General features: G+C 39.1%; 18 protein-coding genes, 1 long non-coding RNA gene and 6 other non-coding genes across 32 annotated transcripts; 12 read left to right on the forward strand and 13 right to left on the reverse strand.

Moving 5' to 3' along the window:
* Positions 1-209: 209 nt before the first annotated feature.
* Positions 210-4,907, reverse strand: LOC115771488 (endothelial zinc finger protein induced by tumor necrosis factor alpha). Its single transcript, XM_030717213.1, has 6 exons — positions 4,190-4,907; positions 2,842-3,682; positions 1,648-1,845; positions 1,298-1,587; positions 977-1,081; positions 210-882 (listed from the first exon to the last, which is right to left on the reverse strand). The coding sequence occupies exons 1-6, from the start codon at positions 4,670-4,672 to the stop codon at positions 280-282; spliced, it is 2,520 nt and encodes an 839-aa protein (XP_030573073.1). The 5' UTR covers positions 4,673-4,907; the 3' UTR covers positions 210-279.
* A 4-nt stretch (positions 4,908-4,911) lies between these two features.
* LOC115771490 lies at positions 4,912-25,693 on the reverse strand. The gene is made up of 3 exons (XR_004018952.1): positions 25,502-25,693; positions 11,590-11,685; positions 4,912-5,205 (listed from the first exon to the last, which is right to left on the reverse strand). It is a non-coding gene; the product is annotated as an uncharacterized LOC115771490 (long non-coding RNA).
* Positions 25,694-43,841: 18,148 nt separating this feature from the next.
* On the forward strand, positions 43,842-43,924 carry Trnal-cag. Its single transcript has one exon. It is a non-coding gene; the product is annotated as a tRNA-Leu (tRNA).
* A 1,435-nt stretch (positions 43,925-45,359) lies between these two features.
* On the reverse strand, positions 45,360-45,431 carry Trnae-cuc. Its single transcript has one exon. It is a non-coding gene; the product is annotated as a tRNA-Glu (tRNA).
* Positions 45,432-45,566: 135 nt separating this feature from the next.
* Trnae-cuc lies at positions 45,567-45,638 on the reverse strand. Its single transcript has one exon. It is a non-coding gene; the product is annotated as a tRNA-Glu (tRNA).
* Positions 45,639-46,354: 716 nt separating this feature from the next.
* Positions 46,355-46,426, reverse strand: Trnae-cuc. Its single transcript has one exon. It is a non-coding gene; the product is annotated as a tRNA-Glu (tRNA).
* A 2,123-nt stretch (positions 46,427-48,549) lies between these two features.
* On the reverse strand, positions 48,550-48,621 carry Trnae-cuc. The gene has a single exon. It is a non-coding gene; the product is annotated as a tRNA-Glu (tRNA).
* Positions 48,622-51,952: 3,331 nt separating this feature from the next.
* On the forward strand, positions 51,953-52,745 carry LOC115771415. Its single transcript, XM_030717115.1, has 2 exons — positions 51,953-52,313; positions 52,395-52,745. Exons 1-2 carry the CDS (start codon positions 52,084-52,086, stop codon positions 52,498-52,500), a joined length of 336 nt encoding a protein of 111 aa, XP_030572975.1. The 5' UTR covers positions 51,953-52,083; the 3' UTR covers positions 52,501-52,745.
* Positions 52,746-58,999: 6,254 nt separating this feature from the next.
* LOC115771414 lies at positions 59,000-60,203 on the reverse strand. The gene has a single exon (XM_030717114.1). It carries the CDS (start codon positions 59,931-59,933, stop codon positions 59,058-59,060), a length of 876 nt encoding a protein of 291 aa, XP_030572974.1. The 5' UTR covers positions 59,934-60,203; the 3' UTR covers positions 59,000-59,057.
* An 862-nt stretch (positions 60,204-61,065) lies between these two features.
* On the reverse strand, positions 61,066-62,647 carry LOC115771413. 2 transcript variants are annotated; one of them, XM_030717112.1, is made up of 3 exons: positions 62,338-62,646; positions 62,128-62,280; positions 61,067-62,071 (listed from the first exon to the last, which is right to left on the reverse strand). In XM_030717112.1, the coding sequence occupies exons 1-3, from the start codon at positions 62,581-62,583 to the stop codon at positions 61,328-61,330; spliced, it is 1,143 nt and encodes a 380-aa protein (XP_030572972.1). In that variant the 5' UTR covers positions 62,584-62,646; the 3' UTR covers positions 61,067-61,327. The 2 variants fall into 2 exon arrangements, with proteins under 2 accessions (XP_030572973.1, XP_030572972.1); XM_030717113.1 differs by lacking the exon at positions 62,128-62,280 and having other exon boundaries at positions 61,066-62,071; positions 62,338-62,647.
* Positions 62,648-65,095: 2,448 nt separating this feature from the next.
* On the reverse strand, positions 65,096-65,177 carry Trnas-aga. Its single transcript has one exon. It is a non-coding gene; the product is annotated as a tRNA-Ser (tRNA).
* An 11,777-nt stretch (positions 65,178-76,954) lies between these two features.
* LOC115771544 (skin secretory protein xP2) lies at positions 76,955-77,718 on the forward strand. Its single transcript, XM_030717283.1, has one exon. The coding sequence runs from the start codon at positions 76,955-76,957 to the stop codon at positions 77,582-77,584; it is 630 nt and encodes a 209-aa protein (XP_030573143.1). The 3' UTR covers positions 77,585-77,718.
* A 2,848-nt stretch (positions 77,719-80,566) lies between these two features.
* Positions 80,567-81,324, forward strand: LOC115771462 (single-pass membrane and coiled-coil domain-containing protein 4 homolog). Its single transcript, XM_030717180.1, has 3 exons — positions 80,567-80,821; positions 80,890-81,021; positions 81,084-81,324. The coding sequence occupies exons 2-3, from the start codon at positions 80,893-80,895 to the stop codon at positions 81,129-81,131; spliced, it is 177 nt and encodes a 58-aa protein (XP_030573040.1). The 5' UTR covers positions 80,567-80,821; positions 80,890-80,892; the 3' UTR covers positions 81,132-81,324.
* Positions 81,325-81,542: 218 nt separating this feature from the next.
* LOC115771461 lies at positions 81,543-83,580 on the forward strand. 2 transcript variants are annotated; one of them, XM_030717179.1, is made up of 4 exons: positions 81,543-81,963; positions 82,752-82,805; positions 82,864-82,940; positions 83,409-83,580. In XM_030717179.1, exons 1-4 carry the CDS (start codon positions 81,949-81,951, stop codon positions 83,470-83,472), a joined length of 210 nt encoding a protein of 69 aa, XP_030573039.1. In that variant the 5' UTR covers positions 81,543-81,948; the 3' UTR covers positions 83,473-83,580. The 2 variants fall into 2 exon arrangements, with proteins under 2 accessions (XP_030573039.1, XP_030573038.1); XM_030717178.1 differs by lacking the exon at positions 81,543-81,963 and adding an exon at positions 82,462-82,687.
* On the reverse strand, positions 83,558-84,297 carry LOC115771460 (ER membrane protein complex subunit 4). The gene is made up of 3 exons (XM_030717176.1): positions 84,138-84,297; positions 83,948-84,077; positions 83,558-83,892 (listed from the first exon to the last, which is right to left on the reverse strand). Exons 1-3 carry the CDS (start codon positions 84,191-84,193, stop codon positions 83,578-83,580), a joined length of 501 nt encoding a protein of 166 aa, XP_030573036.1. The 5' UTR covers positions 84,194-84,297; the 3' UTR covers positions 83,558-83,577.
* Positions 84,298-85,073: 776 nt separating this feature from the next.
* On the reverse strand, positions 85,074-88,638 carry LOC115771459 (ADP-ribosylation factor 1). Of its 2 annotated transcripts, none has more exons than XM_030717174.1 (5): positions 88,542-88,638; positions 86,163-86,478; positions 85,971-86,080; positions 85,636-85,761; positions 85,074-85,314 (listed from the first exon to the last, which is right to left on the reverse strand). In XM_030717174.1, the coding sequence occupies exons 2-5, from the start codon at positions 86,308-86,310 to the stop codon at positions 85,150-85,152; spliced, it is 549 nt and encodes a 182-aa protein (XP_030573034.1). In that variant the 5' UTR covers positions 86,311-86,478; positions 88,542-88,638; the 3' UTR covers positions 85,074-85,149. The 2 variants fall into 2 exon arrangements, with proteins under 2 accessions (XP_030573034.1, XP_030573035.1); XM_030717175.1 differs by lacking the exon at positions 88,542-88,638 and adding an exon at positions 88,043-88,121.
* Positions 88,639-88,652: 14 nt separating this feature from the next.
* On the forward strand, positions 88,653-90,495 carry LOC115771457 (putative methyltransferase NSUN6). The gene is made up of 2 exons (XM_030717173.1): positions 88,653-88,932; positions 89,165-90,495. The coding sequence occupies exons 1-2, from the start codon at positions 88,867-88,869 to the stop codon at positions 90,416-90,418; spliced, it is 1,320 nt and encodes a 439-aa protein (XP_030573033.1). The 5' UTR covers positions 88,653-88,866; the 3' UTR covers positions 90,419-90,495.
* A 325-nt stretch (positions 90,496-90,820) lies between these two features.
* LOC115771455 (polyglutamine-repeat protein pqn-41) lies at positions 90,821-96,126 on the reverse strand. Its single transcript, XM_030717170.1, has 6 exons — positions 96,007-96,126; positions 95,246-95,326; positions 94,721-95,164; positions 93,639-94,639; positions 91,931-93,200; positions 90,821-91,843 (listed from the first exon to the last, which is right to left on the reverse strand). Exons 2-6 carry the CDS (start codon positions 95,301-95,303, stop codon positions 91,746-91,748), a joined length of 2,871 nt encoding a protein of 956 aa, XP_030573030.1. The 5' UTR covers positions 95,304-95,326; positions 96,007-96,126; the 3' UTR covers positions 90,821-91,745.
* Positions 95,508-98,425, forward strand: LOC115771456 (general transcription factor IIH subunit 2). Of its 2 annotated transcripts, XM_030717172.1 has the most exons (4): positions 95,508-95,603; positions 96,756-96,843; positions 96,910-97,251; positions 97,322-98,425. In XM_030717172.1, the coding sequence occupies exons 2-4, from the start codon at positions 96,779-96,781 to the stop codon at positions 98,235-98,237; spliced, it is 1,323 nt and encodes a 440-aa protein (XP_030573032.1). In that variant the 5' UTR covers positions 95,508-95,603; positions 96,756-96,778; the 3' UTR covers positions 98,238-98,425. The 2 variants fall into 2 exon arrangements, with proteins under 2 accessions (XP_030573032.1, XP_030573031.1); XM_030717171.1 differs by lacking the exon at positions 95,508-95,603 and having other exon boundaries at positions 96,618-96,843.
* A 15,328-nt stretch (positions 98,426-113,753) lies between these two features.
* LOC115771513 (cationic amino acid transporter 3) lies at positions 113,754-120,113 on the forward strand. The gene is made up of 3 exons (XM_030717248.1): positions 113,754-113,900; positions 117,178-117,795; positions 117,896-120,113. Exons 2-3 carry the CDS (start codon positions 117,180-117,182, stop codon positions 119,113-119,115), a joined length of 1,836 nt encoding a protein of 611 aa, XP_030573108.1. The 5' UTR covers positions 113,754-113,900; positions 117,178-117,179; the 3' UTR covers positions 119,116-120,113.
* Positions 120,114-120,718: 605 nt separating this feature from the next.
* LOC115771555 (cationic amino acid transporter 3-like) lies at positions 120,719-123,184 on the forward strand. Its single transcript, XM_030717301.1, has 3 exons — positions 120,719-121,421; positions 121,482-121,994; positions 122,433-123,184. Exons 1-3 carry the CDS (start codon positions 120,809-120,811, stop codon positions 123,044-123,046), a joined length of 1,740 nt encoding a protein of 579 aa, XP_030573161.1. The 5' UTR covers positions 120,719-120,808; the 3' UTR covers positions 123,047-123,184.
* Positions 123,185-124,993: 1,809 nt separating this feature from the next.
* On the forward strand, positions 124,994-133,138 carry LOC115771378. Its single transcript, XM_030717063.1, has 2 exons — positions 124,994-125,059; positions 132,467-133,138. Exons 1-2 carry the CDS (start codon positions 124,994-124,996, stop codon positions 133,136-133,138), a joined length of 738 nt encoding a protein of 245 aa, XP_030572923.1.
* A 9,561-nt stretch (positions 133,139-142,699) lies between these two features.
* Positions 142,700-157,000, forward strand: LOC115771507 (probable WRKY transcription factor protein 1). The gene is made up of 4 exons (XM_030717236.1): positions 142,700-143,087; positions 143,489-143,521; positions 143,594-144,561; positions 156,904-157,000. The coding sequence occupies exons 1-3, from the start codon at positions 142,780-142,782 to the stop codon at positions 144,492-144,494; spliced, it is 1,242 nt and encodes a 413-aa protein (XP_030573096.1). The 5' UTR covers positions 142,700-142,779; the 3' UTR covers positions 144,495-144,561; positions 156,904-157,000.
* Positions 157,001-190,278: 33,278 nt separating this feature from the next.
* On the forward strand, positions 190,279-198,416 carry LOC115771562 (E3 ubiquitin-protein ligase RING1). Of its 2 annotated transcripts, XM_030717312.1 has the most exons (3): positions 190,279-190,598; positions 190,699-190,999; positions 196,480-198,416. In XM_030717312.1, the coding sequence occupies exons 1-3, from the start codon at positions 190,448-190,450 to the stop codon at positions 197,438-197,440; spliced, it is 1,413 nt and encodes a 470-aa protein (XP_030573172.1). In that variant the 5' UTR covers positions 190,279-190,447; the 3' UTR covers positions 197,441-198,416. The 2 variants fall into 2 exon arrangements, with proteins under 2 accessions (XP_030573172.1, XP_030573173.1); XM_030717313.1 differs by lacking the exons at positions 190,279-190,598; positions 190,699-190,999 and adding an exon at positions 195,145-195,275.
* A 1,228-nt stretch (positions 198,417-199,644) lies between these two features.
* LOC115771548 lies at positions 199,645-203,390 on the reverse strand. Of its 3 annotated transcripts, XM_030717291.1 has the most exons (4): positions 202,167-203,390; positions 200,159-202,061; positions 199,835-200,103; positions 199,645-199,777 (listed from the first exon to the last, which is right to left on the reverse strand). In XM_030717291.1, the coding sequence occupies exons 1-3, from the start codon at positions 202,957-202,959 to the stop codon at positions 200,040-200,042; spliced, it is 2,760 nt and encodes a 919-aa protein (XP_030573151.1). In that variant the 5' UTR covers positions 202,960-203,390; the 3' UTR covers positions 199,645-199,777; positions 199,835-200,039. The 3 variants fall into 3 exon arrangements, with proteins under 3 accessions (XP_030573151.1, XP_030573150.1, XP_030573149.1); XM_030717290.1 differs by having other exon boundaries at positions 199,645-199,756; positions 200,159-203,390; XM_030717289.1 differs by having other exon boundaries at positions 200,159-203,390.
* Between the last annotated feature and the right edge of the window lie 84,968 nt (positions 203,391-288,358).

The raw sequence follows: 288,358 nt of genomic DNA on the forward strand, positions 1-288,358 counted from the left end.
CGGCGGATGCGCCGATGGCGGCGGCGGCGGCGGCAGCGTTATGGACAATGTCACCGTCTGCGGCGCTGCCACCGTCGAGGCGTGTGTGGATGTGGGCGGGGCTGTTGCGGCACCCGTTGCCGTGATATGATGCGCACTTGTCGGCGGCGCCGGCGGCGGGGGAAGATGCGTTGTTGTTGTTGCCGCCACCGATTGCTGTTGCTGCTGTTGCTGTTGTTGCTGCTGCTGCTGTTGCTGCTGCTGTTGTTGTTGCGCTCCAGCTGCTCCAGTGGTGGGATGTCACTGGGCCACCACGGAGGTGGCCGCATTCTGTTGCACCACAACGCCCGGCGCCACCGCATTCGCCACGGTGACGGTCACAGGCGGCGTGGGGCCATTTGCATGGGCTGCGCTCGGCTGCTGCTGCTGCTGCTGGGCATGGAAGGGATGCTGGAAGGGCGGGCCGTAGCACTGCGGAAAGTATAGCTCATTCTTGACCACCGATTGCTGAGCAACCGCTGCAGCGGCCGCCGCATTGGCCGCCATGCTGCGCACGGGCAATATGTTGGCCTTGTTGTCCACCGTGGCGGGATTGTTGTTGTTGAGGAACTGCTGCGCCACCAGGCTCTTGGCATCGTTCATCAGGTGATTGGCGACCACAGCGACCGAGGCGGCCGCATTGTTCTGCTGCTGCTGTTGTTGCTGCTGTTGCTGCTGCACCTGTTGCTGCTGCTGCTGTTGCTGTTGTTGCTGCTGCACCTGTTGCTGCTGCTGCTGTTGCTGCTGGCGCCGCACCTTGGTGCTGTTGGGATTCATGTGGTTGTCAATGTGCTTTGTCACCTCGTTCTCGGTGGCGAAGCGTCGCCGGCAGTTGGGCATCGGGCAGCAGAACGGACGATCTCCCTGAGAAGTCAAAGAAATTAAATTGGATTAAGACCTGTTTTCCATTTGCCGCTGGCGGGCGCCTCATGTGTGTGAGCTTCGGCTAGGCTACAACTACCTGGTGGGTGCGCGTATGCTGGTCCAGAATCGCCTTCTGTCTAAAGTCCTTGCCACACTGCGCGCACTTGTACGGCTTCTCCCCGGTGTGAATGCGCAAGTGCTGTGGGAGAATAACAATCAGAACAGTTCCACATGACATACATCGAGAGGAGTTTCAAGTAGGCATCGATTCCAATTTGCATGCTAAATATATATTTATATCCAAAGGTCTATCGCGATTCGATTTAATTTTGATTTTCTGCCAATTGAAACCTCCTGATTCCTACTGAGGGAGCCTGGATCCCTGAAGTGGAATGGCCCTTGGAACCGAACCCACCTGATTCAGAATGGTTCGCTGGCGGAAGAAGCGCGGACAGTACATGCAGCCGAAGGGCTTCTCGTTCGTGTGGATCCTCAGATGCTGGGTGAGATGCGATTGCTGACGGAAGCGCTTGCCGCACTCCGGACAGGGATACGGCCTGGATTCGATGTGTATGCAGCCGTGCTGGAGCAGCGTCGTCTTCTGCTTGAACTCCTTGTCGCAGATGGGACACCGCACGTAGAGCGGCATATTCGCCGGCCGTACGCCAATATGTTGCAGCACCTCGGGCAGTATCTTTTGACCTGCTAGAAGCTCCAATTAAAATTCTGCACACGGGGGCAGGAGTGGCCAGCTCGTCTACTCACCCTTGCCATCCTTAAAGTACGAGGGATAGTGCATGCCTCCGCTGCCATCAGGTGTACCCTGGGAGTCATCGTCATGGTAGCCACCGCCGGCGACGGCAATGTCGCCCTTCGTGTCCGCCTCCTCGCCCGGAAAGGGCACGTCCGATGGCCAGAGCGTCGGATGCGGTCCGTTCTTGAAAATGAGATGAGGCGAGACATCTGCAGGAGGGACGTGTTGTTCCGCAGCCGGGTGAATATGAAAGTAATCAAGCCAGAGAGTGCCACTGTTAGCAGCGCTTAAATTTGGCTCGTAGCCACTTTCGAGCTTATCACATAAGTCGCCTAGCATCTTGTACTAAACTAGAGATGTACTAGCTTTTAATATTTGCTTTTTTTTCTTTTTTTTTTTTTAATAATTTTGTTTTTGTTCTGTTCACTTTTGTAAAGTTGTTGACTGTTTGAGACCCCCAAATGGAATGCTCTTTTTTTGTAACTATTTTTTTTTTTATTAATTTTCCAGACATCTGCACGATTTGGTAATTTTCTGATCGATATGTCAGAGATTGCTTGGGTTTTATATATTTTTTAGTTTGTGTGGAGTGTTGGGAGTTGTTAAACTCCAGAAGTCTGAAGATGCTGTAAGGTATATTATATTCGAATTCTTTAAATACATATCCTAACTCAAGTTCCAGATATCCGTTAAGCATCTTGATTATCCGTTTGGAAATTCAATTTGTATTTAGTTACTTTGGAAATAGTTTCTGACAAAGTTTCTTTCCCATTTTTATAACTACTTATTTCAATTGAGGGTATTCCGCTTGGCCATCCGCATTCCTTTCCCCCTCATCTATCGGACTAGGAGTTACATTCCACTTCCATTTTTCCACTTCTCCTCTCGTCATTCCATTTTTAGGGACCCTCAAGAAGCCAACAACTTGAATTTGGAATAATTTAAAATAAATTAAACAAAAAAAAAAAAAGTTCGAATTTCGGCCAAAAGATCGCTCAATTTGTTTTCGTGTTTTAGAATTTTGCAAGGGATTTGCATTGCTGCAAACGCTGTTAGCCAAACGTTTGCGAATCTGACGATCCGCGCTAGCACTACGAGAGCCGGAGCTAGCAAATGGGTCGGGTAGCTGGTTTGCCTTGCGGCCCTAACTATCGGGCGGATGTCGCCCATCGTTATCGGTAATGGATGTGTTAACTGTCGCTCGCCTTGGTGGGTGCGCACATGCTGATTGAGGATGGCCTTCTGGCGAAAGTGCTTGCCGCACTCGGGGCAGGCGAAGGGCTTCTCACCCGAATGGATGCGTATGTGCTGGTTGAGTATTGCGCGCTGCCGGAAGCTGCGCGAGCAGTACGGGCAGGTGAATGGCTTTTCGTTCGCGTGGATGCGCAGGTGTTGCGTCAGATGGGATTGCTGGCGGAACCGCTTGCCGCACTCGGAGCACGGAAATGGACGGGCGTCCGTGTGTATCCGATCGTGCTGCAGCAGTGTGCTCTTCTGCTTGAAGTCCTTGCCGCAGGTCAGGCACTTGAACAGCCGCAGATCGCTGTGCGGCTTGTTCTTGTGCGGGCGTCCCGGTCCCGTGCGTCCGCCCGGCGTCCCCGTGGCGCCCGCAGCGCCGGCTGCCACGCCATTGGCCGCCGCAGCGCCCTCATTGGCATTGCCATTCGCCGGGCCACCGTTCTGGTTGCCGCCGTTCGGTGGTGCCCCATTCTGCTGCTGTTGTTGCTGCTGCTGCTGCTGTTGCTGCTGTCCCGGCAGCAGCTCGGGCAGCGCGTACGCCTCGCCCCCGTTCTGCTCCAGCTTGTTGAGATAGTGCAGCGGCGGAAAACCAGGTGGCGCCAGCATGCCGCCCTGCGGCGCTCCATGGCGCGGCGCATAGTAGTCGGGTGTCTGGAAGCCATTGCTGGGATCACCTTGCGGCTGTCCACCGCCATTCTGCTGCACGTGCGGATTCCCCTGCCCAGCCTCGCCGGCGTTCGCCGGTGCGTGCTGCGGCTCGTTGCTGCTTTGGTTTGGATTTGGCGCGGAGTTCTGTTGGTTGGCAAGCTGCAAGTGAAGAGCCGGCCAAATTGCGATAGATTAGTTCAATATTCCGGAATATAATTGAGTTATGAGAGTTTGGGTTACATGAAACATGACTATAATCAGGGCTGCAAATCGGGTTCGAACCAAAAACTCGGTTCAAAATTAACAATTCCAAATTAATTTTATCACATCCTGGCTGTAGAGAGTTGGTTCGAATCCTAGGCTGAAGCAGCGACAATTTTGTTTTGTTTTTTTTTGTTTTTAGTTTTTAGTCCTGATTATAGTAATAAATATTTGTATTTCAATTTGATCGTGTCTTTGTGATGTGTGTGTCTTTGTGGATATGAGTGTGTGCTCCTTATGCAAATAAAGACATGAATATTGATGTAGGACGATGAATGAATGAAATGAACTTCAGCCTGAACTGTACGTGAGGAGTAAATGAACGGGAATAACGATAATCAAGCTGCTTATCCTCAGCCCGACTCCCATACGACATCCAGATAGGCTCCACTGGGAGCTGCTCACCTGATTCATGGCATCATCCTCGGCGTTGCCATTCGCTCGCTGCTGCTGCTGCACCGACGGATACGGACTGGAGGATGGCGACACCTGCTGCTGGCGTCCGTCGCCGCTGCCATTGTCCCGCGGCTCCTGGCCGCCCGGCGGACTCTGCGGCTGGCCCGCCGCCGCCGCAGCTGCTGCTGCCTGCGCAGCGGCTGTTGCGTTCTGCTGCTGCTGCTGCTGTTGCTGCTGCTGTTGTTGTTGCTGCTGCTGCTGCTGGGCGCTGAGATGTTGCTGGGCCTGTTGCTGGATGTTTGGGTACATTTCGCTGCCCCATTGGGCTGCACTGGCGCCAATGGCGCCGGCATTGCGTTCCGCGTCCTGCGAGTCCTTGTAGAGAACGTACGGCTGGCCCGTGTCCTGCGTGATGCAGTACATTATCTGGCGGGGAACCTTCAGGCCTGCCGCTATGCAGGCCGCAAAGGAGGCCGAGAAATTTATGGCCATTTTGTGGTAGTTCTTGTTCTTGTTCTGCTTCTTCTTCTTTTTCTTCTTCTTCTTACTGTTTGGGTATTTTTGTTGCTGTTGTTGTAGATAGTTCTACGCAGCGTCCTTTTTGGCTGCACAGCGATTATCCTGTGCTGCTCTTGCACTTGATTTTAGCTCTTCGCTTCTTTGTCGTTGGCTTTTGTTTTTATTGACTCGTGTTGCACATTTTTGCAGTGTTTTTTGTTTGGTTTTGAGTTTTATGTTTTTGTTTATTTTACTGCTTCATTTGTTTCTTTTGAAAGCTCGCATTTTATTATCATTTGAAGTTCCTTTCTTCTTATTTAGTTTTGTCTTATTTAGTTTTGTTCTTCTTGTTTTGATTCAAATTATATTAAAACTTTGCTCTTTAGCCTTTGCTTCTTTCTTATTGACTTCAATGAGTACCCAAAAAACATGTCATTTTCACATGATTATTCGAAATAACTGACTGAAATGTAATTTCTTGCGCATGGGCTTTCAACAACTAACAGTTTTTACTCTTTCTGGTACAGCTGCAAGAAAGTCAAAATCACCTATTTAAGACTTGTTAAGATATTGAATTTACTTTAAAGTTGTCATTCGATTATTTATTTTTATATATTATTGAACAAAACACGACGAAATTAGGAATTAGTTTAGGCCCCTTTCTGCTTTTTCATTGCCTGACTTGCTTGTAATTCTCAACTAGTTAAAGCACACTAGTAAAACACACAGTAAAAGTTGTTGACAAAACCAAAACCTGTTCATTTGTGGGTCTTTAATATATTAATGATTAAATTTAGTCAAAACTTATGTTTCCATTAAGGCCTTATCAAAATAAACACAATTCACTAACAGCCAATAAATGTCTAATTTTTAACTTCAAACAAACTTTTGACAAATAAATAAAAAAAACTATTGAAAAGCAACAAAAATGCGACGCAAATTAAAAACAATGAAGATCATCAGCGGCTGATTGAGAGGAGTGCCGCAAAAATGGATACCGCATGCCAAGCAGGCTGGCACAACTCCTCCCCCTCCCCACCTTCCTTTATATCTATCCCCCAGAGCCCCTTCTAACCCACCCGCAGCCCGCCATTCCCATTAACGCTAGCCTGTCGCTGCTCCCACACCCCCAATCGCAGGCGACTCGCCGCTGGCTGGCCACATGTTGTGCCTCCTTTTGTTGTCATGGGCTGCCTTTTGCTGGCCCTGGCTCTGGCTCGGGCTCTGGCTCTGGCTGTGAGTCTGCTTCCAACTCTGACTCTTGTGTCTTTTATCTTTTTGCAATGTTCTTTTTACTCTGTTTTTTTTTACCATATTTTTCTCATTTTTTTTGCTGCCTCACGACGACGTGCCAACTTTTTAATGCGGGATCAAGGTCTCGGCAGATATACAGATACACACACACACACACACACGACGAGCGGGACGCCGCCCAGTTCGTGGCCTGTTGTCCTAAGCGAACAGATCCATTAACAATATACAAGTAAAGTGGCATAGAAACATGTGGCCATAGTTAAACATAGACATGAGCTGCCCAGTTATTGGCTCTCATCATTTGCAAATCTTTAGACAAGCAATAGACGAAACTTCGGCAAAGCTGAGTAATTTGGCTTGACGGAGCTTCAAAGAATCTGATTGACTTGTTGAATCCATTTGACACTGGGTTAAAGTAGCAAGCAATTAGGCAGTGGATAGTTAGCTATTTCAAGAACCTGCCTGCCGTCTATAGAGCTGATAATATATTTATATATGATATATAAGCTGAGTTTGAGTAATCTTTTTTGTATCGATCCTAGAGCTATAAGAAAGCCACAATACATCTATTTGTTATAAATTAAACAGATAGTTATTATAAATAACAACTAGTTAGTATTACTAACAAGTGATCAAAGCCAGCAAGAACAACAAAAAGGTATTAAAATCAAGAATAAATAATGAGTCCTATCTCTAACTAATTCAAGAACCTCCCTGTTTTATGTTCAGCAAACTTTCTGTAGACTCTAGATGTGCAAGGTCGTATCCTCAGTCCCAAGCTATAACTACTTGAGAATTATAAGCACCGAAAAAGTGATAAACCTAGCGAAAGCAAAGCCACAACGAAAGAGCATCGCTTCTTATCAACAGAAGAGTGGGCAATAGTTTTTTGTGTAGATTATCTAGGAATATGAAATTGTTTACGAAGATAGTAATATTTATCTTGATTATGTATATATTGATGCATAAATATTTTGTTTTTCATCTGAGTATCTGCACAATTGTTGTTTATTGAACAATTTTAAGAATCATTCAAGCTAAGTAAAGTCAAAAGGTAAAGTTCGCCTGTTTCGTGTTAACTAAATTGGTTAAACAAACTGTGAAAAGTAATCGATATCGTTGCCAAATGACGAAATGAATTGGAAAAATTAAATTGAAAACGCATTGCGTGCCCGCAGCAACAATAAACTAAAGCAAAGGCAGCAGCAACAACAATTACAAGAGCAACAACAATTACAAGAAGCTGGCGCTACCGCATCGAATCGCAACGCAACGCAACGCATCGCATCGAGTTAAGATTCGAGCATGAGTATGTATGAGTGTGAGTGTGTGAGTGTAAGTGTGAGTGCCAGTTCGATTCGTTTGAGGCGAGAGAACTAAACTACCTTGAACCCGTAAATGAACGCGTCGCGCTAGCCAACCGACTGCCAGATACGATACCTCAACAGAGAACAGTCTGGCATGGAACGGGGCCCGAGCAGGGACCGACACTCTGACTGCCGGGGCGGGCGGCCAGTGGGGTAGCTGCGGGGTGCGAGGTGCGGGGTGTGCTGCTGCAGTCAGTCAGTCAGTCGCTGGCAATGCAGTTGCACTTCGTGCCGTCCCAGTCCCAGTCGCTGTTGCTATTTGTGAATTATTGCGCTCCATTGGCAGCGCGACAGCGTTTGCAATTTATGCGTTCGTTGCCGCTGCAATTGCCCCGCCTGCCCGCGCCAGCCCTCCGTCACAGTCCCCGTCCCAGTCGCAGTTGCAGTTGCAGTTGCAGTTCCAGTCACACTATCTATCTACAAGCACGGCATGTTTGTTTTATTTTCTGCCTCGCCCCACACACTCTGGCCGCCTTTCTTCTTGCGCTCCCCTTACAAATGTAATGAGCAGTTTATTTTTAAATGCGTGCGGCCATTTAAATGAGTGTTAGCAGATCCGTTGGGAAGACGATCGTAAATGCTGAGCAGATGATCTCTAACGATAGGCAGCTAGAATTAATCACATTAACAGTTATGGCTGGTTAAAGAGGTGCATTAGTTAAAAGACGTTTAAAATATTTGGGATTAACTTACGAGTGCACTCCCTTCAATTTACAATTCCTCTTTGTGCGGGCATCCTTAAAGGTTTATCTGGCAGCACATATTTGCTGCAAGCCTCACCTAGTTACAGTTGCTTAACATAACAGAACATAACATAAAGCAATTATGTTAAAAAAATAACATTTAAAAAATGCACATATTTAACAGATTTCTTGTTGAAAGCATTTTCAAACGAAATCAAATTTAATATCCCATGGCAATGGGAACAAGAGCCCACACACTGAACATTAAAGTGCATTCAGGATTGTTTCTCTACAAATTTGAAAGGTTCAGCCAAGCAAATCGAAACGCACGCTTTGTAGCAGCAGACAAACTCCACCTACTTTACACCTGACGGGCGAGGCACAATGGACACGCAGTGTGGTGGCAGCAAAAGATACTAGTTAAAGATACAAGATACAAGCTAAAGATACAAGATACTCATATAAATGCACATGAAGCAGATACAATGAGGCGAGAGATGGATGCCAGATATTAATGGCCATAAACGCCGCCTGTCATTGGCTGAAACATTGCTGGCCCACACGCCATTGAAATTGAAATAGAAATAGAAAAAGAGGCAAGGAAACTAGAGTAGAAATCGTGGGGGGCGTCAACGTGGACGTTGACAACTTTCACTGCCGGCGAAGCGTGCACAGAAATTGGCAAGAAATTCGCCAAGCAATAAGAAATCAAAAAGTGGAGCATACGAAAAATAGGATATATATTTATCTAATAATTTTACAATTCAAATGCGGCGTATTATAAATGCAGCAAAAGGTAGATACGCGTTATCACAAGAAATTAAATAGTTTAAAGCTTTCCCTGGAAATTTTTGTTAGCATTAAACTTTTAAAATAGAAAACTCCGCCTTTTCATTAAGCAAGGAAATCTACAGAGTTTTAAAATAAGAGTTTTGTAGAAAGCGCGCCATTTACTTGCAGTTCTTAATAACATATATGTTATAAAGAGCACTGTTAATTAACATATGTTTATCGACTGACTCTGATAAGCAGTTCTTAATAACATATATGTTATAAAGAGCACTGTTAATTAACATATGATTATCTGCTGACTCTGTTACGCAGTTCGAAGCCAGTTAAAATGGTTTTCATATCATAAAACACTTGGCGAACACACACAATCCACTCCATTTGCAAATATTTAAACGAGCTCCACAGTGATTCAGCACTTCCTTCAATTACCCGCTCCACTCCTAACAGATCGCCAACAAATTTAACTTTCAAATTGATTTACAACTTCAATTTATATGTAGTCAATTTTTAGAACTAAAAGCCAACGCACACACACAAGTGCTCACGGGCCTATCTCTATATTCTATTTATCTGGCAACGTAGAAGAAGCAGAAAACACGACACAACAAAAATTTGGTTTCAAGGTTAGGGTATACAAAATAACAAAAACAACAAAAAAAAAAAAAAAAAAAATGGCAAACTTTTTGCGCCAACAACAAAAACGAGCGCCAAAAATTTAACGTAATTTGTGCAGTCGTCTAATTCAATACATAAAAGCTTCCCCCAGCCAGAGAGCGGGAGCTAAAGGAAGAGCAAGGGAGAGGTGCACAGAGGGGGTAGAGAGATTCAGAGAGAGAGAGAGAGAGAGAGAGAGAGAGCGCGCGCTCACATAAACTACAGGTAAAGCACAATTGTTAGATACGCCGCACGACCAGCAAAAAAGAGTAGAAAAAAATGTGAGTCATGGAAAGGCGTCCAATTTTTATTGTTTCTTCTTTTTAACCATTTTTTTTTTTTTTTTTTTTGAGTTGCAAACTCTTTGCCAAAAGCAAAAGGTTTTTGGTAGAAGTACTCCGCAAATACACCTAGGCAATGGGTTTTATGGGATTATCAGAAATTTGTGTTTGGCATGTTGCAGATACAACAGCTTTGGGCCTGGACTAGCTGTGCATGTTTGTGCATGGCTTGTTTTAGGCAATTTTTTGTCTGTTGGTAATCAATACACTTTGGCAATATTTAACAGTTAAGATCTTTTATGAAAAATGTTGGCAATTTATTTGAAACAAAACTAAGTCTATATAACATACCAATCAAATATATTAAGATTCTAATTCCATCAAAAATGGGCAAATAACAAATAAACATGTAAGAGGTTCTAGTCGGGAGCTCCCGACTAGGGGATACCCTGAACCCTCTTCTTACAACAACAAATGAATATATATATTCTATTTTAGAAGCTATATGTCAAGTTTGGTGACTCTAGCTCTTATTATAATGATGTAGGAGAAATAGCTTTAGTTATTCTCTCTATTTAGCTATGTGAATAGATACGTTATAAATGTAAATTAATAAAAATATATATACAAATATGATATATAACAAATATATATTTAATAAATATTAAGTTTTGGCAAACAAATATAATTTCCACTTTGCGAATTATAAAGAATTATAAGCCATGACAGTTTGAATAGATTTTCTACGCATGTTTTTTCTTTAATATTTCTCGCTAGTCGTCTTTTCTTTAATGAATCTCAACTCGATTGCTTATCGAAATATAATTTTGACTTTCCGAAAGCATGAATAGATTTCCCATGCGTCGTCTTTTCTTTAGTGAATCGCAAATAGTTCCAAGTGTTAGCTAAAGTTCGTATTGCCCAGCTGGGTTAGGGCATTTGGTGCTCGTTATGTTTCGCGCTACCTTTTCCGAGCTCGCATTCTATGTAAATATCTATACATTTAATTAACGCGTCGAATTTTCGAACTCGACGTTCGGCGACAAACAAAAAACGACAAATAAAAGGAAACAAAATACTGCTGTGCCCGGCTACAATTCGAACTGAGATCTCGTGTGATGATAGATGGGGTCTCGATTGGATGGCAGTTCCACACGCCACACATGCATTAGACTATTGCAGATGTATCTGTTAGATACACAACACACACACGTACACGCACACACACACACACACACACACACACACAGTGTAACACTTGGGGCTCACAATTAAGTGATTTTGCTTGTTTTGTTGTTGTTGAACATTTTGTGGATTTTAGTTTTTTGTGCGAAAAATTTGTTGGTTTTTTTTTTTTTGGTTTGCGTATAATTCATCATATTCCTTTATGGCCTGACATTCGCATACAGCATTTGTAGATACGCACCAGCACAGATTATACGCCCGCCCACCCCCCCCCCCCCCCCTCACACACACACACACCCAAAATAAACGAATTTAGCCCCAGGGGGAATTTCGCAAAAAAAAAGAAGTGGAAAAAAATCGCAAATGATTTGTGGCAAATTTTTTGTTTCTTTATTTGCTTTTAGTTTTTGCGTATTTCGCTTTGCTCTTGCTGCTTGTTGTTGCTGCTCATTAGTGCCGTTTTCTATGTGTGTGTGTGTGTGTGTGTGTGACTTCTCTTTGCATCCCCTCTGCTGCCCCCGCGTCTACACCTACTCCTGACTCTTTGCATTTTGTCAACTTGATTTACGCGCAAAACATTTTCGGCTGCGCGAATTTTTTTTGTTCATTTTTTTATTAATACTTGATTTCCTTTTAATTTTCGTTACGGTCCAGCAAGTTTTTGTTATATTAATTTTAATTCGCTTTTCACTCACCTGTTTTCCACAATTGTTGTGTTCTTAAGTTTTCCCAAAAAAAATATCCCAAATGTTTTTCAAATTTTCTTTTTGGTTTTTAGTTGATTTTTAATGCTAAAAAGAAAACAGAAATATATTTGAAAGTTAATAAATATATTAGGAACATTTGATAACGATTAAGTAAAATTAATTGAAGCAATTATTTTTGGATAAAATTTAAGCCTGACTTTGAGTAAGTACATGAGAAACTCAACTTGAATAAAAGTTTTCTATAGTTAGACAAATAACTGTGGCTTTAAAACTAAGAAGTACCTGACTCTTCCAACTATGTTATCTCCTATCATTCGTACAATTCTAGACTAAAGACTTTTTACGACTGTTTAAATAAATGAAAAATGTAAATGCAAGCAACAGAAGACGATCGGATCTGCTTGAACTTTTGAGCGCATTTTAAAAATATCGAATGCATTTGCAGTAGAAATACTTGGGAGCCTTAAGTTTTAAATGCCGTTTGAGGTAGTTATTTGCCCACAAGTGGAGCTGGTGAAAGGAGCAACGCCCCAATAAAGCTAGAGTTAACAGAGTGCATTAAAATCCACTTTAAGCTCAAATTAACTAATTGACAGGCCATAAAAGCAACTTGGTCGACATTTAACCGCCACGAAACACCCAACCCAAAAAACTATAAAACCAAACAAATAACTATTTTCGAGTTTCAGCCGGCAACAACAACAACAACAACAGCAACAACAACAACATCGACTACAAGAACGATAACAACGATAACTTTGTGTGTCGCATAAACAAAAATACAAACAAAATTCGGACGCAGGCAAATGCATATTTAGGATAACAAGAGCATGGACGGGGGCAGGGGGTGGAGTTTTGGGGCGGACTGTATAACAGCTATATTAGCGCGAGTATACATAAAAATACATGCATATGTATGCGAGTGTGTGTGTGTGTGTGTGGCTAACACTAACCTCAAAAAGTTTATTGCGCGCAGTTGCAGCGGCGTGTAGACAAAAAATTGCAAATTGCAGCGGCGTTTGCCTCACACAGACACACACTCACACAGACACACACACACACAATCAAGCGAAGTCACACAGAGAGCAGCGAGAGACACTAATACACTTGGACAATTGCACGTGCTCACAGTGGCTCACACACACACACAAACACAAACACACACACGGAAAGTTACAGATGCAGACACCCCCGCGTACCGTTGTTGCCGCAGCTACATCAAATTTTTATGCACTCACACACACGCACGCACACTTGCACACGCTTTTTAGCTGCAGTTGCAGTTGCAGTTGCAAAATGCTGCAAACGTTGACAAAATTTGTAGATTATGTGCGCGAAATAGTTTTAAATCGAAATGTTTTTTTTGTTGTTGTTATAGCTCTTGGCGGTTTATCGACAGCTGCAGCTGCTGCTCCGTTAGCCTGGCTTCCTGGCGTTGCGTATACGCCGCGTGTCTCGCACACAGATGCACAATTCGTTTGTTTATTCGAAATTCTGTTTGTTGTTTCGTTATTATTTTGTTTTTTGTTTGCGTGTTTATATTTTCTTCCTTTTTTTTTATATTCTTTCCTCAGCTTGCGACTACATTTTGTTTTTAGTTATTTTATTGCTGGCTATTTCCACGCAGTCGACGCTCTATAATACAAGTACTCGGGTACTCTCTATATATAAACCGTGTGCAGCTTTTTATTAGATGTCGACGTCGTCGTCGTTGGCGGTCGACGACTGCAAGCGGCAGCGGCAGCGGCACAAAAATCGAACAAAATGCCCAAAAAAAATCGTAAGTACAACAAACCGAATCTGAATCCGAAACCAAAGCGAGGCGAAACGAAACGAAAAGAAACTCAGCGCAAGGCGCAGCGGGGCGAAGTCGTCGTTTCTTTTTTTTATTTTTGGTTTTTTTTTTTTTGTCTGTTTTTGTGGGAGCGGAGCGCGCGCCAACTTTTAGCTATGGCTATGGCCACGGGTCTGGGGGTCTCTGGTCTCGCCGCCAACTACAAATATAATGTCTACACACAAAAAAAGCAAAACCAGCGAGCAGCGAGTAACGAGCGACTCTCTCACACTCTCTCTCTCTCTCTGTCTCTCTTAACGCACACAGTCGCTCACTCACACTCGCACACACAGAGGCGCTCTCTAAGCTTTTTTAGTCAAAACAATTGCAAAATTTTTTAACTTTTTGCCGGCGGGTCGAACCCCGGCCTCCAGCTGTGCTTAAGTGTGTAAGTGTGTGCGAGGCACAAGCTTGTTAGTGTTAGTGCAGTCGCTGCCAAAGCTCTCTCAGCTCACGCTCTCGCCGCGTAACATCAGCATTATGCTCTCCTCTCAGCTTGTGGCGCTCTGTTGTCGATTTTCTAATGTTGCGGCCCCATGCCGCTGTTACGGCGACGCCAATGCTAACGCTGACTGCGCTGCCAGCGCAGCTGTTTTTAGCGCGTGCTGCTGCTGCTGCCGCTGCCGCTGCCGTTTGATTGTGTGTGTGTGTATAAAGTTTTTTTTAATTCTTTTCTCTCTTAGTTGCTTAATACGTCTGCTACTATTTGGGTTCTACGATTAATGCGCAGTTAAGACCGAAAAAGCGTACTGAAAATGACAGCTGCTGTTATTTCGGGAAAGGGCAGCTGATGGGATTAAAGCAGCTACAATAAAACATATGGCAGCTTTTAGCTAAGATGACGCTAAATTATTTTTCAGATTGATCAGGAATCTTTTTATCTAAACCTAAGATTGGATCCCTTCTATTCCAGACAAATGCTGGACTTTTATAGTACTAGGATATAATTGTTTAGCTAGGCTCCACTTTTGCTGATCGACCTACATATATCTTTGTTATCTTTAAACTCAAAAAGTTAAACTCTCTGTTCTCTGATCTACTGGCTATCTCCCTCCCACTCCACTGACTGATATCTTAGCTGCAATTCGACCTCAAGACCCGCTGACCAATCTCTCAATCGGCCCACACACTCAACCGTTTGGGCAATCAGTTAAGAACGACACCCACAATGGCCAATACTCAGTTAAAAAACGGCTTAAAGCGCAAACCTCTATCTTTATACTTCCCCCACCCACTAGCCCGGCCACGCCCACCGCGGCGGAATTGTGGCAACGCCCACTCAGTCAGTCACTTATCGTGACCAAAGAACAGAAATTTGCAATTGTTCATTTGATTTCGTTGTTTTCCGGGTTGACGAAAACGAGCCGAAAATGAGCCGCAGGGGGGGAAGCGCGGCTATTCAATTCAGAGGGGTGCGGGCTAGATTGACAGGTGCCGTGGTGGGCGGGGCGGCCCAGGGCGGGGCCGGGGCAGCGTGTGCGGGAAAGACACATGTACAATATAAAGTAAATTATTGTATGATGTGTATGCAATATTTTATAAATAAACAACCAATTTTTTTGTATAAACAATCAAAAAACAACAAAAGAGGCACCCGAAAACAACAACAACAACAACAACAACAATGCCAAATAAGTACAAAACATGTTGAGCATGCACGAAGGGATGGGAAGGCGGGAGGGAGGGGGAAGCTACATGTAGATATGTGTTTATACAGATATACATAGGTCACAATTTGCTGCCAGCCAGATATGTAAAATATTAAAAAATAATATAAAAAGCAAAAAAAAAAATTAAATTATCTACAACAACTGCTGACAACGTCTCGTCGTGTCTTTTCTGTCGTTTTTGCATGTTGCTTACTTTCGTTTCGTTTCGTTTTTTATTTTATTTTATTTTTATTTCAATTTTTGGCAACGTTGCAAAAACAACAACAACAAAAACACGCAGAACGACAAGTTTAAATGTAATTTCAAGCCATAGGCAAAAAATTAAATAAATTTAAGAAAGAACTGACTTCCGTATACCCGACTGTTAAATGCTCTAGCATGCATATATAACAACTGTTAGTCAGACTGATGCACTGACGTACTGACTGACTGACAAACTAACTGACTGATTGACAGACTGACCTATTGCCTGATTGACTGGCTGACCGATGACTGATTGACTGACTAACTGAATGACAGACTGACTGACAGACTGTCTAACTGACTGACTGGCTGACTGATGTCTGACTGATTGACTGGCTGACTGATGTCTGACTGATTGACTAATTGACTGCTTGACTGATTGACTGACTGATAGGCCGAGTTAGTGGCATACGGACTGACTGACAGACTGTCTAACTGACTGACTGATGTCTGACTGATTGACTGACTGATAGGCCGAGTTAGTGGCATACGGACTGACTGACAGACTGTCTAACTGACTGACTGATTGACTGATGTCTGACTGACTGATGTCTGACTGATTGAATAATTGACTGCTTGACTGATTGGCTGACTGATTGACTGACTGATAGGCCGACTTAGTGGCATACGGACTGATTGACAGACTGTCTAACTGACTCATTGACAGATTGATTGATTGATTGACTGACTGATTGACTGACTGACTGAACAGACGGACTGTGTGACAGACTGATTGGATGATCAACGCATATCCAAAGCTGTAAAAGCTAGGAAATTGTACTATAGAAGGGCAATCTTCCACGCGCAATTGTGGAAAATGCGTGAAAAACAATTGTACCACTTTTTGCTTAAAGTTCGCATTTGCGAAATTTTGCATTTCAGCGTAAAGTTCATTTTTAAAGCTCTACTTTATTCAAGCACAAATTAAGTGTATCAACGAACCGAAACCGAATTGCGCGGAAAACTTTGATTGCAATCAACTGCAAACCCATTTGGAAATATCTATGCAATATATAATTTGAGACGCGGAGCTTAAGGTAGTATGATTAGAATTGGGTGGCGGAAATAATATCCAATATTTTGATTAAAATATGTGCCTGTGCAAAGCCGGGCTATATCCGTTAGTACTAAACAATATTTGGTTAACAATCAATAAATTTCATGTTATTGAAACTAGATGGAGATTGAGTACGGGAGTGCGCGACTAGGGAATACCCTGGTTTACTCTTACTTAATGCCGCAAATATCGTGTTGCATATTTGATAGTTGATACTGCGCCCTGCAAGGGTTTATAAACTTACTCAAAGAAAAAGAAAAAACATTTTCATTTCATTTTCATTTTCTTTAAGATACACGACAAGCAAGTTTCTATTGTGTTCGGCATTATAAGATGCAAACTATGCTTAATTTTAGAATTTGTTGGCAACACTTCTAGTTATGTCTGCTAAATGTATATATCTATATATATATATATATATATCTGTAGCTGTATCTGCTATGAATATATCTGTATCCATGCTTTGCACTTATTATTGCATTTGCAATATTTGTATGTATTCTTTATTTTATTTTGTGTGTGTGTGTGTTTTTTTTGCTTTTTGGTGTTTTCCTGTTTCAGTTGCTGTTGGCTTTGCTTTTTGGTTCAGTAACCTATCGATTTGATTTTGTTTACCTTTCAGACATGGCAAAAATATAACAAAAAAAAAAAAGTAAAGAAAATGCACAATTTTGAATGAATATTATGACATTTCCGCCAGCCGCGAGCTGTGCGGCGCAGGGGCTGCGGGTGGACGATAATAATATTGCGGGGGTATCTATGCAGTCACAATATTCATTCACAGTATCTGGATTTCTAGATTTCTGATTTGATATTTGATTACACTAGAGTATTATTTTGTTTGCTTGTCTGCTTTTTTTTGATATTGTTTACTCTTCACGCTTATCTCAAATGTTTGAAGAATACGTTTTTTTCCTTTACTTTTTTTATTTTGTTGATAACAAGCCTAAATATACCCTATTGATAATTTTGTTTTTACTTTAAACACTTAAAGGAATGCAAAACAAATAGTCCGCACAAATATTTAAATGAAAATAAACATTCTATAATTAATATAGATATAATTTTATATAATTAAGTAGATATTTTTCTGCTGGTATTTCCCTTTAAAAATTCTACTAGAGAAAACTCAGTTTGTAAATCCTTCTTTTTATTATTTTATTTCCCGGTATTATGGACTGCCTTTTGTCTCGTGGCTGTCTGCACGAAATGAAAACTTTTGCCTTGTATTAAAAACTTGTTTTTCCATTTTGCCATTAGTGGCAAGGCGCGGAAGGGCACGCCAATCGGGGGAACTAAGGATGTGGGCTGTTCAGAGGCAACTGTTCAGAGTTTGCCCCAATCAAATTGCCCGTTTTCACTTTCAGGCGAAATCGCAGCGCCAAGACAGAAGGCGGCGTTAAACCTTATTATGAAAGACACACACAAAGGGAAATGGTGCGAAAAATCCAAAAATAAAGTGCCATAGATTAAATATGTACCCGTCGATGCAATATATTGTGAACTAATCCTAACCAAAATCTAGCTCGCAGCGCCGGGTCTTATCAGCACAGCTTTCTAAGTGATGGACAGGTAGCTAAGAGGGCAGCTCAGGAATATACATATAAACTATCAATTCCTATCAAAATTTATGCACAACACTTTCACCCGCAATTCCACTAAACGGAGTGGATCTTTCACAATCGCTGAATTACGCTTGAGAACGTTTGAAATTATAATGGGATTCATTTTTTATGGGATTGACATTTTAACACCCGTCAATTAATTTGAAATTTTAACTTTGAACAGATTAAAAGTGATCGGATTCACATTTTGTTCTTCAATCCCGATAAGCGGATTTGCGGAAAGCGTGAAACGCCTCTCAAACGAATTTTCCCAAAGATCTGCGAAAGCAATATTAAAACTGATCGGATTGTGAACAAAAATGTTTCATATAAGAGTTTTCCGCTCATTTTCCACGATCACCAATCAGTCAGCTGGTCAAATAAATCTAATTTCGAGGCAACATTTAAATGGGGCATAAATAAATTAGCAACATGCTGGCGCACGATAATTCTGACGCGCACGTAATGGGCAGTAGATTTCGCTTTCTGTAAGCTCAAATATATAAAATTGGATAAATTTATTTATTTTTCTTCAATTTGCAATAGGACACACTCTCCGCGAGGGGCGCTCGACAAGTTGGGCTGTGCGCTTCTGACAGCTACTTAGGGGTCGTGACACCCTGAACGACCCCTGGCCCGTTATGTCAGCCCTTAAATAATCCTATTATTTACATGAATGCCGTTAGACTAATCCCAGACGTAGTGTGCGTGGGCAGCGGCGCCCTTTGTTCGGCTTTGCGTCCCGACTTTCCGCCAGGTGCGTGCGGATTTTCACACTTTACGCATGAGAGCGCAGAAAGTGATAGCTAGAGCGAGCGAGAGTGAGAGAGAGAGAGATAGCGGGAGGTTGACTTACGCACGGTTGCATTTTGTCACCTGTCAAATGGCAAACTGTACCCGCTTAGTTATTGTATTTTATTTTTTTACTATCTTCCCCTTTTGCGACTGTCTTTGTTGATATTTTCTGGTATTTAAGTTGCTCGCTGTCGCCTTTTGTCATGTAGTTGAATATATACTTCGCTAAATTGCATTTTCCTGCAGTCATTTAAGTTAATTGCATTAGACTCGTTTGACACGTTGCTTTATGTATCGATAATAGGTCGCAAATTGGCTAAAAACTAAGCACCTTCAATACAAGATCATGCAAAATATAAGAAGATTTGCAAAAGAGTCGCCAAAGCGAAAGAATGTAATTATAGACATTCGTTAACAGTTCGGTTGAGCTAGTGGAATTATAGAGCTTTAAGGAAAGCTTTAAGTGATATAAGCTGCCTGCGACGAGCTTTAAGCTTTTCTTGAAAGTAAAAAAGCTGGCGCTGAGCAAATCTTAGTTAGTGTAAAAGTTCCAATATATTCATTTAAATAAAATAAGAAAATGTCAATAAATATACTCAAAATAAAAAAAAATACGATTAAAGTTCAAAGCTCTGTTAAACATAAGGCTCATATAAACTTTAAGGAAGCTTTAAGCTATTCATAAAAGATTTAAAGCTTTCGCTGTGAAAAACAGTGTTAGTTAAATGCAACTAAATAATATACAAAAGACTCATTTGAACTTTAAGTTAGTATTTAATGTATATATTCAATATAAATTTAAATAAAATAAATCACGCTTAATTTTTAAAGCTTTGTTTAACAACAGAGTCAAGTAAACTTTAAGTATGATTAAATATATATACGTAAATAAAACAATTTACGCTTAATGTTAAACGCTTTGTAAAGAAAAAAAACTCATGTAAACTTTAAGTTGATGTAAATATTTATATTTAAATAAAATAAATCAAGCTTTTGGGGCTACTTAAATTGTATTTGAAGTAATATTTGAAGGTAATTGGACAGCTTTAGCTACTGTGCAATCTGTGGATCGTTGAAACGTCAATTTGGACTTTGTTTGGGCCTTTTCCACTGACAGCTTTCAATATAAATCAAGTGCAATACAACAACAACGAAGAAAAGCGTGAAACTAAGTAAAGGAAAATGCGCACATGGAACCAGGCGCCTACAAAGTCGCATTTGCAGTCGCGGGCTTAAATTTTTTATTGCCATGTTGGCAACGCCCACATTTTAGTGTGCTGCCCAAGGTGGGGAGCGGCAGTAGCTACTGTGTTCTTGTGCCTGCTCCATTGTGGAGCCGCAGGCACTACAAAATTGTTCTTGGGTGTGCAAAAAGTGCACTTGTGAGGGGCCATCATTGTAGTTGCTGTTGCTGCTGGAAATGCAGTCGACATCAGAGAAAGAACAAATACCATACAAAGAAGCGGGCGTGGGTAAAAGTCCTCATCATAGTTTGATATCCATTTTATTTTAAAAGCTTTTGTTGACTGTGTTTACTTTTGAAATATCTTGTGTTTCATACGTTTTAACAGTTCGGAGTTTAGAATTGTGCTACAAACTTAATGGAATGGCATCAAACTAAAAATGAAACTCTTTTTTATATGTATGCTACCTTCGACTGAGTTCCTTTTGCTTATAGCATAGCTCTTTATACGACATACTTTTATTATTATCTATTTTATAAATTTATACTAACATTTTGGACTTTTATACCTAACACAGCCTCACACCTTTGTCAGAGATTTACACTCAACTCACACTGTATTAAATTAATAATTCTACATATATTTATCTCAGCTTTTGCTAATTGAGTTAAATATTTGCTTAGCCTGAGGGTCGGGCCTTTTAATTGGGTTAATTCTCTCATGCACAGCATATTTATCAGCAACATTAGCCGCAACATTCTGGTTTGGCATAGCCAAAATGTACACAGAGTGAAATATATTTGAATGTGCTCATTTGTTTTGGTTTTTTCCTCTGATTGAGGCAAAAAGCATTTGTTGTTGCATGCGACGACGAGTGAAAACAGAACAATCCTTGACGCAACAAAAGAAACGATTTGAGGTGGACGCAAAGTGCAGCAGCCCACGAGGCGTATGGAAATATTACGCATACGCCAGCGTTGCCAGGCAGAATCTTGATAGGCGGCTGACATGCAATAGCCAGCCCTTATATCGAAAGACTTGCGGATAAATAGAATGTGAACTGCGTGAACTGGTTTAAAACTAACTCAATTGTGATTAGCGAAATATCTTAAAAGCTGTTTATAAACTTTCTTTTAGCTTTTGAAATTTATAATTAGAGACTAGAATGTATTTATGGTATATTAATAAGCGCTCTCATAAATAATATAAGATCTATCAGCAGTCTTATTAAAGACATGTTGAAGAAAACAAATCCTTTGCCTTACATAACCCCAACATATTCATTAAGCTTAACAGTCCGAAATTTATGGGATCTATTCAAGTAAGTTCAGCAATTAAAATAATTTATAACATGCACGCTTCTCATATTTAGGAGAGCTCTAATTAAGCACTTCTCATATGCAAATGTATCTGTATCGCATAGACGTATACATGCATGCATCTAGATACAAAAACAAATCTGTGACACAATGCGTCGTGTTGCAAGTGAAAGTCATGAAAGCAAATAACAGCAACAACAACAACATCTGAGCCTTGTGCTCGCCGTTGTCGTGAGTACGTGTAGAATGTCAAAACACAAAAGCGAAAATGTGCGCGATGTGCAGGCAACAGGATGCGAGGCAGACATGGCGAAACCCCACACCAACCCCTGCCCCCTGCCCCCTGCCCCCCGCCCCTTAACTGGCCAGCTCCACCCCAAGGCGCGCCCAGCCGCCCAACTAAACCTCAGTTGGGATGAGGGTTGGCCAGCATTTAGAGCCAGCCGCATGTCGTAGCTGCAAGGCCAACAAGCTGCTGCCCCATCGGCACAGTGGGGCAGCAGGCAGCAGGCAGCGGGCAGCGGGCAGCGGGTAGCGGGGCATTTTGCATGCCTGGCACCGCATCCTATTGCCTATTGCCAGAGGATAGCTGTGTGCCAGCTATGTTCGTTTGGGTCGGGGGCATTCAACTTGCAGCGCAAAAAGTAGAAAAACCGTAAATAAATGTGCCCAAAATGCTTTTGAAGTTGTCAAAAGCCTGCGTTATGCGAGTTGACATACGTGCTTCCGGGCCGAGGCGGAGGGTGGTGGGGGGGCAGAACCATTCTAAAACAAACCCAAGCTACTTTTGTCTATGATCTGTAATTAAACGAGCTAGACTTTAATGTTGAAATTGTATGAACCACTTAGGTAAGAGGCAGAACGAAGCAGAAGAAAGATTAAACCCAAATGAAACCCAAGTTAAGAATTAAAATTGATTTAGATTATTTTGTGAAAGGGCAAAAGATATATCTATTAAAGGGATTTTCGTATAAGACTAATTATTTCCAGAAGAAAGTTTTATATTCTGACTAAGAATCAAGATTGACTTCGAATTTTTGTGGAAATGCACCTAATTTTCTAATAATTAATGCATATTATTTATTATTTTTATTAATATTTGATAACATTCTTTTTAGATGTTTATTAAAAATTTTAGATTTTGCGCTTATTAGAATTCTCTAAAACTCAATTCCGTGCAAAACTTTAAATAAAATAAATATTTTTACATAAAACGTTCGACAACTTGTCCCACCCCCGCCCATTGCCCCCCCTCCCCCTCCCGCCACGCAGCAGTACCCTAATTTTCCTAGCGGCGAAACAAAAGAGAAAACCTTCGTTGCAAAAAATAAACAATGTTACAATGTTTTCTGATGTTTTAGCCCAAAAAACTGGCGGTTTCCCCCCTTGGCTCTTGGCTGTGGGTAATGATATGTCACGTTTGCTCTAGACTTTGTTTTATATGTAGTTGCACTCAATGACACTGCAACAAAAAATGTTGCAAAAATGAAAATAAAATGAAAATTGCGCAGCAGCTGCAATAAAATTAACGCAATGGCATGGAAAAGAATGCAGCCCAAAAAAACAAAAAAAAAAAAAACGAAATACAAAAAAAGGAAAAGCACAAAATGTGCAATTTCTGAGTGGTTTTTTGGATGCGTCGCTTTGGGTGGGTGTTGGCGGCGGTTAACTTTTTTATGCAGTGCTGTAGCTGCTGTTGCCAACTGCACACGCAGCGGAAATAAAAGGAAAAGCGCAAAGAAAATAAAAACTAAAAAATGGCCTGCAAAAGGCAAACAAGAAAAACGATGTGAATTCAAGCTGTCGTTAATGGCAGGGCTCACGCGTAGACCCACAGAAAGCCGCTAGAATTTGTCGTCATGTGGAAAATACCTGGAAAATAATTAGATATATGCTAAAGCTGGCCAACGTAATGCTCGAGAGGCGAGCCCAGACACGTAACTTGGCTAGAAATACAAGGCCCAGCCATTAGGCAGTTACTTTTTCAGTGATTCGTCAGGGTGTAATTTAAGTTTAGTTACAGCTTTTACTTAGGCGCTCGTTTTGTCAAATATTAAAAAAATAATAATAATAGTAAAGGAAAAGTATTATAGAGTTTACTCATAGTATAAATGTCCTCTAGTTAGAGCAAAACAAAATTTGATAAACGAAAATTGTCTTTATAATAATAAATTTACGCTCTAATACTTTTTCATTTTTATTAGAAATTTGATTAAAATTATAACCATATAAGACTTAATATGATGATAAATTCTTCAGATATCAGTAATATTTCCATGCAATGTAATTCAAAGACTTCAGAAACAAAGAAACATCAGGCACTGCCTATTTTATGGTGACTCTTCGCATGTTCTTCAGGTACAAGTAAGTGCTGCTGGGTCCACACACACACACACACACATGCACACACATGCACACACACGCACGCACTTATAGAGCAATATAATTGCGCTCGTTTGGAGAGCAGGCGGACTTCCAACCATTTAAAATTGCAGCTACTTGCAGTGCGTGGGCGCCGGGCGTGGAAAAGAGCTATAATACCGACTGCAGACAGTCTCAGTCTCTTTCACACTTACGCACACACGCTCGCACACACACACACACACAGTTGGATGTGTGCAGACCACATTCGACGCTCTGTCATGTCAAAAGGATGCTGACTGACCAACCCCTTCCAAGCGTACGCGTCAACCCCTACCCCTACCCCTGCCCCTACCCCAACCCCTACGCCTCTGCCTGCTGCTGCCATTTGCTGTTAAAATTGTATGGCGTCAACTGTACTTTTATGCACACACACAAATACACACTCACACGTACACGCACACACTCGAACAGCCACATACGTAATTCATTTCATTCTCTCGCACATTTTTATGTACGAAATTTTATTTCAATTCATTTAAAAATATGTGTAATGCTTCCTTTTTTCCTCTTCGTTTTTTTGCTGTTCGCCATCCTTTCGACTTTTGTGCTTCGATTTTCAATTGCCAGGCGCAGCAGTAGCCTATCCAGCCCCAGCCCCAGCCCGCGCAGCCCCGCACACCCGCACACGCCCCTTGACCGCTGCCCACTGGCATTTTCGTGTGCTCTGCCCCCCCCCCCCCCCCCCCCCCCCCCCATCCGCTCAAAGGGGGGTTTGGGGCTTTTTGGGTGGCTTGTTTCACCCTTTTGCGCTCGCATGCTTCAGCCTGTCCGCGCAATTTTTTCAATAATTAATTTTTTGCGCGTAAATGCAATTTGCATGTAGATGAGCGCTCACACATACACACACACACACTTGGCCACATGCATATAGTGGACATATATGTGCTGATGTGTACATAAGTCCGTTATATAATAGGGGGCTATTTATTGGATGGCCGCAGCGTTAAGCACCGTTTTTATTGCCTGCTTTTTGGCGCGCATTGGCGCCATCTCTTTCGCACAATGCGCCGACCACAGCTCCGTCTCACTCGCACACTTTATGCGTATGCTCTGCTTTGCGCCAGTCTGTACTTTTTTCATAATTACTTTTTAAGAGGCATTACTCGAGCATTATATAGAGTGTACTTTAACTTGTCCCTTGGCATTATAAATTGATAAGAAATTCAATAACTTTCTATAAGAGATGAGCACGCACTAAGAATTCTTATCAAAAACGAGAATATTATACTCCAATAATTAAAAGTCAATATGTACAGCTCAATAATACTCCAAAGTATATATCTTAAATAAGTTTTGGAATTAAAATTCTGCTCTTGTTATTTAGCTAGATAGTTATACTAAGATAAAACCTGATCTAAGTTAAAAAGCTCTAACTATTAGGTTTACATGAATCTTATAATCCATATAAACAGGTTTACAGTTTTAATCAGTATTTAACTTTGATGATAAGGATATGCTCGAATATATGTATTAAGACTGGTAAACTGATGTTACCCGGCATTGCTCAGTCCAATTTGATTACTTCCGTAATACTATTATAAGGTCCTTTCAGATAATATGGATATTGTCAAAAAGAACTTTACTGCATGTTTCATAAATTTTATCGAAATTTCCCTAGACACTCCTCAAATCTCCTAAGAGTAACATAGATACTTAAGAAAACCTAAGTAAGTTCTCAAACATAACAAAATGTGATGTCCCTAGTCAAATTGTATAAATATGAGAATTAAGGGTTCCTCGTCTTTAATCTTAACTTTGACAAACACTTACCAAAATTCGTTATCCCAAACTGAGTTTTTAGCTGTTTTCTGTGATTCCTGATCCAAGCGGGTTTTCAAGTGACTCAAAACTGTGTCCGTGGGGAATGTTGTTAATTTTAGTTTGGCCCAAAAACTGTTTCCTTTTAAATTCTCAAATATGCTTTTGTGTGTGTGTGTGTGTGTGTGTGTGTTGGATTTCAATTGAATTCCTTTTGTGGTTGTGTTTTATTTTTATCATAAATGTAATATAATTTAATGTATAGCTTAAAACGTTTTCTTTTTGTTTATAAGTTTTGTTATCTGAATGTGTTTTTTTTTTTGTTTTTGTTTTATTTGCTTTCTGCACTACGAATAATTAATTAGTTTGATTTTTGGAAAATTGTCTTTACATGTTAATTTTTGTTTTTGTTTTTGTGGTTTTTTTCTGGGTTTTCTTAGGTTTCGCCTGCTTTTTGCCACGATATGAATATTTGCCTTTAGTTTAGATTGTTTTCAATACACTCGAGAGATATATTGCGATATATGCATACACATTTATACATATATATATGTGTGTATTTGTATGTGTATATTACCTCAAACTGTCTCGTGCTTTGCTTAGCCAAAAAACACACACATTAAATGGGTTTTGCGCAACATTGGCACACAATAAATTTGATTTGTTTGTTTTTTTTTTTAACTTTTTTCTGCACACACGAAATGTTTGATCGCTTTTCGTTTGATCGCTTCAAATTGTTCACCTTTTTGTTTTCATCAAAGTTTTTAAAATTGTTTTTCTGCTGCTTTTTCGCTTTGCTCCCAGACTTTTTCAGAACATTTTTGTTGTTTTACGAACGTAAATTTAAAGACGAAATGACGAAAATTGAAACCGTAACAAAAAAGTTTTCTTTTGTTTTTGTTTTTTTTTTTTTTTTTAACGACAAAAATTGTGTTTTTTTTTTATTCTTTTGTAACTCTTTAATTTCTGTTTTTTTTTGTTTTTTTTTTAGTAATTTGTTTGAATGAGACACAAAAAATTTAACAAATTTTGGCTATTTCTTTTTTGTTTTACTTTGTTATTGGTTTTGCTTTTGGCTTTGGAATTTGACTTTTGATTTTTCACTTCTTTTTCGGTTTTCTGTTTTCGGTTTACTGTATTCTGTTTTCGTTGCTATTTTCTATTTTTGTTTATCTGTTCCTGTTGCTGTTTTGTTTTTTTTTGTTTGTTCGCTTTCGGTTGCTGCTTTGTTATCGGTTTATCGGTTAATCGGGCTATCGGTTTATCGGTTTATTGGCTTTTTTTGTGGTTTTTGGTGTTTTTAAGGCTATTTCGGTTTCGTTTCGATTTGTTGCTATTTCTGTTGCTTTGTTATATTATTATTTGTTGTTGTTGTTGTTGTTTTTGTTGTTGGATTGGTTTATTGGCTGTGTTTGTGTTTGGTTTTATTTCTGTTTTGTTGCGCTTTGATTTTTGTTCTTGATTTTTAGTTTTATATTATTTCGTTTACAGTTACGTTTAGTTTGTTTTCTTTTTTGCTTTTATGGTTACAATTCGCTTGCTATTATTGTGTTCTCTTTTCTTTTATTACTATTATATTTATGCTTTTATTTTGTTTAATTATTATTTGTAATTGTTGTTGCTTTTATTGTTGCTGTTGTTTGTTGTCGGTTGGTTGTTTGTTGTTGCAGTGGTTGTAGTTGTTGTTGTTGTGTAGTTGTTGTTGTTGTTGTTGTAGTATTCCAAATTTTGTTGTGAATTTTGTTTGTTAAATTTTGAGAAACTAACTGAAAATCACTTTTTATTTTCGCTTAAAACTGAAAGTTAACTTTAATTTTCTGCTATTTTTTTTTTCTCTTCTATTTCCCGTTTTATGATGTTTTGTTGTTGTAGAATTTTTGTTTTTTCGTTTGTTTTTGTTTTTTTTTTTAAATTATATACAAATTAATTGATAGAATGATTGAAACAAATTAAAAGTTATTAACTGATTGCACATGAGTTGTTTAATTATATTGTTATTATTACATTTGCAATTGTTATTATGATGACTTGTCGTAGTATTATATAATTATTTATTATTATTATTATTATTATTGTTATTATTATTTTAATTAACAAAACAATATTTTAATAAGTATCAACAACGTTTTAACGTAATCTTTAAAAATGTTCCAAACAGTCAAAAAGCACCTGTGATAAAAAGTTGAAGAAAACATAAAACGATTAGCGAAAATTACAAATGAATCAAGTGTTATTTAGACAAAAATGCAGCTCGAATAAAAATCTTTTACTTTCTCATATTAATTCTGTGCAATTTTATCAGATATAACACGGTAAAAGCCGTCGGCAGGTGGAAAAAAAAACCACAGCAGGCCGACGGCACTTGGGCAAAGTATTTTAATGATAACGTATTCAATTATTATTTGATAATAATTATTGAATTAGCCAAAGAGCGACAATTGTCGTGTCTTATCGTAATCGATATCATTCGGTTCATCAACATGCTTTGCCGCACTTCCTGTTAGACACGCACAACTACAAACGCAGACAGCCGCCCGCCCCGCCCATAACATAGAAACAACTCCAGCAGTAAGCACAATAGACGAACCTAACCCCAGACACACGCATTGTCTAAGCTCGGCGCGCGAGCGACAGCACGCGAATGTCGAGGTGGAAGAGAGTGGAAGAGAGCGCAAAAGCGCCAACGGCAGGACTGCGGCATGGACAACAACAAGCCATCGAGTAGGGAAATACAAAACTAAAGCGAACAAACAACAATTTCAAGTTCAAAACGCCGCTGTTTGCCACGGCGAGGGGGTGCGCCCGGAGTGCGGAGGGTGGAGTGTGGGCGGCGGTGGCTTGAGTGGCCAAATAACAAATAGCCAACAAATAAAGCGTACAAGGCATTCCATTACGGTAAAAGTGGCAGCAGAAGTCGCCAAAAATAGTGCTACAATCTAATGTTGCAAAACGAAGAGCAACGTCGACGCGCGACGTCAACGCGCTGCCGCCGGCGACTGCAGCGGCATCGGCAAATGTAGAGTATACTTAGAGCCACCCACACATACAAGGAAAGGCACACGACGAATCTGTCAGCTACAGAGCGCATTTACATTTGGGCACAAAATGAATCAAGCGATTAGATGACGTACAATGGAAGAAGTAAAATCAGCAATAAAAATACATGCACACGCATACACGCATACATACATACATATTGGAAAAGTTCATATATATGGGCAAAAATTGCCGAACCGCGACGATAGTCAATACTCTCCATGAATAGGTACTCAATCAATCCGTAAAAATACATGCATGCATACATACATACATGTGTATGTATGTACATGTGCATACATATGTGTTTTGTCATTAATTGAAACTGTTTTCTGTACTTATTTTTAGAACTCTCTCTCTCTCACTCTCTCCCTCTCTCTCTTGTTTCAACTTGTGTAGCACATTTGCCAAACAACAAATACTTATTTTTGGTACTTTTGTATGCTGAATTGCATTCACAGATATGTATGTATGTATGTAATTGTTTTAATCACTTTCTATGCTCTGACACGTTTGCGTATAGTTTTAAAAATTGTATAGTTAATTAACGAAAACATTTATACAATTATATGATTAAACTCTATGCACATTTATGCATAAATTATTTGTATTGTTACAAGTGTTATTTTAAAGAAAAAACTGTATTCCTTAAAATTAACTAGTTTTTTGCTCCTGCATTTTACACATGCATATGAATGCATATACATATACGCATGTATGCTTGTATGTATGTATGTATATAGAGCTGTAGATCACTTCAGCTATTTATTTTACACTCATGAAATGTGCTCACTCAAATCTTTGGGCTCAATGGAATATTGATACTGTTATATTTTACAGATGCACACAAACATATTAACAGTTTCTACACATATGTATGTATGTACATATGTATATTTGGGTCTGAGTACTTTTTCTCTTTTACTGTAAATTCCAAAACGTTTTTATCTTTTAAGTTTTATGTGTACATATATCATATATCGTGTTGAATTCACCGTTCGAATTATCACAACTAACACACTTCGCTGTTTAATAAATGTATTGCCATTTCGTCTATTCCACTATTCGTTTGCTTTATTAAGTATCCTGTGCACCCACATTCACAAGGCCGCAATGCACAGAAGCGTCTCCGGGTCATGAAATTCGCAATAAAACATCCTTAGAGATTCATTTTTTGCCACTTCTGTTATTTTTTTAGACGCCCCACACGCACACGCACACACACACACATACACTCCAATATATTTATATAGATATATCTACACACAAGTGTAAGGCGAACGAAACAAAACACACAGTAAATAAAATAATGGAAACAACACGACGAGACAAGCGCGAAAGGTAGGAAGTCTTCTACGTATGTATTTATGTATGTGAGTATCCCAACTGAAGCTGATGTATCGGCATCTCGGCAGACGCACAGAAGGCGCAAAAGACGAGAAATTGGACGGCATGAAGCGGAATCAGAAGAAGATGCAGACAGCAGACACAGAGAATCAGAACACAGAACAAAGCGAAGACGAATTTAGCGCGAAAAATTGAAGCTGAAAAGTTTGCGCGACGCGCGCTCCACGAAACGCACCGAAAACGGCCAAAAAGATGAATATGTGCAAAAATCTTTTGCATACGCTCAAGAACCCCATGAAAACGAACTGCCAAGCCAAGCAGAGACGCTGACGTTGACGCTGGCAGCGACCGCGACGCCAACAACGACCGCAACTGGGAGAGCAAAAGAAATGGAAAAATACGAAATAACAAAAATTAAATGCTGGCGGGGGTGTGTTGGGGGCGGCAACAACAGCAGCGACAGAGACTTTGCAAGAGCTTTTTACAGACGCGCGCGCTCAGGCCACAAAAACGAAACGAAATGAAACGACGCGAACGCAAAAAGACGATGATGACGACAACCACGACAGCGGCGACGACGCTGCTACGGCCCCCCCACTAGACACACCGATACACACAATCAGAGCGGCGAGAGCGCCAAGACTTGACACTGTATGTGTGCATGTGAGAGAGCACAGACAAAGGCAAGCAAAGCGAATAAAAAGCATCGACGAAAAAAGTTTGCAAAAAGCAACTTGGAGGTGTGTGCATGCGTATGTATATATCAGTGTCTGTGTGTGTGTGTGTGTGTGTGTGTGTGTACATACAGATGGGTCTGTATTGGTATCTCTCTGTGCGTGCTTGTCGCGCGACTGCTTCTGCTGACGCGCGCGTCGCTGCTGACGTCGCGTGTCTTTGCTGGCCGTTGGAGCCAAAGTTGTTGGTAGTTTGGGAGCAGAGAAGGGTTCACGTTAACAGCGCCACTAAACCGCTCTCAGCGCACGTCCCAATGCATGAGTGTGTGTGCGTGTGCGTGTGTGTGTGCAGTTGCGACAGGTCTGACGTCTGAGCAGCGTCATAGCCATGGTTGTCTCCTCGCGCTGTTCCTTTTGGCGCGCAGCGCGTGAAAGTGTTACGATTTGAAAATTGCCAAGCTTAGAACTGGGTAAATCAAGTGCAGGGGGGTGGTTGGGCGCGCCTTTTAAATTTTTGACATGCCACGTGCTGCATGTTGAAGCTGAAGTTAGGCATAGATAGGCAGAATAGAGGTGATAGAATGCCAGATATATCATGATATCTTGGAGAAGTCGAAAGCCTGCGAGGAGCAAATACCCTTTATCAAAGCACGATATATGTATATCTGATATACATAGATTGATATAGACTGATTCTAAAATCAAAGGAATATTTGCTGCGAACCTCAAATAAACTTCGAGTGTAAGTAGTTTTTGCTTTCTGGATCAAGACTTATACAATAAATGTAGCTGGTTGTACATATTCGTAAAAATTGAAGAAAGTGAATTAAACGCAAATCTAGACAAATTCGATGGAGCACAACGTGAAGAGTTATCCAACAACAGATGTCATCAAACGGGCTGTCGAGCAATGCAACAGGATCGAGAGCTCTCTGGAGGGCTGTCTGCAAGTCCTGCAGCAGAGCCGCGTGTCCAGTTGGCCCGACTTCTCAGATGTGTCCAGCAAAACGACTCCACAGAGACTCAACAGAAAGCTGAGCTACACAGTATGCGACGGCAAAAAGTCGCCCGACCTCATAGAAGTCGACGAGTCCAGCGATCTGAGGGACAACTCCAACATACACTATATGCTGAAATGTGCCGATGTCAAGCTGCAGCACGTTCTCGCATCCCAGCAGCGCATCATGCAGCGCATGGGCGATGTACACGACAGCCTCGTGCAGAAGCACGAGCAGCACCAGGCGGCATACGAGCGGATCAAGCAGCAATGGGATAAATTGAAATAGTAAAACTCTGGATATCACATAAATGATTCGAAATAAAGCCAAGAGGGGTAACCACAAGAAGGGGCTTTTCAGTCTGTGTCAGCGATCAGCGACATGGTATACCCTGTAAGAGTATGGTTGAAACGGGTATACTAGCTCTGTGAAGCTGTATGTGACATGCTGAGAACAAAGCATTGTCCGACCCCATGCCATATAGATTCTGGGTCGGGAAGCCCATTACTTTGAGAACCTTTAAGCGCAACAAGGTTTAGGTATAGCTTGGTTTGCGATTAGAAGAAAGTTATTTTGGTTTAAGGACAGCTCCCTTTGTGCTTAGCAGCCTCTGTACAGGGTATCTTCTAGCCAGACACTTGTCTTGATTTGTTGTATTATTCTACTTAAAAGTAAACACGTTCGTGCTCAATTTTCCTGCTGATTATCGATACCACACATGTGATGCCTGTTGTGCACAATCAACAAGGGGCACAAAAAGTGCCCCATGAGTCATGATAAAGTAGATAGCCAAGCTACTTATAGGATACTACTTAGGTGACCAGATCTAAGCGCATTCGCATTTGCGAGCGTTGTGCTTGAATTCATGAGAATCGCATAGAAAGGCAATGCTTAAAGTAGGCAACTGTGTGACGCAGAAGCGATTGAGAATAAGAGAGGATATGGAAAATGAAACACCTATAGCTTAGCCTTGTTCAGAATATGCACAGATATGAATGTTTGTTTTAGCATTATAGGGTGTTGGAAAGTTTGAGCACGCCTATCTTAGAAGCTAGTGCCAAAAAGTGACAGTTGCCAGTTATTTATACTTAACTCAAAGCGAAATTTCGTTCTTAAAACCCTTAGTTTTACTCACTATTCCTTGAAAAGCACGAGCGGCCAGGAATGAGGAATCTACAGCATTTGAAGAAGAAAAGGACACGGAAACCGAAAGGAATACAGTACAAATGCACACCGAAGTTCGCGCCGCGCAAGGTGGAGACCATGCAATGCGACAATGGACACACTCTGTGGGACTTCAAGTGCACACGCCTGAAGCTGCTGAGGATCCTGCGGCGCCACGAGAAGATTGCGTCCATCCTGAAGGATGTCAAGCACCGAATTGAGCCCATACAATTCATGCTGACCACGGCCGAAGAGAAGAGCTTGCTCGGCTCTGCGGCGGCGAAAAACGTGAAGTTTCTGATATTTGAGGACCACACGGATGGCGAACTCATCCGATGGGACAGCAATTTGGATCTGTGCAATTTAACATTCCACAACTCGGAGCTGGAGACGCCGTTCAGCCAAATGCTGCAGCAGAATATAGACGAGCTCAAGAAGTTGGATCTGTTGGGCGAGGAGAGCTTTGCAAAGGAATTGAAGCAGAAGACAATTGGGGTTCAGGTTGATGAGGACAACATAGCTTGGAAGACATTTCTGAATGACTGGAACAATATGGACGAGATCAAGCAAATGGATCTATTTGCCATAGAGCTAAAGCAGAACGAAACTGGAGAGCAATCCAATCCACAGTTGGAAATTCAATTTGAAGAGGACGCTCTCGATAAGATCTTGAGGGGCTTGAGCAACAAGGATGGCAGAAAGAAGAGCTTTGCGGCAGACCTGATGGCGACTAGGGACAATATGGGGCAGCTGTTGGACATTGAAGTCCAAGACGACTCTCAGGAGAATGTGAATAATGGCGATTGGAAGAAGATTCTGAATGAGCTGAACGATTGGTGTGACCAAATGGACAACACACAGACGACAGAGACGACAGAGACGACAGAGGAGACAAGTCTTCTTGGTGATGTTGGCGAGGCTTCATTATTCAATAAGAGTAGCTCGAATAAATAATAAATACTTACATACATATGTACATATGTACGTCATATGCCCCATAACAAGTTAACATTCTAAACTATGAAGTTTGGCAACAGCGCCAAATATTTGGCGCCAATGTTAAAGCACAACAAATACAGTAACATGTTCACAAGGAGAGCGGCGTTTGTGTGTATGCCTGTGTGTGTGTGTGTGTGCAGAGTGCACACAAAAACATTTGCCGGCTGTTTAGTTTTTGTGTGCCGGCACAAAAAAAGGCCAACGAAAACTGGCAACAAAGCACACAACACCAAAGCTCCCACTCTCGCTCTCCGGCTCTCCCACTTTTTTCGTGTCTGTCAATCTCTCGCTCTCTCTCTCTCTCTGCTGTTGCTCTCACTCGCCATTTAGAGAAATTTTGCGCAAATAGACAACACCAGAAATAGAAGCAGGCAAAAACACTTCACCCACACACACACACAGACACACACAGACACACACACACACACAGCCAGCGCGCAGTAAAGAGTAGTGCAAATAAAAAGACTACTTCAAATAGTTGACTACACACAGCATACATACATACATACATACATATGTATGTTGGTGTGTACATATGTATGTACACATAGAGAAACTTTTGTTGTTGTTAGCTTTTTGCGTGCATTGGCATTTGTGTCTGGCATATTTGTTTTTGTTATTGTGCTTTGTGCTCTTCTCGAGCGATTACCTCTTGGCCTCGGCATTCAAAAAAAGCGTCTCGCAGAGAGCGCCTTTTAATTGTGTTTTTGTTATCGCAATTGCTTTGCGTGGTATAGGTTAAGAACAAGCTTTTAATGCATTTACTATATGCACACACATATACATATGCACATGCATATATGCACACATATGCATGTTGAATTGTTTATAGCGTGCATATTCTACATATATATGTATGTATTTATAAACAGCTGTGATAAGGCGCCCTTTGTCTTATCTTATCGCTGCCATTCACTGCTCAGAAATGTATTCCTTTTTAGCGCCACTTTTTTTTCGCTTCACTTTTTGCAAAATTAGTAAAAACAAAAAGAAATATTAGGTCGCTTTGAGCACACTCAGAAATTACAAAAAGCCGGTTTTGTTTTGTTATCTTTGCAAATGAGCGTGTATATGTGGGTGAGCTTTATCCATGTGTGCGTGTGCGTGTGTGTGTGTGTGTAAGTGCCGGTTAGGGAGCTTTATGCTTTGTTTTGTGTTGTGTGTAGCTTCGATCCGGTTTTGTTTTTTGCGCTTCTGACTTTGGCTATGTATGTAAATTTGTGAGCCCAGACAACAACAACAACAACAACAACAACAACAACAACAACAACAAAGCAGCAACAACAGCAACAAGCCTAAAACCCCGTTGTGTCGCTCGAGCGGGGGCGGGCTGCTGGTCACAGCATATGCTCTCAATGCGGAGGAGAGGCAGCTTCATAAACTGGGCGCGCAGACAGACAAAGCCGAGAGAACAACAAGAAAGAAATGGAACGGCAATAAATATGAATTAGCCAAAATGTTTTTATGCAGCTAGACATGGGAATTCCCTAATGGTTTTCTATATGCGCAGATCTAGGAACTACTTATAAATAAATACATTTGAATAACATAAATTGATTGGATGGCGGGGCAAAGTGGAAAGTCCAGATATTAGACAAATTTTAAAGGTATATTCACATAAGCCCAAATCATTCTGAAGCCAACAAATCTAGATATCAATTTTTTGGGGTTTCACCATTGACGCAAGAGTTGACAAAAGGGAATTATAGTTGTAAAATTTCCAAAATAGATTAGTTAGCTAAGGTACCCAACCACAGCTGAAGTTCCTTATCGAATCACATCCCAATGTATGGAAGCCCAAGCATTGTATCTAAAACTATTTGGGGAAAAGCTAATATTATTTAAACTACTAAAATACTAAATACTTAATATAAATATAAATAAGAAAATTATAATTTTATCAATTCCAATCTAATAAATAAATAAATATTACTTAGAACAAATATTTTTTTCCCCCGCTTGGATATCATTCAAACGATTTTTGCATTTCCTGCGGCTAAATTTAGTCACACAGAGAACCATTTAAAAAGTACCTAGTTGGAATATATATGAGAGTATGTATTTAATAGACACACACACACACACACCCACACACATAGAGCATTGCATGTGTGTGTGTGTTTACCATAATTGTAATTTAGCATGAAAGGGCTTTTCACACACGTGCAATTGCATAAAGTTGAGGTTTGGGGCTGGAAGTTTTTGGTCATCTAGCATTGACCACACGGCCGCCCTCCCCGTGCCGCCCACCCGGCCAGGGGGTTGGGGGGTGGCAGACACCGGCAGGCTATGCCCTGCTGTTTACCCCTCGCATCCCGTGCAGTATATGCAGATAACGGTAAATGGCTCTATGTGCCAGTATATGTACTGCGTACATACATACATATGTATGTATGTGAATGTAAAATATATGTAAAGGGCGACAGTTTACAGTTTTTGCTGTTGTTGCTTAATTTACAGCCTTATGTCACTTTGGTGCATTATACTTTTCATTATCGCGCAGCAGCACCTAAAAGTGTGTGAGGGAGCGAGAGGGGGAGAGAGCGAGGGAAAGAGAGCACGCGCGTATGAGAGAGCGCCCGCACGCTCTCTGTCTGGCTAACGGTATACACATGTGTCTGTCTCCCTTTCGTTGTTAATGTCGGCTATATCGGAACAAAAAAGAATAGCAACAACAACAAGAACGAAAAACATCAAAAGGAAATGAGTTTTCATTTAGCGCACACAAAAGCGGAAATGAATCGAAATAAATAAATAAATGCACCTGCAGCGCCTCCCAAGCCTCTCGCCCAACACTCAGCCCAGCCGCCAGTCTCTCTCTCTCTCTCTCTCTCTGCCTCCCTCGCTAGCCCTCTCTGTCTATCCCAGCATCCGTGCGTGCATACCAGAGAGTGCATCAAAGCACATGCGCCCTGCCTTCCAGAGAGAGAGAGAGAGAAAAATTGGGCAAGAGGCAGGCAGCCAACCTGCTTGCTAGCTCGCTCGCACCTAGCTGCTGCCTTCTCTATTGCACGCGGCGTGCATTCAACCCGGCAGAACAGTAGCAGCAGCAGCAGCAGCAGCAGCGCCAGCAGCAAAGGCGGCAGCAGCAGCAGCAGCAGCGGCGGCGGCGACAGCATCAGCACCTGACTCACGCCCACATTCGCAACCCCTACCCCAACCCTTCACACACATGACGCCCTTTTCATCGTCTCGCGGCGTTTTCATTTTCGCGCTGCATTTCGTCGTCTTCTTTTCTTTGCTCGTTTTCTACCGGCGGGCACAGCTCTCATATTGTTTTTGTTTTTGTTTCTTGTTTACCGTACTTGTTTTGTGCTTTTGCCCTGTGACGCGTTCCTCGGCGGGTACCTCACGCCCCCCTTCTCGCCTTGGCCCACTCTATGCCCTCCTGTATACCCTTTTCTGTCTCTCGGTTGTGTTTTGCTTTGGCCTTATCAAAACTTTTTGGCGCTCTCTGTTTTCTAGTTGCCTCCCCTCCCCGCACCGCACCGCCCCACCCCGCCCGTGACGGCGCCACGTTTCGTGGTAGCGTTTTATGTTTTGTTTAGGTTTTTTGTTGCCGCTTTTACTTTGACTTTCATTCAAGACGAGTCTTTTCGTCGGGGCCCTCGTCGCCCGTCGCGCGACCCACAAATGCCAGAAACGAGCGCCAAAAACTCTCGTTGCGAGCAAAATAGATCACAAAATGGTTAACAAAACCACATCCTGCCCTCCGTTGCAAAGGCTTAGAATACAAACAAACCTAATCACACACACACACACACATACAACAGTTAAGCATGGTAACAATTTTCTAAATAAAATTAAAGTGCGAACATTTGCATTCAAGACCTAATTACAAATTTAAATAATAACGATTATGAAATTATGTATATATTTAAAAAAAAAAAGGTATGAATAATTCACATAAGCCATAAGTTTCCCACTATCAAATTTTTAAAATATTTTATAATTATTAAATAAATAAATACATTTTTAAATAAAACTAGTTTTCCAGAAATATGTGGGGTTTTTTTTACCACTTGAAATCAAACTTGATTCCGTTTTAAGGAAATGTCAATAAAATATAAGACCTAGATTTACACAGTAATACATACAAAGTTAATTCCTAAATATAACAAGAATCTAATGTATGTGCTGTATTGTGTATTAAGGAGTATATGAAGTATGTTATGTCCAAACATAGGGAGACATCTCTGATCCCATAGAGTGTATATATTCTTGATCAGCCCCAACAGTCTGTATACACGAGTCGCCTGTCTGTCTGCCTGTCGTCCGTCTGTCTGTCAGCTATTCTCTTGAAATTGTTTATAGGGTCGTTCCTTCTTACTTTCTTTCTATTCCTTCCTTTCCTTCTGTGGCAGCAGGCAGTACATATGTCGTATACGGCCGAATCGGACCGCTATATCTTATAGCTACCCTCGAATGAAGAATTTTTTTCTGTCTCAAGTTATGTTTACAAAACTCTGCATTTGGTAGTTTAATTTAGTTATAATAAACTATTATTTAACTTTCGGCGGCAGGCAAAGAAATTACCAGAGATCTGAATTCTCAGGAAGAGTCTATTGAACACTTTCTCCATCTGCCTTATATACTTTTAACTTTTAGTACGCATAATACTAGTTACTTTTTTACCATCATTAAATATATTATATTAACAACTTTTCTATATATTTTGTGGCTAAAGCTGAAGCTGGATTTAATTTGGAATTTTTTTCTATCTAAGATGTATCTAATTTTTAAAGAATTAATTGTAAGCTCTCTATGCTTTAAATAAAAAACTTTTGATTTAAAGAAACAGTAGAATTTCTAGTATTTAGAGAATTGTGCCTCTTAATTTATCAAAAAGAATTGAGACCCAAAAATGATCATCAACATCATTGATATGATGTACTTTAGACATATATTTTTTATTCAACTTCACTTAACTTGATTAATTACTTGAAAAACCAAACAGAAGTTTTTCTTAGATTCTAAAATGTTGCGTACCATATTCAAATCATTCTAATCATCGAATTGTTATTATTAAATCGGAATGCTAAGAAAATAAATATTGTGAAACGCTTTTGCACAACTCGAAATACATTTTCGCTTTTGATTTACTTTGGATTTTTGCTTCGCCTTTAGTTTTATTTGATTTTTTTTAGATTTCATATGCGAAAAGAACCGAACAAATTTTTTGGTTTGTTTCGAACGCGTGTGCAGAGTTTTCTAAACTAATTTTGTTAATCAGTTGGCGCGTTGAGCGCAGCTAAGGCCAAAAAAAAAAAAATATATTGAGTAAAAATGGGGGCCAAAAGCAAAAAACCACAAAATAGCGACGACGACGACGACGACGTCGACGTCAGCGTAATAGAGAAATAGAGTGGGAATTCAATAGGGCAGCGGGTGAAGGGGTTGGAAGGGGTGGGGGCTGGGAGCTTAGGTTCAGTAATTAGGGGTGGCATTTGCACCACACACACACACACACACACACCCACACACACATACACACTCGACTAAGCCAAGCGTTTTAGATAAAAAGCCATGCACCACATGGCGTATGCGCAATTGTTGATATTACGCCCTTTCACTCACTTTTCACGTTGGTTGGCGGAAATTGATTTAGATTTACATATTTATTTGTTGTTTGTTTTCGAATTTCTTTTGCTGGATTGCGGGTTGCGTTGCCAAGTGCCGTGTGCCGTGTTGCCAAAGTTGCAATGCTTTACAAAATTAGGCGGAAAAATAAAACTTATGCGACTAAACCGAAAATTTTGAATGTGTGTTGCTGTTGACAAAGCATTTTCGAAACTGATTTTTTGCGTGACGCAACGCTGCAACAAATGCGGCGCGGCAACAAGCAGCGGCAACAACAACAGTTGTGCGTGTTTATGTCCGAGAAGCAGCAAAAAAAAAAATAAAAACCTCATTATGAGTTGCATGGACTGTTGCAACAAACCGCAAGAGTGGGTGGTGGGCGGTGGGTGGTGTGTGGTTGGGTGCGGCCAGTGGGCGGGCGCAGGCTGTCAATAATTAGCAGCCCTATAATTGCAGCGCCCACCCCCCCCTGCGCAACCCCCACCCTCCACCCTCTGCCCTAGCGCCTGCCAAAACTGTGCACACACTGCAATTTTCACGCACACGCAATTGAAATTTGTTGTTTTTTGCCTCACTTTTTGCTGCATGTTAATTTATACGATTATTTTGTTGTTGCTGCAACATCAACATAATCAGCAGACGCAGCAGCAGCAGCAGCTGCAGCAGCGGCGGCTGCAACGCATTTAATGCATCTCTCATTCCAGCTCCTGCTGCGCGCATGCCTCTCATTCGTTGCAACAACAAAATGTTTTTTAAATTCTTTTTTAGATGCGTTTGTGTAGCATTTTTTACGCGCATCTCATTCACAGCTCAGCCCGGCATATTGCTGACATATTAAGGTCAGACGAAGTGTGAACATTTGGTTAAAGACATTTTAAGTTCAAGAATGCACTTGTTATGTTCTTTAATTTAGTTGGGCTATAATTCTTAAAGAAGTCCTAAATATATATTGCCTAGGAATATATTTGTAAAGGAAATATTAGGCTAAAGCATATGCTTGGTATATAATTGTAATCAATTTAAAAGATTACTTTTAAAATCAAATATTTATATTAATTAGATAATATATAAGGCTAAACATCTGTAAATTCAATTTGACAGTATTTTGGAAGATATATACGAATCTGCTTATCAAGGCTGAGCCGAACTGATTCAAACCTGGAATTTCAATTGATTTTTACAGCCTTCTTTCTTCTTTCAATCAACGATTCATTGCGATATCGATAAATTATGTTGATGCACATTTACTAAATTATTTCTAAGTATTCCTTCATACTAGCACCGATATGAATGTAGTTTGGCAATGGCGATGTTTTCCATTTTCCACATTAAATAGTCGAATAAGGTTCTTTTCATCGGGTTTTCACAATCTTCTTTCTTCTTTCAATCAACGATTCATTGCGATATCGATAACTTGTCACAGTGCTGATCGATAAAACACAATATCAGGGTTGCATGAACTTACAATCTGACTAACAATCTGACCCACATGAAATCCCTTTAGGGCTGCCCAACTTTGGGTAAATGATATTCAGTTGCATCTCGCCAGATTTATACGGGTTTATTTTTGTTTTTGCGCGTGCTGCAGCCAGCGTTTTTCCATATAAAAAAGAAATTATAATACAATTTATTATTATATTTTTTTGCGCTGTTGTTGCATTCCCAAAAGCCGACCAACCAAAATCCACCCAGCCCCCGCCCGCCCCCCGGCCTGTGGGCGGGCCAACCGCACGCACGCACCGTCAGCAGCAGAATTGTTGCTGTTGCTGCTGCTGTTGTTGGCTTTTTTGTTGTTCTTCTTCTTGTTGTAATTTATTTATTTTTTATGTCTTTTTTGTTGCGGCGCTTTTCATTTGATTTTATTGTCATTTTGCGTACGCCATTCCAGAAAATTTCCCCGTACATAGAGCTCGCTCGTATATATAATTGAAAATATTTTGGGCGGCAGTTTTCCGTGCGTGTGTGTGTGTGCGTGCGTGTGTGTGTGTGTTATACAAAATTCATTTTCCCAGCTCAATTCGGTATATATAATATATGTTTTTAGTGTGTAATTTTTATAATTTCAACTGAAACTGGCCAGTGAAACATATCTTCAACTCAAGTAACCCGACTAGTAATATTTTATTAAAACTGAACGGACTTTTTTGGGCAAAAGTCCTTGACTTTGAACTATGTGATCCTCAGCTTAAACTTTTATCTTAAGAACTTAAGTAATAAATCGCCTTTTAAACCTTTTTTAAAATCGTAATAAATGTTTTTTTTTATACCTTCAATTCATCTTACGATGGGTAAAACTGGTATAACAGGCAGAAGGAAACATCGCCGACCCCATAAATTATATATATTCCTGTTCAGCATCAAAAGTCGAGCCGATTTAGCCATCTCTGTCTGTCTGTCTGTCTATATGTCTATAAGAGCTAGAGACTTAAGCATAGATCCTCCTGGTGTTCGCGCAGTAAGACTTTGTTTACGATAATCGATAGCTTGCGGCATTTCCCAGCAATCGATTAAAATCGATATTGAAATTCTATTGTTTGAGCAAATCTCTTAGGTTTTAAGATCAAGAGTCACCAAATTTGACATGTAGCTGGAAAAGTATATACAGATCAAGTATACTTTATTTTATAGAAATCTTGATATGGCTTTGAGTATATTTGACTGATACAACTTTTAAAATCTGTATAAATATTTTTCTTAAAGGATTTTCAGATTCTTAGAAGTGCTTTTAGCTTTTTGATATCCCTTTGTAACTTAAGAAATATGCGCCTTTTTAAATAATTTTTAAACTTGACTTTTACCTTCAACTGATTCTTATCTTTATCTTTTTTCTAAAGATACTTATTTGACTGCCAAACCATTTAATTTTAAACAAGCTCTTACCCGTTCGTGGTCCTGACGCACATCTATAGAAACTGAACTCTATTTAATATGCAATACCACTCGAAACTATATAAATTATAACATGCGTTGCCACAAAGTGTGCGTAAGCCCCTTGAAATACATAATTGGTTTAAAATGTCATAACAAATAATGCACAGCAAGGCATGCACCAGCATAAGTATATAATTCGTGTTGGCATCCAATCATTATGCACATTGTAATTATAATTAATTAGTGGGCCGCGGGGCTTAAAGCTGGTAAGTACAAAGAAGAAGAACAGTTGTCTATAATAGAACAGATTATGAAATGACAAAAATAACGTTCATTGGCTAATTGCAAATTGGGAAATGGCAAATGATTGGCTCCGTATCATTTGACTTTTAAATTCCAAACGCATTATATATACAGCATATATATTTCATATATATATATTTATGTACAACAAAAATATGCGCATATTTAGTTGGGTATTTGAATAATTCTGTTTTTGTTGAATATATTCAATTAAAATTCTACAGCTCTTAGCACTCTTTATTTTTACAGTACAGTTTTTTCGACTAGGCCGCTGTTCACTTTGGGTGTCCCCTTGGTTTGGGCTACGCACAGTTCAAAGTTTCCCCAAAACTCTACTCCCCCCCCCCCCCCCTCCCCGACGTTCCCGCCCTCCACTAAAAACAGGACATGCTACATACATAGCATCAGTTGCATGCTGTGTACAACATGTGGCATATACGCGCCTGTGTACATATGTTATGGGGCATTGTACATGGTATATGGGTTGACATTAAAATGAATTCTTTTTTCTTCGCTCATTTTTGTTTAATTTTTTAGCTTGTGTACCGAAAACGTTAATGCGCTACATGTTGCGGGAGTTTCAGCTATCGGAATCATTATGTGAAATTGTGAAATGAAATGCTAAATAATTAAAGAATGCCAAATTGTTTTAGACAAATTGATCGTTCAGTCTCTTATTTACAAGCCACATCAATTTATTTTGTTGATAGCTAAGCTTACAGGATTTGGAAGCTCGAACTTCCCTAGAGAAAGTTGGTTTCTCTCTCAGTCGCTAGGGCCTTTAGCAGTCGTGAGTTGCGAAACGTGGGCACATTTTATGGTTTTTGCCTTCCTGTTTTTCCACGTCAAGTGATTAACCATGCCTCCGCATGCAGCCACCTCCGTTGCAACTGCTGCAATGCAGCCCACCAAAAAAAAAAAGTTGGCGCATGTGAAACATTCTTTTTTGTCATATTTGTTTGCTATTATATATGTATGCATGCGTATATATATATACATATGTGCATGTAGTTATTGCATGCAACTGTAAATATTGTAGACAAGGGTGTAGTAAAATTGCATAACAGTGGGATACTTTTAATGATATAGAGATATTTCCTATTACACCTTTATTGGTAATTAACAAGAAATTTAAAGTGGAAGAAATCGGCAAAACAGAAAAATCGTGTAGCCCAATGCAATATTATATTCATAAAATTGTTTAAGTTGATGGATAATGTTACTAAAACTTATTCAAAGATTATTTCCAATAAAATATTATTTATTTCTTTTATTCTAAATCAGTTTTTCATTTTCTATAAAAAGAGATTTGTTTCGCTGAGAATTCATTTAAATATGGTCAGTCAGCTTATGTTGCGGTCAGCTGGCGCTCTCAAGCATGTCAGGATGGCCGAGTGGTCTAAGGCGCTGCGTTCAGGTCGCAGTCTACTCTGTAGGCGTGGGTTCGAATCCCACTTCTGACAAAGATTTTTTGAACGATTCAATAATGAAAAAATTTTTGCTAATATTTAAAACATGTCAACAAAATAAATTTATAATAATACAGAAACTAGCTAAGTATTATATTTATTTTATAAAAATATATTTTATTATTTTATATAATCAAATGCTTTAAGCATTGGAAAACCCCCATTAACGACTATAATTTTCGTCTGCGCTCAGTTTAAAAATGCAACAAGATTTTTTGTTGTGCTGGCACCCAACATACAACACACACACGCACTTATACACACACGTTATGTACCCGCATATGTATTGGCATTGTTGCCATTTACAGAACGAAAAAAAAAAAGAAATTGATTTTCATACAACATTTTCGAATGTTTGTTTTTATTTGGCGGCAAAAATTGCAACCCTTAAAAATGGTTCGCCTTTTACACATATGCGAATTTTTGGGGTTTTACATTTTTATTTTGCGGGGTTTATTTTTAATGATGCGAATTCGATGTACGAAATTTTTCATTAATACAAGCCTATGTTTATTTTTTGCATTGTGGTGTGAGACAGAGACAGAGACAGAGACAGAGACAGCGCTGCGTCCAGTGCAATAAAACGCATCAAAGGGTTGGAGCGGGGGCGACCAGACGTTGGTGGGCTGAGTACGGAGCTTGGGGATTGTATTTGTGTAATGGACATGGGCTTTAAGTGCGTTATATACAGAGCGAGTAAATGAATGAACGAGAATCGCCTGGTCAGACGGAATGCTATATACCATATAAGCAGGATTTTATGTGGCATCTCTTTTGGGGCTGCATATGCGGTTTATTTGCAGCTGGTAGAACAAAATTGTTGCGTTGCTTTCATTTAATGTGCCCATCACTGGACATATTTCTTGCACTCCTTTCTGCGATAATTTAATATTATATTCAATTAAATGTTCGTCAGACTCAGGTGCCTACCTAGACATAAGCCCCGTGCCCTTACCTAAACCCATAGCTCACCCACAGCCCTTTCGGACTGAGCAAAAACTGTTGCCAATCAAATGTGCCTCATCGGGTTTTTAAAATTCACATTCCCTCCCATTCGCGTTTGCCGGGAATCTGGACACGGCAATAGCTTATGGGTAATATGGACCCGTAATTGGATTATTGGCAACTGAATAACTCACAGGTGTTTGTTGGAACTCACATCGACAGCACCTTTGTGAGTTGTCAATGAAGATGAATTACAGTTAAATCAATTATGTCAATTCATTTAACTGTAATGTCAGCCTATAAAATCTGACTGATTTAAGACATATGCGAGAGCCTATTTATTTTGAGGAATACATTTACATGAAACAAGACAAAGAGTAAATAAATATCGTCAGTATTACTGAGTACATTTTTAAGAACAGAAATAAGAAGTGAAAGATATTTGAAATTCAAATAAAATAATGTTAAAATAATATATTCGATATTCCCATACCGGGAATTGAACCCGGGCCTCCCGGGTGAGAGCCGGGTATCCTAACCACTAGACAATATGGGAGGGATGATCTAAATCAACTTGAAGCCATTTTCTGTGAAATTGTTTGTACATATCCTTTAAATAATCATTTTTATACATTCCGATTTTTACATAAAATTTTCAAAATAAATTAAAAAAAAATCGATCAATATTTATTTCCCATACCGGGAATTGAACCCGGGCCTCCCGGGTGAGAGCCGGGTATCCTAACCACTAGACAATATGGGAGTACAGATCTGTAGCATCCTAGAACCTTATTTATTACGAATTTCTATATTTTCAGCCAATTTGTAAGAATCGCGATCAACATTTCTTTGAATACATTGTTTTACATAAAAAACCTTGAAAGTCAATAAATATTTTCATAAGTAATTTAGTAAATCATATTTGCAAATCAAATATAACATAACTAAAATAAATAGCATACCCCAGTAGGCCTAGGCCTGCAATAACAATAAGGAAACGATATCATAAAAATGTTCAAAAAGACACAAAAATTTGTGTAGGTAAAACCTTTGGCAAAACTAAAAAAAAAAAAAAAAAAAAAAAATTATGAAGATATCTTGGATTATTCCTACCCCATCGCAAATGATTCTTATTGACGCACTCGAAAACATTAACTCAGCCGGTAAGCGGTTTGAAGATATCGAGATGCGTACGCAAAATATAATGGGACAGTATACTGACCTAACTCGGGAATGGATGAAATACATAATCTACAAAACAATAATCGACATGTTCGACAAAGCAAAAAGGGGAACGTTGCTGACGACAAGAGCCAAGAATGTGAATCCATAACTGAGAAAGGCACGTCATTGTATAAAAAGACTGCAAAGGATCAGGATCATATCAGGAAAAGTTAATTTTTACAAGAACTACTTTTAAACCTTTGCACAACACTTAATAAAAATTCATTTAAATCAAAAAAGCACGATTTCGAGTACTTCCCATACCGGGAATTGAACCCGGGCCTCCCGGGTGAGAGCCGGGTATCCTAACCACTAGACAATATGGGATGGTTATTGCCATTTTCGCAAATATACTTCTTATAAAACATGAGTACATACATATAAGCACCCCAGTCACATATCTGCGCCCTTGTCTATCAGACGAAATATTGCCAAACAACCGAACAAGGTCTGATTGAATTAAATTACCTTAAAATGTAAAGTTCAGTCTCTTTCAATATTGAGTGCAAGCCTACAGATGGTTTGGGTACTCCTCGGCTGCTGATGCAGCATACTGCACGGTATGCGATAAGGTCTGATCCTTATATACACATATGCAAACATGATTTATATACTTTATAGTATTACATACACGCACATATAGTATATGAGCTGGTAAAAACGGATATCCAACAATGGCAACATGAAGTGCATTTTTCGCAAATTTTTGTGTTTATCGATTTTTGTGGATGCACCAACGTGCGAGAGAGACAGAAACAGCAAGCACAATAGCTGCACAAGCTGCAGCAGGGAAAAAGAGCGACAGAGAGAGAGAGAGAGAGCTGGTGCACATACAAGCTGTGGATATAAAAAATGCAAATGCGCCCGAGCAGTCACAGGGGGACAATCAAGAGGCAGCGAGTAAGCAGCGAGAGCCGTCAGCAGAGCTGAATGCAAGGATGCAGCGCCTCCCACTAAAGCCACCCACACACAAACGCACACACACGCTGCCCCACCCTCAGCTCACATTGCCAAAAAATGCAACAGACTTAAAGCGCAGCCAAAAACCCGAGTGCAACCCACAATAGGGGGTTGTCACACGGCAATACACTCGGAAAAATTTGGCTAGACTAAATACTAAAATACGCATTATATTCTCACAGTTTAATAATTTACTTCTGCTAGCAAAGTTTAGCTGGTGTAATTGACAATTGGACACACTATCTGAATACATGAATTACGGGCAAGTGTAGTTCCTTTTATGCATGCATGTGCAGCAGCTTGTATGCATGTACATATGTACATATGTGCCTGCTGCTTACGATAGCATCCTGTATCCCTGTATCCCCGTAAAAGCAGGCAGCTGCCTTTTGATATACCTTTTCATGTCCTCCAACGACAGGCTACACCTAATGAAGTTGAGAGCAGGCTGCTGGTCAGCAGCAGGTGATGCAGTTGGTGTGGGTGATGCGGGTGGTGTGGGTGGTGTGGGTGGTGCGGGTGGTGCGTCAGGTGTGGCACTGGCCATGCAGCATGTTGTCAGCAATTCAACCGCACAGAGGCGATTGCCAATTTTAATGCATGTTGTAGTCAGGAGTCAATTGCAACAACAAAAACAACGCGTGCACAAAGGCTTTTGCATTTTTAAATAAAATTGCCTGATAAAGCTATACATATATATGTGTATATATATACCATTCTCAAATGAATGGCCATTTTGTAAATGAAGTTTGCGGTTTGTTTCGCACAAATCCAACGCAGGGTTGAGCTCAACAAAATAAAACTCCGGAAATGAGAGATTGCAGTGTGCATATGTTCGGCATAACAAGGGTGCTGCGGTCAATGAATAGAAACTCGAAAAGCATTTGAAAACGCAAAGTAACTTCAGATTGTCTAAATCACAAATGCCGCAAGCATATTAATATTGATATATGATTGCAATTTGCAACGATAAAATTGCCAAACTCCCCCCAGACCAGACTCCTCCAAGCCTTCGAAATGAAGTGGACAAGCCCATCGACAGACCGTCTCGTCGTAGCTGTTGCTCAGTCTGTGGAACAGGGTAAGCCATTCATCAGCTAGCTTAAAACTTGGCTGGACTTCTCTACATATAAACATACGTATTTGCTTATATTAAAGCAAATTAGCATTGGTGCAGTCATGAGGCATTGCTTTATGTTGGATTTTGTTTTAAGCTGCTTTTCAATTTAAGCTTTAGACAAGTTAGCCTTTACAAAAAACAATTATACTCAAATTATTTTAAATCCCATATAACCTATTCTTTAAGTCAATGCATATCCGTTAATAAGTAGTTATTAAGTTCTCTTAATTAGTTTTTAGCAGATCTTAAATCATTAAATTGGAGGAAAATATATGAAAATTTATTTAATTACCTAAACACAGAAATCTGGAACGTATTTGATAAAAAAAAAAATAATAATAAAATTGAAAAAAAAAATGAAGATCACTACTTCCCATACCGGGAATTGAACCCGGGCCTCCCGGGTGAGAGCCGGGTATCCTAACCACTAGACAATATGGGATGGTTGAATTAGCCGGCCAAAAAGCTCAACAAAAATCAAGCCAATAAAAAAAGACAATTCTGTATCTTACAATCTACACACCAAATAAACGAACCTCACACAAGGCAAAGCAAATCAAATGCACTGCAATGTCTATAAATAGACACCACATACAATTACGCTGCTTCGCTTTTAGCTCGCAGTCTACGCATTGAATAATTGAAAATAAAAACAAAAGCAACAAAACGTTGCCGCTGGCCACTGAGCGACATCAACAAAAGCTACAAAATAACTGCGGGCTGCAAAAGCTTAACAAAGAGCGTGAGCTGCAGCGAGTGGAAGGGGGGCGAGTCGGATATTTATTTTGTTGCATGCTTGAGCGAAGGATTCTTACTGTACATTGGTATTAACACACATGTGTGTTTGTGTGTAAGAGGATGTATGTTTGCATGTAAATAATATATTGAAATTTAGCCTACGGGCTTGTACGAATAAATATCAAACAATAAAAACGAAGGCGCCCCTCACACAAGCGCTTGCTCTGAATAATAAAGCGAAATGTGCTGGGCAAAGGGGGGTGTGCAGAGCCAAGGGAAGGGATCTGTGTGGTGGTAGGCTTGACTGTGCTGCATAAAGTAAAGTGCCGCACTCGACATATTGAAGCATATTAATTAAAAACATTTTCATTTATTAAAAGAGCAAGAGCCAGGATCCGAGCCAGCGACAGCAGGGATGATGAGGACAGCAAAAAAGATGGCAACAGGCGGACACAAAGTGCCCATGCAACTTGCAACTTGCAACAGGCTTGCATTAAGAAGAGAGAAACCTTTAATTCAGATAAGCCTTACAGAGCTGAAAACTTAAAAATTCTCGCTAGGTATCCAAAGCTTAATGTATTTGACAAGTGAGTAACAAAACTAGAAGGTTAATAACTCGAGAGAAAGGAAGCTTTCTTATATGCCCAACATACATTGAGCAGACAAATTAGTTAAGTATTTTCAGAAAGAGTTTTTGAGCAATTCGTCGGCTCTTAATTTATAACTAAAAACTCAATTACTCTCACGAGAGAGTAAATGCGATAGGGAAAAGTTCTCTTATAAGTCCCAACATCTTTCGAGTAGTTGAGCAAATCTTTGGCTCTTATTCATAACTAGAAACAGAATTACTCTCACGAGAGATTAAATGCGGTAGGGAGTAGGATCTTGAATATGGCGAACACATATTAAGTATTTAAATTAGACAAGTATTCCGAGAAAGAAAGAGCTTTGAAGAGAATCTTCGGCTATGTATTCTTATTACTCAATGCCAAAAGCATATGAATACGAGATACTTCTGCCCGAATACTGTGATTAGAAGCGTTTCCTATAAACATATGCGCAAGAATGATAATACTTGTGCCTCTAAAGCCCAACTATTGCCCATAGCCGTATTAAATATGCCCGGTGTAGAGCTATAATTTGGCCAACAAACAAGACCCAATGATAACTACAAGGCTCAGCTGGCAGACTGTCCGGGCCAGCAGCAGCCGTTAAGCGTCCAATGGCATCGAACCAATGGCTACCGATCTTGTGGTCCGAACCCACGAGCAGGCTCAAACAATTTGTCCCTAGTTAATTTTCATTGAATGCTCGCCGTGCCGCAGCCAGCCGCAGACCAGGTTGCATTTTATCTGGCTGACTGCATCGGCCGGCTCCTAACAAATTACCCAACGCTGGCCATAATCGTAAGGTATGCCAGCGGCTCTGCACTCTGGGGAGCGGGCAGCGGGAAGCGGGGAGCTGGAGTGAGAGAGTGGGCCGTAACAAATATATGTAGTACCATAACATAAATTTAAATGATAATAGCGAAAACATACATTGCCAGATACTTTGTTGCTAATTGCAGTTGAGGACGACTTTTGCTCTAATTGAAATACAACACATACTCAAACCAGGTAGCCAGCTTAACCAATTAATGTTGATCAGCTAGCAGATACCCTGTACTCCATATGAAGCGAACTTGAATAACTGTTGATTGTATTGTGATTTTCAAAATATGCTGATGTTATGCCAAGGTGTTTGTATCTCAAAACCCAGATTTGTAATTCAGATTTGAGATCTTCAAGTTCTCTCTCAAATCGCCAGGCATTCATGCGGATAGGCTATGCAACCCTATGCGCTATATGCAGGGCATAAAACAGATCGGCAGAGAGTTGAATAGTAGGGGGGTCGGGGGTATATAAAGCAGCAGCCAGTGAACTTGTTTCTCTTTTGGCGCTACGCTAACTAGACGCCATTTATCATTCCGAACTGGGAAAACTAGATTTCACGGCTTGCCGGCCTGACCGACTTGAATGCAGTCGGATCGCTCGGATAGTACACTGGGGCCTCACTTAGGTTTTTTTTTTTTGCGAAAATTAATTTTAATTACCAAATGTCGATGTCACCAAAAGCTGAAAGCTTGTCCTGTCATTTCTCAACATAATCAATAACATCTTTGTGGCATTTCCGTTTCTTAATTAGTTGAGAGCTGATTATGGGTCAAATGGGGATAGAATAGATCAAGATTGATTGTCCAAATTCTTCAGAGTGGACATTTAAGCATTCAAGCAGACATTTCGAATAGGAGCAAATTATTTCTTAGCTATGACTTGTGGTTCTTCGGACCCCTTGAGCCTCCTTTGCAGTAGCTTTTGCATAAAATATATGTAAAATAAAAAGGCACTTACCCCTGAACTCGGATCCCCACGGACAATTAGTTTATTGACATCTTTCAGTAATTTTATATAAACACATCACTGAAAAACATATAAAATAGAAAGCGCATTAAAATAGGAGCTGGCAAAAGATAGAGCAATAAAACAATAAAGTGCGAGAAAGAGAGATAAAGAGAGTGAAAGATAGAGAGAGAGAGAGAGAGAGAGAGAGAGAGAGAGAGAGAGAGAGAGAGAGAGAGAGAGAGAGAGAGAGAGCGGAAGAAAGAAAGTGCATAGGGGCAAAGGCCGTAGAGAGAGAGCGAGAAAAAGAAATAGTGCATAAAGAGAAAAGAGAGAGAAACAGAGAGAGAGAGAGATTTTTTTGATTATCAATACAGCTTGTTAATAAAATACTTATAATTCAAGCGTGAATGCCTTTAAACTTTACTTGAATTCATGAGAATCGCAAAGAAGGGTGAGATTTAAAACATGTAAAACATATTGCACACATACATGTATACAAACAAAACATACATGTATACATGTATACGTGCTTCAAAATACGTGCATCATTTAAATATTTGTATAAGTCTCTATCGCTCTCAGAGCATAGTAAACCCACACATTTTAGTCAACCACAAAGCGACTTAGAGCTACGTGTCATCACATAATTCATTTCACAAGCACAAGTCAATGTAACGTTAGTTAACAGAAAGAAAAAAACAATAACGTTAGCACAAATTTTGGCAAACATCCGTAAAATTTAACAATTTTCTAATTTCTAATCGCTGGAATTTCGAGTCCCAAGCATGATTTATATTGACGTATCTGAAAACATGAATCAAACCCTTCAGCGTGTTATCGAGATCGAGATGCGTATGCAACGGATCGTGGAACATTTCCAGAACCTGAATCAGGCAGTGACTGAGCCATTTTTAAATTGTAAGACGAATCGGGATGTTTACAGCAAAGAAGGAATAGAACGCGTGGCACAGCGGTTGCCGTTCCGCAAGGAGAAGGCACGGCTATGGCGAAAGAGGTTGGCCCTGCTTCTTGAGGACGACCAAAACTGGCGTACTAAGTCAGAGCAGACATTGTATCACGATATCCCTACTTCCAGCTGCAATTCGGAGCTCTTTAAAGACAGCTTGATCCTCCCAGCTGGAAGGGAGGTAGTTCAGACCTCCCAGGGAGAATCAAGAGGGAAAAAGAATCATCATATCTGACTACTTTAGATTTGGACCCAATTTTAACGAGAGTGGACAGAGAGTGCTCTTCACATATACTTTTTCTTTAAGATTGGACCCAATTCTGGAGAGCTTAAACTATTCCATATCAAAAACTCGGCGCATATTTGAGTTCCCAAGCTGGCCTTTATGGTAACTGGCGAATGTACTTTCAGGGATAGAATAAGTTTTGAATCATAATAAAATTTGCTGAATACTTGGATGAATTCCAAAGATGAAATGTACCAAATATCTAGACGTTATTTAAAAAAGCTCAGATTAAATATTGAGAGTTCCATGCATCTAGAAGTAGGAATATGTTCGGTACGTTGGGTTTATGGGTAACATGCAGTTGCATATGCGGTCTTTCCACTCGACAACTCATGAACTCCCGACTTCTCGCTGTTCTCAACTGAGCTACTGGCACGCCCCTCTCTAAGCGACGCCACTTGCCCTTGACCGTGGCGCAAAGATGCGACTGCTGCGTTTTGACATTGGGGCAGGGCAGGGTAGGAACGGGCAGGATATGGTTGAAAATACCAAACAGAAATGTGCGCAACAAAACAGAAATGCGAAGAAATAAGAAAAGTACACACAACACACACACACACACACACATACGAAACGAGATGCAAATGACGATGACGACGCCAACTCGTTGACTTTGTCGACGATGACGACCCATATCCACATATTAGAGACCTTGTCGGTTATGCCGGGCTCCCTGCCAAGCAATAAAACGACGTCTCTGTCTGAGCAACGTACGTATGTATGTGTGTGTGTGTGTGTGTGTGTGTGTGTGTGTGTGTGTGTGGGGTGTACTTTTGAGTGTGTATGTGTGTGGGTTGTGCGCGGCTCTCGAAGCTACTTAGCATGCAACAATGTGAACGACTTGCGGCTCACAATTATGAAGCAGTAGTTGCCCATAGACGCACACCGCCGCCGTGTACCCTTTCCCTTGCAGCTCGCCTTGAGAATCACTTGCGCTTTTTTTATGCCAACTCGAAGCGTCGCATTCATCAAAATGAAAACAATACGAACGCAAACTCATACAAAAAAGAATTTCACACACAAAGCGAGTCAGTTGTCCAGAGTACACGACGGTGTAAATACCCTGCAATCAGTAAAGCGCACTTTAAGCTCTTGTGTTTAAAGACCCTTGAATTATTGTTAAACCTTTTCGCTTACTAACAGCACTTTTTCAATTTTTCAACCGATTAAAAAGATACGTGAAAAAATCTAATGAACTACTCTATTTATTCAGAGATAGCTTTTAAATTTGAAAAATAGTTAGCTGATTCCAAACATTTTACACTTATCTCTTAAAGTTCTGTTTAAGCTTGGCTTAATCAACATGAGATATCCAACATTTTTAAAACAAAACAAGAGGTTCTAGTCGGGAGCTCCCGACTAGGGGATACCCTGAACCCTCTTCTTCCAACATCAAATGCATATATATATTCTATTTTAGAAGCTATATGTCAATTTTGGTGACTCTAGCTCTTATTATTTACCAAAATTGCCCAAAAAAGAGGATATCGATATCGATTTTTATCGATTGCTTGGAAACGGAGTAAGTTATCGATTATCGGATATACCCATTTTTAATGGGTTCAGGGTATAAAAACGCAAATCTATTGATGGCTTCTCTAGCCTGTTACATGCAGTTGCATATTTTAATGCTACCTGCTAGCCCTTCCGATTAATGGGTATAAGAAGTCAGTTCGGGTTTTGGCTCTGCTTTTGTGCTGCAGCCAGCTCTTTGTGTGGAGTTGAAAAAACAGTCAGGGAAAAAGGCAAAAGGCAAAACCACAAAGCTAAACACGAACTGAATGCAAAATTCGCAAGCATGCGTCATTAAGCCGCTTGGCGGGGGAGTGGTGGGGCTGGGGTGGGGTGATTGGGAGGGTAGAGGTGGAGCTAAGGCAATACCAGGAGTAACTGCTGCCGTTTCGGGGCACGCTTCGCCGCTCAGTCATTAAGTGAGTCAGTCAGTTGGCAGTTGGTTTCCAGTTGGAGCTTCGAAGTGCTGACTGACCAGTTACCGAGTCGGCGGGCAGGGGTGGAGCAGACGCGGGGAGCAGGGTGTGGGGCTAGTCGGTGGAAGCGTTTACGCCTACGCAGACAACATTTTGAGCATTTTTCCTGTGGAACCTCTGGGCGACTTAGGGGGCGTGAGGGGGAGCTGGTAGGCCTAACGTCTGGGCTCGTTAAAAACAATTCGTAGGTGTCTGATAAGGGGGGGGGGGGGGGGGGGGGGGGCTGCGGAGGCAACAGACTGCCTCTGGTCGTTAAGCAGTAGCTGTAAAGGCGACGCTTAGTCATTAAAATCTAGGTGTGAGTGTGTGTATGTGCGTATGTGTGTGTGTGGTGTGGTGTGGGGGCAGTGCTCTAGCCGAGACTAGGCGGGGCAATAGCAGATAGTAGATGCATGCAATAATGATAGTAGGGAGTTGTTACAGCTTTAATTTAAGTTGTTCCACATTCCAATTTCGGGGCTAGCTTTGGCTCAATTTAGAGGGGAGAAAAGTAGGTGGAAAACTCAAGCAAAACTTTTTATACACAACATAAAGCGATCTGTTTTGGTATTTTCTTTTTTTAGCGATTTAATGAAACTTCCAGACTGATATCATATCAAATATCATGATATGAATACCTAGTTTTGTTCAAATTTTATATAGATTTTTTTATTTTAGTTAAAAATTTTTAGGATGCTTGTCAAATGTATTTAATATTTAATCTTTAAGACAATTTTTTGATTATATAAATTGAGGTCGAACTAAAATTCAAGGTTGTTTTAAAGGATTTATCAATATAAAGAAAAGCTTCTTAATCGGCCTATGAATTGTTTTTATCTTTTGTTCGCTATTTGAATTATTTAAAATTACCATTTTTTTAGCCGCCCTTAATTTAATAGGAATTCCTTTCCCTCAGTTTATTAGGTTTTCCTTGCCCCTCAATTCACGAATACTTAATGAAAGCATTTTTTTTGTTGCTGCTCGTTTGCTGGCAATGCAAAGCACAAGCATAGAGCGAAGTATCCTTGAACGGTATCATTAGTCTTCTTGCTTTGCTGTTTTTGCTGCTGTGCCTTTGTATACCCTGTAACTAGCTAGATGTGTACACAGGTCATGACATATTGAATTGAAATGCTTTCACAAATGTTCTTAAATTAAATCAAAATATACTTGTATGTACATAATTATTAGGCCGCGCTTAACTCTTAATCGACCCTAATTCAAAATAAAGTTTCTTTTGCTACAGGGTAGATCCTCTTCGAGCACTGCTCCCTTAAGCTTCTTACTTGTTTTGTGTGTCATTCGCCGAATACATAGTTTTTTTTGTGCACGATTTTTTCTCTCTTTTGTGCCAAATGGCAGCCGTTGCGCCGCTTACTCCCCCACGGGCAGCGGCAATAGCAGCAGCAGTGAGCACTGCATCAGCAACAACAATAAAAGCTCCACAAACTGCAGTTGGCCGTTGTTACTGTTTTTGTTACTGTTGTTGTTGCTGTTGCTGTTGCTGTTGTTGCTGTCGTGGTCGTTTTTTGTGGATTTCACTTTTTTAGTCATCTCCATTTACTTTATTTGCAATTTTGACTTGAACTTTTTCAGCTCCCACTTTTCGCAGATATGAGGCACGAGAGTGTTGCGAGGGGCTCAATTCATTTGTTGTTTTATTTATTTGTAGTTGTGTGTGTAAGTTTGAGTTTGTGTCTGTCTGTCTGTGTGTGTTTGTGTGCGTGTGTGTGTGTGTGTAATGCAATGACCTCGAACTTCGTTTGCTGTGCATCTTTGAGTTTTTTGCATTCCATTTTTGCATTTGCCCGCTGGGCTATTCATTGGCTTTTGGCTGCGGGTCGCTCGCTGTTTCGCCAAGTTTAGTTGGTCAGTTAAGTGCCGGCGAGTGGAACGTGGTGGGATTTGTGGGCCAAAAGGTTGCGATAAGTTTGCTAAGTAAATCTTTTTTAACTTCGCGCATTGGAAAGCCCAATTGACATGGCTTAAGGTGCGAATTGATGGCGTTTACATACTTAAGTTTTTCTCAAAGCTTTTTGCAAACTTTGCACAAAAGTTTATCTAGACTTGATTGCAAGTGTTGGGAATATGCGTTTACTTTGTGCGTGTGTGCGAAGGAGAGTGCGAGAGAGCACGCACTAAAGTTATCTGCAGAGCAGCTTCTGTATGTGCGCTATAAGAATATTTCGGCTGCACTTTTGGCAGCTGTCCGCAGTATATGAGAGAGTGGGTAAGTGGAAAAGAGAGAGAATTAAATGCGGGCGTTGAAAATATGCAGGCAAATGTTGTTTATGGCAACCTTTGTGCTATGCAAATTTGTAAATAAACTTCTAGCTTATAACTTTAATTAACAGTAGTTGGTTTTGGTACTGACTGTTTCGCAGCACTTCCACTTCGGTCTACCCCACTTTTTATCATTGCCAAAAACTTAATCGCATGCGATACTTTTTAGTCTTCACAAAAATCAATAAAATGCTCCTGCTCACAACTCACACGAAAACACACAGACACAAGCATGGCGCTGCAACTACTACCAATGCAACAAAACACAGACACAGCATAGACACTCAACCCTTTGCACACACACACGCACAAACGCACACAACCATTTACAATGCCAATAAAAACTGCAATACTATTTGGCAGTGTGCGTGTGTCTGTGTTTTTGTATGCATAAAAGAAACTCCATGGACGCAGCAGCCACTGCTCCAACGAGTTGGCGCTCTCTCTCTCTTTCTCTCTCCCTGTCCGTGTCGCTTATTCTCTCTTACGCTGATGCTCACCAATACACGCTTAAACGCCCCCAAGCTGCAGTTATATTTACCATCAATATATGCTCTCAACTCGTTCGCTCGCGTGCAGTCGCTGCGCTCTGCAACTGCGGCGTCGACGCTGCGCCAGTGCCGCTGCCGCTGTTGACGTTCTGGCAACATTTTGCGGTTGCTCTCGAAATCTAAATTTCAAGTTCGTCTCCTGCAATTTATCAGAGAGTTGGCTGCCTTTTGCACTTTTTGGCCAACTTCGTTCGGTTAGCCCTCTTCATAACAGCACTTCAAAACAACCCCGCCCCGCACCGCACACCGCACGCCCTCCCCGACCCGACCCATCCACACAACCCGCTCAACAGTCGGTGAATTTCTGCATCCATCCTGTGGCCCGTTTTATGGGCAAGCGCAGAATTACGAGCAAAACGAGCAGCGCGTCGCAACCTTCCAAACTCACAACTCTCGTTCTGGTTGAAAACGAAACCGGATTTCTTATTGGTTTTTTCTCTCGGTTTTTTTTTTTTTAGAACTTTTGTCTTGTTCATTTTTGTTCTTTTTTTACATTTGACTGAGTTTTTGGAATGCAGTTTTATTGTATTTCACCTTATTTTGGTGTATTTTGTTCTTGCTGCAATTTGGTTTTAATTTTTATTTTTATTTATTTTGTTACCTGATTCACCGTTTCCGTGTAGTATTTTGCATACTTGCGTAGTAGACGAGTTTTTTATTTTGCCTTTTACTGGAAGCTGGCCAAAAAAAAAATAAACGAAAATCAAAATAACTTTGTTTTGGTTTTGAAATGAAACTGGTTTTCCTGGCCATCGAGCCAGGAATTTCTTGAATGACTTGGGAGCTGAATGCGAGCTATTTTGATTATCTAATGGTTACATTTTAGGAACACAGCCTTTCTGGACACTTGGCGTACTTGCCTCAAGAAATGATATGAATGAAAGCGTAAGATAAACATGAATGGAACCCGCCCTCTGCTAAACTCTTTGAACCTTAGTAGAAGCCCCGCAGGAGCTTACCTTGCGTGTGTCCATTGGTCCTTTATAATAGTTAAACTCCTTTGGCAGTCATTAAAAGTGTTTGCTTTGAGGGGAACGTCTCTCTCAAGGATTTGCACATTTGAGTATGTTCCGGAAAAGAATAAAACAATTGGAGCAGCCAGGCAGTTGGATACTAGGAACAAGGAGTTGTCGGGGAATTAATTAAAAGTTAGGTCCATAAGGGATTTTCAAAAACTTAATCAGGTTCACATCTAAGAACCTTTTACTTTTTCCGCTCCATGAAGAACATCTGAGAAGGAATTAAATCCTTCCATATATTAGAAAGTATCAAACATGAGACAAGGAGAACTAGCTATCCGTATATTCAATCTAAAAGCATCGAATAAGGTCACATCTGCTCTTTTCCGGAAAAGGTTACCAATTGGAAGAACTAGGCAACAGAGCTATTCGTATATTCCTTAATTACAAAACGGACAACTGAATCAAGTTCTTCCATCTAGAAGAAAGTATCGATGAGATAATAAAATAGGCTCAAAAGCAGAATACTTCATTAGGTGCACATCCAAGAACCTCTTACTATATTCTGTAGTTCCTTCATGGAGCTTTGTAAAGTGGTTAACTGAAATTGAAGAAGCTGTAAGTTGGGTACTTTGAGAATTTTGTCCATCTTTTTACTCTTTCTGGAGCTCAACCCAAGCAAAACGTATTTGTCTTATTTTTTTTATTTGCCCACCACGAAAATGCTTTTAAACATTGTGACAATACTACTGCCTCGGTTCTTCGTCTGAGCGGATCTCCATTATGCGATTCGCTTCCACGCTGTAAAGTTGAAATTCGACGTAAGGTTTCCGTACATTGAGGGTCACCACAATGCAGTAGAGAAGCATCAGCAGCTGCTTGGCACGCAGGACATAGGAGGCGCCCATGTTGTCGGGAAAAAGTGGACGATCCCACTCGGTGCAGTCGTAGAGAAAATAGCCACCGTCCCGGCTTGAGGAATACCCGAATGCTATATATCGATGCTGGCATACAAGTATGCCCCATTGGGAGCGGGTGAAGAAGTAATTGAGCGCCTCGTAGAGACCCATAATATTGCTGGCGGGGGAACTGTAGAGCTGGCCAAAGGCCACCAACTGCAGCTGGACCATGAAGCCTATGTCCTGGAAGTCGCACTCCAGTGCCAAATCGTTCAAGCCGATCGACTTTTTGTTGCTGCGGCTATTGAGGAGGCTCTTGCGATAGTATTTGTCCCCGTTGATGACAATGGCGTCCAGAAACTTGGACGTCCACTCGCCCAGGCTGCGGAACACGCTGGCCGCACAGCAGGCAACCACACAGCAGGCCAGCGTCTGGTGGCCTCTCGTCTGGCCGTCAAACCAGGTGGAGCGCGGATGCAGTCCACCCCAGAGCGACCAGAGGCGCTCATTGACCTCGACGTCGAACTGGAACCACTTGCTGTTACTCTGGAGCCGTCCCGCACCCTCCAGCTTGCGAGAAAGTCGCCTGCTCCAGATCGGCAGACTCTGCTGTGCCATCAGCCACGTCATGGACTCACAACGACCCGTCGAGGCTTTTCCGAACTCCAACTCCCTTATGATAGCGGCGATACTCATGTGTGCCCAGCCTTTGTGGGGCAGCATGTTTTGGCAGATGGGCGCGCAGTGGCTTGAACTTGGGGCGATCTGCTCCACACCAGCGCGTGGAATTCGTGTTTGAATACAAATCGCCAGTCAGGATTTCACGTACAAAATTTTTGCTGCAAGGCAACATATCGAAGCAACTGCTTGTTGCAAGTATCTGCTACGGTTAGCACGAGCCGATACTGGCTCCAGGACAAGAACAAAAAAACACGAAAGAAAAAACAGTAGACAAACAAATTTGGAGGTATTCTACGACGGGCAAACAAAAATCGACTAACAAATCAGGCATATAACGTATCGTAGTTTGGTTACGCAGCCAACTTTGTTCAAAACGAACTATTTTAATTTCAACTTTTTGTATAACGTGTGTATATTCAGAACTACTCTAGTTTAACTTCAATTGCGCTCAAAATGAATATTGATTAACAATATCGATTAACAATTTCGATACATACATGTATCGGAATATTCGATATCGATACACGGATTTTTCTTATAAATATGCTAATTAAAATGTCGATAGTTATATATCGATAATAATGGTTTCTGGAGAACATCGATAAGCTGATGTATCGATGCTTTCTTAACTATCAGAAATAACTTTGGTATTAATAGGCCGATCTTTACGAAATTTTCAAGAATTATAGATCGCATGCCAAAGTGTGTGTATACCAAGGGCCAAGAAAATTCATTGAAAAGTAAATTATCAAGTTTTAGGCGGAGGGGTGAGGTATTCGGTGTTACTATACGAGAAACCTTGCACTAAAATTTGTGTTTCCTTCTACTACAAGTTCCGAGATATGCCGACATGTGAAAATAAATAATAAAAATATATATAATATATAAAAGCAACGATCTACGGCTCCATAGCTCTTAAAGAGACGAACATACAAACGAACATAACATCGTCGATTGAGTATATATACCTTAGATGTGCACTTTTACGCAGTTCTAATTAGTACTCCGGATATAGGAAGTATAGCATCACATGGAAGATCAATGTGCCAGTTTCTTTAAACCCATTAACCTGGCTTCTCTAACTGGACAGCATTGACATAAGACAGACAATACCTATTTAGGAGAGGATTCCCAGGCCAGTCCCAAAACAAGAGAAGAATTGCCGCTTAATATTGTACATTTGGATATTTATTTCTTGACGTTTGCCGGGTAATAGTTGAAGACATACACAGAATTTGAGTTGCCCACAGCTTATGACTTTACCACTGAACATAATTACGTATGCAAAGTGCCATAACAAGGTCCATAATCAGGGTAATTGCATTCGGAATGGCGCTCATAAGTGTAATTGGTAAGTTGAGAAAGCAGAAAAAAAAATAAGCTACCCAGAGTACGTTCCGATGCTTGAAGGGAACCCATCATTTTACAAACAAGCCCTATTTATTTTCCGTGTGACCCTGAAGTAGTCGAGTTTTGGATGTGTGAATTTCCGTTTCGATCCGCGTGAGTCTCTGTCCGATCCTTTCGCGCATTGACTGCAGCGCCATCATATCCTCATAGGACTTCTCCCTATTGGCGAGCGTATCATTATACTTTATATTGAAGCTGTCCACTTTTGTATCCAACTTGGTGATTTTCTTTTCGATGCCCTCAATACTATGGGTAAGTTTTTCGGATCGCAGGATGAGCTCATTTAATGGCTCCATCATTTTCTCGATGTCGGCCTCGACTTGCGTAAGACCCTGACAGACATCCACGTTCTTGTGTTCCGTCTGGTTATCCAGATTACCCTGTACACCGTTATCGTCTTTGGTGAACATTGGGTAGTCGAGGCTCATGTAGTATTGATGGACCTTTTCGATACAAGAGTTGAACTTCTCCCATTCCTTCATGCCGGGATGGCTGTCGATGCGCAGAGTGAACTCTTTTATGAACTTGTTCATGGCAGCTATTTCATCGGGGATCTCTTTTTGGGGCTTCAGTTTTTTGAGAATGTACTCCTCCAATTCATTTTCCATATACATTTCCTCTGCAAGGGATGTCTTGATATCGCTGCTCAACAACCTTATGAATTCCTCATCTGTACTTATTTCTATGGTCTTCACCTCCTTTGCTTCTTCTTCGGTAAAATAATCGACTTGCCGCTCGGCATCAGAACTAGACTCTTGCATTATGCCCTTCTGCAAATATTCTATTATTTTCAGCGTTAACTAGACCTACTGAAACCCGCACAGACCTCTATTAGTATACCCTTCACATGGGCATAGCTGGAATCCAAGCTCAGTATATCAACCAATTCGTCACGCGCCTGTTCAACCGTTTCCTTCCCGCAGTCACCAATTAGCTCCGCACTACGATCTTCCGAATGGGAATATTCTGCGATTCCTTGCTGCAAGTTACGTTCGGAACAGCTTAAATATGCATATTCGAAGTTACGTGCTTATACCTCTATTAGTATGCCCCTATGTTGCACTCCCGTGGCCCCGGAGCTCTGCTCAATACACAGCTCGTCTCTGCTCTGTCTGACGAATTCTTCGCCCTTGCCCAAAGGCAGCTGCGTAGGTGGGTTCAAATTGTTGGTGGTGCTCCTTAAACGGCCAAGATCGCTGTTCTTGCTCGCAATTGCATTGTCCGGGCTTTCGGATTGTTGTTCAATGCTGTTATTTATAAAGGTGGGCATTTCTTTTTCCATGATATCAAAATTTGGAGAATTAATTTTAAGGTTTGTTTTTTCAGAGAATCCAATTCAAACTGCGCCTGCTGCACGAGTTTAAATGAATAGCACAAACTTTGATTGACGTAAAACGCGGAGAATTCTGTTAGCAATGTCAGAGCAATTGTGATGGAGAGTTTTGTATCCAAATATATCGAAATATCGATCTTCGCTCTTTGTCAATGCTATTTTAAACGATTTTAAGTAGATACCCAACAACTGTAGATACCCATGGAACTCCCAAACCATATCAAGGAGAGCCTGTTAGCTGTTCAAATCGGCAAACAGAAGCTTTAAAAAATCGAACCTATGCATACGGTACAAACGACTAGTTCCCATTTATACCCATTATCTGCAAAAACTCTAGACTTAAATTCACATCAAGGATCGGGGATCAGGTAGTAAAAAAAAGGATTTCGAAATTAATATTCCTAAGCAAACTCAATTTATACATAGCAACCATTCCCATATATATCGAAGCATCGATTTTTGCTTGGCAATTTGTTTATCGATAAAACAAATCGATGTTCATCTCGGACTGACATCACTAACGTAATAGCAGCAGTGTTGCAAAAGAGAGGAAGTACTCAGTACGAAATAAATTTGTATACATCTGGTATTAGTAACAAATCAAAGAGATTCCCAATAGCCATGTGCTACTGGGACTTGAGATGCCGTAGCCAATAGAGAGAGGCTCCGAAGAATATCTTTGATAGAGAGCGAAGAATGTCAGCGTTTATTGTTGGTTTTTCTGCAGCATGATTTCTAATTTGAGGGTATATCCACATTGTCAGCTGTGCGTAAAGAAGTCTACAAGAGAACGAGTGCGAGTAAATGAAGTTCGCGTTGCTGCCACGCATTAGAGTAACCAATAATTTAAGACATCGTAAACACATCGTAAATTTTGCACAAGCAAATTTAGGCTTTAATTTTCTATAAAAGACAACGGACATGGAACTCGAGACTGAAGACGTTGTCGTTGTCGTCTCGGTTGGGGCATTCCTTTGCCAGTTGCTGGCTTCGCCGTGCAACTGCAGCACGTAATTACAGCCCATTAATTTTTGTGTGCTTCTCGCTGCTTGCCGCTTCTTTCGCTTGGCGCATGCATGATAAGTGCCACTTGCCCAGCCCACAGACTCCAGTAACTCCGTACCACCGTGCCACAGTGCCACCGTACCCACTTGAGAGACTGAGCCTTCCCCCTTTTTCGCCTCCCTGTGCCCCGTTGCGTATTTGCTTTGATGAAAATGTTTCCCATTACTTGGCTTCTTGGTTGGGCATTGCCTGCCCCTCATGCGCCTGCCCGCCTCCTCCTGCTGCTCCTTCGTGAGTGCTCACCATGCAACGGTCTTTGTCGAGGTGTAACCTATATTTTTCTGTTATTTTTAATTAGAGGCTTCTCTGTGTGTCTGCTGCCTACCATCGTTGATTATTGTGCAGCATGTGGCAGCATGCCTGCGCCTCGGACAGTTGCCACTTGTGCAACGCGTGAAGCCAATTTGAGCAGCATTGGGATTCCAGCTTTGTAATTACATAACTCGCAGCTGGAACTGTGACTGAAGTTAGACTTGGACTTGGACTTGGACTTGGACTTCGCCTCTCCGACCCCGCCTTTCCGCCAAGAGTGACTGCATCCGCCAAGGCCTTCGGATGGGTTAATCAATTTATTTAAATGCTAATGAGCCTAATTATAGATTGCCCACAGATTGTTATCCTAAAACTGATGGCAGCGTAAATAGCCTCAAATGGCGTGTGGTACGTGCTAAGTCTGGTATTTCAAGAATGAAGAGATTGGAATGCTCCATAGGAATCAAACAAATAGACCCATCAAATTGTCGAGCGCATTGAGAAAGTCATTTCAAGTTAAATTATGTAGAAATATACATTTTTAGTAATAGGATAATAAAGTAGATAATAAAGTAAAAAATAATAAAAGGATAATCCGCGCATAGGTTTTAATTGCCGTAATATATATTCTTATTTATATTTAAATAAATGTGCACTTACCTTACAAATTCACACAAAATCGCCCGGTGTCTTCTATCAGAAGAAAAGAAACAGCCTATTTTTCACACACTGTAAAAAATGGAATAAAAAAGTCGATAAGAATGAGTAAAAGACAAGAAAAAGAAATCATATACGACAGAGAGAGAGAGAGAGAGAGAGAGAGAGAGAGAAAGAGAGAGAGAGAGAAAGAAAGAGATTCATAATCAATGTCAAACGCATTAATTATTTAATAGGTTTAAAGTAAATCTGACGGATATATACATATACTTATGTACATAAATCTACATAATTATTTCTTTATAATTTTGTAAGCAATCAATTGTAATTTTTAAAAACGGAATAAAGCGAATGATAATCGGATGTTTTATATCATACAATTATTGTTTCTTTTAAGAAATTATCCAAACATATTCCAAAATCAAAATTTGCGTTTTAAAAATATTTAAAGTAAATGCACAAATAAAAAAAATAGTGCTTTGCCATTCGCAGTCGGTAGGATTCGAACCTACGCTCCCAGAGGGAATCTGATTTCTAGTCAGACGCCTTAACCGCTCGGCCACGACTGCCCGTTGAGCATCAGCGGAACGTTTACCCATATAAGCACCCGAAGACAACGATAAACACAACAGGGCGAGTTATTAATACAATTTAGTTCTTAAGTGGGTTAATTGAGTAAATAAAAAAAGAGATATGATAGAAATAGAAACAAATTAAAAATAGTTTGCAAGAATGGAAAACATTTGATTGAAAAAACTCCGTATAAAATGTGCATGAAGAGCGAAGTGGACAGCGAAGAGGCTGTAAAATGTGCTGCAACGAATCGGCTGCAAATCAAGGCGTCAATTAAGAGGAGAAACGCTGGCGGCAGGCCGCAGCAACAAAAAGGTGGAGCCAAACGGCGATCCACTATCTCAGCCACGCTCCGACTCTGATCTTGCCGAGACGACGGCCAAAGCGACTGAATAGTGAAGATCGAAGACCCGCGGCTGTCGACTCCTCGACTACCTGGACTCTTCATTGGCACCTGTAATTTTTTTTATTTTTTTATTTTATTATTATCTGACGGCGGTGATTCACTTTGATGCCGTTCAGTCAACCAACCCGCCTCCTAAGCCGCCAAAGATATTGATAAAGTGTTAACAGTCGAAATTGATTGCCAGACAGTTGGCCAATGCGGCATTTGTCGCCAATTTGAGGGAGCTGCATTTCAGCAGTTGTCTCCGACTAGTGAGAGACAGGACTCTTGATAAATCGATGCCTGCACTGTGATCACCAGATAGCCAAGACAATTGTCCAGCCCGGACAGACAAATAGTAAAAACTACCTTTGTGAGCTTTGCTAATATATATATTATATCTCTAAATCTAAACGAAATAAGGCAATGATCCTCAAAAGATTCGTTACAAAACCTCGTGGAGGGAGTTGTTAGACCTAATCCTCTACTAAATATCTCAAAGTTTTGCAATATCTGAAAAAATGTCTGAGCTGAAATAAGTTTAGCTCCACTTCATCTTCAGCAGTTTTCCCTAATTGGTTTTTCTTTGATTTTCTTGCAGCAAAGTTCAGATCGTTACCGTTAGTTGCATGAGGCGGCAACAATGCTGGTGGGTAGCTAACCCAAATACCAACGCATTGTTGAGGCTAATGAGCTAAACACTTAATCGCCACAGTACCAGGTAATTCCAGGTAATTCCAAAGTCGAAAGACGTCGCCTCGCATTCCTGCAATTCATTCTGCGCGCAAGTTTAATTTAGCAAGCGCTATACATCAAATCCGCGTACCCATCCACAGCTAAATGAAGTAGTTACCAGTGTCGAGCCACTGCCCCCGGACCCATTCATCACCAGCGGGGAATTCAATTCACGCCTGCCAGGAATGCCTTTGACACACGCTGACCAGGTAGATCTGTAGCTGCTGCTGATGCTTCTGCTGCTGTTGTTGTTGTTGTTGTTGTTGCTGTTGTCCAAGGCGATAATTAGCGCTCAATTGTCGAACGTCATCTCTAGACTCTGGTCTGGTCTAGGCCCTGGTCGCACTCGTAGTTTCATTCCCGATCATCAGGCGGCCTTTTGTTGTGTCCGGGCGTACGTGACGAGCACCACAATTGCAGTCCATCAATGACGCAGCTCGAAAACTCTGCTGATGATCACTTGTGATCACCTGCCGCATGCCTTAGCAGGCTAAGACTCCAGCACAACCCAACCCAACCCCGCCCAACTCAAACTCTCTCTTCCTTCGTACCTCCAGCTGCTATTGTAGACAATTGCTGGCTGATTATGGGCGCGCCCAATTGTGATTATACGCATATTTAATGGGTTCTATTTTCTCAACAAATCCAGCTGAAGTTTTCGTAGTATTTGCTATCTAAAAGGAAGTCTCAAAAATTGAGCAAAGCTTTAAAGATGATCTCTAAACTGCTTAAAAATGATCTCTGGTCAGAAGCGTATTTTGTCAGATAAAAATAAGATAGACAAGTTTACTTTCATAGCCATTTATCTCAAGTTTAACTGGAGTTTAAAAGATATGTTTACAATATAGTTTTTATTTCTGTCTTCTAAGGGAATTAAGAAAAGATTTTTATCTAAAGAAATTATATATTACTAGAAGAAGGGGTTTACCGAGTGTGATTAGATTTATATTTTACTTGCAAGCAACTTATAAATTTAACATGAAGGTTAAATTAATTGAACCGCAATGCCAACTATTTGAGCATTGTTTTGGGATAAAATTTGCTTAGCAGCTAGCTACTACTCACTGAAAGAACTTTGGCTTAACTTGGTCAAGCAGAATTCAATATGTTTAAATTCTTTTAACATGTCCATCAGGCTGTAGACAGAATTCAATATATTTAAATTCTATTGTAAGTTGACAAGTGCTTAGCTGTGCTTTAACGATGCTTATCGACATTTTCTTTGGACAAAGCGCTTCGGTATAATCTTGAATCTGCCGCCAATCAGGCTTTTGGGGCTAACCGAACAACCCATCCGAGCAACTCTTCCAAATCAATGACAAATGTTGTCAAAGCGCATTTCGCACTGTTGCATCAACAGGATGACAAGAGGCGATAAATCTGGTTGGGGATTGGGGATTGGGTATTGCTATAAGAGCTGAAACATAAATGGCCTGGTGTTAGGTGTCAGTTATAGGCACTGACAACTGTCAATGATAAGACCACACACACATCAGGTTTGGCAGTGAAAAATGAAAGAGGGGGCCACAGCACGCAGTTTTTCAATTAGCCAGCCCGGCACGAGAGAGCGGGGGTTAAAAGCACTTGCGTGCCTACAAACAATTTCTCGAGGGGGATTTCATAACAAGTTGCTGGAATTTGCAGAGTTACAACATGCGATAATTGTGAAATTGCCTGGAATTCTGTTTTACATAATTGTATCAATAGTTGGATTAACAAACATCACATCAACAAACTCAGTGTCGGCCATGGCCTCAGCCTCAACCCCAACCACATTCTCATACTCAACATGAAGCAACATGCGCTCCTTCAGTGGCCATATGAGCTGTCAGTTTGATTTACTTGCAGCTGATGTGTCTATATAGTAGCTGCTGGTTCTGGTAATGGGGGGTCTAACCCGGTTGAACCCCTTCGAACCCTAATTAGCCACTTGGCAGGCCCATGGCATGACACGTGTCCCTCGTGTTAACTCAAGTGTTGCCAGCGACTGCGGCTTTTGGTTTGTCATTCGTTTGCTTCGCTGGCAGCTTTGTTATTTGAAACCAACAGCCCGACCAGACCAGACCATACTAGACGAGACGAGACGAGGCCAACCTAACCCAACCCAACCCAACCCAACCAACCATTGAGCTCGTGCCATAGTCTCACTCCTTGGATCTGGTTCTTGACATTTCTAGTTTCCGGTTTACTGCATTTCGTCATCGTCGTCATCTTCGTTCTGTTGCACTTTTCTTAATTAAAAGCCACATTGAGTTTTGTATTTGGTGTTGTTTGCCTGTTTGCACCACCTGCATTGCACCACTTGCCCACTTTTGTCGCCCTATCAACAGCTCAGTCAGCCCATAGAGTGGCTCTTAACTTCGAATAGGGCACAGCTCGCTCAGCCACACTCACATTAATGATCTTTTTGTGGTCGCTTGAGCCGCAAGCCATTCGTGCCTGTCAAAAGACAGAGCACGGGCTGAATGGGAAACAGAGATGGCTCTTATCTCGTGGACTTACTCAATCACCTGCTCTATCTGTTAGTATTACCTTAATTTATGAAAATCGAGCAGAAAGTTGCTTTTTAAGAGAATCAGCGATTAAGAGTAGAAAATGTATATAAATGTGAGAGAGAGAGAGAGAGAGAGAGAGAGAGAGAGAGAGAGAGAGAGAGAGAGAGTAATGCAAAGGAATCTATAAATATCATTAACTGGGGATAACCCATGCACAGAGCTGAATTGCCTAAATATATATTTACATTGAACATATACAATTTGTTAAACTGCCCCAATAATTGGCAACAAAAATCGTAAACACCAGACATTATAATCAGAGTATCGAAACGAGTAAGCCGTACTTTAATTTGTGAAAATCTCATAGAAAGGCAGCTATTAAAAAAGTTTCTATTGCTTGAAAATGAGATAAAGTTGATCGAAGGAACAACAGCAAATAATAATCAAACTTTTTTTACAAAATTATTCAATAAAAGAAACTTTAAGAATCTTCTTACATTTTCAAAATTGACGTTTAGGTAAGTCCCGTCAAAAATTGGAGGCAATTTACCTTTTGGTTAAAATATAGAAAGATAAAAGTTATCTCCTAATGGCAGATTCTCACGAAGAGAATTTGAATGGTTTTTGTACAGCTATCTTTATTACTTTGCTGTTTTTCAACAAATTCCTGACCACAGTGATCCTCTCCAATCGTGAGAAAAACGGCCCACGACTTTCCACACAAAAATTTCACTCGAACTTTAAATGCCTTGTTGAGTTTTCACCGAATTGGATTGGCGGGTTCATGACACCACGTGGGCAAAAACAACAAGCGCGAACACACAACATTTGGCGACAAACAACAAGTTGTTGTTGCATTTAGCTGTTGTTGTTAGCTGTTGATTGCCAGCAAGCAACATGCAACAAATCAGGCAACAGGTTGCCGCAGCTCTTGTTCCGCCAGATATCAAATTTCAGCTCTCGACAGCCAAACTCCGCATCGAATGCTACTTTCGGACAAATAAACTCCACCTAGGCCAGGTGTGCGGCTGGCGGCGTCGTTGGGAGTAATCGCGCATTGGTTTGCTTGGCCAAACGGCAAACGAAATTTGTTTCAAGGTTAGTTAAATACAAACTCGTAATTTACATGACGCGCCAGGAATTGGAGGTTTCTTCGTTTTTTTCTTTTTATTTTTGTTGAGCACAAACTCAAAAGCGAAACTCATTTAAGCAAATAAAAGGCAAATGAAAAGCTTCCAGCACGCAAATAAATTTTTAAAATGCAATACCCTTATTAGGGGTATGGCGACTTTGTCAAGCAACTAGTTTCGAGTTTTGAATTAAATATAATATATATATATCCCAATTATTGTTAAATAGTAAATTTGTTAGCTGCAGTTCGGAACGGATTTCTATGCCTGCCCTATATACGACCACAAACCTGGCAATATTTGTGGTCTCCCTTAAAGGCAAACGAGCGCAAAATATAAAATAAACATTTCCAAAATTATTTTAAATTAATTTTAAGGTTTATATCTTCAAATTCCTTCTATAGAATATCTGGTTTAAAAGACAAACTAGTTATTTTAAGAGAATCTTTTAACAAAATTGGTTCGCTTTCACAAATATCTAAGTTAAATTATATATGAATATCATAAATAAGAGGTCTGCCATAATTTTAAAGTAAAATTAATTTAAATTAACATTAATTTTTTTGCCATATTGGTGCAACAGTTAAAACTTATATATGTTTTTTTTTAATAAATTTTCCAAAATTGATTTAATTGCAATTTTTAAAATAAAAACTGTTTTCGAACTGTTTTGCTTTTTAAATTTCCATTTTCTTACTGAATTTTTCATTTACTAAGGGAAATGTTTAATGTAAATTTCGTCTGAAAGCGTATTAATAAATCGCCTTTGTATCGAATTGGCTGTTTTAATGTTAATTTATTTTCATGTGGATTTTCTGGCTGGCAACGTAAACCAGATTCTGGAGCTTTCATTACAAATTGTATTTGATTAGCTGAGCAGCAGGTTAAAGAGGAGACACCCTGACAGGTTACCCCACTCCAAATGGCATACGAAATTTTAATTGGAGCTCTCAAGTGATTCGTCGTATGCTTGACTCTGATTAAAAGAAAATACACACATATAGACATACAGACATGCAGACAACTCCTAAACAATGCCGGGCAATTGTTCGAGTCGCTTTCTTATCGCGACGCAGAGATGCAGATAGAAGTGGACACATTCATGATGACCGGCTCGAGTCCCTGACCCTACGGCAAGTGAGCATGCCAAAGAAATGCCAACAACAGCATGATAAGAACTCAAAGCTGAGAGCGTGTCTAGACTCCGGTCCGATTGACAATAGCTATAAACTCTTCTATTTGTTCCCCTCTTCTGTTTTTTGCACTATTGTTCTTTAGTTTTTGTATCAATTTAATTACAGATAAAAACATTTGCTATAAAAAAAGCCGTCATTTAATAACAATTTCATTATTAATTGTTTGTGCTTAACCACATGGGCCAAATGATGACAAGTGGAATGCGAGAAAGTCTATAAAAAAATCTCATTATAAATACACTTTTTTCTTCATAATTACATATATGTGGCATTTGTTGCAAATCATGCTTTTACAACTAACATTTATTTGCAGCTTTCAACATATTGCCAATGCCGCCAATGCTAACCCGAACAATAGAGTTCCCTTAGTTCCAGGCACATCTTCCCTTCAGTTAATCTAGATATCTACTCTTTGACTTCCTTACACCGAACCAATTGAAAATGAGATGAAAGGGTATATTGGTTTTGTGCAAGTGTATGTAACAGGCAGGAAGCATTTCTGACCCCACAAAGTATATATATTCCTGGTCCATAACAAGAACCGACTGGATATACGTTCTCAGCACCTATTAAAGCTAAAAGCTAGAGACTTAAAGAGACGTGATTTTGAACATAGGTACTCCTAGTGCTCGAGTAGTATGAGTTTGTTTCCGAAAATCGTTAGCTTGCATCGTTTCCATGATAATCGATATCCGATTTTGAGCAAATATCTGAGATTTTAGGAGCTAGAGTCACCTATACAGATCAATCAACTATCACATCAAAGCTATCTTGTTACGGCTGTGAGGAATGAGAGGGTTGCAAGGTTGAATGGAGTTGCGAGATCGACTGCGCTACAAGGAACGATATTGGTAGAGAAGAAGGTTCAGAGTATCCTCCAATCGGGCCCTCTCGACTAGAGCATACTATCTTGTTAAAGTTCTTTATATGAAACTCGATCCAGTTGTTGTAGTTAGTGCAAATATCGAAACGGACGCATTCAGATGGCAGAAAGAAGTTGTATTATCAAAATTGCATTTATTTGTAATCCCCCTAATGACAGAAGATTATGTTTGGAGTTATGCAAGAGTATTTAATCCGTGGCACTAGAAAAGATTTTCCTGGTTGCGCTGCTTTTGCCAATTAATTTATTATTAAAATGCTTCTGATTTTCTACTAGAGCTCTATCCAATTATGTAATTAATTATTATTGTTAAATATTTGTACATTTATGCAAATTGTGCGTATTTTCATGTAATTTTAATTGCAAATATTTCCCATTTTTTCGCGTTGCTATCCTTTTATAATTAATTTATGGGATTTTCGTTTGGTATGCAAAGCCTTCAAATTTAAACAACAAAAAATTGAGGCGCAAACAACATAATATATTTAATCAACCAAATGGTAATTTTTCTGTTGCATTTAATTACGGCCACACATCATGCGTGTGCACTGAAAACCCAAGCGAAAAAATGTTATTAATAATTTACTTATAACACGCGTGTGTGCGTGTGTGTGTGTGTGTGTGCATGTCTAGCCGTTAAGGCAAACAAACAATCCGCATAAAGGTAATAATTAATAAAATTGTCAATGGACCTAAATGGGTATAAACATAAAAAATTGGATATATATTTAAAATCTTAGCCAACGACCATTATACGACTTTTCCTTAAAAACTGTCTGATTCATTTTTTAATCATGTTGAGCATCAATCAGTCAATCAGTCAGCCTGCCAGTCAGTCAATCAGTATTTAAGAAATCAACGATTCCTTTAGACTTGAGACAAATGTTTACAATTTGGTGCTTTGTCGAAAATGAACTAGAACTTTGTTACAGACCTCCCATTGAAGCAGCTAGACCTACAACCGGGCATCTGAGTGGGGTCGTTTATCTTGCAAACGAAATCTGTCACATGTCCAACATATTTATTGGCATAGCGCCCCCGAGCACACAAGGCACAAGGCACATGTGTCTGGCTGGGTGCCATTACCAGTTTGGCAGTTTGGTTTGCTCCAAATCATGTACAAATAAATGCGCCAATAAATTTCATCATTAAAATCACTTAATTTTGATCTACGATGAAAATAGTGAAAAATCACCAATGCCAAAGCCAAAGTCGAGAGCCGTGTTAAGAAATACACAGAACCGGACCCGAACAGCCAGGACCAGAGCAGAATCGAGCTCTCTTTAGCAGTTGCAGTCCATATAAATCATAAAATAAAAGACACTAAAAGCAAAAATAAATCAAAAAAAAAAAAAATAAAAAATAAAAACACGAAAATAAAGCAAAAATGAAACACATGCAAAACCGGGCGAACATTAGAGAAACTTTTTTTGCGCCCATACCGATCCGGTCTGGTTTCGGTCTCGGTCTCGGTCTCGGTCTCGGCTGCAGCTACCAAAGTCCGCAGACCTGGCCGCAAAATTAATTGTAAAACGCGCCGCAAACACGCTCCAGCTCCAGCTGCAGCACTGCGTCCAGTCCATAATCTACATAATTCCCGCAGCGAGCGGCCCACCCCGAGACCTGGTACTCGGATACTCTCGAAACTCTCGAGACGCATGCGTGGCCATTGGCCGTGAGTGTCTTTTGAAATATGACGCCCAGTTCTTTGCAATAGATACGAATGTCTCGCCCATTTCTAATGGACGTCTTCCAAGAAGTCTCCAACGGCCCATTTAAATGGAAGTTTTTCCTATTTTTCAATTGCCTGCAAATGAATGTGGCATCTGTGTTGCCCCTGTGTGAGACTAGAGCTTGCCAGCAATTTTGAATCTCTGATCATTTGTTGGCTAATTGCACATAAAACAAGTAAACATACAACAAGAAAGTACCCGACTAGGGAATACGCTAACATTCTTCTACTAACACCGGAGATAAAATAAAAGATACTTGATCTGTATATATTATTCTGGAAGCTTTGATGACTCTAGCCATTAAAACCGAGCAGATTTGCTCAAAAAACACGATTTCGATATTGATTTTTATCGATTGCTTTGAAACGGGGCAAGTTATCGATAATAGGAAACAAACTCGTACTGCGCAGGCACTAGGAGGACCTAAGTTCAGACGTCTCTAGTTCTTAAAGTTTCTGATTTCGACGCGTTCATACGTACAGAAGGACATAGGTAGATCGACTCGGCTATTGATGCTGATAAGAACAATATATATATATACTTTGTGGATCTGTGGAGATGCTTCCTTCTGCCTGTTGCACACAATTCTATACATTTTTAATGGGTATAAAAAGGTACATTCGCCTAAAGCAATATCTTGGGCTAGTAGTTAAAACTAGTTGAACTGTTACTCTGCATGGCGCTAACTAAATTTATAATTATTTTATTATATTTAGAAATTATATTTTGCTTGCTGAGATGTTTCTCCGTTAGTTCTGTAGCACAGGCAATAAAGCATTTAAGGAAATCGGTCAAAAGGGAATGAAGAAAAGAAATTCTGCACAGAAAAGTTATAGCATGAAGGGTACAACTGGATAGTTCAAAATTTCCATCATTTTGTACAGTTTAAAAACTCATTTAGAAGCTAATAATTTAATAGATATTTTAAGAGGCTAAAATCTATGTCAAAAACAAGGTGCTTGGAAACATATTGGATACATGAATATACTTCTGTATCCATTGACAGCTTTCAGGCAATGGTTAAGCAGACTTTTGGTTCCAAAACCAAGAAATAGAGAGTTCATTAAATCAAAGCACAGTTGGTACGGAATTTTTCGACAGTTTTCCTTATTTGCAGCGCCATTAGAAGCACTTGACTCTACGATACTACAGTCTAAACGTGCCGAATCTGCAGTTTATCGAATGGCCCATAAACTGAGCGCCTGGCTACTGTCAACTGTCAACTGTCCACTGACTACTGTGCCCCAGTGTCCACCTGCGAATGCGACTGGTCTCCCGTTGAGCCACAATAAAAAAAAACATAAGCCGACAACTGATGCGTCTCTTGGCCTCGAGTGTGGACCCAAAAGCTGACCAGTTAAGAGCGGATTGCGGCGAGTGTAATTTAATAAATTAATTGCAACAATTAGTTGCTTCATTTTTATTGAAATCCTTGTAAATATTGAGCTAGACACGACTCCACAGCAATTGGCTGCCATTTCAATTGAATTTATGGCGCATCTCTCATGTAGCCACCAAATGGAGCTGCTAGCCGGGAGGCGGTTCCAGTATTAAATATGGCAAATTTATGCAGGTGCCATGAAAAATTCGACAATTGATTATTGCGCATAGATTCATTTGGGGGGTGTCAACGAAAGGCGTAAAATTGACTTAAAAACGCTTTATTTTAATTTGTTTTGTTTTCAATTTGAAGAGATGCGTAAATATCCGGAAAAGTGAACAAAAAAGCAGATTGAACACTTAATTTTAACTAAGAATAAACCAAAATTGAAAATAAACGAGATGGTAAGAATAATTCCCAAGCCGAAGATTTATTACCCTTGTAAACATTTGTCTTAAGATTTGGCCGATTGTTGGAATAATGAAGATCGTAAATGCTGAGTTTGATGAAAATATATTGAAAAACAGATCTTTTGACATAGATAAACTCATTTGCGACCAATTATAAGATTTGGATCATATGTGAGCAGCAGTTTCATAGTTAGTAATAGTAATAATAGTTAGTATTAAACTAAAGGCCTTACTAGCCAGGGCATTTTTTTTTAATTATAGTCTGATAGTTTATAACCATATTTTATAGTTACAATAATAATTATAGCTTGGACATGGAACATTTCACAAAAACCAGAATCTATCCTAGGATAACAACTGATAACGTCTATAAGGTCACCTCAGCCTTCATAAGACTCTTCATATGAACGGGTAATAGCTTTACATTCCACGTAGTCAGTTCGTTATGCGGTAATTTGAGCGTTTGCTTTCATTACACATTTTGTGTCACCTGCATTTGTCGCCCTGGACTCGAGCTGTTGGACATTCCCCTTTGCCCGGCCTAACTGCAAATGGGCTCCACTACATGTGCCCCATGTCAGATGGGCTAATTTATAGTGTTACATTGTACGTGACTAAACTACAAGTCCACTTCAGTCTATTGTCTGAACAAAACAAAACCAAATACTGCTGCTGCTGCGTCCCCAGCAACACGTGGGCAACGGGCCAAAAAAGCCCAATAAAATGTTAGAACATCAACTGCATATTGATGACAGGCCACAGACGATGCGAACGATGACGAACGCTTTGGAGCAGGTGAAGCCTGCACTGTTATACCCTGTAATTATCGAATGCCATAAAAAAGGTCTAAAAGTAAAACAAATCGTATATGGTAGATTTACGAGCTAAAGCTCATTTATTATCTTATCTCCCGCAACGTTAAATGTTTCGATTTTTGGTATACTTGCATTATTTTATGATCTCTCAACATTCTAAAAAAAACTAGAAAAATGGGAGCATAAATTCATTCACTTATTAAGAAATAATAATTGCATTCAACGGCAAGTTGAGGTGTGTGTTTGCATAGGAAATACGAAAAATATACAGGGCATCGTCTAGTCGAGCTTTTGGTTTGGTTTGTTTGTTTGGTTTCGGTATTGGATTTGGGTTAAGAGCGAAGCATCGCTCAACTGCAAAACGCAAATGCAACAATTCGGTTTTGGGCTTTGTTTTTGGGGTCAATGTCAATTTTGTTTTGCTGGCCGGCTGGCTGGAGGAGGTCGTGTGCCTGTGTGTGTGTGTGTGGGGGGGGGGGGGGGGGGGCAAGCCCCATGCCGCCCTGCGCCGGGACGCGTTTGGCATCTTAAGCAGCCGCAGCCGACACGGACATATATAAAACCAAGCGGGGCGACTCGCAGTCAGTCAGTCAGTTAGCCAGTCACAACAATGAAACTCAGCCCAGTGGTCATCGTGTTGCTCGCCTGCGTGCTGAGCCTGGCGCAGGCGGATGTCCAGCAGCAGCGTCGTCGCTACCAACTGCAGCAGCAGCAGCAGCAGCTGCAGCGGCAACAACAGCAACAACAGCAGCCAGGTTACAGCTACAGGCCAGCGGCTCAGAATCTAGAGCAGATTGCACAGCCAGCGATCAGCTATGCCGCGCCACAGCCGCAGCAGTTGTACAGAGCTCCTCCAGCGCCTGCCCAGGCAGAGGCAGCTGCACCACAGCCGCAGCAGTTCTATAGAGCGCCCGTCCAGGCAGAGGCAACCGCAGCGACGCCAGCACGGCTGCAGGCAAAGCCCGCGCGTTTGGTGGCCAACAGCGAGGCGCAGGAGGACGACATCGATGATGCCGCCGAGGAGGTGGAGGTGCCAAGGGCAGCGCCAGCAGCTCCCGCTGCCGCTCCAGCGCCGCTCGCACCCGTTCAGCCGCCAACCATTGTCTACTATCCGGCGGGCGCTGTCAGCTTTGTGCAGCCAACCTCCTTTGCCAAGTTCATAGCAGCGCCTCAGGCGGCACCAGCAGCAGCTGCTGCCTATGTGGCCGCGCCTCAGTACTATGCTGCCTACTATGGTTAGGAATATGCTAACTCCTGAACTGTAGCTGCAGCTTCTCTTTTCTTAATAAAATAACAACTTTATATATTATCTACATTTATGTTTATCCTCAATTAAGAATTTCCCCATTTCTTTTATGTTCCTAGTTCTTAGTTCTAAATTGTTGCCCTCTTTCTATATTGTTTACTCTCCTTATATAAATTATTTCGCAAAGCCCGTCGTCTATTTCCTTTATTTGAAATAGGACTAATAAACTGGAATTTAAGCCAAGAGTCTTCTTGTTCAGTTGCCCGAATAACCGCGACAATAGTATTTTTTAATTTTTAAATGATTATGCCATTTACAACACTGCAATTAATCAGCGATCTTTACAGCACTGCAGTGTTAATCAACGTCCCTTTTGTGATGGCAAAAAAAAACCATAATAACTTTGCTTGTTCTTTCATAATTCATTCGGTTAGTTAAAACTTTAATTTTACTGCATTTCTCGTTAGTTTTAATAGTTTTAATCATATTCCGCCGTTTTGGGCCACCTTCCTCCCTGCCTAGACTCGCGTGATTAAGCTGCAACAGAACAAGCTATATCATCATGGCAGATTTGAGTACCACTCCGACTGCGGGACCGCAGACAGAAAGCTGCCTGAAAACGGTAGGCAATTCCACGAGAGCCTAACGAGCATTTGTCGAAAGAAGATGCGAACGCGACTTAAGGCTCGGCAGTCTGACAATGAGTGAGCAAAGATAATCTATTATGACCGTAACAAGAAATAAATCCCAACTCGGTAATCCATCATTTTACGACTTGGCAATCAAAATAAGGAGTTTAGCTAAGTCAGTTAAGGAGTCGGACGGCCGGACAATGGGCGGCCAATCAACGGCCAACAAAGTTGGCTGACTACCTCAGTAACTGAGCCCCAACTAGAGATGAGTTCGCATCGAATTCCCTTTAACTGCTTACAATTATTAGAGGGTATTTTATAGTATAATATGGCAAGCTAAATCCATCCAGCCGAATCAATCTATTTATGTTTTATGTAGTTATGTGTAAGTGAACACACACATGCGTTTTTGGTGTCTTTTCCATCACTAAAAATGTTCACATTCTCAAAATAAACAGCTGTACAACACTGGTTCTTTTACATAAATGATAGGTACAGGAAAGGAAATGAGAAATGAATCGCTCTTTTATATTAAAAGCAAAGAAACCAAGTTATCTTAGGGTGTTGATTGACAATGCGATTAGTGCATGATCAGTTATTGATAGGGTTAACTCGTGTCACGCGCTCATCACTGGCAGCGTCTAACGAACAAGTCGAAAACCATGTTAACGTTAAGCCCGAACTAGAAGCGAACCCACAGATTGAGCAGAGAGTTGCGATCAGGAAACATGCATTTTCGACATGCTGCATACACATTCAGGCCACATTCAGCGGGCGGGTTGCAGTCGAAGCAGGGAGCAGAGACGAATTCAAAGCTCAATTTACGGCAGCCTGACGACTTGGACAAGTGGCAGCTTTGGGCCATTTTAGCCAGAGCCCAGCCGCTGATGGCTGTCTGCTTCTCTGCCTGCCTGCCTGGCTGCCTGCCTGCCCGGCTATCTGTCTGTCTGTCTGTCTGTCGCTTTGTCTATCTGGCCGACTAAATAGTTGCCAATAATCCGTGTCCAAATTGATCGGGTTGCCGTTTATGGTAATGGACGAACTTTGGATGCCAAAATGTTGGCCGTTGGTCACTGGCGGAATGCTTCATTACCGATGCACAAACTTGGGCGTGCGTCTCAAATGATTTGCAACGGTTTTCAGGCGGCATTTTGCATTATTATTGCTTCATTTTCTACTCCATTCTGGGGCTACAAGCGGCACCAGCAGCCATGAAGAATGCTGTCAATTAGCGTAAGAAAGGAGCGACAGTGGATGCTACTCCCCAGCAGATTGATAAGCTGCTGCTGCTGCTGATGATGCTGCTGCTGCTGCTGCTGCTGGATGTGGGTTGGAGTTGGAGTGAAATTGCGAGCATACCGGAAACCCAAGTAGTGACAGCTAGCACGCCCTATGCTGGGGCATAAGCCCATTTGGAACTGCTCATACATTTTCAAAATCGCATTTAAAGGTGAAAGGTGAAGGTGCAACAGTTAGTGGTGGGCAACAGTATCTGGTTCGCTGCCTATTGGAGCCATGCCAATGGGGCTTAGCAAAATGCTCAAAAATTCAAAAAGAAGAAAAATAGAAAGAAATATGGGCTAGTAAGAAAAAGAAAACAACACACAGAAACAGCCATGGCAAAATCAACATGTGGGCGGCACATGCGAGTACTTTAAGCAAAGAAAAAGGCAAAAGCAACTTTAATATTAGCCAAGTTTATGCAGTGTGCAGTATCAGTTACAAAAATCAGTAAAGTGTATGAGTGTCTGCCTGTGTGCGTGTGTCCATGTGGGCGCTTGTTTTTGTATCGGAGAAATTGTATTTTCAACATCAGCGCAAGAGAAAATGAAAAATAAGCAGCTGTAGTGGCAGCGTTAAATTAAAAAATAACACAAGCTAGCCGCAAAAAATATAGCCAAATGTTTACAAGAAGAATTGACTAGAAATTATTAGTTTGTAGTGATATTCATTAGCTTAAATCTAATATTCATTAGCTTAAATCGATTGATACAATTACATCGATATATTTGCGTAAACCTTCTTGTGAAATAAATTTGTATGCATTTAAAACGCGCGCTCTTCATTTAATACTTTTACAACACTGCTTGCACTTTTTTCAACGAGATGGCAATGATGCTCAGTCACTCGTTCACTCGCTCACCTTCACTCGTCACCAGCTACCAGCCAACTTGTGACGTCACGTTTAATAAACATTAACTGTTTTCGGAACGAACGAATGAAGCATCAGTGCCTTGTGCTGACCATTTTTAATATAATATATTTATATTTAGAAAAATCCATCAAAAATGTTCTCTGTGCTGCTCTCACGTACAATTCTACGCGTAACCTTCTCATTTGATTGCCTTACGAATCAGCTGTGGCAACTGGCCGACAACAACAACAACATGCACAACTTTCTTAAGCGCGTTCGACGAGAGGAAGAGGCACGAACACGAGAAGAGATGTGTTAAAATCAATCCAGAAACTACTTGTTGACAAAGCCAAGCGGCAGCCACCTGAACAACTCTAGCGCTCTGTCCAGCGCTGTTTGCATATTCTAAATATACATACGCACGCATAAAAACTCTACACGTCATCAGACTTTCTGTCGCGGAACGTAAGTTAAAATATACAGCAAGGCAAGCGAACAGTTAGAATATGAATTAAATATTTCAATTTACGCAGAAAATGCGTCAACTAAAAGGCAAGGTAAAGGAAACGCGAAAGCAAAAGAAGGAGCGCAAATTGGAAAACGCACAAATGCAAGCAAAAATTGGAACTGTGGTTCTGCCGGCGCTTGGAGTTATTGCCATGATGGTGAGTAGCACCGGAAAGTGTGGGAGCTTAACATATTTTGTGTGATTTTAAATATTGTACAGATAGTGGCGTTTATTTACCTGAAGACGAGACCTGCAATCTTGGCCTAGAAGAGAAGCCAAAAGGAAACTTGAAGTACCTTAAGCTAGTATAGGCATCAACGATTTTATTATGTACTTGTGCTCGTGTTTAACATTAACCTTATAATTGCGTCCATGTGAAATGTGCAATTTGTTTTTAAATATTACACTATATTGTATAAACACACCAGTTGAATAAATAAACGCGACGAAATTGAGCGGACTAGTTTAGTGTTGTACAACACAAATATTTAGGCAGTCGTGAAGCTGATTGGCGGGTTGTTTGAATTTCTTTAGAAATACATTTTTTTGTATTTGCGTGTATTGGGTTAACACATACATGCCGCGATACACACAGATACAGCATCTAACGAGTTTTTTTTTTGGCCACTTTCTAGCTATTTACACGTTGCTCGTTCGTTGCGCTGAGTAAAAGCTGCCTTCAGCATTTGTCAATAAAAACAAATTCAAAAAAGTGGCTGAGTATAAAATTTCGCGCCAAAAATAAACATTTTCGCATACTGCCAAACAACATTAAGCAGTTAACTAACTTAAAAACACTGCAGTTATTTATCTTTGCTTGTGATTAGATAACACGCATATAAAACCAACAGCAGCACATACATACACACACATACATAAGTAACTAAGTGTGCCAGCTGTTTTCTGTACTCTCTTACTCTCATTTACACACACGCACACACACAGACACGAGCCTACAAACAGCAGCTCGCTCTCACGCGGCGCGTCTCGTTTCGTACGTTTTGACATTTTCTTCAACGCAGTTGTTGTTTTGGTTCTCACACTGGCGCGTGCGGGTGAAAAGAGTGATTTTAATTACTGGACAATGCTTAAGTTTTTGGTAAGTAGCGTGAAATACAAGCGAAAGTTCGTGAAATACGCCGCCGCAATACATTGCAGCACTTTATGGAGTGGCTGCAACTTACACTAACACTTCTATCGCCGTTCTTTTTATGGCGATGATTTAATGCCGTTGTTGTTGTATTGTTTAACATGCGACCAAGAAATGCCAACAACATTTTACGCAAATCATATGCGGCAAACATCAGCTGTAGTAAAGCAATTTCAAAATTATATAAATTGTTTTAAGTATATATACATATGTCTTGCCTTTAGACTGTACTGTGCGTTGTTCTTTTATTACGTTAAGCTGTCCGATTTATCATCCTTGTTCATAGTTCAAAGTCCAGAAAGCAAAGAAAATCTTACTCCTGCAAGTTATTTCGCGACACACTAATCGATAGGGAAAAGGCATCTTTGGATATTTCACTTAGCCCACCTTCAATACACACATATATGTGTGTAAATTCGTTCCAAAAATGTCAGACAGTAACTACCTAAGCATTGCTCCCATTGCCATAAACATATTTGAGTAAATTTTGGGCACGACACATAGGAAAACACATTCAACATAAAAGACTAAAATGAAATTGCTTGGCTTGGGAATGCAACTGTTGAAGCGTGGCCAATCTTCGTGCACGAGCGGCTGCCAAGAGTGTGATGCATTGCCACCATGTCCGCCAAAACCTTTGTGGACAGGCGGGCGCGTGTTGTTGTTCTCAGTGGTCAGCGGCTCTAGCCTTAATCCGTTTGCATCAAATTAATATTTGAAACATTTTTTTATTGCAGCTAACTTTTGGGGCCGGAGTTTACACGGGTCTCTACGTGTCGCAGAACTATGAAGTATGTGTTTAAATCTCATCAAACTGTTGGGCTAAAATTAATCGTTATGCTTTTGCAGGTGCCTCGTGTGGATGATCCCCCCAAACTGGTTGAAAAAATGAATAAAAAAATCCGGGAGCTAATCGACGGAAAAAAGTAACGCCATTTAGAGATTCGTTAATTCATATTCATCAGGCTTAGACCAGGCAGTTTTATTTAACTAACCCAATGTGACTATGAACCACGCACGCTACAAAAAAAAAATTCAAAATAATAAAATGGGGTACAGATTTTACAACTTGGACTGATTATTACAATGTTACAACCAATTCGAAGTGCAAAGTTGCGTAGCCATTGGCAAGTCAAACTTATTTTCAATACATGTCGGAGCGCACAGTATTCAAGACTTTTAACAAGGACATTCTCTGCAAAATTTACAATGAAAAGGACTCTTCAAAATGCCAGTTTAATATAAATTAACGATCTACTCATATCAGAGCGATGACCATTGAAGACGGCACTCATTAACCAAACTAACCATCTTCATTTGTAGAGATAAAAATTTAAAATAAACTGACCATATAAATAACAAATGCATTACACCAACTCTTACATTATTCACAGAACGCCCGTCGAACAAATTGTGCATGATATCAAAAAGGAGGCGAAAAAAGTTTTGGACGACTGAAGAACGTATTTACTTGCAGCTCGAGACGACATACAATATATTTAGTTATTCTGTGTTTAAACAAATTTATCTATGATCCAATAAAGGAAAGTTTAAAGTTACAATCTAGATAAAGGAAACACCTCCTCCATAATATTCTAAACGCGTTTGCGGCTGCACAAATGCCAGCCAGTCGGAGGCGTGCGTGGGCAGAAGGCCCATACTGTGGCACTTATATAGCGCAAGGGCCACATTCGCCAGATTGCCCAGAATATAGATAATGCGCTGACCCGTGCCCTGTGCACCCTCGGCCATTTTTGAAGTGACTTGCGTCGTGAACATAGCCTTAATCGGGCGTATTAACATCATGCCCACCATCATTATTGGAAAAATAGAGATTGAATTACCTGACATGTACATTATGAATAGATTCATTGGTATCTGGAAGAGTTTCAAGGGTAACAGCAGATCTGGCCGAAATGAGAACACCGCTTACCTGTTTCAGTGGTCCCAGGGCCAGGTCCCATGATTTTTTAATTACCAAACGTTGATCACGTACAACTTCCGTTTGATTTACCAGAGCCGTGGGATTGTAGCCAGGCGGAGAAGGCATATCTGCATTTTTGCTACATCATGGAAGAAAAATGGGTTACCTTTGTTGAAATTGCTTATTTTGACACACATACCTAACATTAAAGTCCAGCGCCCACTTGGATTTCTTGGAGTTTTGCTTAGCCGACATTTTAATAGTGTTTTTTATCTAGGTTTAGTTAATTTAATTGAAGAATAACTTATAAATTGGCACCAGCAGCAGAAAAAAATTTATTTTATCGTTATCGGCAATAGCAACTCTGAATGTGCCGGCACTGTGTTGGTAAACGATGACATACTGTTTGGGTTGCCTTCAATTTATTATCGATAACAATCACATAATATACGTTGATTAAACATTTTAATTTTTTGTGTATCAAAAGTGATTCAGCATATTTTTTTTATTTTAATTTTATTTAGAATTACCTTTATAAGTAGTACGTTCCGTTTGTATATGGTTTTTATGTTTTGTTTTTGTTTTTTTTTTTTTTGTTACTTATTTTGCAGGCAAGCGTTGGATTATAAACAAAAATAATTCAAATTGTTTTTTTCTTGTATTTTTTAAGACAATTACAATTACAGTTTTCATTACTCATTATTATTACTTTTATATATATATAAAATTAAAAAGAAATATATATTGATGAGGGAAAGGGCAAAACTAACTTAATAAAGATACATACTTCTGTTGTGGTGGTTGGGTTTTCTTTTTACTCAGTTTTGCATTTAAACATCCAATAATTATATATATATAAATTTAAATCATAGCGTTCTTTTATATGCTGATGCTGTTTTGAAAAGTTTTCTTTTGAGTGTGGTGTTTGCGATTCTTAAACAAGTTTTAATTATGCGCGGCGCGGTTTTGCGGGTGTTTTCAGAAACTGGAAATGCGCAGAACCCAAAGTTCGCTATTTTTCTTCATTGATATTACTTCCCACTTATTTAATGCCGTTGTCTTCTCTTCTTCTTGTTGTTTTTGTTTTTGTATTTGTTGTTGTTGTTGCTTTTGCTGTTGAAGATTTTGCTGCTTTGCTTTTAAAATCAATGTTAGTGTATAATTATTTTGTTGTTGTGGTTGCTGCTGCTGCTGCTGTTGCTCTAGTTGATTTAGCGATTAGCGTTCTTTAGCTGATTGGACAACCAATCAAGACCCTCATAGAGACCGTCGCCGCTGGTTGCACACGTCGCCTGTATATACCAGTTGCGGTTTCTGAGTGAGTGCAAGCCCAACTTGTCGGTGATTTCGGCCGCATTCATTGCATTTGGCAGATCCTAAAAGCAGCAGAGAGAGAACATAATTGAGTATTGAGTATTTAATATATACATTAATTTACGGGAGTGCATTCTTGAGGCTTTGTTATCTCGAAAAACACCTTTTCTTTCTTATCAACGACATCCAACATTTATAGTAAACACGTGCGTTTGTTTAGCTTGCGCAATATGTTATTTTAAATGCTGACGACTTCATTGAATATATTTCAATAAATTTCCAAAAAAAGGTGATTGAATATTAACTAAACTTCGTTGCAAAACAAGTTTTCTATTAACAGTATTTTTCTCTACTCTCACTAAGTATATCATTGATTTCCATACCTGTTTGTTGGCGAATATTAGTAGGACTGCATCTCTGAGCTCGTCCTCGGCCAGCATACGCATCAATTCCTCTCTCGCCTCACCGATACGCTCTCTGTCGTTGCTATCAACGACGAAGATAAGACCCTGCATGGAAGAAAGGAACAGCACGTAGAACATATTAATTGGGGGCAAGGTTAAAGATTAAATCTGATGAGGGTAATCATATGTATATCAGTCCCGTCTTGAAACAAAATTAACTTTGAATAATCATAATTATAATCATTATAAGTTGTTAACATCATCTAAAAGAGGTAGGCCGGCGGCATATCTAATCAAAAGGAACGTTAACGTACTTGTGTATTCTGGAAGTAATGCCTCCACAATGGACGAATTTTGTCTTGGCCGCCCACATCCCACACTGTAAAGCTAATATTCTTGTATTCTACAGTCTCCACATTGAAACCTGGCGATGAAAGAGAAAGCATACAATATGTTGCATTATTTGTATACATTTTGTATTATTATAATTGAGGATTATTACTTACCAATAGTAGGTATCGTTGTAACAATTTCGCCTAATTTGAGTTTGTACAGAATTGTGGTTTTACCAGCGGCATCCAAACCGACCATCAATATTCTCATTTCCTTTTTGCCGAAGAGGCCTTTGAATAGATTCGCAAATACATTTCCCATGTTGCTGCTTGTTGCTTCGTGTCTTTCAATGTGGAGGGGATGTTGTTAAAAACTGTTACACTAGTGTTTCTTCTTGTTTACGGTAATTATAAACAAGTTCAAATCCGAGTTGCAACTGCTGTTAATATGCAACTCCTGTTGGATTTGTGTGCTTGCAACTTGAAGAAACTGCAAAGAATGGAATGTTAGTTTCTTTCACTTAGCTTAATTCGATTAACTGCGGTCTGTGGCATATGGACAAAGCAACCCCCCCATAGACACTTACGATCAATAAAACTGACTTGTATTACAAATGTTATGAGTAATGAAGTTTTAGTCAAACGTTGTTTAGGTTTTGCTCGTTAATTGCAAACTGTTTTGATCACTTTGCATCACACTTAAGCTTAGATTGTTAATGCTGACGTGTGTTGAGCAAACGATGAGTAAACCGGAAGGCCCGCAACGAAATTATGAAATCTACCATTAAAAATGTTAAATCGGAGCCACGAAATTGCCTCAACCGAGCAAGAAAGTGTAGAAATGGCAATAAACGCTTTTACCAACAAGTTCATTGACAACGCCAAGTGGAAGATGTTGGCTTCAAAATAGAAACAAAGAAAAGAACTGATGTTAAAGGGCGATTGTCAAAATAAAACAACAACTTTGATTTGACACTGGCGAGTTTGCTGCCGACGCAGACGCTCGGTTGACGCTGACGTCGCGGCAGCTGATAAGATATTGATTTTTTTATTGTATTGTATTATTGGTTTGTTGGTGTGCGTGCAGCGGCGGCTACTTTAGTCGGGGAAAACGTGTACGGACAGAGCGCGCAAATGCTTGAGGTGAGAAACTTTCGATTTATCAGTGCAAATGCTAGCAGAATGACTCGACCGACCATTGCCCAGCGTCGTCGCTCCAAATCTGTGGTGAGTCAGCAGCAGCGGCTACTACATATTGCCTATGTTGTGTTGTGTGTGTAACACACACACACGCATATACACATGTGCTTCAACATGCAATTCAATTGAAAGTTTTATTGACTTCACATAGAAATAGACAGCAGGCAATGGCAATAGCAGCAACAACAGCAACAATTAGGCAGCACGGGATGCGCTAGTGTTGCCCATCAAAACGAAATGCGCAAATAATAACTGAACACGCTATCGAAAATACATTTACGTTTTGTTTGGTTGCATTTGATGCCAAAAAGCTCGATTGTGCAGAAAACTCTATGTCGCAAAAAATATGTGTAAGAAAATGAAATCTACACGTAGCAACTTTTATATGCCGCCGCAGCAGCAACACCCTGCAACGCACACACAGTCACAATTCATAAACACACATACGCACATGAGAGTTTAGGGTTGCCTTACGATTAGTGTGCGTGTTAAATTGTAGTCATTTAGACCGAGCTTTAACACACGACAATCACACAGACAGTTTTTGTTGCCATTAAAACTAGCGCAATTTCTTAAAACTTTTTAGTTTCCTTTGTTTGCCTGGCAAATTAATACACTGGTGGTCCACGAACACATTCGACAGCCCTATCCATTTATATGTGTGTGTATGTGGCTGCCTTTGTATGAGTACCAAGAAATGATGACGGCGACGTATGCTTTTTTTTCATTTGCTTTTGTCGAACAGCGGCAGCCTTGTTTTGTTAATTTTTAGGCGAAACATTTGTTTGGTTTGCACTTAGGACATTGCCTCAGCATTACGCTTTGATTAATTGCACTTTGCACTCATTATTTACCGTTTTCTTTGCAGCTTTTTATAAATTTCCCTCTGATTAAATTTTCTGCTGCTAAACCGACTGCGAAGAAGAATGTACAAATTGGTGATGACAGAAATGGTACGATACCGCCAATCGATTCCAATTGAGCGTGACTATCGATTACTAACATTTTAAGAACGAATTTAAAGAGTGAGCATTATATAATTGATAATTGCCACTAGAATTTCAAGAAAAGCGTTATTTAAATAATCAATTAGTTTTCATAGTTGCTAAGTATTAGGTATTTATATCCCGGACGATAGTTCGTTTTCAAGCATTCGATTACCACTCCCATCGCCAGTTCCACACGTCATATGCATGTGTGCGTGTTAAAATTTCTACACCAATACACCAACATCACCCACATTGCTGCGGCAGCATTTTCAATAGCAAAAGATAAAAATGCTACCAGCTTTCTATTAAAATATGCCATTGAGCAACATCACCACCTTAAACTTGATTGAAAATCCATACGCACCAAATAATTGTATCAAATGCACGCCAATTTGAGCAGAAATTTTAGAAATTTCTACTTGGAAATGTCTAAAAATCACAGAGCGAAATAAAACTTGACCGAGAATACACTTGCCTTTGAAAAAACTGCAAATTCACCAACGTTGAAAATGAACTCAACGCTGAGCGTGGCTGTATGCTAGAGCAGCAGCACTATAATATACGGTGGTGAGTATTTCATATGGCACTCATATGCTGCCACGTCTTGTCCACAAGCGAGGCCGGTGTGTTGAATTTAGAGATGATAGGCGACCGTGACTGCACGTCGGATATTTCAATCGATTGATAAAATGTTTTATCCCAAGACTCCATTTTATGGCAAGGTACTGCTGGAAAACGAAATTCTGAAAGTGAATGTGAGTCAACAAATAAAATAATGAAATTGTGTTGCGGGCAAGGGCAAACAATTTATCATCAAATGTCAACATGCTGGCTATAAGAAGCAGACAACCACGATTCGATACTTTGATAACTCTTTTGTGTTTAGTGGGGTAACATTGGCATCAATAATGTTGAGGTTCGCAACACTGTTTTTCAAATTTTATATTACTTTGTTAATAACAATAATAATAATGGGTCTTTGTTCAGAGTGCGGCATTGCCGAAGTTGTTACCATGGCTTTGCAAGGCGCCACGCATTACAACCTATCGCATCAACACTCTTCGCATCAGCGTAGCGGACTACAAAGAGAAACTGGAGGCCAAATTACGCGCGCTTTACGGATCGCAAGCGCCCCGAGTGTATGGGCTACGCGAACTGCCCGAAATGCTATGCATTGCACCGTTGGACACACCAGCTGATATTAATTACGATGACTGCCGCAAGGAGGTTATTGTGGACACAAGTTGCGGCGCTGCGTTATTGCGTGGCGCACACATATATGCGCCCGGCGTTTTGGCCATGGAAACAGGCACACAACTCGAAGAGCTTGTCAATGTGTATGCGGATTTGCCAGGCAAATGCAAACGCGGCACTGCCACGCGTTACGACTGCACTGATAAGATCTTTCTGGGCGTGGGCCAAGTACTAATGCAACGCCATCAGCTGTACAATAACAAAGAGCAGCCACCCACGGGAATTGCCGTACGCATGCAATCAAATGTGTGTGGAGTGCCTACATTGGGCGATCTGAGCGATGCGAATGCATTGCTCCAAAACTTACCCTCTATGGTGTGTGTAAGGGTGTTGGCACCACAGCCTGGCGAACGCATTCTGGACATGTGTGCTGCGCCGGGCAACAAAACAACGCATATAGCTGAGCTCATGGGCGATGTGGGTCATATTATTGCCCTGGACAACTCTGCCAGTCGCGTGCGTGCCATGCAAACGAAGCTGGGCAACTACGGCTGCATTCAGGCGCATCAATTTGATGCCACCAAATCCTGGGACGAACACAGTGCCATAGACTCAACAGCTCCGCCCTTTGCTTCGAGCAGCTTTGATCGCATACTGTTAGACGCACCCTGCAGCGGTCTGGGCAATCGTCCGCAGCTCTGTTGCAGCATCAAGCAAACCAAGGTGCTTCAATCCTATCCGCATATTCAGCGCAGCCTGCTGGCACAGGCAGTGCCACTTTTGCGTCCCGGCGGCGTGCTAGTGTACAGCACTTGCACCATCACCGAGGCAGAATGCGAGCAGCTGGTTTCCTGGGCGCTGCGCAAATTTCCACAGCTGCAGCTGGTGGATGCGACACCGAAGCTTGGTGCACCTGGCCTGCCGCTGCCGGAGCTGGACGCTGCTCAATGTAAACTGTTACAGCGCTTTGGGTCAAGTAATGAAAATCGTGTCCAGAACTTGGACACAGTAGGATTTTTCATAGCAAAGTTTCAGAAGTCGTTATGAGCTGCAAATATATTTATATATATTAATTGTTTAAGATAGCCGTTAATACCTGTCGAAAAAGGTGTATTTGTATAAATAAAAATAATTTAATTATTTTTCATTTTATATACACTTAATTTAAACTTGAAACTTATTAAATATAATATGCAAATAGCCCCAAGCAAAGAAAGAAAAAAAGACATTTTCTCGTCATACACAAAGGAAAATCTGTATTAATTTAAAATTTGTATCCAAAGTCCGCTGAAATTGCATGAATTTCTTGTTTTATTTTAATTTAAATTGCAGTTTATATATTTGTTTATATTTTACAACTATGCATCTTGTTAAGTTTTTGTGGCATATCTCTCTTCTTTTTTAAAAGTAATGAATAAAAGCATTGTTGTTGTTTGCTTTTAGTTCATTCAATTTTAAAAAATACTTAAATAATGTACAATACATAATAATAATAATAATCATATCATAATATTACAATTACAAGTTCTAAGTCTAAATTGTATGTTGTTTTGCTCGTTCTGTGTGTATGTGTGTGTGTTTGTTGTATGTGGGCGTGTGTGTGTTTTGTTACGTGTTGCAAATTCTAAGGTTTTGCTGAGTTTTCTAAATGTTTAACTGTTCTTCAAAATGCAACAGCTGCATTTAGTTGTTGCCTAGAATAAAGAATTGCATAATGAATTACATTAAGTTATTTAAATTAGAATAGTTTTTTGTTTGCTTGATTTCTCTCTTCTTTCTTTTTTTATGTATATTGTTTTAATTAGTACAAGTACAAGTTAGTTTGTAGGTAAGTTTTCTAATGCATAATTGCTGCCGTTGCTTAATGTTAAATCTAACGCTCTGAATCCCGGATAGATTTACTGACTGCTAGCAAATTGATGAAAACTATACAATCTTAAAACTTTGCATAGTTTTTTTTTTCTTTAATCATATACTAATATATAAAACAGATCCCCCAAGTCGAATAATTACTTTAGTGAAGAACTTTCCACTTACTGCAAAGTACTCTATTTGTTTGCATTGACATTCGGATGTTAAAATTTGAATAGATCGAATCGAAATGCTAAAAGATACGTTTCGAGCAAAGGGCGGGGGAATGCGAATGCTCAAAAGTGCGATATGATTGGGAGAATGGGAACAGCGCTACGGGATGCTGATGCAGGTTAATGCTCAATGTTTAAACTTTAAGCGGCTTCCTTTCTTCTTCTGGCGTATCTTTACAACAACGGCCCGTGCTCTATCATAATAATGCTTATGAACTACATATATGCTATATTTTTCTGTTTTTTTTTTTTTTTTTTTTTTTTTTTTTTTTTTTTTTTTTTGTATTTATTTACGTCGGGATATTTAGCGTCTTGAACTGATCCTCCTGCATTTCAGTCATCATGAAGGTGCCATCCTGCAGCAACAAAACAACGCGACGCGTGCCACCTGAATATGAAATCAATGAAAAGTGTAAGTTAACAACATCAATCGAATCGCTTTAATTTATTTTCAATTTTGGATACGGCCGCTTACCCGGGGATGGCAGATCGGCTTGCACCACTTCGGCGGGTATTTGTGCCTCGGTGCCGTCGCTGTCCGATGTTGTGATGTGAATTTGCGCCGTGTGCGGTGTGCTGCCCGCTGGCGCCGCCTCCTGTTGCTGCTGCTGTTGCTGCTGCAATACCGCAGCCTGATGCTGAGCCAGTTCCTCCTCCGTCATGCTGACAAGTATGTGCTCACCATCCGCATTGGCATCGCTTTGCTGGCCAACGGCAGCGACAGCCTCGGCGACAGCATTGTCTAACGTGAGCACATCCTGATCCTCACCCTCGGCGGCAGCCACATAGGCAAACTGCTGTTCGCCGTCGGGGCCCTGGGTGACGAGTATTGTCTGGCCTTCGGCGTTCTTGCCGGCAACCTGGTAGACGGTGCCATCCTCGCCGCGTACCAGCAACGCGGAGCCATCCTCATTGGTGAGCACCTGCTGATCACCACCGAGCAGCGCCTGTGCGGCAGCCTCTAGCTGTTCGCGCTGCTGTTCCTGCTGTTGTTCCTGCTCCATTTGCAGCTGCGTCTCCTCCTGCCCAATTAGTTTGCCAGTGATGGGGCATAGTTGCGCCTGATGCTGCTGCAGCTCCTCCTGTTCCACTTCCATTTCGATTTGCATGGGCTGTGCCTTAGCTGCCGCCGCATTCACCGTGCGTTGCCTCAGCGGGGTCAGCTGTTGCACTTTCTGGATCTGCACCTGCTGCTGCTGTTGCTGCAAAGCTTGCGCTTGTTGTTGCCGCTGTTGGCGCACCTGCGCCGCACGCTGTGCTAGCAGATCCTCGCGAGTCATCACTTTGCGTGTCACCTTGAGATCCCCAGACTTCGATAGCTGCAAAATCTTTTGCTCTGGCGTTACAGCCTTGGCTCCGGCTACTTGTCGCTGCTGTGGCGTATTGGCTCGCGTGACCAGCATGCGTGCTCCGGCTCGGGCGGGCATTGGCGTCTGACGCAGTGGATTGGGGGCGCTGCTGCCCACGGGCCGACGTTGCAGTGAAGCCGCCTGTCCGGGTGTACGCAATAAATGCGTTCGCTGGCCAACGGTCACCGGTGAATTGTTGCCGGACGCTCGAGCAACAGCCATGCGCTTGGCAGGCGGCGCAATGCCTGCTGAGGAGATGGCGGCCGGACTCATCTTTGGAGCTGCTGGCGAAATTGCGCTGCTTTCCGATTGTTCTATGCGAAAGATGCCGCTGTTGTTGCTGGCCATTTCAGTGCGGGATAAATAACGCACCGGGCACTCGAGTTTCTGACGTTTCTGAACATTGATAAGCGATCGATATATATTAAATCAGATTGAATAGTTATTTTCGGAGTGACTCGCATATAGAGTCACAATAATGTTGTTGACAAAATATCTTTGAAAGGTGAGTTGAAAAGGTTATTTTTACAAGAACCGATCCATTCGGTTTTACTAAGATTATCTACTACAATGATGCTATTTGAATGGAACAGACAAACGGCTATCGCAAGCAAGCATGGACTCGACTCGGATGTTGATGCTGACCAGAAGTCATTTATACCCGCTGCTAGCAGCAAGGCAGGGGTATAACATCATCACGATAGCGATACAATATTTACAAGGAAATAAAATATATGTATGTACATCGGCATGTCATTTGTACGCACTTCACACACATATATATATACTTATATATACATCGTTGTTTCATCGATCACTATTATGATTACTTACTGTTTGTATAGTATTGGGCATTTCGGGTTTTCTGAACATGCCGGTACTTGTGCTGTCCTCCGTGTAGATGATTTCACCCATTTTTGCATCCTTTTCGCTAAATATGGACCCAGACGAGGAGTTGCCATTGATGCGAGCCGGCGTTGTTGGCATTTTGGGCTTATTCAGCTGCACGGAGCTGCCGCCGTTTTTTAATCGCTTTACTGTGTGCGACGGTATTAAATCCTCTTCGAGATCTTCCAGCTCCATTGATTCATTGGAGGCATTGAGACCAGCACCCTCGGCACTGGAATCTGTGTGATTCAGTTTGCGTTTAATGGCCGTTGGTGCCGTGGCAGCCGTGGACCATTCCTGTTCCGTAGCCGACTCATCTTCGTTAGCTGAAGAGGGTGATGTAGAGCCCTCGCCTGCGCCACTCTCGTTCACCCATTGCTTGAACTGATCCATAGCTTTGGTCTTGGATGTGCGCGACGGACGGGATGCGCCAACGCCCGACGAATTGGGTGATATTGCCGATGATTCTGGACTGTGTGGAGCAGAGTCCATTTTGCCACCAGCCTGCGACGCCTGCTGTTTGTCTTGCTGCGGTTTTTCCTGTTGCATGCGCTTCAGTGCATCCAGACTCTTCTCGCGCTTTAGCTTTTGGCGAGCCAGTTGCTTCTCAAACATCTGCAGGAAGTAGGGCACACGCTCTAAATTGGCCATCACCTCCCAGGTGTTCTCATTGTGCGAACGATCGATCCACTTCACCAAATACTCATGCGTCTTGCGGCGTGGATTAAAGCGTTTCGCTACAATACTCTCCACTGCCTCCTCAGTGCGTTGCTCGGTTTTTGGGTCGACGCGTGTGGCAATGCGATTGCTATTCTTAACAACGCCAGTGATTGTGGTTTGCGCCGAGGCGCCGGGCGGTGTGGGCGTGCCGGGTTTTGACTTGGGCCGCTCATTTTCCGTATCCTTCAGCTGTGAAGCAACTGTCGGCAATTTGCCAGCGGGAGATTCTGCATATGCAGAAGAATAGTGTTACATTTGGCAGAAACAATAAATAATAGAATATCAATCAGTTTTTTTTTAGATCTTACTTCTCGTGGGTGAAACACTGGAGGACGTGTTATTACTATTTGCAGTGCTGTTGTTGTTGTTATTGTTGTTCGGATTTACAACGGTTTTGGTGATGCGTACAGGCATATCTTGAAGCTGGCCATGTCCGATTTTGCCAAACGACTGTATTGTCCTACCGGCAACAATCCAAGGCTCGCGCACGCTCTCGTCTAGCTTGACCCAATTCTGATAGAGTGCCCAGGAATTTGAAGAGTTGCTCTCCTTCCGTGTGTGCAGCTGTGTGGCCTTCCAAAGCGTAAATGCCCAGATTGTGGGCTTTGTATCCAGCGATTCCTTTAAACTCGAATTTTCTTTTTCGCAGGCATCGTCCTCCTTATGCGACTGAAATTCCTCGACAAAGTTAAAGGCGCGCAGACAGCGTCCGCAAACAAGCACATCCATATTGGCTAATTCCTCTTGGGCAACTAAATGGGGAGTATAAAGGTTTAAATTTCGTTCCCTTTTCCTTTTTTTTTATGTTTTTCCATTGAGTGTTGACCACTTGCCTCTTATTATATTTGCGTGTTTGCCAATTTCCGTCGGTGCAATCTCCTGTGCCAACATTATACACAACACCAACGTAGTAACTAAAAAATGTACAATTTGAATATTTTTGTGTCACAATTTAAAAACAAATAAAAACCGTAGAAAATACGCGCACAAACACACACACGCACATGCGAGCAAAAAAAAAAAAAGTACAGTGCCGTGGTGTGTTTATGAAACGAAGTGGCAACATTAACAACTGACAACAAAGTGTGGTGGGTTTAAGCCGTATGTAATGGCTGCAGAGAATACAGCGCCTTGGCAGAAAAACGAGCACAAAGCGTGATGACCAAAAATGCAACGAACGCCCGCACAAAGGTACACACACAAAACATAGCAAACCGGGCGCGAAAAATGCAACAGCTAAACATAAGCTCAGAATATATGATACACATTTATGGATCTTTATACATGTAGCTACATAATAGCAAACTCCTTTATTTTATTCTTATCTTTAACTAGCCGCCATTTTTAGTTAAATAAGCCGCACATTGCATTTTCAATTGCATAGAACAAACTAATAGAATGAATACATCCACACACACACACACTAAGCTCAGCTCAACAATTTTAATGTTTTATAGATGATTTAAAACATAATAATCTGTTCGCTAGAAACATTTGAAACGAAATTTGCCATGTATGGACGCTTTTTTGCAAATTTATGTATGCATTTTTCACGTTTTCTCTTCGCTATTTTTTTCTCTTTTGTACTACACACCTTCATATACAGATGTGTTATGGAAAATTATAGAGAGCAACTAGTTTGTTTTTAACAACTAATTTTAATTTAACTGTTTTTATTCTCCAACTCGCGCAACGCTGTTCACAATTGCACGCGCGCCAACTCTGAATGCCAAAAAAGTTTGTACAACTGAGCGAAGTGGCCAGTTCTGTTTTAGGGGTATGGCTAGGATGACACTTGCGTGCGCTACATTATATATGCGTATATGCAAACCTCAAAGAAAGTTTGCAGTTGCTGGACCAGCACTGATTTAATTTGATAAGTTATATTATTCACTTAAATTTGACACGTTTAAAACTTGTTATGTGTCAGATTCTTACAATTTAAGAGACTTTAATATTTGAAGTGTGTCGTATATGCTCAAACAACTGTGTAGCGCCGTTTTCCGTTCGTCCGCGTTTTGTAGCACTTTGTAAGCCAATCACATGGAGTGGTGTGTTTGCGCTGTCAGTGTGGCAGCACTGGTCATTTGACAGTAATTGAAATAAATTGATTTTAATGAACTTAAATATTTTTTTGTACACTTTTTCTTCACTATTAATACTATTTATAATTTTATCTCTTAAATTTTCAATTACTAACCAACATTTAAACTTAGTTTCAAATGTAATGGCAACTCTACATACTTCAGCTGCTAGATTTGTTTACTTTCTGTTGTGTACACACTTTTGTAGTTGCCGGTGCGTGCCGACAAATTTTGTTTAACTTTGTATTTATTGAACTAGCTTTACATATTAAAGCAACAAATATGGCTGACGATGAGCAAGATGATCAAAAAGAGTATCGCTGGGAAACCGGCTATGAGAAGACTTGGTAAGCCATCTTGAATATTATCGTGGCTTTTGTTGTTTTTGCTATTACCCCCAACTTGTACCACAGGGAAGCCATCAAGGAGGATGACGATGGGCTGCTGGACGGTGCCATTGCCGAGATTATACAAAAGGCCAAACGCAAGCGACAGGCGGATAAGATTAAACAAAATCGCCTGGGAATGATGCGGCACATGTTCATTGTCTTAGATTGCTCCGAGTCGATGAGCGTACCTGATCTGAAGCCTACGCGCTTATTATGCACACTCAAATTGCTGGAGATCTTCATTGAAGAGTTCTTCGATCAGAATCCCATCAGCCAGTTGGGTATTATAGCACTAAAGGCAAAGCGCGCCGAGAAAGTAACCGAGCTAACGGGCACTTCGCGTGTACATCTCAAGGCGCTGGCTGGGTAAGTAGATATATCTGCCGTTCTGCTAAGCAAATACACGGGATTCCTTGATTTTAATGCCGTCTTGCAGCTTGGCTAATGTGTCGCTGACCAGCGAACCCTCACTGCAAAATGGCTTGGACCTGGCGCTAAAGACACTCAAAGTGGTGCCATCTCATGCCTCGCGCGAGATAGTCATAATCATGGGCTCGCTGACTACCTGTGATCCCGTGGATATCAATCAAACTATAGACGAGTTGAAAAGGGAGCGCATACGCTGCTCGGTTATATCGCTATCAGCTGAAATTCATATCTGTCGCTATTTGACACAACAAACAATGGGCACATTCGGTGCCGTGATGGATGATGCTCATTATCGTGATCAGCTGCTGGCGCAGGTGGATCCACCGCCAGCTGCCAAGACACAGGACAATTCGCTTATACGCATGGGCTTTCCGCACAGCAAGAATGAGGTAGAGGGCAAGGATGCTCCGCTATCCATGTGCATGTGCCACATTGAGAATCTCGATGAGCCCAGCGAGCTGTCCACCACCGGCCATCACTGTCCCCAGTGCAACAGCAAGTACTGTGAGCTGCCCGTGGAATGCCAGTGTTGTGGCCTCACGCTGGTCTCTGCACCGCATCTGGCACGCTCCTATCATCATCTGTTTCCAGTGCCCAACTTTGAAGAGCTGCCATTTGAGTCGGTGCCGCCGGCAGCGCCTGACTGTGGCAGCCTGCGCAAGTGCTATGGCTGCATTAAAGTGCTTAACGCGCAGACTGACAAAAGCGTCTTCAAGTGCGGCTACTGCAACCAATTTTTCTGCATCGATTGTGATATATTCATACATGAGACGCTGCATGCCTGCGTTGGCTGCAATACCATTCCAGGCGTCGCCGGCTTAGTCTATCAAAAGCAGGGCGGCAAATCAGCCGCCGGCACCCATCAGCAGCAGCCTCAGCCACAACCATCCACCTCCAAGCAGCGCAGTCAGTTCAATATGTAATCTTGGCCCTCTAGCATGCAGCATTCTGCATGGGAGCTTATTGCGGACACATTTGCATTCAACTGGCGGCTGTCAGCTGTCGGGGTTGGACGCAATTCATGTTTACAAAAAAATAATTATATGTAGATTAAATTATTTTAAGACCTAAAGTTGCATTTACTTTGCATACAAGTTGTTGCTACCAAGTTTTTTATTTTATTTATGTATGAAATAAAAAAAAATTATGAGTAACAAAATATTACCCGATCCCCAATTGAGAGCGAGTAAAAAAAATAAGTTTTTTTTATAGAGGAACAAATTTTTGAAATACTCAAAACACATGCAAAAAAGAAACTTTAGAATGACTCTTGAAAATCGCATAGAAAGGCGATATCAGAGCGATAAGCCAGTTAGAGAGTAAGAGATAAAGGAACCTTTATGCTCAAGCATATTTACTCTCTTATGTCCATTTTTTTTGTTTTTTAAGTGCAAATGAAAAATAGGGAAAAGGTACATTAGTCAATTGTGTCATGAAAGTCGTAAAGACGTGCTATCCGTACTTAAGAAGGAAAAGTTATGTCAAAAGTGAAACAATTATATTTATCAGTAACTTTCTTTAATTTTGTAAACTCGAAGAACGCAAGTTCTTATGAATTTAATAAAAAACAAATGTTTTGTGATCCATTTTAAAAGTTTCCCATTTAGTGAGATTTCTATTTTACTTTGATGAGAGAAAATATTATGTAAATATAAGTAGTACGTGCATCTCCTACATACAACTTTTTCCCTAACTAACTTATAATTTTCAGGGCTTTTCCTCTTTCATATGTGTTAAATGCCAAATATTTTCAATTATTTGCAGAGTATTTCAGTTACGACCTGTTTCAATACTTTTATTACATTTTACTATAACTACTTAATTATGAAAAGTTTTTTGTTTATATTTTTTGTTCAGTTTTTCTTTTTTTTGTTTGCGTTTGTGAATGATTGTTGCCATTGTTGTAGCTGTAATTTTTGTTGTCGTTCACAGTTAATTCTTGTCATTTTTTTCTATGTATTCAGCTATTGAACTTGGTGAATCTGTTAATTGCGGCTCGCACGAGTTCAACGCCAACGTTCGCCGCACTCGGTCGCGCTTTAGCTAAATATAGTATATTTTAGATTTTGAGTCTCCCTTGTGTGTTCTGTGCAGGTGTTTTTCTTCTAACGCTTTATTTAGAATAATAATAGTTATAAATATCGAAGCGAACGTGTGTGAGTTTTCGAGCAATTACCAGGTATGTGTAGTTGTCTTTATCGCCTGGCTTAGGGCATATAGAATGTATCATAAGTTTGGTGTTAAAAAAGCAAGTTATAAGAAAATCTTAAAGATCAAACTTCTGTAAGTCACCAAATTAATAGAATCAATCAGATTTGAAATGGGTTAAGAGATAAAATCTTATTTAAATTAAATAAATATATATGAAAATATAAACTTACCCAAACATTTTCTCATGCATTAATTATTATTGTATAATTATATTATATTTTATATATACTGAAAAAAGAGAAAGAGAAAGAAATAAATAGAGAGAGAGAGTAATATATATATATATATAAAATAAATAAAGACAGACTGCCGTATGTAATTCAAGTTGATTTACTTGAATTTATGAGAATCACATAGTAGGGCGATATTGAAAAAATGTTTTATTTGCAGCGCTATGGCTGCGTATGGTATAGTTTCTTCGCTACAAACATACATACATACACACATTCATAACTAGAAAAAAGACAAATAAAAATTGGTATAGGAGTGCCTACAAAGCCCGGCCAAGATTCTATCTTAAAACCACTTTTCCCGTCCGAGAAACAACTGACATCCTCTCCATCCTTCCCCATTGATTTTCGGAATCAGTTAACTATTAAAAAATGAAATAGGTTATTATTTCAAGCACGGCAATTTATAAGAGCACTATGTTTTGACTACTGTATTCCCAGTTCGTGCTATTGTTAGGTACTTATTTGATTTTTTTTGTTTTGTTTACATACTGCGAAGCCATAAAATTATACGGCTTAAACCGAACGTCAATGACACTGCCTGAAACGAGTTGTGAGCTGGTTTTGGCCAAGCAAAACCGCAAAACGTCATTCATAATTCGAATATATAGAACAGTGTCTGACTGTAAAATAATTTATTGGACTAGAATAAATTGTTAAAACATGATTATATAAAATAATTATATATATTATATACAAGATCTACAAGTCTTTCAAAAAACGAATATCATTTGCGTAGGTATAGAAATGGGGTTCTAAAGAAACCTTAAACTGATAAATGAACACTTGAACTTCAATTTTGCGATGTTCTAAAATAGTATGTCTCCTAATTTCGATAAGTTTAAAAACCTGAAACAGGGCTGAGTAATGTCTGGAAGAGCATAATTATGATGATGATTAATTGATTCTCCATTCTCCCAATTGCAAACACAGTCAACAACCTCTGAAGTGCGATCGACTCTTAACCCCAATATTCTGTATATCTGTTTAAATATTTGACTTCCATATCAAATATCTAGCTACTGAACTATGTATGCTTGAGTGTAAATATAGTGCATATAAATGTTACTGGATTTACTTTCCTCTATATTACAAACGCCTTTAATAACCTTTAGAACCGGTTGTTAAATCGCGAAATGAACCCCATATAACATGCATTGGTCAGACTTAATATTACGGCAATCACATATAGACTAACCCTGACACTTTCGTTTGTGGACCTTGGGCCAATTCTGGTTGCCCACATGCAAAATGGAGGCGTTTGATTATTCGGATTCCGTGCGAAATCCGAGAGATCTCTACATTTAGTCACTGAATAAATAGGCACAACCCGCACAGTTAACTGCCGGACAGGTCAGCTCTATTCTAACTAATTACTGGAATAGCCAGCACAATGTGCAAGTTCTATACTTAGTCGTACCTCTTCCGCATTTGGATTGCGGCACCTGTTTCTGACATGTAGCTGTAAATTAGCTAATAAATAATACTTTAGACGCTTGTACACTCAGAAAAGAGGGGCACATAAAGTAGGTGCAGGGCTTAAATCGCAAATGGAACTAAAAAAGAAAGAAAACTAATAAGCACTCTTCCATTTATACTTATTTTAACTGGACAAGGCAGATATAGTATATTTCTTAATAAAAAAGCCGAGACATATATATGTTGGAATTTTCTCTGAGTGTATATAATATATACTTTATTATAGAATAGAGCAGTTCAACAATAGACCGCAAGTAATTTAGGTAACAATTTGGTATAAATTTCCTTGGGCTTGTCGCAGCTTGTTTAAAGTTTTCTCATCATTAGTGAAAATTGCATAGGCAAATTTTCACTTGAATATGAATGCGCAGTGTTTTCATTGGCTTGGCCCAAGGGCCGAAACTAACCAAAAATGTTCACCGTCTAATAATTTATGCCCGAGATGCGCCTAAAAGTGTGCCGTCTAATTTGCCAGCCAGGCAACCGAAGGAACTTTTGATGCTGCAAAACTTTCGGCCGGCTAATCACTTGTTAAGTTATTTGTTGAGGCATCTACGGGTTGTGCTCCACCACAGAAAGGGGAAGGGCGGAATATGCTGTTTGGGGCCAGCCCAAGTATTTTTGGCATGCTAGCTATGAGCTATCCTAGCAGCCAACCCACCGCAACCCATTGATTCCTGGCCACATGCTCGAGATATTCGAACAAATTGGCTGTGCAATATGCAGAAATTTTATAATTTATAACAACTGATTATTTGGTAAAGAAGGAAGCAACTGCTACACAATTGCATGTATTTCTTGTAAGTCTCCATTTGCTAGTTAATTATCTTTAATTTATTGTATTAAACGAATCAGCTCTACATAAGTCCGAAAGGGTTTAGATATGTAGCCCAAAGAGTTCTTAAACATAAACTGCTTGTATTCATTTTTGCTTATAAAGAATCTTTTAAGATAAAAGACAATCCTAAGTGAAATAGTTCTTAACTGGATCGACCTCAGCGAATTGCAATGGACTTTTGAGAACGAAATCCCAAAGAAAAAGTTCGGCAGAAATAAGAAACAAGTGCTTCAACATTTGCCAGTTGATGCCAAATCCAATAAAAAAAAAAAAACAATTTTTTAGTGGAAGTTCATTAAGAACTCAATTCATAATAAAAAAGGCTCGTGCTTGAAGAAAAAGCCATATAAATTATAAAAATTAAGGAGTTTATTTTCGAGTGTCTGATGAAAATAAGTCTGCGGCATGCAAGACTTATTAGCGTTTACTTCTGGGGCTGGGCCCCCGTTAAATTCAATTTCGCTAAATAAATAAATTAGTAAGGCGCGAAAAAAAGGCGTTGCGTCCAATAAAATATCAATTAGCAGCTCAAAGGTAATTTTTAAGCTTAAAGGAAATCTCACTTTGGGTCGAGCTTAAAGTACATTCTGCTAGCTAAGAGTTAAGTGGACCGCTTAATTATAGCTCAATGGGAATACTTTGAGAAATATGTGAATAAAGTGAAGTCTAACGATAAACAAATTAAAATGCCAAGGCCCGTCAATTAGTTGTAATAGTTACTAGTTTTCTCAGCAAAGAAAAACAACATAGCTACTCTACTTTCTTGCTAAGCATACTCTATAGCTATTTATTGTCTAAGCATACCCTATAGCTACTCTAGTTTCTGGTCAAGCATACCCTATAGCTACTCTACTTTCTTGCTAAGCATACCCTATAGCTATTTATTGTCTAAGCATACCCTATAGCTACTCTAGTTTCTTGCTAAGCATACCCTATAGCTACTCTACTTTCTTGCTAAGCATACCCTATAGCTATTTATTGTCTAAGCATACCCTATAGCTACTTTAGTTTCTGGTCAAGCATACCCTATAGCTACTCTACTTTCTTGCTAAGCATACCCTATAGCTACTCTAGTTTCTGGTCAAGCATACCCTATAGCTACTCTACTTTCTTGCTAAACATATATATTGCTACTCTAGCTTCCTGCTAAGCATACCCTATAGCTATTTATTGTCTAAGCATACCCCATAGCTACTCTACTTTCTTGCTAAGCATACCCTATAGCTATTTATTGTCTAAGCATACCCTATAGCTACTCTAGTTTCTGGTCAAGCATACCCTATAGTTACTCTACTTTCTTGCTAAGCATACCCTATAGCTACTCTAGTTTTTGGTCAAGCATACCCTATAGCTACTCTAGTTTCTTGGGTATTCGAAGTAGTAATACTCTTAAAATAACTCTGCTCATTAAAATTATTTAATTATATGAATTTTTATGGCCGCATCTATCAATTTAAGTTCTCTTTGTTATCTCTTTTTAATTTGTATCATTTTTTAACCATGTTTGTGCTTTGAATGTTTATTTTGTTATGCATGACATGTTATTAATAAACATTATTGGGTTTTTCTTTTTTTCTCTTTTTTTTTGACAAAAGAAATACCACAAATATGGTATAGGAATTGTTTTTGTTTTCCATTTATCAAAGCAAAACGGCAAAACAGACGGCAAATAATTTTCGGTTAAATTTAAATTGATAATCCGCACCGATAGACCCCATCGAACATTTGGCCCGTGGCCCCTCTAGAAATTGTCAATTAATGTCGTAAATTCAGTTTTATTTGTTTAGCTGTAGTGAATGCATTTGTTTAATACATTTTGCATACAAGCCCAATTATTTTCAATTGCCCTTTGGTTAATTGAAAAATAGAAAAACGTGTGGAAAACAAAGCTGGAAAAAAGTTCATCATACTTAGTTTTACCTTTTACGGCAGATATATTAGTCTAAGCTGCAAGATATCAGATATCTATGCGCAGCGCTGACATTTAATTCATTTAATGGGTTCTTTTTTCTATATATTTAAAATAAAATAAAAGATACTTGATGCCCATATACTAATCTAAAAGCAACAGGCCACCCAAACCTAAGAGATTTGCTTAAAAAACATGATTTCGATATGGATTTTGATCGATTGCTTCGAAACCGGGAACGTTATCGATTATCGGAAACACATACGGTCGGAAAGACGGACAGTCAGCCGGACAAGGCTAGATCGAGTCGGCTATTGATGCTGACCAAGAATATACTTACTCTATGCTTAATGGGCTCAAATATGCTTTATGCTGCCTGTTACATACATATGCACAAAACCAATATGCCCTTTTTGCGCATTTTCAATGGGTTCAGTGTATAAAAACTAAATACTTTTTTACCATGCATGAACACAAATTTGACAGCTGCATTTTTGACAGATAGCTTCGTATTGAAGGAATAGGAATAACCCATTAGCTGTTCTCGAGCTCCTCATCGACTTTATTTCCAAGTCGAGCGGACTTTGAAATGCAAAACAGCTGCTTAATCGCAAAGCTTACAATTGATGTAGCTAGACTAGGCTTAATTTTTCACGGCAGCTGTTGTACACGTGATAACCTCAAGCCGTTTACCTTGAAGCGTGACTACCTCAAGTTTCCACAGTAAGCGTATTGTGGTACATCAATTGAAACTCCCATGAATCAAATTTGGAATTAAAATTACTAAATGCAAACCACTTTGAATCTACTTAGTCTAAGAAAAGATAATTGGAGATGATCTTTAAGTGTGTGCATTATACATCAAACATATATGTATAGTTGGGCTCGGGTCACGATTTGGTTATAGAGTAGTTGTCGGTAGTAATATTTCTGGGAATTCACTTATCTAATCCACATATTCATTGTAGCAATTTATTAGTCAATAATTGTGTGCTTTTTCTTTGTAATATTTTCCTAGCATTTAATCACGTTGTCTTATTGCGGGAATGCAGTTGAGTTATAAATGTTTTTAAGGTTCAGAAATAAAATTAGTTATATCACTTTGATTTTACGTGAATTTATAGGCTAACGTAGTTCAGAAGTTTTCAGAAAAAATTATACATTATAGTTTGACTTTATAAGGTGGGGAGATTATATAGTTAAATGCAAAATTTGCGATGGTCTGGCAACTCTGTTAATAATAAGTTACTAACAAAGTTGATAAATACGAAATACCCTGTAAGCCTAATTATTCATATGATGATCTCATGTAACATGTTCTTTTTTATTCTTAAGAAATGTGTAGACAATATAAAGAATAATCAATTTGAAAGTAAAATATATTAATATTTACGTATAGATTTAGAGTCTATAGATACGTTTTTTTTTTTTCAGTATCGTAACGATCAGTAATAAAATACATAGCTCTTAACGTTTTCTTCATTCTGTTTGTTCTTTACTGTTTTTGTTTAATTAATCTTCTTTTTCCTATTTTGCTTTTACTTTAATGCTTAAGCATAGATCAGGAAATATATAGATAAATATAAGCTAAATAAATCTGCATACAACTAATATACCTTTGTCGCATTGATTACAGAGTATCGTAACGATTTAGGATAAAGTACATAGTTGTTGATTTATTCGTGTTCCTTTTTTCTCTTTTCCGCAATTTATTGTTATGTGTGTCTTTATATTTTTATCTCCTTTATTCTTCCCATTTTGTTTTCACTTTTATATTTAAGAAGGGAACAGAAAGAATATAGGAACTTGTATACCTTTGCCGCACTGATTACAGGGTATCGTAACGATCTACAATAAAACGGATAGTTGTTAATGTATTCTGCTTTGTGCTTGTTCTTGTTTCTTTTTTCGGCAAATTATCGTTTTTTTTGTCTTTGTATTTTCATCCGCCTCATTAACATTATTTGCTTTCTTACGCATTTTTAACGAATACGAATTATATTTAATTTAATTTCTCTTCTGCTTTGTGTGTGTTTTTGTTTTAACGAGACAATCGCAGAAGAAACGCCGTAAAAAGTGCGAATGTGCGAGTATGCAAAAATTATAAAAAACGTGTATGTTGAATAAATTAAGTAAACAAGCGCCGCACTTGTTTCCTTTTTTTTTCTTTTTTTTTTTACATATACACATTTCCAGTTTGTCACTTCACAAGTCTTGACTTATTGGTGTTGTTTTTTAAAGTATAAAATAAAAGTGCATAACAATTTGTGAACATATTCCATGCAAAGTTATTGTCGAGTGCATTTCGTTGAATGTTGTGATTTACTTGAAACAATAAATAAATAAAAAACTATATCTAACAAACATTAATTGCAAATAAAACAAAAGGAAACGCAAGCGAAAATAGGTAAATTGCAAAGGTAAAATAAGCTTGGAATGAAACAATTTTAAAAATATCTGAAGCTGTCTAATTTTTCAATTTAATGAGCTTTTAACGAGCTTTAAATCTGCTCCAGTTTTTCATATATAATGCACTTTTTCTACTTCCCTTTGTTTTCCATGGCTTTACGATCTTTTTAGCGATATTTTCCCTTCTCGTTTTTGCTTGGCAACCACTTTCTTTCTCTCTCGTTCTCTCCTTTATCTTTATTTTAATATAAACTAAGCAAGATTTCATTACATAAATGACATCATTTTTGGCTCTTTTTTGGGTAAAATGTTTGCTCATTCTCAATTCTATAATTGGGAGCATCGCATGTTACCGGAAATATAGTTTTTAAAAAGTTCTCGTCTTTAGCTTTGAGTTTTTTGTCTATGTCATTGCAAATCTCGACTCATTTGTACATTCGAGCTGAGAGTTTTTCTCTCCATTTGCTTAGCAAAAGCGGGGCTCTTAAAGTCTCGCAAAATGATGTGGCGATAAATTAAAATGGAAGCAAAATACACTTGCAATGATGAACGAATGATTTAAGCGACCATAATTCTAAATGCCACTTAAGTTCTATACTCTATTGAAAGTAATTTATGATCCAAGGTCTCTAGGTTTTGCCATTTCATTTCTGGCCACACTTATGGCCGATTGTATTACAAGGAATTTTTATTGCAAGGCCCCCTGGCAACAAGTTCTTTGCAGGTTCAAAACACCCAATATCACTGATTAAAAATAATCTATTAAATTATCAGCACATGATTAAATATGATTTTCATTTGTTAGTTTTGATGATTATCTAAAGCACACTTCTTGAAAATTAAAAAAACAACGATTGGATGAAATACCCATAGACATAAATGTATATCGTTTAATTTGACGTTTGTTGATAAAAATAAGTCCTATCAAATTTCAGCCCTGGGAAACAATATAATGGCAATTATTATGAAGTGCAGTAAAAAGTCTTACCGAATTGTCTGTCTCACAATGTAAATGCAGATAAACAAGTCAAGAAGCTTTAAAGTATAGATGGACGTTATGGGAACTCTCTTTGCAAATGAGTTACTAAGTATTTAGTTACTATTTATATATAAAGCCATAAATATTAAAGCACATTTAGGAACATTCATTTTTGACTGACAGACTTAAAGTCGTATCGAGAAATAAAGGTTGAATAAGGAGTAAAAAGGAGTAGCGAAGTAATGAAAAACTATGAAAGATCGAGTAGGGAATTGGGAAATTCAGATCAGAAGAACAGGCGTAAGATTCTAATATACTTCAGCTTCTTATACACTCTTCGAGGAGTTACTGGACTTATTTTGCTTGGTTGGTAGGTAGGCTTTTTTTTCTTTCCAGCTCACGAACATTTTCTTGTAATTAGCTCGCTTGAATAACCCTTGCAACTGCCTTTGACTTTTGCGCAGCCGGCATGCAAACGTCAAGAACGGTTCACCCATTCATAGGCACCGTCAACTCCGTCAACTCCGTGAACTCCCAACCCTTCTACCCGTTCTGAATTAAAAAATAAACACCGCATACGGTGCTTCAAAGTCACAAACAATTTTCAAGCAACGCTGAGCACTCAACAAGCCGCATTAAAATACAAGCCATTGTTGTAAATACCCGAACAGACCGCAACTCCCATGTTTTTCTCCATAGATGAACAATAAATCTTCCATCTAACAGGCGGTCGTTCATTTCAATTTCGTCGTTTTTAATGGAAAATTATAAACAATATTTGTTACTCGACTCTTCAACTAAACTCAAACTTTTTAAAAAATTACCTAAAAACAATTATTTTTTTTTATTATTGTTTATTTATAGCAGAGGGCGAGTTCAGTGCCTTGCCTCGGCTACTTTAGCAAATTACATTGTGGGGCTAGAATTTCACGAGACTTTACTGTACAATTTGCAATAACAGGCTGACTTCACAGATAATAGGTCTAGAGATAGCAAAGTTGCATACCAAACTTGAAAAGGGATTTTTATTTGTGTGTAGTACGTATAGGAGGAGAGTAGCTTAGTAGAGTTGCATTTATAATATCACACACTCTTATGTACTCTTTATAAGAGCGGAATCTAAGTTATATCAAAAAGTGAAAAGTGAAATGTTGCATATATAGGTTTTATTAATCTGAACAGCGTATATTTGCAGCCTTTCAACAATATATAAGACATAATAGCTAAGTATCACTAGGAACTCTACGACCAACAAAAACCTTCTAGGTCAGGCAACTTTTGTACTTGAACTTGGTTTTCTTCTCTTTCTATAGCTAAAATAGATAATGCAAGTATATGATACTCTGTTCACTTTTATAAGAGAGGAATAAACTGTATATCAATAAGAGCACTCACACTTTAAAGGCTGTTACTGAATGCTTTAGAATAAAGAGTAGAAGGTAGGATAAAAGAGGATATACTGTAGAGGATAAGCATATATACAAGAATATATTTTACTAATGTATAATCAGCTAAGATAATACTAGTATGTCCATATATTAGCATGGAAGTCGATTCCTGAACCTCGTTAATCAGTAGTCAGTAGTCTGCTATATATCCAATGAGAGCTCCTGAACTTGAAAATCTCCTCTAGCCGTAGTAAACAAATTCGAAAAAATGATTCCGTAAGCTGCGCTGGATGAGCTTAGTATACTAAGTATAACAATAGGATAGAATGATCTATATATATATAAATGTGCCTTGTTTGTGTGTCACCTTTTTGTATTCTTATCGTAATGCAACCTTAAATAGCATTATTAATGGCTCAAAATAAAACCCCCCCCAATAACTGTAATCACCTGAACTATATGCTATGCAAGTTAGCGATTGTGAACTCACATCACGAGTCTCTCGTGCCTTAAAGTCTGTAAATATTTGCCAGAAAACGCATATATAGAGCAGATCATAAATTATATATGCCGCAGTGGCGTAGCCAGACGGGGGTAGGGTATAATATACACAAGTACCCGATAACTGACAAAGGTATTCTAGTATTTCGATTGATTAAAATGTTGTAAAGCAAACAGTACTTAGTACCTGAAGCGCCCCTCTCAAAAATACATTGTGACACTGCTAGGAAAAGAAAGTACTTCAGTCTTTATCTAAACAAGACCTTTGCAAATGTTTTAACTTCCAATTATAAACACAGACATACACATGCCCAGATAATTCCAGGGCACGGGTTGACTTCAAGATAATGAGCGAAGAAACCCGAAAAAAAACGAAAAAAAACAGACCAACTGCTAAACGAATCTGTTATCAAGTCGTCGACACAACATGGAAATTATGTTCGCCTCAGTTGAAATCGTCATAATGTGCAATTATCTCTTATCTGAAAGTCTGGCAAATGCTTCATAGATGAATGGTGCCTACTTTAATTGCAATGGCTATAAAGGGAATCAACTTTTATGGCCCAGAGGCCGACTTTGCACTTGCCAAACGCGTGTTTCCCTAGACTCTGGGGTTCTGACTGTCGTTTTATACTCAAGATGTCTGGCCAGATGAAGCACCAATTACGCATTTGGCAAGCCATATAATTTATACATTTATCGCTAAAGAATTCTTATGGTACTTAAAAATAAAAAAAAAAACTTTCTAAATTGGAAATGTTTACGATAGCTATTTATTAGGGGGTATTGTAAAATAACTAATGATTTTGAAACTATATAACCTGAAGATTGAGTTTTAACCCATATAGTAAGGTTAGATTTTTTACATTAGAAAAATAATATTTGTTGTATTATTTGGGTTTTAAGATATTTAAGCGTATTGTAAAAGGAATGCAAATTTCAAAATCTTGGACGTAGAAAATGTGCAAAACTTTTGAAACATATATGAGATCGATATGTCTTTGTTTTCTTATAAGAAATATTTTTACTGGTCTATGTGTAAGAGATTTTCAAGATTGTAATGGGCAGCCAGCTGCTATATTGGTATACTAAAGGGATATTGTATATATATTCAATAATATAATGAGATGTAGATTGCAATTATTATTATCGTATAGTATAGAGTACAATAATATGTTACGTCCATGCCTGGGAAGGCACTAGCCCAACGCGTGTTACCCTAGCCTTTGATGTTTTGAGTACCGTTCATACTCAAGATGTCTGGCCGGATGAGGCACATTATATGCATACAGGAAGTCATATAATTTATGCATTTATAGCAGGAGAATTCTTATGGTACGAAAACATTTCTAAATCGGGGTATTATAAGTTAACTAACGTGTTAAGTAGAATTTTATTTACGATCTTTTTATGCTAGAGTAGAAATTTAGAATGAGAAGCGACCAATGTAGAGTTTGAGTAAAGAAAACATGCACGAATTAATATATATTTTTCTTATTTCATAATGAAAATCTTTAAATAAGAAAACTTTTTTCTTTTAAGTATTCCCATATTGTATGCGAATGATAAGGGTGCTTGATTATTTCATAAATGTGATACTTCGGATTTAAGCTGCCTAAATTAGCTGATTAGTTTATTAACTAATTATAAGTTTTTGACATTCCCATTGAGCGCATTATAAAACGATTTAGTTAAGCATCGAAATTTGTAAGTGTTTCACTTTTATTCATTTTATGGTTGCAGTGTATAAATAAATACGTTAGGTAATTATAAATCAAGCTACAGAAAAATATGCAACTACGATCCATAAATTAAATGTATATTATAGATATGATATCAATAGCTGTCATACATATTCAGTGAATGATACTGCAGATAAATGTATCTAAGGTATGTGAGAGCTATACAAAATGACAATAGAGACCCGACGACGACACCTTGTAAAGGTGTCAAAATATTTGCGGAAAGCCAAAGCAAATTATTGTCAGATATAAAAAGTTGACAATAAATTGTGTAAATATTTGCAAATAATTGAACAAAATTAATTGGGACCAATTCAATTAGCAGACAACTTCGATATGCCTAATAGGGAAGGTAAATTGTGTCTGTGACGTCCCTGGCTTACTTGATGTCTCACCTGTGTGCGTTGATGACGTCAAAAGATCTCATCCAACTGTGAATTGAATCCGTAATGGAGCTCTAATAAAAATTTTAAATAGTGATTGCGCTATAAATGTGGTTGGCTTGAGTTGGGCTAGTTTAGTCTGTGGGCTTCTCGATTTCATTTGATGTCATTAATCGTAAACTGGGCCCGTTGCATATGAATTTATCTGTAGGCCAAGAAACTCGCTTTGGAAATCTACTTATTTGCGGCGTGATTTGTTTTACAAGTTTGTCTAGCCGTTCATTTGTGTTTCTAGCTTGGATTTCTTGTATGTTTTTGGCTGTATTCCATTTACAGCTCCACATTCGAGAAGTTTTTTGAACATACACCGAAATAGAAAAATGCGTCAAGTCATTGATCTTGCTCGAGGCCTGGCTCTGAACTTTGGAGTCTATTTTGAGCCATCTGTTGGTCAAGTTGATGTTGATGTTGACTGGTTGTTGTTGTTGTTGTTTTTCTTTTTGGCTGGCAATTTCGCCATAGAGTCTAGTGGGTAATGGAAAATTACTGGGCTTGTTGGCAATCTTGTTATTCAGCATGCAAATGCGTCTATCTATGCAAAAAGCGACTTCATGCTTTTTGTCATGTGATTTACCCATCTACCCACTGTTCATATTCGTTGCACTTTTCATCAGAATCTTTTAATTATTTTTCAAATGATTTTCTATTGTTTTGAGCTAAATGCAAAAGGTATTTCAAATATATATTTTTATTTTAAAAGTTTTCTACAAGTATATTATTTGTATAATAATAATGATAATAAAAAAACTACTGATAGTTGAGGAACTTGAATTAATATTTAGGCGTTTTTTAGCAGTAATTTAAGATTTTTTCCAGCTGAATTTCAAAAGTTTTCTACAGTCAATTATCTCCTTTTGCATATTTTAAAGACTTCTTATATTTTTTTGTTGTTAAATAATGTAAATAAAAATACTTATAGTCGAAGAACTTGATTTAATATTCAGTTATAGACTTCTCTAGTTTTTTCAGCAGTAATTTACATAATCTATAATAAAACTTTTCATATCTATAAAAATTGGTAGCTCGTTTAGTTGAACCGTTATTAAACAGTTTGTCAACAAGTATTTTTCCAGCTGTTTCTAAAATCAATATGCATGATCTACAACCACCCACTCTGTCGATCCAAAGCGTAACTGTGCCAAGGTTAATTCCTAGGCGCTTATAACTTTGCTCTAGTTTAAGTCGTCATTATTACAACCTGGACGCATTCTATGAATTTACGTGTGTTGCGGTCCACATTTTTACGAATAACATATATTGTTGTTGTTGTTGTTGTTCGTTTGTGATTTGTATAGTCAAGGGTTTGGGATTAGCTAGGCTCGTGCTGGGGGACGGACGTGTCTGAATGTTTTCGGCGCTTATCATAAAGAAAGAGCCATAAGCTCGCTTACAAGCGGACAAGTGGCCAATAAATGTGTTAAACAAGCTGTCAACGTTTTTCCGATATGCGACCCAGAGTCGTGCGACTAATCAATGGCACGAGCGCCATACGACAGCGAATCCCATAAACACATAACCAGCCCGAATGGGAGATACCCTAGGCTGGCATAAAAATATGAGGAATCTAACTGTGAGATACCCAAAACTTATAAGATCATAGATAGGATAAACATATAAAAGCACAACTCTGAGATACCCTAGGCTTATAAGATCAAAGATAGCATAATCCATATCATCTTCCATGAAAAACCCTACAGTTAATGTAAAGTATTTAAGGATTTATTAAATATTATCATTAACGTGATTAACGATAAAAAAGCACAAAATGTGATATACAAAATAAACAAAATAAACATTCAATTAAAAAATTTGTTTATACAAATATAAGGAATGTCTATATTAAACTACTTTAACTATTTAAAAGAATGCTGAACTGTAGTATTCTTGAGTTCGCCAAAATATACGTTTACGCCCTATCCCTACTTCATATGCGTAATATACCCTGTAAAGCTAATCACCTGTGACGTCAAAGGTCGTTCGGTTAACTTATCTCAAGCTGGAAGGGTTCAAAAAATTGATACAAAACCAAACCAACAACTAATCTTGGCCAAATTCGGCACAAATCGGTTTTAACCGGAAATCCAGAGCTGGATGGAAAATACTGCAACATTCAGTCGCCGTCGTCGTCGGCGTTGTCGTCGTCGTAGTCGGTTCGCTTTCGTTAAGAAAAAGTTGTTAACAAATAATTGTTGCTGCTGTTGTTGTTGTTGTTGTTGTTATTATTATTACTGGCCGGCAGCCAGGGCAAGGCTTTAAGCGTTCCAACGCCAACGCCGCACGATCAGAATGACTTTGGAGCGCGTCGCGCGCGGTCGTTAAAATTTAGTTGAGTCTGAAGTTTTGTTTGGATCTAAAATAAGCGCTACCAACTTTTACTAAAGCCGTCAGTTGATGTCAATTTGTGCTTAAAGTGATATTTTTTAGGCCTAAAAATAAAAAAGCTAAAAGCCTAAACAAGTATGTGAATATTTAAAAATGCTCAACAAATAAAATAAGTATAAAGGACTTTAACAAAACGTAGCAAAATATTCAAAAGGACTAGTTAATAAGTGTGTGTGTGTGTGTGTGTGCTAGTAAATATTGAAAAATTAATAGAATTTTCAGTGTTTTCTTGTGCAATTGAAGAGCTTGACGTGAATGTTTAAGCAAATAGAATGCAAAAGTATCTCGCGTACAAACTCATTAAAGAATAAACAATACTTAAAAAAATTATCTATAAAAGTTTACAGCCACTGATAAAATTGTGCAATTTACAAACCGCAAAGGTTGCTAAAGTTAAACGCGAGCTTTTATCACAAGAATACTTTGAAAAAATATTTAATATAATATAATGATAAAAATATATATATTATAGGAAAATAGGAAAAGGAAAAAAAAAACTCGAAATAACTGAACACGCAAGAGCCACATGCTCAAATCCAAACCGCCAACAACTATATAAATTTATTTCTGAAAAACTAGTTTCTTTAAATTCTTGACCCAATAGATCGGGATTCATGGATCTAGCCAATGTCGATTTAGACTCGGCGCTTATGAGATCATGTACAATATTTTAATACGAACTTTAACCGTGTTTTAATTTGAAATGTTATCAACGCACTTGAAATCAAGTACAAAAATTATCTCGGTTCGATTAGAGTTGAAGTGAAAGTACTTTTGAATGCATATGAATTTCATATATTTTGTTTTTACTAGATAATACTTGAGTTTTTCAAGGCGAATCATAAATACTCGCTGGCAAATTAAGTGTATAACCACAGTAAATCATACGAGACTAAAAGGTTTATAATTTCTACAAGTTATTTTTTAAATTCGATGCGCTCTGCAATGCCAATTATAATTTTATGTTAACATACTTCCTCAAGCAGCTGATAATACTTGTATAAATATATATATATAGATATATACAGTCGAGCATAGCGACAGTTATGGTCTTACCCTTGTATGGCACGTGCTTAGCATTAATTAAACGAATTCAATAAAACATTGCTATAACGACTCGATCTGTCCTAATTTGTATGCCCAGCAAGAGTCTATACAGCGATTTAAGTTTGACCCACAAAATAAGTGACCTTCGCACTGAGTTACGTGGGAAAATGAATGGTAGATGTGCCCATTAATCAGATACATTATCCAATATTAGATGCGGAAACAGGTCTGCCATATTTGGTCTGTAGTCAACATGGGTTCAAAATGGTATACGTTTTGTTATAGAATGGTTACTTATCAGTTGTGTCCATGAACAAAAGCCAGATTAACGGCAATAAAAACGAACGAAAAATGAATTGTACACGATATTGACTTTGACTTTTCGACAGTTTTATAGCAGCGCTCGATTCCATAAATAAATCCAAAATTCACTTGTAATTACATCAAATTCAAGTGTTAAACCCAAATGTTATGGATTACGGATCCGCACAAAAAAAAAGAATAGAAAATAAAATAAAGATTAGATAGCCGTAGTCGGGCGCGTGCTTTCCTAAGTTCCTGGAATTATTGACATTGGATTATTGTGCGCCATCAAAATGTCTGAAGTGTCGCTCATGTCGTAGGCGCAGTCGATCCAATATAATATTGGCTATATCTAACAAATTTGATATAAGTTTATTAGTCTGGATAGTAAACATGTTACTCAAGTGTAGTCTTCTGATAATTTGTATTCTATTGTAGAATAGAGGGCATGATAATGCCATCAATTATATGGCGTTTAAGAACCGACAATCAGTCTCTATACATTGTGGTTGGAGTAATAAAAAGAAGAATATGATTTGCAATTTTGATAATCAAAAAGTATTTTTGTATTTTTTATTAACAGCAAAAGTACTTTAAACCAATTTTAACAATCTATTTCATTTAATTCTGAAAAAGAAAAATGAGCTCAGCCTTAAACTCAGAATAAAATCGAATTCTTCATTGTGAATATGAATGAATATATAACGAATATATTATATAGAAAAAAAGATATGTATATTTATATACCCGTTGTTTATTAAAGGGAACGTTAATATTTTGATACGAAATCTTTTAAATATACCGGTTTTATTTTGCCACCTGTTTTAATTTGCAAATTACGCTCACTTCAACTAAAATATGTTTTAATATATACATACGAGTATATATATATATATATATATATATATATATATATATATATATATATATCTGTTTATATCAGAGTGCTAATGACTATTGTAAGTTGCAACAATTATTGTTCTAATGTCTATCAAATAAGCAGCAAAGAGTGCATTCCCTTTTGTAAACCAAACGGATAACTATTCACAAGTTTCAATTGCAAAACAAAATATATATGTAAGAAATGCTTGAATGTTCTAATAGACTTGATTTGCGTGGATCTATAAAACACAAGCTAACTATCAATTTGCGATTAACTTAATCGCGTCTAATGCCTTGGTGTGTCTGTCTTATAATATGTTGTTATTGTGTGTTGTTTCAGCCGTGTTTTGGTATGACAAATCGCATTCAGTTGGTCTATTAAAATAGCTTGTTGCAAAATGGAAAAGCTTGAGCTCGAGCGTCACAATTGCCGCCTGTAGCTTATCGACAGATATTGAGGGCTCTGGGGGATAAGATAAGATAAACATGACCTGGACAATGTCTAAGCGATCAGTTCGTTTCATATCTTTATAAAGCATATCAAGTAATGCAGCACTATGTGCACACATAAAAATATTCCACATGATGCACATGTTTCTTGAATGAAGAAATTATTTTATACTTTTCCAACATGAAAAGATTTGGGAATAACAAATATTTAAGCCCATTAACAAGTTGGGTTGCACATAAATTATAGAGTAATATAAAAATAATATATGAAAATATAAATATACACTTACCAAAAAATGTACAGAGCGACAGTCGATTCTTAAAAACACATCACTGAAATAATAAAAGAAGTAGAGAGTGTGTTAGAGTAAGAATTAAATGCAAACCAAGCTAGAACGCTTACAGCTTAATTTTGAATATGTGAGAATCGCATAGAAGGGCATATTTAAAAATGCGTTTTACTCGATATCCATTTTCAAAATATGTTTAAATAAATTAAAAAATGAGTTAAAATGTGTTATGCATAAATAAAATTATTAGTAAAAATTGCATAACTATAGCAACACTAGAATTTAATCAATATAAGCATTATTATACCGAATAGTCACAAAATTATTTCAAAATAAAAAGAAGAGATGAATAATAAAAAATAACTACTTTTAATTTGCAGTCATGTTTAACTTATGGAAAGCCCTCACCCGCCGTAAAACGGACGATGTTCATGAAAGTGAATCAAAGCTGGCCCGTGTGCTCAATCTCTTTGATCTGACGGCGCTCGGAGTGGGCAGCACATTGGGGCTGGGCGTCTATGTGCTGGCCGGCCAGGTGGCCTACAATATAGCAGGTCCAGCGGTGACCATATCCTTTCTGATAGCTGCCGTCGCCTCGGCATTTGCGGGCATTTGCTATGCAGAGTTTGCGGCACGTGTGCCCAAGGCAGGCAGCGCCTATGTGTACAGTTATGTGACCATTGGCGAGTTTGTCGCCTTCACCATAGGCTGGAACCTGATACTGGAGTATGTGATTGGCACAGCTTCGGTGGCACGTGGCCTGAGTGGTTACTTTGACTCGTTGATCGATAATAACATGTCCAAGGCGCTAAACGCGACAATGCCCATCAAGGTGAGCTTTCTGGGCGACTATCCGGACTTCTTGTCCTTCGGCATGGTCCTGCTGCTGGCTGCCCTGCTGGCCTTCGGCGCCAAGGAGTCCAGCTTCTTGAACAACATATTTACCACCGTTAATCTGGTGACCATTGGCATTGTGCTGGTTGCTGGTGGCATGAACGGTGAGTAACCCTTTGATTTTCCTTGAGTTGTAACAGAATTAGTCTAGAATACCTTTTTTTGTATCAATGTTTATTTATGCTCTGCTCCTCTCATTCGCAGCCAATCCGGACAACTGGCGCATTCCAGCTAGCGAGGTGCCTGATTGGGCTGGCACCGGCGGCTTCATGCCCTACGGCATTGCTGGCGTAATGGCAGGTGCCGCGAAATGCTTCTACGGCTTTGTGGGCTTCGATTGCATTGCCACCACCGGCGAGGAGGCCATAAATCCCAAGAGGAATATACCATTGGCCATTGTGGTATCGCTGATCATAATCTTTCTGGCCTACTTTGGTGTGTCCACAGTGCTGACAATGATGCTGCCGTATTATCTGCAGGATCCGGATGCGCCATTCCCGAAAGCCTTCGATTCGGTCGAGTGGTATACGATCAAATGGATTGTGACGATCGGAGCTGTGTTTGCGCTATGCACCAGCCTGTTGGGCGCCATGTTTCCGCTCCCACGTATACTCTATGCCATGGGCAACGACGGCATTCTGTTCAAGCGTCTGGCCAATGTTCATCCATATACAAAGACGCCGCTGTTAGCCACAATAGTGTCGGGCATATTTGCGGCGGTTATGGCCATGTTATTCAACTTGGATCAATTGGTGGACATGATGTCCATTGGCACACTGCTCGCCTATACGATTGTGGCCATTTGTGTGCTGGTGCTGCGCTATCAGGATGAGCAGATGACCAAAGTGGTCTCGGTGCGTGCTCCGAATGTCTGCCGCCAGCTGTTCTGCAACTCTTTCAAGGAGCCAAACACAATGACCTCGGCTATAACCAAAGTGGGCATTGTGGTATTTGCCATCTTCTCCATCATTTGGTGCATCTTCATGAAGGTCTTCGAACTGCAGGCAACTGGCGGCATTGTCTCCCTCAGTGTTGTCGGCCTGGTGCTCATCTGCATATGCATTGTGATTGGCCTGCAGCCGGTGTCCACCATAGAGTTGACCTTTAAGGTGCCACTGGTGCCGTTTGTGCCCTGCCTGAGCGTTTTTGTCAACTTGTACCTGATGTTCCAGCTGGATTTGTACACCTGGATACGTTTCCTTATCTGGATTGCCATCGGTTATTGCATTTATTTTGCGTACGGCATTCGCAAGTCCACACAGATCACACGTAATCGTAATCACGCCGAGGTGGCCGCCAATGCCATGCAGAATCCGGATAATTTGGAACAGCATGAGAATCGCGCCTTCGAGCCGGACTGGAAGGTTGAAAACGGCATCAAGGCCTTGCAGCCGCCCCCCTACGAGTACTCCGAAAAACTCTAAGTCGGCAGTCGGAGACTCAAACAAGTATTATAAGTAGCCTTGTAGATTTAAGCTGACCTCACACCCGACTTATAACTGAGCCGATAGATTCACAGATTCAGATTTTAATTCTCTTTTGCAATCAGTTCCTTCAGAAGTTGGTTTATCACTTGCAATTTCTCAATAATTTCCCAATTCGTTTAATTACTTTCTTTTGATTATGAAATCATCCTTTTAAAATTAGTCGAAATCCGTCAATCAAGCTCCCATAAAGTTGTAAATAGGCATCTTGTTCAGTTGAGTGGCATGTGTGAAGCCAGCTTAAGAAATTTAAAGTTAGCTGAGAATGATTTTCGCCCCGTAGCACCCCCCCACTTATCTTGCTAGTAGCTCCATTTAGACTCTGAGTTTAGCTTGCATGTGTTTGTGAGAGAGATGAATAGATTGCGCATAAAAATTAAATGATTCTCCTTGGACGAACGGGCAGCTCCTGTTCCATGTAGAAGACTCGTGAGTTGCTGCGTTCGACGAGAGATTTGTTATTTTTATGCGCCAGAAATTTAGACACACACGACTTCCCAAAGGCCGCTTAATGCAGACTTTTAATATTATTTTCTTTTGATATTTTGTATTCGTATTCGATTTTTATTTCAGAGACTCATTTATGATTTTGATTATTATTTTTTTTTTTCGTGAACTTTGCTGCCTTTCATTTCTGTACATAATGCCCCCATAATGTTGTGATATTTGTAAATATATATGTATATAGATTTATAATGTTCGCATATATTTATATATATTTGTCACAATTCTTGTTGCCGTTATGTAAATGCAATTTGTATCATAATATTAATATTGTCATAGATTTTTATGCAATTGTACAATCCTAAGCTAGTTCTGTATTTAAGTTATTTAGCTGATAAGTTAATGTCCTCCCCTAACAAGGCCCCTACCGAACACGTTTTTATATTTGTTCAAAGAAAGAGAAACGAATTTTTCCCCAAAAGTAATTTGTTAAATAAAACGAAATGTACAAAAATTAAAATGGGTTTGATTATTGGGATGTAGCCATAAATCTTATCAAATTAGGCATACAAATTCTTATAGCATGAACATTCCGTACCCCACCTGGAGCTCATGTTTTTCTCTTTTTGCTTATCTTATCGTTTAGCTTTCATGTTTAATCAAATGAGTCTTGACCAGCAACAAGACTTCGAGAATTGCCTCGTCAGGATTAGCAGAAGAATCTACGAAACACCATATTATAAAGTTGTCAAAGAAATAATTGGCTTACAATTAATTTACAACTCTAAGGGACAAACAACTTTGAATATATCCGGACCAAACTCATAAATTTATAATTTGAACATGGGTTAAATCGTACAATTGAGCAACCATCCCAGATTTCCAGTCGATCAAAGAATAAAATGTTATAAGTTACTTTTCTGTGCTAATAATAATTTACATTTGCATCAACAAAGAAAACATTGAAAATTGCATTTAAATTTGTACCGGCGCCTTATCCCTTGCTAACTCGCCGCACAAGCTTACGAATTTACGCTTCCGCCAAATCTCTTCAAATCTCCGACATTCAAGTCAAACAGACAACAGCTTAGGCTGCCAGTCAAATTTTGTACACATTAAAATCTATCTAAACATTACCTATTTGATACGTTTTTTTTATTTTTAGAAGAATTTATAGTAGGAATTTAGAATGTCCAAAAGTATCACTGCGCAGTTGTCGCGCCGCAAGGAATTCGATGATGATGGCCCCAAATTGGCGCGTATTCTCAGGCTCCACGATCTAACGGCGTTTGGAGTGGGCAGCACCTTGGGACTAGGCGTTTATGTGCTGGCTGGTCAGGTGGCCCGCCATATAGCGGGTCCAGCGGTTGGCATATGCTTTGCCATTGCAGCATTGGCTTCGCTCTTTGCCGGCCTCTGTTACGCCGAGTTCGCGTCCCGCGTGCCACGTGCCGGCAGCGCATACATCTACAGCTTTGTGACTATGGGTGAATTTGTGGCTTTTACCATAGGCTGGAATCTGGTGTTGGAGTATATTGTCGGCACGGCGTCCGTGGCACGCGGCCTCACGAGTTATGTGGATGCGCTGGTGGACTACAAGATATCGGGAGCTCTGATGTCCATAGTCACATTCGATTTCAAATATATGTCGCACTATCTGGACTTAATGTCCTTTACCATGATTCTGCTGCTGACTTGCCTGCTTGCGGTCGGTGTCAGGGAATCTTCTTGGCTGAACAATATCTTTACAGTTCTCAACTTGGTAACCATTAGCATTGTCATCGTTGCTGGCGCTACAAAGGGTAAACATTTGTCTGGACTTTGTATCCGATTTACTTTTAAGAATATCTCCATCTCCTCAGCTGACATCGAAAACTGGGAACGTACCCCTAGCGAAGTGCCGGACGGACATGGAACTGGTGGATTCTTGCCATACGGCGTTGTTGGTGTGATGGCGGGCGCGGCGAAGTGCTTTTATGGCTTCATTGGTTTCGATTGCATTGCCACCACCGGCGAGGAGGCCGTGAATCCCAAGCGTGACATACCCCTTGCAATTTTGATTTCGCTGCTAATCATCTTTTTGGCCTATTTCTTTATGGCCGTGGTCCTGACCATGATGATGCCCTATTACCACATCGATCCCTTTGCACCACTAACCAATGCCTTTGCATATGTTGAAATGAACGCAATCAAATGGTGCGTAACTGTTGGCTCCTTGTCTGCACTTTGCACCGCCTTGCTGGGCGCCATGTTTCCGCTGCCGCGTATCCTTTATGCGATGGCACAGGATGGGCTCATGTTTCACTACTTTGCGCGCATCCATCCGTGGACTAAGACGCCAATGATAGCCACCATTGTCGCAGGTTTAGTCGCGGGTAAGTTTCCATGCTAGATATTTTTTATTACTTTAGACATGGAGGGTATTATTTCAAACCAATCTTAAAAGGCTCTTATTGTCCCGAGCAAGTTTTTGCATTAAATTTTCCATCCATTTCCCGCCCGTGGAACATTTAAAATGTACCCGTAGTTTGAACTGCAGGTTATAGTTTACATAGACCTTTGAAATTGAGTATCAACGTTTCCGCCTATTTAAGTTCCGTGGTCTGAACAATCGTTTTCCGCCAATTTCCCACAGTATGGGGGTGGAATTCATCAAGTCATCTTTCGGGTTATAAATCAGTCAGTAGGATAAACAACACTCACCATTCTTGCCTTTTATTTTGACAATCCCTGAGATAGAGAGAGTCATTGAGAGGCGGAGAAAGGAAAGAAAACAGACAACTTTTAATGGATTTTACTTTTTACTAAACTAGCAATAATTGCGATGCTTTTGAATCTGGATCAATTAATTGAACTGGGTACAATTGGTGTTATGCTGGCCTATACGATTGTCGCCATGGGCGTTGTAATGATGCATTACAAGGACGATAAAACCAATTCAGAGAACGTGACGGAAGTTAGCTTTATCAACGTATTGCTCCAGATATTCAATATATCACGCACAAAGGAATCGAGTCCCTTCACTGATTGCTTTGTCCGCATTTTTCTGCTGATATACGTGACGCTCTGTGTGCTGTTTTGCGCTTACTTAAAGTTTCTGCATTTGAGAACAATTTACGCCCTTATCCTGTTGGGAGTTACAGGAATTCTAATGATATTCTGTATGTTGGTCATCTTTATGCAGCCGAAGAGTACAGAATTTCCAGTATTTAAGGTGCCTCTGGTGCCATTCATACCCTGTCTAAGCATTCTGGTGAACATATTTTTGATGTTTCAACTGATGACATTCACCTGGATAGCCTATACAGTCTGGATGATATTCGGATATGTTGCATATTTCGGGCTAATGGCGGTACATTTTTTAGTGATCGGTCTCACCATGAAATTAGCTGAAGGGCAATTCAGCAATTTAAAATTCGTGGTGTAAAATCGCTAAATTGTCAGTAGTATCAGATGTATTTTGTTGTCTAGAAACATTTTTAGTGTTTTCAACTATATTTCTATTTTGATAGCCATAATGTACGCGAACTAGCAAAAAATAAATAAAAAATTCAGACCCGCATCAAAAGAAATAAATATCGGAAAACAAACTGCCATAGACTAGGCTTAAAAAGGGTGGAGCTGCTGCATCCGACTTGGCTCCAAATAGTTGGCTAACCCGCTTTTAGTTAAATGGCAAATAAGCTGACTTTGTGCTCTCTCTCACTTGTCTGAACGCAGTTGGGTAAATAACAGAGGCTAGGCAAAAACACAAGCTCGAGCCGAAAAGCCAGAGGAAAGTTGCAAGGATAATGCCAACACACCCAACCCACGCACACACACTTTCACACATGTGAATATGTGCATATCCTTGTGCTATGTTGGAAAACGGTCAGCAAAACGCCACTGAGAAAATAAAATCGTTTTGTGTATCTTTCTTTAGACACGCTTTTCATTTTTCCATTTGTACGGCGCTCATTTATTCATTTTCAAAGGATTTTCAAATGCTGAGGCGTCAAAGTAACCGCTGTTGCTGTGTTTCTTGCAGTGTATTTTCACTTGAGTTTTTTGTATCTACTTTTGTATGCACATCTGCGTATGAATGCAATTTTTCACACGCTGTCATTTAGGGCATTTTTGTTGTTTTTTTTTTATTGTGGCAACATTTTTATTACTTTGTAGTTTGAGCAGCTTAGCTTTAGAGCTGGACTAATCAAAATATACTCAAATGCCCAGTGTATATTCAATTATCTGCACTGTGCTTTATAAATCTATTTAGTTGCTGATTTGACGAGCGTTCGATCTAAACTCAATCTAAGCTGTCGTGATGCACTTTAGCATATGAGCATTTAAGTAGATAGAAAATGTAATTGCTAGGCAAATTTCGTGATGAACATACTTGACAAGGTTTTTAGTTTGATCAAAGGGGAACGATAATTTTTTATTGTGCCGCTTGACCAACGTGACGTATGCGTAATACCGATGCGGCCGAATTGAATTACAATGCACGCTCAAAAGTATGCAATGCAATTTGCTGCACGCAGCAGATCAAATAATAAAATTGCCAGCCTAAGAGTATGCAATGCCAGAAATACCAAAACAAACTGACGCCCAATTTCCGCGTCGCAGCTTCGCAATGCCCTAACCGTGGGTTCAGCCATACAAGAGGCGCGCTGTTTTATCTAATTTAAATAAATTTGTTTTGAATATGTATTTAAAATATTATTGGACGAATCGAAGCTCGATAAATAATAAACAAAACACATTAGTTATTTTATGTTTTCTAACTGGACAAAACGTTGGCTTTCAACTCTCAAGAGAATATTTAATTTATTTTTAATATTTTTATTTGACTTTGAGTTAGAGTGTTGGCCAGGTTAAAGTGCCACGTTAACCGATATTGCCCAAGCACGAGACCAAAACTCTTTAGAAGACCACACACTCGCACACCACACACAACACACAAACAAACACACGCACACACACACACACACACACACACGGCGAAAGAGATAGGCAAATACAAATACACACGTGACTGTAGCTGTAAATAAATAAACAATAATTTGAGCCACGTTTATGTACGAATGTATGTGTATGTTTGTGGGTGGCTGAGTGTGTGTGTTGGTGTGTGTGTAGTAGCATAAAATGTAATGCAAATGGAATAGGTAGAGGAGAAGTGGAGTTGTTGGAGGAGGCAGCGAGCTTGGCGCTCATTGCGCGCTGCGGTTTCATTTGTGAGTTTTAATTAAATACGTTTAAATATTTGTTATTTCCGACAGGCAGACAAACCAAACGACCATCAACAACAACAGCAACAGCAACAGCAAAGAGCTTCAGCAACAGCCACCTGGCAAATATTAGCGAAAAATTAGCAAAGTATTTTAAGCGCAACATGTTCGTCCTGTGGTTTTCAGCGTCAAATCCTCTGGCTGCATCCTCATGTGGCTTCAGTTCCAATGTAAGTGGACCCCTGCGTCCGTGTTGGGTCTGTGTATTGGGTGTACACACACGCACACACACACGCTCACGAACACACATCATATTGTGTGTTGTGCGCTTGTTGCGTGTGCATTTCATTTATTTATAAATAACGCATAATTAATTTAAAATGCGTGCCTGAAATTGCCGTTAAGTGCTTAATCCTGTAAATGCAACTGGACACGCACCTAAACAGACAATTTTCTGGAATCCACTTGTTTCAAAATGCATTCTAAACAATGCAGCTGCCGAAAGAATGGCTTATCATTTGTAATACACTAATTGCTAAGGTCTCTCAAAAGTGTTATGAGACAGGAGAGAAACACGATCAGCGCAATTTTTGTTAATTGTTAGCATAATTTTCAATAAAGGGAATTTCTTAGTCATAAAACGAAGTGAATTGCTAAGGGACTAGTGAGAAAACTTGTGTTCAGAATAACAGCTCGAGTTCGCAGCCCCTCGACACAGTTTTAATTAGATAAGTATCTATATAGCGTTAAGTATCTATCTTATCTAACTCAGACTGTTGCGAGAGACAGCGAACTTACTCTGCAAATTTAAAGTCCCTAGAGCTTTATGTAACGGCAATATTTTATAATCATTTTTAAGCAGACTTGATCTGCGCCGGTTATCAGTCCTATTGTATCTGAGATGGAAGCGTTCTTACATACGAACAAACAGACGGACGGGGGGATAGACAGGCAGACAGAAGGACGTGTCTCAATTGTATCGACCATTGATGCTGAGTAAGGGCATTTTTACTTTATGGGGTCGGAGATGCCTCCTTCTGCCTGTTATATACATTTGCCCAAATCCAATACAGTAAGTAAAAAGAAAGTCCACCATGTCACATAATATTCTATTAATTCTCTTGCCTTTCATAGAGCGTAATGATATTTTTGGTTGAGCTCATTTAGATGAAGCGAAAAACCATCACATAATATTCATAATATTTTGTGGTTTTCCAAATAGCGTAATCAACTCTTTTTGCTTTGTTTACCAGCTCGTTAAACCCTTTTTCTAATTACACAAAATTCACCAGCAAAATAATCAATTAAATAACTGCATTCCCTTGCAGACTGAAATTATTTTAGAGCTCTCGAAAAACCCATTTGTTACCCAGTCAAGAGTAGGGTCAAATAAACTAAAGCCCTAATGATTCCTGAATACCGCTGCTTGATGGTATTTTGTGCCTAACCTCTCGCTTTTCTGACTGTTTTAGTTTGGCCTCAAAAATTGTCAAAGTCGCTAAGTTGAAATTTTACATGCGGTCAAATTAACTTTTATCGCGTATAAAATTGTGCGACCACAACTCGAAACAAGTTTTAAAAATTTAATTTTAAATACCAGAGCAGCGCTTGGGGGTTGAGGGCGGAGGGGGCTGGGCGCATACTCGTATAATAGGCCGATCTGCATCAATTAAGAAAATAATCCGCGCATTATGCGAATAGTATATAAATATTATTTGACAGCAGCCCAGTGGCAAAAACTGTCGTCGAGTGGTCAAAAGTGCAACAGGAGACAGGAGATGGGGGACGGGAGACGGCAGACGGGAGAGCGGGGGACAGTTCAGCAATCCGGGTCGGGGATTAAGGGACCATTATGCGAACATTTTCAACATATGCTAAACGAGCGGAAAAAAAACTCCTGAACCATGTCATGTGGCGGTCGCAAATGATGTTGCTGATGATGGCCAGCGGATGCGGATGCGAATGCGGATACGAATGCGGATGTTTTGGGGCAGTTGATGATAATGACGATGACAGGTGTTTCATGAAGTACACATGACATTTATGAACTGCAAGGACACACAACAAATATGCTTGGCTAACGGCGATTATTGGCAGAAGGACAAAAAACAGCTTGCTTCCTGGGTTAGTTGGAATCGCTGCAAAGTATAGATTTTTAATATGGATAAAGAAACACCAGAGAAAAATATAATATAAATAAAACAAAATGTTACATCGAAAAGCGCAGACACATAATATTTGTTCTTAAGACGGATAAACATTTTTTAAAAGTTTCTTTTTAATATTAATTGTAGTAAATTAAAGCCCAGTCCTTGACAGCTTGTCAGCTTATCTAATCATAAACAAAAGAAAAGTTCGACAAAATCATCAATAAATTTTGTATTATTGAACAAAATTTAAAGCTGCTGTGTTTTCTAGATTTTTATCTTGAATATATTTTGTATTGGTAAGTAATCAAGTTGAAAATCGCTGAGTTTTCTAGATTTTTATCTTGAATATATTTTGTATTGGTAAGTAATCAAGTTGAAAATCGCTGGAGATGTCAAGGCTCTATTACCTGAAAATATGTATTGAACCGAAGGTAAATAAGGGACAAATAAAAATGATAGTCTTTAATAAATATCCTTTTAGTATTTTGTTATTAATTTCGAAAGGATTATTTTGTGCTGATTCCGTGCAATCATTTTTATGGTATTTGTTTTTGTTTGGCGCGGCACATGCGAATTTCCATGAATTGTCCATGACAAACTATTTTGATATATTTTTGATCTTTTTATTATGGTCATCAAAGTATACATATTATCAAAGCCCCCCGCTCTACCCCAAGCCCCCTCCCCGCCCACCTCTTCACGCATCATGCGCTGTTGATTTGATTTACACCAAATGCAAAATTCAAAACTGTTGTCGTTGTCGTTGAGAGGTGCCAGCTGTGCAACAGGGCGTATGATGAATTTGGTTAAATGCCACAATGCGCTACTCTTTCAAAAGCCGAAAAGCATTTCACGTATGTGCTTGCCACATGCCACATGCACACACATTCCTGCGCTTGTGTATATATTTACATTTGTATAAAATTATTTAGTTTGTTTATTTAGTCAGCTACCTGCTGTGCGTAGATAAATATAAATTGTAACCATTTTTATGCGTTTATGTATTTAGTCACATCAAATGCAATTAGTGCGCGTTCAGCCTGTTATAAAGGTGGCAGCTTAATTGGCTAGCTACATAATTTTCAGGCGCAAGAGAGGAAAATATGTTACGCTTTGAGCTTGGCTGCGGTCGCAGTTACATAACTCTTCGCTCAGGTATTATATTAAATTGTTACTCCGTTCTATCTTTATGCAAAGTAATCCATGTAAGGAATTTCTTTTGCCAAATTGAATTCTTCTTAGTAGGTCGTTTTGGCAAAGATTCATCGGGTTAAATCTGTCGACTTAATTTGTTTCATATGATTAGATATTATTATATATATTCTCATTTATTCTTTGTCTACTTAACAAACGGAATTAACTCAATTCAACAACTAATTGCGCTTGTTGACCGCGCGAAAACTCAATTTGCTTGAATGTTTGCCTTGACAAATTTGGCTTTCAACCATGTCAAATGCCATCAATTTGGCCAACAATATTCACGGCAATTAACAAATTAATTGCCTACTTTGAGGCTGCACTTGAAGCCCGCACACAGACACTATGCACAGAGATGCCAGTGCAGGCTTTGCTGGTTAAGCTAATTCCCAATGGCATCTTAGTTTTATGGGCAACACACCAACAACAACGTCAACGTCAACAACAATAACAACAACAAAGCACAAATGCTGAAACGCTAATGAAATTTCCAAGCTGAGCTGCACAGCTGCCCAGGGAGTACAACTTCTGCCCGGTAGGTGGCGTATTTGCAAAGCTTTTAATATAATGACACATTATCAAGGCAGCGAGTCAAAGACACACGAGACGACACAAGCACACAAGCACACAAACACACACACACACACTCACAGGCACACATGCACACATGCACACAGATAACGTAAGCCATTCAGCGTAAGCGAGACAGCTTGTAAAAGCGATTGTAACAGAGGGAGACAGCAAAGCCAGTGACTGCAATTGTTTGCTTTGCATATACCCTTTACAAAGGTTGTGCAACACTGATGCATTTATAACGGTAGCTCCTAGAAGAAGCTTGAAAGTTCGTTCACATTTGCGCGTTGAATTTGCAATTGTTTTCAATGCTAAGCGAAAAATCACATTAATTTGTAAGATGAGTTTTAAATAAAAAGGACGATTTAGTTTTAGGGAAATATTCTTGGTCAAAAATTGACATCATATCAGAAAATATTTTTTCATGCCATGTAGTTTTCCGAGGTTTCTTAAATATGAGCGTAATTTTTTTTTGTCGGACCAGCACCTCTTATATTTAAAAATTGTAGAATATGTGCCAGTCTTTTAATCATTGACAAGCAAAAGACTTTAAAAAAATGTACACAAGTATTGGAATAAAAAATATGTAAGAACTTGAGAAGAAAAAAAAACCTATAACAATTTACCTTAAATGCCGGGGAATATCAAATAATTGACTGTGAATGTAATATATCTGGCAAAAAATAAAAAGAAAGCAACTTATTTTATGCAAGATTAGTGCTATATTTTTCAATATTCAATGGAATGAATATATTTTTCATGGTGCGTATTTACATTGATGTCTGCATCGCTCAAACGTACACTAACAATATAAAGCTTGCTTCATTTTATATGGATTTACTGTCGATTTATTACTGCCGTTGAATTTGTTGTTGTTCAGGTTGGGTTGGCTGCTGATATTACGTATACGTGCTGTCAGACGGCCTATTTGATTGTAACTTCCACGTTGCAAAATGCGATTTAAATGGTTGCCCCCAAAAAATGCAAACAAACAAGCAAACGGAGTGCATCTCCTCGACGCCCTTCACCCCCGCCGTCTGTCACACTTTTGCCTTTCATAAAATATGCAACAGCAGCAACGCTTGTTGCAACAATGACAGTATCAACAACAACAGTTGCAACCAGCAGCAGCAAAAACAAGTACAGGAATTGCCAGCGCATCCATTTAATTTCATTTTAATGCACAGCATATCCTGGCAAGGTGTACCGCCCCGCCCCCTGTCCGGCTCTTTGATTGCCGTATAGCCCCTTGTCCTTATGCAGAGTGTAAACAATTTTGCCTTATCAAACAATCGAAACATGGGCGCACATTCCGACAGCAGTGGGCGTGGCCAATTAAATGACTCTCGGTTCTGTTTAATGCAAAACTTTTGGTCAGCTGCATATTATTGCATTTATTGCTCTCATTATTATTATTATTATTTTTATAATTACTGTCATTTGTATTTGCCCGCTGTCTGTGTTTGCCAAGTGTTGAGCGCATTTTTACGAGCACTCGAAATGAATAATTGTTGTGTTGTGTTTCACAGAGAAGCGAGTAGGGAATGTAATTCAGTTGAAAACAAGCAGGAGTACTTAATTTGGATGTGCCCGACTAGGACTTACCCTGAACCTAGCTAGAATTATAATGGTTTTCTCGTAAACATTTACAACAGTATAAAACCAAAATTTTCAAATTCTAGAACTTAAAGTTGTCTAGAGAAGTTCTGCTTCTGCCTGCGACGCACAGTTACGCAAACCCTTTCCACCCATTTACAGGGTATAAAAAGATTGTTGCAATTGCTAAAGAGTATAATAAAAACTAAAGAAACAAGAAACTAGACAGCGGGCTTAAGTCTTATAAAAATTAAACGACAACAGGCGCTGTATAAACCGATAATCCAAAGAAAGAAATTGTTTTGGGGTTTTCCTATTGTTTTTCGATACAAGTAACGGGTACATTTACGCTTGGGCTATTTCAATTTTGTTAAGAAATATATATCAAAGAGCTTTCGCCGACCTGTTTAAGCCTATATATTCTTGGATATAGCTCTGTTGGACTGCAATCGACTTTAATGCTGACAGTTTTGATACAAAGAATAGGATGAATAGCTCATTAGCAGACTCTCGCACTTGAAAGTGTTTTGCTTGTTTTCACTCATGCCCAAAAAGAAATATTACTTATTTCTCTATAAATAAATCACAAGCTTGTCAAAAATAGCACAGGGAAAAAAGTACTTCCAAATTTGGTTAAGTTGCAACGTCGGGAGAAGACAATCTCAAATAATCCAAATAAATGTAATCATATTTTGAGATGTATTTAAATAACATCTTAAACATTACAAGATCTTGCTGCTTATCGAATTCTGAGATTATAATGCGCAACAAAAATGATATAATAATACTCGGCAATACTCATAATGTTAATAGCTTCAAGTGGCTGAGCACAAAAGCAGGAAACAAATTTGCTGAAAAGCCAAAAAAATCAAATCTGAAATCTGTAGCAATATTCAAGGTCAGAGAACGTTTCGAGTGTTCTATTGAGGTACTTGAGCAGAGAACATGCTAAGTCGAGTGGTAAGAAATTGTTGAAAATTATTCAAATTAAACAAATGTAAACGCAGTTATGGAAATAATATTACATAATTGTGGCAAAGCCATTAAATAAGCCCAAAACTTAGCATTTACTATCCATTGTATTGTTATTTAAGCCATAATACGGTAGCCAATATATTACCAAAAATTGTAACGAGAAAAAACGTTCCATTCGAAGATACAAAAGCCACTTCACATGCAAAAACCTGATCCAAAAATAATTGTGTTCAAGTGCGTGGCCAACTAAGTTGAAGGCGGACGCTTTACCAAACGCGCTCGCTGGCTAACTCGTCATAGCCACATTATCAAGTGGTTAATAGAGCCCAAGACGAGCCGTCGTCATCTTTTTGTTTTTTTCTATTTTTTTTTTTGATGCGCACTTGACTTGGCTCCATATTTCATATGTTTAATTGATCGTGTGTTATTTTTTTGCTTTACTTCTTTTGGGACTGTTAATGAAAACCAGATATCTGAGCTGAGATGTGAATGATCCATTTTTCGCTATAAATACGCATTGCGAATTGGACCAAGGCATCATTGGGTTCAATACCTACGACACAGTAACATCTTCAGTCAGTTCGCATAGTTCGTTAGTACACAAGAACTAAAGCTACAGCATGGTGAGTGTCCTAAAATAAATTTAGCACAACTGTTCTAAAAATTAGAACTCAGTACATACATTTTTTTAAATGTTTTGAGCATGTTTGACGCAGGCTTATTAAACTACAAAGCTCCATTTTTGAAAAGAGCACTTAACGTTTTTAGTACATGTGTACTGAAATGAAAAGCCTTCAACTTTTAGTACCGCTGAACTAAAATTTAAAACCCAATACAAGTAGTGCATTAAATTTTTGAAGATATTTACAACATTTAAGGTGCCTTCGCATAGAAATAAAAACCTAAATAGAATCTACTTTTAAAGTGATGTTTTTTAGTACATTTGTACTAAAAGCAAAGCTCTCAATGCTTTGAACAACTGTACTAAAAGGAAAAAAAAATATAACTTGCAAAGCTAAGTTTTACCATATGCTTTGACTTTCTGTCTTTGACTTTAGTACGTATGTACTATCAAAATAAGCCCCTTTTTAGATGTAGATCGTGTTGGATAAAGATTGAACTGTGCTCGATTTTCCTTTTTCATAGAAACTCTTTATCGCCGCAATCTCCCTTTGCCTGGTGGCCATTGCCGCAGCTCAATCCGCGGATCCTGCCGTCCAGGACCCTTCGGTTGAATACTTGCCGCCTGTTGGTGATGCTGAGGCTGCCGCTTTGTCAGAGGATGGCTACCGTTACAAGACGGTGCGTCGCCTGAAGCTGCGCCATCGCCGCGAGGTGCCCAGCCAGGAATATCTGCCACCCACACAGGAGTATCTGCCGCCCGTGGATGCCGTCGAGGTGGCCGACACCAAGGTTGCCGACGATGGCTACCGCTACAAGACCGTGCGCAAGCTCAAGTTCCGTGCCCGTCATCGTCGCGATGTCTCCGAGATCGTTGAGCCCTCCAGCGAATATCTGCCACCTGTTGATGTTGAGCTCGCCCCCGAGCTGAAGACCGTGCTGGGCGCTGATGGCTACCGCTACAAGACCGTGCGCAAGCTTAAGTTCCGTCGTCATCGTCGCGAGGCCGATGCCGCTGCTGAGGATGCCGCCGCCGCTGAGGCAACCAATGGCGAATACCTGCCCCCTGTTGAGGCACCTGCCGCTGAGGTTGCCGAGGTCAAGACTGCCGAGGTGCCCGCCGAGGGCACTGAGGTCGGCAAGGATGGCTACCGCTACAAGACCGTGCGTCGCATCCGTTACCGTTACCGCCATTAAGCTACTGACACCCGAACTTAGGCATATTGAACCAAATTGATCCTGATAGTACACAGAGCGTAGCAGCCAGGCATCGGAAAAGTTTCCCATTTGGTTAGTTTCCACTTGCTTGGCTAACGCTCGACCCGTTTCCATTCTCCTTAAATACTATTACCCTTAGTTTTTCATTTGTACTCCCCAAAGCATAATGAATAATAAAGTTTATTCACGAAAAACGATCTTGCATCATATTTATTTCAAGTGAGGAAACAGTCGGATATAAAACCTGTGTCTAGGTCACGATTCCTTCAATAAAAACTTTTATATCTTATGTATAAATATATATATGTATATGTAAGAATGGTGAACCAATGAGAATCGCATAGTAAGGCAATGATTAAAAATACTATTTTTATTCAATTTAGAGCGCAGCAAAAAAAGTTACTAAAAAGGTGAACTAAGCCCGGTCGTTTGGTATATGAGAACACAAGCACATACAAAATAAATAAGAAAGAAATTTGGGTGTGTAAGAGTGTATGAAAGTGTATTATCTATGCTTACTCAGGCCAACTTGGTTTCCCTGATTTAACAAATTCTTAGGAGGATATAAAAAGCAACTGAATATATATATATTGACAGCTTACTAAAAAAGAGTTCTTGCTTAAATCAATATAATTTACGCTCTGTGATGAAATCAAAGATTTTTGTTAACCAGTTTCAAAACATTTCAATCATCGATCAAAATCTAATTTGCTAGCATCAAATGAGCTTTTCTGGCAGCTCTGCTGTTTCGCTTTGCATTTGCATTATTATCAATGATTGTTAGAGTCGTTAAGACTATTTGTGGTACCGAAAAATCAAATCAAAATAAAATTTTTCCTAAATTGCACATTAAAATGGCAGCCGAATAGGCCAAGAAGAAGAAAAGTGCACACAAAAGAAGCCAATAAGCAAAAAACTGGAATTGAAATCAATGGACAAGTAAGGGCCAACGGGCAGAGCGAAAAGCGAATCTCAAAAATAAAAAACTTTCGGCAAATTGCAAAATTCTATTTAGAAATGAAGTGTGTGCTTTTAGGCGCACCAGCTGAGCAGCAGAAAGTGCAACGACTCGGCGAAGGCGACCGCCCCCAGCCCACAGCCCCCAGCCCCCAGCCCCGGCGCCCTCTGAAGCAGCTTTCGGTAGTTTTCAGTCAACTTTTCGTAATATTATTTTGCATTTATTTGCACAACGTTCGTATTGCTTTGTTTTCTTTCGTTGCTTTGGCCGAAAATAATAAAAAACAAGCGTGCTGTAGTCAGGAGTGCCCGTCTAGCAGATACCCTGAACTCAGGGACGAGCTGCTATCAAAAACAATTTAGCAGATCCAGACACACATGCGCGTTTTCGTGCAGAGACACCCGACACAAATTCAAAACACAGAATTTCAATATCGATTACCATAGATTGCAACGAAACGAGGAAAGTTTTGGATGATTTCAGATAATCTTGTATTGTGCGAAACATCTGAGGATCAGAGTTTAAGCTTTCAGACATCTACATATCTAACAGACATACGGGCATAGCTAAATCAACTCCCTTGTTGGGAATAAAGATGCGGCCTTCTGCCTGTTACATACGTTTGCACAAAACCATTATACCCTTTTTAGCTTTTCTCAGGGTAGCAATACGCCAAATTACAATATGGCAGCCGTGCCTTGGGTCCAGAGCCTCGCCGTCTCTCCTCGTCATGGACGTCGGCGAGCTAGCGAAAAAAAACGGGAAAAAAGAAGCTAAATAGAACATTTTGTGAGCCAAAACATAAAGTTACGTAATTGAGCGCTTGACTTTGTGAAGCAGCGGCTTGAAAAGGTCGCCAGTTCAAAACCTTCAGAATTCTATGAATGTTAATTTTCCAAATGGTTCGCTTCGCTCTTTATTTTTTATTAATTTTTAAACCCTGAACCCATTAAAAATGGGTATAAGGGTATATTGTATTTGTGCAAAATCCAAATGTATGTAACAGGCAGAAGGAAGCATCTCCGACCCCATAAAGTGTATATATTCTTGATCAGCATCAATAGCCGAGTCGATCTAGCCATGTCCGTCCGTCCGTCCGTCCGTCCGTCTGTCCGTCCGTCCGTCCGTATGTATGATCGCTAGGATCTCAAAACCTATAAGAGCTAGAGACTTGATGTAGATGCTCCTAGTTCCCGCGCAGATCGAGTTTGTTTCCGATAATCGATAACTTGCTCCGTTTCCAAGCAATCGATAAGAATCGATATCGATATCCTGTTTTTTGGGCAATTTTGGTAAATAATAAGAGCTAGAGTCACCAAACTTGACATATAGCTTCTAAAATAGAATAATATATATTCTATGCATTTGATGTTGGAAGAAGAGGGTTCAGGGTATCCCCTAGTCGGGAGCTCCCGACTAGAACCTCTTACTTGTTTTTTTTTATCAAACTGTTTAAATTGTTAGCCAGCACTCAAAGGTGTTTGCTAATATAATAGACCAAATTATTTCATTAAAGTGGTGAACCAAAAAAGGCTTCAAATGCTTTTGAACCGAAACGATTTGAACCCGGAATTGCGAATTAACTGAAACCAGAAAGAGGAGAAGCCAGAAGAAGGAGAAAAGCTGAATAAAAGCTGCATTTTGGGTTTCAATCAGATTTCTCGTACATCAATTGTTCTGGCCCAACCCCGGGCATAGCTGAGCAGCAATTGATAGATTATTATGCATTTCATAATATAACTAGGGGGTATTTAAGCTTTGCCAAATCCAATTAAAATCATAAGGCCATTTGCTTATATCATTTACGCCTCAACGTCAAACTAAACTAAATTGCAACGCTTGACTTGACTGGAACGCCTAGATAAATAATTTATTGAAACTGGATTGTCTGTGAAATTTGAGTGAAACAATTTGCAGCTAATTTCATTGTGGCCTCTTGCAATTGCATTTGTGGCAAATGCATTGCAATCTGCACACAAAATATTATCTAAATGCTGGCATATGTGTATTTGTAAAGTCAATCAGCTGCAGCTTAAGTAAATTACGATACGAATTTATGTAATTTTTGTGTCAGTTTGTTAAATAAGTAACGCACATAATTATGCTTATAGCTCATTAAATGCTTCGCGCAGTTATCTTTCGAATTTCTGAAAGTCTCGTCATTTGGCTAAATGTCAAACGGAAGCGAAGCGACGCGACGTATGTGGCAAAAGAAATCGCACAAGATAATATTTAAATGGATTTTTAATGGAAACAGAAAGCGAGCAGCTGCCACAAAGATGTTTCTTTGGGTGGAGCGGGCACTGAAAAATCTCCGAACGAAAGATAACCAAATCCGTTGGCCTGGGTCTGGGCAAATGGCAAATCAGAAATTGTGTCTTTCATCTGCTCGCCAGTCGGCTTATGAGTCAAGCCTCAAGCCGATTTGCCTTTAAATACTTCACCTCAATTTGCTGGCAAATGGTAGACACATAATTGAAAAAATGCCAAGTACTCAGTACTCAGAGTACTCCATTCCGGGCTAGTTTAGTGCGCTGACCCAGGCCAGACCGCAGGGGAAAAAAAACATGCAAGAAAACTCGCCTATATACAGAGCATAATATTAAATAATTCACAAGTTTTCAACTTAGAAACTTTTGCACTGCGCCCGCCCAGAAAAGTTTTACCTATTTTAATTTTTTTGTATTTGACTTTCGAATATTTTTGCCTTGATGATGTTGTTCTTGCTGTTCGGGTGCAAGCCAATCGCTGCTAATTGGACCAGACCAGGCCAACTACGGATTCAAATATATGGCAAGCAAATGGCCAAAAAACAGCCAGCTATTAAAACTGTGCGCCTCAAAGTCAAATGGGCTGCTAACTTTATAAAGAATAACAGTTGGGGTAAAAAGGCAATCAGCTGTAGTAAAACTATTTTAAGACATCATTTCAAGACTTAAGTGCGAAATTGATTGACAATTTGTATGATGTGCAGGGTTCAATATATCAAAAAGCTTATATTGTAGTATGGCAAGGAAATGCAAAAAAATAAAAAATATATGCATTAAACCTATTGTTAAGTTATAAACAAGGAAAAGAAGAGGAATTCTATAAACGACTGCAGATTGTCATAAGTATGTATGTATAGGTTAATAATGGTATAAATATGAAAATAATCTCCTATTTACAAATTTTCTAAAGCAGACTTTTATAAATGCATGTCATTTAAAACAAACAACAAAGTAGAGAGCAGCATTAGCGAGAGCAGGTGAATGAATTATGAATTATATAAGATAGAGAGTGGAAGAAGAAGTGCAAGATATAAAAGAAGATGACTACATTGACAAAGCAAATTAAGTGAATGCACGAGCAGAGTGAATGTTTATATTACACTCAAAACACTTCCAAGCATGGAAATCCGTAAGCCTAACTTAAATTCATGAGAATCGCATAGTAAAGCAGTGTTTAAAAATAAGGTAAAGGGATGTAAACTTGTTCTGCGTTTGGCATAAGGGAAATGGAGTACAAACGTAATTTTAAAAATATTCCAAAAATAGCCCCCTTTGTAAAAAAAGTATGTGAAACACGCCTCAAAAAGTTGTTAACTGATTAATCATTAATTTGTCACATTTACGAGTGGAATTTCCCCAAACTTCGTCTTACATTCCACTTACTTCACATAACATAGCTACAGAGATTAGGGCTGTACATCGGCCACCAATCAGTCAGTCAGGACAAACATATATATAGATGTGCATATGTAAATGCCCGTACTAGATGTAATATTTGCATTGTTGTTAATTAATCTCATTAAAAATATTGGACCGTGTGTCGAGCGCTGTTCGCTTCATCAGCATCAGCATGCACACACACACATGCACAGGAACATATGCGCGCATATGAATGCTGATAAGTCTAACAATACGAATGGAGGGAATAAAATGATGGGCATATGCATATGCCTGTAATGGCCCACAGAACGAACGATTGATAAACGCGAATGCCGGCGTCGACGCTGACGCTGACGTTGACGTTGACGTCGCTAGCGTAGCTTATTTTTCAGATGACCAAACGAGACGGCGACGACAGAAGCAAAAAGTAAATAACAACTGCGGCAGCGTCGGAGGCAGCGAGTAATAAAGTTGATTGCAGGCAGTGGCAGGCGGCAAATTGAATATTTGTCTTTGTGTGCGTGTGTGTATGCGTTTGTGTGCGCGCGTACGTGTGCTTTGCATTGTTTGTATTTGTTCGCATTGTTAAATGTCAGTAACAGAGACGCAAGAGAGCAGACCCGAGCACTCCCACGCTATTATGCTGACAAGCCATTGTTAACGGTAGTCTCAGTGTGGGGCCTCTGCCAATCGCAGACTCTTAGCGCCTGCTACCAACACACGTTGTACTTAGTTATTTGGTCCAGCTGCCAAGGGCAAACGCAACCCTCGCTCTCAACTGTTGTGCTCTCTTTGCTGTGCTCTTCGGTTACTCGCCGCAGTTTCGTACTGCTTGTTGCTTTGTTTTTGTTATGTGCACTGTAAGTTGTTGCTGCTGCGGCTGCTGCTGTGGCTACTGCTGCTGCTGCTGCTGCTGTGGCTGCGTCTTTTGCTGCTCTTGCCAATCTTGGGCATTATCGATTTTCTTTTGTTTACTTTGCTCGCTCACATTTGTTTGTTATTGTTGTTGTTGTTGTTGTCTGTGGGTGCGTGCCCCTTTCGCGTTGGTTTTAGTTTTTGGTTGCTTGTTTATTTGCTTTTGCCAAGCGCTTGTTGATAAGCTGAGGCGCGCGGGCGGGTTCATTGCGTTCTATTCATGGCTCTGTATTGTTTGCAGATATGAAGAGGATTTATGGCTAGCAAAAAAGAAATATACTCAATTATATACGTATGTATAAAAGTATGTGTGCTTACACATTTATTTGCTTTGTGATCAGTTCCTGTACTTTTCTTTTGTTCTATAATCACTCAATGGAAATATTTAGAGCGTTTATCACCTAGGAGGAGCCTCAAGAACTATAAGGCCAAGACGCTGTCTTATATCGTCTAACAATATAACTAAGTACTAAAGACTCCTATTTAGATTGGTTTTCGCAGAATGGATTTCTTATTTTGATTATAATGATTATCTAGCATTAAATTGGCTGATTATCTAACATTTATTTGGATTTAGGGGCCACGATTAAAACTGCAGCTGCTGCCGCTTCGCATTTCAGTTGACAACACGTTGCTAGGTTTATTGGCAACAGCGCAAAAGTTCCCCCAATTGTTTACATCAGCAGAAAGCTGACCGAAAAGCATCCTCTCAGCATTTGAAACAGCCGGACCGACAGCAACAACAACAAGAACAACAACAAGAACAATAACAGAAGCAGCAGCAGCAGCATATTATAACAACTAAGAGAGCCGAACGCAGCCCCCAAACAACGCGTGGGTCTTTCTCTCTCACACTCTCTCTCTCTCGCTCTCGCGAGTGTCACTTATTGCATACACAAACAAAAACATTGGCAGAGCGCAGCAGGCAGCAGCAGGCAGAGCGGCGCTCTCTATGTGGCTTACGTGCGCTCAGCAGCGGCTGCTGCGCCGCCAATTTGCAAGAAAATTTAAGTTCGTTTACAGTTGGTTTTGTGGGGCAAGTTGTGAAAAACAGCGGCGACCAGCAGCTGCTGCCAAGAAGTGGCAACAAAACGTTGGCTGCCGCAAAGTCAGAGCGACGCACCACATGCATACATACATATGCACAAATATAATAAACATTTTTAAATTAATAATATACGAATATCAATTGAGCTTGCAATTGTGCTGTGTCTGTGTGTTCGTGTTTGTGTGTATGTGTGTGCAGTTGTTGTTGTTGTTATTGCTGCTCTCGCTGCGTCCGCCCGCTTATTTGAGTGTATACACACACATACGCACACATACGCATCGCACTGCAGCTGTGTTTGTGAATTTTGTGGTACATTTTGCGCTCGCATCGTTTACAGATTTTTGTGGTGGCAAATAGTTGTTGCATAGCCTTCATACAACACACAGCAACAGCCACAATTACTAACACTGCGACAAGTGGCAGCAACCGAGCAACCGAGCGACGCGCGAACGAGCGAGCAGCCACAGCAACAACAACAGCAACAACAATAACAACAACAATAACAACAATAACAAGCAACGTTTTGTTGTTTTGTTAATTGAAATAAATTGATATAAATTCTCAACGTGCTGCTCATATTGTTAATAAATACAACAACAAAATGAATAAACAACACGGCAGCAGAAAAAAATAAAATCCACTAAATTTGTGAGCTAAAAAATAGCTTGTTTTAGTTGCCTGCGAGGCGCCAAATGTTTTACAGTTAACATTCATGAAAACAATTAATAAACACACAAATTGGCCGCTAACAAAAATTAGCAGCTAATTCAAAAACATATATACAAACTCATCTTCTGCAAATTAGATTGGAATTTGGGCAAGTGCAAGTGTGTACACAGTGCAAAAGTGTGCACAAATTGTTTTTATTATATCAATTATAATTTGTGCTTATTTACTTTTTTTTTTTTTGTTTTTGGTACCAGCAACTCGGCATATCTTACTTTGTTGTGCGTATTTTTAGCGCTTATGCATAAAGTGTGTGTGTGTGTGCGTGTGTGTGTGTGTGTGTGTGTGTGTGTGTGTGTGTGTGGTGGACATTGCAACAAGCACACAATTAAAAATCAGTTGAAACAATAAATTGGCAAAAAACAAAAACTAAAAAAAAAAACGAATTACAAGTAGAAGGCAAAAGAGGCGGCAAATCTGTTACGTAAGCTGCGAGCGACAACAAGCGTAAGAGAGAGAGAGAGAGAGAGAAAGACACTGTGAGACAGACAGTGAAAGACATAGCAAGAGAAAGAGAGAGAGAGAGCGATAGAGAGAAGGGAAGCTGCTCAAAGGATTGGTAAGAAGTGTACGTATTACATATGTCCTACTTTATTTTTATAAAGTATAATATATGAGATACTTTAAAAAAATATATTTATCATATATATACATAGATGTATGTATATATAATAGAAAATGTTGTAGATCCATTTCAGTGAAAAATGTTCTTGAATTGTTAGTAAAATGATATTACAACTTTATTCATATCTATGTTAGCTTCATTATAATAAATTCCCGAAATTCCCTTAATTATAAATAATACCCGAAATCCGAAACTGCCTTTCAAATAAAGTTCCCGAACGGAAAGAAACCCGTTTTAACTAGAAACAAATTTTATTTAATTTTATTTTAATTCTAAAAATTGTACTTTGACTTTGATCAAGGGATTTTTCCCTTTCATTTTAGTTGAAATATTACACCTAACGCATTTCACATACTCATATGATTCAAAAAACGGAACAGAACTATTATGGATATGTATATTAATATATATATATGTATATATACATATATACATACATATATATGTTTGTTTGCCGATATACCTGCACATTCTCGACCACAACGCTTGAGTTCTAGGAATGCGAAGCCAGAAATGTTTATTTTATACGATTTGTTTGGCTAACTTATAATTGTACTTTGTTTGTGCGAAGTACTTATACATATGTATATGCATGTATTTACGTATAAAATAATATCGTTGTATACTCATGCTTTTTTACCTGAATCAAATAGTGACATGCTATTCCCATAGGTTTTACAAGCCAAAACAATGTTGAGAGAAATTTGATCTTGTTCTATTAATATTATCTTAATCATTTTCAAACATGAGTTAGTAATTTAAGAATAAATTATTTTTACTATGCAAAAACTTTGTAATAAAATAAAACGATAGTTTTCCGGGATTTTTAAAATGTTTGGTTAAAAGAAACCTTATTTTATAAAGATTTCTTTTCCAAATAGCAGAAATTAAGTTTTCAAGACGAGTTTCTTAACAAATAATCATTTTTCAAAATATTATAATATTTTTTCTTCTTTAAAGATATATAGATAATTTGATGAAAGATATAAAGAAATATGTATTAGAATACAGGACATAAACTGAATTTTGCTGTATCAAAATCGGTAAAATCGGTTTTGAGTTATTTCAAACAATCCAGAGCAGTTAAAGTTGATGCTAGTCTTTCAATCTGAATAGCAGAAGTCATTTGAAAATCCAAAATTCTGCCCGTTTTGGCTTTTCATTGCTTTAACTATTGGGATAGAGGATTATTTCGTTTTTAGTTCAGCTATTTGCACTTCAAGTTCATTTTGTTTTTACACCCAATTTTAATCGATTTTTGAGCTAATTTGCATAGTTATTGCACTTGATTTACCCTCTTATTGCACTTGCATTTCTTACGTCTCTTGGCAAACAAATACCCTCCGTTGTAATTTCCTCGCATGTATTGATATGCAGGCATTCAGTTCATTGAACTTGAGACTCAGAAACAATGAACAAATCGCCCCAAACCCCTGTTAATAAGTGTCCGAAACGTTGCATACTTTTCGGCCAGATGACCAACAGGCAACAAATAATATTAACGATTTTCTCACTTCACACATCTTGCGCAGCATCTGAAAAGGGGCCAACACACACACGCGCACACACATACACACAGGCGCGCGTTACACGTGTGTGTGTGTCATGCGCAGAGCGCATTTTGGTAGTGGCAGCAAAAGAGACCCCAACCAAACACTTAAGAGTGAGTTAAGAGAGAAAGAGAGAACTATTCTGGCCATGGCCTTCTCGCGCCACAACATCGAAAAGCGCCGACTCATCGAGCTAGTTCGCCTCAATCCCATACTCTGGGACTGCCGTCTGCCCCACTACAAGCGCTCCGACAAAAAGAAGGCCATCAAATGGAACGAACTTGGCCGCATGTTCAACGTGAACGGGGAGCGAGTGCAGCGCACCTTCACCTCGCTCCGAGAGATCTTCAGGCGGGAGCTGAATCACGAGAAGATGCTGGGCACCACGCGCTTCAAGTCCAAATGGGAATACTACGATGCCATGGCATTTCTCAAGGAAGTCATCAGGGAGCGCAAGTAAGTACAATGGGCAACAACAACTGACAATATCGAAATAGTTTGCATAGCAAATTAACAAAGCAAATTCAACAATAAAGGAGTGCATGAAATTTTTGCGAAAAAATGTTTAAAATTTCTTTATTTTTGCATATTTTCAGTGTTTTTTATTAACACTAGATACGCTGAACTCACGCTAATATTTTATTTGTTTTCTAACACTGCATAGCGAAAAGCTCTTGAAAAAAATAAATTCTACCAACAAATCTGCAACGCCGTTTTTCGTTTATATTGTTCTTTGTATACTTCTGTTATGTTGGAATGTCTTTTCTATGTGCTTAAACAAAATGTTCTTTACATTAACACACATTTTATTGCAGAACATATATACTTAATTTATTTTCTTGATTCATTCCCAATAGATCTCGTGAGCGCATCAAGAACACTTCCGTGGAGTCTGCCGCCAACAACAACAATAACAACAACAACACAAACAATGCTAGCAACAACAACAATGCAAATATCAGCAGCAACAATAACAACAACAACAACAACAATACAAATAGCAACAGCAACAGCAATAACAACAACAATAGCGTGGCTCACGATGAATACCAATATTTCGCGCCCAGCGATCCAAACAATCCCAACAATCAGCCATTGAAAGCGAACATCGCAACAGTTAGTCAAGCGCCGCCAATCCTGCCCAGCATTAGCCAGTTGCCCGTCGGGCTGCAGCAGCAGGCACAGCATCTGCAGGCGCTTCAACTGCAGCCGGACGTGACATTGACATCGCTGCAGAAGACAACGCCAGCCATTGTCCTGCCCCTGACAGTTGCCCCAATGCCGGCCACATCGCCAGCTGCGGTGCAGCTGTGCAGCAGTTCGCGTTCGTGCAGCAGTTCACCCTCCATTTACATCAAGGACGAGCCAGACTCGCCAGACGAGACGAGCAGTCGGTCGGCGTTCAAGTCGCGCCAGAAATTGGCCACCATACGACCGCAGACCAAGCAGCAGTTGAAGGAACGCCTTCGGGTGGCCAAGGGGGGCGGCGGGAGCGGGCTCTATGCAACGCCACCGCCGCATCTGATTATCAGTACCAACAACGAGCTGATCGACGTGGATGCTGGTGACTTGGAGGATGACGATGACGACGATTTGGAGTACGACGATGATGAGGATGACGTTGAGGACCGGACGGCCTGTCCGCCCAAATCCGGCGTTAATATGCTCGCCGCCGACGGTCAACTCTCGCCTGGCAGCAGCTTCACTGGCGCCGGCGCGACAAGTGCGCGCCATCAGCCTAGTCCCCGGGAGCTGCTCTACATCAAGTTTGGTGACTTTCTTGCCGCACGACTGAATACCCTGCACGAAACGGTAGCCAATGAGCTGATGAACAAGATCCTACTGCTAATTGCCGAGAAGTGAGGAGTGGAAAGTGCAGTTCGCCACGTGAATCGAGGGATCTAATCCGTGCTAGCTGTGTGAGCGACGGGTAAGTAACCAAGAAAAACAGAGCCTAGGCCTTTTCTATACCCAATGAAAATAGAGGGGGTTTGAACCTGCCACTAAACTTTGAGCTTTGAGCATTGTAGACTTTACAAGGTTTTTGTAAAATATTACGAAATATTTTAAGCGAAAGTTTAGCTTCATTGGTTCAAGTCACATTAAAGCTTTTTCAGTGTGCTTTATATGGTGCAATATACAACAAAAGCTCTGATTATTCATTTAAAAGCACGTTAAATCTATGTTATATACAACAAAAGCTCCGCTTAAACATTTGAAAGCGCATCAAATAATTTAAATGAGCTTGATACGTATGGCATATTTTTTCTTTATATTTAGTAAAACAACAAAAGCTATACTAAAATACTTAAAGCTAAATAAAAGCTTTTTAATGCGCTTTTTAAATCATGATACATTTGTTTGCATATCACTTCCATTTAAGAAATCTACACTCTTTAAATATTATATTAAACAAGAAATAAATATGAGCTTTTATAAATTCATCTCCCACTATTTAATAAGTTGCTCAGAACATTCAACTTTCTCTCAAACATTTTTACTGTGTCCAAGTTTTGCGATGTTTCTATTAACTTATAGCTTGAGTGTGCATTTGTTGGCCCTAAAAAACTTGTAAAACTAGTTAAGTTCCACAAAATTTATTAGTTTGACCAATTTGTGTGGTCGCCACTTGAATTCGTGGCAAGTAACAACAATATATTTAAATTTATGTACACATTTGCCTTTTTTTTTTTGCATTTTGCACACACAACATGCCAAGACCATAAAAAAGTTTTAATTTCCGAACGCTGAAGTGGCCCAGACACACAAACACAAGCCCAAGTGCACAGACACTCGTGCAACATATCCGACAAAACGGAGCGAGTTGCAAGTTTTCCAAAAAATTTAAAAGCATTTCACGCATAAATAAAAAACACCCGAAGCTATGCAGCATGCCAAGTGAACGAAACCCAACTGATTCGATGCCGGACAATGACCCAGACAATGTTATAAAATAATTCAAAAAAAAATAATCAAATGTAAAAAACTAAAAGAAACGAGCCCATAAATTTCACACATTGCAGCGATTTCAATTTGAAATTGGCTAACTGAATGTAAGCCAAGAGGCGAATGGAATATTATAGTAGGAATGCTTTTGATAATTATGGCAATAAGAAAGGAGAAATATGAGAGAGAAATGGCAGATCCAAGTATAATTTATAATGCCATAGTTATGATACTTTTACGTATCTTAGAAAAAAAGTAATTCTTAGATCAATTGTTATATTTTTGTTGAATACTTTGATTAATTTATGGGATATAGTTGCCAAGCGACAACATCTGGGTATTTTTATCGGTTAATCAAATTTTGAAAATATCTTAATCTTTCTTGGTATTTTTGCTGCAGGCAGCAGATAAGTCGGTGCCAACAGATTGAAATCATCTTATCATATCTAGGCTAGAGTTCTTTTAGTTGCTTTGTTAGATATATTCAGAGATTTCCTCAACAACTATATAAATTAGCTCACAGATCTGCTATACGTAAGATAGTTTGATATTTGGACCTTGCTTCTTAGGAAGGTTCGTTTAGCAGTAGTCACGCCATTCTAAAATAAAATAATTAATGTATATATATATTTCTCAACAATCCTTGTCAATTTGACCCTGTGGAAGAAGTTTTTAAACCCATTTTCCATCTAGGGGAAATGCACTTGTATTTCAGCTATTGCCATATTAAGACAATATGGATACAATATTATTAAATGATTTGCTTATACTCAATAGAAGTCTATTTTTCAGGCGCTATTTTAGGTAAATCCTAAGACAGTATAAATAATAAAGTATTTGGTAATACCATATACAGTATAAATAGTCATTGGTAATACCCTGTAAATATTCTGTTTATATTCAAAACTAACCTCAACTTGGGTCGAACTAAGCGCTGTCTATGCTTCAAGATTTTTTAGTTGAAAATATCTGCAACTGTGCGAATGACTTCACACAATAAGGATACACAACATGCACACACAACACACACTCACGCACACAAGCTGAGATTCGCAAGTTTTGGGCGTGTGTATTTACGATTTTGTAATATTTATGCAGCGACGCTTCTGTTGTCTCTGTATGTGTGTGCTCTTTAGATGCCGATATGGCTTTTCCGTCAACTCTCCTCGTCTATATGCTGCTCCTAGCCATATCGCCCACCCCACAGTGCATCTCCGCCCTTTGCTATCTGGTATCTATGGCAACAGCTTTACGAGCTCAGCCTTAATTCTGGCCAAAGTAGCGCAGTAAACGGCACAGTGGGTGGCTTATGTGTGTGTGTGTGTGTGTGTCGCCTTTTATGGATAGTTTCAGCAAGTTTGTTGGCACTTACAACATTATAAATTTGCCATAAATTATCGTTATATGAAACGCAGCGCGTCGCTGATAGGGCAAACAGAAACGAACTTTGATTCAAAAAACTGCGGGAAAAAATGTATTATGCTAACAAGTGTAAAATATGGGGAAGGCAAAACAGAAAGGCAATATAATTGAATTATTAATTAATTAAATATTTCTAATATTCAAAATACATAATGTTTAACATATAAAAAGACACTCGACTTAAAGAATTCTTAAGCTATAAATTCTTAGTTTATCTCTAAACTCTTAAAAGAACTGGCCAAATTTTTTTAAAGTTCAGAAAAATCTCAAGAAGCTTTGTCGAATAAATATTGAAATATAAAATAAAATATACGAATTATAAAATATGATATATAAACTGCAAAACTTAAGACATACAAATAAAAGATAGAATATTAATTATATAATATTAAATGCAAAATTTAAAATATTGAACATAAAATATATAATGTAAAATACAAAATGTAAGAAATATAGAATATTAAATATAAAATAAATTAAATTAATTATAAATTAAAAGTAACATAAAATTTTAAATATAACATATGAAATATAAAATGCAAAACTTACAGCTTTAAAATTAAATATAAAATAAATAATTTATATGAAAAATATAAAAAAAATGTGTTATTTACAAAAAAAGACATAATTAATAAATTATAAAACTATAATATATAAAATATAATATAAACTAAAAACAAAAAATGGTCGATCATGTCATAATTCTCTATACGAAATCTCAAATCTCAGGATCCATATCTATGTCTCTCGCGCTGTCTCTTTCTATCACTCTCTTTTCTCATTCATCCTCTCTCGCGCTCTCTCTCTCTCTCATACTCTCTTTTGCTATCTTATTGTCCGGAAGTTACAGTATTTAAATGAAACACTTCCTGGCCCGAATTTCCCATTAGATATTTTTTACAATTTTGTTGCTTTAGTGTTACCAAAAAAGGCAAAAGCAATTGAATCACAGTTGGCAACAATGTCTAAGGCCCTAGATAAAAGCGGCTATAGCCAGAGCCTCTCCAGCTCGTGGATGGGTTAGCTGGAAATGGCGCCCGAGTTAGGAAACAGTTGCACAGCCCGCGGCGTTTAGCCCTTTGCACATAAAATTGCATATGCAAGTTAATGTTTACACTGGTCGTAAAACTTTAATGGATTTCGCTGCTGCTGCTGCTGCTGTCAGTATATAAGAGCAGAGGCAGAGGGCTAAAGCTGGGTCTGCCCGCCTTGCCCGCGTACTGCTCGTCAGCCTAAACTTTTCAGCCATAATAGAAACGCATCTATTTGATTAATATGTTGCTTTTCATTTTTTTCCGTATGCTCATCATAATTTTGTTGGCTCCGTTATTTAAACAAAACAAAAAAACACCGCAAAGCTTTTTAAAATATTTGAAAACTTTACTGATTTATAGGATTTGGGGTTTACGGTGTGCCGAGTCTTACTTAGCTTAAATTTTGATATAGTTAATAATAATAATAATTATTTTAACATTTCTCATAGCCAATCGCAAATTTGCTGAAAGTCTGAATATGTGTGTGGCAAGCAGTTAAATATATTCATTAGAATTATTACAATGTGTGGCCCTTGTCTTGGTTTTAGCTAATCAAAAGCTTATTTGTATACATCTATTATTGAATAGCAGATCCACATCTGATAATATTGTATAGTACACATACACATATTTATAAACATTAGCATAATTATAGTTGGCCAATACACAAATGATACAAATTGGGGTTTCATATAGGAGACAGAGCATTCTTGCAGCAGTTACAAGGCTGCATGCAACACGATATACCGATAGATAATTGAATGCCAGGATCAGATGTGACCAGACTGAAGCACAAATGAGGCAACCAATTGCAGACCATCAGACCTTCAGAGTACAGAGCACAGAGCACAAAAGATGCTGGCCGTGAGGATTATCAATATTGAAAGCCATTAATATGGGCAAGTTATACAATAAGCAGTCAATGGCAGCCCGGGTTATTCATGTAGCCAGGCGCACAGAGTTCTCTATGGACTATTGCATTTTTAATGAGCAGGAGGCGCCTCCGATACGCTTCCGCTGTTGCCTGCCGACTGGCTGATGACTGGTAAAGGCTTCCGCCTGCGTTTGGGATATTTGACAGCATACGTAAAGCAGTGGCTGGTATCAGGTTAATTTGAGACGCAGCCATAGGGAAAAGCCAACGGAAAGGCAGCGGAAACGCAGACACACACACACACGCACATACACACACACACACAAACGACCCACGACTCTGCATTGAGTACTCTGTGGCAACGTTGTCGTCGTCTCCTTCAACTCAGGCTTAATGGCCGCAGGACATGTCAAAAGAATTGATGACGTGCAGCGTCTTCGACGTGCGCTGCAATCATAAAACTGGCAACAGTCGCCCCAAAACCCTCCCAACCAGCCAAATGAAAAAAAAATCTACTGCCAATAAAATCGTTTTAGAAATGGATTTGTCAGCTCCTTTGCCAGCGATTAATTTGAGTTACCTACATTAGTTCTACATATTGACATTGGCTGAAATTGATGCTCAATGCCAGCCTGGGAGGGCTTAAAAATACAGTGTTGTAAAGCATTGCAAAAAAAGCTTTTGTTAAATTTGGGTACACCTTTTTCCCTATGCATAGCATCTTAATATTGAATATTTCTTTATCAATAATTTCTCAATGGTATCCTCTTTTTTCCTAACTTTTAAACCTTGCTTTCCACATCATTTTATGTAATTTTACAACACTAGAAATCCTTCAGATTTAAAAGACTAACTAGCCGTTCAAAGCAATAACAATTTCTATGCATTCTCTCAATGCTAGCATCGAAAAATTAAATAACAATTAATGAATCATTTCTCAATGCTGGGTATTCTGTTTTTCCAGAGTCTTAAGCTTTATTTTGCAAATTCCATTTTATGTTACTTTGCAACACTAGGAAGTCTTCAAATTTGAAAGACAAGCAAGCTACAACTAATTCAAAAGGGCGCATTTAAAGCTCCACTTAGCTTATATATTTTCGTTTAGGTTTTTATTGCTATTTTCTTTTGCTGGATCAATCCAAGCTTTTAGCCCTACTTTCAGCTAGTGTCATTGGTTTATTTTTACCCAATGGCTGCAACGCGTTTTGAATATATTGCACATCAATCGGGCGTAAAACTGACGCCAGTTGGCGCCATTTTGTCATGCAATGGCCGGCACTAAAAATGGCGCCTTGGCCACACAATCGCCAGCTTCTCTCCCCCCCACACACACACACTCTTTTTCTCAATGTCTTTCTCTGTCTCCGTCTCGTTGCTACTCAAATAATTGCAAAATTTATTGCTGTAGATGTTATGCAAGTTTACCTTCTGGATGTGCTCATAACTTGGCAAACGGATTCTAAAGTCAACAGAAGTGCTTGAAATTTTTGTAAATTTTCATGAATTCATAATTTTGATTGCCGTCAAGCAGCTGTCCCGCTTGGCTCAGAGCTGAGAAAACTTGTTTAAGTATTTCATTAAAATCATCGTCATTAGCTTTGGTTGCAACCCGTCCAAAAGATTTCAACTTTTCGCTTTGGATAATCAGTGTTGAGTGTTTTTTGAATTTATTACTGCTTGTTTTATTTATTTATTTTTTTTTTAGAAGGATATGTAAATATTTGGTGACGTTTATCCTTGACTTAAAAAATGCAACGGCCTGTTAATTAAAAGTTTTATCAGCAGAAGTCCTTATAAAGTTTCATCAGCAGCAGATGCTGCTTGTAAATATTTTACAAGTTTTTGTAGTATTAAATGTTTTGATTTCTTAAAAATGATTTGAACTAAGAAAAAAACAAGGGAAAGTTAACATTTAATATGACAAGCTGGAATATAAGTATGTTATGAAAAATACAACCATGATAACATATAGGAACTAGTAGAAGATATCGCTAGGAAATACTGGCGAAAATAATATCAGAAAACATAATGCTACAAATACATTTTACAAAAGCGAAGAATTTTCCTCTAAACAAAATAAATTTATGCCGAATATAAGTATAATGCTTTCTAGGCTCTATTCTTCGTCTCCTTCTGCCATCAGCTTTATAGTAATAGCTCCTTTTTTTTATTTGTTCAGAGCTTGTTGGCTTAAAAAAGATTTAACGACTTATTCTTTAAGGCATTGCTTTAAAGCCTGCGTGTTTACGAACTATCTACACATGTACTAAAAAATAATTGAGTGTACACAAACAGTTGGTGATATTTTGGGTATTGGATAGCATTAATGTTATATCAGGTAGAGCCACAGAAATTGATTGCCGTAAAAGCCGAGCAGCATTTAAAATAATATTTGTTGCTATTTTGCGGCATTTGCCAAGCGAATCGAAACGAAACGAAATCAATTGAAATGAAAGTACACAACATTTATAAATTGGCAAATGCGTTTTCAATTTTATTCGAAGCCAAGCGACGGAAACAACTGCTGTCAATTGGTCAGCTCGAGTACAGAAATGTGGACTTTGAAATATTTTTGGCAATTTGCTTGTCATTTCGTTTTGTTGATACACAATTAATTACCACTAACAAGTGCCGAGTGTGCCGCTTGCGACTGCTTGGCAAGAAAATACCCTGTAAGTGGATCAGAGTAGAGTCCACTCTTTGCGAGCTGAAGAACCATATAGTTACAATATTTATTTATAACAAAATGGAAATCAATTCGAAACTTACTATTTAAATTTTCAGTAGCTGGCATGAATAGGCTGAGCTCCTCCTCTAACCATTCAGTAAGCGCAGGGTATTCAAGGTGCCGTCAATGATACAACGAAATGCCAGACTAATTACATTAACTGTCAGGGTAAGTTCTTCTTTGACTCAATCAAATCCAGACAACACTCGACTCTCTGGAGTCCCCCGTTGAGCAATATTTAGAGGCAAATCAACGTGGACCGTAAAACAGCAGGTGCGCCTGCACCAGCCTGCAACAGTTCTTGAGATGCTCAAATTGGCTCTAAAACCGGGTGGGCACAAGGCGGAGGCACAACTGTTTATGCATTTCCCTAATGAAATGCAAAGAAATACCAAAATGGGGCTTAAAAATGCCCAAACGCAGTTTACAGAATATGAAAATCCGCCCCCTTTTCCGTACCGCGTGCCAGGCCAAACGAAAACATTTACAAAAGCTCTTGTTGAGTGGTAATTAAATATTTAATTTCTCTTCAGCTATTTGTTTTGATTAATAGCCAAAAAGACAGAAACCGAAAACTGTGCAGCCCTTGTTGTGAGTTCGGTTGTACTCTGTTTGTTTAAAATATTTTTCAATTTTTCAATTTGTTTGCCTTTTGTATTCATACCCTATGCAGGGGATATTCTGATTTTATCAGACATCGAGTTATTCATGAAAAGAGAAATTTGGTAAGCTGTTAAGTCGGAATCGGAAGGATCGTAATACTATATCACGACATAGATATTTTGAGATTTGTTTCCCGGGATAATATTGTGCTAGCTTTTCTTAACTTCTTTTGACAAAAGTTAACAGTAGGGAATTCAATGTGCGGCTTACTGTTAAACATTTTTGCCTTTGCCTATTGAATTTGATTTTTGATTTGCTTTAATTTCGTTAATATGTTTTCCCATTGGACTTTGGGGGGAAAAGGGAATATGTTTTTATTTTGTTTGAGTTTACTCAGATAACTTAAATCAATTGCTGAGAGTACAAGCAATTGCTTTAGCATTGCTTTAGATTTACTTGGCAGCTAAAGAAATTTAGCTGTTGATTTATTTTATTTTACTAATAGGATTGTTGTTAGTTTATTGCCTATTCTCATAACAGTCTTAGATGCAGTCCAGAGATGTTAAATGCAAATCTCTTACATTTAAAGATTCAAAATTAATTGAAAAGTGTTTGGGAATAGTTTGTTATTCTTGGAGTGCATACTTCAAGGCGCCAACAGGCGATAAAACATGTCCGCCAAATGCGTTGAAACAATTCGCACATGCAAAATAGCCAGCACTCGGCACAGACGACTGCACCACATCATTATGGGACCACAGGGAGCAGCTGACTCCAATGGACTCCAAAACTCTAGCTGGGTGCGTAGCAAATGTCGCCGCAACGTCGGGTATGCAGTCGCTGCACCGAAGCATCATTAACTCAATTTTGTGTGGGGGGCCGGAGCGCAACTTAATGTGCAGCCGGGGAGCAGCCAGAGCAGTCATTGCTCCAATGGCCAACATGGACACACCAATTATCCGAAATGACAACACACGCAACAACAGCACAGCCAGCAATAAAAGGAGACAAAAAAGGGGGCTGTGCAAATAAAAAGAAACTAAAACCTATCGGTGGGGTGCATTGTGGCTGGTACACCAAAAAGGAGATTGCGCTTTTGCGGTTGTGTTAAGTTGATTTCCGGCACGTCTGTTGCTTCACTTAAAACCAGTCCAGCTCCGGCTGGACAAAACGCCGCATGACTTCAAGATGCACAGCGGCAATTATGCGTCCTGTCATCGTCATCATCATCGTCATCGTCATCGTCATCGTCGTCACTGGTCAACATTACATTCATAAACAGACGTAGCCCCATTATCATCGGTGTAGGTGTTTAGACACGCCCCCCTCGTCGCCGCTGTCAAATGCATCAATGTGCGGACTAACCATCGTGGCACAGTGGAACACGCTACCAAATATTAAATAAGTAATTAACAAGCAAAGCGATAAAATATATGAGAACATGAAAATATTAATCTATTCTCTAAATATCACAACTACATTTACCCCTCAGAAGCATACTCATGGATACTCATCCATGTTGACTCGGCATCAAGTTATATACCCTTGTTGGGGATATGATAGTTCTGTCAATAGATGCGTAAGGTATATATATTCTAGATCAGCATTAACTGCCCAGTTCATATAGCCATGTCGGTCTGTTCATTTGTCCGCCCGCCTGTTTGCCTCAATGTTCACTTGTCTCTCAGTTTTTAGTCATTTTGTATTGAAACTTTGCAGCTGTCGGAACCACTTTATCATATAGCTGCCATAGGAACGATCGGTCGGAAAGTAAGTTCTTCTATGGAAAATTTTTTTGTTTCAAAAGATATCTTGCCAAAAACCAGCATTTTACGTTTATGTTTACTATGCTGTCCACATAAATGTAAATTGTATACACATCGGACTATAGCTTTAAGTTAGCTGCCATAGAAACGTTTGCTCGAAAAGTAGGTTCTGAAATTATAGCTTAACAATTCTCACATATCTGCAAAACCTTAAGCCAACTGTCTAAAAGGTTATTAAATTTTCAGCGTATCGAAGATATTCTCACGTTCTCGTTTTATTTTAGTTTGCGGCTATAAAAACATATTTTCCACATTTCGTTCATATAATTTTCATTAATCTAGCCTTGGGCCTTTTTTTGCCTCTACACTGATTTAGCGTTCTTATAGAAATAGGTTTCCCTTTTTATTAAAAATGTTTTTATGAAATTCATTTGCATATGACATCATTAGATTAGTTTGTGATGTGGCTGTTATGCATTTGGCCCACTGTACGTTATCTCGTGTCTAGTTGAGCCCACACCCTGCCTACTGAGGTGTGCTGTAAATTATACGGCTTTGCGTTTAGCCTTCGTAACCTCGAAGTTGCCCCTGCCATGGCCCCTGGTCGAGGTCCAACCAACCATTTGCCTGCTGCTGCAACGCAGTTTGATGTTTTGCGGTTGTGTTGATGCTGTTGATGCTGTTGACGTTGTCAACGTTGGCGACGTTGTCGTAGGCCTATCCAAAATACTGTGGTGCACTGTTTTTGGCTTGGCTTTAAATATTCAAAGTGTGCCTTTAGGAGCTGGCATGTGGCACATTAAGAGCCTGGCATTATCAACATGGCGCCTGTCTATTGTCTCGTTGCGGTGCGTTTGCCAATTAATGAGATTTTTGCAAGGCAAGACAACAACTGGAATATTTTAGCTATAAGAGCTTTACAATTCAAAGCCAACTCATGTAGGAAAAAGCTTGAAAAAGAGTTATGTTGCATAGATTGTTGAATGCTACTACATTTATGTGCATGTACAATAGTTTGCTCTTCAAATATGAAACCATTTTTGTGTTTAGTTTCTATCATTAAACATTCGCTATCAAATGCCATTTGATATGCTCCAAAGTTTAGCTTGGGCGCCCTTATAACTCAATTACCAACTCCCCGTTTCCCTAAACTCTTTGCTCAAATGTGTCAATTGCTGACACCTGCAAGTTTCCATACAATTTTTTTCCTTTTCTTTCTTTATTAGAACCCTTTGTGGTTGCGACACCCCAAGGGCAAACGCTTTGAGAGTTCGCAAAATGCGGTGGCATTTGAATAAACCACTTGGCTTGGCTTTACATGCGGAGACACTGAGACTGGGCGGGTGAACCAATCAAACCAAATATTTTGCAGCCACACGGGTTGACACAAGAAAAACTTTCACACTCGCCCGTGTGCTGCGACGTGTGCCCCACGACACAGCATGGCTGGCATTTGGTTGCCTTAGCCTTTATTTTCATTAGCCATCCAACTAAAGCTGCAGCCGGAGCATCAGGTTCAGCTTCAGCTGCAGCTGCAGCTGTCATCTTGCAACCTAGACAAACGAGACCAAACCAAACCGAACCAAACCAAAACCCAAGCAAGCCAGCCAGTTATCCAGTCAGCTAACCGCAACGCTGTTGGAGCCACTGTCATTTGTTATGTTATTGGTTTGGACATTTTGCAAATTGCTTATTTAGCAGTGCGTAAAATCCACAGCACACACACACACACACACACACACACACACACACACACACACACACATTCTAGTATCTAGTATCTATCTAGTCTCCATCTCTACTATTTTTTTTACTCTAGCTCCAGGGACACACACTCACACACACATGTCAAGTGTGTGGCGTCTGTTATTCTCTGCTCTTCACTTCTGCCTTTTGCAAATACCCTCTAACCCAACGAGTGCCTAAAGAGGTTGTACCTCTGGCTGCTGACAGCTGAATTTATTAACTGTAAATTCATAATATCACTGAGTGGGACTTTGGCAATTCACCCTCACGCTCGTAAAATGGGTGAAAAATTTCAACTGTTTTTTTGTTTTACAAGTAATTGACCAACTTTAAAAGATGTCTGCACTTTAGTTGTGTCTTACTTTACTTATTACGTGAAAGCTCAACAGAAACAATTAATTGTTAGGTGTTTTGTGAATTTATTTTATGAAATCCGCCGCAATGCGTGGAAAGTCAAGTGAAAAGAAACAAGCCATCTTCACACGTAAAGGGCTTTCATATTTTTTCACTACTTAAATAGTTAATTCAATATAAGATTGTACTGAAGCTAGAGCTATTTAAGATATGAGTACGAGATATGCCCGAATATATCATTGCCGGCCGAACAACTTATGTATTTTCCCGTTGTAACTTTCATTAGGCGAAAACCCTTCAGTTAACAGCGTGTCATGCAAGTGGTTAGTTGTTTCGATCTATTATCAGTTCAATGTCAGAAAAAAGATGGAAAAAAAGGGAGGAAAATTTGAAAAAGGCCTGCGAGTTATGTGGGCAAGTGTCCGATTACAGCTCGGTACATTTTTGGCACTTGTCATCCAAAGGGCTTTTCCCGTCCATAATAATATTTGGTTTTCATTCTGTGTTCCTCTGTTGCCCTTCTTCTTGATTTTGCCTGCTGCCTAATTGCCTGGCTACGTTTTACATCGTGTCTTTGTGGTCATAAAAGTTTTTATGGCTAAAACTCTGTGTGTGAGCTTTTTTAATTAGACGAGCGAACCATTAAAACTGATCGATTCCATATTAATTAAGTTTTTTTACTGGGCATAAAATGAATTAAAGCTTTATGACTGCGATTCGATCTTAAGTTTAGAATTTATATGCCTATTTCTTTAATATTGATGCTAATAATTTTGAATTAAACTTTATCTTCTTGCAGTTGCGTTAAACTGAAGCAAACAGCTATCATCGATTGTGGGCGTGGCTAAACGTTATGTAATCTCGTTACAGCGTTTAGCAATAAATGAGTCTGTATATGTGCCATAGAAGACATCTGATAATGTGTATTAATAAATTTATGACTTTAGTTCTAAAAGAAATACAATTGACGTGCGTTTTCTTTTTCAATCCTTACAGCTCGCAAACTTATTTTGATAAAATGAAAATAAATCGAAATGAAAAATAATCAAAATGAGAAAAGTATACAGAAAGATTATGCAATAAATAAACATTTGAAAAGTTAGAAGGATAAATATTTGAAGAGACAACAAAAATATTTAAAAAATCTGAGCCGTGATATTTGTTTTTCCTGTTCATTCCCTCGTTCATTAAGTTATTCATTAAATCTATTCGTAGATTAAATTGTGTATTTAAATAAGAGAAATAAAACTTCAAAGTACATCTATATTAATTTTTTTTCGCTTTCCATCCATATACCAAATATATTTCTAAAATATCTAGAACTAAAATTTTTTATTAACAAGTTCTCAGAATTCACAGAAATATCGTATGCCATTTGCCAACTTGAATACTTTTGCCTCTACGAGAGCACATGCCAATACGCTCTGAATAATTTCGGCTGCATTTGTTCGGCTGAACGCTGAATATTCAAGCGCCACAACCAAAAAAGCAAATCAATTTAAATTCAATGGAAGTCAACTACCAAAGTTAACTTAGTTCTATTCTCTGGCACCCACTCGAGCAACTGGGGAGCAGCTCACAAGTTTGTCGCCAGCAAACAAATAACAACAAACCTAAACTTTTTATTTTGGGCTAGAGGAGTCTAGGGGCTTGGTTTCATTCTCAGATGCCCCCGTAAAAGGCAACAAGAAACAGTTGCCCACCCTGGTACATGCCCGTTAACAGAAAAGCCTTTAGGCTCTCACTGACAAAGTCGAGCGGGAGCAAATAGAAAAAGTTGTTGCGACTTTTTAAATTGAAAATAAGCTGCCAGGTAGTTGCAGGTAGCAAAGATTAAGCGTGCAATTTAAGACTATTAAAATACAAATAATTGGCATAAAGATGACTGACTAAAAGGTTCCCTATTCAGTGGGAGTAGTGTGTGGAGTACACAAGAATTAAACAAAGCTATGAAGTTCTTGTCACGGGAATATCTATTAACTCGGATGCTGCGAGCCTTATTTTAAATATCTATTACCTATAAATGTTCTCTATTTTCTAGAAGCTTCCCTTTCCAGCTGACGGATACTGAGGTATGAAATCAACTAAGAAGAGATTTCCTTAAACGTTTTCTTAATAAAGGTATTTGATGAAATATAATACGATTTTTGAAACTTATTAAAAGTAAATCAATATTATAATAAAATAACAATAATAATATTTATATGTGACCTCTTTAAGCCGAGTTTTTCGGATATATATATTTAATAATTAAAAAATAAATAAATAAACAAAATAATAACATTTTGGAACGTCTTCTAACCGGAATTTTCCGCTATTTGTAATATAGCTTTAACTTTAAACTTTTAATAGACAATTTATTTTATTATTGCATTAACAACCTTTTAAAATACCCTTTTTTGCACATACTCTGCATACAGAGTATAGAAAGAAAAAAATCTTTAGCACTTGTGCCTTAATAATCACTTTAATTACAATTAAACTGAAACCCTAAACGACTTTGCTATTGTTGCTGCTGCTGCTGCTGCTGCTGATGATAATATGAAGATGAATGGCTGGCCATTCATTAGCTGGGCATCGGGGGTCAGCGGAAGTCATCGGGGATATATAGACGGATACTTGAGCTTCACGTTCAAAGTCAAAGTCGCCATGCTATTATAATGCTAATGACGTTTAATCGTTTTTAGTTAGGGATTTTCTGAGTTCAACGGGCGCGAGGGAGCGCTTAGTTAATTAGCATAAAGTTAAAACGCTTTGCGGCCTGGCAGTTGCACAACTTTTGACGTTTGCCATTAAAAAAGAGTTGCCTTCTCGGGCAGCACATTTTAAACAGATCGAATTGCCGGCTCGTCTATTTAATGCATGTTGTACTCAAAAGGATTTTTACTTTTAACGCACAGCGCAATGCCGACATTTTCTTTTCATTAAAGTCAATAAAAAGTTTGACTAAACAATATCATGAGCTGCGATTGGCACACATATAGGTAAAATATTAGCTCCAGAACTTAAGTTAAAATCAATGAACAATAAAATAATAATAATGAACAAAAATATAATAATATAAAATTTTTCCAATTAGAAACGATTGAAGGCAACTAGAATGTAATAAGAATTAACTTGAATTTTAGAATTTAATAATTTCTAAGCCTAAAATACAACCGGCTCAAGAATAAGAAAATAAGCTCTTAAATATTAGGATCTTCAAAGGGGTTAACTTTGATAAAGGCTTTCATTACTTGGACTTATTTAACATTATTTGCTGTTATTAGCTTTAAGAACTTTGCCGATTATTGAATTTGGATACTGAAATGAAAAACATGAAAACAGGTACAATGCTTGGGGACATGCATAAAAATCCATAATGAAATTGTGCAGAAACCAAACGCAGGCAAGTAATGGCTGCAGGCACGCCCACAAAAACTGGCCGCACCTAGGTGTACTGGCAAATGGCCATAGGCTCCAGCTGGATATGAGCAAGGAAGCATGTCACATGCAAACAAAAACCCACCCACCCACACACACACACACATACACAGAATCATTCACACAGCGAATCCAATGATGGCCGCAGTGGAACCGAAGCATCTCCTCATTCGAACTCCGGTCTTGGCTCCTGCTCCCTGGTCCGATGCTGTTTGCATTTTCCGCATGAAATTGACGTTTCATTTGTTATAATATGCATTGAGGCAACATTTCGATGCTCATAAATATTTAACAGACATTCATCTGTTGGGAGAAACGTTAAAGGCGACTGGGTTGGGACCTGGCGGACAGGCTGCTGCCTGTTGCAACAGGATATGCGGATATCGCATGGATATTGCGATACAGATACACATATTCGTAGATACAAATACATGTGGATACGTGTGCATACACATTATGGCCATAAAAAAAAGCTCAAGGTTCACCCTGCCGCAGCTCACTTTTCACGTCTGAGCATGGGCGTTGACATGTGCTGTCCAAAAACAAAAGCAAGCAATAAGAAAAGGCACACAAGAGGCAAACAAGGCGCTTCGGCTCAAAGTATCAGACGGTCGACGTTGTCAAGTGCATAAACTATTAATTGAAGCTATTAAACAGCACGTCAAGAAGTTTCTACCAATTTTATGCACTTGAAACTCCTCTAAAGGACTTCTGAAGGCAAGCTTAATAACTGCGATGAGGTATACATTTGAGGACAACTTATATAATTTAGTAAACTAAAATTAAAAATTTCGATTTTCTTAAATTTTGAAAATAGTTTTTGTATTGAGTATACTTTTTCTAATATCTGCCAACTTGAATATGTAGCTTGAACATGTTTAAGACTAGGTAAAAGTTTTTTTGACATATTTTTTTCAGAATATTTTTAAATTCAGAAGCATTTGCACTTAATTTTTCTAATATTAAAATACTTTTTCATTTATTTTTTCTGACATATTTCTATACTTTTTCATTCGTTTTAAGATTTTTTCTGTGCGTTCTAATATCTTCCCGCTGCTTCCATTTGAAGCTGGGAATTATCCTAGTTAACATTTATGTATAGCTTGAAAGTTTGTAAATCTATGTCTCTGTCGAATTGACAAACAGATGAGAATGGCTAAAAAACCTCAGCTTTTTGCCCTGTGCAAAGATGCCTACTTTTCTCCTAATCTCTTATTTAGTGTTACTTTTCTATCCCAGTTGACATGCTCTTGATAGAAAAGAAATATTATGTTTAGCTTGGCAGCTTTGATTTGGTAAAAGTTGATGAAGAGTAGAGCAAAGGAAAATGTCAAATAATTGCAATTGGCAAAATGTGTAACACTTTTCTAACGAACGCCTTTGTACATTTTTCAATAGCTGACTGCAACATATGCGAGCCTTTCAAAAACTGCAGCACCTGCTCGTATAGCATAGTACATCCATCTTTTTCCTTGGGCTTCCACCTTGTTAAAGTGGAGCCTCACACGCGCTGTTTGTTTTCTGTTAAATCGCAACAATCAGCGCTAATTGGAAATTTAACAGTTCATAAAAAGTTTTTGGCGCGCCAAAGCTCCCCTATCGACGCCCTACGTCGATTCTGCCTGCCCAGGCAGCCCAGCTCCACACCCAACCAACCCGTCAACCAACCACTCCCCCTTCGACTATGCTGGCAGTCGCAGTCGCAGTCGAGTTGTTGACCCAAATATCACGCTTTATGAAGCTGACGACTCGCAGCTCGGGCATTTGCTAAGCTTCTGCCTCACTGGCGCTGAGGTGGGGTGGGTCCGAGGGGGTATTGGGAGTCCGAGGAGCAGCGCAGTGATGGAAAGTGCCTTGAAAGCAGCAGGGTTCATGCCAGCATGGTTTACACCTGCTTCCATTCAGACATCACAAACACACACGCACACACATTAAAAAACTATCAGCGTGTGTTTCATTTCACTTTTGAGCCCGCTGCTTGGAGCTGCGAGGAATGAGACCAGATGGAGAGGAGGTGTTGTGGGATTTTTCCAATGTTTTGCGCTCGAGGATAACACTAATTTCGCACCACTAATTACAGTTCTTTTTTATGCCCCCCTCAATCCCCACTCCCAGCCACCCCTTTCATCCATTCCCTTATTGGGCCGACTTTTTACAGCGTTCACTTTGCGTAATTATGCGATATGAGGGTGGGTAAATGTGGGAGTCTTTGCTACTTAACTCAGTTGGGAAATAACGTTATAAAAATGTTGCAACAACAACAACAACATCAGCAACAACTTGCCGAAGAAGAAGAGCCACAACATCAAGTAGCACATGCCAACGTCTGGGCCAGCAGTTGCACTGCCGCTCTTCAGCTCATCACATAGGTTTCTGACTTAAATGAGTTTTAAATGCCGCGCGTAATGCTAAACGCTTTAGTTTCCCAGCAACATATTTTCCTTTCATTTCCATTTACTTTTCGTGTTCTCTTTTTTTCTTATTTGATCTTTAATTATGAGCTGCAGCTCAATTGACATTTCAAGTGTGTGTGTGGCCAGGAAATGGGGTAAGTGTTGGATACTTAGGGAGCTGTTCGCATTAACTTATTAGGTGGATTGTAGTTAGTTTTAATTATAATTAATTATGATCAAGTAGTTTATACATATACACTCAGATCTTCTCGAATAAGTCAAGTTAATTCAATTTATATGTTAATGCAAATATTCCATTATATGTACTTCATTGAAAATGATTTCTTTTGAGCTAGATATGCACGTCTATATGTCCTTCTGTAATAACAATCTATGAGTAAGTTGCCCTGTAAATTCGCGTATATTTCACGTCATAAAGTGAAATTGTCTAGAACAATTTAAATTACTCTGCGCTCTACATTCAACAGAATTTTTAATAAAAGATCGGCTTTCGTATGGCTCCGATTTAAAATTTAAAAAATGGCACGAGCATAAAAAGTGGTCGACTTTTTGCAAAATCAAATGATAACATTTAAAAAAAAAAAAACAAGAAAATATTATAACAAGTGCATATCCGGCACATGCAAGCATTGCAATCAAATTTGTGTATTGAAATGTAAAAAGCGCATAAAATGCCAAAAAAAAAAAAAAAAAAAAAAAAAACTGAAAACAAAAGAGTTTTTAATTGCCTGAAGAATTTGAAAGCAAGCATTTGTACAATTTGGCACTCAGAATTTAATTAAAAAATATAGTGATGTCTCTTTTAGTCATGGCCATTTTTGCAGTCTCTGTCTTTTGCTCAGCCTCTAACTCGTGCCTTTTTGCTTTGCACTTGAACTGCCAAAGCAATGCAGCCGCAATAATTTTGCAGGTTGCTGGAACACTTTAACAAAAGGCCTCCAAGTACAATGGGCCAAAGCCGGAACGCACACAATAAATGCCAATAGGCAAAGCGACAACAACAACATCAAAACATTGGACTCGGTAAAAACTCCCTTCCAACTTGAAAACTTTATACAAAAGTCAAAAGATTTTGCCGGCGCAGAAGTATCAGACAATGGGACCAAAGGAGTCCAAAAGGGGCGATTGCTTGGCTAAAGGTGTTGCTGCTATACCATAGATACACACACACACACACACACACACACACGCAGACACAACAGAGACACACACACACAGATACACACACTGAAGAGCATACAAGCAATTTATAAATAATAATTTTGTTGTCTGCTTACAGGCGCCGCTGTCCTCTGCAGGCAACTGGCACGCGCCTTTGTCTAGCCAACAACTGCTTAAAAGCTAATCAGTGCTGGACTATGAGATACCCTATGGCAAGCCATACTGAGTAAACCATGCGTGACGCTCACAGATGATATAAAAGCAGATATATTCTCGAAAATAGTTTTCAAAGAAACGATCTAATCTCCAGAGATGGGGAGAGATATGTCTAATACATAAATAATTTTAATCATCAATTAACATTTTTTGTTTTTTTTTCTTAGATTAGCATTTGTCGAGAACTATTAGTCCAGAACTAATTCATTATTTAATTTTTTTTTTTCAATAATTAATAGCCCAAAAGATCTTTTTGTAAATTACCAACAATAAAGTTCGCTTGACAGCAACCTGATAGCTGCTTATTTTCACGAATTTCCACATCTTGCAGGGTATTCAAAAGCGCATTCATGAACAACATCGTCTTGGTAAATGCCTTGAGCAATGCCAACATCAGTTGGCTCTTGATGATGAAGTGCAGACAGGGCCGTAACTAGGCAAAAGTACCTGGTCACACCTGCTCTGTTGGCATCCCAGCCGTTTGACTGTCCACTTTACATTGTTTAATTGTTTTGCCTTGCCTTCGAAAATTTACGACAAGATTTCAGCCTTTTGTTTTGGCATTTGCTGTAAATTTTATAGGCCAGTGCCTTGTTGAGTTCTCGTCGTCAATCTTATGAGGCAGTTCATTTAGTCAGGCATATTTATAAGCCAGACTTTTGTGTATCTGTGTCCGTTGCTTTTGTTATTAATGTGCAGCATTTAGATAGACAACAACTGGGCTAAAAGATGCTTGAAAGACGCTTGAAAAATCTTTGTTAAGGCCTGAGACAATTGAAAACTACATAAGCCCAAAGGGTTCGATAAAAGGTTGTATCTGAGACTTGTAATTTTTGAGCTTTTTTAAAAGGACATGCTGTGACATTTAGATATTTAGACATGCCTATGACATGCGTATTGTAATGAGGAGAATTGCTTTTATTCTTATTTATATTTGTTTGTACAAAAATATATATGTGTAAATACGTACTTACCCAAATATTCACATACACAGGCATTATTATTTTATTACTTTATAAACGAATCACATCACTGAAATATAAACAAAAAACAAGAGAGCAGATTACAGTAAATGTATGAGAAATAGAAATATAGTATATCAGAGTGAAAGAACTAGAGAGCAAAAATAAAGCGCATTAGATTGCTTAATCAACTTTTAATCAAAGCATGAGAACTTATAGGCCTTACTTGAACTTATGAGAATTGCATGGAAGGGCGGCACTCTCATACATACTAGCACATATATATGCCTGTATACATACATAGTACACACAGGCACACATAAACATTCAAAAGCAAAGAATTAAAGCATGTAATTGTTACATCGATAAAAATCGTATAGGAGGGAATATTAAAATTACATTTTCATAATATGATACAATTACTTATGATTAAACAAATACAATAACCTCAACTAGTTTAAAAAACTTAATATCTGTTACAAAAATGTATCGGTAATTGATTTCTTCGTATGACTCTCAGTAATAATAGCACCAAATACCATAATAATATTGCATTTACGGTTAAAAAACACTTGCTGGCAACTTAATAAAATGTTTATTTTAAATTCTCTATTCAAAAATTGAGTTAAGTTCATTTTTCACCAAATACTATAATGTGTACTTAATGATACATCAAAACATTGATTCAAAACTCCATGCCAGAAGAGAACTTTATGTTAAGCCCACTCTCTGCCATTCCAAACCTTTTATAACAATTTGGTTTTGTCACATTTCGAACGCTCGTGCTCGCAACGTTCGATTCTTATTCTATCATACACAATTATTTTAGAGCTGAACATTTTATTTTTTCCTCTATCGATATTTTGCCATTGAATTGAAATGGAAACGAACAAATTTTTCACAGCATTTGCAAGTGCGCCACATAATCCAATTAGGCGCATAAATTATTAATTACAAAGCATTCGAACTAGCCATAGTTTTTGCTGGCATCAAAATGCAGATACTCTGCATTTGCAACTAAAAAATATTCGGTAAAGTCTATGAAGAAATAGATAGGACTTTATAATTTCATTTCTACATATACCATATTTTATCTGTTTAAGCTTGTTTTTTATTACGATAAAGAAATGTGGATTATTAATTTACAAAGTTATAAAATATAAACAAAAAGTTGCATACATTTTCAAAACAAAAGTAGCGCGCGGGCAATTAATTTTTTAGCCATCATTCATTAAATTATCGACTTTTTTGTAATGAGTTGTTTTTTTTTATAGGACTAAGTGTAATTTATAGTACTTATCAGTAGCCTGAAATGGTTCACCCTTTGGCAGTCCTGCGCGGTCTGAGTTCATAATCCATACAAAATTGATGGACCTCCACTAACCAAACCCAGACGCTGTGCAGAACTATTGAATTCATTGCTGGTTTAATATTTTCTGTTAATTTTACAGGACCAATTGCAATAAATAAACAAAGCAAAAAAGCACAAATAGAAATACAAATGCAACAGAAATAATAGACACAACAATTTATTTTATTGATGACAATTTCTACATGGCACTCACTGTTTTTGTGCATACGAAAGCAGAATCATCAGCAACAACATCAATGGTTGTCCAGAAGTGCCCAAACAATGCACAACTAGACCCAGGCACATGTTGGCCGAGCACTTCTAATGCATTATGAATACAATTCGATACTAAAAAAAATTATAGAGCCAATGCAAAAGGTAACACAGACGAGAACAGACTTGTTTATGCTCTAACAGTATGTTGTCTATTAAGAATATATAAGAGAATCAAAATTTGCATATATTTGCCTTAACTGTTTGGGAATTATAGGCAATAGAGATGGGTAATAGAGCTGAGATAGCTCTGAGATACTGCTGAAGCCTCGCTATTTAAATGTATACAATATTATTGGTTTCTGTCAAACAATTGTATTTTCCAACACTAGCTTTAAGTATTGCATATTAACTTGCATTCTCTGGCCAGCCTTCATACACAACAATAATTTGTCAGCGCCTTTGAAGCATTTGCTTTGCTTGCATCGTTGAAATTGACAATTGCGATTCATCAAAAATAGATTAGATATTCATTGCATACAATGCCAACCATATCGATAGCTAAATCTCTATTCACATCCACATTCTCATACATAACCATATCGCTGATGCATAAAGGACACTCTATACAGATTCCAGCTGGTCTCTGTCCGTGTCCTTTATGCTCATTTCCGTTGCACGTATTTGTCATAGCCATGGTTCGAGCAGTAATCAAACAATGCAATGTTTATTATGTATCATTCTTTTTATCGGCCACATAATGTAGTTTTTATTTTTTTGCAGACTTTTTTGAAGAATAACTCGACATAAGCTAAGGGTCGGTTTGTGGCACATGACAATCAATATGTAAATCAAAAAGGACAACTGTAACAGCATATTAAATGACTGGTTGTAAGATATATGTTGTTGCAAAAATTTACAGGCACTTAATAGAAACGCTTTAAAAGCCAATTTGCGGCCAATGTGCTTTATAAGCCATATTCAATTACAAATTGTGTCGAGTTTAAATGCTGGAGGCTGTAAATATAAATTGGCACACGCTTGAACGTCTTGAGTGAACTACAAGAATAATAGATAATATATAAAATGAGGCATTTAAGCCTGCGCGGCTTATTTAAATTCATGAGAATCGCAAAGAGGGGCATTTTTTTAGCTTAATTTATTATGCTGATATTGTTTAGCAAGAAAAACACCATTATGTATTATAGAATTAAGCATTGAAATTATTATTGTTGGAGTTCTCCAGCACTCGAATTATGAGGTGAATCGTACCTATTCTATCCATTTTCTATAGCTACCATGAAAATGAGAATCGCTCAAAAGCTGACCTCGGGTCCTTCAAGATGTTCTAACCGAGCTAGCACTAATTTATGTGAGTGCCTGTAAATAAGGGAACATCAGGAATATTTTTACTTTTAGGCTCATTACAAACAATTGCAAACATCAACCGAATCGTTTCACTCACTTATGCACGTAATATCCTGCCGTTGGGCACGTCTCAGCTGCAGTGCAACTCAATTCCGAGTACTTGTAAATACTCGCAGTGCCAAGTTTTGAGCCAAAGTTGGAGCGTCGGAGGACACGACACACACGCAGCACACTTGACCAAACCAAAAAGTGGTCACAAGCAGGACACATCAACTGTAAAAGCAAGTTTTTGGCCGAGATTTTAAAGCGTTACGCAAACACTTGCAGGACAACTTAGTCAAATTAATTTAAAAAATTCGCTTCAATATGCGCAAGGACAGGCCAGGCGACGAGTTTAATGTGCATGTGAACTGCTCCTCATCTGGACAGGACAGCAATGCGCTTAAATTATGCGGCATTCATAATGCAACAGAACCGAGAACTTGCATGTGGCGATGCTGCCACTGTAGCTGCTCCTGTCGTTCCTATTTGACATATACTTGCGGCAAAGTCTACCAAATTCAGGCACAGCCACTGGCATCAGGCATTAAATTTTATGCCCGCTCATATCCTTGAGCAGAGCACACATCCTGCTCCTGACTGGCTGCTCCTACAGCATCCTACTGGTTAAACTCAACTCAACTTAATACCAAGGCTTTTGGGCCCATTATTTCAGCGCGTTTTCTTCCCCCCCACCATTTTGTTGTACATGAGTAGCCAAGTTGTGGATGTTCTTGATGTTCCTGCACTTCATATACCCTATAAGCATTGCAATTCCACAGCTTTGGTTAAGCTATATCTAGTGTTTCTCAGGAATCGAAATTGTTTGTGCTCTCTTTTCCAAATGTTGATTGCGGTCTAGGAAATTTTGCAGCTACTTCATCTACTACTTAATGAGAATAAACCCATTTAATTCAAGCGCAGTTTAACTTAAGTCTAAATAATTTCTTTTCTGTATCTTGATATAAGTATAATAGAGTACATCAAATATTTGGCAGATTCGCGTAAGAGGTATGTCCAAGTCAAGATTTTCCTACTCGACCATTCTCACTTATTTCCCACACATAACATTTTCGTTAAGAACTTTGTTGCTGTAGTTTTTACTTTTTTTTACTCCACTTGACTGCTAAAGTCAAAAAAATTTATTTAAAGTTCAAAGTTTGTTTTTGGTTTTTCTTTTTTGATATTGTTTTTTTGTACTTTTTGTGTCTTACATTTTGATTTTATTTTACGACACTTTTGTGCTCGGTTTTGTGGCATATTTGAGCTGGTTTCTTGTGCCCAACAATTTGCCCAGCTCAGCTATTAGGACTATGCTAAAGTATTTGAATAGATAAAATTATCAAATTTGTTGGATAGTCGAAAAAACTTTAACTTTATACTAAAAACAATGCTAACAATTTGGTAAAAAGCTAAATTGTAGCCCAATAAACGAGAAAATTAGTGTTACGTCGGTCTAACGAACGGCAGGTCGCCGGTTCAAATTTAACAAATAAGAACCTTTATACTCTTGTGCACGTATAGCACGTATCCGAGTTTGCACCTGACTGAAATTGGCGCAATTTACAACTATTAAGATTGCATTGACAACATTAATTATATAACAGATAGAAGCTGGGCAACTATCTCTAGCTTAAGCTAGAAGATCTCTTTATAGGATTTATATTTGAATAAAATTGATAAGCTTAGTTTGCCTTCAATCACCTCTTTCCAATTCAGCTTTAAGCAGCCCAATTGCTAAGTGATTTCAGTGGACCCAATTGCTGCTCCGCTGCCCTGGCAACTGCTGCAGTGCCCCACATTGAGATGTAGGGCCAATCAGCGCTGGTTTCTCTTAGGACTGCCATAGTTGGCCGCACTTACGCAGCTGTGCAGATTGTAGATTGCGGATTGCATGTTGACAATGCGGCCCCGTAACTCAAACTTGTGGCGGGCCGTGGCTTAAAGTGAACCGAACTACGCCCCATCGCCCGCAGCAAAGCTGACAGTTTTTCTTTACTTTTACGCGCGGCTGAAAGTCGTGAAACAAAGCGACAAAGCAACAAGGGGCAAGCCCGGATAGTGTACGAGAGAAAGAGAGAGACAGAGAGAGGGAGGGGAACAGGGAGACGCACGTGTGGCAGGAAAGTCTACAGCTCCATCTGCATCTAAGAGTTTTGCATCTACGGCAAGCTCATGCCTTGGCTGGGCAATGTTTGCCGCACGTGCCACACGTAAAACTTAAAAATGCGGCACCAACAGCTGCCACCAGCTGCTTCCGGCTGCTACCAAACTGAAGACTGCAAACTGCAACTGTTGCTATCGATACCAGTTGCCGTATGCCCGTGTGCCCGAATGCCCGTGTACCTCAACCTTCCTTCCCCCTTTTCTCTTACGCCCTTTGTCTGCCATTCATGCCACATTAAATATGCCATTTTTATATGCTTGCATAGAGTATTATGACTCTGTTATGAGTCTCTATAAGCTTAGTTTCGTGATCGCAAATTGAACAGATAAAAGCAGGCTCAACTTTTCTTTTCTCTTCTAAGAGAATTGTGCAAAATGCATGATACTGATAAGTATTCGATTCTGGTCCAAGACACACTTTATTCAACATGAATTGAGTTTTGTCACAGGAATGCAGCAATACAGACTCAAAGGCCGATTTAAAAATATAATAATAATAAATAAAAGAGCTACAAAATAAGTCACCAAATCCCAACAGCTATAAGAAAGAAGTTTTATCTAAGTATCAGGTAGGATACCAAATCGAAATAAATCTTCATATTCTCCATTTATTCTCAACCACTTTTTATCAAATATGATATCAAATATCAAAAATGCAATATTTTTAGTTTTTAAAATAACATAATCAGGACATCTTATAAATCATACACAATCAAAAAAACCTTGCGTTTACTCCTATAAACAATTCCTTCTGAAAATGTGGAATATTCTTTTTTAGTTTCTTAAAAAACTAGCTAGATAAATGTCTTTTTAAATAAAATAACTGTTATTTTCTTAAATTTTAAGAAACATAATCTTATAAATTAGCAATAAAAAAACCGCCATAAAAGTATATATCAAAGGGTATTCACATTTCGATGTGCTGCAATCCAACAACTTTCCGGTGTCTTATTTTCGCAACATACTCTTAGATACTTTTCCTAGTGCGTTGGCACTTTGCATTTTTTGCATCTCTCTCAGTGTCTCTATCTTTTTCTCTCTCACTCTGTCTCACTCACGCTTCAGTTTTTTTCTCGTGACAGTGCATGCTGCGAGTCGCAGGTTGTGCCGTAATTTACCAACTATATCCGCTTTTGTTACCTCGCTCGGTCTCTCTGGCTGGGCCAGGCCGGGCCGCTGGGCCGGATGCGGAAGCGTCCCATAAAAGTGGCATATTTGCCGCATCCTGTTGACAATAACTGGGCCATGGCGCCCGTAAGTGCCACACCAACACCAACACAAACATACACACACACACACTGCAACACCATATGATGCGCGATTTTTGATATTTTAGCTTTGCTTTTAACATTGCTTTGTTTAAGGATTTTTCACATTCGTTTATAGTTTTCGCTTATAATTCTCTTTTGAAAAGTAAAAAGGGTTTTTTTAAATTGTTGTCAGATGCATTTTCTTATTCAACTTTGACTAACATTTATAAATAATAATAATAATTCTAATAATAATAATAAAAATTATAATAATAATAATAATAATAATAATAATAATAATTCTAATAATAATAATGCTAAGAATAATAATAATAATTCTAATAATAATTATAATAATAATAATAATCATAATAATGTAATGTAATTAATAATAATATGTATAATAATTAAATTCTTTTTTAATTCATATATTATCGTACAAAAAAAAAAGTCATCTTAATCTGACGTTTTTTGTTCATATTATTAATTTTGATTTGGTTTGTCCCAACTTTTAGTGGCCCACTGACCCGCTAAATAAATAACTGCAATTGCAGAACAGAACTAGAGTAAACTGACCACAAGTACAATAATTCGTACAAGTTTATGGCCCAGCTATTTAATACTTTTTGCGCTCCATAAATTGGCAAAGTGTTGGTGCAGAGGCGAGTTTTCGATTTGGTCCCTGCTCGGGCGCCGCAATACAAAAAAGATACGAAAAAAATCCTCAATAATTGACACATAAATAATTTTAAATAACATACTTTCAAGCCGGCAGCAGCCAGCAGTGTATAGAGATATCCGTGGCAGTTGCGGGCACACGCCCACACAATCTTATTAAGAATGTCCCCGGATAGTATAAAAGGGGGCCAGAGTTATAGTTGGCCGCATGTTTGTGCAACTTTGAACTGGCACCGCTGGGATAAATCATAAAAGGATATTTTTGTGGCGAGCGCGTAGAGCACTCGAGGCGTAAAGAGGGCTAAAGATTGGGGCTGTCCAGGACATTACTTGCCAGCAAAATATTTTTACAAGCTCTGTTTTAATGTGGCCAATTGGCGTTGCTTCTGTGAAATTGTCCCACTCTCTTTCTCTCTCGCCCACGTATTTTTCTCCATCGCTTGCTTTTCCCTTGTGAACATGAATCTTTATTGACATTTCTTTGGCACTGTGCGTAAAATTACTCCGAGCGTCTTTACACAGATTTTGTTATACTTTCGATGGCACATACAAGACAAATTCATCAATGAGCTCTGTTATTTGCAAACGTAATGCCACAGGTAACGGCCAAAAGCAGACTTAAATATACAAAACTCGCACAACTTTAAGCTGAAAGCAAACTAAAATTCTATGCAATTCTCCTATTCCTAATGTCGAAACATAACAAAACCAAAAAAGAAACAACTGTCGAACAACTTCCTCTGTCATTTGCGTTTAAAGTCCAGAAAAATAGGCCAAAAATTGCATACACAATGGGAAGATTGTGAAAATTGTTTAAAGAAAAACTATTTACATACTTAAATCGGAATTTTATCGATAAATTAATTCATTTAACGTTCCCTAACACTACATTTATGTATTCTGAAAACCCATGAAGAATGTAAAATATATTCTACGTAAACTTATCACTAATTGTTGCAAGTGATTTGACAAAATGTGTGCCTGCATTTAGTACGTGCTTTCTCTTATCTGCAATCTTCTTGCACACACAATGTATGAATTCTGCCAGAAATTCGATAACGAAATCGGTAATTTTTGTCTAACATATCGACTTTTGTCTCAACTGTACTTTGAGCTGTTGTTTTTGCGTATGCGCTCGCGCGCCTCTTGGCAACGCACTGAAACTGAATGAAATGTGTTGCATATGCAAAAGGCGCATTGCTATGGACAGGCAATCCGAAAAAGAAAGAAACAGACAGAGTGAGAGCGAAAGAGAGAGTAAGTGGACGAAAACGAATAAGAGAGGCATAGGGGCAACAAAAGCCTAAAAGATGTTGATGGAAACGCTGATACAAGCGGCGGCACAGGCGTCTCGAGTTTGATTGAAAATTTGCATTTACAACAAAAAGCGCCACGACAAAGTTGGCTCCACACACACACTATATCTCTATCTCTCTCCCTCTCTCTCTCTCTCTCTCACTCGCTCTATTCGCTGAATGCGGTAAGAAAAGTTGTCCGCCACTGACAGCTGTCAAATAGATGTTGCACGCGAACCGAAGACAATTTTGTAGCATTTTGAATTGTAAATTCTTCACATCAACTAACAAAGAAATGGCTGACTGAAATGCTGACTGCCTGGCTAGATGGATGGTTGCATAGATGGATGGTTGTCTGTCAAGTGCGGCAAACTACTTGGCGTCCTCACATATGGCACTGTGGTGCCACCTGCGACAACACGGCCCAAAAACACCCAGCCAAAATGGTTTGTATCCATTCGTTCCACCCGAAATGCTAAATCCACCAAAAATTGCCACCCCTGCCGCAGCTGCAATGCAATTTACACTTGAATACAAAGTGGGCGACTTCATAAACCCCCCCCCCCCTGTTACTGCTCCCCATCTTCCCATTCGAAAAAAAGAAGAAAAAAAGCACTGCCAAAAGCATAAATGTAACTGCAGCAAGGGATTGCAGTTTCGTATGCTAAGCAAAAAGAACAAAAAAAGATGAAATCTGAAGAAATGATTTAGGCAAAAGTTTTGACATGAAAATACCCTAGCTACAGCTGAGGTATTTGATGGGATTTCTATGCAATTCTCAAAATAAAAAGATGAATTCTGAAGGAATGATTTGAGCAAATGTTTTGGACATGAGGATACCCTATAGCTAAGCCGAGGTATTTGTAGCAATTCTCGGTATACGGGCCAGTCTAAACTTAACTCTAAAACTATCAGGAAAGGAACTGAACTGATAGGATCCCTAGGATCTGGACGTTGTACTAAAACTTTAATTCAATTTAAGAACCAATTACAAAAATTTCGAAAAATAGTATGATGTAAGTAGTTATTTGAAAGTTGTATTTGCCGAAATTTCTAGCTAATAGAAATTTGTAAACCTACGCGAAAAGAATGCCAAAATAATTAAATTTGTTCAGAAATGGGCAAAGCACTGTAATACCCTTCATTGTAGTTTTACGTTTGCAGGGTAGACAAAATACTATGGAAAATATGCTAAAAACTCTGGCACTCGATTGCAATTGCGCATATTAATTGAAAATTTCTCACGCAAAATGAATCCATAGCAATTGTTCAATGTGAATTTGTCCCAAAAACTGCATACATAAAAATTGCACATCTATGTGCATTGGCTGGGGCACAAGGCCAGGTGCTGTAGCTGTCGCAGGGGAGTGTGGGGCAAAGGGATTGAGTTTTGCAAATTCAAATCTTTATTACTTTGGCCAAATGGAAATGCTAATCAAAAAATGCAATTGCTGATCGATTTATGCACAGTTGTATTTTTTCTGCTTTTCAAATAGATGGAAATTCTGGAAATAGCCAAATGCTTATCAATTTTATGTAAGGCCAAAATATTTGGCAAATGTTTGTTATTTAAGGAATATCAATTTTTGCAAACATTTTTCGTTCATTTTTCGAATAACTTAACAATTGGCCTATTAATTTGCAACATTATTTGCCATGAAAAAGAGTTTTGAATTTAAAATTTAAGACAAGAGAGAAAATCTATCCTTGATAGGGCGACAATTAAATACCCTTGAATTCCGACGTAAGTAGTAAGTAGTTCGAGTAACACACTGTGCAGACATGTTCGAATAATATCAAGGCGGACTTGGGTACAGAGTTTGATCAATATTAGATATTAATCCGTTGTTGATTAGAGCCCGTATTAGTCGAAAAGGGTCGCCTTGCTTAAAATTCTCAAGTGGTTATAGTTTCGGACTGAACACAAGGCCGGGCAAATCTAGAGTCGGCAGCAATGTCTGCTCTTCCTAGAACCGGTTAGTTCTTTACATAGTCATACAGAGAACCAGCTCATTCTTGGTGTTTATACCGTGTGGTTGTTGTTGTTGTTGTTGGGATTGGTTGACCTCGAGCCGGCCTGCTTTCAAATAAATTGATACTTAACCGTTCAGCTTAAAATATTTTATGGGGACTTTGGCTCCGATATGCTTTCTTCTGACCGTTACATACATTTGTACAAAACCAGTATACCCTTTTTACCGTTTTCGATAGTTTTAGGGTATAAAAAGTAAATGATTTCGGCTTGCTTAAAGGTAAAATAGATAGTCCTTAATTGACGCAGAAAGCGGTGTAAACAGTAAATTACAATTTCTGAAACATCCCCAAATTAGTTATACTCAGTTCTACTCAAATGTGGGTAAATTGTAGCTGCCTTTCATTTAGCTTGTAATGCTAATTCAATACTGGGTGGTCGCTATTTTTAACCAAAACTTTTAAACGTTCACACCTCGCTTTAGTCGACTCGCGACTCTGCAGTGGAGGGTCGCCCCGTCGCATGGAGCTAAAATATATATTCGGAGGTAGTACAGCCAACGTTTTGTGCACCCTTTAATCATTTTAACAGCTGCCAATCATCATTAGCGCCCGGCGCGAATGCGGGTGGCTGCCAATTGGTGGTGCTGTGGATCTTGTTGGCAGCGCGGTTTGACTGGCGGCTGCCACACGTTTTCGGGGCATTTGCCAAAATTTCAAAGCCATTACAAGCTAAAACTATAAAACCGCCAATTAGCAGCGCGTTGGCAATAAACTAAACAACGTTCGTTCAACAGACCCAATGCTGGATCTGTCCTCTAGCTAAGAGCTAGAAACTACGACTGGTATTTTCTATTTTTACCCTGTAATCAGAGTGTTATGTAATAGGGGTTATTATAATGCTGTCACCGCATAAAGCCATTCTTTTATATTCCTTTATATCCTTTTATAAGCATGGCATTCAGAGGAATGCATAATACACAATAATTGACTATGTATAGGGTATTAAAAAACGGACGTCCCAAGTTTTTCATATCATTACCTACTCAAAAAACCGATTGGGACGAAAAAGGCAAAGTTATTTCAGTTATATCTAACATCAACTTATTCAAACACAACTACAGGGTATTTTGCAGCTGCTCACATTTAACTGAAGCCCTCTTACAGGTTTTTTATTTGTTGAATTGGACCCTTTAGTCTTTGGTCTTCTATCTGCCGGCTGCTGTCTACAGTTGATTCTCTGCTTCCCCTGTGTGTGTCTCTCTGGGTGTGTGTGTTAACCACGCGTTTTTAAGCCAATTTACCCGACTAATCAGTATAAACCACTTCAAAGCAGCAGCTAACAGCATCGACACACAGAGGAAGCAGCAACATTTTCTTCTTTGTAATGTGCACAAATTCCAATATGTCTGGGCCATTAAAAGGCAACAGAGCCAGAATCCGAACCCAAACCCAAACCCAAACCCGAACCAGAGCAAGTCGTCAATATAAGGCCAACTTAAGTGTGCAGAAGCTTTTTTAGCTTTTACTCCTTTTCCGGCACGATGTGCTGTCAGTCATTAAATAAATTCACTTCACAACCTGCGATGTTTACGATGCCTAGAGGACTTTGTTTCAGATTAAGATAAATGCAATGTGATTACAGAGAAAATTTTGGATTTATTTCATAAAAACTTTAAAAAATAACAAGTTTTTTCAACTTTTCTGGAAATTTCTAGTTAGTTAATTTTCAATGCAACCAAAAACTATGCTATTATAAATCTTTTTTTTGCAGCCTAAAACAAAATTGTGGGAAATATATATGTAATATTTTATATGAAATTTGTCATAAGATTATATAAGTAGCTATATCTTGGCTGACTTTCATAGAGTAAAAGGCTAACTGACTCGATTTTCAGAGTATTTGCAGTTCGAGCGTCTAGAGTTTTAAAACTGCTTTGCCAGTTTATGGCGAGTAGCGCCAAAGTGTTAAGTGATCCGTGGCAAACGTGTTAAAATGTGTAATTTAATTTCCAGAGCGCTTTAAATGCAGCCTTCGCGATTTTTACAGCCCGACATGAGTTGAGATTTAAGCAGCGAGCAGCGAGCAGCGAACATCTAGACAACTTAGTGAACTTTAAAACATCGATAAAGCCGCACTGCATGTACGTACCGTGCACGTCGAAAAGTTGGTCAAAAGTTTTTGGCCCTGGCAATAAGCAAAATAGACAAGCGGAAAAAATTGGCATTGACAAGACGGCGGGAACGACAAACGGCAAGTTTAGTCAAGTTTCGAGGCATCCAAAACTAAACTTCAACGCAATATGTCAATTTGGTGTAACAACTCGTTCAGTGGGACCATATCCGGCACACTTTACGGCGCCCGAGCACGGACACGCTCCCACACACACACACACACACACACACACACAGGACACGCAGCTCGCAGTCCCCACTCAATTTGGGAGACGCCACTGATTTGGGGCGTCACGACGACAGCGCAGCACGCGTTGGGTTTCCACAAAAAAATAAAAACTGGAAGAAAAAAGTTTTTAACAACTTGGTCAGCCGTTGAAGTTTTCTAATCTCTTTCTTGTAGGTGCTCCTGGCCCTCGAATCGAATTTCTTTGCTGATTTTTAAACGGCCCCGGCCATTGATCTGTTGTTCGGCTGTTCGGGGCAAGTGTTTATTTTCCCACTGCTGAGCCTTCGGATTGTTTATTTCTCGAGTTAGGCTGGGGGCAGCAGCTCTCAAGTCAACTTGTATAGAAAGTCAATAAAACTGTTTGACAACTCACTGACTGCCCGAGTCTGGTGCGCTGCGTAACTGTGTGTGTGTGTGTGTGTTTGCGCCTTTTGGGCACATTAAATTTACAATTTATGGCTGACAATCGAAAGGAAGTTTTATATCTGTCCATACATGGGCAGTGTTATATAGCTGCAGTTGTGTAAGGAGCTGAAGCGGAAACAGCTCTAAACATGATTAAAGTTTAAGATTAAAGTCAAATAGAACAGTCAAGTGCATGCAAATGTAATCTTAATGTGAATTAATCTCATATTTTATTACGGAAATCGATCAGAATATATATATAAATAGAACTTATAACTCAAGCCAAAATACCGTAAACCTTCCTTGAATTATTGAGAATCGCATAGAAAGGCAGTATTTACAACGACTTTTTATTTAATTTGCTTTTTTGCGACTTGGCGAGACATGTTTGCGTAAATTCATTAAAAAAGAGTTTGAAGCAAGCAATAGAAATAAAGGTAAGAAAAAAGTTCCCTTAAATCCGAAATTGGCAATTACTTCGTAGAAATAAATAATTTTAAAACATCGAAACAGGGCTTGTTAATATAAAACCTAAAACTCATAGTCAAAATACCAGTAAACCTTACTTGAATTAATGAGAATCGCGTAGAAGGGTGATACTAAAAAAAGTGTTCTAAACAATTTTCACTTTTTAGCCGTTATGTTGTTGTGCATTCTACAACAATCGGTCAGTTAGTCTGTCAATCAATCAGGACGCACAGGAAACACGTATCCAATCTGGATTCAGAATCAATCAAGAATTTGGCGCTTATGATGTAGTTTTTAAATTCAAGCGTAAAATTGAGTTAAGACTGAAATAAATTTCATAAAATAAAACAATCGCCACTTGCCACATATCATCAGAGCTCATATATTAGCACTTAAAGTGTGCAATTGTTGCATAATGCAGAAATCATGTCTGCAATTTCGCGATCTCATGCCTTCGAACCCAAACCTTTGGCCCACGCGCCAGCCAAGCGAATGCGAAATGATTAAAGTTATTTTCTCGACATAATTATGGTATTGGTATGATGATGAATATATTGACGCCAATGGCACATGAAAGGAGCACGAAATGTTGTTAAAAATGGTAATTAAGTGCATACACAGATGCAAATAGATGCTGTGTGAGCAAAAGATACACACGGCGTTGCATTTACGTAATTTATCATATTTTTACACACAGTTTTATTTCCATTTTCCGCTTGGCGTGTTTTTTCTCCCTTTTTTTTTATTATTTTAATTTCTTTTTTTTTCATACTTAAAATTCGATTTATAACAATTTGCGGTAAATAAACTCACGTTATAAATTGCTGCATATTTTTAAGAGTCGGCCGCGTGTCAGCAGCAAATATCTTTACATGGAATTTTTGTAATCGTTACATTTAAAGTGCATTGCACTCTGCTTCTGCTTCTTGTTGTTGTTGTTGTTGTTATTTTTTTCATTGAAGAATCATTATTGCTGCTGCGGTTGTTGTTGTTGTTGCTGCTGCTGTATGCTCCTGTTATTGTCCGGCACGCTTCCATATAATTAATGCATAAATTATGCAGACAAAGCGATTGCAAAAATACAAAAAATAAAACGCGGAAAAAACAATGGCATAGGGCAAAGGGTAAAGGACTTGACTGTGTTTTTCTTATGGCTTGTAAATACTTGTAAAACTCGTAAAACTTAACAAGGCCATTTAACCGTAGGCGCTTTTACCACGATAATGACAATATTTTACAAGCGACTCGCACAAAAGGTACAAATTAAAATATAAATAAAGAAAAACATCGAATAAAACAACAGATATCAGACCTTTGAGCAATGTTGAGCTACGGTTACTTTCCGTTGATTGACCAACATCCTAAAGCCGCAGTCAGCAAAAGAAAGGTTCCTGAGAACCAAACATAAACTCAACAAGAAAGTAAGAATATCTTCGGCAGAAATTCGGTTATTGCAGATATGTTCATTTACATTTTACATTTCGATAGATCGTTCCTATAGTAGCTATGTGATCCGATATGATCAGATGATCCGATCCGGCCGGTTTCTACATATATATGGCGAGCAGCAGAAGCACGGCTTAAGGCAAAGCTTCTAGACGATAGATTTCCAACTGAGATCTGGTGCGCATAGAAACAGACAGACAGATAGACGGACGCAGAGACGGACATGGCTATATTAACTCGGCTGCTGATGCTCATCTAGAATATATATACTTTATGGGATTCGAAATGTCTCCTTTTAGGCGTTACATATTTCACAGCTAAATTATAATACCCTCTAATATTATCCATTTAATGAATTCATTAAATTGACTCTGAAATGGAATAAAATATAAAAAAAAATTGAGGTTTTCACTTATGATGTGAGTTTTCTTTTTAAACTGCCAACTAAGCTCATTTGTTGCTGCTTCTATGGCATTTCCCTCATATTCAAACCTGGAAATATTATATTTTATATTTTCAAACTGTTGCTTTCCTTTCATTAGTATAAGCTTAGTATATATTGAAGAAATGTCCTAGGATAAGTTTATATATTTTCAGCCATAAGCAGGGCCTTATCTGTTGCTCAATATGAATTTAATCAGCTCTTACTGAAATTGGTTTATTTTGGCTTACGAATTTCCAGCAGAGTTTAACGCCACTTTGCAGCTGGGCTATCTAATATTTATAAGAAGACTATCCATATATCTCAATAAAAATCATTAACGCTTTGGCTCGACTATCGAGCAGCTATTCAAAAATTTATAAACTGTAAACTATTCCAGCATAATAAAAACTAATCTCGACAACGCCCCTGCAAAGAACTGACAAGCCACAAAAAAATAAAAAAGAAAAACAATTTAGAAAAGGGGCAAAAAAATTGCACATTGCCACTTCTCAGGGGAGGGGGCGGGCAAGATGGGCGCTGCAGGGGGACGGGGGGCAGCAGCAAATGGAAAACCATTTAGCCAATTTAAATGTTGTTCGAACAAGCTAAAGAAAGCAACACAAACGCTGCGTAATAGACAAACCAAAAAATCAACAAGAAATGCCAAGAGGAAAAAAAAACAGAGAAAAGACAAGAAGAAACAACTAGATAAACTTGCGTCACATGCAGCACAGGAAAGCAGCAGAGAGCAAAGCGGCAAATTGCATGCAGCAGCACGGCAAGGACGTCAGGACTTGCAGCCCTGCCCGGAATGGGGATCTTCTAGGATGCCAACAGATACGCGCGCACCCATACGAGCACTCATCGTTTTGAGTCCATCAGTAACTTTCCCAGCTGCCCCGTTGCCCCGTTGCCCCGTTGGCCGAACTAACCCTTCTTGGTCTACGGTCTACACTTCACTTAATTAGATTGCGCTTCGGGCACATGTTTGCTCTGTACTCTGGCAACAGCAGCAGCAGCAGCAGCAGTAAGGAAAAAACTTGCAACTGGGGAGAAAAATCGTCGACACAAATGAGAGAACAAGCGAAATGCAACGAGCTTGGGCACAAAAAAAAAACGGTGGAACAAAACCACTAATAAAACACATTTCGCCAGTGAAAGTGAAGACACAACGAGAAATGTGCCACATTTAAAAGTAGTTCGACTATTCCCCGAACCCCCAAGCCCAAGCCCAAGCCCAAAACCAAGCGCAAGCCACAACTAGAACGCCTCCTAATAACATAATAATAATAGAGAAGCAATTATTTCCCCAAAGTCAGCTCCCTACTCAAGGGGCTGGCCCCGAAAAGTTTTGTGTTTCTTTTGAAGTTGCCAATTTAACTCAAATAAACTAAAGAACTTTCGATACACTAACTTTTTACGCAACACATAGTCTAGATCTTTGTTTGATATTAAAAATATTGTGTTTTTATTTATTATTTATTAACGTAAAGCCAACATTTTAGTTAAAATCTCCTTACATATTATTTAATTTTTTTTTGTCAGGAACTATGTGAATTATAAATGTAAGAAAAAAAGAATATACTAGAATATTTTCCTAAATTTATGAATTTTTCTTTTCTTTTACTGGACTGACAAATTATATTTAAGAATTTTTCTTATGTAATGGATTTTTTGTCTTAAAAAGATAAAAATTATGAGAGTTATGGGGATTATAAGTATATAATAGAAAATAATAATTCACTAAATTATCATATTAAAGAAATTTTCTTTTGAAAAATATATACACTCATGATTTTATTTCCCTATTGGAAAATTGGAATACCTTTTCTCTTAAAAATAAATTAATTATGAGAACTAAGACTTCCCTGACTTACGAATTTTTGGGATTTTTATTTAGCCGTGAATCTTCATTAATTGCATTGTATTCGGAAACTTTAGTTATTTTAAACTGATTGTCACAGAGAACCAAGTCAAATATGCTCGCTTTGTAACTCGTTAACCAAGTTCATCTAAAAATTGAGCAATCCTTTGTCAAGTTAGTTGGTTAGCGCAAAATGAAGTCAAAATTTCATTTGTAGTTTCGGTTTCTTATATCTATTTGGGGAGCTGCTGCAGCATTGATAGCACATGTTGCCGCAGTTTTCCTCTTTTTTGACTCCCCGCGGGAAACTTGCCTTGATTATGACAGTTGGTTAACATGTGCCAACAACAAGAAGAAAAGGCAGAAGAATAAGAAGAAAAGAAACAGAATAACAACTAACAACTAACCCATTGTAAGGGTTTTGCTTGTGTGTGTGTATGCTTGGCTTGGTCAATGTCATAATTTGCCGCATGTCTTTTGGCTTTGACAAGGACATTTCTTGGGGAGTTGCTGTTCAAGGAATCTGAGTTCCTTCCCTGCCTGATTGCTGTTTGTTTAAACTAACAATTTGGTTTGCCATTAAAATGTGAACGGACGCATCCCGAAAAACCACCCACAATCCAATAGACTTTCACATGAGCACATGCCTCTTCTTGCCATGTTCTTGTGTAATTACTTGGCCTGGCCAAATGCGGGCTATGGCAGGCGGCTGAGAACTGTTGGTGGTAGCTCTGAATAGCGGGACGCTAACTGGCCCCGATTGTTGAGTGATAAGTGCTGCTGCCTCTGCAGTTGCATTTGTCAGTTTTGGTTGGGTTTCGTTGGGCGGGCGAAGGTTGGTACAGAGTGCTGCCAGAAACATGGCCAACACACGCCAGCTAACTAACTCGCGTCCAAGGTTCGTTGGCGTTGGCGGTTTGTTCTACTTTGTATACTCAGTAAACTGAGTGAAGGGGCTAGTTTCGGTCGATAGGCAACAAAAATATTATAACACTTACATTAATAATTATTAAATTGAAAAAAATCGACCAAGAAAATGTCTGTATCTATATAAAAGAGCTTGACCTGAGGGACTGAATATTTATCAACCTCCAAGTAGGGGAAATGGGGGTCAAAGTTCGTAGGAAAGACATTAAAAACAATAAGGAATTTACGTTGCAAACGTAAAGTTATGTCATTGTGGTTGAGCGTCGGACTGACAAACAAGAAGTCGCCGGTTCAAACGCGGGGAATTCTATTTCACATAGAGTTTTTAATTCTGCAAAAGAGATTAATAGCTGAACATGGACGAGGACTTTGTTGGTGTTGCATTCGCCAAGGACTTCGCTGCTGATGACATCCTTGAAGCTGTCTCAAAGAGAGCCGGCGCAGCCGTCGAGCGTGTGAAAATGCTGCTGTAGGTTTAACACAGCTTAAAACAAATCACTGCCACTAGCAAGACAAGGGTGTAGTTGATTGTTTTATCCTCATTCGAAGGAAACAAGGTTTTGCTTTATGCTGGCGCGGCAACTTGGTCAAAGTTATGAGACGCTTCCCAACTCTGGCTCTGAAGTTTGCCTTGAAAGACAAGTACAAGCCGACCACCTTGGCTGCCGTTGACAAGAACCCCCCGTTGAGGGGGTACTCTATCTGCATTAAGGACTTAACGTGTACTGGCTTGGTGGCTTGTACTGCGGCTTGGGCGTCTCTGTCCGTGGTATTGTCATCTATTGCCTGCCGCACGATCGCGCACATTTCAAAAGATCTTCATGGACAATTCTTTTCGTTTTCGGGAAATCCAGCCCTCTAGACTTTAAGATTACCATCTAGTAAGGCTATGACATGTGACTAATGTAGATCGAGACTCATTTAAAACGTATCATGTAAAAGTTTTTATGAATAATTTATAATAATTGATATATTTAAAGAAACGAGCCGAATCATTGCTTAATCAGAAATTGAAATGCACAAATAATGCCAAATGCAAATAAAATATTCTCTTTATGAGCTGTAGCAGTTGCAAACCTCACTTTGCCGAATTCGGTGCTTAGCAAAGGCGTTATATATGTTTGTAAATCGGTTATATGGTCTTTATCGCATAATCAAGGTCTCCGTTTTGATATATATGCCGACTTGGTCCAGCTGGAATGTACTCGAAAGCATATTCAGCACGAAAATGCAAATTAAGGACGCACCAGATGATGAAGAAAGCAATCGAGCCAAAGTTCCTGAGGCTTCTAAGCTCAATTTTGAGCACATTCGTCAAGAGAAGAGAGTTCCTAGCAGTTTCCTAAGATAAATGTGATATTCCAATAAAATACCCTAGAAAAATATAGAGCTGAGAATTACAAGTTTGAATAAAAACTGTTTTCCTTATTTGAAGACCTTGAATTTGATTTTTGTTCTGTGTTTCTCTTAATGAGAATAAATTGCTCTACAAATTAAATTTCCTAAAAGCAAACAGGGTATATCACAGTCGTGTATTTAACTAATTGCTTATATGCTCTTGTGTTTGATTTTGTTTTGTTGTTTTGTGTCGAAATGTTGCTGTAAATTGTTAATTAAATTTTTCTGTTCTCATTTTGCAACGGACGTGTGGTCCAATGTGCGCCAAAAAGGAAAACAAACAATGCCAGCCATGGGGTTAAAGTTAAAGAAAGCTTTTTTGCTTTTTATTTCAGTTTTTAGCATTTTTTCCCTCTCTCTCCCCCCCTCTCTCTCTCTCTCTCTCTCTCTCTCTCTCTCTCTCTCTCTCTCTCTCTCTCTTTAAGGTGAGCTGAGTTGAGTAATAAACAACAAATGGAAGTTGTTCGTGTCAGAGAAGAAGAAGAGCGCGGCTCCAGAGATAAGCAGCATATGGGTAAAGACTTAATATGCAGCTTGTCTGTGTGGAAAATTCGAGGCAGGCATTTAAAAGTATGCCCGAAGCCAGCGACAAAGCCAGAGCCTGAGCCCTATATTATCAGTAAATACGGCCAATGGCCAGCAGCAACAACCGCAACAGCAACAACAAACAGCAGCAACTTAAAGCAATTACAACAATCAACGTCGCCGCACGATAAGCGATAGCAGCAGCAGCAGCAACAACAACAACAAAACAACAATCTATGTATGAGGCTTACCCAAGTGCTGGCCCACAATAAACCGCGATTACAAACACAAAACCGAGGGCCCAGCTAACAACAACAACAACAATAACAACAATGGGCAATAAACGGAACTGAGAGCGCAGCAAAACGTTTTTGATTGGTGACTGCCGCTGGGGTAAACTAATGAATACAAGTATCTCATAGATACACACACGCACGCACACATAATTGTATATGTGCATACATATGTAACGCTACTTAAGTGCCGACTGCCGACTGCCAACTGACTCAACTCATTTTGTTTATTAATTTAAAAATGCAACAGCCAGCAAAAAGCATTGGCAACACATGCAAGCAACAACAACAACAACATCTGAAACGACAACAACAACAACAACTCTTGGCAACATCTGAGTGCAGAGCGAATTTGTGCGGTTTGTGTCTTGGCTAAGCTCATTTTTATCGTGATAACCCAGCAACCGATTATTCAGCGCGGTCTTGCGGTTTTTAGGTATTTCAGTAATATGGAAGAAAGACCCATTTTTAGAATTGTCCTTTGCTATTTTTTCCTAAAGTATTTCATATTTAAGATAAAGGCATAAAATAATGACTTACCCTTTTAACTGCACTTATAGCAACAGAATTATGAGAAATAATTTTCATTTTAATGCATTTGCCTTTAAGCAGTAGGAACAGCGCAGTCTGCAAGCAAATTTAATACATGTAAAATCTTAAAAGTAATTTATAAAAATTTCTTATTCTAGTTTCTCGTTAGGAATACGCAGATATTCTATAGCTTGTGCCCTTTTTTCCTTAAATACAAATGACCCTTCTATGCGATTTTCAATTAGATTTTGGTATTTTATATTTATTTTATTAAAGGGCCTCACAATCTCTGCTGCTTTTTCTCTTCCTTTTGGCCTTTTCACTTAAATACAGCCTTTCTACACGATTCTCAAGAATTTAAGCTCGGCTTAGAAAACTCTATATTCAATTGAAGAATTGTGCGTCCGTATGTAAATGCCTATAAATATAAATCTAGTCATGTCCCGGCTAGATGTCTCTACCAACCTACAGGTAAATGCAGGCAAAGAAATATTTTTCAAAATAAATAAGTTGGCTGAAAAATTATATAAATAAAGAAATAAAATTTAAAGATAATGGCAGATAAAAAAATGCATTAAAAACAAAACTATTTTGGAATAAAATGGAATTTAGAGATAATGACAAGCATGTTCAAAAAATAAAGAACCTAAAAACTAATTTTAAGACAATTCTCCAAGCTTGACTCTCGAAAAAAAGAGAAGTTTATATGGATACATATCAGAAAAATTGGTGTGATTTCTATAGAGATAGGATCTGACCAAAAAAGAAAAGTTCACGCGATGCAAATGATCCGAAGTCGAAAATGATTTATGTATTTTAACGAAAATGGACAATTGTGGGAAGGTGTCAGGCCCTAAACCCAATTCCCAGCTGTACGCATACATTTACATCTCTTCTAAGTACATCTCCGTTCTCGACATATCCCCCGCCCAATGCTCTTCGAACACTCCGTTACGAATCGTCAAGCACATGGCCAATTTCGATACTGCGACGTTTCTTCGTTCGCATTGTCGATTTTCGGTTCTTAACGATATGCGACAATTTTTGACCCCAAGAGACCAAAATGCGAGTACAGCACGCAGAGAAAACCGAAGCAGAAATTGAAACTGAAACTGAAACCGTAAAGCAGAGAACCCAAGTAACCAAAAGAGACATTGCTAGAGAGAGAGAGAGAGAGAGAGGGAGGGGAGTATGAGTGAGCGTGAGAAGGAGTAAGAGAGAGAGAGAGAGAGCCGCACACAGCTGCACGCATTACGCCACAAATTTATTTGGATTGGGGTTGGGTCAAAATTTAAATATTTCAGCGCCAACAACAAAAACAACGTCAACTGATTTTTCGCGTTTCAAGCTCGTTTTGCTTGATTGCTCGAACGGTTCTTGAGTCGTTTACTCGATTCCCCATCTATTTGACTATTTGTTATCCAAGTTGTCTTCTTCTTCTGCTTCTGCTTCTTCTTTCTAATCGGCTGACAAATGTTGCGCCTGCGTCGATTGCTTCATCACAAATAAACCACACACAAAATGTGGGTTGGAAATATATACATACATATATTTTCAACTTGGTCTGGATGGGTCGAACCCCAGCCCCCTTACCCTCTCTCTTTTGCCATCTTCCGCTGTTGACACAAACACATTCCCCATTTATACAATTTTTATTGCCTGATTGAGTTTAGTTGACTTGGGTTGGGCTTGGCTTCATTGAGGGTTCGTTTTCGGGCTTATCGAATCCATAGACTGCTCGGGTAACGGGTAACAGTGCAAAGCGAAAACGGCAACAGTTACGATCGTTATGCCTGGGCTCCCCTACCATCGGCTCCCTTCCCACTTGCCGTTCGTGCCATCTTCGTGTTCCACTCTACTCGGGTTCTGACCTGTGTCAATATTTATTGGCTTTATTTACAGCCAGAGCCACTTTGGGTATTTGCATTGAATTTGTGATTAATTTGCCTGATAAGCAAACGCTGCGCCCGGCCATGGGTCCCATAGGTATTTCCGATTGTGCCCACAAATTGTACCAAAAAACAAGTCTTGTCCCATTTGACTGAATATCTCAAGCTATCTATGTATAGATATGTACGTGTGTATATGTATATTAACTTTATTCTATAGTAGAAGCTATTATAAGTATTATATCAAACATTTTCAACATTCTCTTTAGCCTAAACACATTCCTATGAAAAGTATTTTTTCTTATCTGTCACAAAATACAAATTAACGGAATGATTTGTTGATTGATTTTGCATATGTAAAAAAAAATATATGTATGTATGTATGTATTTACGAATATTATTCTTTACAATCTTGATTATTTGTTCCTCATTATTGCAGAACATCATCCATCTTCTCATTCATTTTGTTTTCCATAACAAATTTATCATTCTAACTGAACTGATCCTCACCCCGCTTCACAGCCTCGCCCCCTCCCTGGCCTACAGTTGACAATAAGCGCTGGACGAATTCCAACAAACCGTTTTATGCTTGCCCAATTAACGGCGCAAAGAGCACAAATGCCAAAGCAATAATACAAAAATTATATGTGCATATATTAAAAAAAATTAATCTCGTACAAACGAAAATTTAATCTGCAGTAGAAAACGAATTCCGCTTGCATGACTTTTAATTTGGCTTGAAAAAATGCAAAAGAAGAAGCAGAGAGGGAACGGAATGAAGAAGAAAGAGCAAAGGCTGCAACGGAAGCGGCAGCTCCGAGCGCGCTCTCGAAAAGTGCGAGCGATCGACAGAGAAGGGGAGTGTTGGGGTTTACAGTTTTTTTCTTTGTGTTTTCTTTTATTTTTGCCAGAAATGATCATCACAATATTTGTGCGGGCACGTTGTTGTTGTTGTTATTGTTATTGCTGCTGCCCCCTTGTGCCCTGTATGGGGCAGGCCGAGGGCCAGAATACACAGAATACATTAATTGACACTTGGCCGGAAATAGTTCATTAGGCATAAATTACATACAGACAAAAGCCCATCTTCACCCTCTCTCTCTCTCTCTCTCTCTCTCTCTCGCTCGCTCGCTATCACCCACTCTCTGGTTTTCGCCAGCGTCGAGTTGTCGCTTATACTTACTGGGTTTCTGCGGCTTAAATGAATGCACGGGAATTTTGTTGTTATCGCCGCTTGCAATGGGCAGCGCACAAAACGTTGCAAGACACAAATGTTGGGCATTAACATTAACAAGACTCAAGATACGTTGACACTCACACACACAACACACACACTCGTACAATAAATCGGACTCGCTTCTACGCTTTATCTATATGTGCTCTCTCTCGCTCTTACTCTCTCTCTGTCGCTCGCTCAGTATCGTCTTGTTCATTGGGCTCAACATGTGTGCTCCAAATGTTGTTTGTAAATTTTTACAAGAGCCTGAACTACGAGACTGCGCGACCGCGGCTGCAAAACAGGGCAACAAAGCGCAGACGTAAAGCGAAGCAGAAGCAAATGTAAAACACACAAAAACAAAAACACAATGTGGGCATATTAATAAATTCAACTAAAACGCAATTGAACGCGACCTCAGGCACACACACTGGCACAGACGCCAACGCCGCTGCCACCACCGTCAACGAACCAAACTGAAGAGAACCATCGCTAAGCGGGCTCAAATCTGCCGCGCTCCCCAACGCTCCCCTCTCACAATAGCACACAATATTTCACTCATTCCCTCTTAAGAACTGCAGACAGTCGAATGCAGCGAAAATGGAAGATGAAATATGTTTGTATGTAAGTGCGACAATTGTGGAAAAGGGAGTGGAAAACTGGAAGAGCGTGAGCTACGGCTCGAGCTTCAGCCGCTAGCTCAGCTACAAAGTAGCCGATTAATGAATGCAGTCAAAAGGGGGCGGCAATGGCAGACAAAGAAAACACCCTACATCTATGAATTTGTAATTTCTTTTGTTAAAATTTGGATTATACTATATTAATAGTTGCAAATTGATAAGCCTTTCCTGTTAACCCTTGTATAATGCTACATATATATGAACTCTTACGATATCATTATGCATTATTAAATAATGATCCATCTCCCGTCAAGCTTTCGCAAAATCCATCATCCTATTTTTGTGACCCCAACAACATCCCAAAACTCGAATGTAGGGTGCCTAGAGAATAATTTGCCCATCTCCAACAATAACAACGCAAAGTAGAATTGACGAAGGCTACTGAAAAACGTCAGCGAAGCAAACGCGTCAACTGATTTTTGTGTTACACATAATTTCATTTCTTGATTTGTTTCTCTGTGTGTGTGTGTGTGTGTGTATGTGTGTTTGTGAGTGACGTTGTCGTCTCGGTCGCTCTGTTTTTTTGCGCTCTTTCTTTTGCTCGCTTTTACTTTCTGTTGCAATTAAACGGCGTTTTTCCGTCTGAACGCCAGCCAGCCGAGAGAGAGAGAGAGCCGAAGCGAGCCGAGCCAACGGCCTGGACTGCTCTTCGAGCTCATTACGCGCATCGTGCGCTATCGTTCGTTCTGGCGACGCCGGCGCAGGCGTCGATAACGGTAATGCCGCCGCGCACACACGTTGTGTATTGGCCCAAGCAGAGGCGAAGAGCGTAATCGACTGAGAGAGCAGCTGAGCGCGCATGTTGAGCGCGCGTGATTTTTGTGGCTCTTTCGCCTGCGCCTGGTTCTTTATTTGGCTCGTGTGTGTGTGATTGTGTGCGTGTGTGTGAGTCGTGTTTGTGTTTTCATACCCTTGCGTCGAGCATTCGGATTTTATCATTAACTCCGCAGCATTAGTGTCGGCCTCTTAGGCGTAATTCGTAAGGCAATTCGCTCAGGGTATTGCATGTTCGGCATGCTAAGCCAGCGTTTCTTCTAGGTTTTGGCTCCGCATCGAAAATGCGGGCTTGCTGCTAGCAGCGCTGCCGACGTCGTCGATGTTGTCGTTGTCGCGGCCGTCACAACTCGCGGTGGTTGTTATTTTTTTGGTTTTGGTTTTTAGTTGCTGTTTAAACTTGGTCGTGAGAGGGTAGCAGCCCCCGTCGTCATCTATTGCCACCCAACCGATCGCGCTGGCAAAACGCAACAGTAAAGTGAATGTGATAAGTGAACTCTGGGTCAAGTGAAAAACAAAAGTGAACCTGGTTGTCGCGCTGGCCAACAACAAAAACAACAACATTAATCTACACATACTACAACAGATTCTAATGGCGCCCGCCGCCGTTGCCGCCTCATCGGGCTCCTCACCCACCACAACCAATTCGCTGCAGGACATGAGCGCAGCCGCCGCGGCCATAGCCCTGGATATGAAGCCCAAAGTCGAATTGGCCGTGGTGCCCGCTCAAAAGATCAAAAAGTGTGCGTACAACCAGACTTCCCACTTCCCCTGATCCTTGCATCCACAAACAAGAGCAAGAACAACAACAACAACAACATTTCCCCTCATTCTCTTTCACAGTGGTGCGCCGCAACGCCTCCGACAAGCTGAAGCTCATCCAGATGGTGCACGATAATCCCATTTTGTGGGACTCCCGTCTGCCCAACTTCAAGGGCGCCGAGGAGGAGAAGAATCGCGCCTGGGAGCACATCGGCCGGGAATTCAATGCGCCCGGACGCCGCGTGGCCCGCGCCTTCAAATCGCTGCGCGAATCTTATCGCCGCGAATTGGCCCATGTCAAATTGATGGGCAATGGATTTAAGCCAAAATGGAGCCTGTACGAGGCCATGGATTTCTTAAGGGATGTCATCAGGGAAAGAAAGTGAGTACGCATTGCATGCGGAGCAATATCAAAACACAACCCTTAACAAGTTAATATTATAATTAGGCTGGTCCCAAAAAAAAAAAAAAGAAAAAAGCTCGAGCTTAGACACTTGTTGATAATTTTGAAAAAAAAAGAAAGGGGAAAATATGCACATATTTATAGCTCTCCTATAATTAGTAGAGGACTTTTTGTTATTTTTTTCTCTCAGAATATACACTAAAAATTCTTGAAGATTATTATAGAATTTTATAATTTTTTAACCACACATATAAAATTATATGTTATATAATTTTTTTTAGTCTTTAAATATGTATTCTTAGCTCTTCTTCTTTAAACGCATAAAAAACGTTTTACTCGAATTTAATTTTTTTTGTCAGTTTGAATTTTAAGGCTCAGCCTAATCGAATATCGCTTTAAGCGTTCCATAACAACTGTGGACTCTAGATTCGTACGCATGTATGTATGTGTGTATGTGTATGTATGTGTGCATATGAATAACCTAGAAATGATTCGAAAACCTTGTTCGCAATACATTGCGGCTGTCTTATCAGGAGCTCGGCTTACACCCACCTGAATTTGGTCACTTTCCAATCAGCGTCTATTCCATTGTCTGCCCTGCCCCACGGACGAGGTCTTTGACTAATATTACAAGTGGCGTAGCGTCCGATAAGCGATAACAATGTGATTCGGAATCAGACAAGGGGAGTGGGGGGGGGGGACAAAGATCGGCCTCAAAGTATGAATAACGGTTCTTTCTTTTGAGCTCGTCGCTTTGTTGGCGTTGCGTTATTTGCCTTCGTTTTGGTTTTGGTTTTGGTTTTTCAGGCGAAACATTATTTTAAACCCTAGCCAGGCGCATTAACTACTGTCATTGCATTTGATTCACGTCCGATTCACGCCCTGGACTCTGGGTCCCGAACAAAGACCACATTTAATATGGAATTTCCAGAGTGTTTTTTCATTTTATAAGTATTTTGCTGTCTTTTGCATTCGCTTTCTCTTTCAGCGCGTTTCAGTGCAAAGAGCAAAAGCTAAGAATCTAGAATCTAACCAAAGCCAGCCAGCCGCAAGAACGTTTCCTTTGCCACGTTCCATGTTCCATGTTCCACGTTCCGCGGATGACTCAATCGATCTTGTTTTGAATTTGAAATTGAAATGTTGGCGCATATTATATTCTTATTGTGGACGTACATATACGTGTATTTATATACGGCATGTATGCATGTATATGTATGCATGTATTTGCAATACATATAAGGTTCTTATTGTTGTTCAGTGAAGCGAAACATGGCAGAAGGCGATTCATTCTGTGGGCTTCACCTGAAGATTTCTATGCCTGCTGCTTATTCTCCGAAATTGACCTTTGACTCAGTTGGATTAAGGTCATTTATGGTATTATGGACTGCATTAAGTTGGCCTTTTCCTGGATTCTTTCTTTTCCAAGAGCGGGAATTATTAACTTTTAAATCTTGAGTTTAACGTCTTTTATCTTCAAATCAAAGTTTAATACATTCTAGATTGTCTTTAAACTCTTATCGCAGTCAATTTTTCCATTTGCCTGATGCTCATTCCATTCACAATATTTACATATGATGAGTCACAATATAAAAGTAGGTTAAATATCAAATTCTTGGATGATCTTTCGGGAAGAAAATCGTTATTGAGCACAATCTTTACAATCTTTGACTCGGCTCAAGCTTTCGAAATAGGTTTTGAACCAATGCTTGGGTTTTCTCATAATATTGTTGTTTTTCGGCAGTAGAGTCCATAGAAAATGAGTGCTCTTTTAACCCCAGAGAGTCCTTCGCATATCCTGTGCTGCTTGTGACCATGGTGCCCCCTTTTATCGTGGCTGCAGCTCTCTGCAATTTGCATGACGAGAACCTGAAGCATTGCGAACCAGACAAATCTCAGCTAAGCCTCTGTAAAAACATCTGCCCAATACACACACACACACACACACACACGCATGCACATACAGACAGCATGCATATGTAAATATGCGAGTACGCGTACCCGTTGCAAAAATCTCGAAAAACGTTGGACGGAAAAAACCAATTCGAACAAAGAAATGACCAGGCTCAGGGCATGGGGCCGCCAGTTTGTGATTCTGCGATGTTGCGGCTCATGTGGAGCATACGCCGCCCCGCAACCCCCCCGCTCTGTCACTTTGTCGTTCTATGAGTGAGGCTGTGTGCGAGTGTGTTGTACTTTATGTACATATATTTATATGAAATAAGGCCATTTCCTTTCAATTGACTGTACCCACATCGGCAGCAACAGCAACAGCAAAAGCAACCAGAGCTGCGGCAACACAGTCGACAGTCCCGGGTCCACATATGCCCGCACACACACACACACACACAGAGAGAGAGCCATACAGACACGCACACACACATGAATGTATTTAAATTTTTATTATTTTGAGCTGATAACAGACAACGGAACGGAACGGGCCGGGCCCGGGACCGCGGCTTGAGCCATAAAAACAGATCTTGTCCAGAGCGAAAATTATACAACGCCGCCGCTGCCGCTGCTGCTGCTGTTGCTGTTGTTGTTGTCGTTTTTGTTGTTGTCGTCGGCATCGCCACTTGAACCAAAAACAAAATCGAGGGAAGCTGCAAAAACCAACAAAACGCTTTAGCCTTAGCTGCTGGTGGTGGCCGAGCGAGCAAGCAAGCGTTTGAACGAATGCAGCGAGAGCGCGAGCGCGAGCGAGAGAGCCAATGAGAGCGAGTGGGCAACAGTTATTGAGAGAGAGAGAGCGTGATAAATTAACGCAATGAGAGGCAGCAAATATGAGAGAATGACAATCAGCAGACGGACAAAACGAACGCGCGCGATGAGTGATTGTGGCGAGTGGACCAAGTTTAGAAAGAAGCGTAGATTAAAAATTTGCTCGGCATGCTAATGTAAGTGTGTGTGTAAGTGAGCGTTTGTGTCTGCGTGTGCGTGCGTGCGCGCTTGCATGTGCGCCTGTGTGCCTGTGAGCATGTGTGTTTGTGCGCTTGTGTTCGGTCTGGCAATTGAGGCGTCGCAGCCAAACGGCGGGCCAGGGTTAAAAATACATACACATGCATACATATGGGCATGTATGTGTGCGCTAACGGACCAGCCAACGGGGTTGGTCGCCAACGCTGATGACCAGGGTCTGGCCAGAGCGTTCGTGCTTTTCGCTCTCGTGTCGTGCTCGGTGCCGTGTGTCACGCTTATGATTTAATAAGCAAATGAGCTGAAAAATTGATGAAATTATTGTTGCCCTCCCAGCACACCCCACGCCGCCGTCGAAACGAATCGATTGACCAGCCGCGCCCCATGCCACAAATCTCAGCTGGCATCCAGAGGAAAGCAGCTCACAAAAATGTTTTTGCATATGCGTCACTTGCGGCCCCACCAAAAAATACTGGGCGTATACCCAATTTGCGCAATGGCTCTGCTCCATGTATCGTAAAGGTTATGAAAATATTTACTCAGATTATGTAATTGACGTTTATATTTAATTTGATTTTGTAATTGTCGAGAGTACCGCGGCAAATATTCGAGCTTGCTTGTCGAAGGTGTTGTTTAGTGTGTTTGGGCGATCAGTCATTTTTAACCTTACTATATACTGTTGTAACTGATCGATAGGAGCTTAGGCTTATCTCCTTTACTTTCAACCAAATCTGATGATTATCGCATTATGTATTCGCATTGAAATTGTTTCTTTTCTACTGATCCGAGTGATCCTTTTGTTTGCTGTTATCGATAATTATCGATATATATAGCTTATACGATATTATAGTAGTCGATTGCAATTTGGAAACCCTCTATGGAAATGAATTATATTTCTGGAGCCATTGTTCTATTCTTTTTTTTATAGACAAGAAGAAGGACAGCATAGCTATGAGTTAATTAAGACTATTTTCTAGGTTTTTTGAATATTGTAATATAATAGAATATTCTAACTTTCGATCAAACTTAAGGTAACCAAAAAACAATATTTCTGGGGAATATAAGTAGTCGGATTATGAAGACTTTCAAGTTTATCGCAAGACATAAATGTTGCCACAGCTTTCATTATTATATGAATCCAGACACCAAATTTTTCAAATTCAAAAAGTGTGTCATATTTAAACGAAAAATATTCTAATGTATTAACTAAATTTCTAGGGAATATCTCTATTATTATTATTTCATCGTTCAGCTTAATCGCAGTATAAATATTGTGTTTAATTTTGTACCACTATGGAACCTATATTTAACATAATACTAATCCAGAACTTCAATTGAAACTGTAAGCACTTTCCTTTCTTTGTCTAAGATTTAAGCTTGGGCTTGTATTTGAAGGGCCATCAATGATTTTAACCATGAGAACTATTTGTTTTGACTTGACTTAAACTTTGTCCATTTGTTTTGGCTTATCAAGTCAGCTCAGATCAGCTCAGCTTAGCTCAGCTAACAGCGGAAATTTGACCATTGGTTTGGGCGTCAGTTGTTGGTGCTGATAAACCTAAAAATCGGAATTCCTCATATTGAGCATAATGAGCTACGCAATTAAATAGAAATGCAAACTGTCCATTATTGGGTCTGGCCGGGCTCTGGGCCCAGCGGAAGCAAACATTGATAAGACATAGAAAAATAGACGAAAGCAAACAGAGAAATATATGCTGAGAATGTCCAAAGGAACCGCAGAAGCCGCAAGCAAATAGAGAGCGTTTCGGCTATTGGAACATGTGAAAATGCATTTGGCCCTGATTATTTAGTTGGCAGTCGATGTAGATGTGGAAAACATGAAAAATGTGAAAAACGCTCGCCTCGCATATCATTTTACAGTTCCAATTGTCAACTACCTGCCCCGGAGCATACAGAAAGTGCCACGTCCTGGAGCCGCTGCCTGTTTCGACTGGGCCAAGCCCAGGCTGGGCGAGGCAAGTTTTTCGTCTTTGCGTCTAAAAATAGCCACGTTTGAGGCGTCCAGGCAGCTGTGCTCCGCGGCACTGGAAAATGCGCCTGAAATTTGAGTAGCGCAGCCCGAAACCAGCCCTGAATCTAGACACCAAATCGGAGCCAAATCAGTTCGAATACATGAGTTCTTTTTTGGGTAGTTTGTTTCGTATTTTGCTTTTGGGGTTTGTTAGAGCACGTTTCTTTTTGATTGTGCCTTGGGGTTGTTGGCGTTCATCCTAATTGTCTTGTTATTTTTGGAAACAGTTTCTTTGTGAGTGTCTGGCTTGGCATGACAGAAAGAGGGACGCGAGTGCGTAGGGGCTCAATGTAAACAGAATGAAATGTAGATCAACGACAGATCAAACTGTTTAAGCCTGGAATATCCACTTTATTGTTACCATAAACCGAATCTTAAAGCGAATAAGTTGGATAAGCAACAGCCGAACCTAAACGGAACCATATTTTGTCTTCAGCTCGTTTTGGCCTAATTCCCACACTCTTACACACATAATACTCTAAACTGAATTCTAATCTCCAACTCTTTCTTCCAGGGGCGCCTCACATGCCAGCGATCTCAGCCTGAGCGCTTTCGCCCAGCACTTGCACAACAATAACAACAACAGCAGCAACAACAACAATCACAGCATGCTGAGCGGCAGCAAAGCGGCAGCAGCAGCAGCTGCTGCGCTGAAGCTCACCTCATCCTTCAACGAATCGTCGAGCGCCGTGCTGAACCTGTCCAAGTGCTCGGCGCTGAACATGAGCAACGAGGATTATTATTGCGATTACTATGTGAAGCCGGAGCTGGATCTGTCAACGGGCGGCGGCAACGCTGGTGGCGGCGGCGGAGGCGGCAGCAGCAGCAGCAGCGGCGGCAGCAGCAGTGGCAGTACTAGGCCCATTGATGCACTCCAGCCCCTGCAGCCGTTGCCCGCTCATCAGCAGGCGCTGGCTCTGGCGCAGGCGCAGCACAACGACAGCCGCGTGAGCTCTACGCGCAACGACAGCGGCGCTGGGCAGGCAAACCAGCCGAGCTATGACGACATGGACGCCAGCTCGTTGCGCAGCGGCGACGAGGATGGCGGCAATGCCTCCGACGAGGTGGAGGAGCTGGAGGCCATCGATGCGGACTTTCCCTATCCCATCATACTCGACTCCAATTCGCCGCACAGTATCAGCGGCGGCCCCGAGGTCGGACAGACGGCAATACCGCGCAAGCGTCGCCGCAACGGCGAAACGGATGAGCTGGAGGATGCAGATCTGGATGGTGACGACTATGAGGATCAAATGCTGCAACAGCACCGTCATCTCAGGCAGCAACAGAGCGTCGCAGCTGTGGCTGGCGGTCTGGAGCTGCCGCCACCGCAAACGGTGCGCGAGGTGCTCAACTCCAAATTCTGTGGCTTCATATCGGCCAAGCTGAACAGCATGGAGGATTCGGAGGCGGACAATCTAATGAATCGCATACTCCTCTTGGTTGTTCAGATGCAGCAATGCGAGGCGGCCAAATAGGCGCTGGGTTGGGTCTCCGGGTTTTGGTTGGGTTCCGGGTTTCTGGGTTAACTCTAGTTTTTTAGCCGTAGTAGAGAAAAGAAGTAGAGCTCATTATGGATTAATGCAGCTGCTCAAAGCAAAATGTTTTCTTGCCAATAATTTACCACAAATATTCAATTGTTTTTTTCCCTCTCCCTCTCTCTCTCTCTCTCTCTCAATTTGCCATAAAACGAACAATTTTCAATGCCAAACTTGTGCCATGCCAAAAAAAAAGGAACAATACGTAGTTATACCAAATGTAGCAGCCCCTATGGAAAACTTCTTTAAAGCTATGCCCAAAAAAGCAAAAAACAAAGAAAAAAAAAACAAATACAAATAAATACAAATATGAACTCTATGAAAAGACACAACAACAAAGACAAAGAAAGTTAGCAATGTATGAGATTTAGTTTATTATAAACGTTAATTTAGTTCTAAGTCATACACACACACATACATACGTAACCATATGTATCTAAGCAAAGTGTTCCAGTTTTTCGCTGCAGCCTGAATCTATCTTTGAATCTTTTTGCCTTTGAATATACATATATATGGAAAAAGAACTTGCAACATTTATGTTTTAACTTCATATATTTTGAAATAATTATTTATTTTCCTAATGCTGCCAAATTTAAGGAACTTACAAACTAATGCTGGAACATGTCTTAGATAGATATTTAAAGCTTATCTTAGCCAACGTCCCATCACACGTAACTGAAACTCGTAATTTACGTTAATTTCTCTATTTTTTTTTAAATAGTTCTTAATTCAAGTTCATTTCGAACCGAAAACATTTGAAATCTTGCCAATGCGTAGAGAATTGCAGCATTGTGATCTTTTAAGTTCAATCTAAAGTGGCAAATACATATTAAATATATTAGCATTTTATATAAATATATTATTAAATCTATTTATAGTTTCTTCAACAAATATTTACGTAAACATTTTCTGAACCGTTTGCAAAGCGTTGTAAATATATATTTATATAATGATATACATATATATATATATAAAAGAAAAGTTAAATAAAATACGTACATTATAGAATTACCTTGTTGATTGGATTTTGTGTAGATTTGTAAAGGTTAATAATACAAATGATACAAATGCATTATGTATTGGTTTTTTACATACATATATTTTGAATAAGTGTGAAAGTAGTTCTTGCCCAATAATATGTACTGAAATTAGAAAATCGTATCTTTGTGTTCTACTCCGACTGGTTTTTCATCCCGTATCCAAATCCGTGGCAATGTTTCGTTTTCAATTATCTATTGGTATCTTATCTGCCATCTTCACACAACAAACTGCTTTTATCTCATAGTGTTATACGAATATCATTAAACATGCCAGACTATTAGCATATCTGAGACAAATGTGTGTGAGTGTGGACGGTTAACCCCTACTCGTATGGGCCTAACACACACATTTGGCCAGATGTCAGGCAGAAACGCTCGGGACGGGACGTTGAGACCATTAATACGGAAGGCGTTATAAAAACCAGTCGACAATGAGACAATAGATAAGCCCAGCAGCGCATGCGCCATGGGACAAGCATGAGGATGAGCAACGGTGAGCGAGCGACGAGGGGTAACCAAAAGCGTTATAGACCAACTTAGAAAGAGGCCCTTAAGCAGACGGGCCAGACGACGGCACAGGCGCACTCATGAATGAATCGGATGGGAAACTGAAAGAACAATGAGGCCACGGTTGCTGCCAAGAGATGACGAGAGAAAGGGAGAAGGAGAGAGAGAGAAAACAACCCTCAATGCGGTCCACACGATCTGGTCCTTTAGACGGGTACGGTACGGTCCTCTACCTAAGAGACTGCAAAAATACTTTCGACATGCGCGGAAAATTGCCAAAACGCTGGCTGCGACGCGTCACGACTATAAAAACTGGTTCCCTTGATTCAGGCGTATTGTGTGTGTTAGCCTTGGTAGAGAGCGCCGGTTAGGGGATGCTGGCCGGGGTTCAATGACCATGGCCAGCAGCATTTAGGGTAGCGTACAATCTGTACGATTTTGAGTCAATAAAATTGTTGGTTTTGTCAGAGATTTGCAGGCTGCACTTGGGATCGCCAAATAAATAATAATCCCAGCCAAACAGTACCAATTGGAGATTCAATCACAAAAGCATTTCGAGTTGAATTATAAACAATAATATATAGAGTGCTCTTTATTATTTTACTAAATATCCAAACATGAAACTTCTATATAATGACAGACGCAAATTTACCCGACTTTGCACTTTGGTATTCTTGGCCAAGATCAACAGCAGGATCCAGCTTTCACTCTGCCTATGGCGAGATGATCTCTGAGTAAAAGATTTAATATGTATATGTATTTGAATTCTTTACAGCTTATCACTCACCCAAGACCCTGGGCATGGCACATCTGCTGGACTTAAGTCCAGTTAACATTTACAACGGCTTACATAACATGCCATCATACAATATAAATCATACGACCTACCAGATATTGGAAGCAAGCATAATCCTAAACTAAACTAAAACACTTTCAACGTGGCTCCAGAGAGTTCCTGCCATTGTTTGAGAGTGTTTTAAGATAACTTATGATTATAGCTGAGCTAATCGCCAGCCTCCATCATTTTCGCTCGACTCTTTAGCTTTGAAGCGAGACCTTTAAGACAAATCGTTTTAGCTCCGCTTTGGGAACTGAATCTTTGTTAACTTACTTTAGTTCTTGAAGCACAGTCTCGCGGTCAGGGCTCTTTGACGTTTGTGGGCAGGGGTTAGTTAGGCTTTCGCTTAGTTTAAGTTCTTTTTTGTCAGGCTTTTTCTTGGTATTTGGATCTACCGAGGTTCTGCTAAACTTGTTGCAAAACAATCTACAGAAACGTCGTCCACATTTCTCTTTGGTTGGAGAACCATATTTGGCGGGGACATTTGGATAGATAAGGTAACTATTCTTCTGGCTCTCGACGAAGTTGCGTGGAGGTTTTAGTGCTGGTGTCAATGGTTTTACGTTTGGTATCATGGTCATAGATTTTGATTTCAAATCCTTCTTGCTCTCTTTCTTTTCGGGCTTCTTTTTCGCTTGCCTTTTGGCCTGCTTAATAGAGCAGGTTTCCTTGTCGCAAGTTTTCAATTCTTTTTTGCTTGGCTTTTTGCTACTCTCATCCGGCAGCTGATCATAGCATGTACAAGTTTTAGAACAAACAGCCGTACAAGATCGCTTGTCGCATAATGTTCTTGCGTTGCGCTTATGAACAAAACATGTGGACATCTCTGCCAAGGCACAGTTGTACCTTGGGACCTGTGTATCCCCCTCCCTACATTCCGTTTCCCGGCTATGGACGGTTTCTTGGCTGCTGTCTTGTTGATGGTTTTGACATCCGGAACTTAGCTCCGATTCGCTTTCGCATTCAGATTCCAGGTTTTGGTATTGCACTCTTTTGGCAGGGCGCTGTTGTGGTTCCTTAGATCTAATGCTGGACTTGCTTATCTCGCAGGCATCTTGACATCCATCGCATTGCATTAACTCACTTGGAGGAGTACTTTGTCCGTTCGACGGGGTTCTATATCTGGATTTACTTGCCTTCAGGCTGTTAGTCTGCTCTACTCGTTCGTGAGGAGATTGGATTCTTGGGCTTGGTGAACTACTTCGGGGCGATTCCCTAGCACTATTGTTTTGAATGCTTTTACTTTTGCGCTTTACTTGATTGTCTGGGTATTGCAACAGTGAGCTCTGAAGACTACATCGTGTTGATCGCTTGATAGTCACATTTTGTTGAACTTGATTGCCAGGGCATATCGTTATACAGGCCTGTGGGCAACTTGCTTTGCCATTTTGGGACTTGACCTTGCTGTCTCTTCGTATCTCAACATGATTTTTGGAGTATTGCATTTCCGAGCCTTGAGGACTTATGCGTGGTGATTCCTTAGCTCTTTTGATATTGGTGGTTTTCCCCTTATGTTCTACTTGATTGCCAGAGTCTAGCGTTGTGCAGCTCTGTGGTTTAGATCTGATTGTGTCCTTGGCTCTATTCATATTCGTGGATTTCGGGCTATACTCTACAGGATTACAGCAGCAGCTCTGGCCACTCCATGTCGATTCTGTTGGTGTATCACCTTCTATTTCATATTTCATTTTTGAGCCCTGAGCTCTACTGCTGGACTTTCTCTTTTTCAGCTCCATTCGACTCTTGTAGTTTTGCATTAATGCAAAGTCCCGTTGACTCATGCGCTTCGATCCCGGACATTTGCAACCAGGCATGCACTTTTCCCCAGCCTCAGCTGCATCTAAAGCGTCTTTCATTTTCGAATTTCTTGGCGAAAATTGTTGCGGCTCGTGGGATTTTCTGCGTTGCAATTGCCAGCACTTAGAGCTATGCGTTGGTAGTTTTTGCACTACACCTTTCTTTTGCGTTTTGATATCCTGATTACTTTTGGATTTGAGACTTCTAGCGCTTTGTACCCCATTGATTCGTGAATTTCTTTGTATGGAATTTACTTCCTTAGAAGCTTTTTTACCACTAGCAGAACTTATAACGGTGCGATTGAGACTTCTAGCGCTTTGTACCCCATTGATTCGTGAATTTCTTTGCATGGAATTTACTTCCTTGGGAGCTTTTTTACCACTTGTAGAACTTATAACGGTGCGATTGAGACTTCTAGCGCTTTGTACCCCATTGATTCGTGAATTTCTTTGCATGGAATTTACTTCCTTGGGAGCTTTTTTACCACTAGCAGAACTTATAACGGTGCGACTTACACCGGTGCGACTAGGATTTAACAGGCTCGATTGCTCGATTAATAGTTTTTCCAGACTATATTTATTGGACTTTTTCTTCTTCTGCTTAGTTTGGGTTTGGGTTTCATCAATGCATTCATCAACGCTTGGCCAGGTCTCCGACAGATAGCCCCGCTCATAGGCTGGCACTTTGCATTTCTCCTCCATACGGTCCTGACAAACGACACACGAACAGTTCTTCTCATGTTCCTCTGTGGCAGGTAATGGTATTTCCTCGAGAGGGGCTTCCTCCAGCTCTCGCTGAAGATGCCTACGCAAATTGTAGCTACTATCGGACTCTGCGCAGAAACAGACATCGGTCACTTCGGCCAGGTTCGTGAGCCGACTCCTGATATCTGAGATGATCTTCTGCTGCTTGCCACGCACATTGCCCAGCCTGTGCGAGTCGCTCAACAAGTTGGGCAGCTCGTTGTGTCTGTCATCGATGCCCTGGCATGTGACCCGCTCCAGTTCGCGCAGCAGACATTCCTGCTCGTAGCCCGAGGCTGTGGCTATCTGACGCAAACGAAACTGAATCTTGGCATAGTGCGAGGATATAGAGAATAGAGCGTCCTGCAGCTGCTGCACTTCATCCTCCAGCTGGCACTCGTAGTTCGTCAGCGGACGACTGACTACGCAACCACTGGAATTCAGCCAGGTGTAACGACGTTCCTTGGTTAACTGGATTTTCGGACACTCGACGGGACATTCACAGTCGAGCTTGTCGCGCTTAAAGCATGCCATATTTATAATATGGTTTTAGTTCGTAGTGATAAATATTGTATTAGGTTTACGTATAAGTATTTGTGTGGTTTCAGTATTTTGGTAGTAGCTTTTAGAGCTGAGTTTGATATTTTTCTCCATTTAGCATAGAAATTTTGAATTGTACCGAAAAATCACAAATGCCAAAACTTTTCAAACTTCAATGTCATATAAAGGAAGCCTTGAATAAAAATATTAAGTCCCTCAATAGGAAGTATTCTATTGTGTAATTGATAAGAGGTTTTCAACTTCGAGGTGCACCAATTCGACTATTTGAATACCTCGTAAAGTAATCGCATAAGGCATAGCAGGTTGAGACATGCTACAAATATCAAAAACCGTACGAGCGAATTCATTTTATGCCTTTGCCGCACTTTAGATATAGCTTTGCTTTTAGCATAAGAAAAAATTTGGAAATTTTAAAAATGCCCAAAATATCGAAGCTCGAAATTTTATGTGTGAAGGTAATTTGAGAAAAACTTGTATAAGAAATAGTAATAAAATAAAATACTAATGATTCAGGTTGGAGATTCAGCATGAGCCCACAGGCAAAAGAAGTTTGACAGATATGCTTGACAGATATGCAATATCATAGAGACACACTCGAAATGAAAGGGGTTTGTCAACAAGTCGTAAAGAAAAAGTGGCTGGTAGCCAAGAAATTTATCTATGTCCTATAGCTTCTAGGGTTACTAAGTATATGATATCGGGGTGACATATATGTATTGACTTCCTGATCTATGCACACGCAGATAATTTTATATCGCTTAGATATGAAAATATCCCACAGATACTATTTTATTTTACAGATAGTCAGATGTTACAGATGTCATTGAGTCATGCAGATACTTTTGTATCTCAGATATACACTTGTAACTCAGAGATACATTCATAATTTGTATGTCTGAGATACTTTTGTAGCTCCGAGATACTTCTGAATCTCAGAGATACTTTTGTATCTCCGAGATACTTATGTATCTTAAAGATACTTTGGAAATTTTAAAGATACTTTGGAAATATTAAAATAACCCATGTTGCTCGATTACCTATGAGCATTAAAAAAATAATTGCGTCCTGGAGAAATATGGGTTTGGTAAATCCTATCTTTAATGGGGTCCATGTGGACAGTGGGCGGACAAGCAGGTCGTATATTTGACAATACCTAAAAACTTTGTGAAAGCAAGATAAAGTTTTCAACAAAAACATAACTAGGCTTATACGGATCGATTTGAAGCAGTTCTTCTATAAATAACAAAGTGTCTAACCGTCTAATTCTTGTAAGTACAGCGCTTACAAGCATCCTTGTTAACTTGTGCTTGATACGCATATCTTCCTCTTATCTTCTGGCCTTTGGTTTAAATCTGTGCTTCATCGAAAACCAATTTAATGATTTATGCTTACTAAATATGAATTAGTAATATTATGCACTTCCATAATTAGCTCCGAAGTAACTCGTTTTGCATGCACTTTGCATTATTTATATTATTCACTTCAATAATTAGCTCTGGATAACAAACAACATAACGCATTCACTTTGAATTGTTAACATGCTCAGATATTACATATTCACTTCAATAATTAGCTTCTGTGTATGTTTCTTGTAAGCTTCTAGGTATTTATGTATTAAGTTAAAATACATTCCTCTTTGTAGCTGGCTGTAATCTGATGCGTCTGTGTGCCTGCTGCTGCTGCTGCTGTTGCTGTTCATCACACACAATCGACTTGAACAACAAACACCTGGCCCCAGCGAAGCCGCACGTTGCATGCAACATAACACGCCAAATGTGCAACAAGCTGAAAAATTGCCAGTTGTAATCAATGCCCGGTCCATCGGGCATCCTCACGCCGCGTCATGCCACGCCCACCATCCAGAGCCCACTTCACACGAAACGCGGGGCGCCAAAGCACAGCAAACTAAACAAATTTCATGTATCCAAAAGATTTAGTCATGTTGCGAGCAATTGATTTGGGGCCACCCTAAAGGCAGCACCACTTGCTAGAGTGGCGGGTTGGAGAGGGAAGGGCTGGGGATGGGGTGGTTGGGGGGGGCAGTTGTAGGCCATGCATACCATGAAATGGAATGGAACAAAGGCCGCGCTCTGTAAGCGGATGAACGTGAAAACTATATACGAATTTTTGGGCATTTGTGGTCACAGGTGTGGGCCAGGTGGCGCATTGTCAGTTGTGCGTGCGGGCGAGAGGTGTGGCAAGGGCTGCAGCATTTCAAATGGAAAGCTGATTACCGTTAACAGTTTCAGCTTCAGCTGGCAACAGCGCTCACTGTTGCCAGCATTTTTTGTAGCATGCTTTAAGGCGCGCCGCCCCTGTGTACCGTTAAAATAAATTTAAAATCGCAAACCGCAAATCTCTAAAAATTCCCGCTCTCCAGAATTTATTGCCGCGCCGGCCGGTGTGAACCTTGCGTTCACTACTTTTCCTTGAGGCAGGTTCATCCATGTGAGCGGCAGCAGCAGCAGCAGCTGTTGTTGTTGTTCGTTCCACCGACGGCGACTGTCTTTTGGCTTTCGCACTTCGTTTGCAGTTCGTGCTCGTAAATCGCCGCGTGGCGCCTTCGAGTGGCCTCCGTGCAGTTAGGAGTGACATCTCGAAAGTGTCAGCTGCCAGCAATTTGTGGCTTTGAAATGTGGAGCACAGCATATTGGGGAGAGTAACAGTGCACTGTTAACACTCTCTCGGCAGTCCAAGAGAGAGAGAGACAGAGAGAGGGAGAGAGAGGGAATGTTAAAAGACGAGCCTATGCTCTGGCATAGGTGCTCCTGGAAGCTTTATGGCAGCTTCGGCGGAACGTTTTGGCAGAGTGAAACACTGGAAGCTTCCAAGTGCTTTATGGCAACCCGACTTAAGAGCGCTTCTTTGTTTATTTAAGAGAGTTCTTGACTGGAAGCGGCTTTTAGTTAATTGTTGAAAACTAAAAAAGAGTCTTTCAGTTTAGTTTAAATACAGCTTGTAATATTTGGGTTTGTGAAATGAAAAATATGTAAAGTTTGTTAACTTTTAACTAAGTTTTACATAGTAACTAAATATTATTGACCAATTTGTGAATTAATATTGACCGATTTGTTGGCTTTAATTTCCCAATGCTTAAACAGAATATCTTCAACTTTTTACAGCGCATAAAACAAGTTTTCCTTACATATCGCTAGCATAGCTCCATCTCTCTGCTATCCTTCACAGCTGCTTTCTGTCAAGTGAATGTAGATTTGTCTAAATTGCTCAACTGGCGAAACGTGCACTGTCGCTTCCACTTTCCAGTCGTTTCCAGTGCATTTCCCGAATGTGCAACAGCATGCAGAGCACCATAAAACGAGCATGAGAGTGAAATGCATTTTCAAATGCTCTCTTACAGCAAAAACACAACAAACTAATTATGATTCATATTTAAATTGTTTGCATAAAGTTTGTCTTATTTTTGTTATTTTACAAAAATAAATCACATTGAGAGCTCTTCGAAATGGCAACAATAATATTAACAGCTGCTTGTTAACTTCGCTCAACTCGTGTGCGGAACGTTTTGGGAATGGGTCACGAATGCTTGCGTCTAACGGTAGCCGGCGCCATTTCTCTGTTCTGTTTGCTTTTGGGCAACATTCGCCCATTCGCCTGAGCTTCGGTACGCATTGGAAGCCCTTGGCTGCTGCTGCTGCTGCTGCTGCTGCTGCTGTCGCCTCTGCTGCTGTCTCTGCTGCCTCTGTTGGCTGACTGGCTGGCAACGGTCGCGTCTCGAACGAGTGCAGCGATTTTGGCGAGCTGTGTGCAACGGTCGATTCAGTTGCAAACGAACGATTTAAGCGAAAAGTTCGAGAGTTCTCTGGCGCCGTGCGGCCAAAGATAGCGGCAACATTTGCAGCGCCCGTAAGCGCCAAGCGTATCAAATTTGACAAGTTGGCCAAACAAACTGGCAGCAGCAGGCGAACCTGCGTGTAATTGCTACAAATAACATTAACAAGAATCAAGTATACGTTTTTGGGCGGGCACAAGGCTCTGTGTAGTGTCATTTTCACTAGCTGGCAGCTGCTTTTTCATGCCTTGTTTTTTTTTTCTTGTTGAGTCTGCTGAACACAACTTGAAAGTGGCATCAGCTGTGCCGCATTCTGTAATGCATTCCATTTCGGTGCCGGGCTCCCCTTGCTATGCTTATGACTGGCATCTGCATTTTTTATGCATGTTACGAGCATTATTTTAGCAGCTGTAGTGCTCGGCAGATGAGTTGGCCAAGTTAACAAGCCGGCTTTGAGTCCCAGGCGTGTCCAAGCATAAATTGCACAAAGTCATATTTTTAATAGTTGTTTAATAGGTCTAATAAACCCAGGCAGCTTTGCAAAGGGCTGCATTAAGCCGAAAAGTGTGCTTTAAAAATTGAAATTTATTTAATATAGAGCTTGTCATCATTTTTTTTTATGCGCAGCGTTTCTGAATTAAATATATTATTTATGCCAAATAAAATAGATTAAATGTAAATATATTTCTTTTGTTTTTTTTATTTAAATTTCTATCTGTAGATTTATTGTAAAATTTCTTAAAACTTATCTAAGACTGTGTTGCGCCGACTTCTGAGTCTTCAAATCACAAATCCTAATTGCTTTATTCTGCAAAACATGCTCAGTTTCGCAGCAACTCATAAGCCCATAAAAAATATATATACTAACTACTAATTAATACAATACAAATACGAGTTTGTGTGTGTTATTCAAAATAAATGTCAACTTGCCATTGTCAGTTAAATAAAACGTCATAAATCAATTGAAAACAAGTGCGGATATTAAAACAATCAAAACGAAATTCAAATATAATACAACGAACTAAATTTAGTTGTGAAGCGTAGCTGCAATTTTTGGGTATGTACAAATTTATGCACAAAATGATTTACCTGAACTCCGGCTAAATAAAGCCTGCTTATCTTAAATCTTGTTAGCTAAGTCGAGTAAGTTAATGAGCTCTGCACTTCGCACACACGTGCACGTATTGAGTGTGAGCTCTTAGTCGGCCTCAAGAAGTTTAGCAACATGTTTCTGCTTTGAAATCGAACAAAATTATAATTAATTACTCAAAGAAACTTCACGGCGCCACTGACAATTAATTAAAACTCAATGCAAGGTGCGAGTGCGTGTGGGTAAATAGTATTTAATGAGAATATAACGTTCGGTATGTCTATTGCAATCAATTAGCCTGGGCAAAATTAAAAAGTAATCGAATTTAATTAAAAGTGTATTAGAAATGCGTAAGCAACAATTTTACTCTGAAGCGTCTGTTTTTGATGCCTTTTTTTGTGAATTTCCGTGTATTTAATAAACATTTAACGAAAGTTTCTGATAAATAGAAGCAATTTTTATGAAATTAATTGAGCTAGGCTTCCAATATAATTATAATTATCTAGGGAATACAATAAAAAAAAAAAAAAAACAGATAAAATGTATAGAAATTTTCAATTATTTGTGCTTGAGCAAAAAACTTAAACAAGCTGCTCTTAAGTTAATATTGTATTTTTTAATGAAGAGTTAAAGCTGCATACAAATTTCTCATAAATATATATTATAATTTACCTAAGTTCGAGACCGAAATAAATGTTGAGAGCAATTAAAAGTAGCCGACATTTAAGTTAAAATGAAAACAAACAAAAAGCAGTTGTTCTCTAGCCTAACTTTGATACGCTGCCAAAACTGGCAAAACGTTATAACATTTTTATATAACTTGCCGCCCAAAAGTTACCTGCAACAGAAAGCAGACAAATGTGCAGACGACGCTTAATGAAAATAGCTAGAAAATAGCTGCAGCAAATGTTGAACGCGATGCCAAAAACTATATTAAAATACTTGCAGTTAGCAAACAATGCAAATCATTTTAAAAAGATGCACAATGCTGCGAATGGCAAAAAGTGAATAGAACATCAAAAATGCCAGCGCAAAAGTTTTCAGTTTGGCAGTCAGTCAGTGAGTCAATCAGTCAATCAGTCAGGCACACACAGCGGCAAACATGCTAGCAAAATATGCAATATGCAATCAACAGAGCCAAGGTGTGAAAAGTATTTTAATTAAACACAAATACACTTAAAAATGCAAAAGACAAATAACAAATAGAAAAAACAGGCAAAATAATGGATGCTTCTTTTTTAATTGTGATGCGATTCGCCCCAAGCAAGGGCGAGTGGCGGGGGGGGGGGGGGGGCGGTAGGGCTGGGTGTTACTGCAGCCTTCGATTGTCATTTATGGCACAGTTTGGTCGAGATCGTATGGAGGGGGGGGGGGGGGGGGGGGGGGCATTGAAAACGGAATCGCTTCACCTGGGTCGACTCTTCAGGTGAAGTGCGAATTGAAGCGCCGCTTGAGTGCGAGCAAAGAAAAGCTCGCTGCTCAAGTGGAAAAGCGTTTGGAGTGCGGCACGAGATGAAAAACAAAAATAATGGAAATGATGCAACCGACCAGGACAATAAGTAATACCAACAACAACAGCAACAACAACATGCAACAACTACAAAACGGCAACAGCCTTTGTCTGTCCCTTGGGTTAGAAAAAAAAATATAACAGCAAAAAATTATAAAAAGGCATTGTTGCTGCGAATTTTGCAAGCATTATGCGAAATATGGAACAAAGGCAACAAATACTCAAGTCCATGAAAATGAGGCAAGGCTATATCAATAGATATGCAACCCAAACGTTGGGCACATTAAACAGCTGTTGTCTGCTTCTTCTAAGGAAAACCAAACTATTTAAAAGTAACTTAATGTATTCCCAATTTATTATACTCAATTAACCTAATCAAAGTTGAAACTAAATCAATTATTGTTGTATATTTGACAAATTTGCCAGATTATGTTAAGATACACAGGAAACAATTTCTCTAACATTAAGATATGAATTGAAAATTAAATTAATTTAAAAAAAAACACTACATAAAAGCACAGATATATTCATTAAGTTACACAGTTAGCCAGCTATTAATAAATATTGAAAATTTATGTGTTTTTATTAACAAGCTTGGATATTTTCCGGGCTTTGCCGTAGCAAGTTTAGTCCCAATGTCAAATGTCATTTATAACTAAACAATTCTTGAGCCTGCTTAATTGAAATCGATTTGAAATTAGTTGAAGTCAATTGTTTAGTGAATAGTTTAAAACAACGGCTTCGAGCCAGGTTAGTTTTGTGGTGATCCTTCCATTCAAGAGCGAAGGATTTCGCGCAAAGCGTTTCAAACACATTTTCACAAAGAACTCTAAAAATAAACGAAGCTGCATTGTCTGTAAACAAAAAAGTTGCAATTTTTCGATATATAAATGCTAAGAAACATATATAAAATCAAAGTTAACTTCAGATATCTTGCTATAAGAAAGAAAAGAATTACTTTATCTCTAAAAATGTTAAGATTTCGAAGCCAACATATTGATTTGGTATTCGGTTCATATCCATGAATTCAGGCTTTGCTTTGAAGTTTGGTTTTATTTTACTTTTATATGTATTAAAAATCATGCAATACATGCATGCAAACGGCTAACTTTATATATTTAAGTTAATTTGGGTGAAAGTTTATTGGCAAACACAAATTAAACAAAAAAAGCAAAGCAGGAGCAAAAGCATCTGGCAGTCACATTAAAACACACACACACACACGCACATCTTTCGAAGCTTTGGATTTTATTGAATTTTAAATGGTATCTGCTTAAACAACGCCAAACCAAATAACCGAAGCCAATAAATTTCAATAAATAAACTGCAACATTTTGGCTAAATTGCGACTAAAAACTAAACGAAAAGCCATAAAAATGTCAGCGCGCATTTCAATTAAAAATACACGCAAAATGCGAAAAATTAAAGCGCACATTTGCCCGTTAACCGAATTGTACAGTTTTACGTTTCGGGCCGAGGGAGGTTGGGGAGTGGGGGGGGGGGGGGGGGGGTCATTGAACCACGCACACGTGAAATTATTCACATAATTACAGCAGCGCCTGCAAATCAATTACTAATAATTACGCTTGCCCTGAACCAGCAACAAAATGCACTAAATAAAGCATTTGGGAAAACCGAAGAATAAATATACTTTATAGTATATAGTTTTCTGATTCCTGACCAATACTCTGTTGTTCAGAGATAGCCGCAGATTTAATGTACTTTATATTATTTAGTTTTCCGATGCCAGACAAATTCTGTTCAGATATATATTATAAATTGAAAAGCGAAAGATGTTTGAACTGGAATTGCACTTACCTTCATTATTTATGGAAGATATAGTTTTCTGATCCATCAATCAATCAAATTCGATATATCTGCAATCCATCAAAAAAAGTGTTCGTACTTAAAAATTCGCATTTATATTCAGAAAAGAATAGCTCAAATCAGATTGAGCGCTATTAAATTTGCTAAAACTATTCACAGTCAAATTTTGAGTATATTTGGCTGATTTTTATACCCATTGAAAATGGTCAAAAAGGACTTCATAAGGTATATATATTCTTGATCAGGATGAACAGTCGAGTGGATCTATATCTGTCTGCCATATCTGTTTGCTACGTCTGTCTGTAATATATGTCTGTCATATCTCATTGTCATATCAGCCTGTTTCACCTGTCTGTCATATCTGTCTGTTTTATCTGTCTGTCAGATATGTCTGCCATATCTCACTGTCTGTCTTACCTGTCTGTCATGTCTGTCTGTTTTATCTGTCTATTAAATCTGTCTGTAAGATCTGTCTGTCATACTGCCCTTCATATCTGTCTGTCATATCTGTCCTTCATATCTGTCTGCATTATCTGTATGTTATATCTGTCATATCTGTCTGTCGTATGTGTCTTTCGTTTCTGTCTGACATATATGTCTGCCATATCTGTCTGCTTATGTGTCTATTATATCTGTCTGTCAGACCTGTCTGTTATACTTATCTGTCTATTATATTTGTATGTCAGATTTGTCTGTCATATTTGTCCTTCATATCTGTCTGTTATATCTGTCACATCTCTCTTTCACATATGTCTGTCATATCGGTATGCCATATCTGTCTGTCATATCCGTTCTATTTGTATATTATATTGTTTTATCTGTCTATTATATATGTATGTTATATATATATATGTCTGTCGTATCCCTCTGTCATATCTGTCTGTGGTATCTGTCTGTCAGATATGTCTGCCATATCTCACTGTCAGTCTTACCTGTCTGTCATGTCTGTCTGTTTTATCTGTCTATTAAATCTGTCTGTAAGATCTGTCTGTCATATCTGCCCTTCATATCTGTCTGTCATATCTGTCCTTCATATCTGTCTGCATTATCTGTATGTTATATCTGTCATATTTGTCTAGCGTATCTGTCTTTCGTTTCTGCCTGACATATATGTCTGCCATATCTGTCTGCTTATGTGTCTATTATATTTGTATGTCAGATCTGTCTGTCATATTTGTCCTTCATATCTGTCTGTTATATCTGTCACATCTCTATTTCATATATGTCTGTCATATCGGTATGCCATATATGTCTGTCATATCCGTTCTATTTGTATATTATATTGTCATATCTGTCTATTATATATGTATGCTATGTATATATGTCTGTCGTATCCTTCTGTCATATCTGTCTTTCGTATCTGTCTGTCATATATGTTTGTCATATCTGTCTGCCATATCTGTCTGCATTACCTATATGTGATATCTGTCATGTATATCCTCCAAATCTGACTGCATTATCGGTCTGTTATATTTGTCATATCTTGTTTTTAGGCAATCGATTTAAAACAATATGGAAATCTAGGACTAAAGTTATTTTACAAGTAGCTTCCAGAAGAGTATATGCAGAACAAGATCTGTCATTTTATAGCTACTTATGAGTCCCCTTCACTAGTGCGAGCGGGAAGGTATCTCCTAGTCCGGCACTCCCGGCTTGAGTCCTCTTGCTTGTTAATTTCACTTAATTTCACTTGAAGTTTATAAATTCTTTAAAATACTCAAGTAAACATTACTTTAGTTGACTCAAATTGCCTGCCCACTTGAGTGCGTTGCACATGTTGTGGCATAGCCAAAATGCCCACTGCAAGGGTATTTAGGAGGGGGTGGAGGAGGGGGGGGGGGTAAACGTGGAATGCAAATATTAACTAAAATTTGGGGTTTTGTCGTTGTTGCTGGCGTGTTATAAATATTTCCTGACATTTTGTGGCCTTTTTGCATGTCAATAATATTTATTGTTATTATTTCAAAAGCATTAGCGTGGTTGGTTTGATTTTTCCAATGGGGGCGGCACCACGCCCATTCGTGCTTGCAAGCGGCCGCAAAGTGTGCCACAGAAATGTGCAATAATTGCCAGGGGGTGGGAGGTATGGAGTGGGGTGGGTTGGATGGGGTTAGGTCCTTTGTTGGTGTGTAAGGAAATTGGGCTGCTTGTTTTGCGCCTCGTAACGACCAATAATTGTTACAAATCGAAAAACATCCCCTCAAAAATGCTCCAATTTTACTTTCTTTTTTTTTTTTTTGGTTTTTGCCTTTTTTGTCATATTTCTTTTTATGCTTTGTAATTTTTCACATTTCCAAAGCTCGTTTTTTCTTTTTTTCGGTTTTTTGTATTTGTTGCTGCTGTCATGTAAATCGATTTGTGGCGTTTGGCACGCGAACTTTGAAAATAGAAGCAAATTGAAGAGCAAATTGGTTGGATTGCGGCAGCATTTAGAAGGGTGCTTCAGTCCATGTTGAGACCAAATTTTGACACATATACATATATATATATATATATGTGTGTGTGTGTAGAGTGTTAGTCAAAGTGCTTGAAGCTGTCCATTATACGAACAGAATATAATTGTCATGTCAATGGTCAAGACTTTCCGTTTGGCCGGGCCTTAGGTTAGCTTTTATTCCAGCGAAAATCAACTTTTCAGTTAAACGAAAGAGTCTGCCTTAATGCTTAGTAAATTAAGTTGGCGTTTCTATAGATTTTAAAAGTCAACTCTAGTCCGATTGATATCAATATTCTAACACTCTAATGCTAATATTCTAATACTTCTAAATATGATTATTCTAGTCTGTCACCTGCGGAAAAGAGAAACACAGCTCAAATGGCCAAAGCCCTGAGCATATCTTGTCGGCTTTAAGCCTAGACTCCAGTCGTGCCATATATGAGGCGCTTAATCCTATAACTGTTTATAATACAACTATCCCAGAAACTTCAATTACTTCTAGATAAATCATAAATATTCTCGAAATATATTTTCAAGCAAGAGTTTTTAGGCACAAGTTTAAAGAACCTTTAATTTGTTGATTGGTTTTATTCTTGCTGCAATAAATACGAGCATGAGACCGTTCTTTTGTTGTTATATAGTTGCAATATTTTATTGTCTTTGTCGTGGTTTGTTTTTTATATGCATATCTTGCGAGCAAAGCTCAAATGGCAACCTATCGTATGCCCCATGTGCATAAAGTGTATATATATATTTAAGTGCTTATAAGCTGGCCGATGTATGACAAGCCGCAAGAGGCAGCCTCGGGTTTGGGGCAGCACTCTGCTCCACTTTGGGAGCTGCAATCACACACACACGCACACACTTTGGTGCATTTATGCGGCACGCGGCACGCGGCAATGGGCCGTGGGCCATGGGTTGCGAAGTTTTGGCCACACAAAAGCGCGTAAGCGTATTATTAATGGCATGCATCTGGGGCGGGGGGGTTGGGTAAGCCTGTGTGTGCGTGTGTGTTTGTGTGTGTGTGTCGACGTTTTCAATTGTGCGGCACAAAACCCGGCAGGGTTTCTGCCAACCGGCCGTGCTTTGGCCCAGTTCATATTTACTGCTGCGTCGAATTGGCCAACATTATGGCCAACAGGCCACGACTGCACTGGGCCTATTTATCAGCCGTTCACACCCAATATTGGTAGCCCTGTTCCTAGCGTGTGTGTGTGTGCGTGCATGTGTGTGTATTGCCTGGTTCCAAATTCAATTTCAGTTTTCCAAACTCAATCTATTTCCCTTCGCCTGCTGCTCTATGTATTGGTTTGTTAATTTTCCGTTGAATTTTCATTAGAAATCACTCACACGGGAAATATTTTCCAGTGTTTAATTAATAAATTCCCGTTTAATGAAAAACAATTTACGGCGGACGTGGTCTGCTTTTTTTTCGTTTCACTCGTTAAACGGTTTTTAAATCAATAAAGCCAGTCTTTGAGGTTTTCTTTAATATAATAATATAACTAAACGTTACATCATTTATATATTTAAACATTAATTCTAAAACGGGAATTGAAGGAGAATTCTTTTTAAGGAATGGGGAAGATATTTTGCGGAACAGAAAAGCTTTCCATTCTTCCTTAAAATAGTTACAAAACAGGAAAACAGACTGAAAAAAACCTATATCAATGCGGCTGTTGTTGCTGATCAAGAATATATATAATTTATGGGATCGCACATGTCTCCTTCTATGTGTTACACATTTGTTGGCAAAATTATAATTATAAAAGTCCCTTTGAGGGTATAAGGGAACAAATATAAATTCCTCGATGTTTAAGAAGAGCTTTAGTACGCATATTTTTAGTACTTTAGTACTTTAGTACTCACTTTTTTATTTATTTTATTTATTTATTTATTAATGGTCGACAAAACGAGTGTCTTCCTCATTATTCAATAAATTATACAATAGAATTATATGCTAAAAGCCTAGTTAAAGGATACAATTTTCTAAATAGCATCACCGACCGATGGAGGTGTTTTATTTGCCAGTCCGGCCAGCTGTGCCCCTTTTCACAGCTAATTTTGTCAGTGACGCTATTAGAGCCTACATCTAAGCAGAAGGTTGTAAGTAGGAAAAAAGTGTTCTCAAGTAACATTAAAATAATCTTAATTTGCTATATTAATAAAGAAAATACAATAAATAGGAAAAATGAAAGTAAGAAGATTGTTAATAAAGTAAAGCAATGTAAGTTAGATAAAGAGTGTTAAGTAGATAGCACAAAGAGAAAAGTAATGGGAAATCACCGACCCGGTGGGGGAAAATTTTTCAGCCTGTCCGGCAAGCTATGCCCCTGCTCATAGCTGGGAATGGTCAGCGACTTCCCGAAGGTATCCTGAAAGCAACGATGTTATTAGGGGTAGAGACAGTTCGGTAGAGAAAACGTGATGCAAACTATTATAATTTTTACATAGCACGCGAAAAGGATTGTGCATAGCGTAGTCTGTTGTGCACGTAGATAGTAAAAAGGGGCGATAATTTCTGGTTGGTCTAGCCGGAACAGAGAATTGAAGACGCCCTAGCAGAAAAGGAGAATCTATGTCGCCAATAATCAACTTATGTAGAAGGACAACACCGAGAATTGTCCTACGGTTGGTTAACGACGGAAGGTTGAGAAGAAGCAGTCTGCTGGAGTAGGACGGCAACCGAAGATTAGGGTCCCAATTTAAACCTCGTAAGGCAAAAAGCAGAAATTGCTTCTGAACAGATTCAATACGATCCTGGCTGTTGTTATACTGTGGAGACCAGATGCAAGAGCAGTATTCAAGGATAGGGCGAACAAGAGAGATGTACAGAAGTTTTGTTATAAAAGGATCGTTAAACTCTTTAGACCGTCGTTTAATGAATCCAAGTACACCTTTTGCCTCATTAACGATGGTATCTATGTGAAGATTGAAACAGAGTTTAGAATCAAAAATTACGCCTAGATCCTTAACTGTTAGTATACGTTGAAAAGGGATATTGTTGATTGTATAACTGACAAGATAAGGTGTAGTACGATTAAAAGTCATAAGCATACACTTTGAACAATTTAGATGCAATTGATTGGCCGAACACCATAGTTGCATAGCGTTCAAATCGTCTTGTAGACAAGAATGATGTAGGGGATTAGTGTATGATAGAAAAAGTTTGACATCGTCCGCATACATGAGTACACGGGCATGTGATATAACAGAGGGGAGATCATTTAAAAAAGGAGTAAAGAGTAAAGGTCCAAGATGACTATCTTGAGGAACACCAGAAGTAACGTGAACCCGTTTAGAGGTAGTCAGCCTCAGCATTACTCTTTGGGTCCTACCTTTTAAATAAGAATTAATCCAAAGCAGAAGAAACAGGGGGAAACCTATTCGGTCAAGTTTAAAAAGTAAAATGTCATGGTGCACAGAGTCAAACGCCTTACTGAAGTCAGTGTAAATGACATCAGTTTGCATTTTCGAAAGCTCTCTCTCTTTCCCTCTCTCTCTCGGACGCGTATGTGCACAAGACGAAAGTGCGCCAAAAAGAAAAAGTTCTGCGCCAAAAATAAAACAATTGCGCATTTTACCGCATTTGTTGAATACACAAACAAAAAACACTACAACAAAATGGCAACTAACACGAACTAATTACGTTTAATACAATTACAATAATAGAGAAATGACTGCCCGGCCAAATGATGCGCACAAACAAAATCGCCGCACTTGCAAGAATACAATAACACACAAACATAAAACACATATAGAAATGGCCATTGAAAACAACTAATCACGTTGAACACAATAACAATTATATAATTAACTTAATTACGTTTCGAAATCGATTTAATACACACGCGCACAAGAAAACGACCGATCAAAGCGGATAACGCGCACAAACTAAATCGACGCACTTGCAGAAATGCAAAAACAACTTCTGCGCTTACACCAGCCGCGCTTTGCATACACACAAGCAAGTAACGGGTTCAAAAGTGTTACGATAATTGGGATAAGCGCAATAGATATATGTGTGAGCGTCCACATCACCTGCTGTCTCGCTCTTTGGCGTTACGTCTGCCTGCAGTCCGCAGCATAAGCGGATAACTCAACATCCACAATGTCCACTCTCCGGATAAATGCTTTTTGTAATGAACCAATTACCATCCACATCAATTGCTATTCACAATGCTTGTTCTCTGTGCTTGCAGCTTGCAGTTGAAAGCAGTAGAAAAAATATTCCTTTCACGCTGACAACATCCACAACATCCACTCTCTAGGTAAATGCTATCCGCCATTGCTTTGATCCGTGCTAAAACCTAATTGTTTTCTTAGTTCGAGAATTGGCAATTGGCAATTTGTTTGCAGTTAAATATATGTATCTCTATCAGCTTCAAAATGCTTCTCATGAAATATATATATGCCTGTACTATATCAAATCATAAACTCTTAATTTCTAGATAGATTGGAAATTAATTAAACCTTACCTTTTTGATTAGTCTTAATTAGGAAAATAGTTCATACTAAAAAGATAAAATGTAATTTAAGAAATATCATTAATTATTAAATATCTTGTCGCATTCGACTTATTTCTCCCTGGCATTTTCTATCTGAAATATTCATCGCGTTTCAATTAAATGTTTGCGCCGATAAGTGTGCTACAAATTTTTGCACACTCCAAATAGGCAAACGCCCAACGAGCCAAACGCCGAGAAAGTTACTCTTGTTCTTGCTCTTGCTCTTGTTGTTGTTTTTTTTTTTGGCGGTGTTGTTGAGTTATGTTGCCTTGTGTTCGGGTTGTTTAGCTCATATGTGTGGAAAGCGACTCCCTATAATTTCCGTTTTGATTAATGAATGTTGAAATGTCGAAAATTGTTTGCTGACGTCCAGGAGAGCACGCTCATGGCAGAGCTTGCATGTGTATAAAGCTATGTGTGTGTGTGTGTGGGTTTGTGCTTGTGTTTGTGTATTCTCGTATGTGTGCAAATAAACAACATGCGCACTTGGCCAAGGAAAGGAGCATAACGAACGTGCCGCATAAATGTCAAATATCAATCAAAATCGCACTTGAAGCAAACAATGGACAAGACACGCCCACTTTTGAGCCAGGTTAATTGATTGGGCCAAGGTGCGAGCAAATGCTTTGACCTTTAACCCGCATCAGATGTTATTTTAAGCTATTTTCACAATAAATAAAGGCAACTAGAAAGGCAACTTATAAAGCGTTCGCTTTGTATTCTCGCAACAAATTCAAAGTAATAGAAACTTCACAAATCTAAATGCACTTTAAACCAGATTCATTTTGTTTAAACTGGATAAATATATGTATGTATATGATAAATAAATGAATGCATGTATGTATGCGTGCATATACTTTTAACCTATAATTTGATAAAAGCCGCATTTTATCAATACCAACAACAATAACAAGAGCAAAAGTGCAACTAGATCATACACTGAGCGCAATAAGTATATGTCTGTGGCGTACACAAATTATAGTGCATGAGTTTCACAATTTGTTGGGCTGCCCACATCGCATGTCAATGCTGAGTATTCGGCAACAAACAGAAGCAACCACCCAAGCACCCAACCACCCACCGCCCACATTTGCGTGGTTGCATTGTCTAAAAAAACTCGCTGGCATGCCAAAGTTTAAACCGTTTCACAAAGTTGCTTTTTTTTCGCCATTGTCTTTTCCCGATGTTGTTGTTTTTGTTGTTATTTTTTGTGGTTTTTTGCCAAAGTTAATTGAACTACACTCACACACACACACACACACACACACACACAGCCATACACACCCACGAAATTTATATAGTAAAGCAAAATACTCGTTTACGTCAATGGAAAGGCCAAGTTTTGTATATGCTAGATTTATCGGGGCCAATATTGCGCAGATTGGCAATCTAATTAGAAAATTAGCCAAAATATATATAAAATGGGTTCGGATAGAATATATAAGGGGCTTAAGAAGCTGTTGACTTTGAAAGCAATTGTCCTACTTTTGACAAATGACGCACCGATCCTCCCGCCCACGGTGGATGAATTTGAGCAGGGAATGGCCGCACTCAACATCAAAAAGACGCCAGGCCTATATGGAATACATGGAATAGTTGTTCACCTATGTATTAAATTAATGCCTACACCTTGGACACTTTCCTACACAGTGGAAACGTGGTTATAATAATTCTCGGTTATTTTAATAGTCAAACCTGGAAAGCCTATAGACAATCTCGCCTCGTACCGTCCGATTAGTCTGCCGGCAATTCTCTCTTAAATACTCGAAAGAGTTTTTCTGCGTAGAGTGCTGCTGGGCCTGGATTTGATTCCTGATCACCAGTTTGGCAAAAGGCGTTCACACGAAACCCTGGAACAATGCGACGGGCTTGTGGAGCGCAACATGGAAGCCTTCTGGCATAAGAGATACTGCTGTGGGGGTGTGGCACCCCAGCCTGCTACACCAAATGAAATCTTTCCTGCCAGCGGCCCATTATGCAACGTCAATCGGAAAGCTGGCTGAAAAGGTGGAACATCTTTGTCAACCAGGAAAAGTCCACCCACATCAACTTCACGCTGAGCAAAGGAAACTGCTCAAACTGGACTAATTAAATCGACTGCCCGAATTCTTCAGTGAATTTTCTGATCAAAATATTGAATGTGTTTTTGAGTTGGAATGAATAATGAGAATAGTTGTGTACAATATTAGACTGGATATTCCAACAGTGTGTGTAGCCAATTGAATGCCAAACAAAATAATCGTATACCATCCATTTTTCACAATCGCGGGTGAAAAAGTTCAAAAACTAAACTAAATCCGACTTGGCTTTAAATATATCAAACAGTTATCTATATAGCTATAGATAATTGTCATATCCTTTTAATGCTGCAAAGGCCTTGTTTTAAGCATATATTAAGAGGTATTACGCTGTCTGATACATTGCACATATGCATGTATATGTAAATAGAAAAATAAAGATATACTTGCTTGCCTGGCAAGCTTGCAATTTAAATGTTCATCGAAATACCTTAAGAATGTTTTTATTTGCGCTAACAAACTAGAAACTCACACACACACACACGCACACACAGAGCATAACGGGGTGTGTGTTTGTGTACGTGTTGGCATTGCAGTTGCATTTGCACAACGGTTTGTCAAGGAAATTTCGCTCAGAGAGCAAAAATAAAAAAATATACTGAGGGAAAAACAAAACTTTATCTGTGGCTTTGCATTGTATGCATATTGTTGGCATGCTCTCTCCTCTCTCTCGCTCTTACTCACAGCTCGTCTCTGCGGTTACCCATGCGTCCGTCTTTCTATCCGTTTGTCTCTCTCCCTCTCTCTCTCTCTCTCTCTCTCTGGCTTAACGTCTGCCTCGTGTGCTTAGTCATTGTCTTTGCGTACAACTTCCGTCTGCCATTCGCCGCATGTTGACGTTGACTTTGCCAAATGCTCTCTATGCGCTACCCCCCTCCTCCCCCCGCCGTCAGCAGCATTTACAAAACTCTATCTTCCTCCTGCTACGCAAATGTCTAGCCAAAAAAATGTTTCTCGTTGCATTCTTTTGCGTGGAATTTCAAACATTCCTCATGTTTCTGTGTGTGCGTGTGTGTGTTGGTTTTTTTTTTGGTATATTTTTCTGTTATGTATTTTTTTTTTGGTCTTGGAGTAAAAACAAAAATATTTTCGGAATGTGCGGCAAATGTGCGCCGCAGCAGCAGCGGGAAGTCCCGTGAACAATGCTGCAAATAAGAAAATATTGCAAAGGTGCGCGAATTGGAATAAGCAATATACGGAAGCTTTAAATAAGTGGGAGGGTTAGGGAACAGACGGGGTGGAGGTGTGTACGAGGGGTGCAGATGCGGACAAAGAGCTTTCATATAATCAAGGCGCAAGAATTGAACCGATCTCTTAGAGAAAAGATACTAAAGAGATAAATCCCGATGGAGCATTCATTCCGTTGACATTCCAATGGGTTGTCAGAAGGAAGCACAGGCTGCATCCTGCTCCCCTAGGGGATATACTTATGACAGTGGCGACAAGGATGACATGAAAAGTTAAATAAAAAGAAAAGCAGTTCGTCAAATGAGTCGAGCGATGAAAACAATTAAACAGTTCGACAATTAATAGGCACATAAATGAATAATTAACATCGCCCACAACAAGCAGATGCAGCTACAGATGCAGATACAGATACAGATGCAGCTACAGATACAGATACAGATACAGATACAGATACAGATACAAAAATAAAGGCCTGTGTATGTAGTCAAAATTTATTGTTAATGCGCATCACATTAACTGGCTGCATAATAAATTAATTATGAGTGTTCGTTTCGAGTTACTATCTCGATGCAGATTTGCATTTCAACATTTGCGTCAAGTAATTAAAAACAATTGGAAGAACCGAATGAAAATGTTCAGAAAAACCTGTCAGTGGCTTACATAAAAAACTCACTTGAAATATTTACATTTTTTTATATATTAATTTAAATTTTATACAAATTTTAATAGAGAAAAATCTATTCGAAGCCAAATTTAAATCCATTTAAGTTATACCCTTGCAAGGGGTATTCGCAAATTAACCAATTCAGATACCAAAATTAGAAGGCATCCTTTAATATTCAATTATATAGAAAAAAAACTGAGCGAACTATTTATATTTTTAGCTGCTTCTGAATGTATGCATGTAATTTGACTTAAATTTCACGCTGCCTTTTTTTTCTGAATTTTTAAATGGTGTATTCATAATTAATGATTTGTTGATGTGCTGCCATATGAGGGAAAACGAGCTGAGGAAAATGATTTTAATGTTCGGCATTTAGCATTGTTGGCAAACTGAATTAATAGTTGAATGAGTAAATCTGAATTCATACGCGGCATCTAATTAATGGCAGTAATTTAAATAATATCTCTTTGTTTTCAAAATGAAGGTAAAATACAAACAGCAAAAGTTTATGGCCATTTTATCGTTTACCAAGTGATTTAATTAAGCAATTAAAGTAATCTACTAAAGAAACATTAAGCTTTACATTAAATAGAAGTTGATCAACGACAAAAAATGTATGAGGTTTAAAGGAAAAAGTAAAAACCCCAGTATTGCTTGATCCTTAACTGCGCTGGGCCACTTGACGGATTACCTTTATAGCCTTCTCAAAGCCAAAGACTGTGAACCTTTAGATACATTTATACACATATTGCACACCCTTGACTTCCTCCATGGCCGTACTTACAACTTTCTGATTTTCATACATATATATCATAACTTATGTATAGGAAATAAAGTTAATACATTTAAAATGAATTTGTCACGCATAAAAATACTTCACATTTCCAGCATTAAATAAGTTGCTAACAGGCAAAACCATCGCTTCAATGTCTCCATCAACACCCCGACTAAAATCTAAAAATTTAACGATAACAAAACTTTGCATATACCTTGTGATTAACAAATAAAATATATAAAATATAAAAAAAAAACCTGGAAGAATGCTATAGTTTTGAACTATTACCAAAACACACAGCAATACACAACATGCCATCAAACCACCACAACACACCCTACCACTACACCAGCAAACCCTACTACTAAACCAACATACCATCACAACATACCACCACACTAACAGTCCAACTCACCATGCCATCACCCCATAACACCCACACCAACACAACATACCATCACTACACCACACCATACCAACACACCAGTACACCAACACACCACCACACCTACACATGATCACACCCAAACCAACAAACTGTAGCATAAAACAAAAACACCATTCCACGAAATCATCACACTTTACCACGATACCAACACCCCATATCAAAACACCACACTAACACACCATACCATACAATCACACCTTACCACAAAACCATCACACCTTACCTTCACATCATCAAACCCATATAATCAAACCAACAAAGTGTAGCATCAAACCAACACACCATACCACGATGCTAACACACCATACACACAATCAGAACTCACCATCACAAGACACGCAGATACTCACCATACCATCACCACACACCAACACAACACAATAAGCAGCAATACAGCATACACCTCAGAATAAACTCTTAGCAAATACTTTTTATAAAATATATTATTGAATGAATTTCAAATATATTTAAAAAATTACATTTAAACTAAATATCTACCCTTTCGGCGCCTTGCGGATTATAACAAAGATATGTCCGCCAGATTTAAGAAAAACTAAAGCTTAAAGCAAAGAATAAATCAATGCCTTTTGGTTACAATTCGAATATTTGCCATGTGATGAAAAAGAAATACTTTTAGGCTGCACTTCACAAACCTAATCAAAGTTTTACACATCAATTGTTCTAAGCCAGCTACCAAGGCCCCGAATGTAGCCCCAATGGGCCACCATATATATTCCGGGAAAGAAACGGCAAATACACTCAGTTTCGCCTTTAACAGAGGGGGGAGAAAGAGGGAGAGGGACTTAAGTAAAGAAACTGTGCGCTGAATGAATGAACAATAAGTAAAAGGAATTGTTTGGAATTGCGTGTGTGTGTGTGTGTGTTTGTTCGGGCCATGGCCAACAGCCAAAAAAGGTATGAAAGTGGAAAATTGTGAAATCTGTCAACGGAAAATATTTGAATATCGATACGAGTATGAGGTATGCCGCAACAACAACGGCAGCGGCAGCATCCGCAGCCGCCATTGATGCGACTGTCAGGACTGTCAGCTGGCGGGTCCTTTGGCCATGTGAATGAATGAATGTTGAATGAGCAGCAATTCAAGTGTGCAAGACATACAAACAAAGAAGCCAGCGGTAGGGGGGCGGGAGGTGTGGCAGCCACAGAATTTGTTGCTGCGATCCGTGTGCTGCTTCCGTCTGCTCTGCTCAGCCGTCCGTCTGTCTGTCCGGCTGTCTGCCGCTTTTCGGTTTCAGTTTCGATTTCATTTTTTGCTGTTGCCGCCGTCGCCTTTTTTGGGTGTATGTGTATGTGTGTGTGTGTGATTCTTTAGCCAAATGTTGGTCTTAAAAGTTCGCCCTGTAAATGTTGCACAACCACATTTGTTTTGTTTATTTAGTTACGCAAATCGCATTTTTTTCTCTGTCTACTTTGATATTCAATTCGATTTTACACCTTTTCCTCCGCCATATTGCATGCGAAAATCTTCCATATATACTAAATGGGTAATTTTTGTTCGAAGGCTCTAAATCGAAGCATATTATTTGCTTTTAATAAATACAACTCTAATTACTTTCATTAAGTGTTTACGCTTCTGAACGCAAACTCGCTTTAGTTATGGCATAGAAGGGTTCCATCATAAAATACAACACAGGATAAACACAAGCACCGAACGTACAAAAAAAGACTAATCCAGATTGCATCAATTAAAAACATTTACTGTTTTTTGTACAAAAATTCACGCACAAATGTTAGCCTATAAAATAAATCCCAATCACAAGAAAAAAATAGGCAAATAAAAAAACCTAATTGGTCTCTTGCTAAGTCGATTGCACGCAAAATAAAAATGATGAAAACTAAATAAAAAATAAATTATTATAAATAAAATTTAAAAACATAAATAACAATGATTTATTGAAAATAATAACAAAATGAAATTATTTGTGTTGATGTGTTCAATAGAACCCCGTCAAGTCGAATGAAGGCTGTGGTAGAGGCGAGTCTCCTTATATGGTCGAGAAGGTAATCGAACCTAAGATCGATAACAATCGATAGTTGTGTATTCAATTAATCAGCTAATACAATTGCTTGATGCAGCCCTGTAAATACGCTTCAGGGCTGCTGTGCGCTAAAGCAAATCGAATCTGAGAGAAAGCATGTGGTCAGGCAAAAATGAAGTATAGACCTAAACCATTAGGCAATCGCCAAGAATGCCCGTAACTGATCACACAGTGTTGTTTAAGCCAAGTCGAATCACTTTAGGGCTGCCATAAAAAAACGAAGTCCGCAATAAAAAAGCCTTAACGAACACTAATTGTATACACGGTTTCCCTAATCGTTGCAATGTGTTTGTTGCAGCCCTGTACAATTCCTTTACCCAGACAAAAAAAGAAAAGAAGCCATTTGTAACAAATTTGCGGCTATTTAGCTAACAATGATACAAAAGAAACGCAACTAAACAACTTCTATGGCTATTTAAACTAATAACCGCTCAACAATTTACCGACTGCTTGGCCAACTGGGCCAAAGACGCGCTGGCCATGGTCAATGGGGCGGCTGGAGAAAAGAACTTTCAACTAATGGCAAATTTATGGCCACACAAAATGGCCAAATTTACGCTAGTCACGATTTTGTAATTTACAATTGTTGTTGGCTGTTTGAGCAAATGCTCGAGCAGCAAAGAAAATGAGCCAAAAACTTGATGTAAAAGGTAATAAAAAAAAAGGCGCCGAAAAATGATTAAACATAAAAATACTGCACATATCAAAGAATACACACGCACACGCACACGCACATGCCTATGTATATATTCACACGCATACACACACGCATACAGTGGGCACTCGTTAATGTGAATGCGTTGAAACATGCTGGCAATTACTCATTTTACGTTGATCGCACAATGGCAAACGGGCCAACGGGGCGTATACGTAACGGTCACGTGAATTGCCCAAATGGCTTTAATAAGCGCAGAACGCAGCCCCGATTGTCATTGTCTGTCTGTCTGTCTGACTGTTTGTCTGACTGTCTGTCTGACTGTCTGTCTGACTGCCTGCCTGTTTGTTCTGTATAGCCAGCAAAAGCAACAACAAGAGCAACAAAAACGAAATGAATAATGTGGATTTAATGTCCTTAATATCCGTAGCAGCCACAAAGGGAAGCAGAAGGCGCACCAAAATCCAAATCCAGCGACAGTTTTTGCCTTGCCACTTGCTCTCTTTTTTGCTACCCTTTGCAACAGGCTATTATAAAATTGTCGATGAGAATAATATGCCTATAATATGTTAAGTCTCCAATACGTTTGCCATTTACAGAACAGAGCAGAGACTGTGCGTAGCTATAGCAACTAATACCATTCATAATTTTATGATTGATTATTTATAGCAAATTTTTTATATTTTTAAAGAGAGAGATATCAAAGAAAAGAAGTAAATATAATATTTAATATCTTTGAAAATATATATGATAGATTATTTATATATTATATATTTATATTTTTTTATTTTTTTAAGAGGAGAGAGATATCAAAGAAGAGAATAACATATTTTAATAAATACACATAAAAATAGATATCTAAATATATAAATTATAATTTACATATTTTGTAAAGACTTAATTTTTTGATTAACTGCTCAAATTTTAATTTATGGGCGATAAAGTGTATCTATAAGTCGGATATGCACTTGTGGCTAACCATTTTTTGTTTGTTGTAGTAAATTAGGCAACACTTAAAGCAGCTGCAAGGCAAAGTCCTGCCACAGGACACATACAGGCGACAACGAATACACACACACACACACACTCACACACACAAATACACACAGGAAGTTTGAATTTAATGGCAAAGCCCTTGTTGTGGCCACTTCTGTGGGCGTGGTCGTCTCGCTCTCGTTGTTGTTCTTGTACTCGTTATTGGTCTCGCTCTCGGCCTCGGCCTCGGTCTCGCCCCCGTTCTCGGTGTTGGGGTCCGGAAGTGCGCGCTTAAGTGCTCATTATGTTTAGTTAATGCCGCTATTTATTAGAAAATCTAATGGGTTTTTATCTCGAACAAAACTTAGCGGCTTGGTTCTGCTTGGTTTTTGTCTCGACACAAAAATGATATTTGTGTCATTTATTTGGTTATTTGTTGATTTATGCCTTGATCATTTGTTAGAAGTTCTCGGCCGCAATTTGTTGTCTCCGCCATTAAAAGTGGGCAACTTGTGGTTTTTGCATAATTTAAATTTATGCACTTTATTAGGCAAATGTTGCGGAATGTTCAGACCTGGCTGGCAACCAGGCTCTGTCTTGCTCCAGCTCTTTCCTCTTCGCTTCAAGTTTATTGGCGGCGCGCGTTGTAAATGATTGGCGCATAAATAAATATTAATGGTATCAGACATGGACAGGAACATTGAGATGGACATCGCTTTGGGAATCTAAAATTGTAAATGCTGCGCTTAAGGGTTGAGTTTGCGAGACCTAATGTCTAAATGTTATTGGTCTAAGCTGAAGCGGTCTTACCAATGATAATAATCTAAACAGGAATTCATTAATTTATTGTTCGAGCTGTGAGATCTAGGAAGATACACCTATTTCATTTGCCTTTCATAATGTAGAGCACCGAATTGAAGTTTATTAATATTTCGCTCCAATGAAAGTCGACCGAGCGGCGCATTTGTGTAAGGTACGATACGAGTCGCGAAGTACAAAAACGAATACAAACCTAGACTAAGACTATATGCTTTGTAAATTGCTAAGAATATATGAATTTTTATGAGAAAGATTCTGAAAGACTCCGTGGAGAATATTCTGTAATGCTTGTTCTAATCATCACAGAGGACCCGGCTTGTGTCATGGAAGGCATAGTTGTTTGAACAAATGACTTTTTAGTTTAGTAAGGACACACAAATTTAGTTGAATAATGAAGCGTCGCTTTCATTCGTAATTAATTTATGAAAAAAATTATAAAAATCAGTGTTCTATGATAAGTTAAAGAATGAAGATGAAATATCAGAACTCTACTTTTTAACCAGTTTATTGTAGTGATCCCACAGAGGAAGCATACTAATGAATGGGTTGTACAAGTTAGGTAAGGATCATATCAGGTCGACAGACTTCAGAGGCTATTGCTTGATGAAACCCAAAACAATTCTGGCCTTTTTGACCATAAGTCCATAATCAACCATAACCTCATTACTTATACTGTTAATAGGCTCGAGCAGCAGGCTGTCAAGGGCAGGATTACTGTAGAGAGTCAGACTTTCCATTTGAAACAGCTTAGACTTTTAAAGGTTTACTTGAGATCAAGACTTTCAAGGATCCCTTTTTAAAACTTATTGAATTTAATCGGGTGAGCCTTTTTGTTGTAAACTAAAATATCAACAAATTTGCCATATAAACCAAATTAAGAGCAATAATTTATAGCCAGTTGTGTAGGAATTGGCCAGCCCAAACAATAGCCACACATCTATCTGTATTTATAGCGCATGAAAATCCAAAAATCAGTTATTTATTTGTAGAACTCAAATAGGATGACACTTTGCGTGTTGCCTAAACATAACTCAACAGATATTAGCTAAAATCACAAGCGAAGCGCTCGAATTTTGTGATTGACGCATTTAATTCAACGCGTTGGCAACTGGCAAGTGAAATGCAATTTTGGATTTGTATTTTTCGAAATACACACACCCACACACACACATACACACACACACTTATATATTCATGTTGGATAGTGTTTACATGGTGCAAATATTATTGGAATAAAAGTGGGGAAAAAATAAAACCAGCGAGCAAATCCATTCGCAAATCTGTTTATTTGTAAACAACAAATGCCAGCCAGACCCAGCTCGTAATTGTTTATATTGGCTAAATCTATGGCAAGGTCTTGGGAACGTAAAGTGTCAATGTGGGGCAGAGAGTAAAAATTGATATACGCAGATAATTGGATAGTCAAAATTGATGCACAGCTTGACATGCTTTTGGATTTGTTGCCAGCTAATGGCCTGAAGTGGCTCTGACCAGCCAGCGCCTGTCCATAAATCAAACCACAAAACGACAGGCATATTAGCCGGCCCAAAGACGGCACCATATATATAAAAAACAAAAAATGAATAGAAACTGCAGCGTACATAGTAAAACTGTAAGCCAAAAAGCCAAATTGACTGAGTGATTGCCCGCCACCAGTTTGACAGCAGCATCAGCAGGCAGGCAACATCTGCGGCTCTTGGCCAAAAAATAAAAAAAAAAACCGATGGCTGAGCATGTCAAAACACTCTGCCTAATGTCCTTTGCACGCGTTGAATAATGCGATGGCAACGGCGACAGAAGTAGGAAGAGGGGCGAGGGGCGACGGGCTGGATATTGGGATTGGGATAAGCAAAAATGTTGAATGGTTCCCTGCCCCAAATATAAGGTAACTCAAATGCTAACACACAGTTTGATAGACATATAGCCAAAAGACGTTGACTCCATGGGGCAACCGGTAACACGGAACTTTATTAAGAATTTCCAAGGTACAGGAGCTTTTTTTCCCCCGTTGCATTTGGGACATTAAAATGTCGAAAATATATATGTATTTTTGTAATTTTTCTGTGGAGCTCCTTGTAGAGGGTATTAAAATGTTGTCATGAAATGTGTAACACACAGAAGGAGACACCTTCCGACCCTATAAAGTATATATAATCTAGATCAATATCAACATTGGAACACCATCTCATAGAACCGATGGCAAAATATTCCGTTTTCCAAGATATTTTCATAAAATTCAGCATTTACATGTTTCACTATATCTACATATCTGCAAAAGGTAGTATCCTCACGTGCGGAAGATAACCTTACTTTCCCGTTTTTTTTTTTTCAATTTTTAAATTGTAATAATTGTACTACCAATTAATTTGATTTTGATTTCATGGCTTTCCATGCCATTAAACGCCTTAGTCTATTTCTTTTCAAATTCCAGCATTTACCAAACAAGTTATTATCTAAAACTATCTGAAAGTAACTAAAACTATATGCTTATATGCATCCTAGTTGTCAAAACTACACCCGACTCAACGCTAGATGGCGCCACTTAATCTTTTTCGCAGCATGCAAAAGCACGAACTTCAAACAGCCACAGACCAACCAAATCCACAACACGAAATAAATCTCATGTCTTGGGCGTAAAGTTTTCAAGACCGCATTGCCATAGCCCATAGTCTGTTGGCCCGTAGTCTGTGGCCCGTACTCCCAGTCCAGAAGAGTATTTTTTTTTATTTTCGTGGGGCGTGAGACAAGTAATACGTCGCACGCTCTTGTGTGCAGCTGTCAGGTGTCAAAGTGTTGCAGTCAATGAGCCTGCTTTCAACTTCTTTGCGCTTTTGCTGCCGCTCACGTTTTTCCCTTATTTTTGGGCTTTTGGCTGCCCAAGATGATGATAAGGGCGATTGCATCTTCTCTCAGCCCGAAGCCAAAAGTAGCAGCAGCAGCTGTCCTTTATCGCCATTTTCTTAGGTCCTTTTTATTTTATTTCCTGTTTTTTTTTTTGGGATCCTGGGCAACAATCCATAAACGAACAAATTGCCTGAAAATCAATTTCGTTGCCCGCTACGACGGCGGCTACTTTTGTATCAACTTTTCTCTACCGAAACTTTTGGCTTGCCCAGCTTGAGCTTTTGTTCGATGTGCGGCTTTGTTAACGTGTTTTTCTTGGCATTGGCATAAGTAGCTGATTTTATGTGTTCGTCGAACTGTCGAAATTTATGCACATGTTTTGTCTAGGTGTGTGCCAATGGTGTGTGCCCTCCAAATGTGTCTGGCTGGTCCTTGGCCATAAACTACAGTCCCAACTAGTATCAGCTTCGGTTGCGGCAAAGTCAAGTGGTGTCTGGCAATGTTAAATATATTTGGTTTGGTTTGTTTTAGATACTTGACTGATGAAACTAGTGCTGAGCAATGTTTTAACAATGTATTTTAGGTAAATAATAATGTTTTATTATTTGCAGTAATTCATTACAATATATGGAAGGTAATATTGATTTAATTATATGAAATGAAAGGCGAGCTCACGAGCTCAGAATTTTAATTTGTTTTCTTTCCTTACTCTGAGCCGAACTTGAAATTAAGCTAGTTGCTTTACAAATTAGACAAGCGGCATTTAAAATTTTGAATTCCTTTAAGTAATACAAATTTGAGCTCCTTTGGCTGGACTGCCTTTTCCATACATTCTGACTGAACAATTAGCCACTGAACTTTGGATTCGAAGACAATTAACTGCGGATGACAGCTTAACGTGAATAGCTCCGCAGCTGCTTAACGAGTATGCTCTAAATGTCACTTAAATGTCATGCGATTACATGTTGTTGTTTCGAGATGAACTCGAAGAGATGGCGATAGCATGCAGGTGGAAGTGTTCAGTCGGCAGTTGCTGTGCAACCATAGCTGTCCAGGCGAGCAAAAGGTGAGCAATTATCGGCACTTAACCGTGGGCCAAACAGGCGGGCGCAATGGTCTAGCCGCCGGACCGGAAGCAGCCAACTTGCAAGCAAGCAACAACATGTTGGCATAATTTAGCTGGTAGTCAACAGAGCGCAGCTTCATTTCCTGCAGCTTCAAATGCAACTGAGCGTACATAATTAATTATTTGTGCAACTGTGTGAGTGTGTGTTGGTGTGTGTGTGTGTGTGTGAGTATATGTGTGGGATTGGCTGTGCTTGGGAATGTGCGTATTTGTGTTTGGCAATGCGATTTACTTTTCTCGCACAAAAACACACGCACACACACGCACACACTCGCTCCCCGTTCTGTGGTCAATTAACAAATGTTTGCGGTCAAAATTGCATACAAATTGAATGACTTGGCTCGTGCACTGATTGACTGACTGATTGATTGATCAATCGATAAGCGTCTGAGTGCTCCCAAAAACTAATCACTTTGCAATTTACTCAATGTCTGCCATTTCAATTAATCGGCCAAGTTCAAAGCTGATTCGCTTGCAGCTTGAATATTAACCTTTTTCCTAAACAAAATGAATTATAAATTAATTATTCTCGCTCTTATAATATAAGCTAATGTTTTTTTTATATATTCATATTTTATATTTGCCTAGAGAATATAATATATTACTATATGAATTATTTCTACGTCGTCCGTGCAACTGTCTCTTCTTTTGGACTCTCTGTTCCAGCTCTAATTAAAGTTTAAGCATAGTTTTGGAGTTTAGAGGGCCCAGATTATGACGAACGCTTCTGTTATTTTATACTTTAGCTTGTCCAAAAATTATCGCCTATATAAAAGCGTCGCCACTGGGCGAATGTTTTACAAGTTGCAATTAATGGGTTTGTGTGCTTTAGATTGTGTTTTGTACATAAAATTTTGCGGCACATACGTGACCATAATTACAAAAAGACAAAACTGAGCGTAAAACACAAACACAAGACCATAAAAAAGTAGTCGAAGCTGAAGTCGCAAATGGATGGGAAGAAATAACCGCAAAGACCGAGCTCCGATGTCGACATCAACAACGAAATGGCGCAATGCAGAAGCAGAAGCAGGAGGCAGAAGAATGGCAGGACATCACTGCATAGTAAAAATGCAGGCAGTGGCTACATAAAATGAGGGATAACAAGGATTTACATTAATTCAGTGGCGACATCGTAAAAAGCCAAGAGACAGAGCAATAGACGCGCCAACGCCATACAATGTTGTTGCCGTCTTTTGGGCGCCCGCGTGGGCACATCCCACTAGAGTGCAAAGTTTTTTTTAATTGAAAACTAGCAGCTACGCTAGCTGTCAGCATATTGTGTGTGTGTGGTCGTCTTTGCCATGACCCGGGCAATTAATCAAATGTTGCTATGATAAACTTCAAACAACCGCACACCTACCCACACACATGGACAGAGACACGCACGCACACTAGCATTTCGGTGGTTGGCAATGGGAACCACATTCATTTATTAAACTTCTTAGCTGGCTGGCAAAAGGCGCCAAAAGGACAGCCATCAATCAAAGTCCATTTTTTTTTTGGTTGTTGCTGTTCATTTTGGAGGCTTGGCCTTAAAACTGGGCAGCTTGAAAGTATTTTCAATTTAATAAATGCAAGCCGTTCGGCGATTTAGTCAAGCATTTGATGAAACTGATGTACCATCGATTTTTTTTAGTCTGGCGCCCAGAACGCCCCAAACACATTGTCCCAGCCGTGCCCACGCCCTCATTCCGGAGCCGGGCTGCCCAACACTCCACTCAAGTGTCACTTGGCATTCATGGCTTTGGCACGTCCAATGACTTTTTTCTCGCACTGTGCATTGAAATCTCTTTTGCCCTACTGCCATACTCTGTCTTTCTCGCCTATCTCGCATCTCTGGCTAAATAGGACGCGACACTTTAAAAGCGTTGGCCTGCACTGAGAGAAGAGAAGTGGAAAACTGCAAACTGCGGCAGGCCGCGAAGTGCTCTCAATGTACTCCACGAATGTTTAATTGAAATATGTAACTGAAGCAAACTTTTATAAATATTAATATTTAAATTAAAATTTGTTTGTTTTCTACGAACATACACTTCATTTGTTTTAAGTGTATTGCCCGCTTGCTGTTAGGCCCAAGCAAAACTGATTTGTTGTTGTCCGCCCGAAAACTTGACAAAATTGATGTTACCAGATTCTGTTTACTTGTCGCCAGAAATATCTTTGGACTTGTGCCTGACCTTTTTTTTTTCTTTGGCCAACAGCAAGACTTGTTCAATGGCTTCGCAATTTTTACAGTTTGTTTAGATCTTTTTGGCTTGATAGAAATACGTATTTTATGTTTACAAATTGTGTGACGGATGATTATGGTGAAAGTTCGCTCCCGAGTTGGCAGACGCGAGTTGAAGCATATTTTAAGTGGTTGTTGCTCAGATTAGAAATTGTTGCTTAACTGCCAAACAGCTTGCGCCTTGGAAATAGAGTAAAATATTTGAAATTAAAGGGAACCTATCCTCAGAGGCGAATGTTTAGAAATTTATGAAACTGTTTAACACATTCAGTTTTCTTCGGGCTAGGCATGTGGAATTGTTTTAATCGAAAGCCATGAAAGTCAGCGTAATGTAAAAATGTTGGTCACTTCATCCTATGCTTACAATAATAATATTAAGGAATCGAAATTAGTGGATCGATTGTTGTTGCTTATATATTACTTAACGATACCCTGTACTTGCTTGCATAAGAGATTGTAAATATTGATTCAGACATTGACGATCTGTTCGCAAACTTTAACCAAACTAACTACTCTTCCTCTAGATATATTAATTATAAAACAATAATGATAATAATATTTATTAAACTATTGATTAGTTATTGAAAATGGGCAACAAAATAAAATAGCCGAAATGGTTTTTGAAAAGTGAACTATCTGCAATACTTTGAGTTCCTCTTTCAACAAAAAGGTTAAGTTATCTACCTAAAGCTCGTATTCATTCAATAAATTTGTATTTTTGTTACATAATTGCGATTTTAAATCCTTATTACGCAATGTGGCTAGTTTTTTAGCAGAATGTGGTATGGTTGGGTATCTGGCGGTTCGCCTCAATCTCGTTATTTACTCTCGCAGGCAATCTGAAGTAGCTTGGCATCCACTTTAAGCAAACCCACTTCAATTGCACCTTGTTGGTTCTTCACTTCGCCCATTTTAATTTCATTTTCCTCATTTCATTTTCCTACGGTGCAAACTTTTGGGCACTCCGACTCCCTCTCTCTCTCGCTCTCGCTCTCTCTTGTTGTACACTGTCCCCTTCATTCCCCACAACACTGATAAAACACAAACGAGGCAAAAGTTTAATTTTCGTGGTTACTTTGGCTCGAAAACTTGCGGCGTATTTCATTTGTAAATAGCGCAAAATGGCAACAGGATATTGATGCAGCCTGCAACAGCAGCAGCAGGAGCAGCAGCAGGAGCCGTGGTAGGAGCAGCAGTTGCAGCTGCAGCTGCTGCATCCCTTGGACCATTGTCTGTCTATTGTCTGGCTCTGCTTCGGCTTCTACAGCAACGTCTTTGGGTCTAATGTGTCCGAACAGTGCTAGTTGGCAACTTTTCATTAAACACACCTTAAGGCAGCGCAAATGGCGCAAACTTTGTCCTGGGACGAGCAGGACACATGTGTCCTTTCCTTTCGATTCATTTTTGTTTGTTTCTTTCTTTCTTTTTTTTTTTTTTTTGGTTTGTTGCCCCACTAAAGTAACTCAAAAGAAATTCCTTTCTTTACAGCTAGGTATTCGGCAGCCCCCATGTCTCCGGGCCCTCTCTTCTATTTGCCTTTGGCTCGCAGTGCAAATAAAAGCGGAAATGAAAACTGTATGCCTTCAAGCTTTATACCAAGTTCTTCTGTTCCTGAGGCACTCACAGCCTCGAAATAAGTTAAAGCAGCTAGTATTTAACCCCCGTTGTCCCGCACTGCGTTGAACGTGTCGCCCTTTGTTACCGTTACATTGCACTCGTGTCACGTCGTCGTCCTTTTCCCTTTGACAGTTCGCAGTGTGCAAAAAATTGCTCTAAATAGCTGCGAATGTTATTACATTGCTGCCTCAGCCAACAGCGTGCCCCGTACTTAGGTTTGGCTTTTCCCATACTCTTAGCACTTACAATTTTCCCATGCATGCGACTTGTAACTGTGGCCGAGTTTCGCTTTCCTTTCAGCCAACTCAATTGCCTTGAAGTGGGCTTTGAAGAAGGCGGCGAAGTCTTTGTACTGCACCATCTTGTATCAATATCTATTTGATTCAATCAGCGCATGCATTCAATTCGAGTTAGGCAATACACGTATACTCAATAGTTGTTACTTGTCTGAATGTCTTCGAGCTACTTCTAGGAAATATTGAATCGAATTTCGAGGAAATATTGAGTGTTGAGTAAACTTCTTGTTCCATGGAATTAGAAATTAATGATTCATTTAAATGAACAGTTTCTTTTTTGTTTTCAATTTAAATTGATTTCTGAATTTACATATATATTTTTTTAAAAAGCATATTATCAAAATATCATATAGAATGTTCCTCATTTAAACTTTGCCCAGATACCGAATGATTGATTGATAACAGCTTGAAGATTGATTGATGAATTTGATCTAACAACTTGAATGCAATGGCAGTTGGTTCAGAATATTAAATGTGTAGAATAATGATTGATGGCCTTTTAGAAGATGCCGTTGAGAAAGGTTTTCCCAATTATTTTGTAAGCACCAAAAGCGCCTTTTCTATCCAATTTGTTGTTCTTATGCTCGCCAGCTAGCTGACTTTCATCTGCTAATTACTCATAAACATTGAACAACCAGCTGTCTGAATCTTCAAAGTGCACGTCTAAGCCTCCAGATTCAAAGACCCCAGAGACAGTCGCAGACAGGTTTACCTTAAAGGTCGGCAGCACCTCTGCCTAATTGAACACACTCCACACTTCACTCGCACACCGAAAACTAACAATTTCCATTACAACCAGATTCCTTGGCAAAAAGTAAGCACAGGTTCGCCATGTTCCGTACAATGGACGGGACATTAATAGAGCATTAGCGCTAATAACTCTGATGACATGCAATGTCGGGCAGTAGTTCCCTATCCAGCCCAACTCCCGTCCCCAGCTTCTGTTTCAACGGCCAAGAACGATTCATCTACCTGTGTGGCTCATTGGGCAGCAGCACAAGCGAAAGAAAAAGCTGCTCAGCTCAACAAGGAGATACTCTCTAAATATATAACAAGTAAAAACATGGAGTAAGATTCTAAAGCATTCCAATAAATTGAACCACAATACTAGATTTCTCCTTTTTTCGCTCATTTTTTCTCTAATTTTTTCTCTTGATTACAATATTTGATTATACCTTATTCACTCAAAGTTCTACGGGGTATAACAAAAATCTGCTGATAATCGGCTTATAGTTTTCGGTTTGGCCACTTTCTATGGCGCGTCCATAATTTTGCGCACACACGCGTCTTTTGGCAAAAGAAAAGCAAAACGTAAGCGTGTAATCATTATTTTCAATGGTCCAAACAAAAGGCAGAGCGGCGGGGATATGGTGAAATGAAAGCATAAGAAAGCATAATGAACCCTAAATAAAAGTGCGCGCACATCGAAACTTTGGCTTGAACTTTTCCACGCTTAACACTTTTCCGCAACAATTTATCGTTCTTGTCGTTCGGCGGAAGTGTTTGGCATTGCCAAAAGATAATGTTACACAGCTCCCCAAGTAGCTGCAGCAGGAGCAGCAGCAGCAGCCCGGCAAGGACCAAGTTTTTTGAGAGACCCGGCAAATCCTTGGCAGGCCGCCTTAGAGCCTGCCACACACACACACAGCCAGAAAGAAAACTTGCCACGCGGCTTGCATTTCAAACAAAAACTATCGCCAAGTGGTGGGCGCCCAGACAGCGTCTCCTTTTGGGAAATCAGTGGAAAATACGTAAACGAAACCGCCATATTATTTCGACATTGATTGCAAATGGCGGGGATTCCCGTTATGCCGCAACAGCGACAACTTCAAAGCCGAAAGTAATTCGAATTAAATGTGACAATGGATGTCGCTTACTACTTGTTTCGGGGCTGATTATCAGCATATATCTATGTATATGTTAAAACCTTCCTACATGCCAAAGTTTCCCTTTGAAAAGTTGAATATGCGATAATGATTAGTTCCTGAGATTCAAGCCTTTATTTGGGCTTCAAATTTACCTTAATAAATTTGTGAAAAATGTTATTCTAGTTAATCATAAAAGTAAATTGGAAATAACAAAAAAGTACTTAGCAATTATTTATTATTAATATTGTTTATTATAAACCAACAAATATAACATTCGATTATTGTCAAGTTGTTTTTAAAATTCAAGCAAATCTTTATAATTAAACTTTGCAGCGCATGCAAAACTGATTTCTTAGACTTTGAATTTTTTTTTAACGTTTCACGTTCTTTATAGTCAAACAGGGTGCTGCTTTAATCAACAGAGTTAAATCAGTTTTTACGCATTATACCAAAATACATTATGCATACGCCCCGTAAAACGTAAAATAAATGCACGGTACTTTTGGGCTGTGAGCCGAGACAGAGACAATTGGATTGATTTTGCTATTAAAGCTAAGCTACTTGCTAGACGTCTGGCATAGAAACTACACGCCCTTGGTGCCATCAAATACATCCGTTTGTTGCGGGAGAGAAGGGCTGAAAACAAGATTTTGACTGCATCAAAATTGAGTTTAAATAAACTGGCAGCCATCGTCTTTAGTACAATCAGAACAAATCAAATATGTAATCGACATGTGGGTTTCTATATGCCAAATGGACTTCTACTCAGTTGCCATGGCGCTACTAATCCGCAAGCTCTTAACCCTCTAATTTAAGCAGTTTTCAGGCGACTTTCTGCCATTTCATTTGCTGTGGCTTTCATGCCGAGAAAGCGTATAAATAAGTAAGCAGTGTTGCTCTACTTTGGCAAATCGAATATATAATACTCTTGACATGTGTGGGACTTGCTTATATTGGATTCTGAGATGATGTAAGATTTTGTATGCATTTGAACTAACATCACGCCTTATACATTGCCTATGATAAAATTGGAATACCCTTGCGAAGGGTATACATACGCCAGTTTAGGCAGTCCCAGGCAGTCCCTAGCAGCCCGCCCCCCCCAGAAGTCATCTAATAAAAGACGCTTGCAATCGCAAGCCATAAATGCTTGAGGGCAACAGGCGGCCAATATGCCATGACTAAAATGGGCGTGGCCCCCAGCCAATTGCAATGGCACACATCGAAGCGGCAACGCGTAAAAGCGTTTATTACTATAAATATTAAAATGGGATTATCAAACAAACGTACTTTAGGTTTTTATTACATTCTGCCGAGGATGCAGCCGGCACTTCAGACTCCCTTCCTCTTCGTGCCATTCTCCAGAGATTAACTGGGCGGGACTGTGTCGGTGTGGCGGGGGGCGAGGGGTATTGTCCCGAGGCATCTCATTTGCTGCGCTAACTGCAGGGTTGCAATTTCTTGTGTTGACTTTGCCGTCACTTTGACTTTTTGGCTACACTGGCACGTAATAGCAAAGTTTTTTATTCGTAACGCCAGAGAATGAAAAAGTGTGGGACAGAGAGAAATAGAGAGAGCAAGAGCGAGAGCGAGAGAGAGAGAGGGATTTACTTATGAAAAATAAATTTGCGCTTGAGACTACCATCTCAGCCCCTGTGTAACCAAGCCCCCCCGCACGCCGACATTCGCTCCTTTGTTAGCTGCTTCTTCGCCGCCTCTTCAATAGTTTCGTTCGCTTGTTATTTATGCTCGCGCGCGCGTTAATCTTCAAATGGCGGCAGCGACCAGTGTTGGAAAGCGGCAAATTTATGTGCATGCCGCGGCGTGAGGTTAAAAATTATGTTACATACCCCCCTAACCCCTTACAGGTAATGGGAAAATTTCTATGCCAAGCTGTTTGCCACTCAACTGCAGCACAAAGTGTGATTAAGGTTTTGTACATATTTGAAGTAGGGCAACTGCGGGATGGCTATAGATAAATGGCTAGCTAGATACATGGGCAGGGAGGGGGAGTAGCAGAGAGAAGGAGAGAGTTGGAGAGGCGATGCGAAAGTAGAAAAGACGGATGCTTTAGATATTCGAAGCAATTAAATTGAACAAACCTGAAGCAAATCAAGAAAAATATGTTTGGCCACAAATAAACTAAGGCAAGAGCTTAAACAAATCTCATAGATTGAGCGAAAAATGTTTATATTTGATTTTGAAATATAATTCTAATTGTAATTAGAAATTCGTAATTCCTTTTTAATGCTCGAGTAAACCTTCTACCAAAATAATGCCGGTTTAAGCAACGCTTTATTTCAAGTTAACCTTTATTTGGTTTTTAACAAGGTTTTGCTGTATTTTTATGTGGAGTGCAATTCCCCAAGCAATTAAAGCAACAAAAGGCCACAACAAAATGCCAGTTTATGGCCTAAACAATAAACTCAATTTAAAAGTGAGCCACGTGACACGTAAAAGCTCGATGGCATTTGCCAGGCTGCTAACATATGCAAGCCTCAAAGGACGCATGCCGTTCGCACACGTGTCCTGCCTTAACAGGCGCACCTACACACACACGTAGAGTAACAAATTGAGCTTGACTTAATAATTAAAACAAGGGAAAAAAAAAGAATTTACTTAACCACACAAAGACGTAGCAACTTGTAGAGACAGAAAGGCAGAGGGAGTCCTAGAGTGGCGCAGTGGAAGGGAGTTAACGTGTGAGTTGACCCAGCATAGATAAAAGATAAAAACACTCGCAGACACCAGAGAAAACCGAAAGAAAAGTTTTTAATTTTAACACATGCGAAAAGTTGCGGGACACGAAAACGTTGAGCGCTAAGCGTCGACAACGACACACGAAATAAACGGAATAACTTATTTTCGTTGGGGAATTAAGGCAATTTGTAGCATACTTTTTGGGGCTTGTTGGCCGCATCGTTGCTGCAGCAGGAGCTTTATGCCCGCAGTCAAGCGGTAGCAGCAACAACCAAAACGGACATCACAAATTAATTTCACGTACTCACACGCACACACTCACACGCACAACAGGTACAAGTGTGTGTGCATGTGAGAAAAAAACACTTTTAGGCTATATAATAAAGTTGCCTAGCTATGAGAGTTGGATTTAAACGACAGTTAAGTATGTAGCCTGCATTTAAAATTTGATGAGCTGTTCTTTACTTATTAGACAATTAATTAATAATAATATTTTTTATTATTATTTTAAAACTTTATGGATAATTAAAAAAATGCATTGCTTAGCTTAGTTTTGGTTATAAGCCGGGTTGAAAAGTGAGAGATTTATGTGATAATATGTGTGCCAGAAGCTGATACTTTCAATATTTTTGTTATATAAATAAAATATTTATACTCTTATTAATATTAAATGGTTTTTTACTACTAATAATTATAATGAATTTACAGTTTTCGCCAAAGAAAAGAGTTTAATCAAATCCATTTGAAATTAAATTCTGCCAGACGAGTTCTAATTTCCAATTTTAGTGTTTAATTTAATACGTCTGTAATTCCTACATTCAAAAAATAAAGTATTCTAGATTTTAGAAAATAGGTCAAACATTAGATTTTAACTAATTTTAATATTTTTTAAGGTAATTTTCTAAAATTTGGATAAAGACATTTTTTGAGTGTAGCACACTTAATGAAAATGCCAATGTTGTGTCTTAGTACACGGTATTTACAAGCGAGCATTTGTGACTGTATATTTTAGTTTTGCTTACATACCCAACTATTCAAGCAGAGCTTAGCATTTTGGTGGGCAATATGCTTTGGTCAGGTTTGGCTTAGCTATTTTCTCGGCCGCAAACACTGTGACTGCCAAAGTGTATGTGTGTGTGTGAGCTTTAGTTTAAAGCCTGGTACTCTAGTGTTCACATTAAAAATTTCACATGTGTATATGTGTGTGAGTGTGCTGCGTGTGCGTGTGACTGCCTCATTTTGCTGCTCGTTTTAATTTAAAGCATACACTCAGGCGCACCTATTTACGCCTCAGTGCTGCCGTGAGTTTGCAGCATTTTCAATTTCATTTTCCATATCCATATATATTTATATATATATATACATATTAAATACAGGCACTCTAATTTAGTTTACCTGAACATTGCCGCCAGCATTTGAGTTCCGTGTTTGCTGACCATTTAAAGTTAATCATTTTCTTGTGTAAAAATCATTTTAATTGTTGTTCAACACATTAAAAATTTTGTTTAGAAATGTTGTCGCTGCTGCCTGTTTAATGCTGTTGCACCTTTTTCCATTTTTTTCTTTCCAACTTGATTGCATCGAAACGAGGCATTGTTATTTTCCTGGTTTTCTTTAATTTATTTCACGATTGAAATCATGTGATAAAATTGTGTGATTAATGGGGCAACAAGATTTATGTTCAAGGAAAGGGTAATTTAATATGAACATAATTTGCCCCGATATAATACGAATTAATATTTGATGTTAGATTGGATTCTAGAACATGTGTTCATTGTGGTTAATTAATTGTTGTTGAAGGCGAGCCAAAAGGCGACTGTTCAAAGTTGAACTTTTTACAAGTGTGTTGTGTTCTTTATTATTATTATTATTAAGTTTAGCTTTATTTTAATTTTTCTGTTATTATCTGGAACAACTTAAATTAAATTTGTATGAATATTTACAATCTACTTATTCTACTGGTAAGTCTTATATACAAATTTACAGTGTCAACTATATAAATCGATCTGGGAGATCTATTGGGTGAGACCTTCGTAGTCTCCTCCGCGTTCGGAGTCCTCCAATTCTGTGTTGTGTTCTTGATAATAAAGTTATATTTCGAAAGTTGTAGAAAGATATGTTGTTTCAACTGCTAGGGTAAAGCTCACTTATACGAAAGTCTACCTTTTGTAAGTATTATTGTATTTTCATATTCAAATCTGCTTAATCTTAAATCGAATTTCTATGTTCCACGTTGAAACGGAAGGGTACTTCACAAGGACAAAGAAGCCTTGCATGCCCATTTACAGCCAGACAGTCAAATGTTTTGTAACCTTCAAAAGCTAACCCTACCCAACACACGGCCATCAAATAATTCCAAATGAACTGAAACGCGAATTTTTTTGATTTGATGAATTTACGAATTGGGCGCGCTTCTATTTTAGTGTATATTGCTAGGGAGCGAACGGAGAGAAGAAATGGCAAGGAAAACCCTAAAAACGAGGCGCAAATGTGCAGCCAAAGCGGACGCTGGCGTACACAGGATATGACTTTGAGCCACATCCGGCACCACATACCCACACACACGAGCACAAGAAACATGGCCAACGGCCACGCCCCGCTCGTGTTAGGAGGCCAACTGGTTTGGTGGTGGTGTAAGCAGAAAATTGACTGGCTGCTGCCAGTGCTCAAGGCTATTTAAGCGCTCGTTAGACAAATTCAAATAAAGTAACGACTGCAACAACAAAAACATCAACAGAAACAACAACAAAAACAAAAATTGGCTGCTCCTTCGCTTAGGACAAACGAAAAACGAGCGGAAATCCTTTTTTTGTTAAAGCCAACTGCGATAGTTGTGCAACGAGGCAATAAAGTTTATTGGATTCCGTTTTTTTTCAAATGTTTTCTCTTTTTTGTGTGTATTTTTTTTTTTCAATTTTTTAATTTTTGTATTACGCTTTGTAGATGGGAGCCAGATTAATTGAAAGCAAGGACAATATTGAAATAGGTTGTTTATACTCTATTTATATTAAAATAAATTGAGAAGGTATAACAAAATTATTATTATTATTATATTAATTGAAAGGTGTCGATAAAGTGCTTTGTTTTATCAGAAATTTTAAACAACTTTGTAAGATTATTTTCTGATAATCATATTTCTAAGGCTTTCTGCAAAGTTTGTTTTCAAAAGAAATTACTTTGATATTGATTACGGGAATATATTTGTTTTAACTTCCCTCATTCAGAGCTTCTAGATTTGCACTAAAGCATAAGGATGGCATGTTCTAACATGCTAATCATCCAATTTTTAAAGACTGAATGTTTCAAACATCTGCCATCTCATGCAGTGCTTGGAGGGTTGAGGGCTACCTGCCTTGAATTTAATTGTTTTATACATATTTTTTCTTTGCGAAGATATTTAGATTTTGGCAAAATTAAGTTTATTGACATGCACATTTTCCTGATAGATTCACATTTGAGCTGCCAATACAAAGCAAATGCCAGACCATGATGGCAGCAATTGAAATAGCAATTGGGTTTTGGCAGAGACACGTGTATATGTCTGCAAGTGTATGTTAGCTACAGGTACAAAATGTACACGCCAATAATGGCTCACATAAAGTTTTTCAACATCTGGATTTTGTTTTGTTCAAAGTTTCCTTTTTATTGCTTTTGTATGCTATCTAATTTGCGCGCACATGCGAAAATTTGACTGGTTACGCCTAGAAGAACTACACACGAATGCCAGCTAGCTCCCGCCTTGGTTCCCGTACTCACACCCGCACCCACACAGAAATCGATTCGTTGTACTTTGGGCCATTGCATTGCAGTTGACGCCCACGACAAGTAAAACAAAAGTCTATGTGGGCGGCGTCAAAAGTTTTACCGTCTGATTTCGGTGCACGCGTGTTTAAGCTTAGCAGCCGTTTTTAGCATGTGGCCGCAAAGTGGGCGTGCCACTTGGCCAATTTGCCAATTTAAGCTGCTTAGCGAAAAGCAGCCATATAAAAAAGAAACGAGTAAGAGATTTCTCTTAAAGTTTATTAAACATTTGTCTGCTTTAATTTTGTATGCCATGTAGCAGGGGGCGTGGCAGCGGCACAGCTGACAAAACTTTTATTCGGCTTGCCATAAAGGTTTTCAATTATTGCTTTTTAAATTGTTGCCTTGTTTACACAAGTTTCTCCGCACTCGAGTAGCTGGCGACACTTGTGAGACGAGCTGAGAACAAGCAAGGAAAGCAAAAGAAAAGAATTTTTGGCAAATGACAGGAGTGGAAAAAAATAGAAGAAAGTTTAACAAAGCATTTAATTTTTTTTCGCTCGTATACTGCCCGCTGGCGCCGTCCTCTTTTCTTGCACGACCAGAAGTCCTGAGTTCTAAGGATAACGTGGGAAAAAAAAATTACAAAAATTGCTGCACAATTGTTGGCAGATGATTGACGAACTAGCGAGTGAACGAACATACTGACGCATTTCATCAGCGTGGAACTAGTTCATTTAACAATTACAGTAGCAAAATCAACCTTTAAGAAGATATAACAGAATAAATATATGTTATAGAAATATTTTAATTTGTCAGTGAAAGTTTAAACTTTATTGTACTCCATTTTGAAAAGAAGCGAATTAATGTTTATTATTATTGAAATTAAGTAAATGAATTATGAACTAGTTTAGAATAAATAGTATAAATATTCTTTCAAGTAACATATAAATACTATTGAAAATCAGACAAAATATTTGAAGCAATGTTTATCTATACTTGGCAGTTTTGTTTGGAGCACTTGAGCTGACAAATAGTTCGATGTGAAGGACATAAAAGGCGCCAATTTTTGTGGCCATCGAGGCCAAAATCAAAGAGGAAATCTGTCAATGGCACTCAAAATGGCTGCCCCCGCAATTGTCTAGTTATCTCTGTATTGGCTTAGATAACTGTATGTGTGCGTGTGCACGTGTGTGTGTGCGTTTGTTTGTATGTGCGTGTGAACGTCAAACACTTCTTGTTAGCAAGTGTTATGTGTATGTGCTAGATTCTTTCAATTTATCAGCCCCTCCCACCCGCACGAAAAGAGAATTGTTTCGGTTTTGTTTTGTGCTTTGCTGGCATTTTTAGGGATTTTTCTTTGCCTAAGTTCTTTTCTTTTCTGTACTATTTTTGTCGATTTTTGCGTAATTTTTAGCGGAATTTTCTCCGGAGCTCTGTTTATGTTTGAGTTTCAGCGCCTCGGAGTGTGCTTCAAAGCTTGAAGCCTGCCCTTCTTTGGTCACCAGTGTCAATAATCTGGTACTCGCACGTGTCCCGCGGCTTCGTTCGTGCTCTAAATGCCCTCTCAATGGCCAGCACCAGGCTGGGAGCAGCAGCCAGGGCAGTATCGTGCTTGTGGCACATAGCTTCTCTTTTTTAATAGTTGCAATTGCAGTCGAGTGGGCGTTGCTGTAAGTGCTTCACTTGTATAGCTCTCGCTTGGCCGCGCAACGGCTTTGCGCCGCTTGACTCTCGCGGAGATTTTAGCTTGGCCGCTTAGCGGTCAATTGTTTTGGCCCTGCACATTCAAAGAGCTCGGGATGTAAAATAAGGAGTGCAAAAAGCGGGAAATTGACATTTAAAATCTGAACCTTTATGCATGTTTATACTTGCATGCCCAAGCATTCAACCAAACGCTAAACGCTTAAAATTGATTGTAATATTAATTGTATTTTATATAGTTGAATAAAGAAGAAATGCTAAACTGTGTTATAAATGATGAGAATAATAATAAAATATAAACGTTCCCCGGCTATTTATGAAAATGAGATATATATGTGATTATGTACTTACCCCTAAAGCATCCCGATAAGCCCCGACGACTATATTTATTTCCAGAAAGACTTAATTATATTCACATAACTGAAAAACAAAAAACAAGAGAAATAGGAAGAGTATCAGAAATCCTTCTTCTAAGAAGAATAAAATAATGTGGAATGCATGAGCAAGGAAAAAGTTTATCTAACTTGAATTCATGGATTGTTCGCAATCTTTAGTGATTTTTTAGAAAGATCTTTGAAAATAATTTTAAAAACTGGTCGAATGACGACTTATCAATCAAAATATCATAAGAAATTTTCCTGTGAAAACTAACGAGGTCCCGTTTTAACGTGAAGATAACAAATTTAACATATACCAAAGCTCTTTATGATTTGGCTATTTGGAAATCAGCTTACCAGTTAGGAGACGCAGTTTTGTGCATCGAAATATTAATTAATTGATCTATACATTATAGTCACCCGACATTTTTAACATCCTCATTTCTATTTTCTATTTACTTAAATATCTTATTTTAAGTTTACCCTTATATTTCATTCGCCCCTGCCAATCAGCTAACCACAAACAATTTCTCCCAACTTTCAGTGCACTTCAAGCATTTCAAACCACTTAAAGTGCTCTCCTGGGAAACATCTATTCCACAAATTTTCATTCGCGATTGAATATTAATAGGCCATAAACACACATACACACACAAACGTACACCCAGACATAAACGTAACCGCTTCATTTATGGTGGGCTCTAAACTATTTCATTTAGACGGCACTAAAAACCAAAGTTTCATGCCGCCAACCCCTGTTGACGGCTGTTCAAATCATTAACATAGCCATATTCACGTTGCGCATACGCCACGTGTGACAGGGGCAAACAATGTGAACGTGTCAATGAAGCGACTGCCTTTTTGCCGCACAACCGCTTAACCGAACGCACGCACACACATACACACACACACACACCCATGCACAAACACTCAGACACACAGAGCAATCAATAAACATCAAATGCTGTGTAAATGTCACAAGCAATAAAAATCTGTAGGCGCTGAAAACTGGCAGCAAATAGAGCCCGAGCCCGAACTAAAACTGAAACAGAATCTGTGACTTGACGAGCACCGTTAAGAGTCTTGTTGGCAGCGACAATCTGTTAACCAACACATACAGAACCCACCGCCCCTTCGGGCATCGACGCCCCTGGGCACCCACCAATGCCAAGCAGTCATTTGCCTGAAATTGTCGTTCTTCTAATTGCGAAAATTTTTGGAAACTGTCAAATTCTACAGCAATTGCTAAACCGCAGGCTCTGGTCTCGGTCTGGCTCTGGTCTAGGTAGGAGTTCGCCTGTTCGGTGTCACGCCCACACGTCCTTTGAGCGTTAACTTTATTACGTGTGCGGCTTGCACGCATGCAACACGAATATTCGCGACTTTTACTTTTTCGGGGCGCACTGCTACCTATTCCCCTCTCTCTCTCTCTTTAACATTCATTCTCTCACTTCCTCTCGCTCAGCTCGTTTTGTCTTTGGGTTTCTGTCAGCCAGTCCGTTTGTCCGTCAGTTTTTAGCTGGCTGCCATTTTGTAAAGCTTTTACTGCCGCCTTTTAATGGCAGCGGTTTAATGGCAGCTCACAGCGTTCGATTTGCCCGAAATGAAAATAGTTTCGGTTTAGATATATGTGGCTCACTTTTACGGCTCTCGCTGTTTAGCGTTTTATAGCTTTAAAGCTGCAACTACTCGACCTGAGTCAGGTGCACAATTGCATAATATTTGAGAGCCGATTTAAAAATTTTTATAAATACGTTCAATGCTATGCGGGCTGCTTGTATAGAATATATTTAGAAAAAGATCTGCAGGTAATTATAAATTACGCGCAGCTAAATAAAGCTATGTCAATTAGGGTGTTAACTTTAGATAAATATATAATTTCAGCTTTAAGCCAATAGTAAATGGTTTTAAACAAATTTTAATATTTTTTTAACAGATATTTTGATGGTGTTTTCAGATAAAATCTTGGGATTTTACAACAAAAAGTTGGTTAAATCCGGCTGACCGTTAAAATGCAGCTAGAAAAAGCTAGAGTTTTACGTTGTTTGGATATTTTCCCAAATTGTGCGGCAAGTGTTTTATAAAATATTAAAGCTTGCAGTTAGTTAAAAAAGTGATTATTCCTAATAGTTCTGTGGCTGAATATTGATTTGTCATCTTTAAAAATTGCTGTAAGTTTTCAAACTTATAGAGTTACTCAACATATATAATAGTGGATATTGAACTAGTCATGAGCAAGAATTATGGAAAGAAGGTGCAAGTACTTCATATTTCTTTTACTCCTTGTGTAAAGTTTTGTTAAAAATCACAAATAGAACAGACAAAAAATAGTTTTAAACTGACTGCACTTTTTTTCCAAAATTAAATGCAAATGTCTCAGTTTAGCAGGACTCAAGCTCTGAGCTAAAGGATTTAGCATTTACCTAAGCTCTGGAGATGCGCGGCGAGATTCAGCTGCCGCCAAAATAGGGTAAAAGGCGGGGCTGCAGCAGGAAGCTACTGGGCTGCCATCCGGGAGCCCGGCACTTGGCATTGGCTTTGGCTTCTACTTTGGTGGCGCGTGTCGTGTCGTGTCATCTAAAACGGAAATGGCAGCCATTACGCAGCAAGGACGACAACTTTGACGTCAGTTGCTGCCGCTGCTGTTGCGCTCTGGCTTACATTTCATCAGCGCTAATGATAAGAAAACAATTCGGCGAAAGAGAAAAAGCTGCGCTGAGAAGTCAAATGGCAACCGAGAGAAGAGAGAGAAGACCCAAAGTCAAGTCAAGGGATGTCCCCAGCTGCTTAGCGCGCATAAATATTGTAATAAGCATGAAAATTACAATTTCAGCTACAGCTTCAAGCTGACGTGTCTGCTGCAACGACAATGCTACTTGCGACTTGCAAGTTTCTACTTGCTGCTTGCTGCTTGCTACTCGCTGCTTGCCACTTGGCATTGAAACATTTTGTAATTTACATTTAATTAGGGGATTTTGTGCAGCGAAAATTGCAATACGAAGACAAAGGCCAAGACGTAGACTCAGACGGAGACTGAGACTGAGACGGAGACTGAGATTCAGATTGAGTCGTGGGGCAGAAAGCGTAAGTCGCCCGGATGTCTGGCCCTTTTGTCGGAGGTGTTGCAGTAGCAGCGGCAGGGGAGCGTATTTGCATTGGGCACAGCAGCTCCTGCAAGGGCTTAAAGTCACTCAAAGGATTTGCCAGCGCAACAAGCTGGCAAACCCTGCCGACTGTGCCCTGTGGCCCGCACCACGTGCCGTATGAGCAACATTTAATTAAGTGACTTTGTGTTGACTTCGTTCTTTTTTCCTCTTTTTCTACATTTTTTATTTTTTTAATACTGCGGACACCCCAACTGCCTGCTCACCTGCAGTGCGTGTGTATGTGCACCTGAATGGCGTACCTACTGCCTGGTTATGACTGTAAACAGGAAATTAAGTTCTAAGCCGCATGCCGTCAGCAAAGGGTTAGTTCCTGGGCTGAATGGAAGTGTAAGGGTAGGGGGTCGGGTCCTACGGTCGGTGGAGTTTGTTTCAAAGGTTACAGGCAACATGACTTGTCATGTTAGTTGCATGCTGAAAGCATAATTGAAGGCATTTGGCTGCAGCTTAACTGTATTCATTGTGGCAAATGGAATCAGTATGCGGATTAGGATTAGAATGTGTAATGGGTATTATGGATTTAAGCTACATTTTAATCAAGTTAAACCTAGCACTAATCACTAGCAGATTGCTGTATTACAAGCCATACGATATGAAATTATTTATGTCGACTAAAACATAGCCCTTGCTTATACTATGCTTGTGTAACAACAAGGTTATTTTGGGACTAAGAACTCGTTGACTTTGAGCATTCGTTTTCAAAGAAATAATTAGTGAACTCGAATATATATTATAGATGGACAGGATGGTTGGCAAGCCAAGCATTGACACCTATTGAAAGAAGAAGTTTATAATTCACAAGTAGTTATAGTTTTCGACTGACCAAAAGGCCTTTCATATTTAGAGTGCATAGCAAAGTATGTTATATTAAAGATATATAAAAAATGAAATAAATTTCCTCGAATAAAGAAGCAAAAGTTGGAATCACCGTTCAAAGCCGCCTTTTAATACGCCGTTTAAATGAATTTTCAGTAAGCCAATCAAATGGTAAACATGAAAGTTTTAGTCGGATATAGACACTGTTAACATAACTTCCTAAATAATAAGCTGATAATCTCTTGTGCCACTTGGCGTATTCGCAATGCCAAAAATGCCAAACAGGCAGCCAAAAACAATGTTAGCTATGTTCATATAATCGACAAACCCTCCAGTTAGCGCTGTCTGGCAGTATTAGCATGCGGCATTTAGCCATGAAAATGCCAGAAATATTCAGAAAGGCACACAAAAATACTGATGAGCAAAGGGGAAGCATAGCCCAGTTTCTCGTATAGGTGGGTTAACAATTTTGGCACAATATTATTAGCAAGTTTACAGATTGTAGCTGCAATTACTACTCAATTATAAGCAGTAATTGTTGGACCGGAAAATAGTATCTCAAAGTATCTCAGAGCAGAAACTTTAAAAAATTCTTGAGCTGCAAAACATGCTGGCGGCTGCCAGAGACACGAGGCTCTTCAAAATATGCGCAACTGTTGCTAAGCAATGTCTTTGAGGTGTATACTCCTGTGTGTAAGAGTGTGTGTGTGGGTGTATGTGTGTTTCTGGGTGCGTGTTTGTGTGCCAAAGAATGTTGTAGCTACCGAAAAAGACAAGAACATTGTTGCTAAAATTGCTCGAGTTTTGTGCGTTATGCAAAGTGGCCCCCGAATGAGGCGGCAAACCTTTCTTGGCAGAGACGGGCTCGAGTTTTTGGGGCACCAGGCAGATCAGCCACATGTTGGGAGCTGTGCAAAGGTGTATGTATGTGGCGACAGTACAGCTTAAATTCACTTTAAATACGCCTTTTGCTGTTGAGGCGTATCTTAAAGATATTTAATTTATGCTTAGCATCTTTTAAATACGCACACACTTGTTAAGCAAACATTTGTGCACAAAATTTAAGGCTTGTGAAATGTATAAGTCTTGAGCATTATTTACACTCAATTCACCTGCTTCTTGGAACGCTTCAGTAATATTTGGCTAAAAGAAAATTCACTTTAAATTCATTTCATTGCAGCTCGTAAAGGCTTTCAATTTTGGCCATTGAAAGGCATTTGCGCCTCTCATATGGTCGGTTAGACAGAAGATTTTTGTAATCAATTGGAACACAGATGTACAAAGTTTTCCCCCGCAAATAGGCAGGCAACAAAGTATTATTATTTAAATGTGATCAAGTGAGAAACTTATTACATATTTTATTTACATTTGTATTTTACTTTAAGAGCACTTTGAATATAAATGCCGCTTTGAATAATTCTGAATTATATTGACAATAGGACTCTGTAAGCTTGGCACAAGGAGACAATTTTTATAAGCAAGCTATTATTTATACACAGAAAACTTCGATCGATACATTTATTAATAGGCAAGAGGCTCTAGTCAGAAATTCTCAACTAGAAATTCTTACTCTACCATCACGTTTGCTTTAAGTGTAATAAAAATAAATTAAAAAAAGCTCCCTACCGCCGCCACTCGACATCTATACCCAATAATCGATAGCTATAAAATGAAGGATATCTATAAGATATTGCATGTCAAATTTAGTGACTGTAGCTCTTAAAATCTAGGAGATTAGCCCAAAGAGCAGGATTTCGATATCGATTTTTTGCGATTGCTTGGAAATGAAAGAGTTATCGATTATCGGAAACAAACTTGTACTGCGCATTAGGGGGACCAACGTTTAAAAGTCTCTAGCGCTTATAGGTCACGAGATACTTGCGTTCATACATATGGTTTGACGGACAGGGTAGATCGACTCAGCTATTGATGCTGATCAGGAATATATATACTTTTTATGCACGAAAAGGTTATATTTTTGTTACCCACTTTCAATTGGTTCAGGCTAGAAAAATAATATCTGATTTTTATGATGGATTCACTATCCAAAGAAAATAGGAAGGACTCTAACAGAAGTGGTAATCATAATTATAATACTTCTTCTCTCCATCTGTTTTGTAGCTTGAATAAATAATGTTTTATGTATTGTACTTTTTAATAGGTGATAAATATTGCTGCAATTTGGCCATTTCTTTTAAAAATGAACACTCACAAATTTTCTACTTTCAAACTTTAGCTGAGCTCTTTTTTTTTTTTTTTTGGTTAAGAAATTGAACTAAATGCTTACTAAAGTTTCTCTGAAACCAAACAAACCAAAATTGGGCCACAAACACACGCACACACGCCGCAAGCATACAAACTTTAGTGAACAGAATATTATAAGAGCACAAAAAAAAAAAAACAACATGGAACATCAGATACCAAAAGCGTTTATCTCTGACCAACTATCTCTACAAATTACAAATACCCAAGCACAAGAGCTGAAGATTTTGTCATTCGTTTCTAATAACTAAATGGCTGGTTATTATAAAACTTTTTCCATTTTACAAAAGTTTTACGCATAGAAATGCGCCCTAAAAAAAATGTAGAAAAAAAGTGAAAACCCAACGACACACGCGCAAGGCAAATGAAACGATCAAAATGTGGAAAAAGTGAAGCAATTTACTAGAACACGTCCGAGCATTACGTAAGCCAGCTGGGAGTGGGTTACCGGGCTGGCTGAGGAGCAAGTGGAGAGAGAGAGAGAGGGGAGAGGGGGTTAGGGGAGTTTTACTTAAGAAATTTCATGCACCACATACAAAAAGTTTTGCACTGACTTTTGTAAAGCCTTTGCTGATGTTTCTACTATTCGCTGAAGTGCATGTGTCTTGATTACAAATGTTGCCAAGCGCAGTGTGTCCTGTATGTCCTGTGTGGCCCAGTGTATCCTATATCTATGCGCAAACTTGCAAGGACAGCATTTGAATTTGAAATTGAAAACAAGTTTATAACGTGAATTGGCAAATAAAGCGCTCAATGGCAGGGTGGGAGGCAGTGCATAAGATTTTCCTGCTGCCACGCACGAATGACATTGTCAAACACCCGCACACACACACACGTACACTATGGCACCCTAAGCTGTTCCATATTGACGCACTTGCAACTGAAGTAGCAACTCTTAAAGGGACTTTGGACTTTGGTTTTCTCTTTTAGCCCCTTTGGGCTTGGACTTGAACGACTTTTGGACGCTGCAAGCTAGGCAGCTGCCTTTTGTTGTTGCATGTACTCTTTTACCCACATAAACACACGCACACACACACACCCAAACAAACACTTGCACACACACACACACACACACCACTTTCATTTGCGTAAGTCGTTTTCAACGTTTCAACGCCGTGGGGCAAATTGTTTGCTCGCCTCGTTTTCCATTCAAATTGCTTTCTTTTTGCCTATATAAATATAAATATGAATGCAGTATATGGCATGCAGATACATATGTATTTCTATGTAGAACATATATGCATTGCTGATTTATGTATATAACTGCACATGTTGTTCGCCGCCGCATTGTGTTCCATTTACCTAGAGAAATGCAAATATTGTTGACGCAGTTGCGACTGCTCTCATGTTGTGGCAAATACAGGTCAAGTTTCTTGTTCTTAAGTGTGGCAGCCTGTGGCACGGGGTAGTAGGTTATTGAGGGGGAAATTGGGGCAGAATCACCAAAGCGTGTGATATATGAACATTATCTACGATTTCTAGACGAAAAATTCGACGAAGTTTAGGCAAAGTATTCAAAAAGTCTTATATTTGTTGAAAAATAATGAAGTATTTATATATATTTGTGTATAACAACATTTTAACCAATATGGGTAATATCTAAAGCATATCCAAAGTAAATATATTCTTAGCTAGTTGTATATGCTTATATTATTTGTAGTTAAGGCTTTGCAAAAGAAAAATCAATATTTATTTGTGCCCATTGACTTTTTTATATTGTTATATTAATTGTTGTTTAGTCCGTGGAGTATACAATTAAATGGAAAATTCTGCTACTATGAAAACACAGATATTGAAGTCGAGCCAATGGCTGATGAGTGCAATGGATAGCAGAAAAATGCGTGAATGCACCTGCTTGACGGCCAACTGTTAAATCAATTTGTAAAACAGCTGGGAACGTACAGAAAACTACAGAAGTTGCTGGTATATAAAGCTTGCATTGCACAGTAAAATGGTAGTACAGAGCGATCAACGCATTTGACAGCAACAAATACGATTTAAGCAGTTCATTGAAAGAAAAAAAAATTAATCAACATGAATACCCTGTGCCTGTTTGCCTACATTGCCGTCATCGCTGTGGTCTTTGCTGATGCTACTCACAGCCTTCATCAGGCCGGCAGCAAGGCTGGAGATGTTGTGCACTGGACTACCGGCAGCAATAGCAAGGGAGCTGCCACACTTAACCACACAAGCTCAGCATTCTTTAAGGTCACACCTGTGCCCACGACTGTGTCTCCAGCCACGTCTACAACCACTCCCAAGGCGGCCGTGGACACCAAAACCACAGATGCAGCCGTGACGCCCGTAGCAGCTGCAGCTGCAGTTGCCAAGGACAATGCCGAGACTACCACCAGCGGCTCCACCAGCTCCACCAGCTCCACTGCCGCCACCACCACCACTGCGGCCCCAGTGACCACTACTGTTGCTGGCCACACTGCAAAGCCAAATAAGAAGTAAAGTAAAGAAGCTGCGATATTGATTACGTATTGGCATGACAGCCTGATAAATATTTAAAACACATCTTATATTGGACAATATTTAAAGGAAATGTACTACGATTTCTGATTATTGTTTATTGGTAATAAATTTATGTGCAAAGCAATATTATTCCCAGTTCACTGCTTAGCTTAGCCTAGCTCAGAGATACACAATTCAAAGCACCATTTGTCAAAAAGTGGGCATACTGTGTGCCATGTAATCGGAGAAAACTAGCGGTAACAAGAGGATCACGTATCCTATTCATTGCAATAAACACCAATAGCAGAGGTGGGGATAAGTTAACCTCGACTAAGTCCTGAACATTTTCTTCCTGTTGGCCTGTGCTCACCTGCAGCATCTTTTTGCTGTCGCTAGGCGGAAGGACAACGGCAACTAAAAATTTAACAAAACCAATTATTTGATTTTAAAATTCCATTAAAAGATAAAAAAATTGCACGGAGGTGTGACAAGCGAGAGGCTTTAAGAGAAAGAGAGAGAGAAAGCTGCGGAAACAAGGACTGCTGCCAGGATTGTTGCTTGTTGTGGCCGCCTGTTGACATGCCGGGCCGCCCTCAAGTCAAGGAGCAACTGCTGTTGTCTTGAGAGATAAGCTGGAAAAAAATAGAAAACGCAAAAAAAAACCTAAAGGGTTTAACACGTGCTTCAGTCGCCACTGTCTGGAGCCATAAATAAAAGTCGCACTTGGCGGCGACTGAGCACAAAAACCACAAAGAGAAAAAAAGTCAACTCAGGGCAAAGGACGTTGACAGAGGCCAGCATTAAGTCAGTAACGGCGACAGGCCGACACTTTGATAATGATGACAGCCAATTGTGGTTGTCGCAGCTGCCAGACATTAGTTTTTGTTTACTCGGATGATATTAAGGAAAACTGTACAAGGATAATTCAGAATCGATGGTGTAAAGTAAGTTTAAGTTGATTTAAGTTTTGTTAATGCTCTGAGTTGGTGATTAAAAATACCCTCGAAACGAAAGAAATTTATTTTCCGAAATAATCGATACGCAAATAATTCCTTGGGATTGAACGTGTGTTCTGTAGGCATTCTGTTGCCAATAAATTGGTTAGTTGATTGTTATATTATATGGCTAGTTTTTAGTAGTAGTAATAAAACTTTTGTTTAGAATTCACAAATAGCTTCAGCATGCATAAATACCTGGAAAAAAATCAAATAGGTCTTTGACAAGGGTATCTAATTTAGACTTTGCTCATTTCAGTTGAGACATGACAAATGTCTCAGAACCCAAGTCTTTACTCTTTTAATAACTCTCTATCTCTCTCTCTCTCTCTCTCTGTCGCTCTCCCCGTCACCCGCTGCATCTCAGCATTTCTCTCTCTGTCATCACCAGCAACCGTGTAACTATTACTAAGACGTGAACAATTTGTGTGCTGGCTTTTTCTTGTCTATGAGCAGCTGACTAAAAGGGATAATCACTGGCAGCTGCGTACAACGGGGCGTATGAGTGGACCACGTTTAGCTGAACTTCAATTAGAAGCCATCGGTAACCACTCGGCGCGATAAACAATGCGTTGCAATTTAACAATGTGCAATGTGAGCCACGCCCACTGTACATTCAGCTTGGTACATTGGTTTTTATTATAATACCCTAGCATAGGGTATATTCATTTTGTACTTGCTTGCAGGCGGGAAATATTTAATGTAAGGAATTTCTAATCAAAATAATGGTTGCGTACAGCTTGCCAAGTTTTTGGCAAAGAATAGATTACAATATTGTTTATACGACATAGGGCAAATAAACATGCTGACAAAGGTATTTAATAATCGACAACATTCTGTAATTTTTTTGTATTTTATTTTGTTGGCACTTAGTTTGGCTCCCGACTTGCTACACTTTGCGCCAAAGTGTAATTGAAATGCACATTGAAACTTTGAGCATAATGCTCTTACAAGTTTTTTTCTTTAGTAAAACTATAAAATACATTTTATATGGAAACGGCAGCAGCAGTAGCAACGGGCGGACATGGAAAGAGACGAGACGCAGCAGCAACAGCAACAGAAAAGTACATAAGTAGAAATTATGTGCGCATGAGGGTAAAGCTGATGCAGACGGCATAAAAGTCAGACTCAGAGCCACAGCCAGAGTTGGCATATGAAGTCAACGGCAGCAACAACAGGAAAAACAACAATAGCAAGAGCAGAAGCAAAAAGAAAAAAAAAGAGCAGCAACAACAAATGCAGAAAATATGATTTAATAGTGGAAAGTACTTTTCCCATCCTTCGAACAGCATCCGTAACTTTTGCCAAAGCTGCTCTCCGAGCGTAATTTTGTTAGCAACTCAAGTCGAGGCTGAGTTGCAGGCGAGAACCGGGCTTGGGGGCGAGTTATCTAAAGTTTCTGTGGTGGCCAGCGTAGCGCCTGACAGCCAGCTGTCAAGTTCTGTGGCTTACACAAAATTTAAATAAATTGATGAACGGCTGGAGACGGCAAAGACTATGAGGTGGGAGGCATGGGTGTTGGCAAGTGGCAACCGACCCGAAGCCAAATCCTGCTGTTGACTTGCTTGGCCCGCTGGCTGCAAGATGCAGCGAGTGAACATTTTTTGAAGCAACAGCGCTGAAAACTTGCCACAAATTGTATTAGCGAGCAGTGCATGAAACTCAGTTGGCAATGCCTGCAGCTAACTGCAACTACTGCTAAATTGTATTATGCATAAGAAAATGGCCGGGCCAGGCCAAGCCAGGCCGGGCCAGCCACAGCCGTAGACACATGCTGCTGAAATGTGGTAACTGTGCCTGCTCCCACAGCTGTCAGCTGGCCGGGTCTGAGTTGTGCTGCGGTTCTATCGGCTAAAACAGCCAAAGAATGCCATACGATTTTAGTTATATAAATAAATAAAAATCTAAGAAATTATTCAGAGTTAAACAATAGATTCTTCTTATAAAAAATAAATAGCATTAGAATGTGTTTTGGCAAGGAATCAATTTTCTTAAATTAAGATCTATGATAAATCGATTAATGCAGATTTTCTACAGTTTACAATTTCATCTTCTCCACATAGCTTTAAGCAAACGTTACCTTTTGCGAAGCCTAATCAATTTATTAGCTGCTTACATCGATACCAGGCTATTCTCTACTTATCCTATAAACAAGTTATATTGTTCTGTAACAAAAGCCATGCATAGTTCAAATGTAAGATGTAAAACAATAAACAATGTTACACATTTTTTTCAATGAAACAAAATATTAGTTCGTAATCTTTCATTTTGGCTTTCAGACCCTTTTTGTATATGGTTATTCAACATGTTTGTATACTGAATATTTTTATATTTTACAAATATAATTATTTAAACAAAAATCAAGCAAGCAGCAGCAAATTAATTCAATTGCTCAACGTTGTTTTTAGTGATCTGTCAAAAAAAAAAACACGCATACGCCCCGTTATGCCAGTTGCAGGAAACGCGTCTCTTCACATTATACAGAAGCCTCAATCAAATGCCATTTAATCGAACGCGTCATTAAACTTTCCATCAATTTGTGACGCACACGAACAAACTTAAATGCCGTTGACATGTTTTTGTTTTATTTTTTTTTGGTTTATTTTGTTGTTTTTTTTTTTTCATCATCTCTTCGCTTTGCGCTTTTGGGTTGGACATAAAACTTTGTGCCACCCAACACACATATGAGCACCCACAATCGCACACGTTTATAAACAATTTAAGCCGTACATGTGTTGTTTTTGCAACACAAGACAAACACAGTAGAGCAGAGCAGTGCTTGCTCCCGCTTGCTCTGGCACCCCCCGCCCCCTCTTTGGTTCCCTGGCCAACAACCGGTGCCGCCTTCGCTTAACAGTTTTGTGCAGCCAAAACGTGTTTATGTCTGTTCATTGTCACATTTACTTGTAAAGTTTTCTTTTTCCTTAACCCCACTTTGCTGCCCTCGCCGCCTGCTGTTCGCCAAGAAACCGCCTGGTGCTGCCAACGCTACTGCCACTGCCACTGCCACTGCCACTTTGGGCCAGGCCAAGAGTGCGCTCCTTAGACATGTCAGCGACACAACAGACACTTGCAGTCTGCAGTAGAGTCGGGCGAGCCAAGCGGCAAAAAATAGAACAAAATTGAATGCCCCAAAGAGGCAAGAAGGAAAACGGAAGCAAATAAGCACAGCATAGACGACGATTAAAAGTGCAGACATCGCAGCGACATAAACAAGGCAGAATGTTGTAAAAAACATACACACACACACACATGCACGCACAGACACAAACACACGTTCACACACAAGCAGGAGGAAAACTAAAACAAAAGTTGCCACAGTCTCAGCATCAGCCAAAAGGAGTTTTTTTCCTTCTTGACGTTGTCGTCGTTAACTTTGCGCTAAAACTGCTCACACACACAAAGTCACACACGGAAACACACACACATAAGTATAAGCTAAGAAAGACACCCAGAAATAGCTATGCTCGCAGGACATGTGAGACTCCTGTCGATTTTAAGTTCAGTAACCAAGCACGAAAGGAAAAAATATCTTAGCACATTTATTATTAATATTATAAAAATAAATAACAAATAAAAATATAACCACATATTATTTACTATAATTATTCATTCATATATCTGAGTTTTTTAATTGGAAGATAAAAGTTCATCATGACCTTAAATCTAATTCTTTTTCAGTTTAAGTTTTAATACCCTTGTGGAGGTCATTTTAATTTTGTCACGAAATGTGTCATGCATAGAAGGAGATGTTTCTAACCCCTTAAAGTATATACCATATATTCAAGATCAGCATTAATACTCAGTTCATATAGCTATGTCCGCTTTTAAAGCTATCGTCTTTAAACCGACTTTATGTTGTACATATATCGGATCCAGCCAGATCGGACCACTATATCATACAGTTTTAAGTTTGATAAAGCAAAATCTTTTCAACACCGGAACATTTTATCATATCTAAGTTCTGTGCAGGAGAATTAAATAGTTAATTGTTTTTTGTTTTTTTTTTTTTTGTATTATTATTATTACTCATTTACAATTTATCGAACTTAAGGACAACCATTTCGGGTGCGGAATATTAACCTCTTGTTTACTATGTATCGCACCTGAAACCAACCCTGTTCGTAAGAAAACAAGTATGAGGAGACAGACCATATTAAAAAGGGAAAATAATAATCCGTTTATTTCAGCGAACCTAAAGGCAGGGAACAAAGTCTTCATTTTGCCTTGATTTCAGTTTCATTATCGGTAAATTACGATACACAATAAACGTGTTCATAAATATGGTGATTTGGCTCTAAATCGATTATAGATATTATTGTAGTTTCATTTTAAAGGATTTTAAGCACGACTATTCCAATTCAATTGTAATATTTTTATGCGGTTTTATTTTTGGTGGCAGCCAGGAAACGTCTGCTTAGCGGTTGCATTTCCGCATGGACGTCCTGTCGCACAACCGCAGCTCTCTTACACCTTAGGCACACACACACATGCACAAGCCAATGCACACGTATATAAATATGCATACGTGCGCATAGAAACGGCCTGCCCCTGCGCCCTCCCTGTTCTCACCCCTCGGCAGCAAAGGCAGCCAGCTCGAGCACTTCACCCACTTGAGAAATAAGGATTACAATTTCATTTCAATTTCCTGCTTCTGCTTGTTATGCACACAAACAAAATGCAGCCGCATCAGCAGCAGCAGCAGCCCAGAATGGCAGCTACTTGCCACGCCCATGCGAAACTGGGCGCCAGCTAAATGTGTGCGTGTGTGTGCATGTGTGTGTGTACGTGTTGTTTACTTGAGGCTTAAGGTTTAAAATGGATTTGTTTGACTGGCAGCAAGCCGGCTTGAGCACGGCTACATGCCGAGCTGAGATACCCTGCAGAGCTGCACCCCTCACGCTCTATCACCCTCTCTTCCCCTCCCCCCGACAACGCCTATTGCGAACACATGTCGTACACGCTCAACGCCATTTAAGCTATTTAACAGCTTCCTTGAGCTGCAGTTTTCCTCTCTGCTTTTCAATTTACTTTAGCTTTTCTCTTCGCATTGCATTTTCTTTTTGTAGTTGTTTTGTCTGTGCCATGGCTTAATTAGCTTTTGTTGGCTTGGCAAAAAGTTTTGTTTTTTTTTGTTTTCAGTCTGCTTTTGGCCTTTATTATTATTTTCAAGCGTTTTTTAATTTGTAATTTTTATGCCGCTTCCCCCCATTTTTTGTTTGTTCTTTTTTACCATTTCTTATCAACATCATCATCTTCTTCCTCTTTGTCGCGGTGCACATTAAGCGGTTGCCGCTTCAGCTGCAATTGAGTTTGGAGTGTAATGGACAAAGTTTAATGAAAATTGGGTAGTTAGTTGGAATTTAAGTTTCTTACGGCTTGGTTAAGTGAAATCGTTTGTGGCTGAGCCCGTAACTCCTTGGCCCTCCCGCTCTTTTCCCCATTTACGTTCGAGGAACAATTTTAGGTTGAATTGCTTCTTTGATAATTAGTTGAACTATAACAGATCTTTAGCTTCGAAAAAGCCATATCAGTTTAGCGATATTTGACAATTAGTCTCTTATGCATTGACTGCGACGTTTAAACTGTTTGAGAATTATAAGGGGAATCCTTCTCTTTATACTTAATTTGATTAAACCTGACTTTGTAAGGTATTATAAACCAATTTAATAGTACTTTCCGTACCAGGAAACACAAGTTTTTTATCGCAGACCGTTTGTTGTTTTAGTTTCTTAAGAACCACCTGGTTGCCATAAGCCGAACTCACATAAAAGCTCATGAAGAAACACAAACTGATTTAGTTTCGCATTCAAATGTACAAAGTAACGATATTAACAATAAGCGTAATGTTACCTTTGGTTCTTCATACCAAAGAGGAGTCAAGTCTAGGCCCAGAGCAGCCAAGGATATCTTATAATGGACTTCCATTGCAGCCAGTGCTACCAGAGTTGCCAGATAGTTTATTAATACACGAAAATACTGCAACAGTGAAAAGAGAAGCTAATGTGAACCCGTTAAAAACATGGCCACGAACAACAAGAGTTAAAGAAAATCGAATGAGTAAAAGAAGGAGCAGGAGAGTTTCAACAGCCCACACAACAGTCAAACGCTCCAGAAGAAAATGTCAAATGGGCAACATGAAAAGCAGAAGGCACACGCCTCTATTAATCGAGAGACGAGGACTAAAGTGAAGAATATTGTATATATGCCGTATATATGTATATAAATTCAAGTAAAACCCAATGCTCTATTCAATGGTCGACACAAAATTCGCAACATACACATTTATGTACATATTGTGTACATTTCCAATACCCCAAGTGAAGCTCCCCAACTAAAGAAAACTTTAAATTAATAAATTTATAAGTTTGTATAAAAATAAAATGCATTACTTACCACGTAATTTGTACGAGCTCGTTGGCTCCTCCCACAGCAATTGACATTCTATATTTCTAGTATTTGCGCCAACCGAATCTGCAGTATGTATATTTTTATTTGAAATTTATTCATTGTTAAAAGCTGAAAAAAAAGAACACAGTCAGAAAAATACAATTTGCGATTTTAATAAATTTGATGGACTTAAATACGGCATGCAAATGTGTTTGTAAAATGCATAGAAAAAAAACTATATCTCGTAAATTTATTAAATTAAAATGAAATGATGTTGCGTATGACATGCGCGTAAATATCAATCAAATCGATCAAAGGCAAATAAATGGGCTTGATAGACGGACAGGTAGGCGTGTCAGGCGATTAAGTACGTGTATATGATAGGATGTCAGAAATGAAATGAAACAAAGGTTTTTCTCATAAGCAAAAATTGTATATATATTTCTATTACTTTTTAATACAATTTTATATTTAATAAAAATACAAAATGTTTTTGAAATGCGAATTTATTTTAATGAAAAATTTGCTCTTTATTCTGCTTTTGCTCCTTTAAAATTCAAATTGTTTTTCTGAGTGTAGAATCAGTCGTGGCCATAGAGCAAATGCACAACAAAAGACAAACGACTGGGAAAATTGTTACATTGCGTTGGGTAACAATTTTCTGGTCCTCGGGCAATGTCGATGGTCGATGCTTTTGTTTCACATTTGCTGCAGTCATGTGGCCTGGTAGCATGATGCATGTAGCATGTATTGAAATGGAACACATTTTTATGCAACAAATATGAATTGTGCAGCAGTAGCTGGGAGTTAGGCGCCTGGCCGCTGCTGCTGGTTGTTGTATTTGGTGGCTGCTGCTGCCACAGCATTTTGTGGCGCTGAAAATCGGGCATTAGCGTTTGTTTGATTTAGGTCAGTGCGACTTTATATTGCCCCCATGCCACGCCCAGTGAAAGAGTCAACGTTTTGTTGCTGTCGAGAGAGAAGTTTACTGTGGCCTGGGCGGCTAAGGTGGAGACCAAGCGGGGGCAGCGGTGTCGACGGCGGGCTGGCTTATCCTAACGAATGTGGCTGCTTTTCATTTAAATTTAAATGAACAACGTTGTATTGTGCTTTGAGGCACTGTTTGGAGCTCACATGTTGTTGCTGCTGCGCTTTTAATCTGTGTCAAAATATTTTCCATGCATGTGCCCCTCGTGTTGCCTTTTGTATGCAACATTTTAACGCTTGGGGAAATGTTTTTCGACATATATGTATATATGTATATATAAAATATACTGTGTACTATAAATTTGTTTTTTCTACATTTTCCACAGTGTCCTCTCTCTTTTTGTTTACTTGCAAATTTATTTATGCTGGAGTTTTACGTACGTTGTATTTTGTTTTTCAATATTTGAGCAATTGCTGGCGCCTCTGTGATTTGTGAGCGCCACTTGTCCCCTTGTGTGTGCGTGTGTGTGTGCATGTGTGTATATATTTGTATGTCTGAATACGTGTGTTGTTCCTAGGGATTAGTTGCTGGAAGTGCCAAAATATGAATTGCTTGCATTTAATTGCTACAGCGGTCGTCGAGAGATCACAGGCTTTGCCAGAGATTTAGTGAGAGGTAAAATTAAATGTTTCTATAACGTATACGCGAGCCATGTTGTGCCTTTCGAAAATGTAACTGCTTTTTGGCGGATTCTAATAGTTTAGTGTATGCAATCTAACATATCTTAATTATTTTCAGATATTTTTTCATCTTGTAACTGAACAACATGATTGTTTATTTACTTTTAATACTAAGCTATGTTTCAAAAGGTTTTAAAGTCAAAGATAAGACTCTTTTGTAGCTGGCATAAGCCATAAACTGAAAAGAAGGATAGAATTAAGCTCTCAACCTCTAGATCCGGCGTACGAAGTTCCCAGAGAATTCAAAGATGATTGCCTTGTAGTTGTTTGAATTCCATATAAATTTAAGGCCTTAATCTTCTACAACATTTTCGAAATCTGGTCTCTATGTTTCTTCAAAAACAAACTTTAAATTCGTTTCTGTGCTTGGTCTTCAATCTTGTTCGATATTTCATATTTTAGTCTTTTATTAAAATAAAATTATCAACAAGCTTTTCAATAACATTTTTTTCAGTCTTATTTATGAAACAATATTCAAATTGATTCATCGTTAGTTTATAAACTTTTTCGTTATGTTCACCATTCACAATAGCGAAAAACTATATTTCTCTCTATGGATCTGCTATGCCTTCTAGCATATCGAGAATTTATGTGGATTGCGTGCTCTATGGTATTTGTTGTTGCTATTGTTGTTTTAAAAATAGTTGTACAATAATTTATGACTAAAACAGTTAATGAATTGAAAAAATGGCATGTGTCAGAACAGTGCATGATTTGTTTTTTTATACAAATGTCCAGTCTGTGGTGCCTGGTGCCGATGTGTGGCTACGCCCAACCCGCTGCTGCTATTGTCGGCGTTTGTTGTGTGCGGCTGCCTCTGTGATTGGCAGTTGCATTGATAAGTGCCACAGGGCCATAAAAATGTGTATAGCTTGAAGCTTGGGAGTTGATGTATTTTTGCTTTTCGTTACTTTTTTTATTATTATACTTTCTATTTTTTTTTGGCTAAACGCCTTCTGCCATGTAAAACATGACAAAAACTTTTGTAAAAGGCAGCCAGCTGCTTCTACGGTGGCTACCACAAAGTGCTGTGACTAACTGAGGCCTGCTTTGCATAGATTAAAATAGCAGTTAGGCACCTAAAATATTTGTTAAGGTGCTATAAAAGATGTAAGTGCCTTAAGTGTCTGTCAGTGCACTTCAAGTATTTGCTTCGGTACAATGCATAGCATCCACCTGCTGACTTTCTGCTTGCTGCTTGCGGCGCGTTCAAGAGCTGATGATGCAATTACTCATGACCAAGGAATACTGAAGGAAGCGACGACAACGGCAGCGCTAGTATACGTTAATCGAGCAACAGGCAAGGCAAATGCCTCAACTACAATCGGCAATTTTACAATCAACAACACTGTAGCCCCCATCATCAAGAGAACAACAATCCAACGATACTTTACAAGAAGTCTAGGTCTCTTCAATTCTACAAAAAACATACACAACAGATATAGATCCAGGCCACATCACATGAACAATAACACGCGATCGTTTAGATCTTTTGCCAATCCCAGCACCGAGGGATTGATGCAAACCATGAAAACAGTGCCTGGATTTAGTGGGGCTTCATCGAACATTTCAGCAATGTTCACAAAACATCGCATAGCTCGTCCAATTCAGCATGAGTATAAATGGCCTAATAGAACAGCAGCAGCAACAACAACAACAGCAGCAGCAATGACAACAACAGCAGCAGCAGAAACAACAACAACAGCAGCAACAACAACTACAACAGCAGCAACGACAACAACAACAACAACAACAGCAGCAACAACTACAACAGCAGCAACAACAACTACAATACCTACATCAACAACAACAAAAGCCTCAACAACAACAACAACAACAACTAAAGCTGCAGAAATAACAACAAAATTCAAAATGCTACAAACATCATCAACAAGTACTTGGAAACTCATGCAGTATCCAGGGATTAACCCGACCTCAACTTCGCACAAGCTTAACAAAACCCCAGGTTCACACCAGAATCACTTAAACTCAACCCAGCGTCACAATTTGCATAGCGGTCATCACTGCAGAAATTCATCCAAGACGGCGTATTCCAAAATCAAACGCAAATTCACATCCAGCGCCAGAGGAATTCACAAGCTAAATACGTCTATAGTGTTGCTCCTGATTCTGCTTGGCTACGTATCTATCCAGGAATATATTTTTTGAGCTTGCGCGAAATATGGTATATATATTATTTATGTAATTTAAATATAAACATATATGTATTCAAAATAATTATGTTAATATTTGTGTAAGTGAGATTAACGACAATTTGCACAAATTATGCGTTCATGATTCCCAAAATGTTTAAGCTCAATGTTGTATGGACTTTTTACTGCCCAAATGTATGCCAGAATTTAAAGAACCCAATAAAGAAAATTTTAATGCATTGATTATAACTATTATTAAAATCGCTATACATATTATTTACTTAATAATATTCTCCGATAATGTTCTTCAGATTACCAGACACTAAAAATATATTGATTGATAATCAAGTGTTTTCTGACAAGGCAATAGACAATAATAATAATAAACAATGCTTGGATACTTGAAAATAGGCTGATTCAAAATTTTATTTTTATAAATAAAAACTTTAATTGCCATATTTAACAGCCATATCAAATATTTAATATTATATATATATATATCATTTAAAAAACTCATGTTGGGTGTGGTTTTTGATAGCATTTTTAATTATGATTTTAAATTGTGTGCGTTCAATTCTCATGGCGATTTCAATTAGAGCTCTAGTGTAGTTGGGCTTTCATTTTCATTATTATTTATGCGAACAAAAAAAAAAACAAACTGGGGCATAAAATTGGATTAAAAGCAACGCAAAAAATTAGCTAAAAAAGAGCTAAATCGAGATATGCATATATCTATTTTTTAATGGTCAACAGCTGCGCACATTTATATAAGCCTGACTATAGTTTATATGGCTTATGGATGTGTATATATATATATATATATATTTGTATAAGGTAAAATATGTCACAAACTGTTCATAAATTCATTTAGCTCATAAAAATTGGCGCCGGCAACTGGCCCAGCGAATGGAATTGCCAGTGAATTATTCAGCATTTAAAAGTGCATCTCGTATTTATTTAACTTTATTTTTGTTTGCACCTTTTTTTTTTTTGGGCGACAGTCCAAAAACGAGTAAGCAATCTGCAAATTTGTATATAAATAAATGCATACCCTGCTAAATAAATATTTTATGCACGTTCACCATTAGTAGAGCAGGAGCGTGATGTCATCGATGAACATTGAAAGTTTCGGCCAACACGGCCTGTTGAGTGTCCAGTTCAGAGCATGAAGTGTGGCAAGCTGCAGGCGTACCTGGCTAAGCGGCCATCAAAATGCCATTCGACACACAACACTTGACAGCTGCGTTACGTATACGACATGTAGGCAAAGGGAAAAAATTCAAGTTAAATAGAAGAAAAAATAGCTTCGACTTAATGCAGATTGAATACGCTTGCGGTCATATTTATAAGATTCTGCAGATATAATATTTATATATATTTCAAAGTTCATTTTATATGGGGCTACGATCTGAAACTGAGTTCAATAAGAACGCAAAACCGAATTATTAAGAGAGGTTTTAGGCAGACATTAGAACGTATCTCCTTGGTTAGGGTATTTAAAAAATAGTAAAGAAATTTGAGCACAGCTGTTGCGATTTGCACCTCGTGAAACTTTGCATTTGCCTTGCCATTTCTAGACGTCAAGTTCACACGTTTCGCTTTTAGCCATGTTGACACAGCTGACGGGCAACAAAAAAAAAAAAAAAAAAGAAAGGGAAGCTGGAAAAGAAAGGGCAACAACTTGAAGCCAACAGCTGCAATGTTTGCAACATGACTTGCCAAAAATAAAAGTTGAGCCAAAACTTTGCATAGCACACGGCGCCAAAACTTTGACTAGACGCATTAAATTAATGCGTGACCTTAAATTATTGAAATTAAAATATTTGTATTTTGCCATAAATCGACTTGTTAAATCAAGCATAATAAAAATTAAAATCCATTGTTTTATATGCCTTTAAAAATATTGGACTGCTATTTTCAAAGGGTCTCGTATGGTGTTGTGAATGGAATCCTTGGTAACGTGATCGACATATCAGTTATTGTCAGTGAATCGGTATTGGTCGTCTGCATGACACCCGGCAAAACGGCATCTGTTGCATACGATTCACTTTGATAGGTATAGGTTTGTGTTTCCACAATTGGTATGCGGTCGCCTGTGGTCCTTGTAGTCGTAGGATTTGTGCTGGCCATCGATACACAAGAAATTGCAAACAATCCTATGTAAAATACGCTGAACATAGTGTCGATTATTATTGTAGGTAGCTTGTTGTATTAAGTGTTTCTCCTGGGGACTGCTGCCATTTGCTAATACGACTTTGCATTTATACATTTGGAGACGGCTTTGAATTCGTTGAATGATGACTAGCCGGGAATAACATGCTCAATGTTCCCTTATCGGCTGATTTACAAATATGGTTTGAGGTGCGATGCAAACATGAGTCGGCTCAATTTAGCTTATTTATCGTGCACAGTAAGCAAAGCAGGTTTTTTATAAAATGAGAAAACAGGGTATCTAGTTATTACGCATTGGTATCTTAAATGAAGAAAAAGCCAAGCTAATATTTGTTCGGTCTTCAAAGCCCACGATAAATACATGGTTATGAAATAAGAGATAAGAGAAAATAAGAAAGAAGAGAACATAAACTGTCGATCCAACTCATTTGTTATCAACATCATGCAAGCAAGTCTCTCTATTAACGAAATATAAAAATAAAATATATGCAAAATATTCGTTTATAATACTTAGAGCAAGTTTATTTATTAACACTTAAGAAAAGAAAGCACTCAAGACATAAATGGCACCTAATCCTTAATGGGTTCACATACTTATGTATGTATGTAATAAACACATACAAAATATATATTAACTAAGCATATTTCTGGGACTGAGAGTCAGACTAGGGCGGTAGGTTCACGTGTACCAAACAGAGACTTGGAATATTCCACTATTTGTCATCCCGAGAAGAAAAACTAATAAGCACTTTAGCATTTTAAGCCTTAGCTATGTTACATATTTGGTTCCCTCAATTTTTTTGTTTTAAATAAATCCGATTATGGGAATTAAAGTTCAGATCAATGTTACGGGCGCTCGAAGCCGTTTTCTAAGTATGTAACCGTATTTCTTGCTACTGCTTAAGTAGTCAAAGATTGGGCAGAACAATTTCCAGGCTAAGCATTCATATATTTCATACTTATATTAAAGAAAAGCAGTTAAATTTTTTAATCGATAATGTTTATTTTTGAAATACGCATATGTGGGATTAAAATCACAAGTTAAGATTTTAATTTGTCAAAAATAAATGCTGTAATTTATTGGATCCTTGATCTGTGTTTACGTCCGTGCCTCTTCTTCTTCTTGGACTTATCCTTAGCAGTTGTGCTTGGCTTTGCTGTAGTAGATGTTGTTGCTTCTGTTGTTGCTTCGGTTGTCGTACTAGTTGTACTTGTAGTAGTAGTGCTTGTCGTAGTAGTTGTTGTGGTCGTTGTGCTGAGCGCATCACTCTTGAGCGTCTCGAAGGCCAGGTCGTCGAAATTCACATAGGGCACATCCCTGGAATGCTGATTTTCATTGTTCGATTTCATAAACAGCGACAATAAATCCGGATCCGCCATAGACTGAGCAGCCAAAATACTCAGAACTAAGAGGAGATAAAGTCTAAGTGTCTCCATAGTGTCTGTTGTCTGTTGAAGTTGGAGAGACGAACTGACTGTTAAGCGGCGAATCTTCCTTTTTATATGGCATATTGGAAATGTGTTTTGTGAATAACATAATTTTTATGTGTTGAATGCATATCTGTTTTTCTATTTGTTGGTTCTTCAAGTGCTTAACGAAACTTTAAAAACAGTTGCACATTTCCATTATCGGAGGTGAGTCAATCCATTGAAAGCCTCTTACCCAACAAATGCGGTATAAAAGTAGCTACGATCGCAGCAAGTAATCAGTTCGCTCTGAACAGTTCTTGTAACAAATTGTCAAAATGCGTTTTCTACCAGCATTGGCTATTCTCGTTGTGATCGCAGTGGCTTTGCAGTCACTGCCAAGTGTAGTAGACGCTGAAACACTACCGGAACCGGCAAGAGCCGTTCAGAAAAAGCCAGTACCAAGGGGACCAGCAACGACTACGACATTGTCACCAAAGGACTTCTTCCTAAAGCACGCCAAGCCAACAGGAGGTAAAGGTCGCAAGGCAAAGCCGTCAGTAGTTGTTACAACAACTGTCGCCTCAGGCAAATCTAAGCCCAAGTCTAAGGCAGTCAAGCCAAAGGGTAAGGGAGGTCGTAAGAGTCGTGCCCACTGTACCCAATGCACCCCCACCACAGTTGTGACACACATGGAAAAAAAATCGAATGATACACCTACTCAGGTTGTCGATGACAAGCAGGCTGTCGTGCTGACACACACTGTGCCCCACCACAACGCACCATCAGCTCCACTGAACCAGTTTTACTTTGGTGATATGGAAGACATGGAAATGAGTGCCAACGCGCCCATCAAAGCTATTGCACCTTTGGATAAAGTGCAGGGTGCCACCACATTGCTTGCCAATGGCACTTTAAAACAGGTGCTAACCAAAGCCGATCTAATTGCACTCGATACCGTGAACGCCACAATTGATAATCACAATATTTTCCCTTGAGCAAATATTCTTTGAGATCGTCGCTGATTCGTTCGTTCACTATTATAGTATGTTATATCAGTATGAATTATAAAATATATGCAAATAAAGATTTTCATTAAAAACGCACAGACAATTTTTGTAATGCCAATTTCAATTTAAAACAAATTCCTATTGATCAGGAAAGAGGTGGAAAGCAGAATAAACGAAAGTTATCAAGCAACTGGTGACAAGAAATCCTAAATTCCTTACGAAATTGCTAACAAGTTAATAAAATATGCTATTTATAATAATATTATTATATACAAATTTTATTTACTTTTCAATCAAAAATATTTTAATTACTTATTTAAAATTGATTTCGTGTTTCAAATATCTTTTTAAAATAAAATATTAAAAATTTAAAAAATAATAATTAATTTCTAAGCAATTGTTCCATTTATTATTTTATGTATTTATTTAAAATGAAATTTGGCAAAAATTTGTTTATAAATTTATTTGAATTAAATTAACATATTTTTTCCTCAACTCCTACTAAAATATAACAAAACAAATTGTGATTTAAGTCAACTTCTGCATAAAGCTTACAAAAAAGGCCCTTCTCATTCTTTAAACAAAGCAGTAATATTGTTTATGCTTAATTCAGGGAGCTCAGCTCTTAACGGCACTCTAATGAATACAAATTTTGAAATTCATATTAGCTGAACTCAATTAGCATTAAAATGCAATTAGGGTCAATTAAAACACTTGAATGGCCCAAAATGCTCGAACACAATCCAATGATAATAAACATGCAATGTCCTCGACATGGCAAATGCAAAATATCAAATGCATAATGCCAAATGTAAAATGTAAATGCCAAATAACAAATGCAGTGCACAACTTTTTATGCAAAACAAAAAATTTAGATAAAAAACGAAATTAAAAAAAAAAAAAGAAACTCGATAGCAATGTTAATAAACGCTGAAACGTGGCCATAATTTCCAGTCACTTCTCTAATCTGCTGATAATATTAGAGGCCATAAATTTGCGCTTGCCTTCATAAATTGTTCGTGCATAAATTCTTGTGCTGAAATCTCGGCTACAATTATTTGGACCGCGGTGTACCCCGTCGCCCAGCCAACTGCCAACTGCCAACCCTATTTGGAGCAATGAAAATATTGTTGGGTCCTGCAGCAGCTTTTCAAATATTCATTCATGCAAATTCATTAACGTAGTTTTTTTTTTGCTATACCAACGCCGTCGCGCTATGAATGCAATGGCTGTACATCGAGCAGACAGCAAAAAGAATATTACGTATACGTATTGTATATTACGTATACGCCACCGCAACGAGCTAAAAAATACAAAAACAAAATAAAGAGCCGGGCAATGTAAAGTGGTTTGTTTTTTATAGCCGCTGCAGACGATTGAGTTTTCTTCATTTTGTTTTGCCGTAGATGTGAGTGTCTGTGAGTGTTGGTCTACCGCCATTTTCCACGTAGGCAACTCTTAAGCATTGAGGGAAATGCTTACAAAATGTGTGTGGTAAAAATAAATTTACAGAAAAAGCAGCTGCCGCTGTTTGGCTGCTGTTATTAAAAATACAGCGTAGTAAATTAAAAAAGAAAACTACGAAAGGCAAGTAAAAATATTAGAAAAACGCAACAAAAGTTGGTGGAAAACTCTTGTCTGCCCGTCGGCGTTGCCATCTTGGCTGCGGTTTTTCCTTGAGCATTTTTTTCCACGCTCCTATTTGCATTTGCCGCTTGCTTTTCGTTTCGTTTTCGCTTTTGTTTTTTTTTCTGGCTTGTGTTTCGTGCATTTGCCGCTTTTTTAATTTCTCAACAAGCTTTTTGACGTCAAAATAAGCGTAATATTTAGTTGTAGTCGGAGGGAGAGGGGGTTTTTACAGAAAACAAGTAGAAGCAGCAGCAGCAGCAGAAGAAAATTATGTTTAGCAATGCGGAAGTAAGCATATTATTTCGCTAGAGTCTGAAGAGCTGGCACTTACTTTCTTTCTTTTTTTTTTTTTTGTGGCGAATGCACTTTTAATTATCCAAGTGAAAATGTAAATTTCCGTGAATAAGCATAGTTTAAGCTTTGCATCTTTGTTTATGATAAAACGCTTTTGATTGTATATTTAATCTGGCGTTCCAAATTTTACGAAAATAAATTTAACATTGTCATGAGCACAGTTATTTAAATGTTACTAAAGAATGAATATTAAGACAATTATAAGAATATTTTATTTTTTTCTATTTCAGGTAAGTTGCTGAGCTAGATAAAAATAGGATAAGGGTAAGCTGAGAGAAGTTTATAGTAAATAAACGTATTATTAATATATATTGGGCTGTTATCGATATCTATAATATTGTATGTATTGCTAATTCTTTTTCTAATGTAAGCACCTACACAATTTTCAGAGGGAGATATCTAAGCCTTTGTTGTCATCGAAAATTAAATAATAACATTCTATCAAGCTACCTTTTGTTTTTCCATATACGTCACTTGCAATGAATAAATCCTAATTTAAATGCAATTCTCTCAATAATACAACCAACTGCAATTTCAATTCAGTCGAAAAAGCACAACCGCATTTTTATTTACAAGTCACAAAAATCTCGGCACACTCGCACTCAAGCTTAACAATCGCTGCTATTCATCCAAATTTTTATGAGTCAACCACAAAAACTGGCATTATGAGCTTTTAGTAGACAGAAAGCCATAAATAAGCGATTACCACAAGTTTTTATAAGCATTTAACTGTTGAGAGCGCGTCTATAATTTGGTTTATAGTTCGATATGCTTGTAAATTTGCGTAAATTTAGTGGCGTTTTATCATTTTCAAAAGCCTTTTCAATATATTAACTGTCAAGCGAACAAAAATTATGCAACAAAAATATGCGAGGCGAAAGCAAACGAAAGCTGCGATTGAGATAAATATCGTGCATAAACATCATAAAAGAAAGCGCCATAAAAACGCGCAGATTATCTGAGAGCATGTATGGGATAAGTTCGAGGACTGGGGACACAAACTTTGAGTTTAGATATCAGCGACAGTTTATCTCTGCGTATTTCTGTGGCAAGGCGCAGGAACAGCCACAGCCGAGGCAGGGGCAATGTCAAAGCATTATGAAAAATGTAGCACGCCTAAAAATATGTTTGAAGCAAAAATGCAAAGCAATTTAGCGTAAAAAGGCAGCCAAGTGTGGGCAAAGGGGACGGCAAAGGCATTGGCCTGGGCAAAGGCAAATTTCGATTCAGCCTGCTGGAAATATTGGGGCCGTTGTTGCCTCTGTGGAATGCCTTTGTGGCTGGCGTGAAGGCTTTCAAATCAAATGAGTGGGCACATTGTGCGCCCATATGAGAGAGCGAGACAGAGCGAGCGAGGGAGTGAGAGAGTGGAGCGGGGGCTGGTGCTGCAGATTGTCATGTCGTGGCAGCCACAACGCACGCCTCCACCTCAAAAAAACTAATTTATTACTTTAATTCGCGTTCAAAGTGGCTGCCGTTTGTCTCTTCCTGTTTTACAATTTTTGTTGAGTGCCAAGTTATAAATGATGCGTCATTCAGGACTTATCCCACCCCAAGCAATAGCCTCAATCTCCGCCTACGCTCCCATTGCTATATCATATTATGCGCAACCATGGCGTCGTAAATCGCTTTTCGAATGTTGCATCTATTGGCATTTTCTCTTTGTGTGTGTGTGTGTGTGTGTTAGTGTGCGTTGGGGGCATTTCGATTTTTATCAGTTTTGCGGCATCATGTAACCCAGTTTCCATTCTGTTGAACTAACCTTGTAAGCGTACACAAATTTATGTGTACTATTCAGGCTATAAAGAGGAGGCGATTGCTGCCTTCTACTTTCTATACAACTGTCTCCGGCTTTGTGTGCTGCGCTTTGTTGTGATTTATTGCATACTTCTTGGCGGATTTTCCTATTTTGTACAACAGTTTTTTCCTCTCTTTTTCCTTTTTTTTGGGAGTTGATACTTTATTTCATTTTTCTTACACACTGACTTGCCAAGCTCCAAGGCTTAAAGTGATTTCTAGTTTAGTGTGTGGGCATGTGCGCGAGTGTATGTATGTGTGTGTGTTCTTTTGATTTACTGTTTGTTGTGATTTAAAAGTTTCTGTGTAGGAGCTGCCAAATCAAGTTGTCTTTTCATGGTCATCTCAAGGCGCACAAGAACCTTGAATACAACTATGTCATTTATTTTTAAGATTTTCTTCAATGGAAGTTCTTTCTTAGACATTTCTTTATCGAATGCTATGTTAAAAGTTAAAGTTAGTTACTTGAGTTAACATTATATAATATTTGTAGATTTTCTTAGGCTTTAGAATATTTGTTGGCTTTTCTTAAGGATTGTACGCAAAAAGTCGTCATGTTATGGGAATTTTCTTGAACCGGGTATATATAGGGGAATTGCCCATAATTTGAATTGCATGCCATGATAATTTAAGCATTCGACTGCCAAGTGCTGCTTCAACATCTGCACTTCACTCGGCTTAGTCCCTTGTGTCGTATGTGTAATATCAGTATAAACAAAATCTAATGCAAATATCACTTGAACTGTGCCACCTTAGGCCCTGCCCCACACTCACATACAGCTGCATTCACAGGCAATCCGCAAGCAGCGCTAGACCAATAACCACTTAACACGTACACGACATCAACGTCTTTTCGTCCTTTCGTGGTCTCACACTTCGTTCACGTCGTCGTCAAAAGCGCAAACAGCGCAGCGCAGAGCAGAGAGCAAAAACGTTCGGTGCGCCAATAACAATCATACGCCCCATTGTGCAGCTTTCCTACAACAACTACAAAAACAACAACAGAAAGCGAGGGCAAAGAAAAAAAAAACTGAAATCAAATTTTCAACCTTCATTAAACGCTTTGTTGACACGGGGCCAGCAACTTTAAACAGGTTGCCTTCTTCTGGTCTTTGCTCTGTGCTGCTCTGCTGCTTGTCTCCTTGTGACTTGCTGTTGCTGCTGCTGCTTAACACTTTTCATCATTTAATCCTGCTGCCGCAACAGGGCAATGCCAAGCTGGCTGGCGTTTGAGAGCCAGCCAACGGTGGCCTGGTAATAAATTTTAAGGACATTAAATTTGTTAACAGCAATTTAACTATTAACGACAGCTAACGGGCACAAAAAAAGGACACACTCTAACAAGTCAAGCTGCCACACTATAATGAATTGTTTAGCTAAAATTATTATAGGATAAATATATTATATAATATAATTATAATTTGGATTACAAGAAGTCCAGCTTTTAAAAGCTAAAGAAGCGAAAGCGGCGCATAGGGCCACATATTATCCACCCAATTTAAAATGTAATATAAAAACGAGCATATTCATTTCTAAGGTATCCAATATAAATACTAATATTTATATATGCCAATATTTTCGTATTAAGGAATTATTCTCTGAATGTTCACACTCGGCATATTTCTATGAATGTTAGGCAATATGATTTCTGCGAGTGTACTGGCTCAAGCAGGATTACCTTCATCTCCATATACATTCCTTACGGCCTTCTCAGTTTCTTCCCCTTGACTTGGCCAAGAAACGCGCGCATCGTATGTGGAATTTTAATTCGATGCAAAAGGCGGAAGCAGTCAACCAGACCAGAAACAGCCTGTACGGAAGTGGGTTAAAAGCAATGTACACAGTCACACACACACACACACACACACAGACAGCCATATACTCACGCACACACACACGCACACATGCAGTTGTTTGTTTACTGTCTGCCCCTCTTGGTCTCTCTCCACGTCTCGTGTTCTTGTAAGCCATAATATCGATTAAGGATTATGATAATGATTGTGTGCTTATGTTGTAATTGCAAAACTCAAACAGCTACCGATGCACACACACCCATAAGCGCGCACACATACAAGCATACCATGCACATAGAGAGCAGAGGTTAGGCACACACACACAGACGATGACTATGCGTGTGTGTGTGAGTGAGGTTTGTTGTCGCGCAGGTTTATATGCATGAATAAGTCGTGAAGATTGATTAGGAATTTGTGTCATGGTATTAAAGCGCTTGTTGTTGTCCCTTATAATTGCTCAATGTCGCGTTGTCGTTGTCAGGCTCATGAAAACACAAGTCTCACGCACACACAATCACACACAAGCACACACACGCACTAGCATATATAGGCATACGTGGGTACACCCCCATATGGTCACAGGAATATCCGCTTTTTGGTTAATTTGACAATATCTCAAATTTGGTAGCGTTCTCTCTCTCTTCCGGTTTCTTCCCCCGTTGTCCCTGCCTTTTAAAAATTTATAGTTAATTAACTGCTGACAAAATGACAATAAGCTGCAATTTCTTGTAAGTTAGCGGGCTAATGAGAAATTGGTAGTCAGTTCGATTAGAGTGTGCCAGAAACTTAATTATACCTTAAACCTATTTAGCTAGTAAGTGTTACATAATGCTGCTTAGTACTAATATCTCGTATTATACTTCATAGTTTAGCACATTGTCATTTGAATATAGGTAGAAAATTGAAAGAAAAACGTTGTGCTTATGCTACTTGTTAGTGTTAAGGAAAATTCTTAGATTTGAACACGTTTCCAACATATGAATGTGCCTTTTTATACTCTTCTATCGTTTTGTCATGTAGTGTGTAGCACTTAGAGGGAGACACCTTCGACCCTATAAAGTATTTATACTGTAGATCAACGCCAACAGATTAAATCACTACATCATGTAACTGCCGTAGGAACGATTGGTTTAAAGGTAGGTTCTTATATGGCAAAATATTATGTTTGGTATTCATTAAACTCAGCATTAAAGAGTTCAACTATGCGCAAATGCAATGCAAAAGGCATACTTCAGTTTAGTTTATATTTTTTTTTTAATAATATACGTTTATTTGCTAGCAACACCTTTTTTCTTGTAAGTTTGTATTTTCTTTAATCGTTTCTTTTATTACTCTAGCTTACTGCAATACTCGCTAAGACTTATTACGTTCTCGTTGCTTCTACTCGTTTATCTTGCTCGCTTAGAGTTAGAAATATCTAATTGGGCTGATTATAACGTGCTTCTCATAACAAATACTGTGTTTGCATACACATTATTCCCGTCTCTTAGTTGTTACCAATTAGAGTTATCAACAATTTGAAAATTACTGGGATAGCTGAACCTTTTCCACAATTCTCAACATGGTTTCACCATTTATGCAACTTTTCTTTCTCTTCAAAGGCTTTTAGTTCTGTGTCATATTTTTTAGTTGTCAGTTTTTAGTTTATAAAAAAAAAACAGCGTTGGGGCAACCAACTGACAGCTTCTTTTGTCACTTTTTGCTGGATGGTGCGAAGAACGAGCCACGGGGAAATGCCGCATAAAAAGCCGGAAACTTTGTTGCTAAACAGCCAAACAAATAGATATGAATATACGTGAGTCTGTGAGCTGAATGTGTTTGTGGGTTTGCTATAGTTTTTGCCCTATTTTTCCCCTAGCTGTTTTTATAACAAGCACTTCTCTTTATTTTTTTTTTGTATTATTTCGTTGCTGCATTGTTTTTCATTAGGCATTAAAAATTGTTTTCCCTGCGCTGTCGACTTAACGCGGCTACTTTGTTATGAAGCGAATTTTTGCAGCTTTTCCTATGAGCCTGCAACGAAGCGAGGGGAAGAATGTGGGAAAGAGACGTGTGAGATTTTCTGAGAGCATGTCAGGCTAATGCATGCCATGCGCTTGTTAAACTTTTTCCTGAATCCAGCTTTGTCTCCCTTCTCCAGCTGTTGGCAGCTGTGATGATGCCAGAAGCTCTTAGCACTAATTAGATGCGGGATAAGGCATGTAAATTTTGTTAAAAGTCCGTTCAGCTTGTTACGTGAAGGCTGCAAGCCCAAGAGACACACATTTTAAGATTTCTAGTACATTATAATTTATGAACTTATTGAGAGATTACTGCATAACCTAAAATACGTGCCTGTTAAAGTAATTGCTGGTATCCTTAGGAATACAAAGTAGTCCTTTTTGATCGTGAATGGATGCGTTTAAAGGGCTAAACTCGCATATATATGTATTATCTTTTTATCACATTGAAAATCTCCTGTCGATAAATATGAGAACGCAAAATTGTTTGAAATGAAAAGACACAATGTCTTGCATTGGGCCGTTTCCATATGATTTGTAATATCCACAAATTGAATTGTTTATCCAAAACATAAGCAACATAGAAAAAAAACGCCATATATCGTAATATATAATTTATCTAAACGAAATGCTGCCTGAACGTCCCAAATGGCCAACAAGCGACGAGTTATTTAAAAAATGTTACAATGTCTTCAAATTGCGTACAGTAGAACGCCCCTAAATGCCAACACGTGCCTGACATACGGCAAATTATATCGATTGCCACAATAGCAGCATCGCAGAAGCAGCCAGAAGAACGAGAGGGATACGTAGGGAGCGCGTGAGTAAGAGATAGATCCTGGTAAAGGACACCTTGGAGCTTTAAATAAATAAAATTTCTCGCTGCTGGTGAAATCCCCTAAAATCCCGTTTTGTATGGCAAATTCAGGCTGAGAATTCAAAATGTGCGTCGAATTCTAAAAGCAGACGCAGATAAGATGATAAAATATAACATAAAAAAATATTTTGCTTTATGTGCGCGCCGAAATTTTCCACTTGATGTTTTTTTTTTCGCTTTGGTGACGCGTCGCGAGCATTTAGCAGGTTCCATAAGGTGAACTCCTTCTGCCTGTGTGTGGAGTGTGTCTGTGAGTGTGCAAATATTATGCCATTTCCGGCCAAAGTGGTTTCTGATAGTCATCCAAGCCAACAACTCCGCGTCCGCGTTCCCTCCCCCATCCCCGTTGCCACTGGTTAGCCTAGTCGTCTGTGGGCCCACTTCAAAATATCGATTTATGTCTCAAGTTGAGTAGCAAAAGTTTTTTGTTTGTTTGCATGCCGCAAAATTCAAATAGCTGGATTAAGTCAGAGTCACATTTAGTGTCATGGCTAAGAGCCAGCTTCATTGCCAATCGATTGATGAGCAAAAGATTTTTCGCCAAAGCATCTCAGGATTTTACTCTCAATGGTTTTGCTTCCCGTTTCGCTTGACTTCGTAGCACGTAATTGTTGAGCTTTTGCTAATTTGCTCAATATGCTGATGGCTCTCAGCCATTTAGTAACTACCGAGTGCATCCTTTCTCGCATTATAGAAACTACATTTTAATACTGTGCTCAAAATACCGAGCACGTTTCAAGTTTTATACAACTTTACGCTCTAAAATGGCTGACAAAGAGGCCAAAAGGTGGAAAAATCAAATCAGTAAGGAGCGTTCAATAAATGCTCTGTAGCTGCTAGCCTCGGGATAAGCTATACCAGTTAATATGAAAGTTTTCCAATATCATCTTCATCAAGTGAAGAAAACAGAACACTAATTAAAAACTGTAGGGTTTTAGGAATCAAGTCCTTAAAAGTAACTTTTTTGGGTTGTCAAATAGCTTATTAATGTTACATAAACCTTTGTAAAATCAAATCAAAGTAAACCATAAAAATTAAATTGTCTTTTGTAAACTTTAATAGGATAGAGACATTATTTTCTTTGGCAAATTATATTTCGCCCCATTCTCAGAATTAATACCTCATAAATGGGAAGCGTTACAAGCCGTATAACAGGTTTGTGCTACCCTCCCGAAAAAATTGGCATAACTCCAACTATTTGCACATATCCCAACACCCAAAAAGCAAGGGGAACAGCAGCAGTATCAGGCGCAAAGCAAGGACACCAGCCGTTGGCTAAGAACATTGCTCTGCACATTTTTATCACGTATTTCTAATTAGCACACGAAATGCGCCACTGAGCTCAGAAGCGAATGCCAGGCAGCTGCTGTTCCTATGCTTTCCTGCCACTCTTCCCCCTTCGGCAACAGGGCAAAAGTCAGGGGGAGTGCATTAGAGTAGGATAGGAAAAATGCGCCAATTGCATGAGGGTTGCTCCTGGGACTGAGAGTTAAAGCTGAAGCTGCAGCTGGAACGCAGCTGCGGCACACGCCAAATAATATCAACGTCAATTCCAAATTTTTGACATTCAACTACAGATAGCGAGCGGAGAGGGAGAGAGAGAAAGAGAATGTGGGGCATCGGAGTCGAGGAAGTGCAGTGAATGAACCGTTGGCGATGGCGATGCTCGGGACGTGCTTTAACGCCTGTCTTCCAGCTTTCAAGTTTGTTTAACCCATGCAGGCGGCGACTGTTTGCCGACAGAGGATCAAGTTTGAGTTGCCCAAGCCCTGGCACGTGTCTGCTTGGAATGGGGCTTCTCATGCCCCCAACTTTTCAGCCCACGAGCCCAGTTGAGTTCTTGGATTGGGGAGGGGGGAGTTTAAAGAGCGGCGCTTAATTGCTTGAAAAATTGACCCACAAATACCGGTCGTCAGTCATGTTTGCCCAGTGCGAGCCAATCAATTTTCATTGATTTTCTTTAACAAATATATAAATAAAATAGGGGAAACAAAAAACACGCATCATTGCTGAAGTCAAAATAATATGCGTTAACTTTTCTTTTATTTGAACAACTTTTAACTGCAAACAAAATGCAAGTACAAATTACCCTAACCTGGTCACCCTCTGTATTCACATCAAAGATACAGCACTTGTTAATGTTATAGATTACTTTTTCTATGCCTTTTCTAAAAGTTTATACTTATATATGTGCATTAAATATATAAAAAAAATAAATTAACTAACTAGAAAGCAATGAATTTGTAAATAATTCGTACAGGGTATTAAAAATGCATTCAGTTGCTAAATGTATGCAAAGTAAACCTCTCCAACGCCCCCCACACATTGTGTTGTATAAAAACAATTGGCTTTTTGCATAAATAAATAACTTTTGGGAAAAATTGCGACTGCCTGTCACGTGTTGCTGTTACTGTAACTGTGACAGATGATGTCATATGTGCGTTGTCCCTGTCGACAGTTCCAGAAATTCGGCCGCAAAACTTACATGAGCATGAATTTAATTAAGCTGCATGGAACAATATTTTGGACGTTATAAAAATAAATATAAAACACTCTGCTGATGAAAAAACGCAGAAATATATGAATATTTGATGTTTTTAACAGAAATAGATTCTAGCTGACTGTAACTGTCGATTTTTGGCAAAATCTCGACAAAAAATGCAACTTTAATCTGATTTAAATTCCAAAAATAAGGTCTTTACGTTAAAAACGAATGCAATTGTTTAATTTTATTTTCCCTGTTGTTAATTGTTGTAAGTTTCCGAGGGGGTATTTTCCATTTTTGTTGCCTAATTGAAATTGAACTAAATAGAAACGATATCCAAATATCGAGCACATGTTTGCAAGCATTAAAATTGTGTTTTATGCTATTTGCAGTTGATATTCCTGTTCAAATACAATTCTAATGCCAATTAGGCAAATCGAAAACCGAAATCAAGCGCAAAAAACAAATTCAAAGTAAATAAAATGTGAGCATTGGAAATTTATGCTGTTTACTTTAATATGAAAATACAAAATGATTATGATATACATTAAAATTTGAATAAATAGTATCTTTTGCATGATAAGGTACAGGGTAGCTTAGGTACAGGGTATCTGCTAAGCGAATACTCTTGACTAACTACACGCTTCGTATTGCTCTTTATCTTGCATCTTGTCGAGCTTTCGAAAAATTAAGAATAAAATTAAACGAAAATAGTGTAAGATCCATTTAAGATAGATTTTTCCAATTGGATGAGCTGCTGCTGTTCCTGCTGCTGCAGTTTTCCGCACCATCAATTCCAAATCAATCAATGTCATTCTCCTATAAATCATGCACATAAATAAAGGTGTATGAAAAGTTTTGTTAACTCAACACACACACACACACACACACACACACACACACACACACACACACTCGCATACAGACACGTGCAACACAAACAGCTGCTGCATTATATATTATTAATAATAATGTGTTGTGAGTGCATGTGTGTGTGTGTGTGTAGGTGTGTCGTCTATCTTGTATACCATTTCCATTTTAAAAGCAGCAAAACTTTGTCTACCAAGATTTTCTCGAGTTTTTCACAGTAACGCGTCTGTGCGTGTGTGTGGGTTGTATGTGTGTGACGCATTTTCAATTAGTTTCAATGACACTCAGCACGTGGCGTCGTCGCACGTTGCCTCTTTGCAAATGTATCAACGTCATTCACACTGCAAAGGAGCATATGAGAGTCGCCGTGAAGGAAGAGATGAGGGTGGGGGAGTGGCTGATAGTCGGCAAATAGATTGGCAATAAATGCACCGTTAAATCAGCACCATTGTGGCAATAACTAGAGGTAGAAGTAGTTGCATGCTGTCGCTAGAGCACGAGCTTGTGCCCATATATTGAAAACTTGTGCATGAATAATCAGTTAAAAAGAGGAGTATATCGACCGAACAGTACTAGTATAAAGTGTTTGTAAGACTTTATATTCTCCTTGCAAGACTTAAGTTAACATCATGTGAACTTGTTGTAGGAATAAGTTATAGAGGCTACAAGTAGCGCTTAGAGAATAGAAATAATGTACTTGAAGTAGTATAGAATGCAAGCAAGGCAAAGTGTCTCTCTTCGAAACTGCAATACAAAGAGAAGTGTACGGCATCAACTTGAAGGAGAGCATCATTGTTAGGGAAGAAACCCCATAAAGTTAAATAGGAGGAGAAACTAAGGAAATGCAAAGCAAAATAATTAATCTGAAATCGTATTCACAACCGATCTAACTAGAAGTGAAAGCTAGTTCTCCATCTAATCTCTTTTATCACACTCGCTTTCATGTGTTCTTTTGAGCAGCTTTATATCAAACCTTTTCCCCATTACATTCTCTTTCCCACACTTTAATGTCGTTTTTCAGCTTCCCTAATTTATTAACAATTTAAGTGAGCCGCTTGTTTGTTTTTAAATTCATTTTTTAATTTGGCCCACATATTTATGTAGAGTTTCCTGCACTGCACACACCACTTTTTTTAATATGTAAAATGTGCTTTTAATTAAATTTTGTTGAGAGAACTAAAAAAAAATAAATTCAATTTAATGTGAGTGTATGTTTGTTTAAGCGGAGCTCAGAGCATGCAAATGCGGGCCGTATGTATTTTATAAATACATAAACGTATATATAAACGCATATAAAACAAAGCATTCTTTTCATTTGGCACTACTTTTTGTCAGTCTGCTCAAAAAAGATGTTTGACTTTTTTTGATAAAGTGAATATTGACAAAAAATAAATACACGGCAATTTCTCAAAAGGCCAACATCTGATATTGTCCAACAGAATTGATGTTTTGTATTATAATATATATATATATATATATATATATTTTTTTTTTTTATGGGAATTAACTTTAAATCATTCATAAAATGCGCATAATACCAACACATTGACCACGAACGATTTACATAAGTCTGTTTACTCGTTTTCAGTTCTCGTTTCTTTTTTTTTCGAGGAAAACAATATGCATTTAAATGCCGCGCATGAATTTAATAGCCGTGCAGTTATTTAAAGTGGGAAACTGTTCGACAAAGTCAACAAGCGGCAATGGATTATATTTTTATGAAAATAATATGCCGCACCTGTGGCAAAAATAATAATATTTTGCTTTAATGTGTCAAAATGGCGGCAAAAGCAAGCTTTTTCATGAGGAAAAATCAATATTCAAGCGCAATGCTGTTCACATAATCTAATCATATAATATAATAATATAAACATATAATAATATATACATTAAGAAAGCTTTCTTTTACTGATATTAAACTTTCATACATTGGAAACTCGTACATATATTAAACACGCATACTATTCATCCTTAAGGAATTAACGGTCCATGCTTTCAATCTTGGATAATTTGAATCACATAACAATCAACATTCCTTCGAACCCCTTCCGAATTAAGCGCTGAAAATATTTGATTATTCGCACAATTTCAGGCATTTACAGATGCAGTTCACATTCCTTCAGCTAAAGTCCGTTTCATACTTGGCACGGCGGCCAGGCGGTTAATAAAATATGAGAACTTTCCTGTGGCTGCGTTTCCGGCAACCGAATTGTTGCCCCTTCCAACACGCATCGTGTGGGAAAATAAACCCAAAACACAACACGCACTGACCCACAGTTAGAGAAAGAACGAAAGGAAAAGATGAAAAAATATTAGCACAACCCAAAAAAGTATGCAATAAAATAATGAAAATCTAAGCAAAACTTTTTGCAATTAAGCGACATTTTTATTGCTTCCTCAATCCGCCGACAGACACAAAGTGAAATGTGGGCATGGGTGAGAAAGAGAGAGAGAGATATTGGGGGAGAACGAGGGCAGGTTGGAGGAAAACGTTGATGGCGTTACAAATTTTTATTACATTTTCTTGCCATCTCGCGTTTTTTCATTGACAAGCGGCAAAAAGGAGCGAAGCAACGATAAAAACTTTTGTCCTTTTTTTTTCATGTGCTGTGTCCTTTTTTCGGCTTGACACTTGTATTAGGGTTCTTCGCTTGTTGTTGTCGTTGTTGTTGTTTTTGTTGTCGCTCTTGTTGCGCTTATTTCATCATGCCAACTAGCTGAGCCCTTTGACGGCGTGCGAAGCCAGCCTGGGCATCCAGTTGTTTTTTTCATTTCATGCGCCTGTGCATTTAATTTGTACTAAGTGCTCATTAAAAGCCAGCCAGGACAAAGAGAGACGCCAATTCCAACTGCAGCAGCCTGCTTTATTAATTAAATTAGTTCACAAATACTTTTTTGCTATCAACCCAACAAAAAACAACCATTCTTGGGTTTCGCTGGATGATTGGTCAAAGTTGTTTAGTTGCCGCTGTCAGAACTGAGGCGAGGGCGATTAATATACATTTCATTCGCGTGAATTGGGCTCAGGGGCCACGGGTCAAGACGCTTGGCCAAATCTAATAAAACAACTTTTACGTTTGAACTTTAAAAAGAATTTCAATATTGAAAGCGGCGCCAATATTGAAGGGCATTACAAATATTTTGCAATACCGACTATTAAATATACTCATTAAAACACAAATAATACTTCGACTGTCAATCTTCAACATGCTCAAACGGAACATAATGCAATTTTAAAGAAAAGAAAATAGATTTTATGGTAGCAAATATTTTTTTTAGAAGAAAAATCAAAGCCAAGTTTAATAAAAATCGCTTATAAGCTGATATTTTATGGACTCGTAATTGCAAAGCACAATTGTTTTACCCTTCGCAAGGGTATTAAAAGGCAATTTCATTTAGGGAACATTTTAAAATTATGCCAGAAAGCAAAGAAAGAAATATGCTTGCAAAAAAAAAAAAAAAGGATACAGAAATTACCAATAAAATTCAATAAATGTTTTTTCAGCTGTTTAGACAATTTTTCTTTGCATAAAACTCAAATCAAAAAGTTGTTTGTAAAAATTCAACAAAATAAACCTATGAACGGTAGTAAAAGCGATCACGAGCCTATCCCAATATTTTTTAAAATGTACCACCCGCTTTCTACACATTTTCACCTTTAAGTTTAACTTAAAGCTGTTTGTTCCAGGGAAAATCAATACTAGCAAAATCAAAGAGAAAATAGTGGTAGGCAGAGGGACAGCGGGAAATTGTGAAAAAATTAGTGCGGGGCACTAAACGTGGCTCCGGTACATAAATATAATTTCGTCGTTGTCGTCCGGGTCGTTACTTTCATGTAACAACACACAAAAACTGCGCTTTCACTTCCGTTTCCGGTGTTTAGCCACACTTTGGCGAACGCTGAACTTCACGAACCGAACTCAACTGAACAGAACAGAACTGAGCTTAGCTGAACTGAAGCGTTCGCTGAGTTTGCCCAGTGAATGTGTCTGCAAAGGTCTAAACGATTATCAGCTGAATGAAATGAACGGCATACGAAATCCCGTTAGCTAGTATTGTGTCGCTCACGCACAGCAGCAACAACCAGCAACAACAACAACCAGCAACAACCAAGCTACCAAAAAGGGTTAGGAACACAATAGCCCGGGCCAAAAACAAAAGGCATAAAAACGTCTGAAATAACTTCCGCTGCCCTGGCACGCACAGTAGCTGCAAGTGCATGGAGTGAGCGCGAAGAGGGGCGGGCGGGTGGTCGGCGTGCTGTTTGGTGGCAGGGCTGTTGAGGGTGTTGCATAGCTAATACAAAACACACACAACTGAATGCCAAACACCAAAGGCCATTAGGCGTTGCCTTATCAGATGGACAAAGTGCAACAGCCTAAAACTATGCAGCACACGCGGAGAGTTCGAGGCGTGGTACGGCAAACGTTGCATTCTTTTTGGCAGGCGCCAAGCAGCCAGTTACCACTGCTTAAAGTGCTTTGTGTAAAATTTAACAACTCCGAAACTAACTGCTTCACATGAGACGAAATAATACAATAAAAATTAGAGTTCGTTTTTTATTGAGCAGTAGATTGGTTAAAAATGCTGAAAAGTATATTAGTTCGATTTTGCTTCCAATCATATTACTAGTAAGTTAATGTGAGATAACCCGACTGAATGTATATGAATATCGATTAATAGGTACGCAAATATACACTTACGATTATTTTAGTGCATGTTGTTATTGGCAGGGTCAGAGACTCTCACATTGCTGCAAAAAATACATAGAGAGACGGTTAGAGTAGGAGCAAAATAAAATTAGATATATATTTTATTTTAATAGTAGGAATAGACATTTTAATATAATTGCAAAAAAGACAACAATAATACTTTAAAGATATCTGTTGCTTAGAGCTCTAAGAGAAGCAAAATAATTTGGGGAAAAAGTGTTTCAGCATTGAAGAGTTTTAAAGTATATTTGTGCATTTATCTATATTTACATACACAAAGAAGCACTAACATTCCTTTAGAAAATGTGTTCAATATTAACCATAACCACGTCAACCTTATCCAAACCATATCCAAATATAACGTTCCAATTTCAGCTGTTTCGACCAGAAATCACAAATTTAAAGTTATGAGAACTGCATAGAAAGGCGGCCCATATATCAGAAAAAGGATTGAAGAGGATTTATAAAATAGCTTACAATTAATTTGCCAGACAACTTTTGGTCAGTGAATTAAGTTGACTCCGGTTAAAAAATTCCAAAAAATTATTTGATTTCACAAATTAAGCATGAACAATATTTTCGGCACAATTGCATAAGCCTGTGTATCCTGTCCAAGCAAAGACTACATATTGTCTGTTGGAAATTAACTTTGAACAACTTTGGCCTTTAATTAAATTTGGAATTCTTTTAAAATGGTCGAATGTACAAAAGAAATTTGAGTGAAATAATTTGAAAAGCAAATGTTTGGAGAAGCCATATGAAACGTTGTCCTCAATTTCTGACAAAACGCATACGCCCCAAATTTTTTTACTGGATCCCACCTCCCGACTTTGCTTGGCACTAATTATACAAATTGTCACTCATTTGGTGGTGTCCTCTAGGCATTGCTCTGGTTCGTCGGCTCTTTTTAATTTTCATAAATGCTTTGGACTAAAAACGTAATTGAATGTCGACCGTTACGGCAGCAACAATGCGAACACAATGGACAACAACAATGGAGAAATTAATAAACACATCACGCACACACGCAAACG

This window comes from Drosophila novamexicana, unplaced genomic scaffold, assembly GCF_003285875.2.
Source record: "Drosophila novamexicana strain 15010-1031.04,08,12 unplaced genomic scaffold, DnovRS2.1 tig00000072-arrow-arrow-pilon, whole genome shotgun sequence".
NCBI lineage: Eukaryota > Metazoa > Arthropoda > Insecta > Diptera > Drosophilidae > Drosophila > Drosophila novamexicana.

Coding starts and splice junctions, on each gene's coding strand:
- LOC115771488 (XM_030717213.1), bottom strand. CDS start 4,672: ATGGCCATAAATTTCTCGGCCTCCTTTGCGGCCTGCATAGCGGCAGGC. Junction 1,588..1,647: donor GTACTTTAAGGATGGCAAGG/GTGAGTAGACGA, acceptor TGGAGCTTCTAG/CAGGTCAAAAGATACTGCCC. Junction 1,082..1,297: donor AGCGAACCATTCTGAATCAG/GTGGGTTCGGTT, acceptor ATTCTCCCACAG/CACTTGCGCATTCACACCGG.
- LOC115771415 (XM_030717115.1), top strand. CDS start 52,084: ATGATTTATATTGACGTATCTGAAAACATGAATCAAACCCTTCAGCGT. Junction 52,314..52,394: donor GCACGGCTATGGCGAAAGAG/GTTGGCCCTGCT, acceptor CCCTACTTCCAG/CTGCAATTCGGAGCTCTTTA.
- LOC115771414 (XM_030717114.1), bottom strand. CDS start 59,933: ATGCTGCCCCACAAAGGCTGGGCACACATGAGTATCGCCGCTATCATA.
- LOC115771413 (XM_030717112.1), bottom strand. CDS start 62,583: ATGGAAAAAGAAATGCCCACCTTTATAAATAACAGCATTGAACAACAA. Junction 62,281..62,337: donor ATAGGGGCATACTAATAGAG/GTATAAGCACGT, acceptor CGTAACTTGCAG/CAAGGAATCGCAGAATATTC. Junction 62,072..62,127: donor TGAAGGGTATACTAATAGAG/GTCTGTGCGGGT, acceptor GAATATTTGCAG/AAGGGCATAATGCAAGAGTC.
- LOC115771544 (XM_030717283.1), top strand. CDS start 76,955: ATGAAACTCAGCCCAGTGGTCATCGTGTTGCTCGCCTGCGTGCTGAGC.
- LOC115771462 (XM_030717180.1), top strand. CDS start 80,893: ATGCGTCAACTAAAAGGCAAGGTAAAGGAAACGCGAAAGCAAAAGAAG. Junction 81,022..81,083: donor TTGGAGTTATTGCCATGATG/GTGAGTAGCACC, acceptor AATATTGTACAG/ATAGTGGCGTTTATTTACCT.
- LOC115771461 (XM_030717178.1), top strand. CDS start 82,547: ATGAAATTGCTTGGCTTGGGAATGCAACTGTTGAAGCGTGGCCAATCT. Junction 82,688..82,751: donor GCGTGTTGTTGTTCTCAGTG/GTCAGCGGCTCT, acceptor TTTTTATTGCAG/CTAACTTTTGGGGCCGGAGT. Junction 82,941..83,408: donor GAGCTAATCGACGGAAAAAA/GTAACGCCATTT, acceptor CATTATTCACAG/AACGCCCGTCGAACAAATTG.
- LOC115771460 (XM_030717176.1), bottom strand. CDS start 84,193: ATGTCGGCTAAGCAAAACTCCAAGAAATCCAAGTGGGCGCTGGACTTT. Junction 84,078..84,137: donor GCGCTGGACTTTAATGTTAG/GTATGTGTGTCA, acceptor TCCATGATGTAG/CAAAAATGCAGATATGCCTT. Junction 83,893..83,947: donor CCCTGGGACCACTGAAACAG/GTAAGCGGTGTT, acceptor AAACTCTTCCAG/ATACCAATGAATCTATTCAT.
- LOC115771459 (XM_030717174.1), bottom strand. CDS start 86,310: ATGGGAAATGTATTTGCGAATCTATTCAAAGGCCTCTTCGGCAAAAAG. Junction 86,081..86,162: donor TACAACGATACCTACTATTG/GTAAGTAATAAT, acceptor TTTCATCGCCAG/GTTTCAATGTGGAGACTGTA. Junction 85,762..85,970: donor ATTACTTCCAGAATACACAA/GTACGTTAACGT, acceptor TCTTCCATGCAG/GGTCTTATCTTCGTCGTTGA.
- LOC115771457 (XM_030717173.1), top strand. CDS start 88,867: ATGTTTTATCCCAAGACTCCATTTTATGGCAAGGTACTGCTGGAAAAC. Junction 88,933..89,164: donor ACGAAATTCTGAAAGTGAAT/GTGAGTCAACAA, acceptor GTCTTTGTTCAG/AGTGCGGCATTGCCGAAGTT.
- LOC115771455 (XM_030717170.1), bottom strand. CDS start 95,303: ATGTTGGCACAGGAGATTGCACCGACGGAAATTGGCAAACACGCAAAT. Junction 93,201..93,638: donor TGCCCAATACTATACAAACA/GTAAGTAATCAT, acceptor ATCAATGTTCAG/AAACGTCAGAAACTCGAGTG. Junction 91,844..91,930: donor AGCCGATCTGCCATCCCCGG/GTAAGCGGCCGT, acceptor TTTCATATTCAG/GTGGCACGCGTCGCGTTGTT.
- LOC115771456 (XM_030717172.1), top strand. CDS start 96,779: ATGGCTGACGATGAGCAAGATGATCAAAAAGAGTATCGCTGGGAAACC. Junction 96,844..96,909: donor ACCGGCTATGAGAAGACTTG/GTAAGCCATCTT, acceptor CTTGTACCACAG/GGAAGCCATCAAGGAGGATG. Junction 97,252..97,321: donor CATCTCAAGGCGCTGGCTGG/GTAAGTAGATAT, acceptor GCCGTCTTGCAG/CTTGGCTAATGTGTCGCTGA.
- LOC115771513 (XM_030717248.1), top strand. CDS start 117,180: ATGTTTAACTTATGGAAAGCCCTCACCCGCCGTAAAACGGACGATGTT. Junction 117,796..117,895: donor GGTTGCTGGTGGCATGAACG/GTGAGTAACCCT, acceptor TCTCATTCGCAG/CCAATCCGGACAACTGGCGC.
- LOC115771555 (XM_030717301.1), top strand. CDS start 120,809: ATGTCCAAAAGTATCACTGCGCAGTTGTCGCGCCGCAAGGAATTCGAT. Junction 121,422..121,481: donor CGTTGCTGGCGCTACAAAGG/GTAAACATTTGT, acceptor CCATCTCCTCAG/CTGACATCGAAAACTGGGAA. Junction 121,995..122,432: donor TGTCGCAGGTTTAGTCGCGG/GTAAGTTTCCAT, acceptor TTACTAAACTAG/CAATAATTGCGATGCTTTTG.
- LOC115771378 (XM_030717063.1), top strand. CDS start 124,994: ATGTTCGTCCTGTGGTTTTCAGCGTCAAATCCTCTGGCTGCATCCTCA. Junction 125,060..132,466: donor CATGTGGCTTCAGTTCCAAT/GTAAGTGGACCC, acceptor CCTTTTTCATAG/AAACTCTTTATCGCCGCAAT.
- LOC115771507 (XM_030717236.1), top strand. CDS start 142,780: ATGGCCTTCTCGCGCCACAACATCGAAAAGCGCCGACTCATCGAGCTA. Junction 143,088..143,488: donor GAAGTCATCAGGGAGCGCAA/GTAAGTACAATG, acceptor CATTCCCAATAG/ATCTCGTGAGCGCATCAAGA. Junction 143,522..143,593: donor ATCAAGAACACTTCCGTGGA/GTCTGCCGCCAA, acceptor TGCAAATATCAG/CAGCAACAATAACAACAACA.
- LOC115771562 (XM_030717312.1), top strand. CDS start 190,448: ATGGCGCCCGCCGCCGTTGCCGCCTCATCGGGCTCCTCACCCACCACA. Junction 190,599..190,698: donor CGCTCAAAAGATCAAAAAGT/GTGCGTACAACC, acceptor TCTCTTTCACAG/TGGTGCGCCGCAACGCCTCC. Junction 191,000..196,479: donor GATGTCATCAGGGAAAGAAA/GTGAGTACGCAT, acceptor TCTTTCTTCCAG/GGGCGCCTCACATGCCAGCG.
- LOC115771548 (XM_030717290.1), bottom strand. CDS start 202,959: ATGGCATGCTTTAAGCGCGACAAGCTCGACTGTGAATGTCCCGTCGAG. Junction 200,104..200,158: donor ACTGTGCTTCAAGAACTAAA/GTAAGTTAACAA, acceptor TTTGTCTTAAAG/GTCTCGCTTCAAAGCTAAAG.